Below are 236,049 nucleotides of genomic sequence, written 5' to 3' on the forward strand. Positions count from 1 at the left end.
TCTGAGACCAGATAAGGTTTTCTATGTGTTTGACTTTTATGTGTTAATGCACGCCTAATATGGAAAAAAAAATCATTCTGAAATGGGCTATATGTCATAAATTATTTAGTAGACTGTCTCCAGTCTACTGTATTTTCCCATTGTTGGCTTTCAGAGAGCAATAAAGTTGCTGCTTTTTCTGCCAATAGTTTATTTTTTATGCGTTTTGGGCATCCCAGTTTTCAATTGCTCAACAAAGAGATTCTGAGTTAGCAGAGGGTCCCAAGGGTAGGAAGCATAAAAGTCTCTCAGGTCTGGGTATACTGTGAAAAGCAGGAAATCTGCAAGTACAGGTGAAAACACATTTTTCATTATTTTAGTAATAGTAGGTCACTAAACACCAGTGTGCATCATCTATTTTAGTCCTGTGTCTTAATTGCAAACACTATATTCTTTACATATTAGAAAACACAACAGGACACTATTGAGAGCACAAATTAGGATGTCAGCTCATTAACCAGTTCATTTTGAGATGGCCAGCCTTTATAGCACCATGAAGGACTGTGGGAGATTCCATTAAAATATTATTTAATAATACAGTAAATATTTCTTTTTAAATTATTCTTATAAAACAGATGTCTAGTAGTTAGTAGATTCTGCTTTTAACTGCAGCAGCACAATTTTCAGGTAAGCCCATGGAACAAAACAAAGTGAGGCATGCTAGTGGCTCTCATCTGTGTCACCAAAACTGAGGGTATTCAATTAGTTGGAAGCACTGTTTTAGTTTGTGGTTGAGGAGCGAAGAAGAGCTGACCCACAGAGGAAGTGCACACCAGTACCTCAGTAACTGGCCAGGGCACACCTGGCCTGGAGGCTTTCAGTGGGGCAGCTTTGGGAAGCTGGTGATAAACAAAAATGTGCACAAGTTGTTTATGGAGTGATGTGCTGGGAGTTTAACTGTTACACCATTTCTGATGTATTTTCACATACTGCTCTCTGCAATAGTGGAAGTGTGTCTTGAGATAGAGAGATGTAAAATACAATAGTTTCCTGTCTTACCGAGTTGGTTGCCCATATAGAAACAAACACAATGTTTTTGTTTTCTCCACATTGAGGAAAGTCCTGCTCACTTCCAAGTGCTGATGTTGAGCTATTTGTATTTAATGTGCTTTCTGAAATTAAAGAAACCTCTTTACATTTTAACTTTTGATTTAATATTCAATTTTCATGTAAAAAATTAAGAAACTAAAGAGCAATGATGTTAACAATGCTTTCAGTGTGGGCTCGACTCTTAGTTTGGACTGTGACGTTTAGGACATCTGTGTACATAAATCAAATCTCTGTGCCAGAACAGATTAAATTGTCATTCATGTGGGAGTTTAACAGTGCAGGTGCAAGTGTTTTCTTCTGAAGTAGGCTTTTGCATTTACTCTACTCTTTGAATAGAATATTCTGTTTCTTTATTTTTTTAATTGGTTTTCTGATTCAAGTGCAGGCTCAGTTAATGACCCTGTAAATAATACAATCATTCATCGTGTTACCAATTTTAGCAAGCCCTGCCGTATCACATGCCTCTGGCAGGTTGCTGAACACCTCAGCTGCAATCATAACCTTTACAACCTCACCTCCAGCATGAGGACTGATGCTTAAGATGTTGACCAAGTGTGTAACTTTCCCAGGTGGGATTCATCCTGCTTTGAGTAAGGAACTCCAGCACAAATCATGATACCAGTTAAAGGTGAGGGACACATATATTGCACAAGGGAGATATAGGAAAGATATGGGCTAGAAAACCATCACTGTTGAGGCAGCTCTGGTTTAGAAGCACAACAATATATTAGGAAGTCATGAAGTCTTCTGCTACAGTGTGATCAACAGTGGCATTATTACTGCTGCCTGAGAGAGGAATGGAGTAGTAAAAGAGGGAGTTCTGGAGCACTGCTGGGAGATCACTCAGAGTGACAGGGCAGCTGAAAACCTGCCACCACTACCTTCCTTGGCACCATGCTGCAGCTCTGCAAAGCAAGCCTGCGCCGATTCCTCCTTTTGTTCCAGCTCAGCCTCAACCCACATTCCCAAATGACAGGAAAAATAATATTGCAATTACATATTTGAAATCCTAACCTGAATAAAAGCAGCAGGGCAGGGATGACAGCCTCGGGCCTTGATCCTCCTTTATTCACCCAGATTTTTACATCTGCTGACTTCAAAGGAGATAGTCCTGATTTACACAGAGGTAGGTACAAGCCCATGAATCTTCACTTTCCAAAGAGTCAAACCCAAGTGAAGCAGGAGCCCCTGTGAGAACAGCTCAGACTTCCCAGTAAATCATGTCTTTTGAGAAAGCACTTTAGCTGCTAGCAAAACTGCAGATTCTCATGAGCTGTTTCCCAAGGCCAGCACAGGTGTGTTTTAAAATGTCTGGTTCTTTTAAAATGTACGGCTCAGTAACATTCTTCTTGGGTGAATTGTTCAGGCAGTGCTTTGCTGTTTCCTCCAAGTGTGGGAACAATTCTCTTAGCAGGTGCTGTGTTACTTTTATAAAAATCTTAGATATACAAGTTATGAGATAAAGCTCTAGCATAAGACTATTGATCTTGGACTTCCATTTAAAAAGGGATAATAGCCAAAAAGTTTAGAAGTCTGCTTCCTTTAACTGTCCCAATTTATATAGTTAATTGAATTCATGGAGATATTTCCTCTTAAGGAATAACACCTCATTTCTTGTTAATACACATGGACAGATAGTAATTAGGAGTATTCCTGAAAATCTTGAACCCTTATAATAGTTTATAATCAAGCTTTTAAAAGGCAGCAAATGGAGGCTTTGTGTTTTGTATAGTCATTGAACAGGAAAAAAACAGATATAGGTGTTTAGATCACTGAAATGTAACAAATGACAGCTAACTGCTACATGACAGGATCAGAAAAAATTCATTAGCAATTTTTTACTTCACCCTCATTTTTATTTTACTTGGAAAACAAACAATTCCACTTGAAAATGTTTCTCTGATATTCTTCTACTGATTCACCTTTCTGTTTTCGGTCTCATTTTTAATTTTTAAATATTAGAGAGGCAAGAAGTGTGTGTTCCAAAAAGTTGGCTTTATTTTTTTATTTTCTTAAAAATTACCATTTTCAGGATGTACACAAGAAATGAATTGAGAAGTCAAAATACTAATGCAATATGGCAACTTGAATGTTGAGAATATTTTTGTAGCATAATTTAAAGATGGAATGCAGATAAACCTGTCACTCTTCTACAATTACTGAATTATTTGATTTCATTATTCTGGGCTTAATAGCATTTCTCTCTAATTAAAACAGCACTAGGAGACCTGATTAAGGAGCACAAGCAGAGAGATAGTAGATTATTTTGGGATAACCCTGGAACCAGCTCCCTTTAATAGCAGTAATATATATACTCAACCTCATTAATGTCAGCTTGGGGGTTTGGGGCTTCTTTTTGTTATTATTAAATTGTGTATCCTCACTAACAGTAGTTCATAGCCTAGAAGTATGTGTCTGTATCCCTTATTCTATTGGGATTCTATTCCCTTATGGAATAGCAAAAAAAAGTCCTCCCTGTGGCAGGTGTGAAGGTGGTGCCAACACAGCAAGAACATCTCCCACCAGCAGAGGATAGTTTGATCTATATTTCTGTCATCTTGTTTATGCAACTAGTAGTGATGGCCAGAGGATGAAATAGATTCATCCAGATTTGTAGATATAGGAAGATGTGGAAAGCCTCTTTGTTGAATTAGTAATTACCACCAGTGGCACACACAACCCAGAATTAGAAATTAGCAAATGGAGATTTGTTCCTTTATACAATCAGTCACATATCCTTTTAATTTCATCTAGTCACTGTGGCCTCTGTCTCAGTTTGTCCTTCAGTTTACATTCACATGCTCCTTGAACGTTTGTTAAAGTTAGAGTTGAAAATGTTGGGGCTTTTTTACATATTCAATTTTAGTCAAACAAACGTTTTTTTAAAACAGACATTGCTGATATAATGTCGGTAGGTTGATAGAGAGTGGAGATGAGAAACAATTTAGAACCCAGAACAGGTACAAATTGAGTTCAGAATAGAATAATACTGTTTCTCTTCCAACAGTGTAGTCATAGAATTACTACATTGCATATATTTAGACAAACAGGGTTTATTATTAAGGAAGTGCCCTTAGTTATGTTGTAAATTCTAAAAGATGTAAAAATTGAGGAAATTGGGATAAACCTTTGAATTACATACACAAAAAGAGAATAAAAATTTATTTATTCACTATCAATAATTCATATTTTCCTACTTCCTTCCATGGGAGGGATGAAACAGGAATGATTTGTCTTTCCATTTTTATGAATTCACTGCTCCATATTAGTGTTACTTGGAAATCTCTCAGGATGAAGAAGTTTCATATGAACAAGCACAGCATTCTCAATAATCTCAAAGTCTGCCTAAGCCATTAACCAGTTTTAAGGCTGGCAGTTACTCATCAAGTTATGAATGCTTTCATGTGTATTTAACTGTGCCAGTAGAAACATGTAGCATTAAAAAAAAAAAAGTGATCAATCAACTATAAAGCTGTTACTTGGTATAGGGAAAAGAAAATATTTTCATGGACCTGTACTTGTGCTGGTTCTCATGCACAGAGAAGCCCTAAGTCCTGAGAATCTTTTATCTATTTTTGGAATTCAAAAGCTCTGCAAATCATGCTGAGGGTCTGGTTGGTGTATCTGGGTACAATTGACCCCAGTATCCCCACTGTCCCAGTTATTCCCGCTTCCCTACGTGCAGAAGGAGAAGCAAGCCAGCTCCCAAAGGTCTTCATGTCTAATTCATCCCTGACATTTCTCATAGCAGGAACAGTAAAGGCACAGGAGGGCCACATCTTGTGTGGCAACAGAATTCTGCTATGAAGTTTTAAGCAGGCTTCTCTGGAATAGAACCTGACCCCACAGAAAGAGAGACTGAACTGGCTCCAGTAACAAGGTCCAGACATTTCTTAAGTAGCTTCTCCACATTCTGCCGTAGTCAGGAAAGGAAAGGGAAATCTGCTGCAGGACAGGCTATGAGGATTGCACATTTTCTAAAGGCATGTCCAAAACAATCAAAGGGAAAATTTTAACTGTCATTCATCCTCATAGGAAGGTCTGCATATGGAGGATAGATAAATTTTTCCATGTTTCCATGGAAGCATGGAAAGCTGCCTCCTTATATGTCATGTTTGGCAGTGCTTGTGGGCAGACAGCCCCTCATTTCATTTGAAGAGTGAAAAATCATTTTCCCACAATTATTCTTCCCATTCTCCTAAAAGTTTGACAAATGGGAAGAAAAAATTGTCAAATTCCATTGCATGAAGGCTCATGCCACTGACCTTCATTGTCAAAGTGAAGAAAATACAAAAATTAGCAAAGAAAAAAAACAACCAAAGAAAATACAACAAAACCTCTGTGTGCAAAACTTTTATTTGTTACAACTGACATACCTGACGTATTTTTAATCTGCTACAATTAAAACAGTAGCAGATTAATAATACTCTTATGATAGTAACATAAACAAAGTGGAGGATTTATCATGACTGTAACTCTGACAGTGAAAGAGAGAAATAGAAGTTAAAGGCAGAAAGAACATCCCTGGGAAATACACCTAAGAAGGTAAAAACAGAAAACATCGCTACCACAGTGCAGTGAGTCTGGTAGACACTCATCTGGAAGACTGCAAAATTCTGGACTAAAAGAAAGATGATATTCAATAACACAGGATCAGATAAAGGCTCATCTTAAGGGAAAGCTAAGGAAGACCTTAGGTAATAAGGGGAGATGTAAATGTGGCAGTGTAGCCATTACTGTCTGAATGGAGATAAAAAAGTGGTTGTGCTTTTAAATATATGATTAGGGGCAGCCCCAGGAAAGGAGAGTCACAGTTCTGAATAAAAGTTAAAATTGATACAAGAATAAATTCAGTCAGCTCTTTTATTAACAGGTATGTCTATAGAAATCTAGGAGGAGGAGGAGGTTACTTTGTGGGATGGAAGAGGAATAAAGAAACCTTGCTGATTTGAGACAAAGTTTTGTGTGTGAAATTAATCACACATCAGTCTAAATGAGCAAGTATTAGTCATCTAGGCATAAGCATGTTTTCTAGGCATCTTCCATAAGGAATGGGAAACAAATAGCACCTGCAAATGTTCATTCCAGATATTCTAGCCACCTAAGTCAGAACAGGGAGAATCTCACTCCATGCCTGAACTTTCACCATTGGTCATATGAGGAGGCACAGACAGCTAGAGTGTATTAGGTATCTATCTTTTAGATAGCTAAAATCAGATCAAGTGACTACCACTCTATATGTTTAGCAAATGGTATATTGACATTTTTATAGTGCTGATTACAGAGTAAATCCATTTCTTTGGACATAATACAAGAATTTATAGACAGCTCCTGTCTTAAAATCCTTAGTATGATGTAGTAGGAAGGCAATTTTTCACTGCCCTCAATGAAGCCTACATTTTGCCTCTTAAATAAGGTGAAATGTTGTAGGTCAAAGTCATATTAAATCTCTCTCATCAAGGGGCATTCTAGCAACTGAGCTGTTTTTTCAAAAGAAGACATTTATAATAATGCTTCAGTAAAATGGCCATTGAGGCAACGTTAACAAATAAATAAACTTTTATTTGACTATAAAACAAACTGGCATGAGATTATGTGTGCTCATATGCATTCTATTGCACTGATCCTGTGCACAAACATTTTAGATTCTAAATTGATTTGCTTACCCAATGCTGAAAAATGCTACACATTAATAGCATTTCCTGGGCCAAATGATCTGGTTGTGTTAAGGAACCAAGAGCTCCTCAGCAAAAATGTCCTCTAACAGAGAAGTAGCCAACAGTTGCAAATTAAAAGAAATGTATAAGAGATAGCTGAGAAGTGCTGGCTTTTAACATATAAGTTGGATGCTGAGGTCGAAAGTACTTGGTTTTTTATGGCTTTTATTTACATCTTCTGCAAAGGAACTGGGGCTGGTTCTCTGAAGGATAACTGGAAAGCCTTTTGATATTCACTGTAAATTGTTTTGAATGGTTACTTTCCAGAAAATCTTAATGAGAAGAAAAAAATATTCTGTAGATGGATGTAAATATCCCTTTTTCCAGGGTTTTAACTTAGACTCACCTCCCTATATTGTATAGGTCATTTTTAGAGGTTTCATTTTATCTATTTCTAAACAGCATGAGTATTTTTCTAATGATGCTGTGGTGAGGTATGCTTCATTCTTCAGGTTAATAGAGTGCACAGTCGAAAAAACCTTCACATGCAAAGTATTGTTAACTGCTTGTTCATAAAAGGGAAGGAAATTTCTCAGGCTGGAGAAATTTTGAAGTTAAGATTGTTGATGCTCTTCAGGCTCTTAGAAAAAGAATTCTCAAATAAAAGGTGAGAGTTTCTGCAGGAAGCACTTTCTGTTGGGGAAAGGATTAACAACCCAGGAATGTCAAATAAGGAAAACTGTCAGAAAATCTCTCAAACTAGAGAAATATTTTGTAAAAGGCGTGACACAGAGGGAGTTAGTGGGGTTAAAGTCAAGGTGAAAGGTGACTGAGATAGCCTGGTGTGCTTTGGAGGGACTTTGTGAGGATTTTTATTCACAGAGAATATGGGAATAACTTGTGAAACTGCGCTGGCCCATACAGCTTAGTAGTCTTGGAGTTGGAAGAGCATCAGAAAATAATGGAACTGAAATACAAGTCAAGAAAGAAGGAACTGGGAACAGAAAATAGCACAACATGGAAAACCTCTGTAAAACGAGTCTTACTGTTGGATTTGTAACATTGATGAGTATTGCAATGGCAGCTTTTAAACTGTAACTTATTTTCACACGTTGTGGCAACATGATTCATTACTTCTGTTAATTTTAATTATTTGAACAAAAATGTTCCTCCATTTCTGGTGCCTAAATCTCTATCTGCCTACAATCCTGATTTATGTGCAAGCAAGGTCTTACAGCCTTAGGTATTTCCCAATCCATAAAAGCATGGAATTAGTCCTATCTCCTCATAAAATTTCAGCTCTTCCACCAGCATGGTAAGGAATGTGGAGACACTTTTTTCTGATTCTAGTTGAAACTGCCAAAGTTTTTTGGTAAATGATGTAACTTGGTAGGTACTGAGGTCTCTCGGTTTGGGAGCTTGGTGGGTTGATGAGGCACAAGCAGTGATGATTTGTCTTTTACATGGAAGCAGGCACTGATCAAGGGATTAAAATTCATGGCAGATGGTTTTATGCTGAATTGCTGGAATGGAATGTGTCTGAAGGGTGGTGAAGATGTTTGATGCTGGAGGATGAGGGAGTTTTGCCAAGGCATTGGTGAGGTGTCACTGTCAAAGTTAGTGAATGTAACCACAGTCACTGTAATTCAAAAGGCATTTGACAAAAACTTTGTAAAGTTATTGTGCTCTGAATGGTGTTCAAATATGGAATTTATGTAAATGTAAAGTAACTGATGTTTAGTTATTGGAATAAGATACTACAGATGTATTGTGGGATATATATAAATGAATGTGTAATCTAGATTATTTGAGTTATAAAAGATGGTGCTTTGACCATCTGTCAGTGATTTACTTTTACCAGGCTAAGGAAATTGTGGATAGGAAAAGAAATAACAATTTATTAGCAAGTTTTGGATTGTATGAATGTGTCTTGATTTTTGTAATAAAGAATGTTAACTCTACCTCTTAATTTCTGCTTAAGTAAACCTGTGAATTTCAGTAGTGATTTTATTTTGGGCAGAATAGATCTTAATAAAAACAGGAGTGATAATTAAACCTTACCTAATCTCAGTTTAAGATAATTGTCAACAGACAAATAACTGAATCATAGCCTTTGTAAGGAATTCCCATTGAAGGGAGTTCACAGGACATATCCAGCTGGAGGCAGGTTTCCAGAAATTTTTCCCAGAGGCAGCCTTGAGGAAAATAGTGAAGGCTATAGTGAGGAAAAACAACAGACCACCAATGGGTGGATTTCTGACTTTTTATAATCAAGGATAACAGCCTCCCTGGCAAAGGGAAGGGAAGGGCTACCAGCCTCACACCTTCACATTAGATCAAGGTGACTCCCTGAAACAAAGCCATTCACCCCTTCTCAAACAAGCTTTCTCCTCCACGTAATTTCATAGGAACTGAAACAATTCTGAAACAAAATGATTTTGTGGTGCAGAACCATTGAAGTCAGGGGTAATAACAGCAAAGCTAAATTTGCAAAGGTGCACAGGTAAGGAGAGAACAAAGAGGGATTTTACTGGGATTAATGTGCTGTGGGAAAAATGAGTGAAATGAAGTTCAGAGGATTTTTTTCTCTCTTATTGAATCAACATAGTTTTGGGATTATCTCTGAGTAATAAATTCCAGTTAGCAATATAAAAAAATAGCTTGTAACTGAAAGACAGTTTTCCATCGCATTCCCAAAGCTTTGCCTCAGAGATACCCATCTAAACTTGCTCAGAACTACTCATCAAGTTCACTCAAGAAGAATAACACCTATTTCTTCACCTTTTATTACTGAAAAAGAAAAAAATATAAAGTACAAGAGCCAACAGTGATATAGGATTTATAAACAGTACAGTTCTCTCCTGGCAGAGGCATGACTTGATGCATAGTTGTTACTTGAATTAGCATGCTTTATGATCACTTTAGTCAAGGCAAACTCTCAGCCTACAATTACTGCAGTCCTGTTCTGATGTCCCATCAGTTCTCCCAAGAGAGCTTGGCCAGGCCCCAAGTGCTGGGAATGCTGAATATAGCATCCTTGCTCTTGTCAGGGCAGGTGTTGAACCTCCAGCACCCAGACATGGCAGTCAGGCAATGCCTTCCTTGCTGTGCCTGAAGACCTATTCCACCCTCCCAGCTTTTATTCTCTGTTGTAGTTTTAACATCCCTAGTCTTTTTCAATCTTCTCTAACAAGTCATGTTTTTGAGATTTCTCATCATTTGTATTGCTTCCCTATGGATTCTTTTCAATTCATCCTACATGGCTTTTGCTACAAGGGCAGTGTCCAAAAATGAGTACAAAATTCAGCGCAAGACTTTATCAGCTGTTTAGAGCAAAAGGATAAAAACAATCATTCAAGTCTTCAACCCCAAATATAGTGCTTGCCTTTCTCATGACACCATGTCAAAGTTGAATAACATACCCTTCACAGCCACTGCAACCCCTGTGGACTCAGGAGAGTTACCTCCACTCTGTCTTCACCTTGTCAGGAACATGTGTGGATTCAATCCCACCTCATCAGGATCATGTTTGTTTTCAGTCCTGTGGTGCAGAATTCACAGTCTGCATCAGCTGCAAATATAATAAACATATCCTCTCTTCCACTAATGGAAAAATGTAAAGCCTGAGACAGATCTTCTCTTCCTCTGACAAATACCCATCAGTGCCACTGTTGTGACAATGTACTTACTGACAGCTTCTCTCTGAGCAGAGATTTCCCAGCAGCTCCTATACCTGCTGTGGTAGTTTCAGTCTGGTAACATTTCCCTTGTTTGTTTGTAAAATTGCCCACAGGTCACAGTGCCAGAAGCCTCACTGAGAACTAACTATATGACAAGTACTGCCTCTTGGCTCTTCCTCGTTCTGGTTACCCTGATGTAGAAGGAAATACAATTTGTCAGGTATATTTGTTCTTGACAAATGCCTATTAACTTACACTCATTTTGAAGCTATTTTCTAGGTGCTTGCCAATTTATTTTACAAGAAAAGGCACATAAAGGGCTGACAAGGATGACTGTTTTTCTAAAAAAATAGTGTGATTCATTTTCCAATAACTGCTAAATGCTCCCTTCAGCTTTATATGCAATGTAAACCACAAAAAAGTCACCCCATGATTCCAGAGAGATGAAAGAGGAAACAGATATTCTATGAGATGTCCAGTTCCAAACTAAGACACTTAAATGCCCACGTGTATGTGACTAGTGCCTAAGCATTGGCATCCATTGCCATTTGGGAAACCCCAGAGTTTAGGAGATAGCTACAGGGACTGGCAGATGTGCCACAGAATCTATGGAAGACATGGCTTCTCCAGAGCAGCAGGCAAGACACTCTAGAAATATGGAAAATAGCCCATAGTTAACAACTGGGTCATTCCTTGGTTGACCTAAATTAATTGACCTTAATTTTGTCATTTTAATCTCTAATGGAATCTTTGCTCGTTCAGTTTTATTCTACGGCTGAACTTTGGTTCCCTGTTTTTGGTAGGCCCTCTTGAGCATATCATCTTGAAGCTCAGGCTAAAAGAAAAAAAAAAGACCTTTTTTTTTCTTTTGTGCTTTCCTGCCCTTTTAGAATACAGTTATTTTCACATGTAGAAGGAGGGAGGAGGAGAATCTTTTCCCTTTGCTATATACTCCTTGGAGCAGATTTATCAGTATCTCTATTTAACTGCCTTTGCTCCAGTAATTACAGTGAGTCAGAAACCATTCCCAGCACTGCTACTTGCATTTGAATTACTGGTGCTCTTTCAAGTTTTAAAAGTCAGGAAGCAAAGAAAAGTGATTCTTATACTGGTCTGAGTTTAGAAAAGGCCTTTAGTGGATACAATGAATCACTAGCTTAATCTAGGAAGAAAAAAAAAAAAGTGAAAATAATCTCATACCACTGGGAATTAGGATAGCTCTGTGATGCAAATGGGGAATCTTAGAATCAGAAAAGAATATGCATAAGGAAAAGGAAAGAAAAAGCTGAAGTTATTTTTACTTACACAAAAGAAGCTAACAGGCAGCTTTTATCATACATGGAGAAGTACAAAGCAGAAGAGACAGATTCCTCCATCTCTGTCATGTGATTTATTCATTTAAATCCAGCTCTCTCTTACTGCAGTGGCTGGAGGTGCATGGAGGATTGGTGCTGCTCTGCTTTACACATGTTGCAGGGGAGGAGATGGATTTGCATTCACTGGGGGACCAGCCACTTTGTCTGAGAAAGGTAAAGCACCCTTTCTGCACCCCACGCTGTGCTCAGGATGCAGCCACATCCCTGGCTGGCTGTCCCATCTGCTCACAGCCTGGAGAGCCTGGAGGGAAGGCTCTTCTGCAGCAGCCCCTTGTCTCTGCAGCAGCAGCACCACCCAGGCTCCTGCTCTGGCAGCTCCCACAGCTCGGGGCTTGTCTCCCACGTGCTGCACACGTGTGGGATGAACTCAGGTGACATCGGCGTGTTGCCTTCAGCCTTAGCAGGGAGCGTCTGCATGGCAAGGACCCATTACATCATCATTATGTTCTCTTTTCTGTATGTCCACTTTGGCAAAAGCCCAGTTTTTAATCTGGCCATATCCATGCCAGTTGTGGTCTGGAATCTGTAAAGCTGTGTTAACACCAAACTTTCCCAAGCTAATGTACAAGGTTAGGAGGCAAAGGGGAAGCAGTGAGTTGCATTTGCTTTTTTGGAATGTAACTCCCATGCTAGCAGAGCCACACGCTTTCCAGCTGAGGCAGGATTACAGAAGACATTCCCAAAGTGTGGGTCTTCTCTATCCATATGTTCATCCGTACTTCAACCAATTAACATCTCATCCATCAACATAAGTCAAACACAAGTTAAGTCTTCATAAAACAGATTTTAAAAAAACTCACATTTTTTTAAATGTCCTGGCAACAAGACTTCACAGTCTGTTTTGGAGATATTTTTTTTTTTATGCCTGAAAATAAAAAGGAAAACACTAAAGAAAAATGCATTCAAAATGTTCACAAATTATTCAAAGTTTGTTTGAGGATAACTTAATTCAAAAAACTAGAAAGGCATGTGATTGCCATGATCCTTGATCAATGAACAGCTAGAACATTATAATCATTCTTAAATGTCTTCTAGTTATTATGAATCTCACAATTTTCATTGTGAAGCTGTTTAAATTAAATAAGGCTAATTTTTTTTTTCTTTTTCTTTTTCTTTTTTTTTTTTTTAGTGTCTCTGGGTCAGTTGGAGGTGGTTTTAAAGGTTTCAGTAGGAGAGTCTTTATACTGAAATTGTTCCAGTGACTAATGTAACAGAATAATGGTTTTGGAAAATAAGTCTTATCGTAATTCCACTTTTAATTAATCTGGTTTCAGCTGCATGTGAAAACACAAAATTCAAGATTTAAACAAATTAAAAATTACTTCTTTTGGAGAGACAGATATACCTGAAAAAATGGAAGTGGAAAAATCTTTAGAAGAATAATGTTTCTAGAACTTGGCATTATACATATGATTTCTGGGGAAAATAAAAGAAACTTTGGGGGGAGAATTATCTTTTTCCCCTCCTGTTTAAATCATATAATTCAATAAACAGAGGAGCACCTTGCTCCGCTTGTCATATTCTCAGGTTTAATCTCAGCTATAAGAAGCTAGTCCATTGTTAAGACTGAAAACATCTACTGTGAAAGGGAAATATAATAACCTTTGCTGCACAGACACCAGGTGTTTTTCCCTAACAAGCACTGTTGATAGAATGATATTTAATCTTTGATGGCAATATCTAGGATGTATTAAATTGCAATAAAACCATTTTCCAGACACAGTATCTTCCAGGATTATAAAATCTATGGACAAACCATATGATTCTGTATAATGGCATTAAATGCTACCTTTTATTGCCAGGGAAATTTGGGTATTGTTGTAATTTTGATCTCTTACATGGGAAAAATCCAGAATGTTTGATAGCTTCATTAAGTGGCAAGATTTTGTTCCTGCATATCAGGTCAGCAGTAAATTCTTACCTTATTACTGTTATAAAACTCAGTAATAGAAACCTGAAGCTGTGTTATATGACTCTCCCCTAGGAAGGGTCAGCGATTCACTTCTTTTGCTGCTACATAATGATGGTGGGAAGCACCAGATTTGCAGAAGAAAATTAGGAAGGATTGTGATCCAAACTCAGTACTACACAATTGCAATTTAATGTACCACTATTGAAAAATTAATTTTATTATCATGATCAAAGTGGATTCTCACTGGAAGAAGAATTTGGGAGGGAATTTGGAATTGTTAAAGTACTCTGAGAATTGTGCATGAGCTAAAAATGAAAGGGAAGAGTGGAAGGAAGAAAAGGCTAGAAGCAGAAGGTAGAGTGATATGCATCCATTTTCATATTCTATTCCTGATCAGGCATCCGACTGGTTCATAATTTTTAAAGTCCTGTCTCAATCTAGGATAATATTTAATCCTAATTCTGCAAGATAGGTCATGGCTTTAATGTCTGTGGTTCAGTCTTATGCTCTGAAAAAGCAGGAAAATCCTCATCAGGAAAATCCGTCTCCACATGAGGCCCCTGAGTAAGGGAATCCAAGAAAAAAAGGGTTAATGTCCCTTAGGGCCTTTGCCTTGGCTATCTTTGCATTTCCGTAAGACCCAGCTAATTGTCACCACTGAAAAGTAAAATCCAGGTTTCAAACCAATCATCTCTGCAAACTGGAACCCAGGAGAAAGTTGGGATAAAGGGTTAATGTGGTTCCAGCAACTTAGCACTAGGCAGAACACTGAACACTGTCTTTGTGTTCCATAGCTTCAAACACACTCCATTTCTACCTCTAGGCAACAGTAAAGTATGTTACCAAATTCATGGGACAGGATTAAGCCTGTTGTAGCCAGGGAATTTTTAAAATGAACTGGGATTAATCTTGCCTTCCAATTAAAAGCTAATCATTTAGCCTAAACTAGCACTTAGCTTTCTGCTATAGCCAAGGGAAAAGGACAGACACCTCTAAAGAGTGATTATTCCAACTGCTACTGAATATCCAGGGTGGAATGAATAACCTTTCATGAATGTCTGTAAATCTCCACAGAATACAAGAATCTGGTTAGCTAAACTCACAACTTTATTCTGAATCATCCTAAACTAGAAGGGATTAATTTCATTCCTGCTGATTAAAATAAGGAATTTTGTATGCTGGCATCAATTGTCCAGACAGATGTCAAATACATCTGCTTCTATCCAGCTTCATAAACAGAAGAGTCTGCTATTTATCTAATTACTGGTTTTTTTCCAGATAACATGGACAATCTGTTCCAGTGACTTTTCCTAAATGTCTAGATTTAAATCTCTAGATTTTTCTAAATCTTTAAATTTATCTGAAAGAAAAGCAATCTCAGGATGGTGCTGGTTATGTCAAATCATCATTAGCCTTATGTGGGCCTGGCATCATTTTATACCCCTCTGCAATCCCAAATTATCTCTTTATATTTTGAAAAGATGAAAAAAAGCATTTAGGCCAGAAAGACTGTTCTCTATCATGTATCACCGGCTTTTGTTAAGTAATTAAAATTGAAACCACACTAATGCCAATTACTCCAGGTGTGGTGACTCTGTAACTCATGCTCTGCTGCTCTGAAGCTGCAGAAAGCCAAACAATAGGAACTTTAGGATGTCGTGGTCCTCAATAATATCACAGTTCCTTGAGGACCAAGTTATCCCAGTTACAAAGTGTGATGGCAGATGTCATGTGCTTTGCATTCCCTGCCACTCATCAATTTTCCCAGACTGGGGACAGGGAAATGTGGGATGTGTCTTTTCTAACTTCCTTATTCTTTTTGAAATGGGGCCTGTTTTCAGGGAGCCTGACAAATAAGCTTCTTTGGAGGAGACGTTGATAATTTCCATTAGCAGCAGACAGTAGTGTTTCCACTGGCTTTCACCAGTCAGGGAGAATACAAATCTGCTTTGTAGAAGGCAGCTCACATAATCCATGGGGCTTCTAGAGTTTCATTTTGTTTAATGGAGTTTCATTATGCTGGGGTAGTGAGGTGGTTAATACCTACCAGACCAACTGAAAGTTTTCTACCCCTCTGAGTTCCTATCACATTTAGTTTACTTCTTCTACAAAATAAGTTGAGAGTTCTTTGCAGGTTGGTCTTTGGTTTAATTCAAGGACATTCAGTCTTTGAATGTCTGTTGTAACTGGTCTCTACTGGTTGTTGGTCATGCTATACTTAAGGAGAAATGAAAATACAGATCATAGATACAGTCAGATAAAGAGGTGATAGATAGATAGATAGATAGATAGATAGATAGATAGATAGATAGATGATAAATAGACAGACTGACAGAATCTCAGGGACAAAGACAGCTTTTATACAGATGTGTCATGCATAGAGCTCCCTACAGTCCACAGTTTCTCATTTCTACGTGTTGTATCCCTAGTTATCACACTGCCAAAAATCAGAACGGAAAAAGTGTTTAGTTATCATCCTAACAGACAGCTATGGAATGTGCACAGAAAGGCATTGGTGTTCCCAGCAAAAGGCATTGGTGTTCCCATTGGTGTTCACCTTCAGGAAAGAGAGCAGACCCAGGGAACTGAGATCTCCCCGGTTTGTGGTGGGTTATGTAGCAAGGCAATACCAAGACTGGCAAGAATTCTGAGTCCCTGCTTGAAGTCATGCAATGAGTGTTGGAGGTTAAAGAGCTGCAGAAGGAATGAAGAACTGGGCTGGGAATCAGTGTTTCCTGGGACCACACAAAGAACCCTGCTTCTGGAAGGATAACTGGGCCTGTTCATGTGGGCAGCTTGGATCAGGAGTATTAGCCCTGGAATAGGGCTGTTCTCCACCCAGCTTCCTTGGACATCCTGCAGAAAGTGGCATAAAACAAAAAATAAATCCAGCCTCAGCATGAAAGTCTTGGTCCATTGTTTTTATATTTGCATCTAAAAAACATAACAAAACCAAATTAGGCTGGTACATTGTTGGGATATCAGAACAAATGACAGGACACCTAAAGAACATGCCAGGATTTTGCAATATGCAAAATGGTTTTCTTTGTGCAATTAGCCTTCTAGATAGCTTTAGCTGATAGTCGTCTTTATTCCTCTATCACCTGTAATGACAGAAGAAATTATTGACACCATAAGGAATTAAAACTACACTTTTAACTCCAAAGCTTTGTTAATATTTCCTTGACCTTTTACACCTTTCAGTTATTTTGAAAGGATATTTTCAGCAAGTCAGAGATCTTTACTGAAATTGTTACAAAGCAATCCTGAATTCTTCCAGTGAGCTGAGCTATGGGGCACAAGTAAGTAAAAAAAATCTGCCTTGTGTTCAGGAGCAAAAGGCATTTCTTTCTACAGCATATCAAAAGTAAATCCAGCTGCTGTCAACAATAGCTACCCTTCTTTGTTACCCTGTGGCTCTTCACAGCTTTGATTGAGTTTTTTAATAACTACGTTGTAAATCTGCCATAATTTTCACCTCTAATTTTGAGTTACTTTTTGTCTAACAATGTGCCAAAGAATATATCTTCGACCTTTCTTTACCACCAGATGGAAGGCAGATGGGAATAATTCTTTTTGTTAGTTCCTACTCCAGTCACATATCTTCCTCCTTAAAACATGTCCCTGCAGGCACTCCTGGTCTCCACAGACATGTTTTCTTCATCCTTCTTCTGTCTCTTTGTTCTGTTATCCCATAGGACTCCTTTTTCAAGGAAGTTTTTAAGTATTCATTTTTTTCCCCCAAATACTTTTATAGTAAATTTTTTATTGTGTTGGTCCTTATGCTGGAGATCCCCAATTACAGCAACTGTCTCAACATCATACAGAGACTGCGGACACATACCTGGGCAGAGAGCAGCTTTCAATCTGTTTCTGAATCACCCTTTCCACTGCAGGAAGAGAAGGGTCACAGCAAGGTTTCAAAATCATGGTCAAAAATCTATAGATGTTGCATCAGAACTGGATAAAAATCAGAAGTTTAGCTAGCTCTTAGCTTTAAAACAGGTTGAGACAATGGGAAGGAGAAGCAAGAAATAAAAAAAGTGCTTGCAACACAGAAGAAGCAAATAAAATGAGCTGATCGCAGGCTATAACCAAAAATACTATATAAGAGATGAAATTGCAAATAAATAGCAATTGGGATACAAAGAGGAAAGAAAGCCATGGTCTCTACTTCTCTCTCCTAGGTACTGCAGTAAGAGTTCAGGGCTCCAGGCACCTGTGTTTTTCAGAAAGCCCTTATGTATGTAAGTGCTGGAAAACAGATACTTTGACTGTTCCTGCATTCCTTCTGATAATTGTTAAAGACTGTAGTAACACATTGCCTGGTGAACTCAGCTGAAATATTAAAAGCCCTCAGCTGCAGACAAGCTGACCCAAAAATGAATACTTTCTCAGCTGGTGGAGAAGTCCCGAAGTCCCTTCCTAGTGAGATTGGATTGCTTGGTATCCTTTAAAAATTGCATGAGATATTTTTCTTTTTTTCTTTTTTTCCTAACCTCTGTATGGGGTATTGACTGGAATCTCTCACTGAACAAGAAAATGTTTAATATGCAAAAATGCACCTTTTAATATCACTCAGTTTTAGAAAAAAAAAAAAAAAAAAAAAAAAAAAAAAAAAGACTGCTGCACCAGACATAATTATCATGTATATTCATGTATATTTTGTTGAATGACCCTTCATTATTGCTAGCAAATATCTTTATTTATCATTGGAAAGTGACACCAAAGAAGGCTTGAGCTCCATTTTCTTAGACAATTTACAAATTCAAGATAAGAAATTAGCTAATAAGGGTGTAAAGACATGACTATGTGTGTTTGCATTATTTGTGAGCATGTCAGTATTTCCTGTTTGCAGCAATTTATGCATGGGTACTTCCATATGTGCAAAAAAATAACACATACATCAGCATACACAGGTATGATAAGTGCAAAATTAATGCCATGTGTTATAAGGCTTTCTTGCAAACCTTTTTTCAATGGCCACATTTCTAAAAAATAGCTTCACCTGACTTAAGTAGGTATATCAGAGCAGTGGTGTTTGAAATGGAGCTTTGGGAATCATCTTATCCAACGATTCTGCTCAGAGCAGAGTCTGCCAGGCCATGTCCAGTCACGTTTTGAGTGTCTCCACAGCCTCTCTGGGCAAACTGTGCCAATCTCAAATGACATCCAGAGGAAGAAAGTATTTTCTTATCTTTATACAGGATTTCCTGTGTTCTAGCTTGTGCCCACTGCCTCTTGTCTTGTCACTGGGCATCACCAAGCAGAGTCTGACTCCTACTTCTTTATTCCCCCACCTGGTATTTACATATAAGGAAAAGATTCCCCAAGCTTTGTCATCTCCAAGCTGAATAAAATCAGAGAATCATGGAATTTTTTTGGTTGGAAAAGACGTTTAAGACCATTAAGTCCAGTTCTCAAGAATTCCTCAAATGGAAGATGCCAATCTTAGTCACATTTGTGGCCCTTTGCTGGGCTCACTCCAGAATCTCTATGTATCCCTTACACTGAGGAGCCCAGAACAAAACCTGCCATTCCAGAGGTATCTCACCAGGGCTGAGTATAGGTGAAGGATCATCTTCCTGTACCTGGTGGTGACACTTTGCCTGCAGCTGTCCAGGATGCTGTTTAGCTTCTTTGCCACACTGACTGTGGTCAGCTTGATGTTCACCAGATCACTCAGGTCCTCTTCTTCCAAGCTCCTTCCCAGTCACTTGGCCTCCAAGTGCCTGATGTTATTCCTCCCCAGGACTTTGCACTGGTCTTTGTGGGTGACCCCTTTGTGGGTGGTGACCCCTTGCCCATTTAACCCACCTGAAAAGGATGCCTGAATGGCAGCACACCAATCTAGGATATTAGGCACTTTTCCCAGTTTTGTGGCATGCACCTGCAAACTTGCTTTGAGTGCACTCTCTCCCAACATGCAGGCCACTACTGAAGTACTAAACAGGCACTTGCACTAAGTGTGGCTGATCCTGTGACACACAAGACACTGTGACCAGCCTTCAGCTGGACCGTGTGCTGCTGGTCACAGCCATCTGAGTCTGACAGTTCAGCCACTTTTTGATCGTTTCTCTGTTCATTTATATAGTTGATATATTTTTGCTGTCCTCCTGGCATGTCTTTATCTCTATGCATATGTTTGAGATGGAACTCAAGAGCCCAAATTTGTGGATTACAAAGTCTGTCTTATGCACATCACCCTGTATCTTTTGCTTAGAAAAGCCAGCCTACTGTTTCCCCTCTTTTTCATCATCCCTGAGGCCACACATCCTGCTGACATCTTCCCCCAGCTCCTTTCCCTGTTGACTTAGAGCCTTTCCCCATGCACATGGGCTGCATGTAAGAACTTCCTCTGCCCTGGCCCCAGAGGGAGACACAGGGCACCCTTTAGTGCTCTGGACCTCCATCCTCCTGTGGAAGCTTGCTCTGGGTCAAGGTCTCTGCTGTGCCTGGGGAGTTGATCCCATGAGTGGTGGGACCGTGCCTTGTGCCATGTCACCACCATCACCAAGCACATGTACAGGGCTTCTGTCCTCCTCTCTCGCACTCTTCTGCACCATTTGCTGCACCAAGTGCTGTGTCTTTTGGCTGCCTTTGCTAGCTGCACATGTCCTTCACAGCTAGTTCAGTCTCCACTCTGGTCATCTGACAAACCTCTCTGTCTAAAACTGCTGACATTTTTATGTCATGCCATCATATATTTTATGTATGCTCACAGAGAAATGGACTCAAGCTAACCTTGAAACACTGCTCCAAGTCTTGTCCTTGCTCTTTTGCCTATACAAAATGTATGAAGAGCAGGTTAATAATGTAGTTATATTGAAGATACTTTTGCATATAAATAAGTGATCAAATAAATGATAACACATGCATGCACGTGCACATGTGTGCTGTGCACGTGAGGAAACATCTGGTAAGGCATTCAGCTTGGGACCCACAGTGATGTGGCAGGTGTTACCACAGTGCCTGAAAGCCCAGAGCCAAATTTACAGAGCTCATTTAGAGGCCTGAAGGCACCTAGACCCTGCATGGGGACACTTTAGGCTTTCAGACGGGGGTTTACCACTGCCAGCACTGTGGTGCCAAAGACCCACCTGTCTGGCACAGCATTAATATCTGTATTTGCCTAAGGAGCTACTTCTGTAATAGGTGTCCTGGGAAAATGGCATTTAGTGCCTCAAATAATTTCCTTCCTTTGAATAACTAGAGTAGTGGTTATGTGGCTTCTACAGCCAACTGAAGGCTCTGGAATTACAGGTATTGCCTGTTTGAGCAGCTGGCACATCTAATAAGAGCACCTTATCCACTGGATCCTGGAGAGAAGGGGACCCCTCATGACTTTTTCCATAGAAACTGGGCTGACATGCAGTCAGGAAAGCCAAAGTGCAAGGTTTGCTTGTAGCTTGTTTCTCATTATGTACTATAATGGTGTACAAATGGTGTAATGATGAGACAGTAGGTGTTACCAGACCAGTCACCACTGGAATATTCCTGAGAACATTCTAAGAATTTAAGATTACATTAAAACTGTGAAATTTCTTATTGTTATTATCTACAATTTTTTCCTGAAAGACTCCTTACTGAATTACAAATGTAAGAAAAATATCTCATCTGTGTTTTCTCAGTTGTTCAGGGAAAAAAGCCCCAAAACCTTAATTAGCAAGTGAACAAAGACAACAGATGCACAGCACCAATAATTTACAAAAATCTTACCTATTAAATTTATCCATGGAAAATATATATGGCAAGTCTAACACAGAATTTGTAATTGCCTGTTATGGGCTGCAAAACAGGATGGTTGTTAATTAGTGAACAGTACATCCAAGGACTCATTGTGCTATTTTTTATTTCTACTTTGGGATTCTGAGATTTACAGAGATTCTTGTATCCTATCAGAAATACTGAAATTGTATTTCTGAAGCAAATTTCTTACAGCTTGTCATGATCTTTAAAAGTCATTGACAGAAAATATTATATCTGAAATTAAAGTCCAGTCAAATTAGTCTTTTCCTTATCTGTAAATGACTGTACCCTATACACCCCTTTCTAAATTGTGTAGCTCAGCCTTGCTTTCTACTGATCTCAGAGCCTTTAAAAAATCTTAGTGACAGAGTTGAACAGCACAGTCATAGGAATTTGAATATTCAGGAATGCAACACAACGTGCATGACTTAAATTATGCGACTCTTTACATAGAACTAAACACAGCTGAAGTGTCCCTACTGGGGGTCTGCAACACAGTTCAAACCAGAACTACTATGTCCATACATTTATTGTCTGTCTGTAACACAATGTAATGTGTGCTTTGGTCAGGTAAGGGACCAACAGCTAGGGAATTAATTGTTAGTGTGGGAAAGGATTTTTTTATTCATGCTCAATGGGCCTAATTTAAGAGTTTCAGCTCTTAGAGAAGGAAACCATGTTGAAAACTCTCAGTTTTATTAGTTCAGTGAGTCATTCTGGATTCATATGAAGCTTCCATTAGGACTGGAACCAAGCCTTTAGTATCTCTTATAGTTCATTAAAATTTACACTTATTTTTTATGGTCTTTTCTTCCACACATCCTTTAGCATATGCTGTCTCAAACTGACCAGTTGTTTAGCGTATAACAAGGTGCAGTTGTATTTTTTGGACAGTTGTTGTAAGGAACAAGGATCTTGAGTGACATTCCTCAGATTTTCTTCAGGTTTGTTCAGCTGAACAGCTGCCTTTGGCATCACGTCAACAGTTGTTGTCTGAGAAGCTCCGTGGGTTGGAATGAGATTTGGTTACTCTATAACCACCCTTTCAGTTCCAGTGCTGATCAAGCTTTTTTCAGTTATAAGTTCTCTGAGTGTCAGTGAGCCTCAGGGCTCTGTCCTGAGCCTTTCAGATCTTTCATTAAAATTAAACCTCCTTGAAGCATTGATTGTGCCATGTGGCTTTCATTATCACAAGCACACTGATGATATTCAGGTTCATGGTACATGTTAACCTTTCCTACTGAGGTCAGTAACAGTATCTCTGAGCATCTAACAGCTGTCTCCCTGTGGATGTATCACGATTTTTTAACATTAAACACAAGCAGTAGGAGGCTCTTTTAATTGGGCATGACAGTTTCTATCCTTCTTTTGGTTTCACAGTAAAGGTTCCTAGTACCCAAGCTGGGAACTTGGGTTTTATTCCTGATAATAATTTCTTATTTATCACTCATATTTTTTACTTCAACAAAAAACGTCATCTCATAAAGATGCCTGTATCAAAATCATTGCATCAGTAAAACTATCCATCTGTATGCTTTTGGTTTTGTGTTTAAAGTCTGCCTTTATTCAAAATCAATTTTGTCATATCAACACATGCATACTCTTCTGCTTGTAGCACCTCTCCTTACACTGGTGGCATGTCTCCTTAGGTAGAATCTGCCAAGACCAGTAGGTAGCATGTGCTCAGTGGCAATTGAGCTTTTGCTCTCAGGAAGGCTGTTAAATAAAACAGCAGAGTCACTCTCCAATGGTCCTTGAAGAGACTGTTGTGTCCCAGTGGCAGCTCCTCTCCCAGGTGACAGCGATGGGGCAAGTAAAAAGATTCTCTTTAGATTAGGAGATAGTATAGCACATATCAAGCTGTATCAAAGGTTAAGAAAAAAATATATTAAGGCTTTTATTTGGTGGTTATTGAGAAGTGACAGAGATGTTTCATTTTCTGCTTGTGCTGACTTTTAAATAGGTACCTGTTGGTCTGTCAGAGTTAAAATGTGGTCCTAATCTGGGCAAAGACAAGCTTGTGCCTTTTTCATTTTAAACCAAAGAGTAACAGAAATATAAACTTCTGTCTGTAATTAGAAAAAAAAATCAACAAACTATAAATTCATTGATGATTTTAAGGTCTGGAGATGGAGTGTAATGTTGTATTTAATGACATATAATGGTGAATATTAGGTAAATAGTCATTATTTTTTTAGTATTGCATGATTTGGTTTTCCTTTGCAATGGTGAGACCTGAAAGAGACACGGGAAGGAGATTTTTCTCATGGTAATGGACATAGAGAGTTTTTTACAGTCAATATTGTGCTTGTCTGCATGTGCTCAGCTCTCTAAGAAAAGAGCTCAGCTTTCAACTTAGTGTTGTTCCCCTCCAAGCACCTTCCCAACAAAGAATAAGGGAAAACATAAAGTCTGGATATGTTCTAAGAGCATCATTCTTACACAGGCACAGACTCTAACCTCTACCTGTGCAAGCTGCAGAATAGTATTTGAGGAATTCTGTCAGAAATGTATGACAAAAATCAGCACTTCATCTATTCTCCAAAGGTTTCCTTTGTGCCAACTCTGAGTGCTTCAGGCTGCCACACTTAACTGCTGGGCTCCCTGCTGTCCCCTGGCATCAGTAGCTTCCATAGAAGTGACCCTCTGCCTCTTCAGTCCATGGACAGAGGGTGATACCCAGCAGCGCTACCCCGCAGGAGGTGGGCTGTGAGTGAGAAAATCCCCTGGGAAGCTTTGGTGGTGCAAATCAGCTCCTCCTTGCTGAGAGTGGACACCACTGTGTGCTCGTCACCCAAAGCTTGAGGCAGGCCTCAAGATAAACTCACGGGTAATTGCAGAGCTGGGGATTTTCCACTTCACATACATCTACTTTTCTAACAGTCTGGGAACAAAGGGTCTGCTTGAGCCACCAGAGTTCCCCAGCTCTCTTTCTCCTCAGAAGCAGACACCTCCCATTATAGACATTTTTAATAAGCAATCATTATCTCATGAAGCAGTAGGAGAGAAGTATCTTGCTACCAGGCAGTGATAAGTCTTACTTTTTATGCATTTCACTGCTCAATGAACAGGCAATAATTCTGACATTGAGAATCAAGGAAAAAAGCATTAAAAATAAAATCATTAAAAATAAGTATTCTGCTTTACTGCATTAAGAAATGTTTTGCTTTTGTATATTTATATTTATACTTATAGAACTGTGAATCAAAAGTAAAGATAAGGTTCCCTATTTGAAAAAAAGGTTCTTTATGGATAAGGATGGAAGAGAAAATCTGGTGGACAAATCATTCTATTGTAGTACGGTCTTATTTAGTTTGGAATAAGACTGTTTTTTCCAATGCAAACCTGGGAAATAGCACCATGAATCTTCATTTGGAGAAAAATGCTTCAACATGACCTGCAACTGCAATCATGGTCATTGCAAGCTGATGGGATGGAATCAGACATGTTTTAACAATGTTGCAGGGAAAAAAAAAAATTAACAAGCCAAATACTTTCTATGGGAGCAGGAGGAAGATCAGGAAGAATTGTGTGGGAAGTTTGATTGACAGTGAGTTGAAAGTAGAAGGAATAATAATGGGTTATGCTCTAATTTTCTAGCATTTCTAAAAGTATAACTAGATGGAATCTGGAGAAAAATAAAAGAACAGAGAAAAACTTCCAATACTGACTGTGAATGCAGTAACCACAGAAAAGGTTTCTCTGAATTTAAATACCTGTACCACATGCAGCTAAATAATTTGCAGACCAGTATGGCCAGTAGCATTGCATTTTTTCCCTATATTTTGGACAACATTTCCCTTCCCTCCCAGAAATCTTAAAAGAAATAATGTATGTTATTCCTGTATGTCATATCAAGACAGAATAGAAACAATTACAGTGAAAACTCTATTAATACAGATTTTTAAGCAGAAGAGTACAAAAATTTCTTTCCATTTGTCTCCTTATCTTCTGCACAGTTCATTGATGAAGGTATAACTAGCACCTCCACTAACAAAGGATGTGTTGGACACATCCATTATAGTGAATTTTAGGAGGATTTCCCCTGCTTGGGGCACACTTACAAATAATTTCTAGAACAGTTTCCTTTGTTAGAATATCCAAATCTCTTTCTCTGAACTCTTATAAATTAGTTTTGTATTTCTTCTTTTCTAAGCTCATTCCTTGTTGGCAATACCCAAGAAGAGCAGGAGCAAACAGGAACTATCTGGAAATAAATGTATCTCCAAAGTTCCCCTGGAACAGTTTCTTGGAGACGTTTGTTGAGAAAATTCTTAAAATGCAGCTGCAAAATTTCCTAATCCCAGTCCCCTTTCTTGTTATGACCAATAAAGTTTTTAAGAAGATAAGCAAAACACTGAAGTAAAAGCATATAAAAATACAGACCCAAATACATTATTCCATTCTTCTGTGAAAGAGCTGTGTTTACCAGACACCCTTCACCTTCCACATTAACTACCTACAGCTACCCTATTGCTCCAGACAGGTGGTGGTTTTGAACAACAATCTGAATGATGGAGCAAGTAAAACCACTCATCTCTCTCTCAGTTGTGTGTCTCAATGCTCAGTGCTACTAAACATGGTTCTTATGGGGCTGTAGAGGCTCACCAGCACAGGATCCTCGTAACAAACTGCTGGACACAAGGTAGTTTTCTTCATTGCATTTTTACTGCTTCCATTATATGACAATACAACACTGGCAGATGTGCAACCTTGACCATTACAGTAAACTCAGAAAGTAAACTGAAATGAATTCTGGTCATGTGAATATCGACGTGATCTAAAATGTCATTGTCTCCATTCCCACTACAACAAATTTGTGATAAAGACAACAATGTCTGGCCCAGACTGTGGAACCTATCCCAAACATTTCATAGTTCTTTGCTTCTGAAAATATTTTCCTTAGACTCTTTTTTCCTCCAATAAAGTTTTATAGACTAATACTTGCCACTTTACTAAAGCTAAATTAGAAAAAGAAATCTGAAGTATATAGACTAAAATACTATATATAAAAAAATGTCAAAATAGAAAGATAAGCCAACCCTGAACAGATTTTATTTCTATATAAAATAGGCACATTAGAGCATTTAAATTCAAGTTAAACCCAAGGTACTTAGGGCTATTTTGGCTATTCTCATAAGACTGACAAATTTCACATGTGGGAACTATAAATTTGTTAAAGAAATTAAGGAATAACTGAGACTTAATTTGTTTTATTTGACTTGACTATATATATGATACATAAATCTTAAAATACTTGTTACTCAAAGCTACCTTTCTTTGCTGATGTAAAATGTCTTCTATTGAATATATTCCTTTAGTATCTTTCATCTAGGCATCCTAAAAACATGCAGAATTCCAAAATAATGTGACATACAACTGAAGCTAAATAAATAATTAAAATGCAAGTTTTGTGTACATTCCAGGATCATTCAGAAAATCCTTGTCAGAACCACAGAGGAGGTAGGGCTAGTATCAGTGAAGACCTAAGGCAGGAAGTTATGTAAGGTGTTACATGTATGTGAGGTGCTTGGCTTTCAGAATATAATCTGAAATGTAGAATGAAAACCTGGAACATCTTCCCAGTGAATGGGTTGAGCAAGATACTCCAGAGGAGCTATTCAGATAAACCCATTTTTAGAGTGTAGAGGTACTACAGCTTTTTTCTGTTTATTATTTTTATTAATAATCTGGACTGATTCTACCTTTTTTTTTTTGTTCACAATAGCTCTGTTTTCCAGCTTCTTTTAATCAATAGCTCGTGATTAGAAAGCTCTAGGATTTAAGGCAACCTCTTTGTTTGTTTTTCCTGATCATTTCCAAATGTTTCCTATGATGATTTGTTCCGAGATACATCAAGTCCATCTGCTCCTTACTATACATTGGCTCTGCTCCATTTCACATCTGATTTACATTGTTTCAGAGTTTGAATTAGTACCTCTTGTATGCTATACCACCTATTTATCATGGTTTCTGCATTTGCATCTTCTCTCTTCCACTTGTCTGAGTTAATTATTGCAATAAATAATGATTAATTCATCAAAATTAAGCACTTTTCTATATATTGCAGTGTACCTCTAAATTATATTTGAAACTCCTTTAAAAGATATTTGTGACATGTACAGAATTAATGGCTACTGGAAAGAAGACAATTAATGAAGATTATGAGGGTAACATTAATACATAGATATGAAAAAAATACAGAGCCCTGGAAAGAATGTAAACTCCCATTTGCTTATTGAAAAATAACACTGACAAGTTGTTACTGAATTTATGTCTAAAAAGCCAGTAGTTCTCTGAAAATGTTGTATAGCACTCAGAAGTACTATATCATTAGGAGGATATTTTATTTATCTTCAGGAAATAAGTATGTTTACAGGCAAGACTTCTGCCTGACCTTGACCCAGAAACAGTTAGCATTATCTCCATACAGAAGAGAAGTTAGACTCCAATGGCAGTCAGCAGTTTCAAGATGTGGTAAAACTGACACCTGGATAAAGTTTGTTAATCATAAGCACCAGCTGGGAAGAGCTCCTTAACAATGGGTCATTCAGTTTGGAACAAAATATATGAAAAGGAATTTGTGTCTGTTCATTATCCTATTTAGAAGAAAAACATCCCTATTGACAGCCAACAGCTTTTTAGTTGAAATTTAGCAGTAGGAAACCCTTAAAGAACTTACCAAAATCCAGAGTCAAAAGGCATGGGTTTTATCTATCTCCAGGCACTTCTCTTTAAACATAATAATTACTTTCTAATCCCTGCAATTATTACAAAAATTATTTATGTTGCAAATTTTTCATGTTAGATAAGGCTTTAGGATGTCTGGCTACACCTGAGGAAATTTGCTTTCCAAAGGAGCATTTCTAAACATGTTATTGATCCAGTTTTGTCATGCCCAGAACCCCAAAAACAACTAGGCAACAACAAGCTCTGAGACGCAATAGATATCAGTTTGGTTTTGCAGGGTAGCAGCCTAGAGAAACTTTTCTGATGAGTGAAATACATCTGGTAGCAAGGGAGACTCTTATATGCTGGGAATTTACTTGAAAGCATAAAATTAGCTTTTGAAGTTCTTACACCAATCCTTGGAGCTATTAAGAAGGCAAAACTTCCCTTTTAAAAGTAATTTGGCTGGTTAAATGCAGAACTATTATCAGTGAAGGATGAAGAAGCACTCACTGGAATTGCATATTTAAGGATGTAAAGTGGTTGACTGAAGGTAAGAGACCAAGATGACATTCAAACCTCTAGAATGATTCTGGGTGGTTATCTTTTACCGGTTTCACCAGTTTTAATGCATTTCATTCAATGTCTTTGCTCTCATCAACAAGACACCAGCTTTACTATATCAAGCTTTTAGATGCAAGCTAATAGATTTCAGAAAATAAAGTGTGAATTGGTAGCAGCAGCTCACTTTTCAGTCTTTGTGCAGCTGTTCTGAACTTAAACAAATAAACACAACCCCACAAAAAACAATCTTAAAATCTTTCCATTAACTATGTTGGAGTGATTGGCTTCCTAGTGGATTTCAAGAAACTGTGCAGGTGAAATCAGGAAAAGATAGTAATGAGAATACCTGCAGCCAATATTGCTGCCAGAGACTTCATGCTGTGGAATCATGGGTTCTGTATGTTCCTGAGGGCAGAACATCAAGTTTACATATCCCAGGTCATTATGTCCCTTTTTTGAATGCTTTAAGTCTTCTCCTCATATTTCTTTGGCATTCTCGCTGCTTTAGGAAATAATAATCAAGAATTAAGTTCTCAGATTTTGTGTGTTTTCCTTTATGCAGTTGATAAAATCATATTCACTGCTTTACTGACCGAGTAAGTGTCAGTGGACAAATATTTATAATTTTAAGATATCTCTGACCTGAATGGTTCCAGAAAGATGAAAGACATTTTAGATTCGTATTTTTTTTAAACTTCAGGGTTTTACCATCTCCCATTGAATATTAATTTCATGTCCAAAAGATCATCTAGAAGTTTCTCTCTCTCTCCTCTGCAGTCTATTGGTATTAAATCTATTATTCTTTATTTCAGAGATTTCTCAAATGCTTTCCATTTTGCATACTGCTATTGCAGGAAAGACAAACATTTGAATTATTATATATAAATGTTATTTGTATGGCCTATCCTAAACTAACTTGCACTTGCTAACATACTGCTGATACAGTAACCCAGATTTTTTCATTCACATTTGAAACAGCCTAGTGAGTTGCTGTCATCTCTGACTTTAGAGTACAATCTCTCTTTTTGAACATAAATAGCTAAGTCACGTACAGAAAAAAACCTCACCAAAATAGCTGGAAAAAAAAACCAAAAAACAAGTAGATGTGTTGCTTATGCAGAAACATAAATTATAATTCCCCAAATACTCAAGTTTGGAGAAGTTTGCTTGCATATTCAGCCTCATCATTATGTCTTCATTTCTCTCCCTCTAAAAAGTCATAAAGCCTCTTTTGTTCCTTGTAACTCTTTGCTGTGGAGAGATTTTATCAACGGAAACTCAATACAACCATTCCTGTCAATTTGCAACAGAAATCTCTTTCTTCCTTTCTTCCCTCTGTTTGTTGGGTTTTGGGTTTTTTTCTTTTCATGTAAACTGTTTAAAAAGGCTACTGAGATTAGATGGCTCCTTAAAGCAGTAGGCAATGCTTTCCCAGGGTGAAAGACTAATTTCCTCCTTTTCTGCTCTAGCCTTGCACCCTGCTAGCACCGTCAGACCGGAGAGTTCCCCATTAGCATCCTGAAAAGCTTTCCCTAGGTCTTCGTTTGCATGCATTGACAAGTGAAAAATGGAGTGAAACACTGAAATGTATCAGGTATGGAGGTGGGGCTTTACTCTTCAAGTATTGGAATTCCAACCTTCAAGGACAAAAATATAGTGCTTGGGGCTCGAACACAGTTACATGTGTTTTACAAAGTGTCAAGAATTACATAAGGGCAATGTTTTCAAAATATGAGTTTAAAACAAATTTAGGGGCTATTTTTATAAGCAGAATGCAATCACCCTGCCTGGAGGAAAAGCTGAGGTAGGATACAGCAGTCTGGCAAACTGGCACACTTGCCTCTTCCTCTCAGCATTGCACAATTCAGTTCAGTTTCTGCTTTCACATCAGAACATCAAACTGAGATTTCAGAACTGAGCCAATGCAGGCACAACTCATAGAGGGGAGGGGAAATAACAGCACAACTGCACAGCTGCTGGTTTTGTCCACGTTGGGCATTAAATGTTATCAGTCCCAGCAAAATGTGCTGCCAAGAGAAATACTGTAACAGCACCGAAAGGCACCTGCTCAGGGCCAGTGTTCCTCTGCCATGGATGCTCCCCGTGGAGGTCCTGGCCAGGGATGGGCTGTCCCATCCTTCTGGCACACTGTACAGCCTGCAAAGGCACTTTCTCTGGTTACTGGGTGATCACTGTGGGAAAGTAAATAATAATGAAGGTTTTATTTTCAGCTGCTGTCTTACCCAGTGAACTCCTTTGTCATATTCAAACGGATCAAAAGGAGGCCTGAAGTTTTAGCTGAAACATGAATCTGCTCTGAACCAAAATTAAGTATTCTCCTTTTCCTAAAAGGTAAAGCTAAGATTTTCATTTTTAGCCAGGCCCTACTACTAACTCCCTGTGCAATTTATTCCCTCAAACTTATATTTTATCAAATCCCAGTCTTATTCTCACACTGATTATGCCCTTGGCATGAAACTATTTCAATTTCAATTTCACAGTAAATTGTAGCACTGAACTTATTAAAACCCACTGAAAGTCCTTACCCTGTGAAATAATATTATACCCCTTTCTGATAAATAACATTAAAAATGTATGTAAACCTAAACTATGTGTTCTTCTTGCCTAGTGTGCATGCTTAGAAATCACTTGAAGTACTGTGTTTTGTGAACACATTTCATCAAACAGTGTGAGGTCTTCCTGACAGCAAAATTCTTCACAGTTGAGTCAGGATGAGTCTGCACTAGTACTAAAATACAGATGACATTCAGTATTTTTATGGGAAAATCCATAGCAATCTAATCTGGAGTACAGAGGAAAATTAATTAACACAGCAATTTAATTTAATTTAGTACAGCAGTATAAGTCAATTTCTTTTATTAGTTGTCTGGCACCTAGAAATTGTATGTTTTAGCTAAAAGACAATATTCAGCCTAAACTATCCAGCTACTCAAATACCAGAGAGCAGGAATAACAATCTTTAGATCTATGTTTTAGAGAGAGAGGCAGAGATGGAATTTTCCACAGCAAGCAGCTTCTTCTCTTGGATTTTTTTTCTGTGTAAAAAAAAAAAAATCATTAAACATAGACAACTCTTTTAAATTTCTGCTATGGTTCTTACCTCTTACAAAGACCTGTAATCAGAGTATGGTCCAGAAGCAGTCACAAAATTATCTAGGTTTCTCAGTTTAAAAAATCCAAAAAACAAACACCACCCCCATACCAACCTCCAGTTTCCAGAAGGTGGAAACACAGATTCTCTCCTGAAAATTCTTTTAAGGGAAGAAGCAATCTTATTTTAAAAAAGGTTACGATAGCTTGACAGCAGCAATAACCAGAGGTTCAATTCTGAACTGACCTGCTCACACAGGAGAGTTTACATGTGCCTGCATTTTCTGATAATGACAGTGAATGACTGTAGAGGAACAGAAGTGGCCAGTTTAATCTCTAGATAGCCCTATAAGAACATAAAAGACAAAATTATTCAGGTACTGAAATATGGTCCTGTAGCAATTGCCCAGAAATTCACTGTATTGCAAATGCAGGCCCACCAAGTATCTCACTTAAAACAGGTGGGCTATAAAAGCAGAATAGACTGGTGTCTTATTGCATAAAACCTCTTTTGAATTCATTGACCTGAAGTATCTTTGGACCTACAATTGTTCTCATTAAAACTTAAAATATTTTCCAGTGAACTCAATAGACCTTATCTGAACTAATAAAAGGATATTCTGAAAAAATAATACACAATGTAGTTGGCATTTTTTCTCATCTTCCCTTTATTGTTTTCCTGCAGCCTTTCATATAGATCTCCCATTTAATCAACACAGAGTGGGTGAGGATTTTCTGCAGAAAGATTTGTTCCACATTGAAATAAACATCTAAGGCAAGAGACCCTGGAAACATCTCTCTTTGCTGATCATGGAGGGAGTTTAGATAACCAGTTTAAACACAAGATACAGACAGAAATTCAGTTCCAGATTCTTGTGTTCCTGTTAGAGTTAATGAAAATTGACAGCTCCATTCAGTTGTCCCAGCTTAGCACCCAGTGCTTTTTAAAATGACCTAGGTAAGACATTCTGCCTCTCTGCTGGCTGCCTGGCCAGCACAGCACAGCTGTCCTCTGAGGCCTCACCCACATTTGTTGTACCTGAGTAGATTCTCCTGACATCCTGAGTCCTCTGAAACAGCCTATTTTACGCCCATCTTTGTTCATACAACTGGATTGAGCCTCTATTAACCCTAGTAAACAAAAGGTGAGACTCAGTTACCCAGAGTCAGGCTGTCAGTGCCAAATGAGATGGCCCTTGGCACCCAAGGCTGTCACCATTGGGGACTGGCAGATTGAGTCCATGATATTCTGCAGCAGCAGCTGAAGCTGTGTAGAATAATTGAAAAAGTTTAAGTTGAGGAAATATTTACCGTCTCAAAAGGTCTGCTCAGGCAGCTGAACTTTCCCCTTCCCTGGACCTCAAGAGCTATTCAGCAGATGAAAAGTAATTCTAGATACTGGGTTTAACACACGGTAACACCTTACTCAGATACAGAGAGTAGGCTAGGCACTTAAATACAGGTGTTTGAATACAGGGTTTGATCTGTAAATTCATTAATTTTAGATGGGATGTAGCTCACTGCAATTGCTTTATGCAGATGAAGTTATATATAAACCTTTGCTGATCTTGCAGCACTTGCCGTGATTAGAATTTGCAAAGTATACACGTTTCCACTGTCAATTATAAAAAGAATACCTCACAAAATATGCACATTATTTAAGACTATTTTACTCTCTGGCATTGTGATAGTTCTGGTTTGTCAGCATTTCCCTTTATCTTTTATATATCCAAAGTTTCTCAGAGAGGTTTTCAGCATGATAGTAACTTCTTTTCAAGTTAAATTACACCCTGCTTTGCTTGTCATTGGCCTAAATACATTTTTAAGCAAACACTGTAAATCAGGGAAAACATTTTAACCTCAGGCAGTTTAATTCTTCAAGACACATTTTTGGCATAACAAAACAATTTGGGCTAGAAACAGAAATTTGGCATCACAATTTTAGTTACTCCTGAAGATTGGATTAGCCTGAATTATCCTTTTAGAAGCTGTGAGCCAAAAATTTCTTTTTCCAGTTGGGTTGAAACTATTTGGAGGGTTAGATTCTTTTTTTTTTTTTTCCAAAAGTCAAAGTTAGTAACTTGAAAGCCTAAAAATTCTCTCATCTTCAAAATTCAAACTTACTAAAAAAATTACAGTAGTTTCAGACCCTTTTTAATTTCATTGATTAATTTTGGATTACACTCTTATTTTCTTGCCTGATGGTGCCTTAGATGTATAGACAAATGCCAGTGGGGTACACACTAATCACTGGACTCCAAGTTAGGAATTCTATGAAAAAAAACCAAAGATTATTATGGCTGTTGGAATGGGAAAACTAGAAAACTAATCTATATTAACTGCTTGCAGATATAAAGAAAAGGTCTAGGATATAAGTACCAGTCACATTCCTCAGCCATAATACTTTGCTTGCAGGGTTATAGAAAGAAACATCTCAGGCCTTTCTCTTGGATGAGTTGGGTAAGGGTCCTGACTACCCTCCCTTGTTAGGATGCACAGGAGATGTGATGTATTAACTTAATTGTTGCAGCAGAAGCACAGAAAGATACCATGGGGAAAAGTGTTGTCTTTTTTCCTCCTCACTTCTAAAGAAAAAAATAATGTTTTGACTGGGCCAAAATAATTACCTCTGGACACTGTGTCCTGAATGCTACATCTATTCTTTTCTATTTTAATTCTCACTGTGTGGCTTCAGCTGAGCAACCAGCATGACACAACTTCACACGTAACCAATAAAATAAAACTGATACAAGCAAGGACTCCACATCCACAGCTATATAATCTAATCCTGTGTCTGTGCTTAGATAGCCAACAAGCATTCCCAAGGGGTCCTGAGACATTTTCTGTTTCTGCAGTTTATTCAACAGGATGAGAAGAAAAGTCTCAGTGTTTACTGAAGCCCTGAAGGAAGTTCATAGCAGGAATTGCTGATCTCCTTTGAAAGGATGTGACTGCAAGTGCTGGGGAGTTTCTCCCTGTGTGCGGCTCACAGTGACTGGAGTCACGGCTCCCAACCACCAAATGCTCTCTTTCCATGCTGCCTCTTCGGAGCCCAGCTCCTCCCAGAATTCCCCTCAGCTCTCATCCACATCCAGCTCACTGCCAGCTACTTTTGGCAACTTGCATTTTAGAGGCACCAGGTTGCTTCAAAACAGATAACTTTTTGTGAACAGTGGATTTGTCCTGAAAGAATTACACTTTCAGCATTAAAAAAATTTCTTCCAATATGTATGGATAATCACATTTCCTAAATGGGATAAATGGCAGCTGGCCCCTTTGCTAAAGCCCCTGGCTGGAAGACACAGAAACTTTCCAGAAGAACCACGCTGTCACAAGAAGTTCAGTAGTTTTGCAGCTGAACCTAAACTCCTTCTCAGTAGGTATTTATTATCTGTGATAAGCAACTGTATCACCTCTGCTGAAGACCTAAAACAGTTTGTAAATAAGTCTAGCCATATCAGCTTCATGTATGGGAGACTGAGACACATCATTTTTCAATTACCGTATGCCGTATTCATTCATGTGTAATTTTTGTCTTTTAGAAAGCTGTTTTCTTAATATGGAGGAAAACCTATCCAACCAAAATCATTACAGTATTGTATCACTCTGCAGCAAGTGAATCTAATAAGAAATCTCTTGAATCAATTTTGAAATTCCCCTGAAAAGTCCATATCAAGCATTATCTCTGACATTCTAGGCTACCTTAATACAGCTATAATTTTCCTTCTGACTCCTGGGGGATTTTCATAAGCACCAGGAAACTCCTGGCTCAATCCTATTTTTTTCATTCCAAGATTTAGTCTGGGTCTTACTGAAATTACCCAGGATGTTTGCATCAGTAAGGCAGGAAACATTTTATGCTATCCCCACAAACTATGCGATAGGGAAATTTGTCAGCCAGGCTTTCCAGGAATGATTGCATTGATTTATCTTCAGTGTGGTATGTCTCAACAAGATTTCTCCAAACACTTCATTCTTAAGGCTATTTCCCTTTAAGATACTCCTGACATCTGCAGCTTTTACAGCTTGAAGGACTAGAAGGCTGATCCTCAGATGGTCATTACTCCACAAACAGTTGTGGTTTTGACGTTAGCCCAGTTATGGGCTACACACTGTGAAGTCCCAAATCTCTGCATCAGAGACTGGAATTCTCCTTTTGGAGTACAATTCTTCTGACTTTCTCTAGCACTTTCTTGGTTTATTTTGCTTAGTTTCTTGTTACACTTTTAAGAGCCAAAAAGGGGCTCTCTTTATCCTTTCCCATGAGCTCCCTACATGTCACACTTGTTCTCTCCTGTGCCTGTCCTCCCAGAAATTTCTCTTCTGTGGCAGTTGGTTATGTTAGGTATGGAGGAAAAAGAACAGTATCTCCTGGGCCCCTTGACTCCAGGGCAAATCTTTCATGGCAGCCCCAGTCACTGCTTGTCCAGGAGGGCTGTGGCAAGAGAGGTAAGAAAGGTGTGTGGACTCTGTAGAGAGCCCTCTTGGGAGGCAGGGGCCTCCATAAAAGTAGAGCTCTAAGCACCAGGAGAATAGTGTCTGGGATATGTCCCATGCAAACTAACCAAAAAACCAAGGATATATCCTAACTCCACAGCAAATTCAGCCCTTTTTTCCATTACAGATTTTACAGCTTGAAATGGTTCCTCTTTTAATCTGGAATCTCCTCAGTAAGACATAGTGGAATTTATCCTGAGATGTGAAGGGAGAATTTTTGAAAACTCAGGCTTGGCAGCTTCATTTGGAAAAGCTTTACTGCCATAATGCCCTGGGAGAATGATAGAGAAAATGTAGGCTGTTAAAAATTAAAAAGATAAATAATGTAAACAAGCTGATTAAATTCTGTAACCTCTTCAACTCCATGACTCTAGGGTGGCTTATGTCCCCTTCAAATGAATGGATTCTACAATCTCAGAGAAGGAAATTAGAGTTGGCTAACAGAAAACCCCCAAGCAATTTGCAGTAAAATAAGTCACAAACATCTAAAGAGAAATTGTTGCTTTATTTTATGCATCTCATCTACTATTTTGGTGATATTCCTCATTATTACATGGTGTAAAATATGATAAGTGATTACAGACAAGGCTTTACAGAATGCAGGTAATTTTTTCCTACCTAGTTATCTGATCCTGTTTAAAGGAGATTTGAATGATACCATGCCAAAGCGCTTTCCAGGGTAATTTTATCCATCCCAATTTAAAATACATTAAGATATAATACGACAAAATTCCTATTCTGTCCTATTTCAAAATTTCTGAGTTGCAGTGTCCTCAAATTAAGGAAAGTATGAGGGATAAAACTTTTTTCAGCCACTCCTTTATAGCATGGGCTTGTTTTCATGAAGATTAATGGGTGTGACTCCATATAATAAGGTAGAAGAGAGAAAGTAAATATAAACTACTAAATATGCCACAGGTTATCATTTTCACATGTGTGAACTTAGAAGAGGCATGGGATATTTTGTGTCTGTCTCCTTTGCCAAAAGTTTTGTCAGGTTGGAAAGTCTTATCTTTTCTGAGGTGTTCCAAAGTACCTACAAAATGTCAACACCCTGCCTGCTGTGTCTGCCTGTGCAAGCACAGACTCAGCTGGAGACCTGTCTTTGGTGTCACTCTTAACATGTTTGATACACCCTGTGGAGGGCAATATAATGAAAACATACGGTCACAGGGATCCTTGGGATCCTTGAGGTTCAGAGGAGCTCTGTTGCAGGAGGACACCAGAGCCAGTGAAGGTGCAGGCAGCTGGCATTATTGTCTAAGGTAAGAGGTACAGGTGATGGGATGTCATAATCTGAACATGCCAAAATGGAATATGTGTACCCATGGCAGTGGAATAAAAGAAAGGCAACTTCTCTTTCCCTCAGGAAAATGTGGGGGAAATCATCACTGAAAGAAATCTATGCTAATCTTGAGCAATTATTTCAGAATCATAGAATCACAGACTATTCTGAGTTGGAAGGGACCCAAAAGGATCATCATAACAGCAAAAGAGGTGAGGCAGAGTAGAAATGCACCTACAGATTTACACCAACCTATCGAACACAATTCTAGAGACTCACACCAGTGTTGCAGAAGTGCACACTTTGCTGTGGAAAGAGAATGATAATTACTGCTTTGGAGGACTTGAATCAGAGAGGAACATGATGCAATGAACTGACATGTCTTGTGAAACTGTCAGTCTTGTTTTCTTCCAATACCATGAATACACAAGGTGCAACCTCTGTCACAGTCAGGAGAACAACTGAGAAGGGTTGAAATATTCCACTAAGAATCAAAGCAGCAGAGAGACTTCAATGAGTTCAGTCCCCTGTCATTGCTGGCAGTCACATAATGTAACCCCATAGGTTTATAATTGATCAAGCTCTATTTTTCAGCTAATTAGATTTTTTTTTGCCTTAATACCTCCAAGTAAAAAGTTATTATGGATCTTCACTGTAATAATGTCTAGAAGTGTTCTAATTATCACTATAAGCGTTTTTACAGCCAGGTTATCTAAGCTCTTTAACCCAAATAACACTTTTCCCCACCATGGGATTTCCTTGGTTAATACATTTATAAAGACAAATCATAGCTCTTTTCATACATTAGTGGGAACATACACCAAGTCATTTGCTCATTTGTTTTCTTGCTATTTACACATGATATTCTTAACAAGGGGGAGTGGGAATGTGAGAGGTGGGGATCTGGGGACACAGTCTGCTTTAAACTTGTTATGAGTCACAAGGTTAAACCTCTGCTCATCACTCAGAAGAGAAGTACCTCTGGGATCCTCCCTTTCTAAACTTGTAGAGTTAAATAGTTCAGACAAAACTCTGATCTCCAATTGACTGAATTGCACTAGATGCCTTTGATATAAATATTACTTTGATATAAATTAGCAATGAGCCAGCCACTGTTACTGTCATTTTAAACTCATGGGAATGACTTTTTACATGTACTGTGCTTTTTGTCATGTATTTCTTTTCTCAGTCGAGTTTGTTTGATCTTCATTTAATTGCAATAATAGAGGGAAGAGAAACCTGAACTGTCTTTCCTATTCAGTGTTTAAAGCATTTGTATAATTTCAAGCACATAAGACACAATATCATATTGTTAACACGTGCTCTTATGAATTCTTTGAAAACCAACCTAAGCAGCAATGTTTAGACATTGTTTACACAGAGACAACCTTTGATATAACAAAATACACTGAAAGCAAGATGAAAGAAAATAAAATCAAATTATAAGTACAGTACAAAATAGAGATGAGTTCACCAGAATAGCTGAACTCTGGGACAGTTATTTAGAATAATGTGAGTTTCTACAGCAGCAGCAATTTTAAAATCAAGACTGCATGCTTTTCTGAAATGTATGCATCATTTTAGAGAAGGAATTAACTCAGTGAAGTATTTAGGTTACAGTATGTGTTCACAGTAATCACAGTAATCTTGTCTCTTAATAATTTTTTTTAATTACTGGTTATGCTGTAGGTTTTGAACATTTTGAATATCATTCAGACTGCTCTAGGCTAGAGCTGCAAAAAATGAGGTAACTCTTTTGCAGAGGGTTAAAACTGGTAGCTAGCTACTCTAATAAGAAGTTGGGAGTGGCATAAATAAAAGGTGATAACAAATATGAAATACCTATGCTTCCTTTTAATGACCATTTCCCTCTTAGGATTAACAATTCATCTGGAATAATCAGTACAGTAGGTGGGAAATTCACTGTTATGGGTGGCTAGAGAAACTGCTAACACTTAGAAGACCAGCTCCCATGTGTATTTAAAGGTGTAATTCCTGGAATTGAAAAGCCTTTTGAAACCTCTCCACAGGTGTCAAGGACACTGGGAGATGCTGACTGGAAGCTTCCTACTACACAAATTTGGAACAAAATGCCAATAAAGTGGCAGGTTGGTATTGATTACAAACACACCCCAGTACACCCAACCTGCCCTTTCAAGTTCATTGTGAACAAAGTATTGCCATACTTTAAGCAAGATTCATTCCAAGAAAACACGTGGTAATTCAGAGAAGATGCTGCCCTTCAGTCACCAAAGCAATTGGAGAAACACTGTTTGGTGGAAGCCTTTGGAGCCACTTACCCCAAATAGCTGGGCCACTATAAGTAATTAGACCTGGCATTGTCACATCCCTCTGGAGAGAGATTTACCACAATGTCTCCATGCACTTGTTCCAGAATTGTACTGCCCTCCTCCATTTTTCATACATCCTGCCTACTAGGATTTTCTAATATCCAAACTCTGTGGGCATTGCCCTCTGTTTTAACTTAAATTAAGAGGACTTAGGTCCACCATCTTTGTAGCAACCTTTCTTCAGAAGGATTGCCCTTTTGGCAAATTTTGGGTTGGTTTGCTCTGCACTTACTTATGACATATATAAGTCATATAACTTTCTCTACCCACTTATTGTCTCCCACTCATTAGTTATGTTCCCTGGCAACTCTATATTCCAAAATCTATGGCCGTTTTAGTATTCTCTGATGAAGAAAAGCATCACATTTACCCTTATTTTGTAACATTTCTAAGATATAATTCTCTGTTTTGCTTGACTTATGAGGCATTTGAGGGAATGATTCAAAGTTCACTGAAATCTTCTGGGAAATTTCTCAAAAACACTGGTTTGATTTCAGCTTCAGGTGATTAAGACCTTCCCCAGTGTACCAATCATTCCAGAACTAAAAGTGCAGTATGACTTCACACCAGTGAAGTTCCCCACACCTATAGTGTGAGGCTTAGCAACACAAACTTGTGTAAGGGTAATGAAGTCTTGCTCCTCAGATCAACTTAGTGTGAATACAGACTTTTCCTATTTTTCAAACAAGTATAGGATGGACTGAAGGGGAGCAAAATATGAGACATTTTCTATTTAACATAATGGTGATGGAGTTTTTGACAAAAAGTATTAGCAAGTTCCATGTCTCTCTTCTGCAAAATATGGAGAGAAGAACATAAGACAAATTTTTTACTGTTACTTGATGTACAAGGTACAGTCTTTTGAAGTATCAATGCTCTTTTAGAGCATCTGCTCTTCAAAGGAAAAAATGACAACTGGTTTGAATAGGAAACCTTAAGCCCTAAGCATAATAGATAAAGAATGTGAATGCCTTTTGATGTAACCAGAAGTCTTTGATGTATTTATAAAATCTTGCAACTCATCTTGTATTTTCAGCCAGTTAATATATGGATTAAAATAATTAGTAATAACTAACACATTTTACAATGTTTTAAAGCTGTTCTCCTCGATCTTCCTTTTTCTTCCTTCACTGCTAGTTTTGGAAGCCATATCACTGGTTTCTGTAGTCAAAGGCAGATGTGCTGATACAAAAATGCCTAATGACCCAAATAAAACTTCCTTAATACAAATGGAAATGAAAAGCAGAGTCTGTGCTGGATAAGGGAAACCAGGCTGTTGCTATGTGGCTGGTTTCATTTATAAAGTTGACATTTCCCTTGCTTAGCTGAGAAAGAGCCAAACTGTACTTTCATTTCATGACACGATTGTATAATCCACACTAGCTCCACTGAGATCAGTGAATTTATTCTCAGTTTGTCTCTTGGGGAGCAGTATTTGGCCTTCATTAAAATAGGATTTCATTTACCACCTTATAGGATTAACATGTTGGAAACATTTAAGAAACACTTATACTGAAATACTTGCTCTGTAGAGGTACCAGTGGTACTCACATCTTCCTAGTCCTTTCCAATGACTGTTTTCTGTGAAGAAAACAAATTTCCTCTGGCTTTTGGGAGTTCTGTTGAACCAGAACTCTCCACTGCTCCTGTCCCACAAGCTGAGGATAATGCCTTTCCTGAAGCCCTGGTTTAATACCTCCAAACTTGTCTGGTGCTCCCATTTAATAAACAAAAAGGTACTCAGAAAATTTCAACAGAGCTCTTTTAGCTCTCTGGCCACTTATGACTTTATTTTTCACAATAAAATCAGTTGTTTTCAAATCAGCAGAGTGTAATTGCATGTGGTAAGGCAACATTCACATCTCCTCTGCTATAATGAATGTGTCCCAGGGCTATTCTATCTATCTGCCCTTTCAAACTGCCTGTTTAATTTCCCTTGCAGCAACCCTGCACCTGCTGCTCATTTCACCATGGGGACACACCATGAATTTTTCTAATAATATTCATGCATCTGTCCTGCACACTTCCTTACATGAATATCTCTGTTACTTTCCTTCAATCAACCTACCTTTGTTTCTGTGACCTTTTATGAATAACTAGGGACTTAGTTCTATGTGAAATTTTATCATGAGTGCCACCTGGTCTTCAGAATTGTCTACACAACCAAATAGCAGATATGATATACCAAACATTGAAAATATGAGAGAAAGTCTCTTGGTGTTCAGTTCATCTATTTTATATTTTCACAGAAGGTTTTACTTGTAAAATTATAAAATCATAGAATAAAATCATTAGAAAAGGCCTCTAAGACCATTGAGCCCAACCTTTGACTAAACACTAGAGTCAACTAAATCATATCACTAAGTGTCACATCCAGTCATTTCTTGAACGCTTCCAGGGATGCTGACTCCACAACATCTCTGGGCGGTTCCAATGATTATCCACAGTTTCAGTGAAGAAATTTTTCCTAGTATCGAATCTAAACCTCCCCTGGCACAGCTTGAGCTGTTTCTTCTTGTCCTGTCTCTAGTTGCCTGGGAGAAGAGGCCGACTCCCATCTCGCTCTAACCTCCTTTTGGGTGGTTGTAGAGTGATAAGGTCACTCCTGAGTCTCCTTTTCTGCTGGCTAAACAACCTCAGCTCCCTCAGCTGGACTTGTGTTTCAGACCCTTCACCGGCTTCATTGTCCTCCTCTGGACACGCTCCAGCACCTCAATGTCTTACTTGTAGTGAGGGGCCCAGAACTGGACTCAGGACTCAAAGTAGGGCCTCACCAGTTCTGAGTGCAGGTAGACAATCACTGGCCCTAGCCCTGGTGACTGCACAATTTTTGGTACTGGCCAGGATGCCATCAGCCTTCTTGACCACACTTAGGACTCATGTTCAGCTGCCTGTCAACCAGCACCCCCCAGTCCTTTTCCACTGAGCAGCTTTCCAGCCAGTCTTCCCCAAGCTGTAGCTATACGTGGAGTTATTGCGACCAAAGTGCAGGACCCGTCACTTTGCCTTATTGAACCTCATGCAATTGGTCTTGGCCTGGTTTTTAATCCAGCTAAGAATGCACCTGTCCATGGGCTGCAGGTTTCTCAAGAAGAATGCCCTGAGACAGTATTGAAGGCTTTATTAAGTCCAGGTAAATAACATCCACAGCCTTCCTTTCATCCACTAGGTAGATCACATAAAAGGAGTTTAGTTTGGTCAAGCCTTTCCTAAAGGACCTGCCTTTCCTGAACCTCTGCTGGCTGGGCCTGATCCCCTGGTTGTCCTGTACATCCCATGTGATGGCGCTCAGGATGAGCTGCTCCATAATCTTCCCCACACCAAGATCAGGCTGAGAGGCCTGTAATTACCCAGATCCTCCTGATTCTGCCAACCTCCAGTCATCTGGGACCTCCCCAGTGAGCCAGGACTGACAATAAATGAGAGTGACTTGGTGAGTTGTTCTGCCAGCTCCTTCAATACCCTCAGGTGGATCCCATCTGGCCCCACAGATTTCTGAGTGTCTAAGTGGCTCATTAGGTCACTAAATGTATCCTTCTGGATTACGGGGGGTCTATTCTGCTCCCCATCCCTATCTACCAGCCCTGAGGATAACCTGTCTTCCTGTTAAAGACTGAGATAAAGAAGGCAGGAAGTACCTCAGTCTTTTCCTCATCCTGGGTTACAACATTTCCCAGTCTATCCAACAAAGGAGGGAGATTTTCCTTCACCCTCTGTTTTTGTTGATGTATTTATAAAAACACTTTTTATTATCTTTCACAGCAGTGGCCAGACTAAGTTCTAGCTGAGCTTTCACCTTTCTAATTTTCTCTCTACATGACTTAACAACATCCTTGTATTCTTCCTCAGTTACCTGCCCTGTCTTCAAAATATCCTCAACTATTTTTTCTCCTGAGTTCCAGTGAAAGCTTCCTGTTCAGCCAGGCCAGTCCTTCCCTGCCAGCTCACCTTTCAGCACACAGGAATGACCTGTTCCTGCACCTGTAAGATTCCTATCTCAAATTAAGTCCATTCTTCCTGGACCCCTTTGTTCTTAAAGGCTGTTTCCCAAGGGAGTCTGAACCAGTGTCCAAGTAAGTCACAGTCCACCCTCCAGAAATCCAAGCCCCTTCCTTACTTCACCAAGAACTGAAAACTCTATGATCATATGGTCCCTATGCCCAAGATGGCCTCTGACCACCAGGTCTCCCACTAGCGCTTCTCTGTTTGTAAACAGCAGGTCTAGCAATCCTCGTAGACTTGCTTACCAGCAGGTAAGGAAGTAATCTTCCACATGCTTCAGGAATCTCCTAGACTGCCTCCTTCCTGTTGAGTTTATAGCAGACATCCAGCAAGTTAAAGTCTCCCACAACAGCGGCTAGCAACTGTGAAATGGCATGCTATGGCATGCTTATAAAATTTTTATCTGCCTCCTCATCCTGATTGGGATATTCTAACAGACTCCCACCAGGATGTGCACCTTGTTATCCTTTCCCCTGATCCTTACCCATAGGCTCTCAACCTTGTCATCACCATCCTGGAGTTCTATACAGTCCAAACACTCCCAAGCATACAGAGCCAACCCACCGCCTCTCCTTTTTTGCCTGTCTCTTCTGAAGAGCTTATAACCATCCATCACAGGACTCCAGCTATGCGAGTCATCCCACACATTTCTATGATGGTGACTACTTCCTGCCTTTCCCACTGCACAATGGTCTCCAGCTCCTCCTGTTGGTTTCCCATACTGCATGCATGGGTGTGGATGCACTTCAGCTGGGCTATTGGTTTCACCCCCAACGCTGGCATGTCACCCCTAGGCTCATCTCCTGGTCTTACCCCCTTTCTCCTTCAAACCTAGTTTAAAGCCCTCTCAAACAGTGCTGACAACTCATGGGCTAGATTCCTTTTTTCCCCTATTAGACTGGAGAATGCCATCTGCCTCCAGCAGGCCTAGTGCCATGTAAACCAATCCTTGATCGAAAAAGCCAAAATTCCACCCATGACACCAGCCTTTAAGCCAACTATTTATCAGGTGGGTTCTCCTGTTCATTTCAGCATTTTTCTCTGCTACTGAAGTGTTTGCGGAAAACATTACCTGTGCTCCTGTTCCTCCAACCAGTTATCCCAGTGTTGAGGAGTCCTTTCTAATCATCCTACAACTTCTCTCTTCAACCTCATCACTGCTGACCTGGACAACCAGAAGTGGGTAATAATCAGAGAACCAAGTCAGTCCAGGGAGACTCCGAAAAGTATCTCTTACCTGAGCTCCAGGGAGGCAGCAGATTTCCCTGTGCAATGGGTCTGGTTGGCATAGACAACTCTCAGCTCCCCTCAGAAGGGATTCTCCTACAACTACCCTTCTTTCTTAACAGACATTTTTGTAAGCCCTGTGTTTGACTGTCTTGCTCTGGGCAACCTTCCCAGGTAGACCTTCCTGACCCTCGAGTTCCAGAGCCTAATAGGGACTCCATAAGAGTACCTGGAAAGGGAGGGAGGTTGGAAAAGGATTCTCCTGCCACCTCAAGCAGGGACCCCTGTTTCCACTCCCCTCCTCCTGCCTGATGGCAAGAGGGTCAGGTTTCCTTTGACTCTTGCTGAGCTTCCATTCACTGCATTTCTTTCAAGAGCAGAAGCATGTGACTCCACCAGTCTATTGCTCTCTCATATGTGGTTTAGGAAAAAATATCAACAAAATGCTCTTTATGCTTCATACTTTTGTCTCACTGTCCTCTCATCGCCTCTTTTTTTGCAGGTTAGTGCAATTTGCCCAGATTACTTCTTGTCTTTCTTTACTGGTAAGTTATGTTTCTGCTTTTTTGCTTGATTTATTTTGTTGGAACAACACACACAGATGATGTCTCCGTGGCTCTTTTCCAGTGGTGGACTGGACAATGTGGAGGCTGAATTCAGCCTGGGTGTAAGACCTGTGTATTGAGGTGATTATGTTTGAGCTATAGAAAAAATCAGTTGCTAGCCTCAGCCCAAAGGTAGGTGCCTCATGTCGATTGAGACATGCCATGTATCATAGCCATAAAGGAACAGCAGGCATGACATAGATGCCATGGGAAAATTTCTGGAGAAGCAGGCCTAAGCAAAAGGCCCTACAACATCTAAAATAAAATTTAAACATTTACCCACAGGCATGCATGTTGCTAATGCTATTCCTTTTTTGATGCCCTAATCTTGATATTCATCCTGCCATATGTCAGTCAGGAGGGGTCAATCCAACACGCTTTATTCAGGCAAGAACTACTCTGTTGGTGGATAGGCTTTTGCCTAAACAGGGCCTATTCAGTTGGATTTCTAAGCATGTGTGCAATTATTTTTTATTCATGATTGATTTTAAATATTGTTTAGATATTATTGATGTATTTTAAATTGTTTAGATATTATTGATGTATTTTAAATATTGTTTAGAATATCCCCTTTTAACACTTTTCCTAAAAACAAAACAAAACAAAATTTTAAAAAAACCAAACAAAAACAACAACAAAAACAAGTGAAATCTGCCAGATTTGAAGGTTTTTGTTTCCATTCTCTTACAGTAACTTTAAATTTTTGTATCTTAAGTCTATCACATAGGTTTCTTATTATTTTCATTTGAATTTCTCCCAGATACATAAAGGGCCCTCTTTTCACTTTTCTTGAATATGTGTCATGAGCAACAGATTTTGCTCAGCAGTTTGTTCCATTAGGTCTTATAATCACACATTTTGTGTGGAAATTCTGCATCATTATAGGTCAGATCTCTGCTGTGATCAGAGAATCAGCACAACTCATATGCATGAGAAGGGCAGTATCCAAGAACTGAGTGGTGCACGATTGTTCCGTTGATTCTTTTCAGACTTGGCTTGGACCCTGTTTTTATTGCAGCTGGCCTCTTGCCTTTAGCTTACATTAGAAAAGGTTCTGCTGTTCCTTGATTGTGGAGAATGATCTAAAAAGGGTCTTCCAATGTCTAACACATTGCATTAAGAAGCTTTCTCCCAGTTTGCACCACTTCAATAGTGAATAATAGCAAATGAGAAACAGAATCTGGAACAGAATCTTTCAAACTATTCAGATCCCCCATCCTCTATTTCTAACCACTCAGCAAGAACAGGACTTCATGGATTGTCACAGGAGCTCCTGCTCTGGAGTCTCTGCTTGTCTTCATAACACATGAGGCTGAGAAGCTACACTAATGGATAAGGTCAAAATGTTTTGAGCTTGTCTCTGGGAGATTTTTGTTCATTTTTGACTTTACAAAAATTAAATAGCTGTAGTCTTTGACTTCTGATTTTTACCAGAAGTCATTCTCTCTCCTGGATTAAAACCAAAAAATCCCAGAGGTTTGGTTTTCATAAAAATGTCTTGTCTTGGATTTTCTTTATGAATGTGACTCTCCTAATTTTGCAAACTCCTCCTCAAATCTGCAGAGCTTCACTGAAGCTATATTATATTTCATCTCCTCCAGATATATAATGCTTTGAAAGAATGAGTAATGCAGAGAATTAAAAGGAGAAGCTATTTAATGAAATTGAGAGAGTTAATGAGAAATAGACAAATACTGGCTTAAAGAAAAGAATGCCAAAGAGAGTAAGGCAAGGAATCAAGAAAAGATAGTCCAGTGAAGCCCACCTTCAACCTTTAAATATAATATTTTCTCTCTTTAAACAAAAATAAAAAGCTAGAAAGGAAAAAACAAGAGGCCTCCTTTAAGGAGTTTAAAAAGGAAAGTCATCAAATGGCAGGAAATGTGGAGGTTCAAACGAGTTGTTATGCATGGGTCTGCTCTGCAGATTTTGAGGAAGGTTTAGGGGTTTTTTTTTTTGTCTGATTCACTCTGGGTGATGCATAGGATAAACAAAATTCTCAGGAGGCTCAATAACAAACTTCTATTTACAAACTTAAGAACATTAAGGTAGAACAAGATACTTAGGGAATTTTAAAACAGTATCTAAACAAAGTAAGGCACTTCACTAAATTTAACTTAGCAAACTTAAAGTTAAAACTTAAACTTGGCCAACTTATCCACACACAACAATGCACTTACTAAGACATTGACTGGAATTTTTTAATCTGCCTTACAATATATTTTGAGAAGAAGATAGGAGAAGAAAGAGAAAAAGAAGGAAAAAGAAAGGATAGGAGTAGAAACACATCACCACCCACGGATCTAGCAACAAGGTTTGATTGTTGCAGTTTAGATGTCTGTCGGTCAAAGTGTTGTTTGCTCTCTTGATCCATTGGGGGTGGGGGACACCTACAAAACTCCAGGTTCAGTGGGCTAATATACTCTTAGATTTATGTGGGAATGCCCAAGTACCTCCCCTGGTGGGTGCAACACAGTGTGTGGATCATACTCAGTCCTCTGGTGGAAGGCCCCAGAAATTAGCCTGAGGGTGCTTTGGGAGTCTTTGATGGCTTATGAGACCTTCTAAGACATGACAGCTGCCTCTCACACCAAGGCAGCTGAGCAAGTTACGCCCATGAGAAGTGGTGAACACCTCCATCCTATGTGTGAATGTCCTAATATCTCTCCTGGGTGAAGGTACAGTTTTACACCTGAGCCACTTGTGTAAGGGGGACATTGGCATGATAAAAAGCACTATCACACCTCACAGGCTCTGCTTCTTATCAGCCTCTTCCTTTATCCGGTTTAAAACCCAACTTGTAGCTAAAGGTTGATTTGTCTCCTCTGTTGCTCATGCCCTCTGCCTGGTCTGTACCCTGAACATCATCAGCAAAGCACTCTGCTGCTTTTGCAAATGGCTAATTGTATGAGCCATTAACCATTAACATTTCAGTCACTCCCTCCTGTGTTACTGAGTCTGATCCTCTGCTATTTCAGCCAGTTTTTCTGGTACACTGAGCAACCACCCTCAAACCAGGTGAGCTTTTTGTCCTTTCATTCCTAAAGGGACTTCTGACTAAATCTGTCCAGATTAATACAAACTGATTAATTCTTTTTACAGCATTATTAATAGACTTCAATATCCTCTTATATTAAACCCCATAATACAAAGCAAACTTTTTTTTTTAATGAGTAGTTCTAAATTTCTCCTTTATGAATACATTGTGATGACCATTAAATTTAAGTAGCAAGCCTTATCTTGCATGCAATACCAGTACCAAAGATTAAGATTATTGCAATGTTAAAATGAGATTTAGAAGAATATAAAGATTAAGTAAATTTCAGATTATGTGTGATGCAAGTTTGGATAGTCTATAAATTTTCCAGTGCCCATATTAGCTTCAATTTCACTTCTGGCCTTGGGATTTCACTTTGCCAGCCTGTGCTGTGCTGTCTGCCTGTTCACTAAAATGGGGGTAGCAGCATGTCACAGTCTCACCTGAGGGTAAAGGGATTCAGGTTCTGTGATACCAACAGTCATACTTTAAATAGACTAGCAACAGGTGTTTATCACTAAAGCATTGTGCTCTGAATTCCTAGGTGGAACAGGCATATGTTTCATATACAGTACATGAAGTGTGTGTCATATTTCATATAGCAGCACTGAAGGCTGCAGTACCTTAGAGCTTCTTTTATATAATCAGTTACTCTGTGATCTCACAAAAATTCAGTCTGTGAAACGTTTACAGACTACAGTGTTTGTAAAAGTACTTGTACCCTAGGAACCGCAGTAAATACTCCCCAGTAAAGACCATGTAGCATCCTATTTGTATCATGTCACATTAACATATTAATATACAGAAAAATTCAGTAGTGAGAAACTATCATTAATTTAATACTGATTGTGAAAGTCTGAGTAGTTAAATAACTCTAAATATTTATATAATTTACAATTAGGATTGGTTACTTCCTCACTCCTGAAAAATGTATTTACCCAAATGAAAATGCGAATTAAAAAGGGGAAAACATTTTATTTCCCATAATTAAGGGCAAGTAAAGAAATTGAATTAGCCAAATTAATAATACAAAATTTAAAATAAAAAACAAGGTGATGCAGGACCATTTTTTTAATGTGTTCATACCAAGTAAAACTTGACTTGGCCAGTAGTTTCACAGAATGTACCAATTTATATGGACATTGAGGTGTAAATCATGTTACCTAGCTTTTGGAATTTACACCTTTCATAGTCAAGGGCGAGAAAAATATCTTGTGGGCATGACTCTCTGCACTTTAGATGCCAGCTTTAGAGTGGAAAGAGTCCTGCAAAGTCCTGACTATAACGTGGAGTTAGACACCCAGCCCAGAGGTAGATGTACACTGCACTAGGTTACCAACACTTAGAGCAGGACTCAGCTGCTGAATGTAGGCATGCAATCATTTTAAGTGCTGTTGGGTTATGCTACTCTACAAGGATGCTGAAAAGAAGAAAGAAGCTCTGCCATGTGTCATGTCTACTGCTTCTGTGCACATATCTTGGATAAAATTTGTCAGCTGATGCAGAACTGTGCCCCTATGCTTCGAAATGGTCTTCAAAAGTCCCTGGCATTGCCACCCAAGTAGCATATAACAATACAAACAAAAAGTATGGGAGAAAGTTTGGGGGAGAGGGAAAGAGAAGAAAGAAAACTAAACTGAACTTCAAAAGTACCATATGCACTGAACATCTGCAAAAGGATTTCCTGTATACTTAAGAACCACAGTGATTTAACATGTTCTACATCTGGATGTCCAAATCTATATGCTGATTAACTTGGACTACAGTTTGAGCTCTTTAAATGAAAATGCAGGTGTTTCTCAAAAAAAAAGTGGAAATTTTCTTCAAACCCAGTTGTAAACTCTGACCACTCACAGAAAGAATAAAAGATTCTTAATATTTTTTAAAAACAAAAAAAAGGAAAGAATATTTTAGACTGAAACTCATTAGTCTTTAGCCTAATATTGTAATTATTACAAAAAGCAAATTCTTGCAAATGCATTTTCCTACAATGGTTATGAAGATTCATGTCTTAACAAAGGAGTGCAATGCAGCTACATATGAAATTGTCTTTGTATGCAAAAATGTCAGTCTGAATGTAGATTTTTATATTATGAAAACAATTTTTAAAGAGTTTGGTTTTTACAGGCTCTTTCATGGGCTGCATGAAAGAATAAAAACACTAGCACATGCACTTTGTGATAAAGGTCCAAGGCTACTTTCATATCTCTTTCATATTAGAGAATGAGGTACATGGAGGGTGAAACAAGGAATTTAAAGGATTTCCTTATCAAGACCTTTCAATTGTTGCTCGTCCATTTGGCCACATGGGCGTAGAACATTAAAAACACTGATCTTCTGTGCTAATGAAATCTATCCCAGTGGGTTTGCTCAGTTTACTTTCAGGCACTTGAACAATCTTCTGAAGTCACTTAAGCGTCTCCAGTGATCAAACAGGAATGCACACTTCAGCACACTCTGTACCATGCATAAGGCAGACATCTAAAACCATCTTCTCACAAGTGGCCTGCAGCATTATACACCTTCTTTCCATCTTGACCTGCCCTGAGTTCCCAGTTACAATTATCTTTTCTTTTATTGATTTATTCATTGTCTTTCTGGTCATATTTGACTCCAGTTTCTACAACATCCTGTAGCAATAAGTTCCACATTTCTTATTAAGTACTGTGTGAAGTAAATAACTGGTTTGCTTCTAAGATTTTTGATCTTGGCAAAATGGAGGTATGATGAAACTGGACTATGGCCCTCCTCACATATGTTAACTCTGTGCATTGCAGTGATTTTACACCCTTACAGATATGTGTTCTGTTTGAGAAGACATCCATATGAACTGTCTTCAAAACTTAAAAATTAAATTACATAATTTTTCTTTTTCTTCTTCAGAACTCTTAAGATGAGCAGCTAAATGGACAGTGGTTTTTTTCTAAAATCTCCAAGAATATACAAAATTGGACCCTCACAAGGCTGAAGTAAGCTATTATTCACTGTGTACAGCCAAGCTGCATGAAACATAAGACTGCTGAGTTGCAGACAGTCTTCTTTATTACAAGGGTATACAGTGCCTACCACAAGGGAGACATAACTCCTGCCTCTTCCTCTGAGGCTTTTTTATTCTCCCTGAGCAAATATGTTCTTGTCAGCACTGCATCTATGGTTTGGCTGGGTTTAATAGGATGGCTTCTGTATTCTTTCATTGGTTGGCCACTTGTGTTGGAAATAACATTTGTCTAGTCATCGAAGACATAGTGTCAACATCTGGAAAACATTAATACATTGGGGACATTGAGTTTGTACTTTTTCTTGTGCTTATAAATTGCCTATATTCCTTAACGCCAGCTAGTTTTGTTACCCTTTTAACATTACGTTATTGAATGTACTGATAGCTTGATAACTTTTCTATTTTATCACTTTAGATATTCATATGTACAATGTTATTTCAAAGAACATGCTTTCCTAGAAATTATTGCATCTACTGTTTCAATTATGGCTAGGAAATGATTCTCAAAATAGATAATTATGAACATTGTGGGCACAGGAAATTTTTTGTGACTACTTGCAAAATTTTACTTAAAAAACATATTCAGACCAAAGGCACCTATTTGACAGAGGCTATTTCATGGATTGAATGTACCTGGGGGATCTCATGACCTTTTTCTATAGAAGTCCTAGGTAGGATTTTATATCATTGAGTATTTTATGCCACATGAATCAGTCCTTCTTCCATTCTTACTGTTCTACTGTCCACACCATTGGGGTTTTTTAGGTGTTTACATGTTGATTTAATAGTTTATGTACACTGTATAATTTTTAATGGGTAGTGGGACCAGTTTCTTAAGTCTTTTTTAGGAGAACTAAAATGCTTCTTACCTTTAACATAACTGATCCTTCACATTTAGAACATTAGAAAATGTTTTGGCAAACTTTATTTTTGTGTAGTATATCATATTGAATGAATCACCCCTCTGTGATTTAGTTGCCTCACCTAACAAACTAGGGACTATAATGCCTACCAATCCCATAGTTATATGGTCACTTATGCAACATGCTGTACAGCTCTATAAATATATAAAATATGTTGTGTGATCACCAGTCATTGCTAATAAAGACCCATTGTTTCAAAGCAGATCACTTTGAAGATCAAATCTTTACAAAATGAGAGTTCACTGACATTAAAAATCTATTTCTTTGTCTGAATTTTGCTGCATATGGCACTGAATTGTTCTTGAACAGAGTTAAATTGTCTCAAACTATATGGAACTTCAGTTTCAAAAGTAAAAAAGTGAATTTAACTAATGACTTGACATACAAAACTAAAGGAGACTGCAAAAACTTTGATGCATTCCTCCTGTTCAACTTGCTTTCAAAAGCTCAGGTTTTCTTCAGCCTTTAGCAACATGAACCTAAATCTTTCATAAAAGGTTCTGTACAGTCAGGGTAAATCCTGTCATCATGTCATCATGTGCTAAAATCCTTTTACTTTTAGAAAGCAATGTCTTTTTTAAAATCAAAAGGCTGAATAATAAAAGAAAGAATACAAGACTATATAAACTTTTTTTTCACTGTACCTTCTTTCTTTGTTCTAGCTCTGGGCCTCAAGCACGAGTTTGAATTGTTTGTTACTGCCAATGATTCCAAAACACTTGTTTTTAATCAAGATAAATTCCTCTTTGATTAAGAGTTTTGAATCCAATGTGAGTGTAGGCACGAAGCACTCCCACAGTTCCTCGGGAAGCTGTCCCACCATGTTGGCTGGCTGAAGGTGTCTCTGTCATGATCACATACAGAAGTCACATAAAATTGGCCATCTCAGGAAAGCAACTGCTGGGCAGAAATCTCTCTACATCTTTCCTTTTCCAATGTAATTACCTGCCTGACAGTAAAGAGAGATCCTCAGGATCACTGACTCCTCAAACCTTTACAGCTTTGGGACTTTCCAGGTTGTCATGTCAGGACATGTCAGTCTTAAATGCTATACAAGAGGCAGGAGGCCAGAATTTACAGCATATTTTAGGGTATGTTGGGAAAGGAAGAAGACAAAATACCTCTCCTTACTGTTTCATGGAGAAAATGTTTTCCATGCTGAGTGACAGTAGGTGACAAAATCAGAGAAAGAACAAACACCTTAAAGGAGCTAAATTCTAAAGAAACAAAAATAAAGAAAGGGTTCAATAATACGAAAAAGAAGCTTCTGGAGTCCGATTTTACATCAGGGCTTCTATAAAAAACATTACCTTGGGACAAGGGAATAGATATCAATCTCAGGTGAAGAAGTAACATAAGGTCCCAGCTCAGAGTGGGCATCTGGTTATCCTTTTACAATTAGGTCACCATTTAGAGGACAGAGAAATGGTAATACTGAGTGTGTTTCTCTAGTCTGCTGAAGACATCTTTACAGATAACTAATATCAAATTTCTAATTTGAGTTTTGAGCTAAAAAATTTAAATTATGTTTGGAGCTGAGACTGCAATACAAATAACTGCATTGCCACCAAATTCATAAACACCATAAAGCAGAAGTAAAATTCAGTGAGATATATGCTATGTGTCGTGGTTTGACAGTGGACCAACACCAGGCCCACAAAAGTCGCTTGCTCACACACTCCCCACGCCACAGCTGGGCAGCGAAAGAGCGAGAGAATTAAAAAAAAAAATTAACAAAGGCTTTATGAGTGAGATAAGGACCAGGAGAAATATTTCAAGGGCAAAACAGGCTCAACTTTAGCTACAAAGTGAATTTATTACTAACAGAATCAGAGGAGGATAATGAGAGGTAAAATAAACCCTTAAACCACCTTTTTTTCCCCCAGCCCCTCCTTCCTTTCCACCAACCGCTCAGGAAGACAGGGCGTGGGAGTTTGGTCAGTTCATCACCAAGATTTTCTTCCACTGCTCAGGGAGAAGAATCCTTCCCCTGCGAGGCCATGGGGTCCCTCCCATGGGAGACAGTTCTCCATGAACTTCTCTGGCACGGGTCCTCTCTCATGAGCAGCAGCCAAACCACACCTCCTGCAGTGTGACTCCCTCTCACAGGCACACAGTCCTCCCAAAACTGTTTTGATGTGGGCTTCTCTTCCCATGGGGTTCAGTCCTCCAAGGACAGGCTGCTCCAGCCTGGGACCAGGACCCCCCTCTCCACCAGGTCTCCCACTGGATCACAGCCTCCTCCAGGCACCCACCCGCTCTGGCCTGGCCACCTCCCCCACAGGCTGTGGGTGGATCTCTGCATCCCCTATGGATCCCCACAGGCTGTGGGTGGATCTCTGCATCCCCTATGGATCCCCACGGGCTGTGGGTGGATCTCTGCATCCCCCGTGGATCCCAGGGGCTGCAGGGGCACAGCTGCTTCACCATGGTCTCACCACGGCCTGCAGAGGAATCTCAGCTGTGGCGCCTGGAGCACCTCCTCCCCCTCCTTCTACACTGACCTTGGTGTCTCCATGTTTTTTTCCCTCGCATGTTCTCACCACCTCCTCTTCTCTGACTAGAAGCCAAAACCTTTTGACTTTGTTTTGATTTTCTTCTTAAATATGTAATCACAGAGGCATTACCAGGCTCTCTCATTGGGCCAGTTTTGGCCAGCAGCATGTCCCTCTTCAGAGCCATCTGCCATTGGCTCTGCTGGACATGGTGGAAGCTTCCAGCAGCTTCTCACAGGAGCCATCTTTGTGGCCCCCTGCTGCCCAAAAGGCCATGCCAAACCAATACACTGTGATTTAACTTGGTGCACTTAAAACTGTAAAAAAGGAAAAAAACCAAACAAAACCAAAAATGAAGCAAAACACCCAATCTACTTTTAATATTTTACACTGATTTTTTTCCTAAGACACTGAAAAGCAGTAAGACTACATGACATTACAGATCAACACAGACTATTCTTATGCATTCCCTCCACTCCTAATCTTACTCTAAAAGATCAGAGTGAATTATGCCAGGTTTCATGAACACTAAATCTCCAGGACATTGGTGATTTCAAAAAGAGAGTAACAGTTAATCACAAAAATCAACACCAATATTCTGGTTTTCCTTTATTAACAGTTACTAGCAGCAGAGCGTTGATTAGCATGCTCTCCTTCCCTCGTGACTGCATCCACCCACATACTGGTTCAGAGCCAAGCAGCCAAACTGATGTTAAGATTTTAAACCATTCTGTGTTTTCTTTTCCTGTATTCTAAGATGTCCAACTTTGATTCTTATTACCACTGCAGTCTCCTGTAGTGGCAGTGCAACAGATGCTGACAGAATCTCAGCTGTCTTGCCCTGGCTCTGAAAGGCACTAATGGGGTGACCATGGGACTCTGCTTCTCTCCCTTTGTCAAAGCAAGTATCTAGGAGCTGCAGTGCTAAAATTTTTGGTGCTGTCAGGAAGGTGCTTGTCAGAAGCACCCCACAGCTCTCACAGCTCTTTGAGCATGCCTTGTCAAAAATACATATATCTTTTCCCAATGTCAGCTGTGCCATGAGTCCTGTAGGTTAAAAGACGTGTTGCAGGGTTTTTCTGAAGAAACATAACTAGGTATGAAATGTCTCACTGACCTCTCTGGCTCAGGTCTAGCTTTAAATAGACAGGTACATTCGATGTGCTCTCTGCTCTTGGCATCCTGCTTTCTTGTTTGACTCTTCACAGCAGCGTTTCTTATTTACACCTGAGTGATGGCTTTACTGAATGGTAAAAAAGGGACATAGGAGGAATCTGCTGCTGCCATGTGACTTGGCAGCCACTCACAGTCCCTTGTCCCAGTCACAGTGCAGCAAGCTCTCCACATCCATGCTCAACTTAATGAGAGCAGTCACCAAGTGCTGTTTGCAGACTTTCCTTCACAAAACAACTTTGCTCAGTCTCCAACAGCACAGACTTCATGCTTATAGGCCATATCAATACCTCAGTCTTGTGATGGCTCTAAAAAGGTCTGATACAAAGCCAAGATCAATTATACAGCAGAGGCCTCCCCTTTCCCATCCCCAGTGATCAGGGTATTAGTTCCATTCTTTTAGTTGTCTTAATTTTGAAAGGGAGAGTATATGGATGATAGGGAGATTGTATCGGATTGTCTGAAAGAAGCAAATTCAATACCCCAGATCTGGAAGACATAAAGAAGAAGGAGATTATATAAAACATAGAGCAAACTACCTTTAGTGACCCTTTGCCTCCATCCCTTCCATGCCTTATCCCTCCAGAACACAGTTCTGTTGTCTCCAGGTACAGCAAGCAAACTGTTATTAGATGCTGTGCAGGATTGCCTGGGTCCTCCATGTTTATCTATAGCTGTCCTGTTATCTTTCCTGATTGCAGAAACACAACTCTGCTTGTTTATTGCCTGCTCCTAAGGAATTTCCCAGGCTGTTATGCTCAGGAGTGACTTCTACCATCCTGTTCTTTCTGTCATCAAGGTTGAGCTTGGTTACTCCAGCTCACTCCATGGATCATAAAAAAATGGAGCTGCAGTATTTTTAATGTGACACTCTGTAGAACCTTTCTAAATATTCAGTCTGGAATACTGAAGAATACTTTTTCTCTGCTGGTGGAACTGCCTGTGTAATGGTTGTAAGGGAGTTTGCAGGGTCACAGCATCCATCAGAGTTCTTGCATATTTTTCTTTATAGTTTGCAGAAATAATATAAAACCTGCTACAATATTTAAGGAAGTTTCTTTTTTAAGACAATTCCAGAAAGTACTGCTGTCTAAATATGCTCCAGCTTATTTAAAAATTGAAAACAAACCCATAGCTGCATTTTTGCCTCCTCCCACACACTTTTTTATGCTGCCTATGCACAAAATATAAAGGTAACCCAAACCACAGAGAATTTAAATATTAATGTCAGCCCTTGCAAGTATGATGCTGAATCTCAAAAACTTAAGGCAAACCCTTTTGTTCACTGAATTAAAATTAATTAAAAAAAAAAAAAAACAAAAAAAAACCAAACAAACAAACAAAAAACTCACACCTCTCCAGTTATAGGTCATGTGCAATTACCTATAATGTCAGAAAAAATCTGTTGAGAGAAACTTGTGGGCAGTGTGGGTTGTTGGAGAATGAATCTCACTTAATGGAGCCCCACAGCACTAATGTGTGAGACTCTTTCTGATAACCTTGAAGTGTTTGATAAGAAACATAAAATGCTTTTGCTCTGAGCTACTTCTCCAGCTCTCCACTAGTTTGCCATGGAGTCAATCCCCTGCGTGAAAGCTCTGCAAATTATGCTATGAATGTCACCCTTTCAAGGGTCCCCTGCAGCCTACCTGATTGTTCCCTCAGGATGTGAAAGCTGCGTAGCACAGAGGCCTCTGTCCCCCTTCCCTGTATTCTTCTCTAATGCTCTCTGAAATAGCTTTCCTGACCAGCTAAAGGATTAGAGCTGAAGAAAACCAGAGATCACCAGCTTTGTCCCTGATGCTAACCAGAGGAATTCTCCAATCACTGTCACTTATCATCAGCCAAGAAACATGAACTTCCAACATCCAGTATGTGCTGGGGTTTTAGATAATAAAGGCTCAGATTTAGACAGGAGTAACATGTGAGGCATTTTCTGCTAGTTTTAGTGGAGTTAACCCACCTCACTCCAACAGTTAATGAACCTGAATCTTTCAGATACTTCTTTGAAAATTACCTCTTTCATCTGGTATGATACCCCATGAGATGGAATACTGAGCCATTGAAGACATGACAGAGCAAGTAAATCTGGGCTGTATATGCATGGGGTCTGTAGACCATTCCCTAACATTTCCAAATGGTTAGAAAACACATCTATGCGATGATGGAACTTCCCTTTTCATGCAAAAATAAATCCTTTCAATTTATATTTTTAAGGAAACTGTCAGAGAAGCATCTATGGGAATCTGAACAATTTTCACTTTAATTTTTCTTCTTTATCTGATTGAATTTCTATGAGTTTTAATTTTCTTACTTCTCAAGAGAAAAGAAATCCCTTACTGCTTTGAAGAAAAACAACCTTGACCAAATGAGAAGTAGGAGAACAGAGTGTTCAAATGCAGTTCTCCAGAGACACCACTGCTACATCAGGATTTTTACAAACATTCTTCAGTACCAGATATACTACTTTTAATGTGAACTTTCAACAGACATAAACAATTAACATTCTGCTTTTAAAAATACACAGCTTAAAAATATTGTTGATTTTTTTTTTTTGGTTGAATAAGGAAAATTCCACCTCCTATTGTAGTATTTTCTCTATGTCTCAGTGTGCTACAAATTGTTCTTTCAGATTGTCAGAATTACATGGCTGTGGCATAGCTGCATAATTCCCATATGGTCCTTTGAGAGCAATAGGACTGGATTGCTCTGGGCAGTTGTTCACCCTGAGGAAGTGAGTGCTAGGTGGAATGAAGCAGAAGTGTCTATTTCTGGTGGCTCATGTGGGAAAATAAAGTGAGTGCAAAGTTGACAAGACACCTGAGTGTGTCTGATTTGCCAAGAGACTCTGCTGCCATCAGGTAGCTTCCCCATCAGTCAGTCTTGCTTATTCTCACAGAATTGCCATCTCATTAATTTTAATAGGGTTGCTTCCTTGGCTGGGGGGATCAACACTGATTAAAATTGTTTCAGGCTGTTGCTGATAAGCTGGAGCCCAGCTCTAATCCTAATGAGAGGTCAAGAAAGGTCAGAATCAGATCCAGTTTTGCACAATTGGGCCAACAGTAGTCAGAAAAAGAGGGATTGCAGCTGATAAGCTCTTACAAGTGACCCAATAAACAAGTTAAATGAGGCAGCAGTAATACCAAGCCCTCTATGTAAAATCACAGTCAGAAATATTAGTTATGAGACCTGAAGTACCAGTACCAACCTTTATAAGGTATTATTCCAACAAGACACCCTTTCCCTCTTTTTATGATATAAGCATAGCACTGGGTAATAACACCTCAGGTAAACATTCCAGGGTCACTTTGCAGTCAATAGAAAGAAGGATCTTAATCTAAGTGCAATTCATCATTTTGTGAAATCTCAAATAAGCCAGATGAATCACACCCTAGATGATTTCTCTGTTGACTGTAAATGAAGCTTAAGACAATTCAGTATTCTCAGGTGCAAATATCTTCAGTCGCTATCCAGAGTCAGGAGAGAGGAATCTCACTCGAAGGTACAGTACTTGTGGAGATGCTCTGGTTTTATTAATGGAAAGGCACAGACTCAAGGAATGTGTTCTTACACGAAAGACATTCATTTCTAGCCAAGACTGATGGTCTGTATAAACACTGCATGAGGGAGCATGTAGTTGCAGATCCTAACATTGTTCCCCTGTCACAGACCTCTTGGAAACAGACCAAGTAGTTGGAGAAAAAAGCTGTACTTTTGAACACCAAATTTTTGCACAATCTGGAGAGAATCTGGTTGAATCTGGAGAGAATTACATTGTCAAGCCTACAAGGTTTGTTTTGGCCAACATGTTTGCCTGCCAGAAAGCAAAGAAGGCATATGAAAAATAGAGGGTAAAGATACCTTTCGTAGACATTACTCCCCAAACACTCTTTTTCAGAGTGCTGAGTTATCAGACTGAATCTTAGCAAGATTCTTACTACATATAGTTACTACATAGTAATTAATACATCAAAATCCAAATAAGATTTTCTCTGAAAGACATATTGTTAATTACTAGTAGAATCACAAAACCAGTATAAAAGCAAACTGTGTATAACTTCCTTTTTATTTTTTAAAGGATAGGAGATGCAGAGGCTATAGATGGACTTCCAAAGGACACAAATACAGTATTTCTTGGAAGTTTTTCATTCCATGAACTTTGTTTTCTTTGACTGGAGAGTTCATATATCTTCATAGGACAAACATTACTGTAAGATTTCTTGACATTAGTTGTCTCTGAATTTCATGTGAGTGGTTTTTTTCCTGTGGAATTTTGGTATAGCTGAACTCTGTCCACCCCTAACTGCTGAAACTAACAGAGCTGAGCAAGATAATTTTGAGGTTTAAAAAATTACATTTTAAGGCTTCTTACGGAATGTGAGGACTTTATTCCTCAAGCAGGGGCTTGGCCTCTTCTGGTGGCTGAATAGGTTGCCAAACCCCTATGGTCTCTGCTGAGATATCTGCACAGTGACTGTGCTCAGTACCCACTAGGTCAGGCTGGTTAAGGTAGTGTTTTGTGAATGTGAATTTATCTCCACAGGGTTCTGAAGACAAATGCAAAGGTGATTACTGGCAATTCAAAACTCTTTAGATGTGCTCCTTATAACTAAAGTAAAGCTGTAAGCAAAGAGATACAAGACCAGAGTGGTATCAGACATCTGACTACTGGCCTGTGTTTGCAGAAAATGGAGATGAGGTCAAATCTCAAAATAAGCCAGCAGAAAACTGGGCAGACAAGCTTTATGATAATTGGTGATAGAGCTTATACTGTTAGTGCTGGCCAGAAACTGAAGAGTCCTTTCATGGAAATTTTTGGTTTTTTCCTAAACTTCCTGCAAAATAATACGATAATCCCAGCCTATTTAGTCATAGCAATACCAAATGTGCAAAGAAGGCGCCTGGTCTGAAAAATGCAACTTTTGATTGCAGACCAGATAGAACTCCAGTCTGAACTACTGAGAAACCATACCTTGTATTAGTTTTCAAATACTCATCAGATATGAAGACTTTCAGGTAAAAGATGCTGACTTTAATTTACTGGATTTTCAAATGTTTGTTGGGATTTTTCAAGAGAATGTTTCCAAATAGGTCAGCACACAGGTTTTTTTCTTAGCTCCAGAGAGCAGCTGGATGAAACTGCTGAAAAATATCCATGAGGGATGTAGCTGAGCATTTCAGGATAATACATTTCACTCTACGTCAATTGAATAAAAAATTCACTGTTTGACCTTGTTAGCTATGTTTAATCTATATTCCATTGATGCACTTTACAAGTCTGTCTTCCTCTCCCACAGTTGTTCTACCTGTACTAAATTCTTGTTTTTTGAAGTGACAAACTGCCCCTGGAAGTCTCTCTCAAGTTAGATGAGATGACTTAATATCTGAAAAGCCATTAAGTATTGGATTTCAAACTCAGAATAGTGCCTTCAATCTAAGGATGCCTAGCAATAATTTATGTAGCCTTGACTTGACTGTCCTTGTTTCAGTCACAATAGTCTCTGTCTTTCAGTAGACAAAAAGTGCAAAAGAGATGCTTTGGCCAAGAAGAAATTTTGGTATATAAACTGATAAAATTTGCAAGCAAAAATATTTTTATTTTGATATCAAGAACAGGAGCAAGTGATCAAAGACAGGAGAGAATGGGAAATGGGAAAGCTACCTTGCAAAAGTATAGTAAAAACCATTGTAGCTAGGTTTACATTCCTTCAGGTTGTGTCTGATGTTTGTCTGGGGACAGTGACATTGAACACAGCGATTTACAAGATAGTTGCATAAATGAGTTCCTACAGCCCTGGTCCAAGCTGTGGCCATGCTGGCAGTACCAAGGAACAGGAAGGGGTATATCTGAATGGGGACAATGTCCTATATGTGCAGGTTCTCATGCTTTGGTGGAGCATGTAATCTTTCTTCATCTGGCTTGTTCATCCATGTTTTTGCCCATTGCTAGAGCAGAAATATTTCAGAAATAATTTTTCTGAATTTTCCCCTTTCCCTAACATTTGGTTCCAGTAGCCCAAAGTGACCTTGGCAGCTTAGTATAAACCTCAACACCAGACTTTTTCAGTTTGTCTTCCACAACCTTTCTTTTGACAGGTTTATTAATTTCTAGTTATCATATAAACACACAGCCAAAGTCAACACAGCTGCTAAGGCCTTATCCATGTCCTACTTAGAAACCTTTTCAGCATGCCCAGGTTCTTGCTTTGGACTTCCTTCCCCCCTCTGCCAAAGGCAATACTAGGTCACAGTGAACAGACACAAGGTCTTGATTCGAAGTTGCTCCCTTGATCTGCTCTGCACCCATCTGAGATTGCTCATGGTTCTCATACCGAGTCTCCTGCTGAAGTTTTTGGCTGCTGTTCAGCAGACAGCATTTATTCCAAGCTTTTTCTTTTCCTTTTTTTCCCTTCACATCAGAATTTTTACTTGAAACAACTGTCTTCTAGTACTTTATAGGACATAGGAAATCTTGATCAGAGGTTTAACAATTTCTAGTCTGTGTTGAGGTTTTTTTGGTTGTTTTTTTTTTTTCCTCTTTTAATATGACACTGAAAAAGAACATCCTAAATGAACATCCTAAATGTCCCCACATGGATTTGTGAAACATTTACGGCAGTGAAAACACCTTACGGTTTCCAGCCACTATTGCCATATCTTTGATCTGGACCTGGGACTACTCCAATAAACACATTCTCTGTGCATGATGCACTTTATTTCTTTTTCACCTGGCCTCTTCCATTTAAATTCTTTCTTACATTGCTTTTAACTCTTTAATATTATTAAGTGTTATGCTCTAACCAGTCCATATTGATTTTTAACTGTTCCTTAGTACAGTCATATCAAGCAAAGAATAATACAAAAAAGTTTATTGGGAAGATATGAACAAAACTGTCTTGAGAAAAAAAAGTAGCCTAAATCTCTTGGGACTTGCTTTAGAACTGTGTAAAGTACATTACTTTTTGATGACGAATGTTACATTTTAAAGAAGTGCATTGCTCTTGCAAGAAGTCTCAGTGTAGGACAGGAATACTTCAGTGACAAGCATGAAAAGACAAATAAGGACAACAGGATCTGCATCCAATAGTTCAGGGCAGGCACAGCAACAGAACTGCATTCTCTATGTCGCAATAAAAATTCCACACTCAGAGACCATATCCAATGTATGGAACATTGACCTATGAGTTACACCAACCATTTGTCTGCTCCATTGGGATTCCAGGTTTTAAACTGAGATAATAATCACAAATTAAAGCTATCAAGCAACATGTCAAGAACAAATAACCAAACAAACAAACAAGCTAGCAAACAAAATACCTGTAGAAGAATTGGTAGACTTTTGAAAAGAAAAATTGCATAAACTATTCAGGAGCACAACAGCCACTGACTTGTTTCTTCTTGACATGATCTGTATTCACAAAAAAATAAGACATTTGAGAAAATATTGAATACCTTATACTAGAAGGAGGACTTTTATCCAGTAAATTGCTTTGTGTACTCTTAAATGAGGTAGACATATTTGAAAATTCCAGTTACCTTCTAAAGCCTTTCATCTTTTTGCAGACATCAATGCATTTTTTTCTACATTACACTAGAAATTCAGTCAATAAGATGCACAGATTTATCTGACCAGATGCAGATGTTTGCATCTGAGTTGTCGTCTTGCTGTCTTACCTAGAAAGGACTTTACAGGTGAAATGCATCTGGAAATAGGTAATTCCCTTCAAAAGATATGCTCCTTTACATGCTACTAGAGCAAAATGCCATGAGTGTCTCTTTGACTGTGAAAGGAGGAATATGTGAGAAACCCAGGTACTGCCAATGTTCTTATGGCATTTCAAGTCAGGTAGGATGAATTCCAATTCCAGAATCACTTCCAGACAGCACATCCACATTACCCATATCATATCTTGGAGCCATCATCAGTCTTCATTTGATGGTAAAACAAAGACAGGAGTCTTTCATGTCTTTTATCTTTTTAAAGCAAGGGTGGTAATGGCAGAGAGCATAACCCAGCCAACACATTTCACTCTCTCATGCATCTTCCTACCTACTGTGTCACAGGGCCAAGGTCAAGAAAAAAATCAATATATTATAGTTACCTACCACAAAACTCTATGTCTTTGAAGCTACTGGCTTTTTTCCCCCTTTCTGATAAGAACTGCACATTTGCCCAAAAAGCACAAACATAACAGGTCACCATTTTATTCAGTTTTTGTTTGGATTTTATATTAAAGTTATATTAATACCAAATAATCCTTGTAGATATGGATTTTTTTTGCCTTCTGGGATATTGCTACTATTCCCAGTTTCCCCATTGGTTAAAAAGTTTTCAGCTGCACTCATTTTTATGTCTGCATCATTTGTTAGTACTCCCAAATGTGCTTCCTTTAAAGCTTTTTTCCTCTTTTACCACATTTGGCTGCAGTCTCCATTTGATCCTCAGTGCATTAGTGAAGTTGTCTTGTGCAACACGGGGAATTTCTGTCTGGTTTGGGGATGTCTCCTGGGTAAAACATATGATGATTTGTCATTCAGAATGTGCTACAAATTGGAAGCCTGATTCCACCTGACAGCTGTTGGGAGGGCAGCTGTGGGGAGGGAAGAGCTGCATGGTGTCCCAGGCTCGAGAAAGCGACCAGAGCTGTCTGTGCACGCCTCGCTCCAGCCTCATCCAGGGATGTACATGACTCCTGTGCCCACTGCCCCTGTATCTTTTAACTTCATAGTGCCTTCAACTAGGATTCCCTTCAGAATAAAGCAGGGACAAATGGAAAGTACTCTTTTTATTTCCAAAATGCTCGGTTTTCTTTCCAAAAAGGGACTCTCCTTTCACACGCAGTAAGTTTCAGATTTTTAAGAGTATGATACACTTGCTAGGTCCTTGTTAGAGAGTAAGCATTTAGTGCTTTTTCAAATTAGAAAATAATAAAACAAGTACAAATTTTTAATTTTCCAGTAATAAAGTCACTATAAAAGATAATGCTATTCCAAACAATAGGTCTCATTGTTTTTATTCAATACCTTTTTTCCCCTCTGCAATAGCTCATAAGAATGAAGCTGATATCTCTGAAAAGTATTCTTGTTGACATCTGTATTTTTGGGAAAATTTAGGTCCTTGAAGTAGCATATAGGATACATATTGAAGCAACTGGAAACTGCTGTTTCTCTTACATATTTCCTGTGGAATACATTCATTTCTTCATGCAAGATTGTTTTTCTATGCCCTGCTTGTGATCTTGATCTTATTTTAATGAATTTATTCCTTGCTCTGAAAACATGTACACATTACTTCCTGGCTGAGTCTTAATTTAAATATATAGAATAAAGCTGAACAGAACAAAATGGAATAGAACAGATTGAACATATTAATGTAATTAACATAGGTTATTCTAACATTTAGTACATTTTAAAATGCACTTCAGTCGTATGCATATTTAACCTTTCCACTGTAATCATAATGGTTAAAACACTGTTTTCTTTTCTTAAAAAAAAGAAAAGTCTTGAATATTAGATGATTTCAAGACAATTGTAAGTAGTGCAAATTCTTGTGAAATGTGTCAGAAATTGTGAAACTTGGCAATTCTGTTTGGAATACAGAGATGAGCATATCTTTTTGGAGAAGTAATCCCAAAGTCCTTTGTCTGGAGTACTGAGTGTGGCAGTGCTGGGTAACAGAGAGGTATTGCAAACACTGAAGAAATAAGGGTTTGGCCTTCTTTCAAATTGTGTCTATAAACTGGAATCTTTTCTTGGCTGATTTTGTCTGATCAGACATCATCTGTATGGCCTCCCTCTGCATTCAGCAGAGAGAAATGATCACCTCCAGGCACATCCTATTGTGTCAGCTGAAATGCTTTCTCTGGGTGCCTGCATGTCTCCATGGAGGGTTCCTTGATGAATACTGAGAATAGATAGGCAGCTTTTACAAAGGAAAAAAAAATGGATGAGATGGATCCCTCTTAATTGTTCATAGGGGGAAAGAGCCCTGCCCCCGCCCTGAGCCAGTGAAACCTGCTACAATAACTCATCCAGGCTTTCAGCAGTCAGAGCGCTGGCCATCCTGCATTCCTCGGGACATGATGTGGAGAGCTTCAAAGGGAGCTTGTTCTTCACTCAGACTTCAGCAAAAATGCCAGGCCAAAGGTTGAGGGTTTGTAAACTAATAATCCCCAGATGACAGAACAGGAGCCCTTACCAATATTATTTTCTACTTTTTTCTCTTTTTTTTTTTTTCTGATTTCTTTATTTCAAAACAACTATGTAAAAAAATGGTCAAAGGAAAAGGAAGCAACAATGCTGTGAATATCTTGGGTAAGGAGAGAAGAAATATGTACATATTTTCACATATACATTTTAGAAGAGAATATGCCTGAGCCTTGAAGAGCCTCACAGTTCAACTCACCAAAGACTGTATTGGTATTTGCAGCAGTGTTAATTTCTGGAGTTTTCTGTCTGTCTTCTTTTAATTGTCTTGGAGCCATCTGAATTGTATAATAAAAAGAAAAAAAGAAACCCAAGGAATTCAGTTGATATCCCCACTTTTATTTTGTAAATGAGGTATTAAAAATACACAAGACAGAGCAGATTCTGGATGAAAATTTCAGCACCTAATCTATACACAGGTCTGCTTTACTAATGCAAGGCTTAGACGTTTCATATGGGAGAATTTGTAGGCAGGGAATGTAAATGGAAAGTTTGCAACAATCTAAGATTCTGAAATAGTCTTTAGGAGAGCACTTTCCAGCCAGAGGCATCTGCTATTTCTTAGCTAGCAATCCCAACCCGTGCAAGATCAGAAGTTTATCTCCAGGGCTTTCTCCAGCTCAAGCTCTCACAGCTCAAGTACCCCCAGCTCTGAAGAAACATGAGACAAAACAGCTCAGTCCTTCACCCCTGGTCTCTTGGTACTTGGTCTGTGAAGGAATTTCTTTACTGCAGTTTCTATATGTGTATGTAGATAATGAAGACATTTACAACTATGCTAACTGGAAAAAAGCAGCCAGAGCCCAAGCTATGTGAACAGCAATGCTTTCCTTGTGCACAGCCACAGTTCTCAACACATGTAAGGTGATGCATAGAAGGGCAGGAGAGGGCAGCAGCCACTTCACTTCAGCCACTGATGTCAGGAAGGCATGAAATTTCTTACCTGCCCATCAATAGGACAGAGGCCAAAAATGTTGGACTGCATTAAGACTTGACAGCACGTATTGAAAAAACATTGAGTTCTCCACACAGTTAGTCTTTGCCTCCCATCATAGACCAATCAAGGCCCCCAGGGCTCAGTTTTGGGAAAAGTCCTATTCAATATCTTTATCAGTTAATTGGATGAGGGTATTGAAGACAGTCAGTTTCCAGACAACACCAGGTTGGGAGGAAATGTCAATCTGCTGGAGAGTAGGAAGGATCTGTAGAAGGATCTGGACAGGCTGGATCAGTGGGCTGAGGCCAATTGTATAAGTCTCAATAAGGTGAAGTGCCAGGTCCTGCATTTGGGTCACAATAACACCACGCAGCACCACAGACTGGGGGAAGAGTGGCTGGAAAGTGGCCCAGCAGAAAATGACCTAAGGGTGCTGATAAAACTGCTGTACATGAGCCAGCATGTGTCCAGGTAGCCAAAAAGGCCAAGGTTCTGTACCAGAAACAGTGTGATCAGCAGGACCAGACCAGTGATTGTCCCCCTGTAGTCAGCACTGGAGAGGCCACACCTTGAATGCTGTGTCCAGTTCTCGGTCACTCAATTCAGGAAGGACACTGAGATGCAGAAGCAAGTCCAGAGAAGGGCAATGGAGCTGGTGAAGAGTCTAGAGAGTGAGTCTTATGAGGAGTGGCTGTGGGGGCTGTGCTTGTTTGGCCTGGAAAAGAGGAGGTTCACTGGGATGTTCTCTCTCTCAATGACTCCTGAAAGGAGGTTGTGGGGATTGGTTTCTTATTCCAAGTGACGAGTCAAAACTAAACAGCCTCAAGCTATGCCAGAGAAGGTTTAGATTGGATATTAGGAAATTTTTTCAATGAAAGAGTGATCAGGCATTGGAACAGGCTGCCCAGGAGGTGGTGAAATCACCATCCCTGGAAGTGTTCAAAAGGATGTGGCATTTGTGATCATGGTTTATTGGTGAACAAGGAGGGGCTGGGTTAGTGGTTGGACTTGATCTCAGTGGTCTTTTCCAACCTAAATGATCCAATGATTCTATGGTCATGGATTTTGTCCAGGTGAGAAAACAGCAGTCACTATGCATATGGGACTCACCAAATCAGCTTACAAGCTTTCTTGCAGCTAGATATATGATTGATATAGAAAATGGATGTAACTGTGTCAGTTTAAAGGTTAGATGCCCAGTCTGAACTGGCTATCCATGTCTTACTTAAATCTATAGAAGTGAAGGAAGAAGAAAAACCATAATTTTACTAGCAACTGCTCTCATGCCATCTGGGAATTATTAATTTGTAAGCCTTCATAGTTTGACTGAAAAATTTAAGTGGGAAATAACTTCTTTGAAGCGTTTCTTAGCTGCTATAACAACCAGATCTCTGTATCTCAGACTGGACAAAGCCCACATGAATTACTTCACCAGTTTGGGACAGGTTATTTATGCCCATACTGCTCAGTCCAAGTGGGAACCATCTTCATATGCCTAAAAATGGGCTGTCTTAAGCTTTCATCCTCTGATTAAAAGAATGTCAGAAACCTTTAGAGGACAATTCAGCCACCTCTCTTGGACACATGTTTTAGGACCTGCTGGATCTCCCCTCTTGAGTTGTAGCTCTCTGTCCCTCTGTCCCTCTTGCACTGACCACAGACAGCTCCCAGGGAGCCAGCCCAGAAAAGTTATCTCCTCCAAGGACTCCAGTGAAGCATTCAGAGAAAATGGTAAAAAAAAAGCATAGAAGAGGAAGACAAGAACAAGTGGGCATAAAGCTAAAGGGTAAAAGGGTTATGGCAGGTAGTTCTTCACAAGGGGAGAAAATAAACTGTGCATTCATTCATTTAATCACATACAACTTCTTCCTGCACAGCACTGCTGAGTTTTATGCTGAAGACCTTGTTCGGTTCTCCACACAAATATCTCAGTTTTACACAGAAATAGCTTTGTCTGCAATTTTTTTTTGTCTTTGTATACAATGACCAGAAAAAGTTGAAGCTAAAGCCACAGAATAGTGGCCTAGGTTCACATATTCTACCTCCAACACAGCCGGTGTGGTTTTCCTTAAGAATAGTAAATTTGTCATAGGACAAATACATGACATGCCTCTGTATGGCTTAAGCAGCCAAAAATACATGGCAGAGAAAAGAAAGAAAATGCTTAATGTTACAAAATCAACAGACCTCATGCTCAGAAAAAATGTAAGCAATTTCTTACTAATCTAACAGGTATCATTCTGCATGATTGTAAGAATAGCAGGGGAGTTTAATTGTTGGGGGAAAAAAAAGAAATTTTTTACTGGAATCTGAAGGATCAAGGCAAAACATGTCATTAAGCCCAGCTTTAATAAACTTCAATGACATATGAACCTTAATTTTCTCTAGTAGAAAGGTATTTTCTCTTCAAGTACATTATTTTTTCTTTTTCACAGTCATTTGACTACTGTAGAGCACATAACACACACAAGCTGCCTTCATTTCATTTATTTGATAAAGTATGATGTGTCCAGTTCTGGACTAGAGAAGAAAATTTTTGGAACAACTGAAAATTCCTAAATTTATCCTTTAACTTTTTTTTAGAATTTTCTAGCCTTTCTATGGAAAAAATACATGAATTAATTAAAATGCAATTTACATTGGTATAATTGGCTTCTAAGAAAATAATGAAATCCCCAGGCCTCAAGTGGTAAAACTGCATTGCCCTTTAATATAAACATACCCAATATTTGATACATCTGTGATCTTTAATTATTTTTTCCAGTGACTTTGTCCCAGATTTCCCTGGTTTTTTTTGGTTTTTTTTGTTTTTTTTTTTTTTACACTGGCTTATCCGGTAGGAAAATCCCATCTGTTAAATCCAAGTACAAGTAAAAAAGAGACCTTTGCATTTTCCCACAGCACTCCTGCTTCTGCATTTCCTAAATGATGGATGAGGATTGGTTTGAGTCTAGGAGTTTTCCTGTGCACTATGCCATGAAAAGGTGGGGGTGAAACAAAACAGAGAAATATCAGCTAGGTTTTGTTGGTTTTGACCTACATTTCCTTTTTGTACTCCCATTGTATAAACAAAAGTTTTGCCAATCAATTTGTTTTTGCATGCGGCCAGAGAACCATACAGAAGTCAGCTGAAACTGAAATATTTCTATGAACATGTGCAAAGTTAAAATTTGTCTTTTAAGCATCTATAGACAGAATCAAATCTGCTATTTCCATTTTGTTAATCTTCCTTTTCCCCTTTTTTCTTTCCTCCCTGCCCAAAGAAAAATACTTCAGGCTACTGGACAATTGGAATTTTAGTTAATGAGATTCTCCAATTCCTTCTTGGATGGAAAATAAACCATAACCTCACAAATTATCAAAGAAGAGGGAAATACATTGCTTCTCAATTCTATTACTAGCAGTTACGTGTGATATATTGATGAAATCTTGATCCAGTGATATCTGTACAAAAAATTGCAACTGATTTTACTGCGAGCTGCTCTTACATCATATCTTACATTCATTGAGGACCCAAAAATGTGATTCTCTACTGCCAAGAGATAAGACTACTCATTAATATTGATCAAGATGTCACTCTTTTAACTTCAGTCTGGAGGTCCTACAACAGGAAAAATCTCTTCTTTGTTAGATACATAATAACCAGTGTGCTACAGCCAGAGACATTTCTCCTGAACTGCAGAACAAACCCCATGTCCTTGGTTCTGCTAAACAGGAGAGCTATAAGTATTTGCAGGTAGCTGAATGAATTTTGTTATATATTTAGCAGACCTTGATACATCTCTAAAGCCAAAAAAAGATACAATTACCAGTGTCAGTGCTTAAAGGCATCATTGCTGGTACTTCACCTAACAGTGGCAAGCATACTGTTGATTATACAGGTGCTTCAAGTGACTTGCAGTTATGTTAAGTGACCAGAATAAAAACTTGTTGAATTTCAACGAGCTGGAAATGGCTGGTTTCTGCCCTAGTGCTTGGTTTCATTCTAGCATTAAATCAAAAATATGTGAGAGAGCATTTAAAGATTCCCAATGGATAAAACTGTATTATGCCAACAGGAGTATGAATGACTCACAGCTATTTTAGGAAGAGCTTGATGCGACAAACTTAAACCCTTATGCTGAATTTATAACTGCTTTTATTTACAGTACTACCTCTTGCTATAAAAAGGTGCAGGAATTATTCCATCACTCTCCTGCTAAATGAAAGGCTCACACATACAGGGTAATTTTAAACTCCAGGAAAACAAAAGAGAGCACAAAGAAAGGAGAAAATGTTTTCCATAGTTTTATATCAATTACTTGAACCAGCTTATTTCAGCTGGTAGTGCCCTCATAAAGTCTAAAGAAAGGCATTAGCTGATTGTATTGTTAAATATTCTGTTGTATTAAACAATTTCCAGTCCCATATAAACTTACCACAGTCTGACAGTCTCTGTGATGATACATTTTGAAACCAAACCTTTGGAAGGTAAGTTTTACTGCAGCTCATTATTACCTTTAAATTCAACTGAAAAAATGACATCATGCTCTCACAAAGGCAATTATCAATGTTTGCTCCAAGGACCTTTTACTTTGAGGAGAAGTGAATGATGTGGTTGTTTGCATGCACAGTATCCTAATATTTGCACAGGCTATATATATATTTGTACAAAACTGTGTTTATACAGGTTCCTATCTGAAGTGGCCAGCTAAAAACAAACTCCCTTCCTAAAGCTATACAATCATGTCAATGTGAAAATATGCCAGGTGGACTTTGTTTGTTTGACTTCTTGGGCTTTTGGGATCCCAACCTGTTTCAGGGACTCAGCTGCCCCAAAAAAGGGGTGTCTTAGCCTTGGCTGACTTGTCTGTGCAGACAGGCCCCAGGGCTTCAGGTACAGATGTTTGGAGGCACCTCAGAGGAAGAGGCATGGGCCAGTGTGTACGCTTGCACTCCCAGCTCAACCTGGAATGTGAGTGTTTTGAGAGAACCTTTACTTTTCCCTGGAGGCTGAAATTATCTGTAATGGCTTACAGATTTAGCCTGGATTCTGTACACAAAAACATTTGGGAATGGTTGGGGCCATGGCAGGGGTGATGCTGGAGAAGCTCTGGTGCCTGCTGGGAGTGCAGGGCCATGCAAGCAGGAGGGACACCTGAGCCCCTGTTCCATCCTCTCAGCCCAGCGAGTGCTGACGTGAGCACAAACCCCAGGAGGTGAGCCTGGAGAGGGGTTTTGGGGCAGCACGACGGCTGGCTGTGGTGGGGAGCTCTCCTCTTCCCACTCCCACTGTGCCCACCAGCTGGCTGGCTGTGCTTCTCAAGGACAGAAATCCATCTCCCTGAACTTGTTAAAATTGTCTTTGTCTCTTATGGGTTTATAATTTGCACAAACTGTGTTTACCTTCATCTGCAAAATAAGGGTGATATCTAGAGATCTGCTAACCCCGTAAGATATTTTAATACACTGGCCTTTTAATTCTGAATCTTCAGGTGTCCTCTGGGGGCCAAGAGAACCACAATAATGAAAATCAAAGGGACATGGAAATGTTTTGGTTCAGTTGGAGCTGCTGGAGTGGGTCCAGAGGAGGGTCATTAAATTGATCAGAGTGATGGAGCACCTCTCTCATGAGGATGAGTTGAGAGATTTGGAATTGTTCATCATAAAGAAAAGAAGGTTTCAGAGAAACCTTACACTAGTACCTTCAGTACCTGAAGGGAGCCTGCAAGAAAGCTGTAGAAAGATTTTTTACAAGGGCTTGTAGTGATAGGACAAGGGGGAATGGCTTCAAACTGAAAGAGGATAGGTTTAAGATTACATAATAGGAATAAATCCTTTACAGCGCAGGTCATGAGGCACTGGAACAGATTGACAGAGAAGTTGTGGATGTTCAATCCCTGAAAGTGTTTAAAGCCAGGTTGGGTGGGGTTTTGATCAACTTGGTCTAATAAAAGATGTCCCTGCCCATGGCAGGGGGGCTGGAACTAGATTATCTTTAAGGTCCCTTCCAACCTAAATCATTCCCTGATTCATTAAGTGTCTAACATATGTGAAAGACTTTTTTACTAGTTTATTTAGTAAGGCCAATACAGCACTTTATCTTCCAGAACATTTATTCTGTTAAAAACGTGCCTGGGTCACTGGAAGATGGATGTTCTTTCTGCTCCAAGACCCAATATCTGGCAGGGAGGGCTATGCATTGAGGAAGGGAGGGAAAACACTAGGGGACTGTGCCAATCATCAGAACGTGTCTAACCTGTTCCATAGGCAACTTTGCAAACACCCCCCCTGGGCTCCCCAAGTGCAGGGAGTAGCACTGGCTCCAGGACCCAAGCCTCCCCTGCAGCTGGGGGACAAGTGTGCAGGCTCTGGGATAGATACAGGAGGGCCTTGTCAGAAATGTTGAGGCTATTTTAGTGCTAGAAATCACAACCTTTGGAAATTTAAGCTCTCACTGTTCCTTCTCAGCTATGAATGTTTTGGGTAATGGCTTTGGCAGGAACAGGTGCCCAGTTAGTCAAATAAAAGAGCAGCTGCTGGCCCCTGCATACAGCGGAGATACCCAGCCCAGGATGAAGAAATTCAAGGGACTGACACTGTTTAAAAAGTAGCTTTGAAGAACTGTAAATACATCCATAAAATCTGTGGCAGATTATTTTCTTTGGTGAAGAAATTGCCACGCTTCTTGTCCCCTGTTAAATCTTTATATTGTTTCTGTCACTCAGAAGAGCACAGAGATATTTCCTTTTTAAGTGTGATATTAATAAAACAGAGTCAAAGGCACATTGGTGGTTTTTCTGTCTGGCTGCTAAATGGCTTAGAAAGTATGCAGCTCTATTTTTAGGAAAGAAATTCTTTTAGGGATTAAAATTCAAAGAGAAGGTAAACAATTTCACATAACTCTTTAACACAAAAGATGATTTTTCCCTTCAGTGCAGGTTAGTGCTTTCACAACAGGCTGATGAAAGAGGCCCCTGCTGCTTTTTTCCGTGTATTGGCTACAAAGGATCTCGGATGAAGCAATAAAATATGGAAAAGCATCACCAGTGTATATGGACGAGACAGGGGAGGGATTGTAAATCCAACCAAATTAGACTCTGATAGTCAACTGTCCCAGCTGGAATTAGATTCTATCACTTGTGAATATTTCACAGTCACCAGCTGAAAGGCATCTAGTGAAGCAATTAAAGACAATCAGTGGAAGAGCGGAGTGTTTTGTTTCTCAGCCAACTAAAATAAGCCACAAGCTGTATTAAGGTTTTAAGGGGAAAAAAAATCCAAAAACCAATATATTTTTCCCACTGGCAACCAGAAGGAAATGCAGGTACAATTTTGTTAGTGAGTGTGTGTGTTGCTGAGTGGTAATTTACCCCCCATCTGAGGGAACAGGGACTCCTGTGGGAGGCAATATTCCAGAGGACTCGGGGTGTGCAGTTGTGGTGCGCTGGTCCACACAGGGGGCATCTGGGAAAACCCCCTCTTCCTCCCTGCCTAAAGTGTACTGGATGATGTTTGACTAACTTAAAAGGTCTTTCCCTAAATTCCAGCTCTAAGCTAAAGGCTCATTTATGTTAAATGCAATAGTCTAAAGGAAGCAGTAGAAGAAGAGCTTCATGCTGTAACCTAGACCTTCCCCCATCTCCTTTTTCTTCTGATGGGCTATGGAGCAAATTGTTTCTGCTTTCTACTGCAAGGAAAGTTCTTGTTTTCTGAGCACAAAGGCATCAGGAGAAATTAAAGCTAAAGCTCATTTTCTAGAACAGTGTAAACTTCTATGAAGAAATTAATTGTTCAGCTGGCCTATTAATCTAGATGACAGTTTTATTACAATTAAAATATCACCTCTAGGAGGCCCTTTGTTTGCATTTGACAGGTTTTATTGTGTTTATATAGGCTAATGAAGCAGAATTAAATTATGCTGCTTATATTAAATTTAAATGACCAATTTATTGTATTTAAAATCCAAAATTTATTGTGCATGTTCTTCAATGCCACACAAACTACATTAATTCACTGCTGGTTTATATTTTACTTTGGTCATTTGCCCAGTTGAAAAAGGTTTTGTAGGCACTTTAAAACGTAGTGAATTAATGTCCAAATGGCTAGAACAGGAAAGACTGTCTTTAAGCATTTTAGAAGACGAAAAATATTGTGATGCTAGGTCTAGCCTGTGCTTCAAGTCAGTGGCTCTGATTTCATGGTTCACTATTGGTGATTTCACTGAAGTGCTTTAATTTGAGCCTTTGCCGACTGAGAACAAGTATCTGCTATGCTCATCTCTGTTGTTGGTCTTTCTTGTTACTTATTTTTATTGATCTAGCAAACTTTGTTATTCCCTGTTAAACATGCTGCTCACATAATCCCTGCTGCCTACAGTATTCCATAAAAAGGAACACTGAGTACTTAGGTTTCCATATAAGTACAGAGCTGATCACGTATAAACATGAAGGTAATCTGATGCACATTAATCATTGTATTTTCTGATCTTAGAATTGCTCTGAGTGTACTTTAGATTTCTGTCCCATGGATGCTTATAGCTCATCTCATTACTCTGTGTTTCTTCCTTCATTAACAGAGAGAATTGGATGTGTGGTGAGATTCACTGGATTTGTATTTTAGATGCTGCCTTTAGGGGTTGTGCTGTAATATCTCTATTTCTTTCCACATTGAGGAAGCTGCTAGTTGAGAGACTAAGCTGCTTAGCTGAGAGACAGAAGACATCTACAGTGCAGATATCTGCTTAGTCTAAGTAATCCCATGGCTAATATCTGAAGTATTGCTAAAAATGTTCCAGTCACTATGAATACTGGTACTTTTTTTTCTTTTGTCAATACAAGCAAAATGAAGGGCCAGGGAAAAAAAAATTGTAAATCAACCTGCAAAACAAATAACTGGAATCATTGTTATTAGGGTGTATCAGACAATTCTATGAGTCCTTAAGTAGTCCAAGAAGTACTATTTAAGAATAGCAATTTTGCTGAAAAATTTTACTTTCAGGATATAAAGAAATTTCATATATCCAGTTTGAATCTGATAACCAACTTTGGCTAGGGAAACAACAGAAGAAGAATTTCAGAAAATAATTTTCTTTTTTTAATAGCAGTACTTGGTGAACTCATGACATCAATGATTTATTTTCCCTCGTTATATTGCTTTATCTTCATCTTGGCTTTCCATTTTGGCTATTAGCTCACAGACATATATTGTTTCATATGTAATACTATGGGGAAAGAAACATATCAGAGTTGATTTTCTGCTCAATTATTAAAATGGTATGACCAAGGGAACAACTTAAATGATTTCCGTGATTAAATGTATTGTGTAATGACACAGATGTTTGTGGGTATGAGTAAACTGGAACTAGAAGCCAGCTTAAGTTTCTAGGACTTTCTGCAAGATGATGAGTTTCACTACCTTGTCCTTCAGTTTTCAGCTGCCTGTAGGGATTTCTCTTGCCCAGTTTGATCAGCAGAAAACTTTATGAAATATTAGGGACTCAACTGTGCCAGTATGAAGTTCAATTTGGAGTAAGGAAAGATCCAGTAACTTTCATCCCTTTTTGGTGCATCAGTTTTCATCTATTTGAACTGTAGAAAAGTAGGTCTACGAAGGAAGCAACGTGGGAATAGACTTCTCGCAGATAAGTCCTACTTGTTGCTAACTCAGTGCTTCAGTCATAGAATCATAGAATGGTTTGGATTGGAAGCAACCTTAAAGATCATCCAGTTGCAGTGGCCCTGGAATGGGCAGGGCCAGTTTTCACTAGGCCAGGTTGTTCAGAGTTCCATCCAGCCTGGCCTTGAGCATTTCCGCGTGTTTAGCCATGGAAAACACGCAGTCTCACAGACTTGTTAAGTGCCAATAGTGTACTGAGGTTTGGCAACTGCCATGCATCAGAGTAGGGAATCCCAGCAAACAGGATCCTCTTTAAAATACAGAGGCTAATTCTGAAATACCTAGGTTTTGTATCTGATACAAGGAGCAGCTGTGTCTGGACATGAAAGTTTAACAGGAACTTTCCTCTGCACAACTCATTTGAGGAAATCACCGCACAACTCATTTGAGGAAATTCCCTCACAGAAATTCCAGTGAGAAAAATAAACACACCATGTTAGAATACACAGAACTCAATACTGAAAAACTCAGTTGCTTCAATATGCCACAGTCATCTTCCCTAAAATCAAGGTGACAGGTTATCGGTCTATTCGTAGCTAAGGCCTAGACCAAAGCCCCATATGTTGCTCCTTTCAAAATTTCTAGCCTGAGGATAGATTCATGTCTCTAAGACAGGTCCAGGGTCCTGCCAGTGGATTGCATGAAGAGCCCAAAATCCAGGGTAGTCCTGGAAAGTTTATTAGTGATGAATATGAGCTGTCATTGGAGTTTCTCTTATATAAAAAAATATGTCTTTTAGTATGGTAAAAATATGCTTCCTCCCTGGAGCAGCATCACCTGTTCCTTGCTCTTTGAATTGTCTGGCTCCTGTCCTTTTGTGCTTTACTTGAATCACAGTGATGCAATGAGCCTTGAAAGCAAAGTTGCTCCTTTGTGCTAATGGTGTGCTTGCCCATTTTGGTGCTTGACCATTTTATGTACTTGGTATATAATGTCCAGGTAAACTTTGTTCTATGTTGCAGCAGGTAAGTTGTTTTTTTTTTAAGTTTCTATCAGTTTGCAAGGTAGGAAAAATATGAAGAATCTGTGGCAAAGGAAAAAATGGGTTCCTTCTGTGAGCTTGTGTAAAGAATGTCCACAAAAGAAGGGTCTTGCCTCTGTGTATGGATCAGCTATAAACTGGATACTCCAAGTAAGGTCCAGGAGCTACAGGACATGGTTCAGCAGAGGGACATGAAGATGATTAGAGGTCTGGAACATCTCTCTTGAGCAGAGACTAAGGGAGCTGGGCCTGTTTAATCTGGAAGAGAAGACTGAGAGGAGATCTCATTAATGCATATAAATATCTCAAAGATGGGTTCCGCGAGGATGGTGCCAGAATCTTTTCAGTGGTGCCCAGAGACAAGACAAGCAGCAATTTCCATAAACTAAAACATAAGTTTAACCTCTACATGAGGAAGAACTTTTTCTCATTGAGGGTGGCCAATCACTGGAACAGGCTGCACAGGAAGGTCATGGAATATCCCTCTTTGGAGATATTTAAAACCCACCTGGACATGTTCCTGTCTCACATGCATTAGATGACCTTGCCTTGGGGGTGGTTGGACTAGATTATCTCCAGAGTTCCCTTCCAACCTTAATGAGTCTGTGATTCTCTGTGATTCTCTGTTATTTAACACTGTCATTTTCACTTTTCATTAAGTCAATCAAATTAGGAAAGGAAAATAGTCCATTGAAGCAGAAATATGTATATTAGTGTATTTGATAGGCCTGTTACAACCTTTGTAACAATGCAGCCTAGGCTGTATAAGGTAAGACTATACAGAGCAGAAGTGAATATGCCAAAAAAGCAGTTAGTCTGTACAGCTGCCAGAAGAGGTGTTAATATTTTTCTCCGTTCTAGTAGAAGCTCATTGGGATATGCAAAACTCATTCGTTAAGTAACGCTGGAGAGTGACAGATGCTGACATATATAATTTGACAGCTGCAAATACCAGGTACTAGAAAGTGTCATTTCCCCTAAGTATAAAATAATGGGTCATTATTCCCTGACAGATTAAAACCCAAGTGCTATGAATAAATTAATCAGTAATCCTGCGTACTTTAAAAGAAAAATAGAGCATTCTTTTTCTTCTTCCAGAAATAAAGGAGATTTCCTTTGTTCTCCTCTCACCTGTGTGTGTTACCACCAATTGCCAACCCTCTGATGAGGTGGAGCAGAGGAGGGAGTCTTTTACACAACCTACTTAAGGCATTTAAGACCTTTATATTTCCAGACAGGGGATGCTGGTTCCCTAGGCAGCCAGTGCAGAAACAGCACAGCATCCAGCAGATAGCTCAGAGGAAAGGCTTGCTGCCTCTTTGATTGCAAGAGGATTCCGGGAGCACAGGTACACTCGGGTCAGAGGCCTGACGTGAAAGGTGCCTCTCAAGGGTTACCTGTCCTGCTTTGTGCTGATCCATAGGATGGATGTTGTTATGTGGCCCCATAGGAGGGTCTCAGCTTTACTCTTGCCTTTAATTCTGAGCCCGTGTTTCCACTACTGAGGCACAATGACCTTCCTCAGGCAGACAGCTAACAGTGGGAGCCCCCTGAGGTTTCAGAAGTAGCACCACGAGAGATGTTTGTCTTCCTCTGGGCGAGGGGAGATCTGTCCACTGGCTGAAAACAAAGCCCAGGACGGGAGCAGAGACATATCATACCTAGTAGAGCTCTGCTGAGGCTGCACTTACTGGTCTTATTGGAGGGGATTCATCTCTCTGGGGTCTAGAGTGATGCTCTGCCTAATGTGGCCTGAGTCCTAAAACAAGCCACCAGGAACCATTCCCAATAGGAGTACACTAAAGTATTTAACAGGAATCTAGTTGATGTCAAAGTTGTTCCCAGTGCTTGCTGTATTTAGCCAGCCATGAACCTGCAAGTTTGGTTATATTGTGCCTGTGGATAGCAGTTAAAACACAGCTAGGATATATCTTCTTTCTTCTCCCCCCCGATTATCAAACCCATCCTCACCATAGCATTACATTGTGATAGACGTTGCTGGGACCAAAGGCTGTTCAAAGCTGAGTGGTTACTGTCCAATTGCAGTAGCTCCAATGTTGTCATGGAAAGGAGCATGGCAGGAGCTATGCCAGTGCCTTTGGGTCACTGGAGAAACCACCTGGTTTCTCAAAAGAAACCACCAACCATTGAGGTTGCACAAGACCTCTAAGATCATCGAGTCCAGCCATTAATCCAGCACTGCCAAGTTCACCACTAAACCGTGCCCCCGGGTGCCACATCCACATGTGTTTTGAACACTTCCAGGGATAGCGATTCCATCACTTACCTGGACAGCCTGTTCCAATGTGATGGTTACCTTCTCTGTGAAGAATTTTTTTCCTAATATCCAATCTAAACTCCCCTGGAGGAAAGACATCCCTTGATGTCTAGTTACATACATTCTGATAATCCTTTCCAGCAGTTCTGCAAGAACGAAACAGCTCTTTCTTGCTTGAGAAAAGTGCTTTTTGGTGTCTTTTGGGACAATGTTTTCTTTTTTTTTGCATTAGGTACTTTCCAAAAGAAGCATTATTTATTAATTTATTTCAGTTTCTTTAAATCTACGTCCCTTAGAAGTAACACAAAGCCATTATAAGTGACAAGTTCAAGCTCTTGTATAATGGAGGACCCACAGAATTTCACTCAAATTCCTATATTTGGGACTTATTCTGGTTTTTTTCATGCAATCACAATGGCTCACATACAAGACAAATAAAGTAATGCCTTCAGCCATTACTTATTTAACCTCTGGTTGTAAGGTTTGTAAAAAATACTTAAAGCTTGCAAATCATGCAACATTTAAGATCAAGGGGTTTTTGATTTTTAGTAACTTATGCTTGCTACTGTCTCCTTTTTTTTTTTTTTGGTAGGAGATTAATTACAAGCAACTGCAAAACCAACGCTGAATTTATTGAGTGGATTTCCTATCATCACAAAGATGCTAGGAAATCCACCAAAACATCATAAATGTTTTGCAAGTGTTCTACATTTAGCAAAGCAGCCTTCTGCTCTGTGACTGGGCTCCTAGAAACTATTATCATATAAATAATAATTAGATGGATGTTAAAACCAGCATGACTGTACTGAACAAATATACATGATTGCAAATGTGTCTGTATCAGTGGGAGAGAAGGAAAGTGAATCCACTTCAAATGTTCTGAGTTTTACACCTCATTAGTTGGAGATGATTGTTTAATGGTTTGATAAAGGGAATTTTTCTCCTTCCTCAATCCACTTGTTTCTTTTCCTGTATTTAGTAATTGATTGCAGTTCAGAGTTCTGCTGCATTTCTTAATTTCTTTTCTAGAAGGTTTTGTCTTCAGGCTGACTGGTGTTTGTGGGCTCAACCTCACACTATCTGTAGCATAACATGCCAGTCTTCCAACACCAGTTCTGGTTAAAGAGAGACACTTGGGCTGTCAGCAGTGGGGTGTATTCTCAGCTTCAAGGACATACTTTTGAAGTCTTTGAAGACAAGGAGCATCACAACAAGTTTGCAGATAGGAGATTATAGACAAAGCATTGCAGAGATCAAATAAATGCTTTCCTCAGTCTCGTAAGCTACATGTTAATCAAGTCAAATACTAAAAAGCTGTTAAATATTGTTATCAGTAATTGCTTAGGCAAGGCCCCACTTCTATACATTTACAACGTATGTGGAACAAATGCATTTACAGTAAGATTGGTTAACTTTCAGTGAATATAGGTAACCTTTTTTTTAAATTCCTATATCATGAGTAGTAGTTTTAGTGAATTTTCATCCTTCCAAGGGCCAAGATTTAAAAGGGGGAAAAAAATCAAAACAAAATATAAGACTAAAATCTTTCTTGAAGGAGCTGGGGTTCATGCCTACATACTATCATTTTGTTCTTTCAGTTCTAGGTGTTGGTAACTGAAATTTCCCTTCCACAGAGCGTGTGGCTACAGTAACAATGTGTCTGTCTCCTTAGTATTTGTTGGCAGACTAGTTTGCTTTTGTTTGTATAAAGTGGAAAGGAGCTTTAAAGGCAGTAGTCCAGGATGTATGGTGCATGGAGCACTAGTAAAGTGGTTGAGACACTGCTGGCAGCAGGAGTTGGAAACCATCACATTGGAACAAAAACAGCTGTCTGCCAGCACCATAAACTTTAGGAAATGTTGTGGGTGATTAGTTGCTACTCCCAATGTGTGAAAGTTGGCCTGTCTGCATACAGGCAAAATAAACTCCCTTTTGCTTCTTGCCACTCATACATAGAAATCAGAGGACATTATGGGATTGATTATGAGCCATAAAAGCCGGGAAGTTCAGGTTTAGAGTGAAAACCATGGCAATGACTGTCTCTTTCTATTTGGATGTCATTGCATGAAAAGCTAAGGTGAAATGAAAAGGAACAGGAAACAAACCTGAAATGGGAATGGGACAAAAATCTCTAATGGGAAAAGCAACTCAGTCAGGAAGGAACACTCAAGTATATAATATAAGGCACCTGGCCTCTCTGAAACTTTTGGTTTTTTAAGTAAACCTTAGTGGTCCTGGAACAATAGTAAAAGAACGGTCCAGCAAACACATATTCTGCTGAGTGTCACATAGATTTTTTTTCTCAAAGACAGACATCCTTCCCATTTCCACCATCCCACCAGCTCACATAGTCTGAATAAACAGCACTTCAACAAAAGCAAGAAAGAATATAGATTGGTTGCAAAGAAAATAATAAAAAGGGTGTTTTGTTATGAAACCCTTCAGTTACATTTTTTGGGGATAAACTGTTTCAAAGGCCATTTAAAAATTAAAAAATCTGTGAGTGCAAATGTGGGAATTTACCAGGAAGTGAATTTATCCTTGTTTTGTTCTGCAAGGCAGTTTGAATATTTCCTTTCTGTGAGGGATTTTTTTTTTCTGAACTGAAATAGATGTGAAAACTAAGGGCAGAAAGTGGGGCTATTTTATTTTTTTTTTCTTTTATATACCTCTGAGTCTTCTGCTTTAAGCAACCATAACAAAGATAAATATTTATATAGCACCTGCCAGTCTGTGGCTTAAAAGTACTTAACATACTTTAATATATAGTATTGCACAGAAATAGAAAAAATACAGATCCAGGGTGAAAGGCAATTTCTGGCTGTTAGCAATGCTGGAAAACAGAAAGTAAACAGGATTTAGAGCAAAGTAAGCCAGAATTAATTCCTAATAAGAGTAAGTAAAAGAGAAAAGCTAATATTTCCACCACTGAAAACTTTGTCAGTGGGAATTTCAAAGTCTGATTTTTCTTATCTTTCATAAACAGGCTGTAAATCTTATGCCTTAAAAAGTAAATGGATGGCTTAGTGCTCTAACAAAGGACAAGACTTCATTCCCACAATTTAGTAAGATACAGCCATGGAAGAAATGGTAAGACCTGAGTCTAAGTGCCTGCAAAGGGTTAGGAGGGGCTGTAGAAATGACTTATGCTTTTGACTAAGCAATAAAACTACATTCTTGGGTGGGGGGAGACTGCAATATTTTGGAGTGCTTTTTCCTCACAAAAATGTCACAAAAAGATTTCCTTTCCTTCAGCATGATCCACTTTATTGCATTTGCAAGAAAAGTAAAGGAAATGAAGACTTTTACTCTCGGAAATGCCAGTTTTTCTTTCTAATGCTCGTCAGCAGTCCAGTGATTTAGGGGTCATTCTCGGGAGAATACCAGGATTAGCAGATGGTATCAGATAAAACTTTTGGTTTGTATTTTTTATTCTTACTGGTCAGTATTGACTAGCAACTTACTGAAGAAATCCAGCAAGCAACAGAACCAGAAGCTTTAGATAAAAGACCTAGGGGTTTCTCCAGAATCATACAATCATTAAGATTGGAACAGACCTCCAAGATCATGGAGTCCAATGTTTGACTGAACACCACCACCATGTCAACTAAACCACAGAACTAAGTGCCACATCCAGTCATTTCTGAAACACTTCCAAGGGTGGTCCATCCACCACTTTCCTTGGCAGCCCTTCCAATGCTAAAGTCACATTCATACTGTGAAATGCATACTTAAGTGTTTGTGGAAAATAGGACACCTCCAAAAGGAAGGCATGAAAGAACCCTGTCTCATAGGATGGATTTATTTCATAAACATAGGAAAACTGCTAACTTTTGCATGTGTAACCTTAATTATAGCAGAATTTAACTTTTTTTTTTTTAACTTTTAAGGCAGTTAGGAGGTTTTCTACTTAGTAGTGAGACTATTTTGAGAATCAATTTAAATATCTGAAATGATTATGCATATATAGTACAAATATGCTAAATTTAACCTTTGAAGTAGTGCTTAGCTCTTCACTTCCAAAATGAAAACAAATTAATAAAAATTGCTCTGGATTAAAGAAGCATACTTGGTATTTCACTCTCAGCAGAGAAACACCTTAGACCAGGGTTGTAAAGGTACCTGTTTTGTAATAAAGAGCTTTAGTTCTTGACAACTTCAAATGATGTTTCAAAAATTCTCCATCACCCCTCTTGGATCCCTCAGAGTCAGTAGGAAGCAATTTACTCATTGCCAAATATACTAATCCAAACAAGCAGCTACAGGGCAATATGTGCTATATCAAGACACCAACCCTGGTCTCAGAATATTCTACCTCTGTGGGCACAGCATTTACTCTCAGTTAATCTTTTCCCCACACTTCCTAGGACAGAGGGTTGTTGCTAGCCCAGGTTGACTCCTGTTAAGGTGCCATATGTTCCAGAGCCAGCTACAGATCTCTAAGCAAACATTTTGTGCTTTGCCATGACTCCCTAAGCTCATGGACACAGCCTCCAGCACATGGGACAACTTGGTCTGTCTTAGCCAAGCCAGCTTTCTGTCACCCAGCCTGAGCTGGTGCTCCAGCATTGCTGAATGTCAAACCTACTTACTTCCAGGTACATGACCCAAGGAAGAAGTGATGCACTGGAAAAGCATCACCTGGCTGTATGATCCTCTTCAGTCTGGAACCCTGACTTGCAGGTTAGGAAAGAACAGAGAGACAAGCAGTCTTTGCCCTTTCCTGCTGAAGCTGGGCCACAGGAATGCATGGTGCTGGCTGCAGTATGCACAGGAAATCTCTAGCCTAACTGCTGTGGCATTTACTTCCAAGGTGGGAGACTTCCGTTTTGTTCCTGTTCCCAAGGCTGGTAATGTACTGTGCATTGGAGAAAAGTAAATAAAATACATCAGCAGAGATGGGAGAAGGAGTGGGAATGCAGAGCTTTCTTTTCCTACTAATTGCAGCAATGTCTCTCTTCTGCCTTCTGCCTTTACATGTTAATTTTGCCAGGGTTTGCAGGATGGGGTCTGCCTCCTTAGGTGTAGGAGTGAAAAGCCCTAAACCCTCAATTTTCTGTTTCCTGTTAAACTTTCTAAACACATGTAAGATGCACCACAGTACCACAAGTGGCATTCCCACAAGTTCTCAGGCATTTTTCACAAGAAAAAAAGAAAGCAAGTGCTCTGAGACATCTGTGATTACCAATATAGGGAAAGAGGTAAGAACTTAAGGTCTTCTCTAGCACTTTTTAGTAGCAAATATCAGCTGTTGCCTCTTCTGTGTGGTGGCTACTGTGAAACCTTTTTCTCAGCATTTAATTCTCATTATACTTTTAAAAGGATATTTAAGGATGTAACACGGGTTGTAAATTGCACAGAAGCCTAAAGGTTACATATGGTAGTGCTACCAAGGAGCGTATGCTGTTTTCCAGATCTGACCAAATGTTTTATAGGGAAGGCATTTTACTCAATTCTCTAATGTTGTTTTATGTAAACAACATAAACAATAACATCTTTTAGAATTGCCATTGCAAAATAAGACCTTTCCATGCTCAAAGGGCCTCTGTGCATTCCCTACACAGATATTGCTATGCCAAAGGACATACTAATGCAAATAGGAATGATGGTAAAGAAGAAGAAAAATATCAGGTCAGAAGAACAAAACTGTGTTTCTTTTAGCTCCATCGGCATGGCTATATTTTCTTCCTGACAGCGACTTTGAAATGGCAAAAGAATTCCTTCAACCAACTCTTCCTGTGACCTAAATGCATAATTGATGAAAATGTATTGTTTACATGAAAGCCTCATAGAAACCACCAGGAAAGCATTGCAGATTATTTTTTCCTCCTTTTGCCACTATGTTTTTACAGATGTGATATGTGGTTTAAGGAGCCAAAGCAGACAGTTGTGCTTTAGCCCTGCCAAATATTCCAAACAAAGAAAAAGGTTTTTTTCTTTCCTCTCCCTTTCCTGACAGAACATATATAGCTAAAATAAATAAATACATAAATAAATACAATTTTTAAAATAGCTTTTAATTGGCATATCTACGAAAATTCATGAGGCAAATTATACATTTGGAGCAAACAATTATATAGCTTTGATTCCCGCAAGAATCAGAGGTCAGCGCACAGCGAGGACCCCGCGGTGGCCTCTGTCAGCCGGAGCGCGGCTGGTGGCGCTGGCGCTGCCGCCGCAGCCGTGCCGAGGGCTGGATTGCCACCTAGCGGGACCCCGTTGCTCCAACCCGCTGGAGCTGTAAAACCCCTGCTCATTGTCCTAACGCTGATTTATAAATACTGCGGCTAAATGTAGGGCCTGGAGCAGCGGATCACTAAACACCCCGAGCATTCAGTGCGGCACAGAATGAAATCATAGAATCACAGAAAGGTTTGGATTGGAAGGCACTTTAAAGATCCCCTAGTTCCACCCCACCTGACAGGAACACCCTCCACTTGACCAGATTACTCAAAGTCCCATTCAATCAGGCCTTGAACACTTCCAGTGATGAGGCATCCACACCTTCTCTAGGAAACCTGTTCCAGCACCTCGCTACCCTCACAGTAAAGAATTTCTTCTTAATATCTAGTCTAAATGTGCTGTCTTTCAGACTAAAGCCATTACCCCTTGGGGAGTGTTTGCCCCAACATGTTGTAGATGTACCCAAAATATCAGGTGCTGGTTCAGAGGCAGCACAGAATGCCTATGTGGCACTGCTAGCTCCCCTTATCACATGAGGATGCTGGCCTCTCTCAAGTGTCCTCTGGTACTTGAACACTGTTATAACTGATAATATCTTTTCTTTGAAGCTCAGAGAAAGTCTAAATGTAAGGAAAACCATGGGGCCCTCTTGTTAGGGCAGGAAAGATAGACCATGGCTGTTTGCTGCGATAAACTGCCAGCCTCTTGTGCTCAGTGCACGTGGAGTTGTGGCAGACACAGCCACGGATTTGGTTTTCCATTGATCTGAGAAAGGCAGATTTTGTGCAATGCAGAAAAGCTAAATGAAATTCCTGGTGCGGCTGTGTGGTGTGATGCAGTTACTCACTGAATATTCCTCCCCTGACAAACTGGGAGCTTAGCAGGAGGGAGCAGAAGAGGCCAGCCAGAACTTCTGAGGACCAACTTACAAGTCAGTCCCAAGAGGGTGTATCATCAGCCAAGTATCACAGTTCTCCACCTTTTTCCTCTGTGCATTCCTGTTCCCAGAGCCCTGTAGCCAATGAAGGTGGGAGGAGGCAGTGGAGCAGTGGCCTCCAGATCTGCTGGGGAGGAGGTGTCTGCGCTGCTGCTCCAGCTGCTCTTCGAGTGTCACCAGGTAGAGAGGAGCACCTGCTGTTTCTGTGTGTGAGCAAATGTAACCACCGCTAAGGCTGCTTTCATTCCTGGACTAATGTATATGTTCATGAAGAATGAAAAAGCTTCAGTAAGAGAGGCAAAAAAATTCATAGTCTCATGAATGGGGCATTATTCTGATTAAAAAAAAAGGGGGATATTGGCGAAAGGAACTCCTCCTGTCCTCTATATTGTTGAATCTTGAACAGCAAGAAGGCAGAATTCTATCATGAAGCCAGAAAAAGAGCAAATAAGGCAGTATATGTTACTGTGGTCTGTATGTACCAGGCCATCAGATGATCAAGCTGGCCCCGGTTCTAGTCCCTCAATGGTTTGTCTTTTACAATTCATGAGCACTGAATATTTATTTGGTGGAAATAATGCTGGTAGCTAGACTGTAGATTAGCTACTGACTTCATTGCTGCCAAATTTGCATTTTGTGCAGAAGTCCCAAGTGAACAGAAAGAGCAGATATGTTGATTTGTTTGGGGGTTCTTCAGTTATTACAGAAAAGCTGCAGCAAAGAGGCAGAATGTGTTGGGACTGGATGGTTGGGACTGAATGAGTAGAAAAACAGCAAAGTGAGAAAAGGAGGAGGGGATGGAGGTGTTAGTTACCTGCCCTACCTGGTTATCCTTACACAGAAGGAAAACTGGTACTCTTGGAATGGTGGCTGTTTATCTGGAAGGAAGCAGCCTGACATGGAGAGATTTACTAAGCAGGAATTGTTGTAGTCATCAAATGAGCAGGGTTTTCTATTGCCTAAACCTGGCCTGACAGAGAGAAAAGGAATGGTTTCATGTATGTTCCCACAGGCTTGGAAAAAAGAGGTGCAGAGGAGCTTATGATTTATTCCTTGTGTTCCTGTGACTAGTACTTTGTAGTAGTGGTCCTTAAAAGATCAGACAGGGACAAAACATAAATCAGCATCAATGTTAATTATCTATGATGTGGAAAATCTTCAGGCAGACTATTTATACCTTTGTTGTACCTCTAATTATTGTACCATTTGAATTAATTAATTGGGTAAATAAATAAATATTATTATTATTCAACAGGTGCTTAAATGTCAGACAGAGATTAAAAATCAAAAATTAGTACAATAATCTAAATGATAATTGATCTCAAGCAGTGTCTGCATGTTTAAATATTCAGGTCAGTGACAAATAGTTGTTAGATTTTAGCTTCAATTACATGAAGCAAAATACTATGTTCAGGCTACAGCAAGGCCTAAAAATGTGATGAACATTCCAATATCTGAAATATGAGAGTATAAGCAGAAGCCTAAGTTTCCTATAACAATTTAGATACAGATTCTGCATCTCAGTGTGATTCAGAATAGCTAGCTGAGTTATCTTTAAGTCTACAAATGTCCCTTTTAGGAGAATGCTCCTTCTGGCTTGGCAGAACGCCCACCAGAGCAGCAGCTGGCAAAGAAGGAGCTGCACTATGGTAACTTAGTGAGCTGCACTTAAATCAACACCTACAAGACCTGTATTGCATGGATATTTACCTAACAAAGAGTCTCTAACCATGAGGTTACTGTGAGAAAGGGAAGAGCTGCTGATGGCACATATTGTGTTTCTTTCCTGAATCTCACTGCTGACCGGGGTCATTTTGGAGCCTTTGGTAGAGTTTGTGTCCTCTCCCTCATCCATGAACCACAGCAGAGCTTAGGTGTCTCTCTTCCCAGGCTTGGGATCTTCAGTGATCTGGTTGCCCCCTGTACATAATTCAGAAATTTTGGATTCTAATGGTCACGTAATCTGAGAGTTAGCTAAGTAAAATTTGTCTTTAGGCAAATTGCAACTTTGAAAATTATTTAAACACAAATATAATTTATAAGTCATAAGGCTACAAAACCTTTCAATCTTACCTGTTGGGAATCTTTAGAAGTAGAGAACTACAGTTCATCTGACTTTTTAATTATATGGAATGGTGCTTTTGCATGGCACAGTTATGGCATCCACTCATTTTTACTGCATTTATCAAAGAAGAAATGCTTAACTAGCATTTAATGCACTAGTCCTGCAGCACTGCTCATCAAATTGTGCATGGCCACAGTCCGGCTCTCGCTAGCAACTGTAGAAACAGCGAGCTTACTTCAGGGAAAAAAGTTGTCTTTTAGAATGCATTAGGAGAGAAAAACAATAGCATTGGTTGCAGTCAATATATTATTTTTTATTATTATGGTTGCAGTCAAGATATTATTTTATATTTTAGGTATTACTCCTTCCTAGTAGTGAGACCAGCCAGTGCATGGTATGGTTCTCCTGAAAGTGGGATGCTTCTGTGGACATAACTTTGAGACAACAAAGCAGCTCTTCCTAGCTAATATAGTTAGGAAGCTAATATAGTTAGCTAGGAACAATCTGCACATTTTATTCAGTGCCCTTTACTGAATCTTTGTGGTCTAAGACTGGTTAATCTGAATGGTATGTAACATCAGCTGGCCACAAACATTGCTCTAAATGCTGTTCAAGCCAAGAACAAATCTTCAGGCTTTGCAAATCCCCACAGAGAGTTGTGCACTGATTGTTCAGGCTGCACAATCATTTCTTAAATGGAACACAGCTGAAGTGCCAAATACTGACTCTCACCAAGTTGGCTCTTACATATGGTTATGTCTTCCTAAACAGTTACCTGCTGTGGCTGGGGAAAGCCAGTAGGAGCACTCAGATTATTTTAATCCTGACTATATAAAATAATTCTGAAAGATAACAAGTGTTGAAATCATTAACTGTGCTAAAATAGGGTTTATAATGTCCTCAAACTGAAAATATTAATTATCCTCAGAATACAATAAGGTTAAAGGAGGAATGGAGAGTTAACCAAATGCTGCAGCTACAGGTCAGCAGTTCCTGTTTCATTCTGCCTAAGAGCCCATAACTGCTTTAGGATAGAGCTCTCATAGTCACATTCCAGCTCCAGACTGACCTCACAGGGATGTCACTAGTTACTGGTTGAGATGGTGAACATACTAGACTGATCTGTGAAATGCAGCAGGTTTTTTTTCTCAGAAGTTCATCTTTTTGATATTGCATTAAGACAGTGTGAGGACTTCAAGAAGCACAATAAACAGTCTCAAACACTGTCAAACAAGAAAGTTCCCACAAGGGAAGCCACCACAACAGGACCTTTGAATAACTACAGATGGCAAAAAGGAAGGCATTAATACCAGACCTAATCAGAGGTGAAAGTTTGGAGTTAACACACTGGACAAAATTCCACTGTGCAAACTGTGGGAAAAGCACTGACACCAACAACAGGAAGGTGCCAGGCGTGGTGAGGCAGATCTAGGTAACTATCTGGACAAAAGCTCCCACCAAGGCAAGCTGTGAGAAAGGAAGTATCTTATATATGTGCCATCCCATTCAAGGTGGGAACAGCACCCATGCCTTATGGATAACCAGGACTTGGACTGTGTAAAAGGGATACCTCCACAAGAACATGGGAACCCCCACCAGCAAGCAGACCAGGATGAAGAAGGTCCAGCAGGACATCACAGGATTTCAGTCTCTCACACTCTCTTTCTCTTTCCCCAGCTCTCTTCTTGCTCTTTCTACTTGGCATTTACTGTTTGCACCTTAATTCAGGCAGAGGCAGCTCAATAACCAGATCCTAAGCAATAGCAAGCCAAAAAAACAAATCAAAAAACCCTGTGCAGCATTCCAGCAACACTGTGTTTGCCATGTCCTCCAGGAAGCAGCAATGCAAAATCCTGTGTGCCATAAGTGGAGGCCCTCCACCAGAGATGCACCTTTCTTATTTTGGGTACGGTGTCTGTGAGACTGTGCTTAGTGGGCCACCACAGCAGTGATGAGCTAGAAGCAAGATCACGTTTGGAGCAGAGGAGCAGAACAGCACAAAGGAATAATACAGCTTGTAGTAAATAGATGTGGAGGAAGAGCTTCCCCTAAAGGAGAAAGAAGGCACATGGATGATAACAGGCTGCTTGGTTTGGATGAATGGAGGGCAGGCCAGGATGTGTGGAGCATAGCTGCACCATAGCAGTGCTGAATGCCTCTGAACATTTTCTATTCCATTTCCCAGCTGCACCACCACAAGTGATGACAAGTAGTGCTAAAGTTCAGAACCCCATGACCAAATACAAACTACAGGAATTATTACTATTTATTGAAGTTGATGCATTCCTGATGACTCCTGGGGTTTTGGTGTGTGTTTTGGGTTGTGTTAAGGACACAGCAATCAGTGGAATGAGTTGAAGGCCATGGGACACCCAAAACCAGTTTCCGAAATGAGTAATTTAATTTGAGCTAGGATATTGCTGGCATGTTCACCTTAGTTAGTATTGATCAGGATCAAGCCCATATTCTTTGCTACTACCTAGAATTCAGCCTCTGACAGAGATTTACGGTATGTTTCATCCAATTAAATGGGGATGATTGAACCTGTCATTTTCAGTCTTTGATCTTAGCTCTGAATTAAAGTGCAATTGAAAAATATATACAAAAAATATATCATAGTGGCTTCACAACATCTAGTTTTAAAGTTTCATGATCACTGTAGACAGAACAACCTGATTTTTCTTCTCTTTTTAGATTTCTAAGGTATTTCTGATGCTGAAGAAAAAAGATTTTTCTCTGAAAATAAAATAGCCAGCTGTCAAGACTGATTCTCTGAAGTCCACTGCGTGAACTTTACTAACTCCCTTCTTAATATTATCAAACCTATAATTTAACTGGATATCCTAGATCTCTAGAACTCAGGCTTGAGTTATCCCTAAAAGTGAGAAAAGGAAACAAAAATTATAGAGACATTAAGTGAAATACTTTTCTAATTAATAAGATATCCAAGAAATGTTTCCAGTACTGTAAGTCAGTTTTATTTTAAAAATAGAATCCAAACATTGTTTTTTATAAGGTGCAACAGATACACTGTTTTCTACAATTAAAAAAACCAAAACAACAAACAGAGCCAAAGCAAAACTATAGTCATAAATATAGTGTCATTCAAACACAGAATCAGTGAGTCTTCTGTAATCCTTAAACATTCTTTTTCTGCTTCTTCAAAGCATAACAATTAATAATTAGTGTCACTGGGACAGCCAAAGGGTCTTTCTAACGTCATCCATTTCTGTACTTCATTATTAAACTTTCCGGTACAGATTGATTCAAGTTCACAAGCTGAATGTAACTTAACACAGTTCATGCAAAACAAAGGTACAATACTGAATCTCCATTATTCAAGGATTTTTATTCCCCTGTTTGGTTTAGTTGGGCATTTTTGAAGGCCAACTGATTGAAGGACTGAACTGAGGTTGCATAAATTCAGCAGTATATACTAAAATACATAACTCAGATTGATAATGTTACGTGACTGTCTTGAGTTCTACACATTCAAATAAATAGTTAGGGCTGAGATCTATGCCTCTTGGAGTCTATTCAGTACCTTCTGAAACAAATTTTGTAATTCAGATGGAAAACAGTGCCTGATAATGGGCTTGTTATGGGAAAATAAATTAAATCATTACATCATAGCTGCATTTTTTGAGATAAGCATGTTATTAATTTATATTAAAGGTGTTCCCTTTCAGACACCAGTGTGAAGAGCATTAAAGGCTGTAGCATGGAAGAAGTTTCCTAATTAGCAGAGTCTGTCCTGTTTCAAAGCCCTCCATGTCATTCTAGCATCAGCCTCAGCCTTGATGATAACACCAAGCAGCTGAAGTTAGCCATGAATGTGCCATTCCTGGACAGCCAAATAGCAGCCCCTGCTCTGGTTTAACATCTTTTGAACAGACACTGGAACAAGGAGCAGCACTACATGGTTACATGTCCAAAGGTTCTTCCCTTGACCCCTTAGGTATTTAAAGCGTTCCATCTAGAAAGGAATGTGTTTGATAGCAGAGAACTGTACACCCATTTACCTGCCTTTTACTTGGGTGATAGTTCAGGGTCAAACTGCATTCACAGTAACCACATAAATCTCAATTCTTCTGCTGGTGCTTGCTACAAACCACCATGTTTGTTTTTTTGGATCTTATTTTTAAGCCCTGAGGACTCCTCCTAAGTAGTCTAATAAGGCAAATCAACAAGCTATCACAAGGGTGACTTGGTTTCAGTAAATCAGGCCTCTGGGTATTAATGGGAATTAACCACACAAGTCCATGCCTATGCATAACCACAGATTGAGTTTAACCTGATAAGACAAGTCAATACATATGTGAATTTGTATTCATAGCCAGATTAACGTCAGTTAGGCAAGTCCATGTCTTTTTCTCATAAAATTATAATGTTTTTCAGTGTTGATACACTATATTGGTTGCTGTTAGCAAACATGGAAAGTAGAACATGGTCACACAGTTTTAATCCAAGAATGAGATTGCTCTCAAAAGTCAGCCTTTTTAGCTTAGTCTACATCCCTTAGATTCTAGAAGTTATGGGTAGAGACTGACAATTGTATAAAGCCCCATTTGGATTCAGTTGTGGGAATGAACTGATTTTATGATGGCATCTCTGTTCAAATGAGGAAATCTAGTGTTTATGAGCATTGTTGTTGACTTGGTTTTTTATGAGTTTGGCTGCTGACAGCTTCACAGAAAAATGTAAGAAATAATCACATTATGTTCTATTTCCTATTTTCAGAAGAAAGGGGTTGCTCAGTCCTATAGTTTACATAGTGTTAATAATATCCCTTTAATAATACATTGTACTGCAGCTGTTCAGTTAACAAAAAGTATACACTGAAATATTTATGGGCTTTGGCCAGAGCTACATGTATTTATGTCAGTCTGTTGCAAACACCATTGTTAAGTAGAGTACTTAACAGATTAAAATTGTCCCTCTAGTTCCGTTTCTTTTACTTCAGCAATTCAGGCCGTACTCCGTGCGAATGCAGTGGGACATATGCCAGAAGGAAGCAGGGTCACTGGAGATAAGAGGAGGAATTTGTGACATAGAACTTCGGCATCTAACTCAGGGTGCACCTGAGTAGCTCTCTCAGTTCAGGGACACAATAATCATGGGCATTGCCTACATGTTAGATCAACAGTCTGGGTTTGGGCTGGAGTAAGCAACAGGCTGTTCTGCCATGGAAGGTCATCTCTGTCCATGAGGACCATTCAAGCACCACCCATTACCTGGGTGAATTTGAGCAAAAACACCAGAGGTCTTAGATGCCTAAATGAAGGGACCAGGAGATCTGAAGAGGATTCAGAGCACAATCTTTCTCCAATCTTTAAGTTTGCATCTATAAAGCAAGGGCAGTGTGAATTATGTGTTACAGAGAGTACAATTTGGTACTCTGTTACTGATAGCAGTATTGACTAGAGGATTGACCCTCTTCATCTCACATAGGACCAGAACAAGGGTTTAGGAAAATTTAACATTTTTACCTGAGTGACTTAGAGGTCTCTACCAGGGTCTGGTAAGTCTTGTGTTCTTGGTGCAAACAGATAAATACTTAAAGCTTTCCTATGACCATTTGCATTCTCAATCCTTCTGGTCTTATCCAGCCACAGTGCTGTGAAGACGAATTCCACAGTCCTATGACTGACGAGTGCATAAAAAGTAGATCTCTTACAGAATAATATGACTGTTAAATTAATTTCAGCAATCTCTTGGCAAGTACATAGAAATGCCAAGAAAGAGCAATGACAAAAAGGACCTAAGTGGACAACCAAGAATCAATGCAGAATGTCATTCATTTGTGAAAAATTGTGATGAACATAAGGGAAGACAGTGAGGGATTCAATCTCTTGTCACTAACACTGATGAGAGACAGATACCACTGTCCTTTTAGTGCTTTTGAAAAACATTTTATGGACTTCTATATTTTCTCCGGTTACCACAGCAAACCACAAAATACTAAATTTTACAGTACTTGTATGCAAAATTGCATAGAGAGATAATAAATTCTTACAAATAAATCCCATTTTAAAATTTATAAGGGAAAGCTGGTTGACAGAAATGCTAAGCAGTATAAAATTCAAAAGACTAAAGCAGGGAGCAAGGGACACTATATTTTAAAGTGATTTGAGGCATAATCTTACTCTTTTCTTAAGACTTAACTCCAGTCTTGATTCATTAAACATTTACAAAATAAATGAAGATGACAAAGTCTCATTTAAAAATATGCCAATTTTTGTCCATCATGAAAATGGTATAACTCAGTAGCAAACAAATAGCCATGATTCCATTACGTAGCAAAAGTAACCGACATTACTCATCTACACTCTCTGGCTTGGAACACAAACCTTTCTATCTCTTAGCAGCTTGTACATAAACAGTGTCTGCTACTCTTCACACCTGCCTCAAGAGTTCCTATGACCCTGATGCCTCCCACTGGTGCTCATGGCTCTTCGTCTCCAAGCACTGCATCACTTACACCCACCAGCGCTCCAATTGAGCTGTCAGGAACCTCATTAAGGAACACATGCTTGAAGTCTGCAGCTGCTCAGAGCTTCTAAACTGCCTTCCTCATTAAATAAGTGCTGTCCTGCATCCACTCCCTCTGTCAGAGGCATATCAGGCCATTCCTCATATATGTTACCTTTTTCTCTTTAAGCAAGATGAAACACAGAAACACAGCCTTCGTGTTAATCTAGAAGGGATTCCTGTGGGGTTACTTTCTTCTTCTTTACCAGTCTAGTTAAACATGATAGATTCAGGGTCCTGGTTTGCCATTTGAGCCATATGTCTTAATACATCCTTTTTAGTTATGATACCCAGCAGCCTCCTATAGGAGAAAAGGAAGTGAAAGGTCAACAATCTCATATATCATCCAGATTTTTTCCCTCGGGAAATTTTTCCCAAGGGACATTTGTAAGTGTTTCCATACAGTACTGTTCATCTCATGTATTCCCCAATTATTACATTTTTATAAAAATATTCTCACCTCATGTATTTCTACTACCCTAGCCATGACAATTAAGTGAAATACTTTGGCTTATTCCCTCTTGTTGTTGGGAACATAACTGAGTGAGGAGCTACAACAACTAATACTTCATACAACAAAATAATAAGTTTCTTTAGGCTCAGGCTGTGAGGACCAGCAGTCAAACCCAAGGTATCAGTGCTTGGCAATACACAAAGTAAGCTAAAGCACAGGGTTTCTGAAACTCTCACTGCCTGACAGCATAATTCCTTCAAATTTAAATGATAATTTCTCATTTATATGAACCTAAATGAATTATATCTGTCAAGAAAGATGAGGCCTATGGGATGTCTGGCCCCAAGAGTCAAAAAATTTCATAACCTTCAGTATTCAAGGGCTTTTTATTTCCAGTCCTTGAAGACCATTAGGCGCTGAATACTGAAACTATGTCATTGTTAATAGTTTTTCCACCTTTCATTTCACGTAACTTCTAAAAGTCTAGATATAAATTTCTGAAGCCAGGCACCAAAAATCAGAACCTTTACCTGTGTCCCAATAATGGTTCTTATTTTCTTAATGCTGAGGACACTGCATTGACAGTAACAACTGATATGCAATATTTTTGAATAACAAAAAGACTCTTTAACAGAAGAATAAATTTTAATCTTCCACATTTGGAAGTGATGGCTGTGGTTTGGCTATCCTGCTATCACTAGATCCTGGGATGAGCCATGATGCCCAAATATCTCAAATTCCATTGGAACTGTGGGATGTTACGTCTGGTCCACATGGTACAGCTTTTTATTCCCCTAATTTAATGTTTTCTCACCTCCTTCAGGTGTTATTTGAGGGCCTTTGGTTTATACACCTTTCTAGTATCCAATAAAGAAAGGTGAACAGAGTAATTTTCCTCCAGTGACACCTTTATTACAATTTTCACAAACATCCAATCTAGCTGGATGTCTCAAAACAGACATATTCTTTGCAAACAATACTGCTTGCCCGATCTGCCTCTGCTGAAAATTGAATGACAGTGGAAGTCAGAACAGTTTATTTTGTATTTATTTTTACCTTATCTAAATGAGAATACACTAAGAATTTGGGAGAGCAGAATGAAATATAACACCCTGCAAGCACCATTTTGGTTCTGAGTCTGACTTCTTTTGCTGCTCTGGAGAGACATGGGTGAGGTTCCCTTATTCATCCATTCACAAAATAAGACAAAATAAAAATATTCACTTGACTGTCAACTACTCACCCACTGCGAGTCACCAGACACTGCCGGAGTCCAAGTTTTCGGAAAATATCTACCACAGTTTCCATCGGTGTGTGGTCAGTGACGGTGAACGGGCTCAGGTTGAGAATACGCCGCAGTTTCAGCGGATGGGGACTGTTGGGTGGCAGTTCTGGGGGGTCTTCGGTGAAGTACACGATGGAGTTGCTCACCACCCCATCCTGACGCTGTCTCGCATTCTCTGTACAACACAAAAATTGGTGTAGATAGGGAATTAAGTTTGATAAAAAAAAATAATTCCTCCTTTGGAAAGCAAGGTTTGGTTTTGTCTTTAGCGTACTGAAGTCCCAGAAATTTGGGTCACTGAGTAACCTTGAATTTCCTTGAGACATTGCTCCCTAAAAGCAAATGTGATATTTTTATAGGCGCGTATTTTTCCTTGGTTGGGATAACGCTTTTCTGAATAAACATGCAGCTCATTGCATTTCACAAACTTCACTAATCCAATTTCTGTCAAATTCAAATCACTGTATGTAATTTCCTCCATTGTGAGAATCACAACAGAAACTTTATTACATGCCTGAAGGAGTGGAGTCAACAGCTGTGTAAGTTCCCAGTTGGCTTGAAGAAGAACTTTTCAGTGGATTTGGGAAAATGTGGACATGGTGAACAGATTTATGAACACAATGCTGGGGAAAGACAAATTCACATTCCAGGGATCCAGAGGCGGTGTGGGTGCTTTTCTACATCAGCACACCTCACTGGCATGCAGGGTAAAATTTGTGTGTTTACACTTAATGCGTTAAATAGTTTGCATATCTAGATTTTAAAAAAGAAAAATAAATTAACTTTCTACTTAAAGGAAAATAGTAGAAGGAGGAAAAATGTAGGGGTAAACAGCACATGTGTGACCATTCTCAGAAGTTCAAAAGCTATCATTAATACTTTGAGCAAATTACGAAGTGAACATCACACTACATCTGGAGATTGCATGATCAGTATAAGCCTTTTACTTAAAGCATGCCCCAAGACTTACCATCAGAGTACTTTATTTTCTTTGTAGCGTTTACCTCATCTCTACTCAACACTACAGAGTATAAACATTATATGAGACAGATTTCCAAATGACAGACAACTTTTCACTCCCCAGAATAAGCATATCATGTGTTTGGCTCTGAGGGTTTAACTTTTTATTTTTTTAATAAATTCTTGGAAATAGTTAAATTATTGCTTTCAATTAACATAGGTTGCTTCTGCTCTTGAACTCATAATCCAAGCATATGTAAATATTCTTGGAACTCTCTGCCATCAATCAGAGTGAGAAACTTGCTCCTGTGACTTGTAATGTAGACAGTGATGTTTTCCAACATGTTTCAGCTGCTTTTTTTTTTTTTTTTTTTTTTTTGCATTTACCGATCATTGTCTTGTAATATTTCTGGAACTGGAGCAGTGCTGGCTCAAACCTAACATCAGTACAGTATATGATTCTCAGCCTTCTCACCCCACATATTACAAGCCCTATTGCAATTTACAGGAATGATGTTAGTTTTGTCTCAGCTTGTTTCAATTCATACATCCAATTTCAAGTGTGAATATGCCTGCATAGTTCTTTGATACATGATCTGTGCTAAGAGGTAGCATTAATCAAACTGAAGGTAACTCCCACCCTTTGATAAAAACCTTTGACAGCTAGGTATTTCCTTCCCAAAGCTGCACCCTAAGAAATAGGGCCAAGCATTTTGGTTACCACATTGCTGTTCCCAAGGCAGCAGTGACCCTGAACAACAGTGATTAGCCAAAGCCATGATTTCACCCTTCCATGTCAAACACCTCTCCAGAGAAATTTGAATGATGTAGTACTATGGAGTAAATACAGTGGCATCAGAAACATGGTGGATTTTGTATGCAGTCTCACTGGATGGGGGAGTGTGAGTAAAGGTAAAACGGAAGAGCAGATCATTTTTGCAGTCAGTGGGTAAGAAAAACAGATACAGATTAACAGAAAGAGCAAAGCAAATGGATGACAATGTCTGGTTTTACAGAACAATCTATGCAGGTTCTTGTCATAGCTAGAGAGTGAATTAATTCTCCCAAATGTGAAACAGTCTCTCATATTCAGGGGTTCACATTTCACAGCCTATATCAACTATGTTGATCAACTCCACACTGGGAAAAGCATATACATATACAGGCATATACAAAAGCATATACATATACATATACAGGCCACCTGGCTATTGTCCAAGGCTCTGCCTTTTGCATGGTGGAGCTGGAGCTGGCCAAATTTAAGAAAAGCTTTACAGTGTCAAAAACTCCCCTCCGTAAGACAGTAAAGTAGGTGTCATCTGAAATGTAGACACCTCTTCCCAGAGGGTGACTCTGCCACCTCACCTGCCTACCTACTCAACAAGGAGCAATGGAAGGACACAATCCTCCTGAGGATGCTGCTGAGCAATTGGAAATGGCATTGCCATTCACTTTGAAGGTATGTGATGCATTTATAGAGCATGCTGCACTCAGTAGGAAAGAAATTTTGTAGGGGTAAATCATGAGGCAGATAGGTTTGTGCAAACAGATATTTGATGCAAGACTCAGCAGCTATTGCCTTTATCCAAGAAGGCAGATGTGTGAGGGAATTGGAGTACTTCCCTAGAGTATTCCCTGGACCACCATACTACTGATGCACAATTAATTGGGCCTGAGAAAGAAGCTGAAATTCTTGATTTAAACCATGTCTCTATGAAGTGCCAAGTGTTCTTATGTAGAGGTATCAGAGCTAGTTCAAACTGAGTTCATTCTGCAGGGCACAATGCCACGAAAAAACAGATACTGGTGAAAGAAGAGATACTGGAATGGGCCTGACTCTGTTTTTGGTAAGACCTCATTCCCTGGCTGAAGTGCTGCATGGATGGGGCTTATGCTTTTCTGAGATGTAACTCCAGTATCTCTGTCAGGCTGAGCAGGTGAACCTGAACAGGTGAATAAGAGATGCTTCACCATCTTAAGGAGAATTGGTGTAATGGCTCCATGATCACAACCATGAAGCAAGCTGAGGTGGAGGTTCATAACACGTTAGCTACCCTTGTGGTAGTGATCAACAATACCAACTCTGAAATTCAGGCAAAGCAACTTCAGAGAAAGAGGATTAGCATTCAAAAGGTTGCTAGCATGCTTTGCCCTGCTCTGTACTGGAACCATATACCATGTCTTTTGAAACTAAATCCAGATTTTAAGTCACAAGGACACAAACCATACTGGAAAGATTAACCATTTATCATAGTGTCAGCACAGAATGACAGCACTCACACTCAGCCCAAGGTGAAAAGGGTTACCAAAGATCACTGGTGGCTGAGGATTTTAGAAAAACTCATCTATGCATGTAATAATTTAATTTTAAACCTAAGTTCTGTCTCATTTCCTATAAAAGATGCGCTTAATTAGAACTGATCAGGAGACAGTACCTTTTCCTCTAAAAAATGCAGATGTCAAACAGTTTTTGAACAGGAAAACATTTTGATCTAAATGTTTACTGAGTTTAATTTTAACTGATTTCTTTGTTCATAGCCTGACATTTTTTCACATCTTCTGGCAAGACCATTCAGCCACACTGCCATTTATGACCTGAAACAAAAGACTCAGTTCCTCAAAGTTCTTTGACTCACTTCAAGCAGCCTCTGATCTTTCTGATTTTAAAGTGAGGGCTCTGCATCTTCAGTCCATGCAATTTTCCCACTGACATACCTTCCTGAAAAGGAGGTGCAAAAGACTATTAACTTAGGAAGGCACCAAGTGTTAAAGCCATGACATGGCATGGGCAGTATAAAAGACAGACCCAGGGTAGGCTAAATACATCTAAAACATGTGCTTTAAATACTTCAATTTTTATTTTAGCTTTGTGGGAACTGAGCTGGAAAGCGACTTTCAAAAATAACCCAAATTTTCCATTTATTAATTTTCTTGTCTGAAAAATATGTGAATTTCCATCAGAGATAACAGCTTTTTTAAGGTGCCTGAACAACAGGGATGAAACAAAACCATGCAGAGAATAAATCCAAGTCAAGAAGGTTTGGATATACAAGACATTTCACTCCCCTGCAAAGTACAAGGCAACCATGCCCAGATGGCATCTTGCCTGCCTGCCCAGCTGGCTCTCAACACCACAGCACTGCCAGAAATGGGAGCAGACAGTGGGCCAGCCTTGCAGACCTCTGCAGTTGTGGATGCCCTGGGTCCAGAAAAGGTGGAAAAACTTGCTTTCATCCAATACACTTGTTCTTCAATCCCCACTTATTCATCAGATCAGCCAGGAAAGGTCCTGACAGTCAAAATCTTTAATGACCTGGATTTGGGCTCTCAGGCAACCAGCCAGCTATCCACTGCATGCCAGACAAAATTCACCCATCTTTACCAAAAAAATATTGTGCATTGAAAACCTTCAACCTGTAGCACTAAAAGCCAGCATCTGAGGAAAAACTGACAGACCACAAGAAAGGAGCACAGGCTATTTCATCACTGGGTGACCAAAGTTCATGAATGCCCCAGTTCATGAATGCTTCTGGAAGCCTATGGAGAGAGAAAGAAACATCACTACACTGGCTTTTGGTCTGGTTCTGACAAAAATTCTGGCATACGAGTTGAGTTTCTCTCTGTTGTCTCTAGAAGAATTTTATTTGTTATTTGTCACTCTTTTGCGTGACAGCAAAATTAAGCCCACAAGGGCAAAGCCCACAAATTTCTCTCAGGTGGTATGATGCAATAGAAAAGTTTCCATGTCCAGTAAAACTAACCAGTAAAAGTCAGATTTGAAGAAAAAGTTAGATTTGATGCTTTTATCCAATGTTTATCCATTCTTCAAGGTGAATAACACTGTTAACCTCCTATCTTGTCTAAACTTTCAAAATCAATCTTTTGGACATTGATACTCTACTTACTTATTGCAAGGATCAGCTCTCGTCTCTGTGCAAATCCAATAAGTCTCTCTGAGTCTTTAGAAACCACCACTGGAAAGCCATTGTAATCGGTCTCTTTGATAAGTGTCTCGACATCCTCCACCGTCATGCTGTCCTGTGTCAGCACAGAGAGAGGAGCTTCGCCACGCCTCGGTCTCATCACGTCAGTTGCCAGGGTGCGGTGGGTGAACTCATCCTTCACATCCAGGAAGGGGTAGCCATTCAGATGAATGTGAGCTTCATAGATCCCTTCTTTCCCAAAGGCATCTGCCACCCACTTGCTTGTGACAGCTGCAGCCATAAGAGGTACAATGTACTCCAGGCCTCCAGTTAGCTCAAACATAATCACCACCAGAGAAACTGTCATTCGAGTAACACCACCTGCCAACAAGGAAAAGACTCAAGTTTCTCTCAGTGCTGGTATACATACTAAGCAACTCACTTATATTTTTGAGCCTTACACTCAAAAATGCATGTAATTATTTATTCTGAGTACTTTGCCTTTATATTCTTAGGCTTGCTTCTCTGAAGAAGGGTATTTTTCATCTACTGCAATTTTCATCAAAAAGGTTGAGGGAACTTGCTCATGCCAAAGTTGCTAGCATTGAAAAGCAAACAATGAATGCTAAAAGACAGAGCTTCACAACCAGAAAGAATGCCAAAAAAATCAACTTTAATGGATACTTGAAAAAGTAAAATTGAACCCTGACATTAGCCCTCTAAATGACTCCAAGAACCAGTTAAGTACCATGGCTAAGGCAGGTAGGAACGTGGAGAGGTGGCCTTCACACCGGCCCGTCTATTGCAGTCATACTGAAGAGAAAGCTGAGCATTATCTTTGGGCACAACATGGTTACAAAATCCTACCTTGGAACAGCTTAGGACCACTGCAAGAGCTATGTTATTATAGCTTAAACCCTTGCTTTGGATATCACTATAGTAATTCAGTTTGAACTGAGTACAACTTGGTTTGAGGCCATCCAGGCATGCAGCCATAGGCAGGGTTGTAGCTGTATTTTTCAATCTAGTCTTTCCATATTAATTTCATAAGCAAGCTCCTTGCTCCTTCAGTTTACATTAAAGGATTAAAATAATCACATAACTGAGGACAAGTGTGTATGTATCTCTGAATTATTAGGTAACATTTCTTTGCCTCTGTTCAAAAGGTAAATGTAATAAATCTGCTATTTTTAGGACTCAAAATACAGCCCCATTTTAGATGAGAAAAATCAGAAACAGGTCATTAAAAGATCTTTTTATCTAGCAGCATACAGAAATATTCGATTGATGATTACTTAACACTATGATGCAGATATGAATTTCATCTAAGAAATGCCTTAAACTTCTGACTGTGAAAAGCTGAGAGCAAATACCAGAGTAAGGATCATTTAATACTTACTCCATTTCTCTTACTTTAGGCAAGATAGTCTTTGGTACACAAGAGCTTACATACAAGCTGTGGCATACCGCTGTATGCCTCACCATACTATTAAAAACCACTGCACCTGAATTTGAACCTTTTAAAAGTAGAAGTCCAGCTTCACCTTGAGTCCTGTGTGTAGTTTTGGGCATCACAATTAAAAAAAAAAAAAAAAAAAAAAATTAAGCTATTAGAAACCATCCAAAGGAGAGCCATGAGGATGAAGAAGTGTCTCAAGGGGAAGCCTTTTGTGGAGTAGCTGAGGTCACTTTGTTCCACCTGGAGAGCACTAAGGGGAGACCTCATTCTGGTCTACAGCATTCTTACAAGAGGAAGCAGAGGGGCAGACACTGATGTCTCTCTCTGGTGACGAGTGACAGGACCCGAGGGAATGGCATTAAGTTGTACTGGGGAGGTTTAGGTTGGATATAAGGAAAAGATTCTTCACCCAGAAGGTGGTTGGGCACTGGAACAGGCTCCCCAGGGAAGGTGGTCAAAGCACCAAGCCTGACAGAGTTCAAGAGGTATTTGGACAATTCTTTTGGGTTCATGGTGTGATGTTTGGGGTGTTCTGTGCATGAAGAGGATTTGGACTTGATGATCCTGATTGGTCCCTTCCAACTCAGCATATTCTATGCTTCTATAATCCTATGCTGACTAGCAGATCATCTGCAACATCAGAGCCAAATTTTTGTGCATTATTTATATAATGAATATTAAGATCATTTATTGTAAAGAGGAAGTGCTTTACTTGTTTGGACAGTAAGATTCATCCCAGCTTTTTAAAAAATGTCTACACTGCTGTGGGTGTTCACATCCAAAGGGATGATCCAGATTGCCTTTATAATCTCTAGATAAAAACAGGCCCTCTTGAGGCCAAATTCATCTGTTCATTTGCTTGGTTTTAGATGTGTATTGCCAGATAAGACTGATCTTTCTCATACCTCATTTTTCTGTTTTGACTGTGAGGTTTATCAAGACAGTTAAGTTCAGGTGTTGATATCTAAATTACAGACATTAAATTTTCAAGCAAATTCTACCCTTCCTTCCTCCATATTGATCACACAAATGATCCTGCTTTTCCAGTATGAGCATCCAAATCTGAAATTTTTCCAGCTCTTCCTTGAGTACATTTTCAATTTCAAACCTACCCAATCACATTACTTATGTGATTACTTATACACATGTGTTATGCCTCTCCACTATTTTTTCATACGGTGATGATGATATCAATAACAGCAACAAAAGGAGATAGAATATGCAAGTACACAAGGGGAAAGATATGATCAGGTCAAAACATGCTCAGATGGTATGCTTGTAACATTTTTGTTGCATCTATGGCTAGCAACTTGATACGCGAGATATTTTTCAATGGTCTTGCTATAATAGTTAACAGATCACTGCTGTTATAACCAATAAATCCCATTGATTGAGTGTAATCCAGTATTGGCTTATGATCAAAATGTAAACCAAAATACAGCTCAGTTGACCACAGCATGACACATAGCCAATAAGACTCAAAATTCTTGCATCTGTGTAGCTTAAAATTTAGCAAAAACTGGGATGTTTTCTTCCTGCACTGAGAGAGAGCACCGTCTAAACAAGCAAGTAGCTTTAGTCCAGTTACAGTGAATTTCATTACATCAAATGGAAAAAATGCAAACAAAAGCACTCCTGCTTGGAAACCTACAGCCTAACTTCAATTTGTTCTTTCCTTTTCTCTGCTTTTTGGCAGACTACAAGGAGTAGACATCGATGACTGGAAGCCTTTCTGTTGTTGACTATCTGGCTGATCACTGGAGCAACCAGTAGAGGAAGCTGCCCATTCTTTAGCCCATTGCGTCTTGATTTCAGCTTCTGTTGCACCCAGAAATGCCAACACAAACAGCTAACACCAACACAGGGCCCTCCAGAGCATGTCCCCAAACATCAGGGTTGGTGACACACAAACCAATGACCAGCAGAGACCGTACCCAAGCAAGCTGCTGCTCCCACCATGGCATAAAGTCCTGGTGTGACACAGTCTGCCCCAGGTCTGCACCAGTTCCTGAAGATGATCCAGTCATGATGGTGATATGCCAGCTGCTCCACTCCAATCCCAACCATCCTGCCAGCCATGGCTCCAACAGCCATGCTAGGAATAAAAAGACCTGAAGGGATCTGGAATGAAATATAGACACATGAGCACCTTGACAAAAATGGCCAGTATCAAACAATTTTAATTAACAGTAAGAGAACCAAGTTTCCACAGCCTCATGGCAGCCTACAGGGCTGATCCCCATGGTCTGGCACAGTTTTCTGCAGTGACTGAGTTTATGTGGCTACATGTATATTAATAGCTTTATAAAATGTTAGTGCATTTTTAAAAGAAATTTTCAATCCTATCTGCTGCATCCCACTGAATTAGGGAGATAAATGCTGTTTCTGAATAATAGTTTGCTTTTGAAGTCAAGATGTTCCTGGCTTTGTCTTCATTGCTTTCTCAGTAGGAAGTCAGGAGCTGCTGATGGTTCTGTCATAGGCTTGAGAATAAGCCTAACTGAAAATAACATCTTGATTTCACTCTCTATCAGATGGAACACTTTATGGTTTTATTACTACTTTTTCAGGCTAAATCAGACCAGATTTTAAATTAAATGTCAAATGAAGAATAAAAATTCTGAAAAAGGGGGCTGACTGGTCAGAGGTAACTAATTCTATATCTCAGTTTACAATATATTTTCCAGGAAGCTCTGTGAATCATTACTTTGTTGTCTGCTATACAGACAAGTCACAAATCATAAAAAACAGTAATTAAATGAGAATGGAGGGGAAAAAAAAGAGAATGAAAATGCATTTTGCCTTGGGTAAGTGCATTTCCTCTTAGATATCAAGTGTACCAGCAAGTTAGAGATGTGTTTCCTGCTGGAGAAAACAATTCAGATCTGTGACAAGGGCTTGCATGCGGCTTGTGCTGTTTTCAGAGAGGAAAGCCTATTATATCTTTTTAAGTCTGAAAATACACCTTGAGCTTCCTAGAGAACTTAACTAATCGCCTCATCAGCACAGCCCAGAGGCATCTAGGGCTGATAACAGCAGATGCTACAGCCCCCACCACATTGTGTTAACTTTGCTGATGCAGTTCAATTAAGTCCTCTAGATAAAGGTAAAGCTATTTGGTCTGTTCTTTTACAGACTGGTTGAAACTGTCAATTGCTTCTAAAAAATTTTAAACATATTGGATAACTAAAGAATCACATTTTGAATAAATTTAATGAACAAGCATAACAACGGGCTGTCAGCCATAAATCAGCTTCTAGAGTGAAAGGCTACAAATGGATCCTCAATTCAAATGCAGTGTTTAAGAGAAAGAGGAGATACTTTAGTTTTGAGTGTGGTATAAAAAATACAGTGTATAACTAAGAAAAGTTTCTCATTGTCTGCAGCCATCAGATCCAGAAATAAATGCTCAGATAATGGGAGCTGTAGACAGACAGAGCCTGTTTTTTATGTGCTCTATTAATCAGATATATAGAGCTCACCACAAACAGCTTGGTATATATGGAAAGCTTGGATAAATTGTTCTTGGACCTTTTATCACTCTTTTATGGGGAGAAGGAGCTGCTGAAGGAAAAAGCTGGAAATCCAGAATATTCAAATGACACATCAGTTAGTCTTCTCATTCATTCCCCTTTTTTTCCAAGCTACAGTGCTTAAAAAGATTTAAAAATAGACCTTTTAAGCCACTTTTATATTTCTGTGATGCTCTAAATGTGTAAAATAGTAAATTTAAAATTATGACTTCCTTGAGTATAGCTACCTTGAGGCACATTAAGACGTTAATCCAACAAGACAAACAACAATGTAAATAGCCCATATCCATGAGAGAGCTAAAAAACAGCTGCAGTGGGAATCATCTTGAAATCGCTCATTGGCAAGAGCGGGTTTAAATTTCCACATAGATTTCTTTTTCACTTAACAGAACCACAGATGACTAGAAGGTGGAAAAGCAGGGCTCATCCCTGTGCTGCCACAGGGGCCCACAGGGCAAGGTGCTGGCAGGCAGGTGAGCCAGCAGCATCGCAGTGACCGCCCGGTGGCTGGGGCAGGTCAGAGCCAGAGAGAGCCCATGGCAACCCATCTGTGCCCTGCGCTCCTGTGCCCGCCCCCGATTACCTTCATGCCAAAAGTGAATATCGTGATGACAATTTTGAACACCAAAGCCAAGGCGAGCTGCCACATGGCAGAGTAGACTCCAGGGCCAGCGGGTCTGTCGGGAATGTCATCCACCGGCCGGGTCATGTTCGGGTCATTGATGTAGTCGCAGAGCTGCGAGGACTCCAGGGCACCGCAGTCGTTGAAGAGCTCGGAGATCAGCTCGCTGGTGCTCCTGCGGGTGTAGGGGTTGGGGTAGGCGATGATGGCAGTGATAGCTGTTATCACTATGACCTCCAGCACCGGGTATTTCCCAAGTCTGGTGGTTTTCCGCCTCCTGCACCAGGCGATGTTGCATCGGATAAAGAGGGTCCCCCAGAGGCCCCCAAAGACGCCGAGCAGGATGAAGGGAAAGAGCTCGGCCATGTACCAGGGGGTGTGGTACTCCACGTAGAACAGCACCAGCCGGCTGTTTCCAAAAGGATTGATGGACCTCAGTGTGAAGGCAGCCACAAGAGCAGCAAAAAATGACCTCCAGAGGGTTTTCAGAGGAAAGTAGTAGCTGACCTAAAACCAAGCAAAGATCATAAATATTTCACTGAGTGTCACAGAGGGTGCTTCCTTTAACTACCACCACCATCTGTTTCATTTGATTTTACTGCGAGCACTAGACCTTACCACAGCCAGAATGTGTCCACAAAGGTATCAGAAAAGGCATTTTCAGATTTTATAAAAGGAGTAACAACTAGTTTAAAATTGATAAATTTAAATCCAGAGTTGCTCTCTAGAAAGTATAAGAAATGCTTGATAGCTTGGTCAATGCATTAGCTAGCTGAAGGCTGAAGAAACCTCAACAGAGGGATATATTTCCATAGTAAGTCATCTAATTTGTTTCCAGAAAGCCAGTGCCCTTCTGCTACTCAGATTATGCTAAAATATCTGGTTATTTCTTATTACTGGAAATCATAGATTATTTTTGTTATAGGGGGAAAAATAAGCATATAAGTATTTGAAAAATAATAAGTAATCTTGGAGAAAGGTATCAAATTAAAATATATTTACTGCAGCAAGTGAACTGCCAGGTCTCACCTCTTCCAGACTAAAAAGCACACCTCCAATTGGAGCCCCAAAGGCAACCGAAACTCCTGCAGCAGCTGCAGCTGAAAGTACCTACAAAGCAAATGTTTACATACAAGGCATGAGTTGTTTGAAACCCCAAGTATCCAGACAGGGAAATTAAAAATTTATGAGCCAACCTCACCTCTCTCCTCTTTCCTTCATTCTTGCTGTACTTAGAGAAAAGACTGCTGAAGAAGTTTCCACAGCAACAGGCCACATGGACTAATGGGCCCTCTTTCCCAAGGCTGAGGCCTGAAGACACCACCAGAACCAAGGTGACTGTTTTGATTAAAAGTGTCCATTTTCCCAGGTAGCCCCTAATAATGAACCCACTCAAGATGGTTTTTATCTGGAAAGCAGGAAGAACATGTTGAAAAGATGAGGAATCCTTTTATACTCTGAACTTCCAAATGGAGTTAAAACTCCACCAGAGTTAAAAAAGTTACAGACTGCTTGAAAAGAGACAGTGATGGAGAGAAAGAAACTGTAGGTAGGGCAGCTTTCCCACAGCAATATCTGAGCAGGGATTAAGCAGACCCCACTTTTACTGCTGTTATGGGTGGCCCCCATAACAAGCAGTAAGGATTCTCACAGAGATCAATAGAAATATGAAACTCTTACATATCTCCTTGGCTTACAAGATGAGAGTTAAACTGGATATGAGTTTAACAAAGCAGAAAAAAAAAAAAAAAAAACCAAATAAACAACAACAGACTTTTTCCAGATAAAATGCACAAAGAAAAAAGTTCTAGATATTTGGAATCACTGTACCATAAAAGCATACACATATTATGAAATGAGAAAGTCCAAAAGATCATATTTCTACATATTTTGTCTTAATTTTGCTAGTGAATAGCTCCGAAAGCACAATGCGTGTGCATCACACAAAGGCTTCAGGGTGGGATTTGGGTTTGGACTCTAGGCCTGCAAATGGGCTGGAGCTGAGCCTCACCTCACAAGAGGGATTTACCACTTGGAAACTGGCTTTATAGTTAACTATGAGAACTTTTTAAAACCACAAATATATCAAACATATAACAAAGACACACATAACTACTTTGAAACATGTAAATTATTCAAATATTTTAAATTATTTGTGGTGAGTTTTTTTGAAACATTTGGTTGCTTCTCTTAGAGATCAAGAACAAAAGTATGCCACGATTTCTAAGCTTTGGGCTGTTAATTCTGTCTGCCAGATTCCTAAATAATAATTCCAGTAGTTCCATAGCACTTCTAACAAGAGACTGCCCTGATTTCAAAGACTTTTAATAACTCTGCTGGTTGGATTACAAGGTTCATTTAACAGCTTAAATATGGACTGAGGCTCAATATGTAAAATATTGAAAACCAAGTAAATATTTTGGCTGCTACAATGTTGTCATGCTGGCACAATGTACATTACTCTGTCTTTAGGAAAACAATTTGCAAAAGACATGCACCAGACCTTTTTCAGGCATCACAAATGATAGGCATCTTCAGCAGTTTAGGAAACCTTAGCTTTGTAGCCCACCCACTTTTTTTTTATTTCACTTTTACTTAGAGTCTAGCCTAGAAAATAACTGGTTTTGTAACTGGTCCAAGTAATTTCATCCTAGGAGAATTCTCTATAATCTTCTAGTGAGTATGTCTCTTGGAGATGTTGATTTTTAATTCACACTCTGGCAACGAACAAGTGCATGCATTAACCTGTCACAGTGACATATGAACAATTTTACTATGAAAAACGTAGATGATCACCATAAAAGCATAAAAAAAGGAATGAAGGCAGATGAGATGGAAAGACAATTTTCTTTGTTGCTATGCTATCTCATAGTACAGTTCTGGAATGGGAAAAGGCAGTAATTTTTTTGTTGTGGTGATTTGGGGTTTTTTTGGATATTCATGCACAAAGGGAAACTCACCTCTGGAATTCCAGAGCCACAGGCATAAGGAGCAAACACTCTGACCAGGGAGACTGCCAGGAAAGCAAAACATAGAGCCCACATAATGTACAGAAAATAGTTTAGAATGTAAGCACTTGCACCCTAGAAAAATAACAGTAACAGACATTGTTAGACAAATCAGATTGGCAAATCTCATACTTCTACTAGTGATCATGATGGAGCCTGATTTTTCTTTTACATGGTAAGTGCTGCTTCTCCTCAGGAAGGACAAATAATTTTATATACTCCAACTATTTTATTACTCATGGAAAGAAGCAGCATACTAATAAATACCTAACCCAATCTATACAGTCTGTTTGCAAGGGACCCAAATACCTTAAACTGAGCATCTTTCAAGCACTAAAAAAATCTAACTAACCCACATAAAGTTCCAAAACATCAAACAAATACATCATAAGGGCAAAAGCAAAAGGTAATGAAAAGGCACCTAATGAAGGAATCTGCTGTTTTCATCCCATGGTGGGGGACAAGGAATGAGACCCTGATACGTATTTTTCTGAGGGCTGGTATTCAAAGGTCAGTTTTCCATGCAGATATGCAGATGCTGATTTTTCAAGCAACATCCCTGTGTATATCAATAGCCAGTTCAGTTCACAAACAGGAAGGGTAAAACCATACAAAAATAATTTCTTTCTATATAGTGCTGTCCAGAATAGGGTTGAAAATAATTTGAAAACACCATAGCTTGGCAGAAACCACTCACACATCTCAGCTTATTACTGACTGGAACAATTTTAAAATATTAGGGCAAAAATTACTATCTTCAAACTTAATAGCTTTACTTTTCAAACAGAATGGGTATGCTAATGATCATTAGGAATGGTTGACTGAGCAGTGCCATAGTGAAAACATAATCAATAGTAGCTGTCAAGTTTCTACCTTTTTCCAACGTTCAAGTAAAAACCTTTGTTAAAATCTGCCTTGGAATAGCTCTGCCTCTTCACATGCGTATTTTTTTAGATTAATTTCAAAAACCCACCTACATGGACAAAAGAGAATCTACTCAGCAGCAACAAATTGATACAGGGAGCTTAAGCCTTCAAATAATATCCTGTAGCAACATGACACTACAGAATAAAAAACTGAAATGAATCTCAGTGCACGAATTGGTATGAATCCTTCACCTCTAAGTGAACTCTTCCTACCGGATGCAATCCCAGCTGCTCAAGAACATCAGGGCCCCTGCCTCTGCGCTGCAGGACAGCAGCCTGGATATCAACATTATGATAAATCAAGTAGGAAAACAGGCATTAATCAATTGTATCAGTTAACAGGCTGGCCAAGCCTTCTTCCCAGTCATGAAAAACTTAGAGATGAGAAGTCTCCCTGTTTTCAAATCTGCAAGGAATCAACTTTTAACAGTATGGATGTTTGCTAGCTTCATTTTCCAGGTCTGTCCAAATGAAAATGTGGTAAGGATAACCCTTATCTGGTTAGATCTGGAAGAAGGGCAGTTTGTTAAGCTGGTGCTTGCTGAAGTTAGCAGCTGGCTTTGCTGATGACAGCAGAATGCTGAAGCAATACGGGATTATTCCCCAATGCCCTGAGACTGAGCAGTCATGGATCCCACCCTTGCAGTGATTGACATCCGGCTGTAGTAACCAAGGGTCTTTGTTGCTACAGCTGAAGACAGTCTCATGAATGTCTTCTCCTAGTGCTTTCAATTACAAACAGCTATGACAATATTTACCCCTCTAGAGAAAACTCGGGATATCTTGCCTCAGGGCAAAATCCTCTTGTCAGTGTGAACCTGGAATACCTCCAAAGAAGGCCAACAATGTTACAAAAATTTGGCCCTACCCGGTTGAGCAGAAGCTGTAGTTTTGCTTCAAAATTCACTGGAGGAAAATTAACTTTGTTTCTTTTTACTTCTTCTTCTTTTGCATCTCAGAAGTCATAAGAAAAGTCTGTCAGCTCGTTACTGCAGTCACACATACACCTACAGTGCTGTGGCAGGACCCCACAAGAGTCCGTATGGCCAGTTCAATCTTATCCCTTGGGACATCTTTCATTGTTACATTTTCCAGATATCTGGCATTATGCAGGTTCAACTGCAACAGCTTCTAATGATTAATAATATGAAAACCTTTGGGAAGTGAAGTAGCAGTAACTCAGTATAGCAAATGGTTCATTTCTCATCCATTACATGCCATTGCTAAGGCTCTGAATCAGTGAGTCTTCAGCATGTACACTGGAGTCAGAGACTAAAGCAGATCACCAGCAGAGCTGATCCTGCTATGGCCTTTCCCATGATAGCTCAATGAAGCAAGAAGGAAAACGGAGCAAAATTCTGTATTTTAGTTTGCAAGACCAAGCAATATTTCAGATCTGGTGTCAGTCCAGTTTAGATACAAATGGAACACAATTGAAAACAAGCCTCACAAACTCAGAACACTGAAATAAACAACATCCTTCAGGATGCCCTCCAATGTATGGTTACTCCAGAGGCCCAGAGCTCTACTCTGACTCGGTAGGGATCTCACAGTTTGCAGACTCTCCTATGGATGTTACAGCAGTGTGTGTCCTCAAGACTGACAGGTTCAAGGCTCAAAATTGAGAAATGGATTCCAGCGCTTCTTTGTCCTGCAGGTGTCAACTTCATGACAGGAGATCCAGAAGCCCTGAGATAGGAATTCAGTCCATTGCTAGATCCAGTGTCATGATCCATGGAAGACATGAGGTCCTTTCCTCTACCCTGGACATGTGCAAAACATCAAAAATGGGGTCCTTGGCTCCAGTGAAGCTGGGGTTGGGAGCAAACTGAATCTGCAGAACAGGGAAAGTCCAGATCACCAGTGATATCTGATGACCTTTTGATTTGCCAGTGAATTTGAGGTTTTGAAATTTTCTCACACCAAAAAACCCTCTTCACCTCCTCTTTGGAAGTAGTTCAAGACCAGAAGGGTGAAGGATAATTGGCCTACAAAACAGTGATCAGGAAAGAAAACATAGCTTGGTAGGTGTCTAATGGACTATTATGTTTTCCATAAGAATTTATATCAAGCCTCTGCTTTGGGCTCATTTTATAGGAGCACTCGAATGGAAACATTTTTCAAGAGATGCCTTAGGAAAAGTCACAATTCTCCATGAAAACTTATGTATAGGGTTTATCACAGCCATAAATTGGCAAAACCATAAGGAAGAACTGATCTAAATCTCAGTCCTCAAAATGTCAAATTTAGTTGGCTATGATGTGAGAAAGAATCACAGTCATACATAAAAAAAGAAGGCATGTCAGACCAGAGTACCTTTAGGGAAACTGCTCCAAATACTTTTTGCCTAAATTGTGCTCCAATGTGCACTGTTGTTTTATAGGACTCTTCTGTAAATGTCAGGCACAAAGTCAAACATAGAAAAAAATCCAGCAAAATTATTCTGAAACTCAGACTGTTCACTGTATTTTGATACCTTCTAAAATCCTCTACCTGTGTAGGAACCATACAGCACAAAACGTGTCCATGTCAGAAGCCTTTTGAACAGGAGCCTTTTGAACAAAACTGAATTTTTCCTTTCCAAATTCACATTTTTATTGGGCTTTCCCTGGGATTTCATTGTAACAGTAACAGACAAATATATTACAGCCTCCAGCAGACCCTCAGGAACCCACAGATCTTAGAGGCACATTTGTTTTAGGAAAGTAACTAAAACTAAGCCAAGATGAACCTTTTCTTCTTTGTCCTACTGTGGCAGTACACCAGGGCTGAGAAGCTCAATTTGAACACAAAGTGAGTGAAGTTTCACTGTGCTCACCTGGCTGATAATTTTTCTAAAGGCCACAGCACGCAAGAGTCATGGCTGCTGGTTTTGAGAAGCAAAAGAAAGGAATAAATTTTCTCAAGGATGCATCTTTCCCATATTCCAGCCAAAGTAACGGAATGACAAACACATGCACAGGATTTCCAAATCCCCTAATAATTTTAACAGTTTCCTCTTTTTTCCCTTCCCATGTTTTGTTTGGTTTTTTTTTGTTTTGTTTAGTTTTTGTTTTGTTTGTTTGTTTGGGGGTTTTGCTTTTGTTTTGGGCTTTTTTTTTTTTTTTTTTTTTTTTTGTTCTCTTACATTACATCAGCCCCATCCTGTAACTTTGTATCAGGGTAAAGTTTCTTCACGTTCACAAAGACACAGCCACCCCAAACATCTGTTAATGAAGACCAGGGTGAATCTAGCAAACCTCTGGCAAAGGGAAGCTTGACACTGTGACTGGCAACCTTGCTGAGAGATTTTTGTCTCTGATATGGTGAGAATATGCAGGGAGAGTGAGCACCCCACTACTTCCACCAGGGTTAATTAGAACTGTAGAAAATTGAGCCATACGTATGCACAGACACTCCCACCTAGTACTTCTTGTCCTGAAAACCTAAAGCAGCACTGAAGGGAGCATGACATACTTGCCTGGCAATGAAGGTGTCCTCACACACTGTCTGCAGGACCAGACAACATCCACACTGGGGGAAGATCTGACACAGCCTCTCCAAATCACCCACCCACACATCATATTCAGTTTTTGTCAAATTCAAGTCAGACATAAGGAGGAAGGGGGGGGATTTGAGACAATAATTCTGCCAGATATTTGAATTGTGAAGGGATCAATATTATTCAATACATTAAAGAAATTAGGTTGAAAATGAAATGTGGTTTTTGTATTTTTACAGGTATTATCTGCCAAATGGTGTACAGAAAGGCTTCTTTCTATTGTTTTCAAAATGAAACTTTCACCTGCTTTGCTTTGAAACAGCATTCTTTGTATTTAAAATTACTACAATTATGAAAATGAAAGTGTAAGGGGAAAAAATCTGAAAATATAAGTTTCATGTCTGTCCAGATCAGCTTTTTCCCTTCCTGTCCAACACCCCTGCAAATCCTTCACTCTGGCGACCCCCAGGGAGCCCACTCTTTCCCCAGTTTTTGGTGCTAGCTAAGTCTCTTAATGTGTCATAGAGAGACTGATTGAAAGGGATAAACAAGCAGTTCTTATGCAGCTCCCTGTATCAGAATACATAAAACCCCATCTGCAATCCCAAAAATATCCTCATAAATGTATTTGTCAGTGCTCATCTTTTTTTTGTCCCATAAAATTATGTTTAAAAGGAAAAAAAGAAAATGCAGCTCAGGTCCCCTGGCGATTATGCTATGTGTGTTATGAAACACTTTTAGTTTAATACTGATAAAAAGAGAGTGCAATCTCACAGTTTTCCACTTTCCATTGCACTGAAACCACAGGACTTCCTTCAAGTTAAGCAGATATTGCTTGTGGAAATGTCTTTTTTTGCAGTGTGCTCAGTTCATTACTTTCTCCTTCAGAGAAACTCTCTGGAGGGAACAGCAGCAAGTATGAAAAAGGGCATTGCCTGGCCTGCTGTGACCCCGGGCTAATCAGGCCTCCCGTACCTCAGACTGGCTTACAAGCAGTTCAGACCATTTCTGCCACTGGGGACATTTGTCCCTGTCATCGAATGTCGTTTCATTAGACGTCCAGCAGCACTGCTCATGGCTGTACCAGAAGGCAGACAGGCAGACACCTTCCTTCAGGTCTGTCATCCAATCCACAGCTAAATCTATCACTCCAGCTAATGTACCTGGGAAAAGAAATGCAGGACAAGAAATGCTGGCATTAAAAACAATCCAGTTGCAAGGACAATCTATCTAATTTTAATAACGCAATAATAGCCGTGATTTGGGTAAGCAGGCACAATGTAAGGCTGTGTTCTCAGCCTGGAGAAGAGGAGCAGCCTCCCAGCAGCCTCCCAGCACCTGAAGGGGGCTTATAAGAAAGATGGGAACAGACTTTCTATCAGGGCCTGTTGCAGTAGGGCAAGGACTACCAATTTTAAACTAAGAGAGGTTGATTTAGACTAAGTATAAGGAAAAAATATTTTTACAATGAGGGTGGTGAAACACTGAACAGGTTGCCCAAAGAGGTGGATGCCCAATCCCTGGAAATATTCAAGGTCAGGAAGGACAGGATGGCCTTTAAAGGCCCCTTCCAACCCAATCTATCCTCTGCATCAATAAATACAAACATGCCAAAGAACTGGGGACAATAACAAGTTTTTCTGACCTTCAATGCTCTCTCATAAGCTTTTATTTTAAACATTATCATTTTCATACTGACTGATGGCCAAATAGGGCAGATATAACCAATGTGAGGCCTGCAGCCCGTCCCAGGCGGGTTCCCCATCTGGCTGAGGTGAGGAGGACGTCGTGCAGGGTCTCTACACACACACTTGGCCACGGGTCTCAATCCTCACTGTGTATTGCAGGGGTAATGGAGGAGAAGGATATCTATGTTTGTGTACAGCTTTGCTGGTCACAATACAGCGACCTTTTAGAAGGATGATTTCATTACAGATACAATGTAATGCCAAATTCTCACTTATGAATTTAACAGATTAGGGCTTTTGATATGCGTGTACATTGATTAGCAATCCGGACATGCAGAATAAAATTATCCTTCAAATCCTCCGTGTACCACAACGCTCGTTTCAGTTTCTCAATTACACAGAGCTACAGTGACACCCGCTGGCCAGCAGACACAGACACAGGTAAACGTGCTGTGATCAGACACAAAAAAGGAACATTTCTGTTTCTCTAGGTCATTTGCTCATCAGCGATAACAACCTGCCCCAGCAGCAGCACCCTCAGAGCAGGTGGGTCCCCAGGAATGCAAGAGCAGCAGGAATGGGAGGCTGGGAGCAGCCAGAACATAGAGAGGCAGAGCTGTGTTCTGTCCCTAGATCCATACTTTCTGGAAAGAATTAAAGCAACTGATAGAAGAGTCATTTAGCATTTTCCAGATCCCTCTCATATACAATGGAAAGAAGAAGTCATCATTACATTTACAAATACTCACTAATAAAATTCCAGGAGACTGCTAATTGATTTGAACAGAATTTATCGATGCACATCAATATACTGGGGAAAAAATACTTTGTAAAATGCAAACTGGTTTGGTTTGGTTTTATGTTTCCAAAATTTATAGATTTGTGGTTCCTACTGAGAATGCAATTGCGTGAAGCAGGGGTGGGGGCTATTCCCTTTCCCCCAGCAGCTGGGGCACGTAAGTGGGTCCAAGAGCTGGTTTATTTCATCTGGAACTAAAGTTTTCTGATTTTCATTTCTATAAAAGAGACAGGGGGAAAAACACATTTCAAATAATTCAAGAACATTTTTTTTATTCCAAAGACCAGAAAAAACCCACGGGTTCTTCTCCCACCCTTAAAAAAGATACTTGCCCCCACACTGACATGCAGTGGTGCTCAGGGTGGCAGTGAAGAATTTCTATTGTATAAAAATAATCTGAAGCACTATACAGATATACTAGACAGGATGACACACACACACACAAAAAAAAAAAAAGGCTGTAGAAGGGACTGATGATGTCTTTAACAATTATTTTCTTTCATTAAGATCTTGCCTTAATTTGGTTATTCTTTTCCATTTTTCCCAAGTTTCTATGGAAACAATGAACCATACTGCTAGATGATGATGAATCATTGCATTGCTGGCAACATCAGCATGCAGAGATTCCTGCTTTGCAATGAGCTCTAAATTCTCCTCCAACTTTCTGAAAGTTTCAGAAACAAGGAATTTTCATCTCTTGGACATGAGCACCAAATGCTGTGCCTCTTGCACCTCTTGATGGATCTTTAACATTCTCTGTAACCTTCAAAGTTTACATTCCACTTAACCATATTAAGCTGCATATTAATGCTACCTAGCAAAAGGTGTAAGGGAAGACAGACTTTGAATGTGCTTCCCCAATAAAGTTAATAACGAAACTGAAGAACAAACATTCAGTTTGCTAATATAATAAGCTCACAGGCACCTCAGCACCAGTAAGACAATGTCCTTAACTATGCAGCTGATCTAATCCCTTTTTCCAAATTCTTAGGGATCAACACAAGGAGGAAAATGCTTTTTACTACATGCAATTTACTACACCAGCCTTCAAGAGAAGAAAATCATAAGGAGGCCCAGAATAATAATGCAATAGTGACTGCTTCACCACATATGTGACCAGAGCTAGAAGTTTTGCAAGTTCTGCATTTTTGCAACTTTAAGTGAAATTAATGCAAGTGCTAGACAGTTCAGTATCTCAAGGTCAAGCTTTTAAATTCTTGTGCTTATTTTGGCTGCCAAGACTGTAATAGAGCATAAATTTATCTCCCTGCTTCTCCCATCAAAGGAGCTGAGTTTGTTTCCCCTTCCATGTAATCTCCTGCCTGGAAGGAAAAATAATGAAGTACTCCAAAACCAGACAATGGTGAATTTCATTTTAGATACTAGCCTTTTACCTCTCTCCTTTTCCTTTTGTTGATGATGGCAAAATTCTTCCTTTACAGGGCCCTAATGAGAATGCTAAAAATTTGCTTTGAAAAGATAGTTTTCCTCGTGCACCTGTGTCAGAAAACAGCATCACTCAAGTGGTGCAGCACAGAATTATAAAGGAAATTCTTGCACATCCAGCCTCAGCATCAGAGCATTTCAGCATTATTATGATGGCACTTTTTGTCACATAGCTTTAGAAAACACAGCCACTTGCTGATCTATAAAGAGCATATGCTGTCAGTTGGCCAGTAGTAAGGGTTAGGCTGAGGAACATCCACTGGTCTGCAGGCAGGATGGGCCCAGCAAAAATTCAGACTTTCTTAAAAACAAATGCTTAAAATTTTGGCATCCATATGTAAATGTTTAGGCTCACTCTCTGTGCATTGCTTTATATGAGGAAAGCATGGAAACTCTGAGTGAGACAGGCCCAGGTAGTGTTCAGTATCTTTTTCTAGATCATTGTGTGAACAGTCTTCATTTATCTCATCACCAAATGACATTTTTGGGTTTTACTGTTCCTTCCCTTTTCTCTGCAATTAGCAGGCTTTGGCTATCAAAGCCTCATTTCCAGGAACTCCTTAGTGCCCTTCCTGCCATTTGACTGTGCCATACACCATGATCTCCCTCCAGCCTGATGTTCAAGGTCCTGTGGGTACTTGCCACAGACTGGAGGCACTGAGGGGCTCTGCTCAGGCTAATTTATGTGTGCACCCTCACACAGGAAACTATGGCATGATCCCAATGGCTGCTGTTACATTCTCAATATACATTGGTGTTATCTGTAACCCTGAAGCTGGCTCTGCCGTGAGCAGGAAGCCAGAGCAGAACCCCCTCCAGACATCCCTTTCCCACCTACACTTTTCTGGGACTAACAAAGGCTGCAGGTTCGATGACACTCCAAAAACGACAAGAGATATATATGTATGATATGTTTATGACATGATACATGTCATATACATATACTGCCAAATGGGATGGTCCTCTCCTTCCTGCCTCCATCAGCTATATTTTGTTTTCTTATGGCTCTGTGGTGACTAGCACTGCTGAGCCCACAAATCAACTGAAAATTAATCTGGCCAAAATCCATTTTTTTCTAGCAAGTCAGAACCAATATTCACTTGCCCAGTGCAGCTACACATGCACAGAGCAACAGGGCCCAGTGACAGATGCACTGGAGAACAAGAATTGTCCCTTTCTGGCATTGTTGGCTCATGTTGGCAGTAGAGGTGCAGCCTTTGAGGCTTTCCAAAATCTGAAAGATAAAGTTTACCAAATCAATGGGATTTAGGCTTCTAGATCAGTTAAGCCCCATTTAAAATCCTGGGCCTGGGTAAATGACCCAAGTGCTTTTGGAACTTGTGGAAGCCCCTGACATCCTCTTCCTAAGAGTCCCATCTTGCTATCCTCCATGCCCAGCACAGGGACAGCAGGGGCAGAATGCTCCATGGTACCCTGATATCCTGAGTGCTGCTGCTGCCACTTTTCTCTTTCTCTCCCACTCCTTGCCATACTTTCTGCTTGCCTCCGGTAATGCCTGGACCCAGGTGCTCAAGGGTTCACCCAGTGTCCATCCAGTGAGCCAGGCTGCTCCCCTTGGAGCAGCAGTAGCTTCTGCCTGTTCAGCAGAGGAGGGACCATGGAGGAGCCAGGCTGGCCCACGCAATCCCATACAGATGCCTTTGCAGCACACTTTCTTCTCTGAGCAGGCAATCTTTTACAAAAAGAGGAAAACAACACAGAGTGCCTCTTGACTGCACCACCATCTCCTCCCTCCCCAAACCTGGTTAAGATACCTGGCTAATTTGGTTTGGCTCTCTGAGGTAAAACATGTTGGTCTACACCCTTGTCATTGAAAAGGTTGCAAAAGCTATCAGATCTCAGCTGTAGCTTACCCTCAGCCCCCATTCCCAAGCTGGGCATATCAGTGTTAGGGCTTATCAGAGGACAGTGACTCTGGCTTTTAACAGCCTTGAGCAATTTCAGCAAGAGGTTTCATTGCAAATTAGAACTGAATAAAACCTTCTGGGATGTTTTTACTAAAATGGGAATGTGTGTGTGTTTACCACATTCTTTGTATGAGGAGAGGATTCCTGAGGTCACTAGAGCCCTCAAGGGCTTGCCCCAACTTTATTTGCAGGTAGAATTCTTCATCCCAGATGAGACCAACCCTGGCCTTCTGGCAGGACTCAGCAGCCCTGGTAGTACACAGTCTATCAGACTCTCTTCCCATCTCACCGTCCCAACAAAGTTTTTGTGGAAACAATTACATGTCTATGAAATCACATAACTTGCCAAACACGTCACTTCAGAAATGTTTTCTCAAGAACTTTACCAGTACTTCTGAAGCTCCTAACAATTGTAATAAACATATTAACTTGACAGATGCTGAGCAGGAAATTCCCACCACCCCTTGGAAACTGGGAAACTTCACATGGTGCTTTCACCAAGCAGCATGACACAGGAGCACCCTGACATCACTGAAAAAGCATAAAAAAAATGGCAGCTATCTGAGCTGGCTCAGAGAAGTGCAGCTTTCTAAGCAGGAAGATGAGCTAAACTGAGGAGAAGACAGGAACAATTGAGGAAATTAATGAATTTGCCATGTGAGTTTGAGCAGGCTGTTAAATATGTAATGTCTGTCTGGTCTGGAAGCAGATCTGAAACCAAGCCTGAAACTGTATTTTGCGTTCATGCATACATAAAGAAGATAACCCAGAGGAAATAGCAGTTTATAAAGCCCCCCTTTGAGTGTCCTCAACCATTATTTTCCCCACATCATATTTTTTACTTGCAGAATTAAAGTGATGACAAGAAAAAAATCCTAAAAATAAAATTGACTTCTGCAAAGCAAAGATCTGCAAAGTCAAAGCAGCCCATCGAGTATGAAGCACTCAAATACAGATTTCCCAAAGCAATAGAAAAATCCCTCTACTGGTGAAAACATTTTTTCTAGGTCAGATCTCAAAAGGAGACTTCACAAGTAGGTATTTTTCTTTAGAATCATAACTGCATGATTGCAAAGTTGTCTTTTTAGCTTAAAAACAAAAAAGATCAATGGAGAGACAATGAAGCACAAAGAGAAGCAGATGGTACTGCAGCAACTTGAGATGCTTCAGGCACAGCTGTAGCACTAACACATACGTACCTGCCAGTAGTCCTATGAGAAGCATTACAACCCATCCTGACCAGGCATCCAGCAAACTCTTGATGAACTCCCATATGGATTCTTTACTTTTGCTTGTAATCTGAAATTAAACATACATAGAGATGTGTGGCTGATTCAGGTTGACAGTTTTAGAGTACAAAGTTTAAAATAATTAAACTCCTCGATGGTGCATACGATTTCTCTACTCTCTACTTCCTTCAGTCCTAATAATTTATTGAGAGATGCTCAGCTGATTAAGTTGCAACAGCCCTTTCACACTTACAAAATCAGGATATCCCATGTCCATATATTTAAAAATTCTTAAGTCACCCCCATCTATATGTTTAGAAGTTCTCCTCAAGTCATGCAAGAAGGTAGGAAGCAATAACTTTGGAAAACCGCTTGTTTTTGTCACTGCCAGGATGGCTGTGGCCCAGGGATGTGACACATCAAAGCCTGACACCGTTACCTTGCGATGGCGGTCAGTGTCACGCGATTTCTCCCGCAGCCAGTCGATGGTATGGAAATCTTCATAAGTTCCAACATCAGGAAAAGGCTCATCCAGAAAATCCATCAGGTTGCCTGAACCATTCATGTCTCCTGCATTGACCATATTAGGATCTGTATGTAGAGGAAAAACAAGTTAGTCAATAAATTCAAGCAACTTTGTCTTTGAGGCATTTCAGAACCAAGTTTTCTGAAATACCTTCTCAAGTCAGGAAGTCAAGACAGCACGAACAGTAGTCCTGGAGGGCACACACAAACTCTTCATATTTGCTTTTAAGAAAGTAGGGGGAGAAATATCTACTACATATCCTACTAAGGCACAAGAGGAAATAAAAGATACCTGTCTCCAAATTAAAACAAACAATTAGAAGAGGTATTTGATGGGAGCTTGGATGAGGGCACATCGGAGTATGACAACGTCTATTCCAGCAAGGTGGTCTATTCAGGGACATTGGAACAAGATGGGCAATGGAGGAGAAACAAGAGACAAAATATACAAGAGACAAAACCAACCAAAATATACAAGAGACACAAACCTGACAGAGCAAACATGAAGAACATGAGCAGAGACAAACCTCACCACTCATGCTAATTGGAGAGCTACTATGTGTGCCTCTGGGATACAGGCTCAGCTACTGGTTGAATTTGCACATGAGAAAGTGGCAGCCAGGTCCAGGAGGGCTCCAGCAGCTGGACAGGAGTCCTGGGCTGGGACTGGAGGAGGCTGCTGTGCAGTTCTACATCACTAAACAAAGTGTTGTTCTAAAGATTGTTAATCCCATCCATCCTAAAAGAGATGTCTGGGAACTGGGGTTTTCCAGAGAATACCTAGGGTTTGTAATCTGAAAAGACATGTCTAAAAAATATCTGTTATCATGGAGTTACAAGGGAAAAACTCAAGAACACATAAGAATGGGGACATATAGAGACTTTAAAGGTTGTATAGAACAGATCCTGCAGAGCCTGTAGCTCCTTGACTGCCACAAAGTAACTTTTACTGATCACTGATACACAGCACCAATGACTGTCACCCACTTTGTTCCAGGTATAGAAATGGAAAATTCAAAATAATTTGAATCTTTGAAACTGTGAGGAAATTTCCAACTCTGTAATTGGAACAGGCAAAAATGTAGCAGATAAGCTTTTAGTGGACTGTCTGTAAACCCTGATATTCTGCTCAGCCCTCTTTACTTAGTGTCTTTCTTCTTCCCCTCTCCCCATTTTCAACTGTTTTACTTGAGACCTCACCATGTAATTTTTGCCTTAGTGGGGACTTCAGCAATGTAATAAGTATGCATACTCAGCTTTGTCAGTCTCTGCTCTCCACTGTGTAGGGTTTTTGGGTGACATAGACAATGTGCTGAGCACAGGCAGCTGAGAAAAGCATTATCTTACAGGCAACCAGCAGGTCACCATTATACCATTAAGAGAAGCCCTTTCAAATGCGGAAATCAAGTAATCTCCAAGCACCACAGCCGTGTTTGTCTGAAAGAGAATCAAGCAAGTGAATCACAGCCTGGGGAAGGAAACTCAATGCAGAGCAGGTGTCCCAGGCAGCGCTGCAGAGCACAAATAAGCTGCCACAAAATTGGGGTGATTTAAAAAGCAGAAGTTAAGAAGAGCAACAACTGAGAACAGCGATCCTTTGCCAAGCAGGTGAGAGCACGCTCCCACGTTTGCTGAGTGAAATGGGAATCTGAAGATGGGATGATGTGGCTGACTACAGGAGCTGAAGCTGCAAGGGGACGCTGAGTTCAGTGTCTCCTACGAGGACTGGAAAGGGAAGCTGAAATGAGGTGAAAGGATTAGACCATGCTATTACTTTGTAACATTGTGATACTTTGCAGATCATTTGCTTCGCCCAATTCTTCCCATACAGCAAAGCAGGACTTGTAAGGAACGTGCAGCTCAGACTGTCTGCCTACACAAGGCAGCACCCTCTGCTAAATAAACAAACTTCTGGAAACTAAAAGTATTGGCAAGTTTTCCTTAATACCACAAGAAAATTACCCAACATGCTAGTCATATCATGTAAAAAATAGCTTTTTAAGTGTGTTGTCAATGCCCAGCACATGACAGTATTGTGATGGATAATACTAGGCCAGACCACAAGTATGTAGTATAATTACAATCTCAGTCTGAATCTATCCCAAAGATACGTGCTACACAACATGTCCAAGGAGAGAAAAAATGTGCTAGAGACCACAGGGCCATGGAAGACTAAGAAAACAAACAAACTTTGAACTCAAGGTACCGTACAAGTACCTGGGAATTGCAGTGAAGTGGATGATTGCCAGCCTTAAAGTTCACTTCAGGTACTACGCTTTTGGAAGCAGAGATGTGATATCAGATTAAGCAAAACACAATTTTAGTAAATAAAACCTAGCTACAGCACTTTTGAACTGAGTACTACAGACTTTCCATCTTATATCCTATCACCAAGCACTATAAGTATCCCTTTCTTTCTCTTTATTTTGCATTTATTTCTCTCACTTTACTTTGGCATCTGTAAAAATTTACAAGGTTTATTTCAGGATGAGCCAATTTGCCCTCTGAATGAAGCTTGCAGAGATGCCAGCAGAACTGGAGCTTACACCAATCAATCAGTTACAGATACACATAAATTAAGGGCAAATTAACCTCATCCAAACATGAATTATAGCCAGGTGTACTGCAGCAGTACACTCCAATGATGGCAAAAGCATGAGCAGCCATGGTGCTAGTTGTCTGATCTAGCATGAGAAATCTGCACTATAGCCAGGACACTAAAACCTAGACTCCTTTCACAGGTGATGACAGAAAACAAATTATTTACATTAGAATGAAAGAGATTACTTCCCAGAAGGGATAATTTCTGTTTATTGATCAGAAAGAAATGTTGAAGTAGACATCTTCATCTGGTCTAATGAGTGCAACACTACCAGTTCAAAAGAAAACATTGCAATACCATGATATGCAGAATTAGTTACAAATGCAGCTCCTCAGACCTGAGCATCTAAGAGATTTGGATGCTCTGACAGAGCTTATTGCATACAATGAAAGGTGTTGAGTCTTTCTGAGGAATTCTCTACCATTTGTATTTTGTCCGTTTTTTGTTCCATGTCCTAGACATCCTTGCTGTCCTTTCCACTACATTTGCAGATGCTGATGTAACATAATTTGTGCAAGGGCTGTTTCCTGCTTAGTCCCCATATTCTTTTCCTAATAATTTCTGGCACTCCACCAGTTTTTCCTAGGGCAGACATCCAACACAAAACAGTCTGCTGTGACTCCTTGAGAGACAGTGGCCAGTTTGGAGCCCATCATTCTGTAATCTCTTAGGGACATTTCCCCCTTTATCCACTTTGAATTCCATCAGCCATTTTATTCCCTACAATACAGTAGAGAGCCTTAACAGTGAGCACTCATTTTACTAACTAGCTTACTGTATCTACAACTGAACACATGTCCATAGTCTGCTTTAATAATTGCAAACAGGTTCTTTCTAGAAACTGAACTAGAAAACAAAAAAACCTGACCAAACCACATATCTCTGAACTCACAGGGTTCTGATTAGCAGACTTCCCTGGATTTAGACCCATGACAGACTACTGTGATCCTGTAGATGTAGCAGTCCTGGCAGGGACTGAATCACAAATCAAAAAAGGCCACAGTGCTGGACTGACAATTGTGCCTCCTGATAGAGACTTTCCTGGCTGCCACATAACCCTAGACATCTTCCAGAAATCTTGGACCAGATCAATCTGATGGTCAGTCCCTGATCTCCCAGCTAGCCATGCTTGGTGCACAGTATTCTGAAGCCAGAATGAGTTAGTTACCCTACAAATATCAGGGGAGCTGCATGAGAGCAAGCTGAAAGTAAGGGTCCAAATATCAGCCTGTGAAGATTTATGACTGTAGGAAACCAGATAATTTTTAAACACATAAGGAAAGCAAAGAAGATATTCACACAAACAAACTAGAAAACCCAGGATGCAAACACAGGGAGCTGCTGATGGACCAGAACACACCAACAAGCACAGCTGGTATTACATAGACACAAGATCTCATTACATTTACTCACATTTTATTATTTTCTAAGGAGCCAAAAGGTAGTAGTATTATCATATTTAGGGTCACATTTTTTCTGCAAGTCTCATAGTGAGTAAACTCATCACTTAACTTCAATCAGTTTAGGGCTAAGTTTTAGAGAAGAGCGATAAATCACATTTACAGTGAAAATGCTGACAAACTCAGCTTTAGAGCACTGTTATAGCATGTGCAAATGTAAAGCCACAGCTAGAAGAGCTCTATCAGTGAACTGACATTCTAGGTAGTATGCTGACTGACTGATCGGATATGAAATGTATCTGACGTGGCAAGCACAGACCAAAACATCCCATGGTTCAGAGGGGCTGAAAAGTATACTGATGGAAAACAACGAGTTGAACAGTCATCAAAGGAAAAGTCTTGGCCCTGGCCTATTGCTCCTAGACATGCTAGTTCCATGCTACGTTCTCCTCATCCTGTTTTCTGTTTTAATTGGATACATTGCACTGAGGCAGGCAGTATGATTTTTAATGCAATTCCAACGAGTTTCGAGTTACTTTCAACAGATCACAGTTACTGAATTACTTCAACACTTCAAATGTTTCTAGCAGACAAATGTTCACCTTGCTGTTTTCCTTGAAGTGGGGAATTGCTATGTGACACACGACAGGATGCAGGCAGCAAAGGATACCTCTTTTCTACTGTGGCATAAGGAATAAGTGAACCTTGCAAGAGGCTGGGAGAAGAAAGCAAAAGCCTGAATGCCAATTTCAGGTTCCTCAATTCACATTTGGAGTGCCATTTTCAGGGTGTCCAAAGCATCAATGTATCATGCATTAGCCAACATGCCAAAGGAGATCACGGTGTGTCTCAGGGCTTTTCTATGCTCTAGTACCAACACATTCACTGTGATAAGACAGAGGAGATCCTACTCCAGACTTCAAAGCTTTTGAATCATGACTCCATCAGAGCTGAGCCCACCACTCACCTGAATTGTTGGTCAGATGAGCTGTGTTCACATGGCGTGACATGACAGCAGTTACTGCAAAAATGAAGGAGCGCGGGGGCTGTGAAAATCCCTGGGATTTATTTTCTGTAGTAGTCAGTGATGAACAATGCAGTTTTATTGGCAATCCTCACATTGGCAATCCCTTTGCATGGGCAGATAGTTTGTCACTCTGTGCCCCTAATCCTTGTACTGACTGTTCCAAGGACCAAGAATGGTGACCCAGCCTCATGGCCTTTATCTGCTCAAGGGAATCTATCAAGCAAAGGCATCTTCTCCTGAGAGCTGGGTGCTCTGCCAGCATCCATCCATCCCCACTCCCAAGGAATTTAGACCCAATCACAGGGATGGACACAGAGCACTCTCCTCACAGGGCCTGAATCACACAGGTCAGTGCTGCCAGCAGAGTGAGCTGAATCACAGAATCATAGAATGGTTCAGGTTGGAAGGGTCAGCATTCAGAAAGAGCCCTAAAAGGGTAAGGCTGAGGGAGAAAGTTCCTAGAGCCCAGCACAGTTACATCAGAGGTCTTCAGCACCACCTGGCCAGAGAAAATGGGCCTGACAGCTGAGGAGGCAGTGAGCAAGATTATTAACTGGGTCACCATGAAAGACATAAATGAAAAGTACAGGGAGATGATTATGTCTTTTGTGGAGGGGTCAGAGACTGAGGTCTGCTTAGCCTAAAAGGGACCAAGGAAGGCCAAGGTGGTGTGGATGTAATTCCCCTTCCACCACCTGCCACGTAGAAGATGATTTAGAAATGGCCACATGGGATATAGGAGACAGGTAAACAGTTATTAAACATTCTTCTCAACAAGAAGATGCTGTCGGGTGGTGATTTTACAAGGAAGAAGTCTTCAGCAAAAGCAAGCAGGCTGAATCCCCAGCAAGTCAAATGGGTGATTTTCTATAGGTTGAAAAATATTTACAGGCAATTTAAGATTGTTCAATTTAGAAGCTTCAGACTGAACAAGCCAAACAAGTTATTGACCTTCTGTCTTAATGATGAAGTTTATAAAAAGGTGTTAAAATGGCCTTAAACCAGAGTAATCAATTTCTGACTCCTGGAAAAAGCAGAAAATACTAAACACACAAGCCTTTTTTTTTTTTTTTTTTTTTTTTTTGAAACATAACAGGGGAAAAAAATTCCCTATAAATTGAGAAAATACAGAGGAAAGACAAGATATTAATATTGGCAAATGCTTTTCCAACAATTCAAGGACTAATCACGCAGCCTCCAAATACAAGTAACAAGCTCTGCAAACCCTCAGTTTCTCACCACACTAGCACAGGCAGGCTGCAGTATCAGAAACAGTATTGTAAAATATTGTAGCATTTGATTGTATGGCCCCACCACCACATATTATGGAGTTTCCAGCTATGATACTGTGGTCAAGTTAAATACAGTCACATCTTTGATGTGCAGCTTTACCCTGAATAACCTCTATGGAAAAAATTACGAAGCCACAACAGAGCTCAAAAAACACAGGGCACCAGATCACAGGGGAGAGGGCCTTGGAAACAAGGGAAAGGCAGAAGGGAACGTTTGGGATAAATGGCAGAAAACTGAGGCACTCCTCTGACCAAACCACAGCCTTTAGCTGCCCCTCCCCCAGCCACCACAGAGGCTCATGGGGTGAGCACAGAGAACAGAGCTGGCCAGCAGCAGAGGCGAAGGGAGGCCCGGGGTGCCATGGACAGGAGCTGATACCCAGCCAACAGGGCTTCCCACCTTTCCATCGCAGCCAGACTCCCTCTTCTCATTTTCTCCTCCATTCTCTTCCTCTGAGGGGTAAACCACACCCCAACATCCCACTCCCTGCTCCTTCCCACAATGACTGTCCCTTTAGAAAACAATTTCTTTTGGTATGATATCATGTGCCTGCTCCCCCTTCAAGTTTTCTTGGAAAGTCTGAGCAAAATTAGTTCAGCTGCTCAGTTATGTCAAAAAAGGGAAAAAAAAAAAAAATCCCAGTTCTTTTCCTGCAAGCTCCGTACGGAATTTTTGCCAAAATTGGCTCTATATAAAAAAATGTTAAACTCACATCTCTGTTTCCAGTGAGTCTTAAAGGTCCCTCCAATAAATTTACTTGTTAGTGCAGATGTTGAGGCTGTGGAAAAAGCAGGAGGGCAGCATCACTGCCTCTGGAATATTCATTTGCAGTTTTGAAACTGAGCTGAAATATCTCTATTAAAAGATGCTTCTCTGCTAACAGCCCAGAAGTTTGGGCAGATAAGCCTCAGGAACTGTATCAACCCCACACCCCCTTACTTTTTGAAGGAAACAAGATTTGATTAGGTAAATCACTGGAAGCCTTCAACTTCTGGGTAAGAAACTACATTTCAGGACACAGGACACCCTGGAAACCAGCCCTAACAGTATAGGAGCATGTATGGTTTCTATTCTTGGTTTCCCTCAAGTCCTCTTCTTCACAAAATAGAGGGGGAATTTCCCTTTTGAACCCATGTTTTTTACTGCCACAGAGCTCTAATCCACATCTGAAGAGTCAGGGATGCTACAAGGTTTTCCTCCTCATGTCAGACACAGCTGAGCTTTGCAGCACCAGATTTCCAGTGCTGCTCTTTGCCTCTTTGTTCAGAAAATGTTAAGATTAAGAGGGAAAACCAGGTTTGGAACTGCACAAAGATAAAGTGAATGAGTTCAGAAAGAGCAGAATTGCACTGTCAGAAGGGAAGTGCCCTGGTACACAGTTACTCCTAAAAAGCTCTTTCCTGAAAAATGGGATGTTCAATGGCATTCAATTCATCTCTCACTGAAAACCTTTTTGATCTTGAAATAAAACTGATAAATCCACATTGGAAAAGCCATTAATCTGTTCTACCATGTCACTTCTCATTATTTGAGTGAGGCTGTGAGTCATTTTCACACAGGAGGGTGATGTTTTCCTGTTCACAGGGCACTGGCCTTCACTGCTGCCTTTGATGCCAATGGGCTGCACAACTACAGACAAATTATTTCATCCCTCTGAGAGCAAGCTACTGCAAGATGGGGAGACCCTTTCCTTGAGGTTATGCTTAAGAGGAAAATGTTAAAAGTACTTTAGGAACAGCAGCCTAGTGTAACCCTGCCAGAGTCTCTCTTTTGACATTAATAATCATGTATGAATTTTTAGTTCTGCCAGGCTAGAGATGAAGAAAGCTGAAAAAAACCCAACACCTTGTGTGTATGTATGCACACACAAAAAATGAATTAAGACACTTTCTATACAACCTCTCACTAATAGGAAAAATTAACACACACACCCCCACACCCCTGTTGGAGACCCTGAAATCTGCAGCATGATGGCAAAAGCAACCAGGAAAAGGACTGGTACCTCTGAGCACCACACCACTTTTGAGGGTTGAGCACCGTTGTTGAGCTAGGAGCTGTTCAGGCCTGAGAGAGGCTGAACATGACACAACACCAACCTCCACCACAATCAAGATGCCTCTGGACTGTGGAGGAGCCTGGGGGTTGGGAGCATCCCCTTTTTCCCTGCTATAGCACCTGGCTACAGTCACAATCCTGCTCACTTTGCCCTCCAGGTCAGCAAACAACAGCTTCATGATGAAGCAGTTTCTAGCCTCAGGAGGTTACAGTGCTCCAGAGGAGCCTGTTCTGTTCAGGCAGATAGGAAATTCTCTAACCCAGGGTCAACACTCTCCATCTCCTTCTTCTCTGGTCCCTGTTTAAAAGCTACCAGCTACTACCCTCGAAAAGGTACAATGTGTCCCTATGGGCACAGGGGCTGAGCACTCTTGTAGCCATGTGCTGGAGCCCTGGCATGGCATCCCAGTGCTGCCAGGGAGAGCCCCTTCCAGCTGGGGATGACCCTGGGATCCTTTTATGCTAAGTAACTCTTAGGGCACTTAAGTCCTTAATTTCCAAGGGCCTCCAGCATACCTAACAGGCTGGTGCCCTGTCTTCCTGCACAGAAGATGTCTGACTCAAATTGAGAGACCAGGAGAACCACTGCCTGGCACATATTTCCATAGGGCACTTCCATATGATCCAGAGGAGGGGGGGAACACCTCACACCTGTAGAACCCAAGCATGGCAGCCCTGCTGTGCTCCTTGCACAGGCAAAGAGCCAAGTCTTGGTGAGCCTGGTGGGTAAGAGCACAGCTCGGCTCACAGCCAGTGCTGGAGAGAACTGAGCCAGCCTTGACTCCAGAGGGAACCAAGGAGAAGCAACCCAGCATTGGCACTGACAGGATGCAATTTGCTCCCTGCCTCCATCACCTCATACAGCAACAGGTTTGCATTTCTATCACTTTAGAGGCTCAGTCTTGAAGAAACAGGAGAGGTTCTGTTGGAGAAAAATAATTTTTTTTTTTCTTTTCAGTTTAGAACAACCATTGTCTTTTTGTACTTCGATAATTCATTATCTACTTTCCCCACCCCGCCACACCTTATTTTCTGATCCTGACACAACTGCATACCTGATCACTGGAAACCAGAATTCACCCATCCCTAGGACATACAGACTACTTCAGCAAGGGAGATCCAAAATATCCCCCTTAATGTATGGGTGAGCACACGGAGATTCTAGGCGTGCCAAATTTTCACATTTTTCCAAAAATGGCAAAAAACTATTTGAACAAAGAACAGGATTTGGAAGAATAAAAAAAAACTTCCTGTAGACCAGGAGTAAAAAGTCACCTGACTCTCTGCCTGATGAAGCTGCAGCTTAGTCATCCTCCGTTCTCTGCCAAAGGCACAGAATTATTTATCACAAATGTTAAAAAATATGTAATTTTCTTTACTGACTAGTATAAGCTCAAAATTAATTTAGTTTCTCATATTATAATATTTGCATTAAAGTGTAAAAAACTGAAGAATTTTAAACCACTAAAATATATTTTAAAAGCTATACAGAAAAAAATCCCCACAGGAGTCACCATTTTTTTCTTTTCCAGATATATTCATATATTTGTACAGAGCACATAATTAAACATCCACACCAGGAAAACAGACTCTGGACTTTGCTTCCACAAACATTAAGTCCAAAAGCATGATTCGCCATGGATTTTTCAGCCTTTTGGTGATCAGCATTTTCCAAGGGAGCAAAAATCTGCTTGCTGTCACCTACATTCCTTGTGGAAAAGGATTTTTCACATTTATATAGGACAAGGAAAAACTGACCTTTTACTACAGCAAATTATGCAGGAAACCTGTCAGACAAGGTGCTTTGAAACCACATCAGCAAAAATTAACAATAAAGGAAAAGCCTCTTTCCCCAAATACACCGCTTAACCCCTCAAGCAAGTTAATCCTCATTCCTTTATAAGCTTAGTCACAACAGCAACTTCTTTAAACATCCAGGGGAAAAAAAAAGGGAGGGGATGCAAGCAAAACACTATTGCTGCTCTCTTTGCGTGAGTAAATGATGATGGCTGCTCATGTAAATGCAGAATTCTGCAGACACCCGAAGGAGCCATTGGAAAGTACAAGGAACAAAGGGCCTTCTTTAGTTATAAAGCTCCATCTGGCAGCATTTCTACTGGAGATGCCAGCCTGGAGATCAGCACAGAGCCAGCAGGCAGCCTCTGCACCTGCAAACCCTCTGCTTGCAGAGAAAATGTGCTGCTTTATTTTCCAGCAGAAACTCTGCCTGACGGAGCTGGAGTTCTACGACTGCAGCACAAGAGCAACTGGCAAATCATTTTTTTCAAAGAATTATGTTGCTTACCTGCAATGCAACATCATTTAGCTCAATCCCAATGATTTTAATAGCATCCTTCCTTGGGTGGTATGGCTGCACCAGCAGTGATGTCATGGGGAGGAAGCAGTAACAATCATGTGACTGCATCCTCTGTCTATAGGATATCTGATCGGGTGAGACGCACCAGCCTGCAATCCTGCGGGATTAAACCGCAAACCTCTTTACCCTGCCCTGCCTGTTCTGTCACCACTGGAACACACGCTGCTTTTTTCCCTCCCTAACCTCCACTAATCAGTCGTTCTGTGTATTTTTTATGCAACAGCAAAAACATTCACATTTTTTCACAAGGAAAAAGCATAGGAAGTATGCTGCGTGCATGCCAGCAAGTATTCCTGGTGGCTCTGCAGGCCAGGTTGCTGCTCTGTGAAACATGTAATCACAGCAGCTTGGAAATGAGACAAACTGCATTTTCACCATCCCTTGCATTTTTCTGGCACTGCATTTCAAGCTTATTCAAATTGACTTCCCTCCATGTTCTGTGTCATATTCATGCTCCGCAAGCCTCCCTCAAAGGTTTCATTCTTGTTATCTTTACTTCTTAATTTTTCCATCCATCCATCCATCCATCCATCCCATCCATCCATCCATCTCCTGCCTTTTCTTCAATGCAACTGTCACTCCTTGAAAGATCCTCTACTATACGCCAGGCTACTTTTCCTTTCCAAAACATCTGCTTAAGCTTTCCCAAATATTGAAAACCTAGAACTTCCTAAAATACTTTTTTGAAAATGCAATAAGCCTTTCACATTTTGGTTAACTGTGTATAGCATCTCAACTGTAATCTTGGGTTTTTTTTAGTTGTTGTTTTTGGGGGGGGGGTTGTGTTTTTTGAGGGGCAAGGGGAGTGTTTAGGAATTTTATCATACTTCGCCGTGTATTTGATTTCTACAAGAAGGTAAGAATTTTGTACAAGCCACTAGGGCTGTATTCTGCAAGGCAGAGGTTGTAACTGTTCTTTCTGAAGACCCTGTACATGTTTGCACATGTGCAGTGTGTTGTATTTCAGGACATTCCCCTTACTGCTCACATTTCTGTATTTGAATATTGTGCAGACTGGTTTTACCCCTACAGGTAACCAGGCAGGGGCTTTGTATTTCCAAGTAGATGCAACAGCTGAGTAAAGGTCGGTCTTGCCCAAGCACCCATGAAAATACCCATAGGTGACTGAAGGCACGTAAGTGACTTCCACACCAAAGTCAAAGGAATTAAGTTCTGGAAGACCTTTTTGTCCCAGTGTGCTTGAGCAGTAATTTATGGATGTGCCATATATTTCTGATAGGAACTCCCCATGCAAAGCCACACGATGGATTTTTCTGAGAAATTTAAACACTTAGCTTGCTTCATCTGAAGTTCCCACACCTTTCTGGAGCAAGAATCATGCCTTTAGAAAAAAGGATTGATTATGCCCTTCTGGACTGCAGATCATAATCCTCTACCACTCATAGATCAGTAACAGCCCCAGGCCTTCATAACCACATCAGTGAAATGTGGAAAAGTGATATAAGTGCCAGCTTCCTGCCAGCGTCTATTCTTTGTGTCCATTAAAATCAGTATTAATAGGCCAATTGAATTTGTGAAGGAAGCTAAACACTGAGCACTTGATTTATGTTCTTGATAATACAACTGCAATTTCCTTCAATCAGTTTATGAGAAGAAAATAAGGAAAACAGGAAGTAGCATTTACTTGGTGAAACACTTACACCTGGGAAGTTCTATGCCAAAGATACACACTGAACACAAACATTGTGCCCTAGACACAGAATAGTAATTTTGTGTGCTTAACAAGTGAGGGTTAGGGTCTCAATCCTACATTTTTTTCCTGAACAGATTTTCCTAAATTAATTTCCTAGTTTTATCTTGTCTATTACCAGCTGATCTCATTAAATCTCCTACTGCATGTACATTTTTAGTTGGATGGTCAAACTGCAGACAAACTAAAGGGACAGAATATGTGATTCTCTATTGAAAACACAATAAATATCTATGCTCAAATATAAGAGATTTTCAGAAATTGTAAGCAATCAGAACCAGCTCCTAAGAAGCTTTGTAATCGAAGAATATGGAGATTTTCCAAGTACAAGCAAATGATTTAAGTGACATTTACAGATTCCAAAACCAAATCAACTTTACTCCTTGGTATTTTCTTCCAATGCTGCTACTCAGTCAATTGAGTGATCTCAAAGAAAAAAAATTATTCTTCACATGATGTTTTAGACAAGGCTGTTCTTGCTTTTGTTAGCCTGCAGTTTCTCAAGTCTCTCTGCAAATGCTTATTCCTCTCAAAGATGTACAACACTATAGTCATAAAGGAGGTTGGAGTCAAAACAAGCTGTGATGGGCCCTCTTCCCCAAAAATTCAAACTTCAGTTTTACATCCACTGAAAGCAAAAGACATAGTTCATCTAACCCATTAAAAATAAATTATTCTTTTTATACTGCACTTACCTTTAGGTCCTGCAAAGTGCTTAGAAGAACTGCAGTAAGAAATACAAATAAGACTTCATTCTTACAAGAGAAAACCCAACCCGACGTACCCATTATAGCTTCTGATGTTGCTCCTGACGGCAGCGAGACAGGGACGGCTGCTGTTCCAAATGCCTATTTCGAGCAGACTGTTTAAAAATAACCTAAACTCTGTCATACCCTTGATGCCTTGCAAATACTGGAGAGACAGGAGTCACATGTCCTTGCTATGATTTTGCCTGTACTCCTGCAGCTTGCAGGGTTGCAGACAGAAACTGAGAAATGGCCGCTCTGTAATTATGCAGATTTAACGTTTCCTTTGTGAAAGCAGCAGTTAGCAACAGCCTTAAAAAAAAAAGTCAACCAGTACTCTTTTGAGTGGTTTCCACCTTGGAATTAGTCATAAGTAAGATATTACAGAACTAATAATGTCAACTTGCTTTCCATACTAGTTTAGAAAGTGCAAATGTTTGTTATGAAAAAAAGGCAGTTCAACATGCTTTAAGTGGAGCTACCCAAGAATTCTGGGAATATTCAACTATGAACTTCTGATACAGCTGTCAACTTATCATGAGTGATAAGCACATAGAAAAACATATCTGCCATTCCTTACACTCTGCATCTCTTTCAGGTCTTAAGATCTCTAGATCTTCGGTTTCCCAGATTTTCTCTCTTACCTTTATTTGAAAACTCATAACATTAACCTAAATTACAGTGTTATTCAAAATACTAATTTTTTTCATTAAATCATCAGGAATGTGGCATATATAGAAGATTCTATAAACATCTTTGACATACAAGAAAATCCTTTTTCTGTTTATGGCAAATTATTTTATTTTATAGAAGAAATACTTTCAAATAATACAAAAATGACACAATCATACAGAACTGTGACAAAAACAAGAGAGATGAATACTGAATATGATAACTCATTACCACATCAAGACAGAGCTCATTATAGCAGTCAGAATCACAGACCCACAAGATACATCGACAACATCTCACAGCGGTCACAATTTAAAAACCCCCTGACAGAGAGACCACTGGACACTGCCCCTTGGTTATAGTCACAGAACAATTTAGGGTAACAAGGTCCCTACCCTAATCCCTGCTCAAAGCAGGCCTAATGTGACCAGGATGCTCGGGGTTATATCCAGTTGCGTCCTCATCCACACTATGGACAGAGTGCTCCACCTCTCTGCACAACCCCTTCCAGTACCTGACCAGCCTCACAGGAATATGGTGTTGTCTGTTCTTAATATACAGCAAGCACTTCTGGTCTCACTGCATGGTAACATTGGATAAACACTACTGTGTGACAGCCTCCCTGGAAATGAGTAACAAAATTCTGACTAACTGGTCTTTTAAAGTAATGAGCACTGAAAAGTTTGCTGGCCCTAGACTTTTACCCAAACACTAAAAATTTCTCACATGATTTGTTTTTATCTGCATAGTTTCTGAATAAGTCTAGTTGTGCCCAAGGAACTCAATGTACACCCACCAAAACTTACAGGCAAAACAGGCTTCAGGATGAATAGCACAATAAATGCTAAATATACTTCAATTTCATATAAATTGCTATATGATCGCAACACTTGATGCCTGTAATGACTATAGGCCATATTAGGAAACAGGAAATACTACTTTAAATGTTTGTGTTAGTTAACATTTATGCTTACAATCTTTTTTCCCCATTACTTTTTGCCTCAGTGTGGATAAGTAAAAGTAATTCAATTTCTCTTCCAGGTTTTCGTGACCTTTGACAAGGTAACAGACTCTAAGTTCTTGAAACTCACAAAGAAAACTTACTTACAGAATATTTGAAAATATTCTGATAGGTCTGTTTGTTTTTTGGCCTTTGTTCTGATTTCCTGACATAGAAAAATCTGGAATCAATTTGATCTTTAAGAGACAACATGATCTTCCTTTGGGGATATTCCACTAATTTGCAAAGTCAGTTTTGTGTTGGGCACCTCTCTTTGCAGGTAATGTATAATTAGGAAAATATGAGAAACTCTATTATAGTAGCTTAGTAAAGAAGTATTTTTACATGCTTGCAGGATTCAAGGACACAAAACTGGCATTCTCGGGAATTTAGGGTGACAGTCTTTCATTAAAATGGATGGCTGCAAATAAAATTATTTCTTACCAGAATTTAGCTGGTCCAACTAGCAATCAAGTGAGCTGTACCTCCCAGAATTATACACCTTCCTCCTGGAAAGTGTCACTGCTCAACAGAACTTGTTTGCAGTAACTACAAAGCACATGCTTTAGGATGAACATGTGTTTAAGCACCCTTACTTAAAGCAGCTGCTTTCTGAAATCAGAACATCTGTGCTTTCCTGAATCAGATGAGAATCTGTAGAACTGTAGAAATTACTGTAATAGTCCATTAGCAGGCTTTCCACACAGCTAGCTCAAACTGCTCCTTAAGTTCCCTTTTCATTAAACAGCAAAACAAAGACCTGTCACCCTTTTCCTTCCCCCGTTTAAACTGAGGATCTAGTTAAGAATATAAAGATACTTTAGACACAACAGAAATTAAAACAATCTATTAGTGCACAGTAAGAACATGCAAATGAATTCTGCAATGTTTAGCATCACTTCTAATTAGTGTTAAACACATTGCAGGTGATAATATTTTGCTATAACACAGACAGTGCTAAAGAATACAATGTACATAATAAGCTACAGATAATAAAGCTGAAAAAGTGACAATTTTAGAACATAGTATTTTCATTTCAGGTATCAGAAACAAAACCAGCTCAATGGTTCCATTCTACTGTATGACAAATACTGAGGAACAAAATTTCAGTCTTAAAATACATCTTAAAGTAGGTATTTTCCTTCAAGGAAAAAAGGCACTATAAATAAATTACACTACAGTGAATTTGCCTGAACTCACTTTGTTTCTGTCTTCCAGCCTTTAAGTCAAATAAAACAGCATAAAAACTGTACACGCTCTTAACAGGATAGTCGATCTTTTATAAAATAAGTTGTCTTCAGAGATGTCAGTTTCACAACAAGGAAAAACCAAGCCTTGTTGCAGTCGCTATTATAAAATATATGTATATATATTTATATATATGTTTTTGTTTATGCTTACTTTTTTTAACTTTTTTTATTTTTTACAAAACGTGTATATTAGCTTTTGCACAATTTTTTTTTTTAAAGAAACTTGTCTAATCTAAGAACTTCATTAAAATAAAAGCGATAAATACTTCATGTTTACAATGCAACATGTCATACATCATCAGCTGGCAGAGGAGGTATGTTAATCCTTGGTCTTGTAAAAAAAGCTATCTTCTCTCTGTGATCAAAACAAGAGAAAAAAGAAGTAAATAAAATTATGCCTACGTTCCCCCTTCTCCCCACAAGAACATGGTTTCTTTACTCTGGTTAATGGTTACTATTTGTTATTTATGTACCGAACCGGTCTTTTATTTGAGTACAACAAACTTCCAAAAGCTACTAAACCTCACTATATACTTCTGGCAACATTCCATTGAAGACAATTACTATTTTTGAAAACCTGTGTGGAAGCTTTCTACAACTCACTGAACTTCAGTCATAGTTAATCATAAAAAAGTTTCATGGGACAAGTTTTGCAATGCGAAGTTTCACCCTTGTATGTTTTGCAAATAATGTCTACAAAAAAGAAGGGGGGGGAAAAAGATGGCAACTCTCAAAGGAAAGGCTTATTGAAAGAAAATTCCAGTATTATTGAGTAATTTTTAGGGAGAGTGTGTTATTAGCAATTTATATGTATTACATTAAACAGATTATTTATGCCCACAGGCTTGTATTGAAGAACTGGACTTCATAGCAACTAGGCTAAGTTGGAAGAATCACCTAAGCTATGTTTATATTTGAAGCTTTTTTTTTTCTTAATGTCATGTACACTAGAATTGCAACACTGCAATTTTACCTTAGCTTTGGCTCTTTGCAGAACAAAGCATTCAGAAAGGTCTCGTGTCCAAATCCAGATACAGTCTAAAATTAGTGGTTAATTACTTCTGATTAAAATCAAAAGAGACACAAAATTTAAGCTAAATGCTTCAGAAAGCTCTAACCTGACTAATGAACTGTTACTATGCTATTTCAGTATGCATTACCACTTACCTAAAAGTCTGCACCTGAATAGGTTCTTTCTGATTTTGCCCACGCAACTGGTATATTTCTTTTGATGCTTTCTTTAGCATCTTTTCAGCTGCTTGCTCTTGGTGATGTTCAAATTTGGTCTGTCTGGTCTGAAAACAAGAACATAATGCTTAAAATGGGCAGGTGAATAAATAAAACACAAGAATATTCACAGTTAAAGAATGGATTTTTTCTCCACCCACCACAGTGAAACCACACTAGTACACTGTCTGAAATAGCTGATCAACTAAGAACTATAAATGCAAAAGATTGAGTTGTTTCAATTACTAATGCTCTTCAGAAAGACATGTAATAAATTAACAAAATTTACTGCACAAGTCAAACAAGATCTTACTATAACTTGTCAAACATGACCTTACTATAAATTTGGGCTCAGTTTTTGTCTCTGATAATCCAATGTAAATTTTGTCTGTTGAGCAGTTTTGCCATCTTTTTCTACAACTTCTTTCTCCAAAAACAGGAAAAAAAAACCTACATACTTGGGGAACATTCTAAATACTTGTAAAAGAATAAATATCAAATCAGCAAAATTTCTTTTAAATACCAGAAGAAAGAAAATTATTAAAGTTACAATAAGAAATACCTAAACAAAAACAAGTGAGCAACAAATAAATAATTTTTATTGTGCTAGCTTCAAGAATATAAAAGAAACATTCACTGTTTGAGATTCTGTACAAACAGTTCTTTAGACATCTTATCAAAAATGAAGACATTTTGAAACAAGAAGTTTCTGAGCAAACTGAGTTCTTGTATCATTTTACCATACCTGCCTTTCCGCTTCCTTCAACAAGTTTCGGAATCTCTCATCCCGAAGGACCCAGTGGGGTAAATCTGTCTGCCCTCGGAGCTGGGCATCTTCCAGACGCTGTCTCAACTCTCTTAAAACACATATCTCCTCATTCAGCTGTCTCTGTCGAGTTCTGGATGCCTGGAGATCCAGCTCCAGGTCTAAGGATGTCCTTGCCATAACTTCAGCCAAAGATGATCTGCAGGACTGTTGAGTTATTAGGATTCAAATAAAATGCACAATATATTACTCTCAACATAGTTTACTGGTCTGTATTTAGCTCTATAGACCATACAGTTGCTGTACTTACTCCACACACAAAGTCTTTTCCACATGAACTTTTGGAGATTATTTACATCCCCCAGAAGAGGCTAGATAATGCATGGTACAGAAAACCCCTACAGCTAAATTTTTGAATTAATACTTTCTACTACTTCCTTTTACAGTTTCCTTTCAACTTACACATGAACCTAATGAAGTTTATGGACTAAAATTCCATGTTAGGATGATAATAAAAGAGATGCAATGAGAAAAACTCAATGACATCATGACATCAGAAAAATACTGTACTGAACAAGACTCCTCTTAAAGGGCTTCATTCAATATTGGTTTTAAGAAACATTCTGAATCAAAATGGGAGGCATGGCTGTCTACCTGCCTACACCAGCAAGGCATTAACTTCTGCTGACCAGATTACATTTTATGTCATTTATATACACAACATTAATGCCTCATCTGCCCTTCTCTGCCCACTTGTTTGACAGCATGAGGAATGGCATGGGGGCAAAAAGAGTGCTTAACCTATTCATTCCTGAATACTTGGTCCTGAAATACTATTATTTATTAGGCTGTATGGGAGGGGAGACGTATGTCTTAATGCCACATTCACATACACATCTTTGAACCTGCACCCTGCATCATAAACTAGATTTGAAAGATTTTGAAAGAAACTTTACATCTAAATCAATCAATATAAATAATAATATAATCATATAAATTCAGTCCCCATTAAACTAATTTTTGTCTGCCACATTTTTCCCTCCTTTACAATTGATCACAACTTTAACTTCTTTATGTCTACCTTTTAGCTTAGAAAGTCCAAACCAAACCCAAAACATGCACCCTGCCCCAATTACATTGCAGAAGTTTTGTACATTTCCTAAAAGTATCAGAATGTACCTGCAGACATCTAAAGCTCTGAAGTATAAAAGTACCATTGTTCTAGCAACTTAATGAAAGCTAAAGGTCATTTTCCTAGGCATACCTGCTTATACCGCAGAGTCCTCCTCTCCAAGGTATTCCGAACAAAAGGGGACTTCCTTGGCAGGGTTGAACTGTCACTGTCACTGCGATACAGCTGATTAGAAAAGACAATGAAAATAAAGGTTGTTTGCAAGATCATCTTCATTAAGAAATTTGGTGGGGTTTTTTTTTTTTTGTTTTGTTTTTTTTTTTTTGACATTTTTCTTTTTTAAATACAGTGAGATTTCTTTTTTAAAATACACTGAGACTATCTTGTTTTAAGAAATCAATTTTTTTCAGTTATTTATAAACATTAATATATAATAATACTCATATGATGGTTACAATAATTCAAGAAAACTTACAAACCATCATGTTTTACAGGTAAGTTTCACCAACAATTCTACTAAATATCTGAGACAATCTAACCTAAAAAAAAGAGAGAGAGAGGACTCAAAAGCAATAATATTTCATCCGAAAACATTTACTGTCGTGGGTACAAACAATACAGTCTCCCACTTTCTCCCTGCATCTGATTTTAAGTAAGTGCAGGTTAAGTGAGCACAGAATTTAAAAATAATTTCCTGAACTTTCAAACTCAAGCTCTCAGAAGCTTATGAAAGAGTACAATCAAAGCTATGATAATATTGCAAAACCAATACCCATGTATCCATCTGCAATACCATGAGCCAACTGCTTATAAGTCTTCTGCCACTGAACACAGCAAACAATAAATGTGACCTTGAAAACTGCTGTGCTGGTCCTCAATTACTTGCACCAGTGCACCCAGGAATCCTATGTCCCACAATAACAAGCACCTTATGACTGATATTCATGACAGCAGTCAGAGGCATATGAATATTTATGCAATGACCCTAAGATTAAGCATTCAGTGCCCTTTTTCAAACTTTTATGTATGTGAAAATTCAACACGGCTTCTAAGCTAACTGCTTATACACCTCATTAGATAGCATTGTAAAATCAACCACCCACAGCTAACATCTAAGGTTGCCAGGGAAAAGAGTTTAATGCCTAATTTATCATATATTCTTAAATTTCAAATTATATCCATCCAAGTAAAAACTCTTTTTAAGAGTCAGGGAAGCTCTTCCCCACTGCACTGTTTAAGTTCAATTAAAGACTATTCATTATTAAAAAGTTATTCAGTATTAAAAAGTAATATATGTTTCTTATAAATGCAATGAAATCTTATAGTGAAATTATCAAAAACATATAATATACTTGTGTGTGGAGACCCCTTCCCCCTCTTCCTTTTCAAGCTTTACTCACTCTGCAAACATATTGACTTCGTGCTCCAGGTGAAAAGGTCTGGGAACGAACAATTGTGCTACTGCGAACAAAAGCAGAACCCCGTGGCCTGCGGCTGGTTCTCTCTTTTGGAAGAATAGCAACTTCTTCAGGAAACAGATCCTCAGTGTTAGTTTCCTTATCCACCTAAAATTTCAACAAAGGACATTTTTTTATTTCTTCCTTATTTTCTCTCTCCTAGCAAAGACAATCAGACATTTCAACAATATCAAAAGTAAACAACTGGCCCTGCTAGCTAGATTCAAATTTTAATGAGCACCGAGAGGATGTATCACCTCACTTTTGTAAAAGTTTTAAAACTGGGACATTCAAAATTGTGGGATTACCTTTCAGAAGCCTTTGCTGAAGCAGTAACAATTATGAGATGCAGTTATATCACAGCTGCAGAGCACAAGGACTGCATTCAGGATTGGCAATTGGGCATTACCCAAACTACCACCTGATATCCAGCCTCAACAGAAGAAAACTGAGTCACCTTTTAGTAAGCACAGTGACTCTGAAGCAACCACCTTAAAACTAGAGGAACTTAAATGAAGACAAGGAAGAAAAAAGGAACTGAAAGACTGTTCACACGATTATACAAGAATACTAAAATATTCAGAAAGACAGAATACTCTACTCTAACAAAGCTTCCAAACTTTCAGAAAACTCACTCCTCCATAAGAGGTGTGATCTTCCCTAAAGGTGCCACAAACAAATAATGTTCCTCTACTTCAATGGAAGTCTGTTGATTTCAGCTCGTGAAGGATTATTTCCAGTGTCTCATATCTTGACTACAAAAGATTATAAATACATCAGTTTCAGCACAATTATTCCATGTTATTGTAAAACTGATATAGTAATGCAAGCCCTAAAATTTCTTTCTTTACAATTCCTTTCAAAATTCTTATGGAAATAAGAGCACTGGAATTTGATCATGATCTTTTCTGTTAAAATTTCAGGTAAATGCAGAAATTGATACAAATGCCTATTTATAGATTAGATAAAGGCCACAGTAAAACTAAATTGCCTTTTGATATAAGAACCAAATTCTGTTCAGAAGTAAGTAGTAAGAAAACAAAAAAAACCCAGCCTTAAAGAGTGAACTTCTACCAACTCCGTAGTCATACAGCTGTCACAAAGTCAGTGCTCATACAGAGTTACCAATGCCATTGCTGACTCTCTTCTCTCCTGTCCAACTCAGACTCAAACTGCAGGCACAGCAGTAGCTCACTGTGCCAGGCAGGGTGGCAGTTTTCATGCTGCAGTATCTTCTCTCATTACCTTTAGTGGTGGAGGCTGCATTTTCCCAGAACTGTACTGGCCTGCTGGAGCTGCAAACATGTGTCCAGCTAATGGATCCCCGCAAAACGGCTCTGGATAAGGAGGACTAGTCTGGGTGCAGTTACTGCATCCACTGTCAACAGATTCTGCTTGCCAACTCCTAAAGTCAGAACATCACAGTAATTTTGCAGGTGTTAAAAAACCCCATGCAATTATGCATTACATTTATGTAATTATCTAAGCCAGTTTATAACTTAAGAGTATTATTTCTTCAATAAAAATACAGTCTTTTCATCAGGAGAACATAGCACACTTGCATTTCTGCAAATGCAAATAAGGAAATACATTTCATGGAATAAAATTCACCTTCCTGAATTTTCTTAAGGCATGTGTTCTGGTCTTTATAACAATACTAAGAAAGCAATAACAAAAAGAACAAGAAAAGTCATGTAACAAACCAGGTATCATTAGGAATGAAATTGCAACCCTAACTCTAACAATGTTTTGTGTCACCACTAAATTTTATTTACTTTTTCTTAATACAGGGTTGTTACAAACTCATTACAGTTGCCTCCCTAGCAAAGTTTATGTTTGATATATTGTTTTCCCACTCCCCAAATTCCCTAAATTCAACCAGCTATTCAAATAAGGTTGCCTCCTGTTTGTGGACCATGACATAACAGAATTTTATACTTGTAGCACTAAAAGGGAGCAAATCTCAGAAGTTTTCCTACTTTATTTCAGACTATACCCATAGTGTAAATATCTTAGAGGAACTATTCGTTATTATCTGTTTGATGAGGTATTTAAACAGTTTTTACCTTTCTGATATGGCTTCTGCCTGATCTTCCTTTCTTTCCATCTCCAAGATTTCCTCCTCTGTGTACTCCAGTTTCACTCTCTCTTCTGCCAGCTCTCTCTCAACAGCTTCCAGCTGGGCAGTGGTCCTAGCTAACAGGGCTGTCACTGCATCCTGAAAGGTAAATTAGACTTTAATTAAATCTGTTTGAACAAACCAAAGTATTTAATGTGAATTATTCAAAGAAAAAATAAAAACAAAGCCATCATATATTCCTTAAAAAACAAAACAAAAAACCAAACCACACCACAACCAAAAAACTCTGTCTTGAATCTTAACAATCAAAAGTATGTGGTGTTCAACTTGTCACAGAAACTGGGCAGACTTGACTTGACTGTGGATCATCATCCACCAAGTTAGATCAAAAGAGACCTCTGGAGGTCACCTAATCTTATGTGGCTGCCCAAAGCAAGCAAGGCATCATAGCAAAGTCAGGCTGCCCAGAGCCCAGTCAAGGGCTGAAAACATCTTCAAGGATGAAAATTGCACAACCTTTCTTGGCAACCTCTTCCAGTGCAGTGGCAGAAATTTTTCATGTGTTTTAGCTGGACTGGAAACATGCATACAGGGTACTACTTCAAGCACCTGCCCAGACATGATCTAGTTTTCAATTACTCTTCTAAAATCTAGCTCTTGCCCCAAGAGTTAAATTATTTCCTTCCTGTGATAACTCAAAAACCTGCACCCAAGGCAAGATCACAATCACCCTGCTGATCAAACAAAGTAAACAAATCACTTTTTTAGAGCCATACTGTTTTAACTGTAGTTACATTTCCAGAAGACTGAGGAATACTCTCTTCACATTGGTTTTTGGTCTTTGTTCTCTGGGGCTCTGAACCAGTGAAAATCTGAACAGGGTACCAGTGAAGCTGCATCTCACCAGAACTCTCTGCATCAGTCAGGTTTATCTGAGCAATGCCCTGTAAAAAAACAAAAAGCATTGACCACAATAAGATACATATACCCTGCAGGATGGACACCTTCTCACTTAAAGAGTATTTTACTTACATTGTAAAACTCCCACTTCACCAAATAATACTGTCTCTTAAAAAGAGACAGTTTTGTTCTGTTGTGTTATGATGTTTAAGATTCTGAATTTGTTGCCTCTTCTTTACTACTAGGAAGAACTGGAGTAGATAGTAATTTTTTTAAGTTGAAAAAATTTGTATGACTGATGTTTTTATAACTGACATCTGATAGCTATTAATATTTTATTTTTAAAACCTTCCCAACTACGAATCTGATTTCTATATTTTTTTTAATTAATATCACTTTAATAATATTACTTTGAGGGGCTTTTGAGATAACTGTATTCTGATACCCTTCCATTCTCTGGCCCTCAGAGACATCTTTCAAAAGGAAATGAAAATGTTGTGTAAACCAATTTTTTTCCCTGTCTATTTATGTCATAAGGTAGTCAAATGGTCTATAAAGTTATTTTTCTACTTTCCAGGCCATCCTTGCATCTCCCAGATTCAGGCAAAAATAGTTTTAATGGAGGCTTCTCACTAAAAGTATTTCAAACTTTGAAGTAGCCCTACTCCATCAGAGAGAACTCATGTAAGAAATTTCTCAGTGGTGTTCACCTAAATGAGAAACAGCTGTGAACAAATCCATGCTGCCTATTTTATTTATTTGGTTTTTTTTCAATCAGTTCTCTAGCTGGACCCACCAATGGTTTTATATCAGTCAGCCTTTAAGTACTGTTTTTTGTTTCCCTGGCTATCTCTGCAGCAATAGCATAAGCTATTTCCATGCTTATGAACCACATGCTAAACATGTCTTCTTTCGTATCACTGGAAAAGTCCTGTAAAAATGGCTTTCATCTCTCACAAATCAAGTAACTGTATACAATGATTCTAACAACAAAGGCAGTAGGAAATGTAGACAGAATGTGCATTCAACTTTTAGCAGGTAAAGAAACGGTTAAGTAGAAAACTATAATTTAAAAAATTATTGAATTGTTTTTCCAAGACAGATGTTCCCTGGGGCTCTGTTTAAACAGGTGCATAGAGGACAATAGCCTAACAAAATAATGTGACATGGGAATACTGCATGTTACTGAGAAAGTAATTTCATGCCAATATATCACAGGCTACAGAGATACCCTTTCTTTTTTCTGTACGACATAGATGTCTTCTAATTATCTACTTGCTCTGATGCAGTGGAAGATATAAATATGTATGAAATACTGACACTTTTGCATCAGAGTTGGATGATGTTTAAGACACCCTGAGTTTAGTTTAGGAGGTAGAGAGTAAAGCTGTTGTACTGCCAGCAATATTGGAAGAAACACAGGCTAACTCTTAAGACACCTGACACTGCCCTATACACTGCATTTATTAGGCAGCTAAACGAGTCTGCCAAGGAAGCTGCCTCTACAAAGGGAGTCAGTAATTCCTGACTGATTGAATGCTGGTGAGTAGAAAGTCATCATCAAACTCAATTAAGAATTATTAGTACTGAAAGGACTAATTAATATTTCATGTCCATCTCAAGATTTGGAGCTTACTCAAAAGGATGAAGAAACCAAGGCGGGTCTGCTAGAGCTGTATCACATGCCTGTTCTGATGGATTTGTTAACAACCTGGATGGCAGAACAGTAAAAGTATTTATGAATATCTCTGTGATGTCCGACAGACATGTCTCTTTATGAGAAAACACTCACGATTTAAAAATCATGCTAAAAATGGGACAGATGTTCCAAAATTAAAACAAAAAATGCAAAAAAAGGTACACTGAAGAAGAAATCAAATTAATTAAGACACAGGGAATAACTGGTCAGGGCTGTAAAAGATGAGAAATTGGGATTGAAGCAGCAATGCCAGGTGATTGCAAGAAAGGCATTCATACTTCTTTTATGTTTGAACATGAACTACATATGATAATCATGAAAAATAACAATTCCCTTATCTCAACATTGACAAGGCCACCAGGGAAGAAATAAGCCAGCTTAAGACAGAAGAAGATCTTTCAGCCACAGAAGGTATAAGAGAAAAAGGCTGAGGAAATGGAAATACAATCCCAACAAGTGTAGTATATTTATTTCTTTCTAACTGAACTATTTGCCAGATTTTTTTTTTTCCCTGTTAGGTACAAGTATTTATATATTAGGATAAACTCCAGTCTGGCTTTTGCACTTAGGAAAATATTATACTGGCATAACCTAATTGAAAAGAAAGCAGTCATTAAGAATTTGAGAAATATATGCATTGTTAAATAGATGGGAAAAATTGTAATTTCAGTGGGAGACATTTTGAAAGACACAGCCCTTGTCGACAGGCACCATCACAGCAGCTCCGAAGACAGGTAGCAGGTAACAAATGATGTCTTGATGTGAGAAAATGCTCATTCTCAAATTACAGCTGAAGAGAACAATGATCATAATGTTGAAATACTTCAATGCATCTATCTGAAGAAACTGGCATTGTTTCTCTATTTTTGAATAGTATAGTTAAATTACCTTAAACTATGTTACCAAGTACATAGGTAAAGATTTTCTGTACCAATTTGTATGTACCAATTACGTATACATAATATGTAATATACATAATGACAAAGATACTTCTGACATAACCAATTTAAGACCATGACAGAGAAAAAAATCCCTACCTAGACAACCTGAAGATCTATTTTGTTTTGGCAACTCAATAACAGCAGTTAGAGTAAAAGCACCCTAAACTTAGATGCATTTGTTTCCATAGAAAGATACTTTACATTTAAATAGCTATTTAGCTTCCCAGAGGAACAGGATATACCAGTATAAAGCATTTTACACCAATATATCCAGCCTGTTCTTGAGATGCTTTCTCTTTAGTTACATTGTAGACAAAACTTCCTACTGCAGACAAGATCTTGGGTCCATTTCTATCAACATTAAGACCTCTGTTTATATGAGATGCTACTTAGATTTAAAGGTGGATTAACAAACACATTCTTGACCAGATTTGCTCAAATAAATACCTCTTATCCACAGCCCAGCATGACAGTGAGATGCCTATACCTCTTAACTTCTTTGATAGGCTTAAAAGTTTTTCTCACTAACCCATTTAAGCTCCCACTGTAAAGAGGGCCCACTCACTTCAAAATAGCCAGGATATCAGCCCCAAGGCAGATTTAGTTATACATATTTGTATTTGACAATAGCTAAATGAAGCTAACATTTAACACACCCGAAGTTAGCACATGATATCTCAATCAGTTTAAAGTAAAGGCTGAGGTAACAGAACTGTTCCAGGGCCACTATTATCCTGCAACAAAGTTAAGACTGATGTAATAGTAGTCCTCTTCACCCAGTGTTATATAATAACAAGGTGTCTGTATTTGTTATTTTTTTACAGGGAACCTGTTTGAATAGAACAGATTCTGAACACCGGCATAATAGTATCATGCAGAAACCTAAGTCTTGAGGAAACTGTAGTCTAAAAGCTGTCAGATGAAGTCTTTTTTAAAATCTCACCTTTTTATTTACAGAACTATATTTATATCTGTGAACAAATGGACACATTAACATGTAACTCTATCAGAACTTCTTATGGAAAAATTAGGTTCTCTTTTTAATCTTAAAAAATAATTCCTCAGGTAACTTTAGTTTCTCCTATCACATGGCTTTTAAGAAACAGATCCACTTACCAATAGTTCTTCTTGTTGCTGATGATCAACTGAACAGATATACAGCTGCAGTGATTTTAATTTCAAAACACTTGAGTGCATGGGGATTTGGAACACTTCATTAAATATTAACGGAGTTTGGAATTCCAAAGCTCTCGAGCAGTAAGTGGTTGGTGTGCCTGACTCAAGTGGTGGCAAATAAACTCTCACATGACTGGGAACAGCAAAATAGACAAATAGCACAATTCAGACAAAGAAAGCCATTTTGCATTTCTCAAAATCATGCTAAGCAAAAACATCAGTTGAACTTCTACATTAAGAGTCTGCCTTAAGATCTCCTCATCACCAGAATTTACTTTGCATTCTAACATAGAAGATCTGCAAAGCTGATCTCAAAATGCTGTATTTTTTTAACAAACACTTTTTTTTTAACTTGTTGCTTAAGCAGAGGCATCAATTGGCACTTGAACTGCCCTGAGGTATCCAAGGCATCTAAAATGAGTTAGCAATGATAAGAGGACCTATAGGAGAGCTACACAGAGCCTCCCTCTGAGCAGCAGCAGCTGGAGGCCAGGTGTTATGCTATGCTATTTCAAATGGAAACACATGCCTATGTTTAGGCAATTCAATTGTCCCGTGTCACTGAACCATTTCTTCCTTCCACCCACTTTTTCAACCTTTTTCCTTCCTTAAGAAATTAAGAAATTCAGATGGCAAAAGAAATCTGCAGTCACTGCATCTATCTAGTCTCAAAAGACAAATTTAAATATGTGCTACCATATCATTGAAGACTCCAAGCCAAAAACAAAACCAACAACCATTTTCTTCTGACAGCATAAGCAGCAGAGCTACTTAGAGAATTGTTTCCATGTCCTCCCTGTCCTGACTGCTTTCCAAGCCCCTAAAATATCCTATTCCTTTACTCATGCCAGCAAACAGTTTCATGCAACTGTGTTGTGACCCAGATTAGAAAATTTATCTGAGTTAAAAAACGAACCTAACTAAAACCCACAAAGCCTTCAGGATTAAAAAAAACCCGCTCCAGCTCAGAGGTTCACTCAAGTTGACACATGGCTGCAGGAACTGTTATGCCACCACCACCAAAGAGGGGCTGACACTGGCAGGCAAATAAATGGTTAGAGGACAACTGGAAGAGCTCCTTGTGGAGTAACTGCAATGCACTGGACTGTGGAACATCAGTTAAACAAATTCTTGTCCTGTGAAAAGGCAGAGATCCAGCTCCTCTGCTCCCTGGCTGCCGCAGGCAAACTTCCCCCAGCTGCCACAGCACCTGATTCAATCAATGTACAGTTGCACAGAGGAGTTTGATAAAAGCTGCTTCTGCTTTTTGGTAATAGAAGCTTACTTTTTGACTAGACTAATCAATTCACTCTGCAGCAATGCAACTTCTTGATTCCAGCAAAGGTAGGGTTGAGAAGTTTGAAGAACAGAACTTCATTTTGAGTAATTTAGATGCCTGGTTGCCTTGACAACAATGTCCAACAAACCCTCTGGACTAACCTCTTTTTTGGTGACTCTACTTTACTGCCTTCTTCAGATGACACTTATTTATTTTTCTGATGACAAGGCATCATGGCTGAGTAATACACAATACTCATATTTTTTCCTATCATGTCCCCTTGCACTCACACCAAAACAGAGCAAAAACCCAACACTAATGTACTAACCTACATGAAAAATTTCCACTGCAGTTTTTCAGAGTTAGCATGAAGTTCTCAACAAAGAGCAATTCATTCAGGGAGATGTATTTCAATTTAACACCTCCCACCAAATGACTTATTTTACAATACAATAATGTTATCATACCTCTGCTATTTTTCTGCTTTTAAACAACCTCTCCCAGAGATAAAGATCAACAATTTGTACATGTTGAATTTCTTTCAAATATGTTAAGATACATATCTCTAGATAAAACCATGCTTTATGACAACACTGATTATTTAAGAAACATTTACTAGAATAAACTAACTAGAAACATTTACTAGAATAAGCTATGTTCTAGATGTGATACAAAATTTGAAAAAGTAGCACAAGCTGTCAGAGGTTAAAAAATTCTATCTTTTGTACTGATTCTCAGCTTGTAGTTGTCTTATCAGAAGGTGTCTCATGGATACTCAAGGAGAGCTGTACAGGCCACAAAAGCCTGCAGATCCTTTGTTGTTGTTAGCATGTTTTCTGGTGTGGTTTTCTTTCTTAAAGATAAAAGGCAATGTATACCTCTTCTGATTAATATAGATGTTGCCACAGGTATTGAGAAAAATACACTAAGCTTACTCTGGAATATCACAGATATTTTTGAACAAACTTTGCTCTGCATAATAAACATGAAAGAACACAGAGACTACACTTGTTACCTGAATATTGTAACATTAGTTGTATAAAAGGGATACTTTGTGACCATAAAATTAACCCTTTCCTCACAGAAATTAAGACATACCATCTTCTCCAGAAATGGCTTAATTCTGAATGAAGCCAAATAAATCTATGGTATTTATAACTGCAGCATAAAACAAGCAATGATCACTCTGGGTGAAATTTAAGCTTACATTTTGCAGTTTTCTTTAACAACTAGACTAGTAAAGTTCTTCAGCTGTAATACATGGACTAGCAGACATTCACTTCCACTGTCATGCCTGGAAAATAAATTTTCAGTGTTAGTCATCAATCACTGATACTTTGCTTAAGAAATAAAGATGAAGACTAAACAGATTTAAAGAATGTAAAAGCAGATTTTATTAAACAAATTTCTTGCACAAATCAGTTTCAATCAAGAACATTAGCTACAGTAACAAAGTTAATAGAACTAAGCAAATTAAACATTATTTGTTATTGAAAATAACAAGTGGCCTTCCTATGCCTCTTGACAGCAAACAAGTTTTATCAAATACATTCCTTACTTTAAACAGCTACACCATGTGCATTTGTCTGTGTCCATGTGTAACAACATATCAGTTACATCAGCCAAATCCATCTGCATTATTTTCATGGGCTATTGAAAACAAATTTAAAAATTCCACTCTTTCACATCAGCACAAATTTTGAAATGCCACTAACAAACTTTGTTGATATTTTAAAAACTTCCATTCTTAGGAATTAGCTTCCAAGGGGCAGAGAGGATTCTGCAGGGCTAAGATATGATATCCTGTCTTGTATGACAATGATTTGCTCTTCCCCAGACTACTCCCACTACCAACAACAGCATGCCATAGGCACAGGATTTCAAAGATGTATTGTACAGCTGGGGCTGTACTGTATTTGTGTCTCTTCACCTGTGATTTTCCTAAGGTAATCCTCCTTTATCTGGCATAAGATGATCTCGCTTACAGAGAGATATCCCTATACCCATACCCACATTAAAGGCCCAGACAAAGAAAATAAATGCTACTGAAAGAAGTAATGAAGGCCCTTTTATCAGTCAGCATTGAAAGGACACTGAATGAACTTTGGTTAAGCCATATCCCCAACACAAAGTGGCACGTAACTGACTAATCTGTGCATCCATTGAACTTTGGCTGTCAGTTCAGAAACTTCTTAAAAATTCCCACCATGATTTAGTTTATTAAAAGGTAAAAATCATAAGCAAGAAAAGTAGTGAGCAATTCCTGTAGAGTTGACATGGAGAGAGAGAAGTAATTACTCACAGAAATCCAACATGTATTTGTGGTTCTTCATTACTGGCAGCATCACCATAAACAGGCTCTTCCAGATCTTCATTCCTGCAGGAAGAGAAAGTACTGTAAACTACATAGTGACCTAAGCTGCTAAATGATGAGTTAACATTTATTCTGTGATTTGTGGATATAAGCAATTATTTGGCAATACAGAAGGGACTGATAATGTAGAAGGAATTGAGACATCTATATAAAAACATATAGTAGTAATTCACAATTGTAAACATTGAGGTTTTAGAATTATTCTTTCAGGATATTTAGGTTATTTTAGTATTTCTTTTGTCTTCCATTTAGCATCCTTTAGCATCCTCCAAACCGTATCTTTAGCATCCTCCAAACCGTATCTTCTTCCCAGTCACTGCTTCCCATGTTAAAACAGTTGTATTAAGTAATATGTCCTTCTACATCCTTCAATCATTTGGTCAACCTACATATTTTTAGGCTTTTGGCAGTTTGTATATTTCTTCCTTGAAGTTATACTTTTATCATATGATACTCAAAATTGTAAGTCACACTCTGTATAATTTTATTTTGTTGCAGATGGTTGAAATAAAATTATTGATTTATGACTAACAGGATGAGAAAACTACTTTCAAGGGAGATACAATGTTAAAATGTCAGAGAGAAAAAAGCAAAAGGGACCTGGCACTTGAAGATGACAGTGGACTGCACGTAAAAAGCTTCTTTCCTTTAAAACATGCAATCTAATAGTTTTATGTTACTAATAAGTAGCAATTTTGAAAGCTTACACATAAATTCACAACTAATTCTTTTGGGCTGTGTGGCAGAACAGGAGCATTTCCAGCTTACTATGCATTTATACACCTGACCTTTTGCTTAAAGCTTCAAACACGCCACTGTCACTAGCCAGTGAATGATCTGAGAGACATGCTGAAACTCGCCTGGCTCTCCTCTCCGATCTTCTACCACTGTCTCCTCGCAGAGTTACAGCTGCCATGGAGAAAAAAAAAGTGAGAACAACATCACTCAAGGCAACTTCTTCAAAATTAAACAAGAAACATGTATTGTATCAAAGCTAGCAGCAAAACAGCACAAATGCAGTTCACTGATTTTTCTTCTAACTTAAAGTTAAAAGCAGAGAATAGGACTAACCGGAGATTTTCTGTGGAAGAATTAAGGAAGGAAGTTTGTGGCTAATTGCTCTGTGACAAGACTAAGTATAAACCAATTGCATTGTTACTAAATGTTTTTCTGGTAGAGTAATTCCTTCCTAAAGGAAGCCTTACATTAATTCACATATGTACACATGATATCCTAAGCTTTTCAGATTTACCTACTGAATATACAATAGGTTGAAAACAAACACAGAGACTAATTCTTTTTTAAAGTTATCTGATAACACAATGAGAGGTTTTGTTCTCATTTGTCTCTTAATACAAAGTCTCAAAGCATACTGTTTATACCATCACATAATAGCAGCTTTTATTTACAGTCTGAGAGGCATTATCAAAAAGAACCAGTGTTTTCTAGCTCACTCAGACCACTGTTTTTTTTCAAACTCTTGGTGAATTACTTTGAAAACTGACTGGGGGAAGGAGGAAGCAGTGTTCAACCTTCTTTGCCACCCTTCCCTGAATCACCAGCCACACAATAAATAGCAACTCAGCAGTCACTTTCATGTAAGTATACCAACAAAATTATGCTATGCACTGGGTTTTGCACAGGCAAGTAGGTATAGCAGCTACCAATCCTTTAAAGTACGTGCACAAGCAGTAACGTTCAAGAACTGCATAGAAAAGGCTTCAACACTTTAACAATACCTCCTAACTTGAGGTTGTTTTCCTTTGAGCCCTACAGAAAACCACTAAACAGACTTGTGAAGTGCAGTTTCTTCACTGCACAGAGAACTTTTACCCTCTTTTGCTTAAGGTTCAATGACTGTCCTCAAAGCAGGAAAGCAACGATAAAGAGATGGCACTTCAAAAGTGGGAAAAGTATTTTATTTTCTTCTGCTCATGCTTACAAACTTAAGACAGCATGGAAGCATTGACAGTTTCAGCAGAGTAACAGTAGCACAATGCATGGGAGACAAGCACCAGCTGACATTTACAGCTTAAGGCCCCAACAAGGGATGAAGCATGTCTTACTCAAAGTAACAACTTGTTAGGTACTTCTGTTGCACATTATCATGAGCCACCCCCCTCACCACACCACCTCACCTCCCACCCAAGCACCACCAGGACAGGACATCAGGACAGGAGAACTTGATAAAAGTCTTCCAGATCAACACAACCACGCTGGTGCTATCAACAGAAGGCTCTGGCTAAGGTCAGCTTTAACCCACTGTGGAACTGGCAGAGAAGGTACACCAAGCCCAGCAGGTTCTGGGCCAGCCCAAAACACATTCCTGTTACCAAGCCACTAACAGCACAATGTTACTGAAAGCGTTACAAAAATCACCCAGTCCTGTTTGGAGCAAAAATTCAGCAGAGCCAGTTCTCTGTCCTCTGGATTCGTAAGTAGCCCTATGCACCTCTCCTCCAAATTCAATGAAAGATTTAGTCAGCTTTAGGTATTTGCTGGCTAGGAACAGCCCAACCTGCACTTGTCTCTGCACCCATTCCTGTCCATCTCCAGTTACAGCATCCCACCCTTCTTGCACATCATACATTGTGCAGTGCTACTCATGACATCCTCACCACAAATGAGAGCCAATTTCAAGTGAGCACACAGAAAGCAAAAAACTGTATTTGAACCATGCTCTCCTCTGTATGACTTGTACAAAAGTGGTGGGTTTGTGGGTTGTTTTGATTGGGGTTTTTTGTTTGCTTGGTTGGTTTGGTTTTTCCCTTTTTTTTTTTTTTCTTTTCTTTTCCAAGGACTTTTGATTTGGTAATCTACATCACTGTCTGGTATTTATGAAGAATATTCTGTCACTGCAATTTATGAAGAATCATAAGAATCATGAAGAACTAGCAATCTGTAGAGACATTTACATATTAAAGTTTCTCACTGGAAAGAGGTTGAACTCCACAAAAGTGTTTAATTTATTTTTTAAAAGTCCTTCTATAATTTCTGTACTAATTTCAACAAGTTACACTAGAACAACTTCTTTTAGTATAAGCCCTTGGCTCACACCCTGCTACATTAATACAAAGTGTTCACGTAGAGGGAAGATTTTGTGGAATCTGTCCTTGGAAGGTTCATGTTCCCAGTTTGGCTGGAAGGAAAAAAGCTGGCCTCAAAGCACTAATATAATAAAATGAAAAGCTGACACATTACAACAATGTTGTAACTTGACAATGATTTGCTCACTGTCTGCAGGCCATGGAAGCATTCAATGACCTCTGGACAATCGCAGCAAATTTGGGAGAGATGCAAACACCAGAATATACCCTTGACTTGGTGGGGGGAGATAAAAAATCAGCAGGAAAAACTGGTCAAGATCAAAGACACACCAAATTTTGGTTTAAGCAAAAAGTTTAGCACAGGTTACAGACTTAGCAATGCTGGAAGCTAATGAACTGTTTAAAAATTTGATTTCTATGGCAGATCATTACCTTCCATTTTCTTATTTAAATAAAAAATCAGTAAACAATATGTATGATTTTCCAGAACTACTGGGTGCCAAAGCTTGATAAATATAAGACAGCCCTCAATGAAAGAACATTCTTGTTGTCATTAGTTGAAAAAGTGAACTTCAAAGGAAATTTTGCTGTCCAAACTTTCATTTGCTAAGAAATCAAATAAATCTAAAGCATGTTTCACAAGCTTAGGTGACTACAAATACTGCATGTCAGCTCAAAATGCACTAATGAAAGAGTAGAACACTCTCATAAAAACTAATCAGAGACAAAAACAGACCTTACTACCATAAGGCTGTCAGGCATTACTATTATATAATAAAGCTGAAGGTCAAAGAACGCTTTCCCCAGGAATTTAACCACAGCTGTGAATGTGTTGTTTAGTTGACATAGCAAAAAAATTAAGTATGCCATAATGATTAAACAGATACAGCAAAATATCAAACAAAACCAAATGTAGCAGAATCTCCTGTTTCTTCTCATGCAACTCCAAAAAAAAAAAAAACAAAAAAACCAAAACAAAACAACCCACCCCAAAACAAAACAACCAACACATCACACAGAAAAACACACAATAAGAAATTTCAGGTTCACTTACAGTGAATTTTTCTGTTGTGCCGCATGAGAAACAAGACAAAAAGCATACAGTGATAAATCACCCTTTAGATCTCTGACAATATTTTATAAACAAGAGATTATTTAGGCATTAAAAGAAATTTAGCATTTGAAAGATTTGGTATATAAAAGAGATAGTAAAGATATTCAGGCCAAATATTTTATTAACATGTTTCCTCCCATTTTCAGCTTTATAAATATGGCAGATTTAACTTTTCAAGCATATTCCCTCCATTCACACATGAAAACTTATTTCACAATGTGACCCTGTGACAGATGCAGAACAATAAAACAGCAGATCAGCAACTGAACATCAAAATTGCAGTTCCTGAAGACCCTCTTGAACTTGCTCAAGTGCTGCATCAGTGCAAAGTTCATGCAGTTTATTCAGAGTTAACCCTCCCAGCCCCCATTATTTGCAAATTACCAAAATTACCTCATGCTTTGCCTACTGAAGGACCAGGCAAAGGTTTGTGGGAACCAGGACCTCCTGTTTTTGCAGCACAGCATTCTGCTGCCAGGCCATCGGGTGGCAGCAGCAGGGTACCTCGGAGAAACCCATACCCCCAGCATCTGCGAGCTCCCAGCTCTGGCATACAAGCTGGATGCTCCATCCAATTCTTCCAGGAAAAGAGTACAAAACCAAAATACTTTCAAAACTTCCAACTGCTACTTGCAAACAACTGCTTTACAATTCCAAGCCACCAGCTAGCGAGTGTGGAACTCAAAGCCGGCAAAATCAGAAAGGTTAAATGTTTTTTAAGCAATTGTTTCCAAATGCAAATATCAAAAATAAAAAAGTCTCAAAAGAAGGCAGCCCGGCTACCTTTTAATCATACATTCTTCCTCAAAAAGAAACACAAAATACTCTCTTGTACATAGAGAAAAGCTGTAACCTCTAGACTAGGAGCTGGACATTGCAGCACTGACAGCAGGTTAAGCACAGAGGTTTCCAGATAAATGTGAAACGTGTAGAAACATAGCAGAGAAGTGAGAAAAGGAAAATCAAAGCAGGAAGCTGCCCTCCATCCTGTATTGCTGCCTAGGCCCTCACACTAGGCCTTCACTTCTAGGAAACACATACAAGCTATAAATGAACTACTTAGATACTTTCACTTACCACAATGGGTGAAGACATGCTGTGGTCTGATTTGAGGTTTAAAGAAAGCCTCAGGAAGCCTCTTCACAGCACTAATTTAAGCACAAGTTTTCATGCTGGTCTCTGGAATTCTGTTTATTTTGGTCTGAAAGCTACAATATGGGCACTAGAAATGTTTACAGCTAGTAAAATTAAATTCTGCTGCAGCATCTTCTGGCAGTGCTAGCTGCATTAAGGAAAGTAGGTAAGTCTAGACTCAAATACTTTTGAACAATACAGGCATTTTAGCACTGTGGCAATGTTTTCTTTTTTAAAATGAAAACCTGAAAGTTTTCTGTAAATACCATCAATGTTCCTTTGTATTATCACTTGCCAAGTAAGATTTTGGTAGGATGATATGATCCATGCTCTGGTTATAGTTCACATTATTCCTGACGTCATGAGTCCTGAACGCAACATTCTACATAATGCTAACACAGAATTCTGGATATAGGAATGGGATGGGATTCACAAAATTTAATATTAAACTAAACTCTAAAAGCCTTTCTCTACTAGTATGGTTTTATTAAAAAAAAAGCAAGTCAACACACAAAAATGTTATCATGATTATCTTTTTCATATTAAGAACAGTTCTTCATTTGGTTGGTCTAAACAGGAAAATAAATTTGTCATGTTCCTGTATGCTCAGGCTTTTAATTTTGTTTCATTTTTTCAAAAGTTTTCTCTTTTGATTTCTCTAATTTAAGTTTCTCAACTGTAGTGCTTTCAGAAGCTTCTGCCAAGGCAAGCTAAAGTAAGTCCCTCAATTTGACAGTCCAGCAGGAAAGGAAAACTCAACAGTGCAGGTGTTGTGCTTGCTGCACCCGTCACCCCTCTGCAAACAGAACACACACAGGTGCTCAGAAGCAACCAGCCAAGCAGATGCACAACTTCTCATACATCCCCTACAAAAGATGCTCCTTTGCTGATGAAGCACCTGCTCATGAGTGCACTGTGCACTCATTACAGCCATGCCACTGTGGCTTCTGCTCCATCACAGAACTTGGACAAAGGAACCTGGGCTGGAGTATGTACAAGTTCAGCATTCAGTCAGCTGGCCCCCAAGAGCAGTCAGAAGCATCGCCTCATATTTTGTGTTTGGGTATTTTTGTAGGGGACAGTTGTTGCTTATTTCCTATCTCTCCTAGGTTTGTGTTGCTTTCCATTATCAGAATAAAGGCAACATCAACACAACTGAGGGCCTCAGAAGTAACTAGCCCATACTTTTTCTTACTAATACTTTACTCATTCTTGCTAGGTCCTTGATAGGCTACACTCCAATGAAAGTGTATATTCCATTCCGTTTCTTCCAGTCAATTCACCACTGTTTTAAGATTTATTGACAAGGATTTCTCTATTCTTGCATCTCTTTCCCCTAAAACTAGAGTTTGGGTTTGGGGGATTTTCTTGTGTTTTGGTTGGGCTGTTAACACCTACCATGCAATTTTTACCTGATGGTAGTAAAATAAGCCTAACTCAGGAACAGTCTCTACTGTGCCAGCATGCTTAGGTCTGTGTGACATTTTCTAAGACAATGTGGCAAAATAATAACATGCATAAACTCACCTCCACCAGTTTGGACAGTAGTCAGGTGTGGTCCCATTTCTCGCAGCCCTTCGTTGTCCAGAGGGTAAGCAGATGTCTGAGATGAGCTCGTGCCTTGTGCATCATCATCACCCAAGGCTGTGGGCTGAGCCCTGAGCATTTCCAGGGCTCCTATGCCTGCAATCTCCTCAAACCCTTCTGACATCTGAGCCAGTGGAGAATCTCGTGATGCAGAGAGAAACGGGGTGTCCAGAGGCGAGCTTGGAGGAGACAATGATGACAAGGAGGACCGCGATGACAGGGATGCCAGGGACTGCGGGGTGTCCAGAGACCTCCGCTGCTTATTGAAATTCGAGTGTCCAATGGGATCAGCATAGGGCACATCCTTTGTGAGAGACTCGAAGGGAATTATGTCAAAGCGCAAATGCTGCCCGTAGTCTGTAACACTATCTGATTTGTCGTACTGGGGAAGGCCGTAGATATCCGTGAAGCTGACTGAACTGAGGGAGCCTCTGCTGGAGGCCAAGGATCCTCGACTGGAGGCCAGGGATCCCCTGCTGCTGCCAGAGGACATGGTGAGGGTGCTAGCTGACAGACTATAGCATGCAAAGAAAGAGAAAACACAAAAATGCCCTTTCAAATATAATCAGAACTACCAATGCAGACATTAAAACACCAATCCAGATTACACACGCAATTTTACATGTATTCAGTATGGTGACATGGAAAGATGATTTGGCATTTTAAAGTCTAGTTCATGTCTCTTGCCCTGGTCTCAAGCACAGCCATGACTGGAGCAGTACATGTGACAACCAGATCAGGGCTAAGTGCCTGAAGAAAACAGTCCAACAACATCCAAGAGTAGGATGAGCCTACTCTTTCGTCCAACATGTAAACAGCTGTGATTTGGCAGAAAAGAGGCCAGAGTAGGCTCTGGCTAAGCAAACTCAGTGTAAAGCCAGGAAAGATAGATTACCATGATCCAGCTCAAATTGACATTAATGATTGGTCATAAACAATCCAGGGAGAAGAAGTGCAAATGGATTTGCAAAGTCCTAACAAACTGCTGTGTAAGCCTCACTCTCACAGGTTTTTCCAATGCAAAATAAAAAGACTTGAGGATGAATCCTATTCCACTTCCTCTTACCATTCTCAGTTAAGGGGGACAAGAATATTAATGCCAGAGAGAGATGAAGTGAGACAGGAACTCAGCAGGAACTGAGCTTTCGATGATCCTGTGGTGCTAAACTGAGGAATCCTCAAGAGCTGCATCTCAAAAGGCAGCTGTGAGTGTGAATATGCAAAACATTCTGGACTTGTGTGAGTCTTAACACATTCTCATATTTAAATAGCAAAATTTTGTCATCTTACCAGGCACCAAAACCCTCTACCTTTGAAGATATCAGGACATTAAGAAACCAGAGAACTTAAAAGAATGCTATCTGCCCATAGTGAAACTGTAACAATATTACAACAGATTTTAAGAACTTATCTCCTTTTCAGAAAGTAAGGTAACATATGAAATTCCCAGCTACACTTAATAATGTACCCCAAATAGCCATCACTAATACAATTTATGAAACTCCATCCAAATCATCACATTCCACATAGCAAAGTGAATAAATGTAGTAAAAAATTAACTTACTTGGCATACATACACAGAAGTATAAAAGATAAACTTCATACATTATTAATATTCTTCTCTGCTGCACTTACTTCAAAACATGCTGGTTTTACATAACTTACCTTTTTAACTGGGAGTGTAAATATGAGGTTAAACGTGTAGCTTCTTCTAGTTGCATAAGCAAACAATTTCTCTTCTCCTGTAACAGTATCCTGTAATTAAACACATATATATTACTATTTTCTTCATCACAGTAGTGTTCAAAAAGTGCTAGGAGCTTCCCAAGTGTGGAAAAACATCAATGCATTGAAGTTTGGAATATTGAAAAAAGTTGCACTGTTTAATGAAAAGTTTTGATTTATGCTGCTCATATGCAGCGATGGTAATTCCAGCAAGAACACAAGAATCAAGAATCCAGAAAAGAAAAGTAACTTCCCAGACAAGAAAAGTAACTGAACCATAATGTAAGAGTCATGATACTGAAAATACATTAAAGCAATTAGCAGTCATAAGAAGTCCTAAGTAAAAATATCAGACTCTACAGGACTATTTTTCTTCTCTTGCATCAACCTGATTCTGCTATTAAAATACTATGCCCTTCCACCTTGTCACAAAAAAAAATATTCCAAGACAATTAGTGTAAAAATTCAAAGATAAAAAGAAAATTTTTGAAGGACTTCTGTTAAGCATAACCACCAACGACAAAGCTTTTATTCCACATGTTTTAGGTGCATTCATTTATCATAATATTTAAGCAGGCGATAAAGCATCTTGACTACTACGTTAGGAGAAAAATTTCATGCTGCAACTTATTTTTGCCCATTCTAGTAACAAGAAGCTGAACTAGTCAGTACCACTACCACAACACAAATGGAATGTAACTTTAATGCCATCAATCTCACACACCTATATCTTAAATTCAGTATTCTGACATTATTAGAATTTAAAATAATAGATTTTATCTACCATCTACTCTTTTTCTGGATCCAGAATGATATTCTTGATGTTTTGTCTTTCCAAGCCCAACCACTGAACTTCAAGATAATATCAGGGTAGTATGTTGTATATTTTGTATGTCCAGGAAAGTTACAGCTCCAGCCCTACATCACAAGGTGGCTGGAAAAAGGAGATTCTGACAAATAGTTTGGAGAAAGCACATCAAAGTTATTAGGCTGCCTCAGACCTTCCTCAGCTGCAAAGCTGGGTGTTAGAATTCAACATGTTAATGAACAGGATTTAAAAATCAACAGAAAGTATTTAAAAATCAACAGAAAAATGTTTTATCCAGTTCTCCCAGATACAACAGCACCTCTCAAGCTTTTCTCCTGCCTTTGTGCACCCCAGGCCAAGTTAACTAATGGCAGAAAGGCTGCAGCTCAGCTATGCAAACTTACACCATACAGGCACTGCATGCAGGAACAAAAAGAAAAGAACAAAAAGAAAAGAACAAATGGACACAAGAAACTTAATAACTGATTCAAAAGCTTGCAGATGAAAGCAGAGATAATCACACCATCTACTGTAAAAAACAAACTTAGGAACCTACACTCCACAGTGACGGATGCTGCAGGGTAGGTACCTGTGCTAAAAAGTAAGAAATGCCTCCAACTAAGGCTGTCAGCCAATATTGGCAAAAAAAACACTGTAACAAAAACAAAGAACAACAAAACCCTCTGTCATATAGATTTGAAGTTCATTTTGATCTGCGCATAACTCAGTGCCTTCAAAACTCAGTAACAGAAAAGAAGTGTTAATTATTTAAGAAAGAAATACTTTTGTATTTCACAATTAGAACAAAGTGGAAAAACCAAAGCAGAATCAGAAATATTTCTGGTTATTTCTGAGTCTAAAACAAACACAAAAAATCAGGGCTACTAATAGTTAAGCTTTCCTCCAATTTGTCATAAAAAAAATAGAATGCCCATCAGTATTATTCTAACTTCTGCTCAACTTTCTGCTAGCATTTGAAGTATCAAGTACCACAGTGGAATGCTGGTTTCCACAGCATGAACTCCATGGAAAAATAGATTGGTGTTCTTGCCAACACAGTATGCAGTACCTAACGTGAGAGCCCAAAAACAACAAATAAAACTTACTACACGACAGAGTAAAGTGAACTCCCTTTTCTGTCAGTTCAAACTGGAAAATCAATGTAACGATATGGCAAAAATTGCAAAATATATTACACTGACCTGTAGGCTGGCTGTGAATTTTTTATTTATTGCCTTAATTTGCTGTCTGAAGTAAGCATTTTCAAAGAAACTGAAGTTGTCAAAATCTGCATATGGAAAGCACTTCCGAAGATTTTTTAAATGTCTTAATTGTGTAAATATTAACCTTTACACAGATCACATTAAAGCTGGTTCTTGTAGGTTTTCCTGAAGTGTCAAAGCTGAGGTTTTACCACTACTTACGAGAAGCAAGAACAAGTAGTTTCTTGCTTTCACTGGAAGCAGTCTATGGTAAAAAGAGAGTAAGAGGTTTTGTCCTTTTCTCTGGCTACAGGAAAAGCTAAGCAACTTTGAAATAGATACTGTGTTTCCACTAGTATGTTTTTGGGTTGCTTATTTTACATATAATTTGATTTTTAAGTTTTCAAGAATAACTTTGCTTACTGTGTTCTCTGAATGTCAGAACTGGGATGTGTTCCCACTGCTGAGATTGCAAATGAAAAGGAAATATTGTATATAAAAGGCAGCAAAAACATAATAATTTAACATTCCTGTTATAAGGCAGAAACTAAATATAGCAAAGGATCTTTGTTCTAATGCTTTTGGAGATGACTACTACTCCACTGCAAAGAACAGAAAAATCTTTCACTATCCAGGTACTATCATTCAGGTCTCTATTATCAGACAGTATCACTCAGACCTATTCCAAGCATCTTTCAAAATTCTATTCAGATTTCTTCTTCCTATTCAGAATTTGTAGATGAATGAAAGGAAAACTAACTAGTCAACATCCCTGCAACTCTGCTTCAGAAAAATTCAAGGCAGATAGAATTAAATAATGACAGAAGTAGTCTTCTACTTTTTTGAAATTAAATTTCTCTAGCAACTTATTTTTTCCTTAAATACAAAGTAATTCCCTACTCTTCCTTTTGAAGCTACCTACATACATCTCACAACAGAGGAGGAAAAAATTCAAGTTCTCAAACCTTTCAGTGGCCCCATGAGCAGACGTTGCTCGAGCTCGCTGAATTTCATCCTCCAAGCGTCTTTTTTCTTCCTCCAAACGTGCAATGTCTTCTGGGGATCGTCTCTGCTGACTGATGAGCTGCAACTCCTGAAGAAGAGCCTCCTTCTCTTTGATGAGCTGAAGACGGTCCCTGTCTGCTTCAGCCATTCCTGGCCAGGATTCATTATCTAGCAAGGCCAGCTGCTGTTGTATATTTGAAACTCTTTAAAAGAGGATAAATATATTTCAAGATGTAGAAGAGAAAGACAAGAGGAAAAGTATCAGAACATGAAGCCTGTTAATGCCTGTGCCTTTTTTCTTCTAAATATCAAACGAAGAAAATTAAGAGGAATTTGGGAGGATTGTTTCTGGGTGTTGAGGTGGGCTTGTTTTTGAAAGGTTTTGTTTGATTGACTGGTTTTAGGAGTTTTTTTAATTGTTTTGTGTATTTTTAAAACAGTAAACAACTGCAAGAGTTCCTACATGTATAGATGTGCGAGAACTAGAGTGTTTTTTTCTACTGTATAGACAATATCTGTCTTCACAGCTTTCTCATTTTGTAATAAATCAATTAATATTTTAGAGCTCGAGTTTACTGCCTGTACAGCTGATGAAGCTGAACATTTTCTCATTCATCTTTCTTCTGCAATTAGATCTTAAATTGGGATTTCAAAAGTGCAGTAAGAATTTGAAGCTGAAGGTGAGACACTTAACTAGTGACAAGAGGTCCATACAATCATGTCCCACCTTGCAGAGGAATGGTTCAAGGGGCTGAAAATATTAGGCTACCCTAAATGACAAATTTTAAAAATTTTAAAATTTTAAAGCTGCCAAATAAAACAGAAACATCACTCTGGAAAAAAGATTTACTGGTTACAAAATACAAGTAGCTTTAGATGAATCTATCTTAAAATATGCAATTAAATAAGCTAACTTGAGTTTTTTTCTGTAGTACGTTTTATAGTTAGAAGTAGTTTCTTATATCTCAACATGCTGTACCATTACATGAAACAATAATTTTAAGCATAATTCCACAGCTGACATTTTAAAAAAATGTTCTTTTAAAAAAACAAATTTTGAAGTCTTATCAGTATTACCAAGAACTCTAAAGCTAGACATTTCACGAATGTTTCTTTTGGCATAAGAGGGAGAACACTTATTGTTAGGTATTTATGTTTTGTCTTGCAATAACAATTTAGACACCTTAGAATTTAACAGGTAAAATGAGAGGTAAGTAAGAGAAAATCTAGCTTCCTGATTTTTGAACATTTGAAACTCAAGAACTGTACAACATTTATGCAGTTTACACCTCAGTTTTATCTTCACTTTGAAATGGTAGCATTCAAGCAAAAATCAGTACCTCTAAAAGATTACTACCCTTTAAATAAATAAATAAACAAAGGCACTTTTAAGCCAGCCATAAAAGTGGGATATAGTTAATTGGTTTTGATTAAAATAATCTCTTTCAAAAATATCTGGTAAGAAAGAAAATTAATAACAAAAAAGCAAGGTAAAGGCACAAAACACACAAATAGATGATTCACAGTGTCAATCATGTGATTATGAATAAAAGAAAAAGCATAGCGATAACAAAGGCAACGTTTCCCCCATCTGAAAACAAAACCTCATGCAATAAGTTTTATCTCCTGACAACTGGGAAGTATTTGGCCATCTTATTATCAGGTGAAGGGAATAAACTATCAATATAAGTGTAATTTTGCAGTGACTGCATCCATATATGAATAAGAATTTCACTGTAATTTCCCCACACACACCTTAGATTTCATTTCAGCAAGTAAAGAAATTGGGTATTATGCAACATTTTTGTCTAAAGCAGAATACTTTATCAAGCCCTTCAATACCATTTCCCTCTCCTTGCACCAATAACCAACTTCCTGCCAACAGCTACTGAAAGCACCATTGTGGATCGATACATACAGTCTATATATTTCACGCTTCAGCTATTGTGCATGAATTCCAGATGCAGCTTCCTGAAGAACACCTCGCCCCATTGACCAAATGTCAGGGCCAGGAAGAGCAAGCAGTGTCAGGATCCCTTCTCTCCCCTACCCAGGCTGCTCTGCTGTTAAAGATTCAGTAAACACTCCTGAAGCATATATAGCTTGATTTTCAGGTGTTCAGTGCCAAATGAAACAAATAAGAACTCAAGATCCTTTCAACAGAATCACAGAATTCTGGTACAATTGAGTTATCACAGCTTGGCAAGCGAGTGTGAATCATATGAGCCTGGACTATTTGATTGTGTTCATAAGCTTTTACACAGCTCGTGGACAAAAAAAGATGAGATTCATCTGAAGTTTCTGTGTTTCTTCATAAGACAGCTGAAGGATTAACCCTTTCCTTCATTTTAACACTCTCAATTGTTTTGCTAGTTATTTTTACATTGCAGGGTGACCTGGTTAAGAAACAGACCTCAGGTACAAATGAACATTAATGAAGGCAACAAGGAAGAGAGAAGTACGATCAGGGAAGAGATCCCTCTCTTTCAGTGCTAGCAAATCAGTGATTCCACTTGTCTGTGGAGTAAAACATCACCTTCACTAAATACAAGAGGTTTTAATTTAGACTCTTGGGTTTGCTGAGAGCACATGTATGACATTCCAGCTTAAAGTTTGTTTTTTCCCTTCAATTTCTGTTATGGTGATGCTTTGAAAGTAGGAAGTTCTCATACAATAACTTAATTAGACTGTTATTAAAGAGGGGAAAGTACTGCTGTGGACAAGGTTTGTATCACTGAAGAGTTCCAAAATCTGATTAGGTATTTACTTTGATTCCCTCAACACCCTTAGCTAGCTCTTTCAGCTAGTTCTTCTTGTTTCTACAGTTTTCCCTTTACACAAAGAAAAAGCAGGCACAAAACACTATATAATGCAGGAATCTGTTGAAGCACCAATAAGCCAGTTTTCTGCAACCTCTATTTCCTGCACATGAACTGAAGTTTTGGGGCATTTTTGTTGCTTGCTTTCCACTGGGGAATCCCTCTGTATGATAAGTTGTTCCAAGAAACTACCAGTGACAAATCTTTTAGTATTTATCTCCTTGGCTAGAAGACACCCCTAAGGCTTTTATGTTCTCATTCACCCAAAATTATGAAAAAAATTGGAGTAGTCATGTTTAGTTATGCTCAGAACTTAATAAAAAAGTCCTCTTAAGTATGTTCCATAACTTCAATCTGTCTCCTCAAACATGAGCTTTTCTTCCAATCACAATAAATACATGATTAAGCCATTTCACTATGCTTGCCTATGCCAGACTTTATGCCCGTACTACACCAGCCATTCTCACTGCTGCTGTGTTAGAAGAAAATGGCTGTTGTCAAACTCAGTGCATATATTAACCTGCCTTAAAACATCCACTTAAATCAATGACTTGGCACAGATTGCAACCTAAAGTGGAAAAAAAAAACATTTAGGATCCTTTATGAAGCCTCTGTTTTTCAAACACATTTTTCTTTTCTTTTCTTTCTTAATGAGTAAAGATACTATTTTTTAACTGTAGTGACTGCAAAAGAGTGCTTTTATCTGGCCTAATGCCAGATACTGAGGTCCCTACTGACCCAGCCATTTAACATATTCCTGTGGAAAAAACTGTTAATTTTGAGCCATCAACATTCCAGGCATTTTGCCCATTCCCATCCTTGCATAACAAGTGCTGGAGAGCTTGCATTCCTCACTGGAGTAGGTGGTATCAAATGACTGGTTCCCTAGGTAGGCAGGCTAACTTGCTGCTTAATTCAGTATTTAAAATTTTCAAATGGAGATGAACATAACAGTTCCTGTTAAGGGAGGGGCACAGATGGGATGACAAAGGTTTAACCTGGTGATGATCTTAAGCAAACTTAAAGCATGACTTGAAATGGCATGCTTCCCCTGCAATGACCATACCTAGGTATCTAGAATGATGTCTTGTTCAAGATAATGCAGACACAGCATGAGGATGGAGATCAGTAGAGTCACTAGTTTACTATACAAACTACATCATAGGGAAAAAAAGGCATGTATTTCCAAAATTTAATTAGACATAATTTAATTAAATTTAGTAGCATGTCCGAATCATTATAGCTCTACACAGTTCCCTCCTCCCCTGACACAATAGGGCAACCCTTCTGTCACTGAAAATACCTGGGGAACCTTAAAGATTTTGTTAATGTCCAGAAAATCACTTTCAAGGGTGATATCTGAACCCAGCACTAATGAAGTTATATTGTTGAGCCCAAGAGGATATTTATTAAATACAGCATAAGAAGCGAGTAAAAATCACTTATTGTGAGATGAGTGATTTACAATTACAATTTACCCCATGTTAGAGTCTTACTCAGACTATGAACAAGACAGCTGTCTTGGGGAGGGAAATACTCTGAACCAATTCAAAGGTATTAACTCATGCTTGTAAAATGGACAAATTATGAGTATCCTACAGATGGCACTTGTTCTTCAAACTTAACATGGTTTGAATTTTACAAGGAGAAAAAGGAAACCAGACAATACTCCTCTACATTTAAAGTCCTAGGCTTTTGGCTGACATAACATACCACTCCAGAACTGAGACCTTTGTTACATGTGGTATGGGAAGACCAGTGGCGATAAAATAAATATTCCAGTTCCTATTTGAAAGAAAACAGTGGCTAAGATCACATAAATCAGCCCTGCTTACTCTTTTTTCCTAGGCTTATAACTGGACCCAGTTCTCTGACACTTCAGCAAACAGGGAATATCTCCCACATGCAACACCCAAAGGAGGTGGCTGTGGGACTGAAGACACATAATGAAGGTTGTAAGAACTTGGTAATTTCTGGTATTTACTGACCCTCTTGAGTGTGGATTATAATTTATATCCAAAGAGGGGAACACTAGAGAAAGATGAAGAAAGAAATGGAAAGAACAAGAAGGTGGGGAAGTCGGCCAAATGCTCACAAAATTTCTCCACTGTGTCTATTTTGGCTGTTCCTGCAAGTATGTGCCACTGTAGCTTTGGCAGACAACACGAGTATGCTCTGCAGAATTCCCAGCCTTCCTGACAACCCACTTCATTCAATAAAGACGAGGTCTTAAACTGGCTTATGAAACTCATGAAACCATTAGAGTCCACTGGCATTTTGCAGATTTTAGGAAAGTTGCAAAAATCTGCTTAAAACAAGTTTTCCCAAATGCACAGGTGAAATAGTACAAAACTTTAAAGAAGTTCAAAAGTATGTCTAAGCTTCCTTTATAACCCAAAGAAAATGTTTTATGTTTAAAAACCAACACTGGGAGATAAAGGTTTGGCTGAGCCAGATATTTCTGTGATATCAAAAAATTACTTCATCCTTAAATCAGATTTTCAGATTAGTTCAGCAGAATAAAGCATACAAATCCACTGAATTTCACTAGCGATTAGGTAATTAAACCTTGAAACCAGCCTATACAAGACAAATTTTAAAAGGAAAATACTTGACTATGTTATTGTATTAGTACTGGAATGTTGCTATCAATATCCAATCAAATTACACTGACACACTTTTACTTATGCTAGGGATTTTAAAGGCCAAACTGAAATTTAATTTTGGAAATGAGACAAGTTTGTAGCAAACTATACTGAACAGAAAGAAAGACATCCTTAAAGACAAATGTAGAAATATTAAGCATATCTGAGGAAAAGGTTTATTCAAGGCTAAAATAAATCTCTTGACATCCACTGCATGCCTCTATGAAATGAATGGAAAAATAACATCCTTGAATTCCAATTCACAGAAGATACAAATAAATACTACCCAAACTAGGTAAGCTGGTTGAAGATGTTTGAATGTATTATTAGTTCATTAAAGTTAGCTACCATCAGACTGGACTATTTAAAAAAAAAAAAAAAACAAACCACCAAAAAAAACCTCACAGCTAAAACTTTTGTTGCTTCCTATTGGAGGGATTATTTTTCATCTACTGATTAAAACACTTCACTGAATATGAGGCACTGCAGCAATGACACCTCATGAACATTTGCTAATATACTTCATGTAGTCATTCTATGAACTGCACAACTTAAGAGTTATCAAAGAAAAACAATTTGCTTTTGAGTTCTCGTGCTATGAAGCAGTATATTCAGAAAAGTGCTTGAGGGGTACATTTTCTAGTGTGCAAATGCTTTCATGAGAGGTGGTCTCACTGAAATAGCAACTGAAACTAAAAACAGTATTTATCCAGGCAGCTTGGGGCTGTCTGTTCAAAAAGACCTTCCTCCCTCCCCCTCCTGCTTCTCTGGAGGGCCACACTGGCAGATCTGAGAGGAGAAGTTTCATGGAAATAAGGTACAGTTTATTTAGAAATAATGGGAGAGGGGGAAGAGTACACAGCGGAAGAAAAGTGACTGAGCCTCCTTTCAGCATGATTGGTGAGTTAAAAAGGAGAATTTACAAAACTCCTTCAAGAGCCTGGATCAGAAACAGGGGAGAGGATCTCTTCCCCAGTGCGCTGGAAATGTCAGAACCCACAGTGTACAACATCTGAAATACCCATGGGAAAAATAAAACTGCAAATCATCCAACTTCCTTCCAGTGGGAAAGTGATGGAGGGGGAAAGATAGCTATGTGAATGTCTTAATTTATGCAAAGACCAAACCATTCAGCAGTCAGAGAGATTTTTGAAGGAGGAATTAAAATGAAACTATCCTTTATAAGGAAGGAAGGATATTTTGGGAGGGCAAGCCAACACTTCTGCAATCACTGGGTCTTGTCTCCTGAATTCCTCAAGACAGTTAATTCAAAAATCAATGCATTTCCTTGCTTAGACCCAATATACAGAGTATATTTTAATTTTTAAAGACTTTTTACTACATCTGGCAAACATTCTGCTCATATATGGCTAGATTCACAAGAGCAACTATAATGCAACACTCTGTCCTTCAGTTTTTGGGGCTTTTTTCCTGCTTTCCTTTCAGGGAAAAGACATACTTTTCTCCTACAGTGTATTTTAAGCCTCCCATTAAAAGTTTGTCAGTTGTACTTATTTGCTGTATGTTTCAACACCCGCTTGACAAGCAAGCAGTCACAATATACTGCCTTACAGTTGTGACATACTGTAGCATTTTAATTTTCTACTTTGTAGATTTAATCCATCGCAGCACATTCCGTCACCCACACTGTGCAGTAACAGTAGATATTTCACCAGCCAAGGGAGAACGAACACAAAGATATTTAGTAGAGACAAAAGCCCTACAGAAATGCCAGCAAGCTAAGGGGAAGGAATGCATGATAAATGAAGAATGCAACCACAGAGATAACTGGTAGGGGCAATGAGCTTTGTGCAGTTCCACTCAAAAGCTGAAAGCTGATTACTTCCGTACAACATACTGGGCAGAATAAGGCTACTCTTTTAAAGCAACTAACATGCTTTTGCTAAATAACAGACCATTGTCAGAGCTGCTATCCTGGGAGAGCAAAACTACTCTTACTGCAATCACCGTTCTCTAGTTGGAAGGTTAGTTACTCAGATTTTCTACACTTAATTAAGATCAAACACCAGCTCACTTCTGATGTTCAGAAATACTGCATTCCATGCAGAAACAAATGTTCGGCATTTCCAGCTGAGAAATGCTTTGCTACAAAAAAAAATTTAACCCATAAAAACCCAACACCTCTTTACCCCCTCTGAAAAAACACCACTCCATCTTTTTCCTGTCATAAACAAACAAGAGAATTGTTTTGAAAAACACAGAAATGCTATGTCAGAAAGCTGAACTAAAAACATTTTAATACAATCTTCACAGCATCAGTGGCTCTGTTAAACTGAGCAGTATAAAACTAAATTCTATCATTCTTCTTTCAGCAACTCTAAGTCGCTAAATTATCACTGGACTATTAAGTGCTAAGTTAGCCTGTGAACAAACACAGGACATGGACACATTTTTGTTTTATTCTTTTTTCCCCCAGTTATTTAAACTTTATTAGGTAATAGTCACTGGTATTTACACGCAGTATGTATGACACAGACTTCCATTCAAGTTACAAATCCTGAAGATTTAGCTGTGTTTACCTAACTTGCTTGTACCAACTTAAGTTTTTGAAGACTGTATTGTGTCCAAATGTGGGTAAATTTTCCAAGAACAACAAAATGGTGTACTGCCCATAAATTCCAATTCTTGCCAAGTCATGTGACAGCATTACAGATTCCCTCAAAGAAAAAGTCACTATGATATGAAAAAAAAGGCAAAAGAATTGAACTTCTTTTTCTAATTCTTGTTCTGAGAGATGTAAAAAACTGGTAGAACAGAACACATTGAAAAGAAAAAGAAATCCTAATTTATACAAATTTTAAAACTATGGTTTTTGAAGTTAAATATATTGACTCTTTTAAGTGTCAGACAAGTTCAGTAAGAGAATATTCTACCAGCACAAGTCAAAATTATCATAAGTGCATTAATTTACTGACTTCAAATAATCACCTGTACCAACATTACTGTCTTTAATATGTGGCAAATAGTTTGAAAACAATGAGGTTCAACAAGGACCCACTAAAATATTTAAGTAGATAGTACCTTTAAAACTTCAATAAGCTAAATGACAAAACACTGCAAGACTGGCCTCCACAAGAGAAATACTTACAATAAGCATTTAGACTGAAGGACTTAGTGAAGAATCAATCTATTTCAAGTAATACTTTTTATATTTTTATCAGACTTTTTTCCAATTTCAACATTTATTTTTATGTACCCTTTTGTTCAGCTCTGAACATCTCCATTTACTTCACAGGAAGTTCAGCATTCTTTCTTCTTTGTGGCTTCAGTACACTGAACTTAAGACACAGGTACACAAAGCTTTGGGTATCCTGACAGACCAGGCTGATAAGTGTAAGTTTAAAGACTGTTTATATTTAGGTTTGAGAAAGAAGGTGAAAAAATGTAAAACAGTTTAATTGAACCAATACAATTTTGTGTTTATACAAGTATAGAACAGGGCTGACATTTAGCTTTATCTCTGCAAACAAACAAATTAATCTGATGATAAAGTCTTATATTTACCTAAACTTTCATCATCTGTGAACTACTCAATAGACAGCAAATTAGTCTTCCCAAAGAAATTTCAGCTAGGAGGCTGGGTCCAGTTCTACTTTGAAAACTTTACTCACAAAAGTAAATATAAAACCCAATAGATTTATCTTTAATTACCTTTTCTTTGCCTCTTCATATTGCCAGTTCAGCCTTACTTTGTCTACAAGTCTTGTTTTGTCATCAAACCCAAACTTGCAGAGTTGAAGAGCAAGGAGAGGAGGAAAAAGAAAAAAAGAAACAAGATAAAAACTCTAATCACAATAATGAAAGGGATATATTAGTCTTCCTTACTTGACTCACTAAAGAAACCTCTATGCTTTAAGTAGTAACATAATACTAAATCAATTTTATGCCTTAGAAATGCAAAGCTAATGTATTGCTAAAAGCAGAGAAGATAAATAAGCCCTTTCAATAAATTATTAACCTGGAAATCAAGGGTCAGAAAATTGAATCATTGATAAATGGTCAAAGCTTTTCAACTTTATCCAAGTCTACAAGACAAAGAGTGTTTTAATTGGAATATTTTGATATTTGATATGGCTATTTTATGAATACATTTATTAAAAGGAATTCAGATTACACTCCCTATACTGCGATGTGTTACCCAGCACCTACAACATTAGTGCATTTTAAACATTAGTACAAAAAAAACCCCACCTTATCCATGAAGTTGTAGAATGTGCATTTATGTTGCAACTCCTACTGCATAATGTTTCTACAGTAATTTCTATTTTAGGGCATTAGCACTTCTCTCCTCAGAAGTTTGTGTATGGTCTAATGGTTAAAACCTAAGCTCCTACGCAAGTGCATTGCTGCATCTCCGGAGTTCTCCTGTAGCTGCTGCTTTTTCTGTCTCCATCATCTCATGGGTAAAAACTCCACCTCTTTTCTACTCACATGGCACTAACAATAGTTCTGTGAAAAGATTCAAGTAATTATGTATTTTTGTTTCCCTTAGAAAAAGCCTATACCTGATAAACATAATTTCCACAGTGTACTTGTCTTGCATTGTGTACTGCAAATGGCAAAATGCTCCTGTGTTCCTTTTGGTAATTTGTTTCAGAATTCAATAATCCCATCCACCACTCATCTGAAAAATGACACCTTGAAGACACCATCTGCCTAACACCCTGAAAGACAGCTTAGCATTAGCTCAGTTTTCTCAGATTCTTGAAGAGTCTATCTTCTCAAAACCAAGATTTCCTCGTCTGTAGGGGACCTTCTGGAGACATCCAATCTGACAGCAATGAAGGAGGATTATAATAGATGAGAAACGGGATGGTAAAACTAACAATGAGATGATTTCTAACTAAATGTAAAGTAACATCTAAACTACCATACTAATAACAAACAAGTCACCTTTTTGTTTTGGTGTCAGTCACTCACACAGAGGCATATGTTTTATTACTAACAACTGGGTTGCCATAGTACTAGTGCAAGCTGAATTTTTACTTACTAATATTTGGAGTACACAATTTCGTTCAGATAGAATGATTTCCAAGGAATCCCAGTATGTTCTCCTCAAATATCATATTTAAAGGCATATTTGAGCACAAAGGTATAATAGACTATATCGTAAGTTTTGTTGATTAAGAAAAATACTTTGAGAATAAAAAATACTTTCCTTGTCTTAGACAGAGGAAAGGAGCAGAAATCTACTACACATTTTCAATGTATATGAACAATGAATACGAACATGATAAAAACAAGATATAAAAAATAAAATTAAAAAAAATACACAATTACTACTACCACAATACTAACATCTCATGCAAAATCATGTCTCTACTGCAGCTTCAAGCTGGCTAAAGAATTTTCTTCTTTCCTGCCTCATTACAAGTATCAGTAATTCAGAGCTGGGAATATGAAGAGAAGAGGTCCATGGACACCTGAGCAAGAGCTGCTACTCCAAGATGAACCTGCAGTCACCAAAGTGGTAATTCAAGAAGTGCTCTGCTGGGCTGGCAGCGTCCAGGAGCTGACTTTACCTGTCACTGCCCACAAGCATGCCCCTGCATCCTTCTGCCACACTCAAGCAGCAGAACCCCCAAGCCCATAGCTTACACATAGTGAAAACAATACGCAAATGCAACTCCCTCACCACCAGTAATGCTTTGGAGTTTTCCTTCTGCTTCAGCCAACACCTCTTCAATTAAAAGAGCAAATAACACTGTATCGCTGTAGTTCAAAAGCAGCTAATTCTGTACAGCAAATGTTTCACATAGGAACACTCACATACCTCTCCAGTGATGTCAGTCTGAGAACAAGCATCGCAGTGTTGTTGAGGTAAACAGGAGTCACTGAGTGAACTAGAATTGTGCTGCAGATCCTGCAGGGAATCTGTAATACAACAGCTATTCCTGAATCCATCTGTTAATTTGGCCAGGCTCTAAAGGAGAAGACGTATTTAAAATTATTAGAAAAATTTGTTTTTATAATACTTTTTAATAACAGAAGAATGTTTTTTAAAGTGTTTAAAAAGCCTGGTAGCCTGCCTACCCAGAGCTATTTATAGAAAGTAAAATTCATTGTTGTGTTACCAGAATGCAAAAGGTTTGCTTTGGAATAAACCCCTCCTTTTAAAAGATTCATGTAACAGTAAGCAGACTTTATATTATTTGTTTTAGATCTGTGAATATTTTATCTTCTGTATGGCTTGCAGCTCTTTAAATCTAGCAGCTGTCAACTTCACATTAGTTGATAGGGATAACAAATGTGATTCACCTGCCCTTTTGCCATCTTCTGCACAGGTTACATTCCTTAGTCACTACTGTTATCTCATCCAACTTGATGAATACCTTGTATTGATTGCATTTTTATAACAGCTGATCCCTGTGCTCTCTTACCCAGCATTCACATAGTTAAGAGATATTTTACATTTTGGGTTAAGCAAGGGACATTGCTAGACAATGACACAAACTGTCAGAGTAAAGCAGAAACATCAGTCTTACAGGGAAAGGGAAATATGACAGAATCACACAAAATAACAAAAATAACTTTTTTGACAACATAAGCTTGGTTGACAGGCTCTTAAAAAACTAAAATAACTAAATTGTTAGTATCTCTTTTACTTTCTCATTTTGCATTCTCTCTTGTTCAAAAATTACAGATAATGTAGTATTAGTAATGAAATCACCGGCTGTCATTTATGACAGCGATCCTAAGCATTACACATCAAACAAAAATTAAAAACATTCTGTCCTCTCACCTATCCTTCACAGGATAAAGGACAATCTGAAAATGTGGGGAAAAAATTATCAGAAATTTGAAGATCTGTAGTAATTTATAATTCATAACATAATCAAAAAATTTGGTTAGAAAAATATACATTAAAAAACTTACTAAAACTGCTTACTCTAGTGTCTGAACTAAAGAATCAAGGACATTGCATTGGGAAAAGGCTGGTCTTCAGGAATTTCAGTGGCTCTGACTACCGATGATTCACAACAAGCCGAGGTTACTGTCCACAACCAATTATCAGAAGATTTCTCAGTCTTCAAAGTGTAGTTTAAAAGGGTAACACGGCAATGCTGCTTTTTCTTACATCAAATTCAATTAGTGGAGTCCAGAAATGAACCTCTGTAACAGCAACTGTTTGTACTGACAAGAAGAGCAAGGCCATGCTAAAGATGAAGGCATCTGGTTTCAGAGCCTAGGAAGCATCCAGGATTATGGAACTCTAGCAGGCCTGAAACTAGCCAGAAAAAGCAGCTTTTTCTGATGGCTTCCATTTCCATCATACATGGTCCATTCCCTTTGGTTTTATATACCAGCCTCTCCCTCAGGCCAGCCTCCACCAGAGATGAAAAAGAGGGAGAACACCCAGCCTGGTACAGGATGAGTGAAGAAGTGGGCTCCCCAGCCACAAGAGTGGGGCCCTGTGTTCCTCCCTGATGGCCCGTTAAATCACACACTCTGTTTCCTTCCTATTAGGGAATGGCACATGGTACATGCCCTCTCTACAGGTCTGAGAGGGGCTGGGATTTCACAAGCAGCATTGGCAAGGAGAAGGGACAGCACAGAGCAATGCCAGATGTGCTGGCAGTAGGACAAGGCTACCATCACTCGCCTCCAGAAGCTTAACTTGTCTTGGGTCCACCAAATAAGCCAATTCTTCTGCCACCTCCCTACTGAACTGAGCCATTGAAGAATAAACAACATATTTTCTTCTCAGCCCTGAAACTGCAAATTCAATTTCAAGTTACATTGCCAAGAGATCCCTAGCTAGTGTCCCTTTATCCTTGTGAAAAGAACTGCTCCACAACATTGGAAAAAAAAAAATCACAATTTTTACTTTATGAAAACTGTAGACTCCTGTCTAATTCTCTTCTACAAAACTCACTGGAAATCATCCAGTCCTGTCAAGACTCCTGCTGTATGGAAGATCAAGAGGGATCCCTAATGGGTTTGTAACATGGAAATAACAACTTCAGATCATGGCCTCTTCCCAGTAAAGCACAGCCAGTTGCATCAACAAAAACTCAGGATTCAGAAAGCCTGAGATTTCCCCTAATAAGTTATGTTCCATTTGCCACCTTTGGCTAACACATATTATGTTACAGGTATGTGCACTATCACAAATCCTGATGCCAAAACCTGAATCTAAATTTTTGCCTGTATTTCAGCTACTTTATGAACTCCTGGTATGGTCCTGATGCCCTCTAGCATTCTCCCTTGGCAGGTGATGAAGGGCTACTTGGCTGCTGGCCAGGCTTCCTATCTAGGCACAGTTGCTGAATCCTGGCCCCTACTTAAAAATGAGAAAGCATTTGACAGGTGACAATCACCAAGCAGCATCACCTCAACTTACATCTACATGCACAGATGACAAGGGCAAGCAAAAATGCATTAAGTCCTTCTAGTTGGATGAGTGAAAACAGGCACCAGCAACCCTAACATGGAAAATTACAACCCAAGTTAGCACATTTTTAGATAGAAACAATTTATAATTGTTATTATAAACAGTAGGAGTAATTTCCTCCCCAGCTACACAGAGGAATCCATCTTTCATCTCGAGTTTAAGGATTGTTTACGGCAATCCCACGGAAACTGCCGAATAAGCCTACTGTTGATGTGAAGTTCTAGGCACACCAGCCCAGACTTACCCAAAAAGAGAGACATGAGCACTGTCATTTCACCATTTCTGTTGCCATCTGATTTCGGAGCGCTCTGCACAATTTCAGTGCACTTTCTATCTAACATATTCAGCCAATTTAACTAGTAACAAAGTGGAAAGAAAAAAGAAGAAATAAAAACCCCACAAAAACCAAAGTCCACTGCTCTCCAAGGATGACATTTTCAAAGCATACCCACACTGAACAGAAACAAAATTAAGAAAGAGATGGGGGAGGAGAGATAAACACACTGTTTTCAGGAACCTAACCATACCTCTTTATTATTCAATCTTATATAAGAAGTCTGCCCACTTTTTTTGAGCAGTAGCACAGCATATTTTGTTTTATTTGTAATCACAGCATCCAATTTAAATCTGACCATCCTCACCCACACAACTAAACCAATTATCATACTTCTACAACAGCTACAATTTTCCAAGCACCTACACAGGACTGAGTCACTTCTACTATGTTTAGTTCTGTTGCTTACACTGGCCAGATTTAAATTAAAAAGTAGTAAGAAATGGTCTGTTTCCTTTCTCTGAAATAAAACCCCATATTTTTTACACTATACTTCTAAATTGTCTATTAACAAATTTCAAAATAAAAAATATTTCCTAAGAAAGATTTTCTGAACAACAATAGCTTTAATATGTAGTGTTTGCAAGGACAATACAACTCCAATATTAATAGGAAAATAAAAACTGAATTCTGAACTTGTAAGGAAGACATTTAAAACAGACTTGTACTTATTTGACAAAGCTAACTAAATTCATGATAATAATATTAAAATAGTTATTAAAAGGCATAGCACATATTACTTTGGTGACACCAAAAGTAATTTTTTTTGGTCAAAATTTAAAAAGAGAGCTGGATATTTTTGCAGAGCACAGTAAGCTGGCAAAAATACACCATTTTTACAACTATAGACCTTTTAAATGATTGCGTTTACTTCTGTATAGCCATTGTAAAAAAACATGAAGAAATGTTTTGCATGCTACACTTGTGTGCAACAACTGTCTTCTACATTCTCCTGGACTGCATATACTCTGATGTTGTATTATTGGATTCCATCACAAAAGATTGTCATTAATAAAAAGATACTTCCTAGACTCATATTTTCTGTATATCACATAGAGCCATGAAGAAGGATGAAACACTTCATTTTTGCTTCTGTCTTGCGCAACCTCTACATTCTGGTCCTGCCAGCACTGCCCAATCCTTGATCCTAGAGTTCTAACTCCCTCAACACTATTTAAAGAAACTACAAGCACATTTAAAGTTGGTTTACCAAATATGTTTTTCAAAGCATCTCAATGTTTACGGCTGGATTTACTGCTGCTGAGGACTGAAAATGTAAGGAAAAGACATAAAAAAATCTACTAGAGAAGTAAAAACTAGGCCAGTACTTAAACTACTCCAAGATCTCACACATAAGTCCTTATATTACCAGTTAGTTTCCTAAAATGCGTGTTACTGCATCCATGAAGAATTGCCTTTCTAATCACTTCTTGCTAGCTAGGCACATGGAAGACTGAGAATCACTTTAAAACTTGGCCAGCCCAAAATAACAAGTATGTTAAAAGTTGCCAAGGCAGAAACTTTTCATAGTGACTTCAGTGTTCTGTCTACTTGAACAAGGATCTGTGGTCAGATGATCTTGGTGCAATGCACTGGAGACTTAATAATTGCATATGGAAATTCATTATATGTAGATTATAAATTTCCCATGTCATTTAACAACTAAAAAGGAAAAAAAATCTGAAAAACACTACTGCAGAGAAAACTGAAAGAAATTGTTTGTATGGCAATGGTAATTTAGTATGGTCCCACAACTTTAGGTAACAAAGATGCCTTCTTCCAAACAAATGTTTGAAGACTGGGTGAAGAGAACTGTCCTTACCACCTCTTTGTATATGCAGCATATTTAGGCAAGTCTGTAGTGAAGTCCCTGTGGTGCCAGAGTCACTGTTCTTTGATCAAGCTTCTATCACGTTAATAACACACATGCCACTGAGAGCTTGAGGCAGGGCACAGAATCCATTCAAAAGTTAGACCACAACTCAGGTTTGTATCTCCCCTCAATCCTCATGCTCTAATTCATCAATTTCATGTTTGCGTATACATTGTATTTATTCATACTATTTGAGGCTTTTGTGAGAACATTTTGAAACTAACAAGAGCCTTGATATACTCTCAAACTTGAGAGTTTGGGGCAAAAAGTGTGATAGTGACAGAGATCCAGTTTGGGGAAATACATATAAAGGGAAAAACATGGTTGACACAAGGATAAACATTTTAGCACACGAACTCTCAATCCTACGTCATTATCGGTAATACAAAGAGACATAAAATAAAATTATAAACAACTACCACAAATCACAAAGGCTTTTTCTTAATACCATGTAATTACTACATAGCAGCCATCAACATAGCAACAATAGAAAGCTATATTCAATGAAACATTGAGCTAAATGAAACTTGAGACAAAAATATGAAATGCATATGAAGCCTTCTGCTTGCAGTATAGACAATAACTACTTACCTATTGGTAATTATCAAACAGAAAAATCAGTTTAGGCCAACCTACTTTCTTATTTAAACTTGGTAAACCCAATGCAATCCCAAGCAAGAAAACAGAGGTAGGTTACTACTTTTTAGTAGTTCAGTAGCATATTTTTTACCTGCATAAGGTCCTGCCTTTCTTTTTCACCTGTGCATATAGCTTTCTTTATGGTTCGAAGTTCACTCATTATAGCTTGTGCTTCATCCAGTCTGTAATTTGTATGAGCATTTGACATCTTACGATCAATCCTGTTGAAAATATTAAGACAAATTTAGGAATTTTCACATAATTAGAAAGCACATGGACTTTTTAAGACCTTTTGTTTATTCATGTACCACTTCATTTCCAGGAATAAAATGATACTCAGAGTTAACACAGCACTCAGTGCCAAGACCACTCTAAAGACAAAGCAAAGCAATTATCTACCCAAGTTCTGCAGAAGCAACAAATTTCCTGGGTTTAATATCCTAATGGAGAGCTTACTTATGAGTCATGTTTGTGAGTGATTTCATGCACCAAAAGCAAAATGAACCTAAAACTAACCTAGATGTTTATAACTCAGAAGGTAACCATGGGCAGACTAGCTGTCATATTTTTCATGCAGCATCACATATTGCAGTATCTCTTCCAGGGCTTCTACTTGATCCCGCTTTAGAAGTTTCTAACAAAGGCATTTAATTTTCTTGGAAGAAAATTTTAATACCTCAAATTTTATGGCAAATGCTATCCTGTCATTATAGGCCTCTTTTCCATAAGATGTCTATAAGACATTATCATTCTGCACTGAAAAACATGATATGGGAACATCCCAGAAGATTTTACACCTTTAAGCAAGAAGCAAGAGCACAAGTTACGACATAAGACTGAAGTAACACTATTGTTTCCATCTTGACATATTAAAATCACTCAAGTGGAACATCCACTGGCGGAGTTTTTAGCCTTTTTCCCAACATTTCACAATAGTAAAGGACAACATACCAGGATGCAGAAGACTAGTCCATTGTATCATCTTGATAATTTGCTTTGCTTTATAAATAAAGAATACAACAAGAGACTATAGTGAACTTATCAGAAGAATTATTTGGTCTTGGATTTACAACAGATGGCTATAGAGTTTTATCAGGTTATTTACAGCAACTCTTGAAAATCATGTAAATTTCCCATTAAAATACGGAAAATTAAATTTTCCTGTTAATCTAGCATGAAAAGAATGTATATAGAGAAAACGTGGTAAGTATAAAGGTCTTTAGGCCAATGCTAAGAACAAATAGCTTCAGGAAAAGGTATGTCAGGTTAAGAGAATTAAAGATAAAAACACACATCATTCATGACAAAGGACATCAATCTACAAAAAGATGCAGTACGAGAGGGTATGTTATACATACAGAAGAAGAATACCCAAACTCCATTTAAAATATTGAGACTAACAAGTTTCAAGATAACTATTACATTAAACTAAGAGAGTCAACAAGAGTCTCTCAGCATGTTCTGCCATTTAAAATACAAACAGCGCAATTCCCCTTACATTTGATTACTTGTTTTAAAATTAAAACCTTAAAATGAAAAATCAAAAGGGGTAAATGAAAATCCTATGGTTTTATTGTGTAGCTCACAATATTTAGGGAAAAAACAGGTTGATTTCTACAGTTTTAATTAGTTCGGGTTTTTTCTGACAGTTACTGTTTTTGGAGACAACACAAAATAAGTCAGAATCCCAAGATTTTTCTTTGGACACAAATTTCCCCAAGTTACACAAGAAAACATATAATCTTTTATGAATACTGGTTCAAGAACAAGAAAGGACTTAAATGTCATGTGTATTAAATGGGGGTTTGTTTGCTTGTTTTTGTTTTCAAAATTTTTCCTTGAGTCTTCACTAATTTTTAGTTAGAATCCTGAGCAGATAAAACCAGAATAAAACAAGTAATCCAGTTCACTAAAAGTCATGTTAAAAAGATAACACATCTTTATCTGAAGATAACTGTAATGTTAAGAACTATATTCAAATATTAGACATGAAAATGCCTTCTACACAACTGCTCATTATACTGTTTGCCAGGACTAAGGTGGCATTTCAGGAAAAGGAAATTATTTAATTTCAACCAGATTTCTGTTCAGTTATCCACATATTCATGCTCCTGGACGCCACTTTGGAGCCCAGCTTATGAATTGATATTTGTTTAAGGAAAGAATCGGAGAAGTTCCTACTGCCAAAAATATTTAGGCTTAAATCAGCCTTGCTGGCAACCCAAACTGACTAAAGTAGCTTACAAAATTACCTGTTATTTATTGTCTATTAATTTTTAAACTTTTTTTCATAAAGATCTCTTTCTGAAAGCCATAGAGTTAACAGGAGTCTTCCATTTTATTAATGGAAAATAGCATGCTCAAAATATAGATCAAACCTTTGTATGGATAGCAAGAATATTCAACTAACATTCAAGACTGTAGGGATATGAAGATGTTTCTAGGATACATGGACTATTAATGTGCTTGTCATCGTTTCAGTCCTACAGGGCAGATTCCATGTTCCTCCATTTTCGTCCACCAAAGCACAGGCCTGTACTTGAGCAAAAAATCTAATTTTAAAGTTTTTGTTAGATCTCCTAACCTCTAAATTAGTCTGTAGTTTAGCCAGTTCTAATTCCTTGTCACTCCCAACTTCTCACAGCATTCACTCTGCTTTCCTGGCCAACCGGCCAAGTTTCATTTCCTTTGTTGCTAAACGCCTTCTTCCTCCAAAATTCCTGCCGGGGAGCAGTAGGGTCACTGAAAACACAGGGGAGAAGGAACTGCTCCTCCTTCTCAGTCCCTGCTGCCAGGCCAGAGGAAGGAATTTGTTCCAGAAAAGGCTCATATTTAACCCTGTATATTTGGACTGTGACAGGACCAGATGCACCTTGGGGCAAAGGTGGCGGAGGCCAAGGTGCACCATCCTGCAGGGTGGGGATCTTTGCACGCTTTGAACAGTGAGCTCTACAATGTCTCTACTGGGCAAACACAAACCCACGTCCAAAGGGGGACACACAACGTTACCAAATTTAGCTGAAACTGTAGAAAGTACTGTCCTGATAAAAAGCTGCAGTTGTATGAATATTGAAATTCTAACAGTATTGAAGTTGTAGAGGTATCAAAATCCCCCTCAATCATGTCTCCACTCATAAAACCCCACTTCTATAGTAAATTTGTGGTTTTGTTTTCTTTTCATTCTCCTCAAAGATGGTTAAGCCATTTTACTAAAATTAAAAAGAACAGAAAACAAAACACAGTCCAAGGCAGACACTGTACATGGAAAATGTCAATGTAAGAGATTTGCATTTAACAAAGACATTTGAATCAGACAGCAACATAAAGTGATGGAAATACTGAGCAACCCAACCGCCCTCTCCATAAAAGCTGTCTCTTCTCTGAGAGCTATACCAAGCAAGGCTGCACAGAGAGTCACCTGGCATCAAGTTCCAATATCTGCACATGATGCCATTTTGGTAACACTTTCAAAGCAAATATTCAGCCAGACATAAAGCTCCAAGTTTGATGGTTCCTAATGTTGTTCTTGGCTTACACTTGAAATAAAGTGATGTACATGCCTTTAAAAACCTGAACAGGATGCATGCCATTTGCAGTTTGGCAGTTACTTGAAGATTTGACTTAGCACAAGAAGGAAGAAGAATGACGCAGACCAAAACTTCAGAAAACATAACAGAAGTGGGAAATGTCTGAAATGCAATAAACTTTATAGGGGAAGGGGAGGCAGGGTAGGGGGGAACCAGAGTTAAAAAACCCAGCATTTTTGTTTTAAAGAAGGAGCCATGAAATTCTTTTTAGACAATATACTTACTTTGAGGATGTGGAAAAACTAATCTATTTCAGCCTTGGTACTTGACTTGAGTGACCCTTCTCTCCCACCAAATACAGGAGGTAGGGGAGAGATTGCACAGGGACAGGCTAGAGCACAGTTAGACTTTCAGGCTAATTTGTCTACTGACTACACAAGGAGGTGAGAGAAGCTCCTCTCTTCAGCTGTTAGTTTAAGTACTCTCCAAGTTGGTCACTTCCTCCTAGAAGCAAAATACTCCCAAAAAACCCGCATGTATCTCACCAGAAGGGCAAATAAAAAAAAAAAAACACTTAAAAGCACGAAATAAAAACAAAACCACAAGTCTTTCACAAGTGAACAAGTCACTGCAGAGAGCAGAGCACAGCTCCAGGTAACACACAGGCAAAAGGTTTTCCCCAGCTCCAGCAAGCACAACAATTGCCACCCAGTGCATCAACAGGACAGAGGGCGACTGTAGCAATAGCAGCAATGAGCAGTACTGAAGCACTGAGTTGTCATGACTGAACTTCTAAACTACATGATTGGAGTGACCACTGACTAATCAGATATGCTTTAAAATAATTACTCTCTTGAATGTCTCTCATATAACCCCATCCTGGAACATGGGCAACTTGACTTGGGCTATAATCCAAGACTAACATTTGTATTCTTAATCATTTGCAGACTTTATTTTTCAAAAAGTAGCACTACTTTACTGGACTATCTTAAATGAATTATACTAATTAAAACAATCTTGAGTTTCAAATGGTCTTCAAATACTTTCATCATCCTAGTCAAGTGGTTAGTCCTTTTATAAAATAATTGAACCTATACCCTTAAAATAACCCAATAACCAAGAGAAGGAAAACAAATTAAAAAAGCAGAAATGGAATAGCAATTCTTACTCTAAGAAAAAATGATTAAGAATCATAAGACAAAATTGGTTTTTATGTGTTACTGTTTACATATCTACACCACCATACCGATATGCTGACTATATTTAAAATATTACTTAGTATATTGAAACTGCAAATACTTTGAGTGCTTTATTTTACTAATTTTCAGTTAATATCATACATTACCAATTCCCCCAACTACCTCTAAATGCTTCAATAAAAATACATTTATGCCTGTAAATTATTACATTGTATCTGCCAATTAAGAATTTTGGTATTTTGGTTGAACAAGTTTTCTTCTATGAAATTTTCTAAATGCATTATAAAGCAAAAGAACCTTGTTTTAAAAAAACAGAAAATTTTGTTATTAAAAAACCAAACATACCAAAAATATTAAGTGCATGGGTTACTCCTTCTTTTTTAAAAGTTAAATCTGAGAATCTTCCTTTAATTTGTTTTGTTATTGTAGTACCAATCAAAATTGGAAAATAAGTACCCTAACTGCTCCAGGATCCCTAGAATTTCAGCACCAATACAATAAATCCAAAGCTTCAAAATATTTCTGCAGCTGCTGCACTTACGTTGCAAAATGCATCAGACATGCAACAGTTGCAACATTTTCAGGAAGCTCCTGCATTAGGCAGTTTGTCCACATGCATGCTGGAAAAAAGGCCAAGGTTTCTAAATGCACAGCCACATATCCAAGGCAGATCCAAGTGCTGTTCAAGCTCTTGGTCTAACCACTGGCCTTGCTGAAGGAATCTGGAAGCCACAACAACCTGTGTTTACCTGCCATCTTTTTCATGGCCTGGCAACCTCTCTCCCTATGCCACCGGGCATCCCGTGTATGCGCTATGTGTGTAGGTGACTAAGCAACACACAGATGGGAGTCACGCAGTTCCCTTCCCATCAGATGGCCTGCAGGAAGAGTGGCAGGGAGAGGGTCACCACAGCATTTCACAACCTTTGACACCACTGTGCACGCAGGGAACAGAGCAGGGCTGCCTAATTGCCCTGGGAGCAATGTCAAATTGCCCTGAGCTTCCTTTCCTTACTGGGAGGAGACAAGGAGACATTTACATGCAATTTTGCACACATGCAACACAATCCAAGGTCTCACAGACCACTAGTTTTACAGTACAAGCACAAATCAGCCATACAGTGCAGAATGAGATGGCCTGACCATCAGGTAACAGGGAGAAGCAGCGTTGTGGTGTACAGAATTCCCTCTAGGAAAAGTTCTGTGCCCAACCAGAAAGCCTTGGTACTGCCATGGGGAAACTACTCAACAGCATGGTGCTTTGGGCTGTGCTCTATGCAGTAGGTATCTCCAAAAAGTATTTGGGAAATATTTTTAAAAATCTAATTCCAGTTTGGCAATATCTTGAGGAAAAGTTAAAGAACATGGCCTATAAAGCTATTCTTGCATGTGAACCTACGAAATCACAATTCCAACCAATTCTGTTTAACTCCTCTTCTATCCTTCCACATTGTTCTCACCCTGCATTACTACCACAGCAGAAAGTCTGAAGCAAAGCCTTTAACGTTTTATTTTTGACAACACTTTTCTATGAAATTAATTTGAAGGCAATTAAAAAATAAACCACAAAAAAAAAAAATCCTCCCACAAACTCTTTACTTACTCTTGCAGAGTTTCCACTCCTTTTTCTTTGTATTGCAACTCCTGCTTCATCTGTGCCAATTCTCGTTTCAGCCTAGAAAGCTGAATAACATAACATAATTAAAAATAAAAATAAGTAACAGTAACTTCCACAATAAAAATAATTGGTTTTTAAATACAAAATCTTAAGCTACTTTAAAGAACTGGAAGTGATAATTTCTCTTCTCTTTTTTGCTTTAAAATTGTGCATTAAAATAACAGAAGACTTTCTTAAATATCATAAGGCCTAATCAAAAAGCAGTCAAAATATTCAGCTTTCAAAGTATCAATTTCTTCATCTATTCTATAAGGTTTCTTTCTCTAACAGTTTATGCTAACAGCTAGCAATTTTCCACCCATATAAATTTTCTTCTCCCTTTGTAGCAAAGACCCTTCTCAACTATCTTCGATTCTTCAGTCAACTTTAAAAAACACAAAACATTCAATGCTGTTAATTTTTCAATCCAGGAAAACAAAATTACTGGCAGTAGAATTGGTCTCTCAGAAATGGCAGCCTGGCTTTCCACAGTTATTTTCATATTATACTGCCCTCTCAACCCTCTTGTCAGTTATCTTGATCCAACTAATGAGCATAAATCGAAAGTGACATAGCAAAGATGTCTCCAAAAACCTATTCTTGTGGTTTTATGGAAGCAGTTACCTGAGTAGGTTGTGCAGACCATGGAAGAGCCAAGCATGATCTGAAAGAAAGAGCTTCTTGCCCTCCAAAGCTGACAGATAACTGAAGGCAACAGGGAGAGGAGAATGCAAGAGACAGCAGACAAATGAGGGGAATAGAGGTGTTTCAGTATGCGGTAGTGAGGCTAAGACTGAACTGCAAGCCCAAAGAGGGGCAAGGATGGAAGAGAAAAGCCCTCTCTTCTGAAGCTACCAAACTCTAAAATTTGCCCAGAATGCTTTTGATTTTCACATGTACATCAGTAAATTACAAGATCATTACAAAACAGATTTTAAAAAAACAGAGAGTAAAATAATTAATTTTTCTTCAGCTCTATTCCAAGAGCAAGGGACTTTGCATCAGTACCAGGCTGCAAACCAGGACTGTCAGGGTCCCACCATCCTGCACAGCTCTCTCCCTTTCATCAAAATTCATAGCACGAGCCCCTAAGCACTATACCCTCACCAGCTCCTTTTAACACTCACCAAAAGTAAAATGAGAAAAAGCATCACTAATATCCTGCACACAAAAAGTTTATAGTGCCTATTTCGTTCTATTTCCTGAAACAACTCAATGACTACGCACACAGTCACTTGAACATAATATCCTATGTATGTAGTAGGTAATTTTGTTTAAGAGGAAGAGAGAAAAATAGTTATAAGTGAAAAACCTAATTTATTTTCTTCAAATATTACTTAAATAAATAAGGCTTGTTTTCTTGTTTTGAATATGCTGACGTTTAGAGTATATAAAACAAGCAAACACTAGTCAGCATGTAATAAATATACACAGATAGAATAAATGCCTTTGGAGGGTGGTGAACAGGATTTATTTTCAGAGGCACTCATGTGAAAAGTGGTCACTACAACAACAGTGGAACACTATCCTGCAAGGATAAGTATTTTTTAAAATATTTATCAAAACCATGACTTTAGTTTTTAAAAAAATACATAAATAAGGACCATTTTTGTTACAGAACTGCCTATCATTGTCAGAATACTTGAACTTCCCTCTCCTCATAAAAAAGCTCTGGCCAATCAGCTAAAAAATTCTATTTAGCCAATAGGTCTACTGAATTGTGAAGAGATTTCCAAATAAGTGGCTAAACCTGCAGTCCAGCAGAACCTCACTGAAAATGGGTAAATGATATGAAGACAGTGGGTTTCAACTGAAAGAATCTGGCCGCAGAGCATTTACTACTTGTGGCAGTTTGTAGAGAGAAAGCAATTTCTGAAAGTCTGGCTGAGCTTGCCTCTGACATCTGTGACAAAAATGTTTGCATTTGTAACATGGAAAAAGCATTACTTCTCAAGTCACTGAAATGCAGTTTATATAGAGCTATGGGTTAGAATAAAAAAGCACTTTTCAATACCATATTTCTTTTCATTTTATGCACGCAACATTCAGTGTAAATGCTAGTAAAAGAAAAACAGACCCTCCCTCCCTTCCCCATGCCTAATTCATATTTTTACAAAATGAAAAAAGATTACTCACTCTGTCACGACGGCTGGCTATTTCTGCTTTAATCTGATATGGGTCATACTTGGTATTAGCTGAAAATCCAGAGAATGCTAAACAGATGGAAAACAATATTTTACTTTTTTCCCTCTTCTTTAATACAATTGTTAAGATGTGTCACTATTTGATAAACCATTTCATTATTTCTTTTTCTTACAAGTCACTAGGTTCTAAAATTATCCTCTATGACAACTGAAGATTTCTATTTGGCCCACGTGAAACTTTTTTTTTCTCCTGAACAACACCAAAAAATGCATACCGCAGCACTGCATATTTCCTAAAAGCAATTAGCCTCTATGATAGGATGATGGCATCTACTGAAGCAAGCAATTTGTGTAATATTAATAATTACTAGTTACTTCCTAGGTACACTGAATTAACACTGTGATAGGGACTAAAGTTAAAAAAAATTATTATCAGAACGGAAGGCACAGCTAGGGAGAGAAGCTGCCTTCTAAAGCAACAGTGTAGGAAACTGAAATACAAACCAACCCTGGCAAGTGAGCTCTTAACACAAGGTATCTACAGTCAGGCAATGATTTCAAGCCGTGGCATCACAAGCTAAAGCCTACACAGATGAAGTAAAGGTCCTAGAGGATAGATGGGGCTACAGCAACCATGATTTAGGGAGCAAGCCATTCAAGGCAGCACTGGCCCACTGAAAAATGCCTGGTATGTGAATGGATGGGTTGTGCTGTCAGACCTTCCATCCTTTTGCAGAGCTGAAGGCTGCTGCACTGAAACCCATATCTGTGTCTGGGGCTGCACTGGGCCTTTTGACTCTTGAAAGAATACTGCAATGCCAAGGTCATGTTGAGCGTGCAGGAACTTGCCAAAATGAGTAGTCATGCCTGGACTAATTCTTTAAATCCAGGATTTTCTATGGATTTTTTTTTTTTTAACAGTGCTGATCACAACTGAGTCACAAAACTGCTGCATGGGCACCTCCCTGCCAACCCACAACCGCTGAGCTCACCTCCCACTCATAAGCACACGACACTGAGTCAATGGCAGCACCCACAAGCAAAGTGGAGAAAAACAATTTGTGAAGTCTTAGTTCTTTAAATGCAACAACTTGAAACAAGTGGAAGTGGAGGCAAAGATATTCACTATATAAGCATCCAACTTAGGTAATGTAATTGCACTCACATTAGAAGCCCAATATTTCTGTACAATAAAAGGAGAAACAAGCATCCCACAATCGAGTGGAGGAGTCAAATTAAAAAAAACAAGTGGAGGAGAAGCCTTTGGGAATCTTGAGTTAACAGCATGATTAATCCCCAAATGGATATTTAAAAAAAAAAAATTTAAAAATCATCTGAGCAATCAGTCCATCCCATTTTCTCAAAACTGATACATATGACATTAAACGAATATAAAATATATTAATGCATCTGTAGAAAATTTAAATATTTTTCCACCTCAAAACAAGAAGTTTTATGTAATTGCTCTTACAGATTCTCATTATCAACTCCAGATATACCTACAAAACCCCAAACTATCAGAAGATTAAAAAAACATAAATAAATTGACTAGCATTTGCTTTCATTACAAATAACCCCCATTTTTGTAATTTTCAGTCATATTTTGTTGCTGCTTCAAATAACTTGTTTTTCTAAGAGCTTCAAAGATATGAAAAAGGTTATCATGGTCAGAGGTACTCTTGAATACAACAGCCTGTCCCTAACTCTTTGACAATTTGCTAAGCATTCTGTGGATCCACAGAAGGTTTCCCCTAAGCTGATGGCTCCCTCCCATATTAAGTGGAAAATAATCTTTGCGTTTAGGAGCGCAGGTAGGTGGCTGATCCAGCAAGATTCAGCCTTTTGTTGCCTTGCAGGAAGCATCACCACACCTGGCTCCAAGATGGGTAGAAATACCAGCTGGGATATATGCCTGTTTAAAGTTACATCCTTTTTTAATGTTAACATTTATCCCTATTAAATCTCTGTTGTAATAGACGTAACAGGAATTGGAAGATATTGAATTGCAGAGTCAAAGGATAGCACCTCACTGCTGCAGTCAGGACCTTCATTCAGAGAAGAATCAGGTGATGGAAATACTTCACACTATTTCTTACACCACATCTTGTGAGGGCAGGTAGGTAATATCAAGAAAAGATAATAGATAGATTATAAGATAAAAGAAGATAAAAGATTGTAAACTCACAGCTGGCATAGGAACGGCTGTCATCCTCACACATTTTGTGCAATTGTTGATACTCTTCTTGGGCTAGTTCGAAACGCTGCTGCTTTATTTGGTAAATCTCTTTCTTGGCATTTAGTGCCTCCTGGGCAACTATTAAATATTCCTTTAGCATGCGTTCTTGCTCCCTTCTCCATTGTTCCCTTGGATCCTCAATTTGTGTGAGCTCTGAGGAGAAAAAAGTAAAAGCAATAAATAAAATTATATAACACTTTGTGCCACCAAGTCAAAGTTATTTTTGTTAATGTCCATTCTCGACCAGCACACCTGACACTACAGTGCCCAAAATCATTCCAGCCACGATGAGAAGAAGGAAGGATGCAGAGTGAAAGAACAGGAAAGGCTTTTCAAATAGAAAAGGCATTTGAATGTTATTCTTTTCTTTACAAACCAGTGCAAACCCAAAGAAAACAGTAATTTGGCTCTAACCTTCACTCATAGCCAACTTGAAAATTCCAGGAACTACCTAAAAAACCCAGAACCACAAGGAAAAATGAAAGGTATCTCAATGTTTAACCCATAAATCTATAAATAGCTGCAACTATCTTATGATACTGCATACAACTTCACAAGCATAACATCTTAAAAGGACAGAAGCTATCACTGCATAGTTAAGAAGAATAAGATAATTCAACAGAGGAGTCAGCATCTTAGTCTCAAATCCATAAAGCTTTTAAATCGCTTCTTTTTTTTGTCTTAAGAAACAGCAGTCTGATGTTTTTCCTTGCCAGGGTTTAGACCAGTTTTTATTTAAACACAAACCAAAAACAAGTTTCAACAAAAAAAAAATCTTTCCCATTTCCCATTGATTTTCAAGGTTATTACTGCAAAACAATCTCTTTGCAGTTGCAAAGGCATTTGAGGATGACACACATATTAAAATCCTAAAATATTATTGGTTCATTTTGGGGGTTTTTGTGAGTCAAATAATATGTTTTACATGACGATGTTGATGTAAAGCCTTGTGTTTAAATGTAATGTTAATTTCTGATGATTGAAGCTCTACCAGTAAAAAACTCCTGCAGACACAAGGTCAATGTTCAAAGTAGTGGCAAAACCTGCAGCACAGTCAGGAGCTAAGCACCTAGCAATTTTTCCAAACTTGGTTTCTTACAAGAGATGAAAGCCAGTTATGTTTTGCATTAATCCTGAGTACATAATTCATTATATTGGTGCCAGTGATGAAATACAAAACTGTAGAAGATTGAGCACAACAGATTAAGAACTCTAATGGTGTCATGGTCATGCTAGCAGCTCTATCATTTGAGAGCCATCTGAAAAGTATATAAACAAAAACAGAAAGCTCACCAAAGAGCAGTGCTTTCAACAGATTTGCAGATTAAGTTCCTAAATAACCTTTTCTCTTAATAGCTGTACCTTTCTCTCCCTACAACTCCTCACATTGAAACAGTATAAATATAGTGCCTATAGTTCTGCAATCTCTCCCCACTTCCCAGGGACCCCTTCGATTCCCTTCTGACTCCAGTGTCCTGAAAGTATCTCCCATGCCAAGGACAGGATGTGCTTTCGCTTGTTGAGTTGCCGTAAATCCTCCTCTACATGGAGGGCAAGCAGAAGAAAACAGAGTTCTGACTGCTGCCCACCCTTCACTGAGGGCATTTCAATTTCCACTGCTACCTCATCTGTCCATAAGTACCTCTGAAATCTGTGCAAATTTTAATATTCATAAGACTGCTAAACCCCCATGGAAACAATGAGAAATCAGTAAATATTTATAAAACATATAGGCTTACTAGGATTCAGTTTTTGTCTTTCAATGGTAAATTATTAGTCCTAATCTCAATAAACAGCCCAGGCTAAGGTGTTACGTTCTATTACACATTAAACTTCTGAGATCCTATACTTCAGGGCACTGCATCTCTCACAGAATTATTTCAGAAGCCTTCTAAAAAGCTAGCAGCATTCACTGGAGATAGAAAACTTCTTCAGTGCATGGGAAGCTCTGCTTTTTTCTGGTTTATGAAACTTTGCCCTGGATTTCTAAACAAGTTTGCCACATAACAAGACTAAAGCTACATTGTATGATAAAATTAACTTCCTTCATTTCTTTACAACCAATTAAAAAAAAAAACCACTATAGTAACTCAAGGACAGTCCCAGACAAATGCAGAGAATATATTATTCCCTCACTGGGGAATGCCCAACTGCTTAGAGGAGACTTCAAAGGCTCCCAAGACTCTGAGGAGGAGGGAAAGGAATTCTGTGGCTGGCAACCGCCAAGGTTTTTAAGCAATGGTTGGATAACAGCCAAGAGCAGCTTAGTAAGGGTGTCAACAAAGTACTGAATTTACAGAACAAGATGGAGATCAGGGTTGGAAGCACCATTGAGATTTACAGAAGATTCTTCTGTTCCTTGGTTATTTTCCAGTTTAAATGGAAAACTATTGCCTAGAAATCTTTTTCTTGCTTCCTGGGTAAACAAACATAGCAAGAGACTTAGAAAAAAATCAGAAGTATTGCTGTTTTCTTTTAAAAGGTGCAAGGGCAAAAAGCTTGAGAGAGTGCACAGAACATGAGAGGTCCCTGGTAAGTGTGGTAAATGTAAGTGTAGAAAGACTCTCTTTGAATTATCCCTTGCATTTTCTCACAGTATTTCTTGACACTGAAGTACTTCTAACTGTTTTGTCAATTAACACAGAACTCCAATGTTGCATAAAGCATTCAACCCAGTCAGCCACAAAAGGCAATCCAAATGTTTTCTCCTGAGGCTGCCATTCCAAGTGGTTTAGACATACACATTTCAGAAAAACGTTTCTTCAGCTCCTACACCATCTCTGCCACTTGTCTTGACACCACCTCATGATGCACATGATTGTCTACTCAGTAGTTCTCAGTTCTACAAAGGAAGTTTATGCAATCTTGATTGGTACCTTTGTTGTCCACAATTTAAAAATTGGATCAAGTGTCCTACTAATTTCTGAATAATAATTATCCAGCTATAATATCAACTCTATCTTCCCTCTTATTATAAATCTTGCTGGTATTAGCCTAAGGGTGACGGTTGAATTACCATTTAGGATAATATCTGTGGGCTGCAAGCAATTAGTTATCATGAAGGAGACCAATTTTGCAACCTTGTTAATTGTTGACTGATTCCTTTTACTCAGTTCAGCACTGTCCGCATGAAGCTTCTATCCCTCTGTTCGTACGTTAACTTTATTTCATACCTAATATGATTAGCTTTACTTTTCCAGACCCATTAATATTCATTTTTTTCTTTCTGGCTACCCACTGATCATTTGGGAACTCAAATGCTCTTTGCAAAGACTCTCTTGTACAATTTTTGCTCTCAATAGCAAGAAAAAAATGCAAGCCAGATCTGACATGCTTACAATGATTAATATCCCTTCTGTAAGTTCAAACTTGAAGTATGTGGTAAAGCTGCTAATAACAAAATTCAAAAAGCAAAAGGAAGCTCTGTTTTCGCTTGTGATGGTGATTGTTATTCCTATCACAGAGGCCTATCAGTAGCTTTTTTAAGGCTCAACATTGCAATAGGAATTCATGTTCTACTCATTTTCTGCAGGGACTCTAAACCCACCTGCCAATTAAAAAAAAAAATTAAAAAGAGTTGGCAATACTTTCATTTTTTAAAAAAGATATGCATTCATGCACATACTTTGGTGTAAGTGCACTCCATTACTGTACTCCAATGTAATCCTCACTTCTTATTAAATTTCAACATTACTAAAGTTAGCATGACAGCAATCCTTAAACTAATACTTTTTTTAAACACAGAGTTATTGTAAGAATTACCTAAAAGTCTGTATTTATTGCCTTTGAATTTTCTTGTCTATCTATCCTTATGATTAATGTATTAACAGCTGTTTAAAGTTTATCATTTAGTTAATGATCTTTGTTAAATTTCACAACAAATAAGTACCTGTATAGGTCAAACAACACCATGGGAACATTTATTATTCTGTTGTTTAGGTTTTTTAAAGCAAGTAATTCTGAAACCACAATACACAAGTAATTCCAATGATGGCTGGAAGCCCAAAATTATTATTACACTTGCATTTTTTAATTGACTAGATTTCAAGTAGATAGTATTGAGGTTGGTTTTTCAGATTGTACTATTTACCACGGCTGTGACAGCCCATGTAACTACTTTTTTCTTTTCTTAGTCCCCACCAACTGCCAATTCCCACAATACTGAAAGCATTCACTCAATGGCGATAAGAAGCTTAATGATAGCACAACAGTAACAGCAGCAGCAGTACAAAGCTATAAAGATAAGATATTTTTTTTAAAGTAGAACTGGCAAATGTGCCACAGTGATGATACAAAGCTCAGTAATAGTCCAAAAGGGAAAGCATTCAAAATTAGTTTCCGAAAGGCAAATCTGTTGTCTTTTTGATAGCATTTTGTACTGTATTGAAACAGAAAATATATACTGCTTAGGCAAGAATGAGATTACTGTATTTCACAGTGCTTCTGATTAAAAATCAGCACACCTCTCTCAGAATGTATTTTGGTTTTCAATCTAGAAGAGTGAACTATGGATGACTGGAAAAATAGGAAAAGTAAGGATATAACACAAAGATCTTTCTGACGTATGACAAAAAGCAACAACAAAATTATCAATACTTCACAGTACGACCAAGCAAACCAAAATATTTTGATACACTATAGTTCAATCATAGGTTGTAAAATTCTTTACAAATGGAATTCTTTACAATTATGCCCCCATATGAAAGATAAGGAAACACATTCTGCAAGAAATTATTTGCATACATTTTCTCACTGTAGCATGAGTTGTATAAATGGTATAGGAAGCAAAGTTAGTGTCAAGAGTAAACACCAGCTTGCTAGCATTCCTCAAAACAATCACATATCTACTCACGATTTATGTGGTCCATATAATAAACTCCAATCTGTTGATCGTAAACAGTTTCCCATCCTAAAGGAAGCTCATCACCAACACAGTCAGCAAACGTCAATGGCTTTGTAATCCTGTAAAAATAAAAATACAAATAAATATAAAAAGGTGCAGAGTTTACAATCACATGTTTTGAAGATACCTTCGCCAGTTGATCAAAAACTAGTTATGCTACTTAGGAATGTGCTGATAATTACAAACATACAATTTCAAAATAAATTTTCATTTAAATATGCTGACAGATACTCCTCAAACAGGTAAGACAAGCTTCTCCCCTCTAGTTTCTATGTATAACTATTTAATTATAATGGCATGCAGTCCTGCCAGTTCTTCTCCCATACTGCAAAGAACACAAATGTGCAGCTGGAGTTCACCACTGCTGAAACTACTAGAAGCGTTATAGGTTTTAGCTTCTTTCTGGTGACAATGTAGCACAATTGCTTGTCTTTAAAAAAAACATAAAATTCAAGACAGCCCTATATAACAGTCTTCCTCTTTTCAATTATACATTTCCAACTATTAATGATATTCTCTTGGTCCAGACATACCCAAATTACTTCCTCTCCCTCAAAAAGAAGAGACAAACAAATGTCTCTGAAAAATTCTGAAGCAATTAGACCAGAAATAGTAATTAATAAATAACAGCGTTACTATCTAGCAGCTTAAAATATCGCAGCCCTTGCTAGACAAAGTCTTAATAGATCAGTGGGTAACAGAAAACTGAAACAGCCTTGTCAGTGTTGACAGGGACATTGAAAGTACTCGGTTCCATATCATACAGAAAGACTCTAAACCAACACTGCTCTAGAACAGCAAGATATATAAAAAACTAGGAAGAATAAATGATATAAATATAAAAGGCTTTACCCTCAGTTCAGTCATGTTTATTACCCAAAAATTCATTTTAATCTTTACTTAACCCCCAGAATAATGTTTTCCTCTAAAAGCTGTCACAAAATTCATTTACTGAAAAGCTACTAATAAAGTAATTTCAATTACACATGGGATATAGATATAACACCTTCCTCACATATTTGTTGAGGCACTTCTAATACAACTATGACAACTTTGCAAACATTAAATACATGCATTAATTTAGGGACTGACTTAAGCTGAGCATAATCTATAGCATTATACTCTTGTACTTCTACTTGTATGTTGTAATATCCAATTAAGGTTTTCTGACACCAGAACTGGATTATGCTTACAAATACACTGTTGAATGGAGAGACCATTAGGACTCATAATAGCCCTTCATCTGATAACACCTGTATAGCATAGTAACTTTGAACTAAAGTATGTCTGTCTTTGAACTTGGAAGTCCTTTTCCATTCCAAAATAAAACCAACCAGAACAATCCAGTGGTAAAGACTTAAAATGATGGAAATACTACTACAGCTACATTCTAGCTAGTCCAATGGTGTAGTAAATACACCATTTAACCACCAACAAACAACACAAAACTTTGCACACAGCAAAACTGCATTTACCTGGCTCCTGAAACTATTTTACAGTGACTGAGATTACAGTGTTCAAAATTAACTGTAGTAGAATAATTTTTAAAATTTCCTTACTTGTTTCAATGTCATGTTTCAACAGCTCTGCACAACACTAGAAAGATCAAGCTATTCAGGCTATTCAGGTCAAATAATAGCTTGATCCTACTTGGTTGATTCTCCAACGGGTACAAACAGTTTAACAAGAAGATGTACATAAACTTGTGCACTACTATTTAAAGTAAAAATTTTCCATTATTGACAAATATGTAGTTTACACCATGTAATCATGCAAATCCAAAGATGCTCTATTCAAGTAAGAAAATGTTACTAGGAACTGACATAAGCATTTTCATTAATTCCTCTAGCAGTCAGGCAGACCAGATATTGCCAAAATACTCCTGCTCTCCCTGGAATTCAGTCAAATATTAAACATACAAAGTGCAGCATTTTTTCTTAAACTCCCATGGTCTTGTTCTGAAGACATAATGTTTACAATTTCTCAAAGTAGTCTAGACATCAGCTCCTAAATTACCACACTATAGACAAGATTTTCTTTGGAATGAGTTATGAGACTTGCTTGCCTGTTACACAAACATACCCTCACCCTTTATTCATAAATAAAACCTGCACATGATACTCAAACCTTTCACACTACAAAAACTTTAATTCAATCCTCTCTGTGATCCCGTCAGGACTCAGACTTGCAGAACAAGGACAATGTTCACTTTTTGGAACAGGGAGACTGAAGAAAACCAATGCATCTTGTCTAACCAGTTTTCATTACAGTGTTATAAAAGCATGTGTGAACAGTTTAATTAATAGTTTTGAAGGAAAACTTGTAGGGAAAAAAACCCAATACATAAAAAGCTGTCTTCCATATATTCAGACCATTATTAAGTTGATGTTGCTCATTTTAAACTATAATCAAAGTTGCTCTAAATTAGATTCCCTTCAGACAAAGTACAATGTCACATTGAGTCAATCCAGTCACATTTATACCTATGTAGTTGGACCTTCAGCCAAAGACACAAAAATAAGAACTGGAAGCTTCTGCCTGTGTTTTGCACTGCTTTGATGAACTGAACTGAAAACATACCTTCCTGGTTTAACTAGCACAACTCTGAGGACAATATTTGTTTCTTGCCAGTTAAGGAAACTAGGGTTTTTCAGAATAACAAAGACAAAATGGAAGAGATGCAGATATCTACATTGGAGGTCAGCCACAAATTGCAGCAGTTGACTGCTGAAATTACATATCTTCTGGAAATACTGCTTTACCCTCTGGGTTTCTTTTTAATTAGCTTAAGTTCTATAAAATAGAACAGATCTTTTCTACTTTTTTTATAAAGAATTGTACAAGGTACATATGTTAAAACATTTCAAAGTATTGAAATAAAAACAAAAACTTTTCAAAGCACTATAAAGATAAAGACACAACAAAAATGCTGCCATCTTTGGTGAAACAAAAAACAGGGCTATCCTGAATTGTGCTATTCACAGTAAAGAAAAACTAAGGCATTTATCTGATCGTGGTAGTAAACAATAACTAGCACACTCACCCATGATCACCTCCTGTTTCCCCTAAAACAACTGGCAGACACTAACAAGAAGGTTCTGAACTTTCAGCTGAAGATGAAAATCCTCTGGGACCAGTTTACAGCATTAAGTCTTTGCAGCCACTGGACAAGCCAAGTACAAGTAACAATTCTTCATGGGGGCCAATTCTGCACATATCAAAAAAACCAACTTTAACGTCAGATTAACTGACTTTATCCTTTCCAAAAGTAATGATGCTCTTCAGTCCTTAGGCACTCAATCTTTTGTGACTATGAAAACCTTCAGAAGCAAATACAGAATCACATAAGAAAGCTTCCATAATCCAAATCTAGCATATTAAAACCCAGAGAAAAATCTTTGAGCAATGTCATGCACCTCTGCCCAAATTATATTCATTAAGAAGAAATAAAAGCCAGGTATTTGCACACAATCCAACAGACATATCTTAAAACCCAGGTTTTATTCACATTTTCTCTGCATCAATTACCAAGCTTAACAGTTAGAATACAGAAATTAAACTGTAAAAAAAAACCCCAAACAAGTGACGAAGTTTTTTTTCTCCTCCTTGCATACTTATTTAATATGTTTATCCACTATGACACAAAGAAGGATTCCTCAACACATTATTACAGCTTTCTGAATATGTGGCAGCAAAACAAGTATTTCTTGAATGCATAAGTTCATGGCAGGGACTGGATGGGGAGAAGAAAAGACATTAAAAGATAATGGCTAAATACCATTTTAGATAATTTCCTTCAAAAGTGCTTTCAGCTTCAGATACATTGCTAACAGCATGTAATTTCGACCCCCTCTTCCCCCCCCCCCACCCCAAAAAAAAAAACCTCACAGAAAACCTCAACCTTTAAATAATAAAGCAAAGCTTCTTGGTCCAAAGCAAAGACATACTTCACATCTCCAAAGCACAGTTTCACAGATAGAGTAGGGCAACTTCATTGTCATAGACCTTCAACACCAGAACCAGATCAATAAAAACACAAGGCTTTGGAAAATATTAGACAAGATCCTCAGTCTTCCCATGGCCCTGATGCCACATTAGAGGACCCTGGCTGCTTGAATTCCCTAGGTCTAATTGAGTAAAACTTCCCCTGGGAGGAACTACATAAAGACAAACACAGCCGGTTTTTCCAAGATCTTGAACAGGAAATCAAAAAGGTGTTCCAAAGTAGAAACACTGTTGCAAACTAGTTGCCCTCCTTTAAACAATGCCTAGACACCTAAATTACATACAGGGTCATCCCACCTTTCAAAGTGGGCCTGTGTTAAGCGAAAAGCACTAACCATGAGGGCTAATTATGAAAAAGAACCACCAAGTTCTGAACAGAAGTCACTGTCTGTAGGAGACAGAGAGAAGGATGTAAGAACAGCAGCTGTCAACAGTATTTTTAATTTTGTTTCTGATTTTGGTCAGGTCCAACGGCAGCAAAAGATGTCTAATAAAATTTGATACACCTCCACGAACAACTAGGAGAAAAATTTTCTTAAACCTGATCTCAGTCTGAATTGTCATCTAATGGGATAGATGTTTTTGCCTGACAAATGCAGATACAGAAACTATATTACTAATTTACTAAGAAACTGCATTAATTCACACTAGAGATATGAAGAACACCATGCAATTTGAAAATGAGCAATAGAATAACTAGAAATTAGCAATCTGATAAATCTAGCAATAATTTCTCCAAGGAAAGTATTATGCCTAGTATATAACTGAAGTGTCACAAGGCAAGAAAGATAAAAGGCAAAATGAGAAATCATGCACACACTTAAAAGCTTTCAATGTTTTTTTCTTACCTCCTCTCAAATGTGAATTCAAGTTACAGACATTGTTACAAAGTTCAACTAACCCTCTTGTCTTGTACCATGGTTCTTATTCCCTCCAACTGCACAGAGAGAAAAAAAAATCCAAAATATCCCAAACAAACCAAACCAAGAAACTGAGAAGGAATGGAAGATTATTTTTTTGTTGTTCACAGACACTGGTAAGAAGAGCTGCTTACACCGAGGGGGAGAATGGAAGGATTGTTATTATGTTTTTATAAAAGTTACACTACAGTAGTAAAGGCACTTCTTCGACATCTTCCACTACCACAGCTCTGGCCTGGGCAGCAAGACCGTCTCTGCGCGACAGAGGTCACAGGTGTGCCGTGCCTCCGAGCAGGCTGCCCTCCCCAGCAGGCACTGCCCGAGCAGGGCAGGGACACGGCAGGGACACACTGCCCAAAGCCACTGCCCTGAGCAGAGCAGGGACACGGCAGGGACACACTGCCCAAAGCCACTGCCACGAGCAGGGCAGGGACATGGCCTGAACACACTGCCCAAAGCCACTGCCCAAGCAGGGCAGGGACACGGCAGGGACACACTGCCCAAAGCCACTGCCACGAGCAGGGCAGGGACACGGCAGGAACACACTGCCCAAAGCCACTGCCACGAGCAGGGCAGGGACACGGCAGGGACACACTGCCCAAAGCCACTGCCCTGAGCAGAGCAGGGACACGGCAGGGACACACTGCCCAAAGCCACTGCCCAAGCAGGGCAGGGACACGGCAGGGACACACTGCCCAAAGCCACTGCCACGAGCAGGGCAGGGACACGGCAGGGACACACTGCCAAAGCCACTGACATGAGCAGGGCAGGGACATGGCAGGCACACACTGCCCAGCTGCCGAGGGAAGGAGCTTCCTCTGCAGGGCAGGAACAGGCACAGTCAGACCCACGCGGCCTCACCCCGGGCAGCACACGCCAGTCGGGCAGGGGCTGCTCGCAGCAAATGCCACCATGAACTCCAGATCCACTGTTACAGCACTCTGGAGTACACCATGGTTTTCCTCCTCATCTGTCCTCCATCCACTCAGCTCTCTGCAAGCAGCCAAGTCATGAAAATGAACTGGATTTTGAAATAAAGTTTGGCAAATTACATACTAACTGCTTAGTCAAAAGTACAACAAAGTTCACCAAACTATATGTGTCTTTTCAAGATACAAGTTTCTTTTAACTTTTTTCTTAATTCAATTTATATATCTTCATTTTACTATGTGACTTAACCTTAGACTCTGAATAAAATAACTCACTGAATATCTACTCAATTCTTCATTAAAATAAATCCACAATAGAGATGGCCAGACTGAAATTCTATGCTCAGGACAAAGATTTAAAGAAGGTAACATGTTCAGAGTCATTGCTGGGATACATTTCCCTTGGGAAAAAAAATGGCACCCTGCAGCAAGGAAATAACAGCACTAACTCTTCTAAAGGTCACTTGAAATTCAGTCTTTTTAAGACCACACTGTATTTTGCATCTATTTATGTTGTTATCATTACTATATTTCATTATTTTCTTTTCTTTCTCAACAGCAAATAAACTGACAACAGAGTGCTAATACTGTCCAATCAGTGTATTTGCTTCAATTTACACTAACACAAGCCAACACAGCATAAATCAATGTGCAAAACACAAGGCACAGGATGGCACTAGCTAGCCATTTGTACAGTAATAAATCAACATCTTGAAGTGTGAGGAAAACGTGTGATCACTATCAGACCATTTTTTAAATTTAAACTCTGAACAATGAGATTGTGTGATGCAAAAGGTAGGTAAAGCTACACAGCTAAGAGAGAACCTATACAATTTGTTGACTTACAAGAAGTAATAGCAGCCTGCATTGTCTATAAGCACCCTCTTACCTTTCACTATTCTAGAAAAAATAAACCTTTACTAACAAGCAACAATAGTCAAATAACATACTTTTGGTTTTACCCTTTCTCATAATCCCCAAAACCAAAATAGCTGAAAAAGACTAGCTTAATATGTTGAAACATAAAATTCTATGTCCAATTGCAGCTCTCGCATAACTTGTCTGGCTGCTCAGGAACTGCTGCTGAAACACTTCCACAAAAGCAACCAAGTCTTCCAGCAGCTATCCATTTCTTAACAGCAGCTATGATCCATATCCAAAATCAGAACACAAATATTATGGGAAATACTCGCTGAAAATATTTCATGAACACAATGAAAATGCCTTTCTCAAAAATCATAGCCAGGTTAAAAGTCAATGCTTTTAAGAAAACTATTTTTGTATCTGCAATTTATTGTGGCTTTTACAGAGAATAAACAGTAAAAAAATGGGCAGAAGGGTTAAGTAGGAGTATCTATGAATGCTTTAAAACTTATTTAGTTTGTGTATACATAGATAGCCTGAAGTGACCAGCAACTGTACAAAGCCACCAGCCAAATCCTAAGATTAGCAGTGGGGCAAAGACAATTGCTGGAGGGTCTGGCTGAAGAAAAGCAGACTGGACAGCAGATGACTTGAGATCGAGATCAGAAAATAGACAAAAGTATATATGGCACCTGGCTATAAACTGTAAGAGGAAAACAGTAGGGATGTGTGGCAGATAAGACAGCTAAGGAGAGGAAATTGGGAAACTACAGTTTCTGATTTCAAATTGCACCTTCAAACTGATTCCAAAACTGATTTCAAATTCCACCTTCATATTGAATATGTTCTTTGCTAGAAAGAGTAACATGCAAAATATTTACAACTTTTCTTTTGCCAGTGCTACTCAAAAATCTCTTAATATTTACAAGACCTTCTCGAGGACTTCCGTAATGTGTGAGACTCCAAAAAAAACTCAAAAACCAAATTAATAAAAATCAAAAGTATAAACTAAACAATAAAGAAAATTTAACAGAGAATTTCAAAATTTGAGAAGCAATCTGAATTCTTCCACTTGTATAAGAAGCCTAACATGACATTACATGTGTCCAGACACAGCACAGCTTTAGAGCAAGCAAGTATGCAGTGCTCTAGTTTCACTGATTCTGAACCAACATTTATAACTTTTCTCCAAAACCTGTGCATAGTAGCATTTTCCAACTACATCTGATTGATAATTAAGGTCCCAGTTAGTAAAGGCCAGGCAACATAGTTATCCATTTATTTCTTTCATCCTGCAAATCACAACTCTGCTACCTTCTCTTGGTGACAAGCAAATCATCCAGCTGTCAGATTTCTATGTCCTCAGAATATAATAAAACCCATTTCTATGTTCACTTCTGTCTAACAAACTGCTTGACAGTTGTAACCTTAGTTTTGCAAAGACTCCTTTGGTTTGAGAATATAAATTTCCAGCTAGCTTATCTGACCATGATCCGGCCCATCAGTTAACTAAACCATTGTAGAAGAGTCAGTGGGAGAGGCGATAAGTGCTTCACCCTTACACAGAGGAGTGTGTATGTGCTTGTGTATAAGTGTATGCCTATACACAGAAAATTATTCACTTCCGATTGCCCGTCACAACTATCAGATGAGGAGGAAACACCTGCACTTTCCTAATGGAAGTCACCCGAGCAAAGGTGAAAAAGTGCATCTGGCAAGATCTTACCAGCAAGCTCTTAGTAATAAGCATTTTGCACATGAACGAGAATCATGGGAGGCGTTCAAAGCAGGAAGAAAATCTAGCAGACAGGAAAACAGTCCCCAGCAGAAAAATGCAACATAAAATTCCAAATTCAAGTCCATGAAGCTCCACTTGTTAGAACAAAAGGAGGCACCAAAAGAAGCTTTACATCTCAGTACGAAATAAAATGGTCTTAAATGCTGCAAGACACTACCATGCAGTCGAATACTTCCTGAGGACTCTTGCATGATCACTCAAAGTTTACAGCAAAACAGATTAGAACATCCTCACTACTACATTGCCTCTTTCACTACCAGTTTATTAAAATGTGTTGGCTATCACTAGTACTGCTTACTAGTGCAGTAGAGAAGCAAAAGTGTAAAGTTCTTCAAAACTGTCTGCCCATCTACTACTACATTTTCTTGCTAACCTCAGGTGTCCTATATCCAGAAAGATTACACCAGCATTAAGTCTTGTTAGCTTTAAGTCTGACCTTGCTAGAATAAACTTTTCTTCAAAATTTTCATGTCTACGTGATTATCCCAAACATTATAGCAAAGATTTTTCTACAACTTTCTAACAGCCAATGGTAATTCAAGTTTCTGTACATTTATAATGGCTATCTCTTCAATGCTGAAGGTGTTCCTCTCCCTTAAATTTATCATTCTTCTTTACCAATTATCCAGATTGGAAATAACTAAATATATATGTGTGTGTGCATATACGTATACGTACACACACACACAGAAGTGATTTGTCCACACAATGTATTGATTTAATGGTCTAAACAGCATTCAAGTGTTAAATGACTGAAGCTTAACTTAGACATTCTTCAATAAAGAAAGCACTGTGAAACATTTTTGTGAACTCTTTAAACCACTTTGTACAAGTCTTAGCAATACAGAAAATCTTACATTAACTGGTAGCCCTTGGGCTGACTAGAAGGCAAGTAGTTGAAGAGGCATAGAGGTTACCTTTAGAATCTTGAAGTATATATCCAATTACAACCCAATGGATGCAGGACTGGAAGGGATACAATCAAGATCACAGACAATACAAAACCGTGAGGAGCTGTTGACTCCCTCAAAGACAGGGAGGGCCCTGCAGAGACACCTTGACAAATTAGGAGAGATGGGAAACCACCAACTGTATGAAGTTCAACAAGGGAAAGTGCCAGATTCTGCACCTAGGATGGGGCAACCCTGGATGTATGGACAGACTGGGGAACGAGAGGCTGGAGGGGTGCTGTGGAAAGGTACCTGGGGCTCCTGGTCTATGGCAACTTGAATATAAGTCAGCAGTGCCCTGGCAGCCAGGAGGGCCAACTCCATCCTGGGGGCCATCAGGCACAGCATGGCCAGCTGGGCAAGGGAGGGGATTGCCCTGCTCTGCTCTGCACTGGGGTGGCCTCACCTTGAGTGCTGGGGGCAGTTTTGAGTGCTGCGATGTAAGAAGATACTAGCAAGCATCTAAAGGAGGGCAACAAAGATGGTGAAGGGCATTGAGGAGAAGCCATATGAAAAGCACTGAGGACACTTGGTCTGTTCAGCCTGGAGGAGATTGAGGGGAGGCCTCACTGCAGTCTACAGCTTCATCGTAAGGGAAAGAGGATGGGCAGGCGCTGATCTCTCCCCTGTGGTAACCAGTGACAGAACTCAAAGGAAGGGCCTGAAGTTTCATCAGGGGAGGTTTAGGTTGGATATTAGGGAAAGGGTCTTTCCTCAGAGGGTGGGCACTGGAACAGGCTCCCCAGGGAAGTGGTCACAGCATGAAGGCTGACACAAGAATATGCTTCAAGAAGCATTTGGAAAATACTCTTGGGCACGTGGTGTGACTCTTGGAGATAGTTCTATGCAAGGCTGAGAGCTGGACTCTATAATCCTTGTGGGTCCCTTCCAACTCAGCATATTCCATGACCCTGTGAAAATCTCTCTCATACACTAAGAAGGTCCAACATTCTGAAAACATGCTAACAAACATCAGCTCAAGAGATTTTTTATTTCTGTAGTCTGAAAGAAACAATGTTTTAGAAAAGGCTATAGCTAATGTTCCCCTACAGGTAAATTGAAGTTTAATGATATCAGAAACAGACAACCATATGCCTATATGCACAAACCTATACATAACACAAACCAAAACATAAGCCTACTTGCACTACTCTCAGTGAAAATTTAGTTAATCTGATGTTTTAAAATATTTTAAGCCTCAATCCTCAAAAAACTTAATATACTTGGAGTAGATTCAATTAAGTTTTACTGAAATTATTTTCATGAAACTATTTGTACCAACAAGTATTATTCAATTATATTAATAAATAAGAAAATATATGTTAAAAGTTACCAGAAACCATTTCTAGAGAAATTAAGCAGAAATTGACAAACAATGGGAGGAAAAAGTAAATGCAACTGGCCTGAGTATAAAAAAAACAGCTGCAAAAATACATATTCAAGAGACCATTCTTTTCAAGTCTTGGAACAAAGTGATGTGTAGATAAGTGTGAAAAGAATATGCATACCATGACTTCACATACATCCTATTCAAAACAAATTGTGAGGTAAAATAGTAAACAAAGGCCTTACACCCAGAAAAGTCCACAATGCCAGCTAATATTAGAAATTTAAGACAGGAGTTTCTCATTTAATCTTTCAAAACAGCTTTTCTCCTCCTTGTCTTCCAACATACTTGAAAATGTGTTATACTCATCCTGTATTTTTCCTAGAAGTACCACATATGGCATTTCTCAAACATGTTCAATTATCACATTCCTGGAAATTTTATGGACTCTTTTGTACCATCTCTGTTATGTCTTCTAACATGCTACTGAGCTGTCATGCACTGACTTTGCCTGTAAAGCAGAGAAATTTTGCCTTGTAAAAGGCCACAGCTCTGGCTTCAAGCCCCTCGCAGTGGAGTGGGTGTCCATGGGCATGGAGGGAAACCTGCAGCCAGAGAGGACATTACACTGCACTGCAGCAGCTCCCTGCCCAAACTGCACTGCAGATCTGCAAGGAAGGCTTTCCAGACTGCTCCTCTTCTTAAGCTTCTGAACTAAATTAATAAAGCAATACTTTACGTGAGAGTGAAAGAGTGCAACTAATGTGACACGCACACTGCATCCAAGGGCACCATTTCAATCACTTGCCTGAACAGTTACTAAGCCTGACGTAGCACTAAGCAACTGAAGTGGAAATATGTTGACAGGATTTTTGATGCTTTTGGGTTTCAGAGTCCATTTCTCGTAAGCACTGATCTACAGCAGTCACCTCATTACTTAAGGTTTTTCCACTCTTCCAGAAGTAACAGACCCTTAGTCAAACATAAATGGATGCATGTTTCAGCTGCCTACAAGTGGTGATGGACAAGTCATTAGTGACTATTATATACATTAGCACCCATTTATTTCAAAGCTCCATATTTTAAATGGAATTACAAAAACAGTTAATGATTGCCTATAAGATATTAGAAGTGGTCTAAAAATAATGAGAACTGTGCTTAAAGTGTGTCTTATTTTCCAAACATAATCAGGAGACATAACAGAAGAAATTTCATCTCCCTGAAATCTTTGCTGCTTTTATACCAATGGAGCAACCACCCCCCTGCAAAGTAAAATAACTCCTTTAAGCCAAATAACTGTCTACCATAAAAAGCTATGGTTCTCCAATGATTTATAGCCTTGCTACATTTCCTTCTCCACATCTCACTCTTTGCTTTTAAAATTACACATACACCTGTCAAGTTATTAACACTTTATAACACATTAGTTTATATAATTCCTAAACTTTTGATTCTCAACAGTCCCAATCTACCACTCACAAACAGAAATTCATGTTATCTACATATATATAGTGTTAACATAGATGTTGTGGAGAAGATTCTCTAAGACATGCACTTAAGCGTTCCATGCTCCAGGTTAACACCCTTGTCAGACAGTAATTTTCAAGCTTTTAGGAAAACTTAGCCCAGCCCCTGTTCTCCCAATAAACAATTATCTACTATTATTAACATTCCCCAAATACACTTGTTTTCTACAGTCTTCCTTAATGCTGATCTTGCAAATTAATGCAGTATATTCCCCAATCAAAATGCAGTATATTCCCCAATCAGTATCAGTAATTCAGTAGTATATCCCAAAGTCAGATTTATGTTCATCTGAACACAAGGTTCTGAACATTTTTAAGAGGCTGAACTTACAAATTTTGATGCTATTACTTCTATGGTTGCCAGTAGTTATATAATGTATTATATCTGAGCTTCCAGTTAGACTAATAAAGTAGTTCCCAATAAGTAATATGAGGAATTACTCATAACTTCATGCTTTTACATATATACGAGAATAAAAAATACTTTGTGAAAAAATCCAGAGAAATCCGGTCAAATAATATACTTCTAATGAATTATAATAATGCAATATGAAAAAAAAAACTTAGAAGAATCTGCTCAAACCCAATGTAAAACAACACTTTGAACTCTCAAAAAATTTATTTTTTATATATGAAAATAAATCAAACCATAAAAGAGCACAAGCAGTGTTGGGGGTTATTTTACAGTATAAAATTTCACATATATCAGAAAATGGGAAAGTAAAAACCAGTAAATAGGAGAAAAAGCACAATTTTAGAAGACTGGCCATGCCATCAAGTCTACAGTGATCTTAACTTGAACATAACTGAATATCAACAAACACCTCTTCATTAAAACAGCAGTGGAAATCTGATTAAATTTATAGTAAGATATTGAAGAGACTTCAACAGTAGATGGCCTCTTCTTCCGCCCCATCTCCCATGACGGAGAAGGTTAAAAATAGAGGCTTCCGTTTCCTTAGATTATTTCACTTTAAACTTTTCTAGAGCACTGAAATAGCTACATTGCCAGCTTCCTACATTTGTGTTAGAAAAGGAGTGTTAAAAACACACATTTACAGCAACTCAGGAAACTGACTTCTGTGGTCTGCATTATTATTATAATTTGTAAATGACAAGTCTCTCTAGAAGTGGGAGGTATCTCTTCCAAAGTCTCCTTTTGGATGTTACTCACCCAAAGGTCCCTTGCACATAGTAACATATTTTGGGAATAGGCTGTACTGGCATATTTTTCTATATTTATGCATTCCTTTGCAGTTAGTAAATGCAGATATTTTCAGTGCACAGTGCTCAGTTCCCCATATCCAAAAGCAGCTCCACTACTAGGAAGCAAAGCTTAAGAGCTATAGAAAGACAGCTTCAGTTCCCTCCCTCCCTGCCCTAAGCCTTTGAGGAACTCAGCCACAGGAAGCCCCTAACTTCCACCATGGCAGCACAGAGTGCCCCAGCTGGTCCATATTTCAAGGTCAGAAAGTCACTGTCATAATCTAATTCAACTCCTGCATACTACAAGCCACAAAACTTCAGCTGGTAATCCTTGCATCTAGCCCAACCACATGGGTGACCTAGAGCATACCTTGCATAGTGACAAGAGAAGTGTTTGTAAATATTGAAAAAAATGTACACTGCAGAATAAGCATCTGCATTCTTCATCTGGAAGCACTGAGTATCAACAACCAAAAAGGAGCAGGAACTTAAGTCTGCTGCAATATGATCTTGTATCATCTGCACATTACTATAAAGCAGTGCCACCCATTCATTAGGAAGTCTGGTATGCTTCGTTAGGCATTCCCTCATTAGGCATTTTTTTTATTGCTTTTTATTCTGCTAGAGCAGAGTTGCCTTGGCTGAAGTTCTCCCTCCTGAGGCTGTGCCTCCTTCTCATCTCTTGTAAGAGTCAATTAAAACAGTTCTGCCTGTTGAAACAATGAAGCACAGGAAAAATGCTGTCCGACCCTACCCACCCCCCTGCTTCTATTCTTATATCAGTCTCCTGGATAATCTCAGCACTGCTAACCCTTGGACCCAAATTCTGCAGGTATCCTACTATTTCCAAGGAAAAAACATTAAAGTCTGGTGAAGGTACAAGGGAGTTGAAAAGAGGAATATTGTTGCACATGCTTATCATAACTCTGTGAAGTACGAAAGCTCGGGTCTTTGCAGATTTAATCTCCACTGAACACATTCCAGCTTCTCAGGATCTCTGAGTGGCCACATAGCCACTCAATTCCAGTGTTCCAGGACATCCAAGAGGATTGTTCCTCTTTTTTTTTGCAAGGAGCAGCTCCAGAAAAGCAATTCCAGTACAACCCTGCTCCTTCCAGGCACAGACTAGGAAATCAGTTTCTCCTTCCAGTCTCAATACAATCCCTGTTAGCACCTGAACATCATGGAGGAAAAAAAGGAAGCAGACACAAAGGGATACAAAAGGATACAATTGCAACCATGTGCTGGAAGAAGAGGCAGGGGCAATCAGAAGGCAATGAATGAGCCAAGGAAGCACAGACAGAGAAGCAGGATTCACAAGGGAAAAGATTAACAGCAGAGCTCGAGCAGAAGGGACTGACCAGCAGCAGTGTGAACAGGTCACAGTCTATCTGGCTGGAGGGCAACAGAAAGTAGCCTCTACACCCCTCTGAGACTGCACATGGCTCTGTTCTCTTCTGTGCTCTCCACTCCAGCTATAACCATAAATCCCACCTGCAGTTTTGTATGAAAGCTTGGTACCACTGAACTGGAGAGAACCCTGCTGCCCTAAACTGCACAATCCCATCACTCCATAGCACAGCTACTTCTAACACTCATCTGACCAGACAGTAAACTAAGAGTAGGTATGCTTCAACTCACCAGAACTTCAAAAAAAGTAATGGAGAAAGGGGAAAGAAGCAATTCATGGGGGGAGTCCCATGGATACTGAACAGAGTTTATTTTACTATCAGATGAGCAGAGAGGCAATGTAGAAAAGGCATGAGGTGAGCAAGATCTACTATTCATAACAAACTACCACTAAGCCTCACTCAGGTTGGGGGGTGGGAGGAAAAAAGAAGAACCAAAAAACTCACCCCGATAAAAACCAGAACAGACACATAAAGACAGTTTCACAACAATGATGATGCAGACATGAATTCTGGCATTTTACAATGCTTGGTCTATGCTTGGCTATGCAATTTTAATAAACATGAGAAAAACACAGAGGTGCATCACAAAAACTTCTCAGGAAAAAAAAGACTGAGGCACCAGGATCCATACATTAAAGAGCCTTCTAAAGTTTGGAAGAAGAACACAGCCTATTTCAAAAGTTTCTGAGAAACTCAAGTACACAGCAAATGAAAAACTAAAACCTCAAAAGCACCTCTGAATATCCACTGCTAGACAGTGGTACTGTAGTCCCCCGGAAGAGTAATCCCAATATGAATACTTCCTTCAGTGCTCATGAAAGGTTAAGACCTAACAACATAAGATAATGACACAGATAACATGCTTGGGAATCAACTCATTAATCCATTTATCCGTTAACATTGTTAAAAAAAAATACCAAATAAACCCAAACACCAGAGCTGCGCAGGAAATAACTAGATATTCATGAAGGAAATTAACTATTAAAATACATTAAATGATTGACTGACCAAGCAATCATTAAAAAAAAAAAAGTGTGCAAATGAAACAACCTACTGTTTCAACTATATACTCACTAAACACTATTTTTCCATAGTAATTACAATTTAAATCTCTTCCCAGCTTCTCTTCTTTTACTCATATAAGATCAAGTCTATCTTTAATACAGAAAGCACTTGCCCACAGGGGAGCACAGAAAAACCACAAAGACATCAGAAATGCAGATTAAATGAACAGCAGGAAAAACTGAATTAGGTAAAGAAAAGCATCTGTATTTCCATTAGGTTTATCTGGTACTAAGTAACAAGCAGGTTGGACAGATGCATTCAGAAGAGAAATGGGATTTATGTCTGACATATTAGAATTCTAAGTTCTAGCAGAAGGGACTACATATTTCCTTTTCTTAAAATATAGAAAATTATCTGCTCACAGAAATTATGCAAAATCTTGTCAGAGTAACTGTTCCCTGCATTTCACAGCCTTCTGTGTTACTAGCAGAGGAAGCATATAAAGTTTCCATTTCTTTAACTCCAATGCACCTATTTTCTTCAAAACTATTTATATGCAAGAGCTAACCAGTCTCTGAAGTGAGGATGGCAGGCAGGACTGTCTCCTAGACTTAGGAGCTCATCAGCAAAATTTTAGATAGGCAACAAACTTTTCCCGACAACACTAGCTATTTCCAGTTACTGAAAGATCTACTGACTCAATCTCTGAGTAGCCCAAAAGAGAAAAAAAATTCCACTGTTTTCAGAAGTGTTCTAAGCCTGCTTGCTTAGCTGGGCTGATGAGCAATGCTTCAGGAGATTCAGTAAAAGGAGAGCATGAAGCAAACTGAACCACAACTGCTATTCCAGATGTGTGCTGAAAAATTTGTGACTCAAGTGTGTTTAACAGAGCAGGACTTCAAAACTTACCACCAACTTCTCAAATGCTATTAGGAAACCTGAGTGAACTGAAAGGGAAACTATGGCGCATGAGAAGGCAGCGTACAAGCCTGACAGGGAAATCCCAGAAAAACATGGTAATGACTCTTACATTCCCTTCTCTACACAATTTCATGTTCTGTCATTTTCTAAAAACCTTTCACCATTATCTATTAAGCAAGAAGAAAGCCTCTCCAAGACAGCTGTGGAAAAAGAAACAGGAGCAGTCTCTCTTTCCTCCCCCATCCTGTAGCTTATGCCACAACTGAACAAATAATTTGAAGAGATTTTCTCACCATTTCCTAGACTGCTGCTGCCAGGAAAGCCTCTCTTCTGCCATCACCCTTCCTCTAGCTTCCTTCTGCAGACCTTACTTTCCCATAAGTGAACCCAGATGCTTACACACATAGCCACTCTCTGCTCTTCCCAGGATGAAATCCACAGGATTCTTATTCACAGGATTTGGTTTTCTGAATTCATACTGCTGCAGCACAACAAGGAACTACTAAAGACAGAAGCTGTAAGACGAGCAAACGTGCATCCCTTCCCTACTCTTCATCATAGTTGAAAGACCTAAATTTTTAATGCCCTCAAGTTAACTTCCCTGACAATTTTGCCCTCAAATTCTGATTAGAATATAATGAAAATATCACCAGTTAAATAAATTATTATCATATTGCATTAAATCTAATCCTCCCTCATGCAGCTGACAAGGTGTTTCTAACAACCATTCAGCAGCAAGTCTTCTCAGCCTATTCGGTCATCTTTATTTCGTTTTCACAACAGCCTTCTGAGGCAAGGAACATCACTGCACAGCCAGTTAAACCCTGTTGCTGTGCTGCATGTTAGTGAAAGCCTGAATTTTACAGATATGACTGGTCTAGGCCCCCTCCTACCCTCTGGCCATATATTGAGCAATGCATCTTACTCACAATGACTTAATGCTTCTAATTTCTTCAAAAATTAGTTTTACGGAGACAATTTTCTCTAACTCCTCTCAACAAAGAAGCATTAACAAATACACAAATTTAAGACACCAGTCAAGTCTCAAGTGGAATGCTGATTTGGGCAAGAATACCAATCCCACCCACTCCCCACAAACAACAGCCCAAACTCTCTAAAGAGAGCACCATGCAAGGCAGTGTATCAACTACCTAAGACATCTCTGGATCACACTGCTTTCAGGGATGGCACTAAAGTGATGCTGAGGGCAGACACCCATGCACAAATACACATTTCCACTGATTGAGTAACCTGCATTTCTCAAAATTCCAGCAAACACATAAAAGGGACACTTTTCTTCCTTGTAGAAAATGAGTGCTGACAGAAACAGAGGACGGGATAACATTGCTGTTGCCATAATACAAATTCAGAATACTTAAAAGGATAACACACAATTTATTGACAACTGAGCCAAAACAATTTCATAACTTATGCAATCCAAGAACAGCATAAAAGTAAACAAAAAAAAAAAGTTTATGGAGTCTAATTGGTATTAAAAAGGAAAACTAATTACACAAATGCCATTTTAAATAGTAGCTTGTTCTAACACATGGTTTAATTTAATAGGTATTAAATATATTGTAAGAATGGACAAGTTCTTCCGGCAATTTTTAGCATCCCTCAAAATCAATGTTGAGAAGAAAAAAAGAAATCATTGTCTTCAGAAATCCACCATAAAAATAAAATTAATTTCTTGCTTCTCTCAAAAGTGACCATGAAAATGAACTTGCCTTGCCCTCAGTAACAGTTCATCCTCATGTATTTTGTACAATTAAGCCCAGCACATTGTTCTGTTGTTTTGAACCTACATTGCTTTGATCTTCAATTTCCAAAACAAGAGAACTACAAAAGCATTCTCAAACACACCTTTTAGATCAGACATGTGCTCTCCCATGCACACACATATTAATGGCAGAGAGTACACTATTCCCTTTACATTGCTGCCAACTGCAAGCTTTTTTAAGTGTAAATTTTGACTGTACACAATATACAACTATCCAAACAATGACAAAAACACTTTCTTAGTACTGCCTTCATTTTCTTCTCTGGCATTTTTCTTTCCTGTAAGCACATAAATGCCTTCTCACAGTACTGGGAGCAGTCTAAGCCCTCCAGAGCCACAGCCAGCCTGTTCCACAGAAGGATGGTGAGCTCCAGCAGCATCTCTATGAGCACCACGGCAGTATTGCTATGCTGCATCATGGCACGTGCTCCTGCAGCTCCTTTCAGGGTGCAAGAGTGTGAAGATTCAACTTAGCCTTCCAAGTGATTGGATCATATTAGAAATATTCATGAAGTCATGGCTTTATTTCAAAGATATTTGCTTAAGATAACTTTATTATATATAAGATGCTGTACTACTGCAAATCAAGAGGAAAGTACATTATCAATCCATTTAACACTGGTGATACATCCTATGATAATACAGATTTTATGCATTATTTATAAATACAACCCCAGAAGAAATAAATAGAGCCTACAGCTTGCACAAAATAATATTAACTGCCTTCTGTAAAGAAAGCAACATTACAGTAATGGTACTGTAAATTCATGCTATAAATTATTTACCTTACACAAACACTTCTACATTTGTCTACGCAGGATGTTTCCAGCAGACTCAAAGTAGCTTTGCCGTGGCTCCCATGAGTACAGCTTCCAGCTACTTCAGTGTGGCACAGAGCTCCATCTAATATAACCTAGCCTACACAGGGCTTGTTAGCTCAGGTCTGGTGATGAATTAACCACAGCCACTGGCTCACAACCAGCTCAAAGCATGAGCCAAATCTGCAACATAGCATTTAGACACAACTGACAGCGTCTCATAATGAAATTGCTTACTCACCTTATTCACCTCACTTACTTCATCTAGTGGAATAAACTACTCACCTGTATTGCTACATAAAAAGCATTCATATGGAAGATTGAGGGCCCTGTTTACTCACATCTTAACTTACTGAGCTTTTCTAGGTAGAAAAACCTGTGCTTCGTGAAGGTCAAAACTAAAGCGAACATTTTTTGCTGACAGTGAAACTAATGGCACTCACTGCCCTTGACAGTATTTCACACAATACATCTCTGATACTTATGAACAAAAAAACAACTGCGAACAGCTCCAGGAGGTACATTAACAGCAGGAATCTCAGTGATAGACCTTCAGCAGGATTCTGGCTCTCTAGTCAAGATAACTCTTTTTGCTCATGCATATAGGAAAACAAACCTAAAAGCACCCACAACTCAGCCTAACAGCTACACCGGAAAATTAAATCTAATGCTTTGTTTCATTTGTGCATGAAGAGTGCATCCACTGCACATACACACAGAATGATTAAAGTCCAAGTCTGTACCACAAAATCTGGCACACTAATCTCAAAATGTATTTCTACCATTTAATAGGTAAAAGCATCACTCAGTCTTTAGGAATTGGCTCAATTTTCAAACAAAACTGGCTACTAAAAATTAGCCAACAGGGTCATTAAAAAAAAAAAAAGAAATCAAGTCCCATGTCCTATAAAAATATGGATATGTGATTTTTATTAATAACACAATAGACTTATGTCTATTTGGGGTTTTTACTATTGATGAATTTTCCAATTTTAGGGAAACCCCCTACACAATTCAAATACCTATGAAAGTTTATGGAAGTAGGCAGTCTAATGGAAAGTGAGAAACACATGTTCACACCTAACCAGGTATCAGAATGCAAATAGCCCAAACAAAAGGCAAAAAGCATCCAACAGAACTTTCACCTTCCCAGACTCCAAAGTCTATCAGTTGTAAGACTCCAATCCACAGGAAACCAAGCTTCACCAGTTCCGGTACTCACGGAAATACCTGATTTCTATAAATGGTAACATTTTCCATATAACATCTACTGAGAGCTTCTTCAGCACATCAAACTCTGCACCCTGCAAGGCATCTCCCTGCCCTACCCTAGACAAGCTACCCAAATATTTTTCCTTCCAAATGTTATTTTCTTTAAAAATATATTAAATATTTCCTTTAAAAATCCACAGCTAGTCCTATTTATGTGACTATTTGCTGGGTGGAACAAAGTTAGATGCTAAGCTGGAAATACCATAACAGCTGAGTATTTTAACTGGCAACACCCTTGTAATGACATGCCTGTGTGTCAGATCAGCTAGAGACTCCACAACCTTACAAATCTGACATCTCCCATCTTGAAAAAGTGATTTAGCAGGTTTACCAGAATTTCACATGCACATGGTCACAGCCAATCTTGCATTAAAAACACCCAAGAGCAATGTATAAAGTGTATATTCATGAGCTTGACAGTTGTCACTGATGACTTCAGGACCCAACTCAGGCAGCTCAATATGCCATTCTTCCAAAACTGAATAAAATTTTTGTACCACACAATAATACATACACAATAATATCATTTATGATACAGTATTTTTCTGTAAAATAGAAGCCCAAAGTCAAGGTCATATATTGCTTTTAACACAAATTTTATCTCTTTCCAGATAAAAATCAATAGCCTTATTACCTGTACTGTTCCATCATTATAGGTGAGCACTATTGACACAGATTAGCAGTGTTATACAAGGAAGCTGCTCTAAATAAACATAAATGGTATAATATGGATATTGCAATTCATTGTACATATAACACTTAGGAGATTTTTTTCCTCCAAAATCTGAAAGCAAACATATGGCAGTACATACAAAGACTATACTAAACTTTCCTTATCACAGGTACCCAATGTATTACCCAAAATTTGCTGCTTATTATCCTGTATTTTAAAACTTCAACTGTATTTTGCTGCTTATTATCCTGTATTTTAAAACTTCAACTTTCCTAAGACTTATTTTGTTGCACTTTAAAAATGTAACAAAGCAAAGGAGAGGAGAAAACTGAGCTATGGCTGGACTCAGTAATCCAGTAGATATCAGTCTTGACTAAATAATACTTCTCCTGATTAAAAGCAACCCACCCATGAGAATCAAAGAGACAGAAATTTGGAGACCTGCCAGTTCATACAATAACTATGTTTATTTGTCTTAATAAATATTTAAGAAACATGACTTGTGGTATTTGATACAACTGAGACCATGGTTAAAAGGCCTCTCTCCATGACATAAGCAAATACAGCCTATCCTCTTTATTTGTCCAACTTCTTTTCGACATTCAAGGCTAATCTAGTTTTAGGTCAGGAAAGACTGCGGTCTATCATTTTAAACAAACCATTGTAGTAAAACGTGAACAGGAAATTCCTAACTACACTGTTCAAAGAACAATGATTAGAAAAACAACACAAGCTCACAAAGCACAAGAAGGGCAGTCTGGGTGGAAAATAATAAAAAAAGCATCACACACATACAGTCACTTTGCTCATTTTACTTTTCCCCTGCCAGGCCCCACTCCCCACCTCATCCTCCCCACAAAGGCCAGGGGTCCTTCAGGCCTTGCCAAGGGAGAAACCTTCAGATCCAAAGGGGAAAAAGTGCATACCTTGGAAATATCCGGCCTGCGGGAGTTAGCGCAGGCATGCCATTCATTCCACAACATATAAATGCCCTCTTTAGAGCCTCATCCAAGCAGCAGTTTCATCTGGATTTTGAGGCACAGGTCTGCCTTGTTTTTCAATAAGTTGCAAGCTATTTTTGCCATGAAAAAAAAAAAAAAACCCAACATTTTAAAAGTGTGCCTGCCTAGCATATACAGAGTATATAAAATGAGTATAACGTGGATTCAAGGAAAATCTCCTGTATTAGCACTCTATTCATAGCACAGAGTTCCATCTTCTAAAAGAAACAGAACCCCAAAAACTTAAACCCCCAAAAGCACGACAAAGCTCACGTATTTTAAATTCTACCAAGTGTAGTACCTTAAAACAATCAAAAATTCTTTAACTGAAGTGCTCTCACAACTATTTTGAAATTATTCTTGTAAAAATCTCAACAACTGACCATCTTCGCTAATGGGGAGAAAAAAAATGTATTCCTAATTTGAGAAAGAAATCACAATAAAGGGGAATTAATTCACTTCTAACATCACATACTAATATTACATTAATATTAGTATTAATGCCTATTAGTTTGTATAACATCTGGTTTTTTTTCTTTACAGAAAACCTAGAAATTTCTGGATATGGGTATTAGTACTAAAATCTTCATCCACTTTGAAAAATAAGCTTCTGAGCACATACATAAAAAGGCGAAAGACAGGAAAAATTTAACACAGGATCTCAAAAGACTTGCATTTTAAAGAACTATATTCAAGGACTGGAGGGTAGGAGAAAATTTCCACAGTCAGGACACTACCCGTATTTTCAGGGTGTTCCAAATGGAACAAGAGTTTTGGACACAGGGTAATTTGTATTTTAAAGAGAACAGAAAAGCCTTTTATAAATGCTCCATAGATTCCAAATGTAAAGAAAATAAACTTACAGTTGTGATTCAAGTAAAAAATGAACATGATTTTCTTTATCAAGTCACTTCAGAAAGAATAAAACAAATATCTTAAGGACCATGTGGGCAAACAGTCATATGTGCAAAACTTCAAAAACTCCAGATGTTCACATACCAAACATAATTACCCCAAAGGAGATATTCCAGAAATTTATTACAGTATGTTTTAATGATAAAATGAGGCAGCTGTATTTTAAAGCAATAAAATTTTTTAAAAATTCTGAACCCATTCCACATTAGAAGAAAAAAAATTACCAATATTCCCTTTCAGATACTTTTTCCAAAAGAAGCTGATAAGGGCCAAAAATTTTTGTACAAGTCAGAAAACAGAAAGAAAGTGTCTTTAACTCAAGAATCCAAACTGAGTCCCATCAATAGTAATGAAAGTGTATTATTGCCTATGGGCTGTTTGGCAGATTATGAGACAAAACAGAGGACACATTTCACTCCTACCAGGCAGATGTCCAGAGAACAAGATCAGCTACATCATCGCTGTAACCAAAGAGAAGCCCTCAACAGGCACAGACAGATACAAGATTACTCCGTGAAATAATTTCCCTAACACAATATTACAAGACAGCTCACTCTACATACAAGTACTGGTATTTCAGTGGGAGAAGTTTGCACAAATGAACTACCTTCCACAATCACGGCAGCTTTATTTAGCCCATTTCCCAAACATTGTGACAAATTTTATGAACACTAGTTTTTAAAAAAATACATACATCTCCATTCATATGAATCACCTGCTGTTTTGTCTTTTATTAAGTAATTTTAAAAAGCACCCTATAATCCAGTTTAGCATTAAAACAAGTTTACATCTAAGTTCTATGAAATGTTCAAGGTTTTTGTGTATTTTCTTCTGAGAAAACTTAAGACTTTTTTCTAAGCACATGATGCACTCCAAGAAGACAAAAAGTTGGGATATCAAATTCTATGCCAAAATTTCCGGAAGCCATTACTGGAAATGTATTAAAAATTAAGGTAGCTGGTAATTTCCTAAAAGTTCTTGAATCCCTAAGAACAGATTTAGTACAAAGAGTAAGGACATTCTTCAAAGAGTAAGGAGTGACATTTACAGCCAATTACAGGAAACACTACTATGACTTTTCTTTAAAAACTGAAACCAACAAAAAAACCATCACAAAACTAATCATGGCTCAGCAAACCTTCCATGGATCACTCCCCACAAACATTTCTCAATTCCAACTTTCCAGATGTAAAATCAGAATTATGTTCACTAAGAGAAGCACTGAAATTATAGCCATAAACAAATATTGTAGATGGTAAGTTGCCTGAAATTTCAGATGATTGAATGACCACTCCTTCCTACACAATTGTGTTTGGATACTTGCTCATGGATTAAAAATGCTCTTTGATCCAAAAGCCTTCTATCATGTCCAACTGAAGAAGTTTGTAACACTTCACTAAATCTTCATGTAAGTGCATACAGAAAAGTACTAAAGATGACAACCAGGAATTTACAAAGTAGCTTATTTTACAGTAAGAAAATAGTTTCTGGGACTGGAAATACAGTATTTTCATTGCACCATCAATCCATCAGAATCCAAGAGTCAGCCTGATCATAAACCTCTAGACAGTTTACTCCCAAAATAGGCTAAAGGGAAAGATTTTATTTAGCAAAAATTAAAGGGTTTATTTCACAGTTTCTTGGGAAAAAATCGTAGCTGTACTCTATTAAAAAAAATAAAACACAACAACCCAACCAAGCCATAGAGAACACACCAAAATATAACAACCTACCACTTTAATTCTGCTTAAGACAAGTATGCAGGGTTCAGCACTTAATTTTTCCCTCAACAGCATCATCATCTTCCTGAATAGAAGACATTAAGTAACACATTTCAAGAACAGTAATCATACTTCACACTGCAGATCAGTTCCAAGGTACTTAGCTGAAACTAGCCATTCACTAAGATCAAAGAAAACACTTCTTAAATTCAATGTGCTACACAGTGTTGTGAGAAATCAAGCTGTTTAGGTTAATCAGTCCACGAGACTCAATATACAAAGATTATTAAATACAAGCAATACAAAAGAAAGGATGAAGGCAAGTTCTAGGAACTCTCCTTCCATCTCACTACATGCTTCCCTTGACTAAGGCAAAAGGCTTAAGAAGTCTCTTATTTCTTGAACTCCAATACGCACTGTAGCCACCTTTTAGTAATGCAACTGCAGAGTTGCTTCTTTCTGCAGTCCTGGCTATAAACAAAGACATTAAAGTATTGGACCATGCTGCATTAAGCTGCATTTCCAAGGGCTGAGAACTGTGTGAAATCAAAAAGAAGTTTTCACAACAGACATTCCTCTTTATGACATGACATTTACTCACAAAGTTCCCCTAGAAGCAACAGGAAATGATGGCTAATCAGTCCAGATACAAAATACAGCTGATAAAAAAATACCTTACCATTTTTCATTAAAATGCTTTTGCTTTCCTTCTGGAGAAAATTATTTTTTAAAACCTTTGTGAAATATGGAGATTTAGTTAAAACTATGTCTTTTGCCATACAGATGAGACATAAGCATCAAAATCAAATTGCAATTAAGAAACAGGCTACAATGGATTTTAAAAGCACTTTTAATAGAAAAATTCAACCTCTGAAGCACTATCAAATGAATAAAGTGGAAGCTCACAGGTGTATGTCTATTTAGGCATGGATTGCATTTGATTACTTGAGAGGAATCTCAAAAAGCAAGAAACAAGCCCATCATTTCAAAGTACAGCATTTTTAACCATCTTTCTGCAAGCTGGTACTAGTGAACATTTTTCTAAAAAAATAATTCTATAATTTGTCCCAACTGAGCAGCTACATTAAGCACGGAAGTAGTATTCAAACGCCCGTGCAGAGTCTTGAGCACATGGTGCTTGTTTATCACAATCTCAGTACACCCATAACCACAAGAGCACCACTAGGCTTTCCCTTGAATAAACTATGAGCTGGCAGAAAAGCAAAAATAAGACAAGTCAGTCAATAAGACAAACCAACACAGAGTAGCATACACTTTTTTTCAAATGTTGCCAATCAGTACACTGCATACAGTTGAAAACCAGCATGTACAAATATACAATATTTAACCAAATTTTAACCAAATTTTGACCAAATCACCTATTGCAGTTTCATCTCCAACCTTTTCCTCCAAATTTTTTTTCACTGTATGGAGTAGAGGTCAGTTATGCTATCTCTAACAGATGATCATCAGGTTAATTTGTGTTAATCATCAATTATAGTGTTAAAGGCTATTTAGACACTACTAAAACTGACTTTTAATATAACAGGCATGATGGTCATTAAATCAATTATTTCTTGGGTTTTCTGGTTAACTTACTCTGAAGTTTGGGATTCAAGAATTTTTACCTAGGTGCCTTATCATATCTTTAATACTATGATGCTTAGTCTTATCCAAAAGATGTAATCTGGGGGAAGCAAAAGACACACAAGTGTTCAGTTATTTCCAAACACACGCACTTCCTTCTCCATCTCCTAACTGTCCCTATACTGCCCCCCCAAAAAAAAAAAGGTAGCAGACTTCTTATTCTGTAATTCTCTTTTAAGCATTCATAGAATTGCTCTTCAAGTCAAGTAACTTTGGACTGTCTCCACCTTTGAGAAGTGGGTCACAATTTGTTTATGGTATAGAATTAGATAATTATGCAGTACTTCAGCTGCTTTCCCAAAGATGGATAGGTCCTGCTTTCTAAGAAAATGTTGTGCATTACGACTTTTTAAAAGTCTTATTTTTAGCTGTTTAAACTCCAATCCAGCATTAAATAAATCAATTTTGAAATATTATACATTTTAAGCTTTGATACCAAACTTTGCATTTTGCCATAAAGAACCCTAATCACTCATTGTGCGAAAGAGTTTCAGCCTAAGGTATAATATAAGTCAAAACGGTTTCAGGATTCTCCATAGATATTTCATCTTGAAAATAACTCTTTCAGAACGCTATGAAAGATAGCCTTTGATTCTCTGTTGCTGGTTCAAGGGTGTTGATATCGCTGCACTTTATTTTTGTCCCACTGCCAATTAAATATACTGAAATAGAAAAGTCTTTGAAAACAAAAATTAAAAAATGTAGTTGCTTTAGGTTTTGATATTTACTAACTCAGCCCTTGATGGCAACCAGCTCCTTCAGCCAAAGAGTGAACAGTACAGCACAGAACTACCTTCATCCTGCAAACCACGGGGAGACCACCAAGCTCATCGCTGGACGCAAAAGCCTTTCCCTACTCCAGCCAACACTCACAGTAAAGTAGAGAAAAACTGAGAAACATTACAGCTTATTTGATCATGCAACATGTACCTAGAGCAAGCCTCACCAGATGGGTAGCAGTATTAAATGGCTGACTCAAAGAATTCAGCTGGCTATTAAGTCACTGATCATGTCTTGCCATCCTTTTAGCACACGCTCATTGTATTAAGTCCAATTTTCCTATTTGGTTCAGAATAAGAAATGATCAAGACCCTGTGCCATGGCAGAACAAAGCCAACACCCCCATTCCTTGCTACTAATGACTAGCTAAGAACTGAAGGATTTTTTTCTCACGAAATAGGCTAGATTGGTATCAAGGAAAAAGAATACATCATCAGACTCCCTGCTCCTCTCCACAAGCAAAGACAAAAATCTTGTTCATCTAATCCTAATATCACAACCTCTTCCTCTATGACCTGGCAATTTCCACCTGTACACATTCACCTCCCTTAAAAAATTCCCCAGATCCAGTGTAATGATCTTTTTGACAAGTTCTCACTTCAAACACTGGCGACAAAACCACCTTTTAAGTCACCCAAATTGCTACTTTGTGGTTTTTGTTGTTACCTTGACATGCCTTTTCATGCTCCATCCCTTCCTCAGTCACACCCTATGCTTCTACACCCGACTGAGATCTTCCTTGGAGGTGTTCCACTATCAAGATCCTTCCCACATCTACCTGAACTTATACTCAGTTCCCTCATACACACCTCCCAAACACACATCTGGTCGAATTCCCTCACACATCAACTTTGTTCCCTGTCAGCAACAGCAACACTCACCACTGACTTCACCAAGTCTTTAGTGTTTCCAAGCTGGTGATGATACCACTCAGTGCTCAAATCTCAGTCCCCAAATCAGTTCTATATGCAGCTCTATCACCTCTTAATAGCCCCTTCAGTGCTGCTACTCTAAAAAACTGACTCTGACACCAGTTTTCTTTCTGTTTGCCTTTAAACATCCACCTTATGTCTGAAAACTGATTCCCTCCTTTTAAAACGTAACTTGAAGCTTGTTTAGAGATGTGTTGTTTTACTATGGGAATATTTTAAAAATCAGTAGTCAAGGCTGCCATTCACCAAGAGGATTTACTCAAAGAAGGTTTTAAACTGACTCATCACTTTTGCCTAATCCAATTCCTTGTTGAATCCAACTTAATTGACATAAACCACTTAAATACCCATCTGCCCCAAAGGTTAAGTAAGTTTAGGGAAACTAAGCCAACTGAACATTACCCCTCCCCAAAAAAAGAGAAAAAAAGAGATATGGAATACTGCTTAGGGTTGGGTTTTTTTCTCATTTTTCTTACTGCAAGGTCAGATAAGCAAGGGTACCGGTGCAAGAGAGGGGTGAGACCATGTGGTTTGGCAGGGAGGACATTACTGGTTTTGGCAGCAGTGAATTATTAGCTCAAGAGCACTGTATTGCCAAACCTTGCTGAGCGTGCTCCCTGCCCTGCCACAGCAGGCAATGAGGTAGGAAAAATACCTAGAGCGTGTTTTCTCTAGTGCTCTTCTTTCAACCAGAAACGAGCTGAAGATTACTTAAAAGCTGCAATACTAGCTGACTTTGCTGGTGAATGTGAACTGTCACATCTGCAGCAGATAAGATATTCAGGAAGTTCTATTTTTAACTGTAGGCAGAAAAGTATTAGTTTTACTTTTTTCAATAATGAATCGACTAAATACTCCTGTTTGGCCTCACCAACAACTTTACAAAGCTCTACCTTCCAAACAACACAAAATTATAAACCAACATTATATTTAACAGGCACCTCTGTGAAGCTTGTTAACAGGGCTCTACTATAGACAAGTTTCTAAGTTTTTTTCATTACTGCCTACAAGTAATTTGTTCTTATGTTTACACAGTGTTGTCACTATATTTATATTTGCTAAAAACATGAAGTTGCTATCGCTCAAACTAATCATTAGCATCCAAGCCTAAATAGGATTCTTTTCTCCAGATAATAGAACTTAAATCCTAGCCCTAGCCTTCTGACATTTCAAATCTTTCATTCTCAAATGTGCAGATCCTGAAAAGCAGAGACTTCCCTCCCCATACCCTTTAGAAGATATGCTAATGCAAACACCCAATTTTCTTTTTACAATGCCTGGTGCAGTTTAATTACAATAAATACAACGACTGTGTCTTTACCAACTTAGATACACACTAATTTATATCTATAAAAATAGCAAAGTACCTTTTCTGACAGTTTCAAGCATGGACAAGTTCCAACAGAACAGGGTTTCTCAGTTTGCAAGAACCAGCGCAGATGTGAGTCAATACCATGTCACAGAACCCTTCAAGAAACAGCCCTCATAACACGTGCCATCACATTGCTGTAACACACTCAAGGCACAACTGCTAATTTAGTCCTTTCTAGCATGCTCACAAATACAATAAGGCAGGTGTCTACATTACATATCTAATTGCTGAAAATACTTCCATTAAGAGGTAAAAACTCCACACACAAAAAACCCCTTCACCTTTAACAAAATGTCAAGAAGCTTAACAGTGGTGGCTGTTTTTGTTAATGAGATTTCTGTGGCTCAATAGATGTTTTGATGCTTTAGTACACATGCATTAGGTCTTGAAATTTTATGCTGCCTAAACCAGATTTTCAAAGGATATGTATTTTAACTAGCAAAAGCCAATTAAATAAACCATAAATCACTATTATTGTTCTATAAAGAAAAGCTTTCATCTTAGAAAGAATCAGTGGATGCCTTCTACCTCTACTTTTCAAGACACTGAAAAACTACTAAAAACATTTATAATACTCAGTGACTGGAGATGCAGCACTCATTTATAACAATGCTAAACCGCAAGAAAACGTGAATGCTCACTTCATACAGGCACTACTTTTCCAAGAGCAACATAAATCTGAAATCAAGTTACTTTTTGAAACATTTAAATCAGAGCGGTAAGATCAAGGGAAGAGAGGGGAAAAAGCTGTAATTTAGAATTATTTACCATGTATCAGCTGATTAACATTGTATCAGAATCTACCAATCAAACAAAAGACTCAGCTTGAGAGCAGACCTAATACCAAGTAACATTAATTCTAGGATGCTTGTGTCTTCATTCATTCTCAATCAGAAACATTTTCATAGGATTCATGCACAATATGAAGTTAAATATCTGTCTGAAGACCTACCAGATAGGATGAAAAAAAATATGAATGTATCTCCCTCATGAAAGGCAGAGAAGTAGATCTATCATGGCATATATATATATATATATATATATACATGTGAAGCTTTCAAAACAAATGTCAGCTACAGCATGCCCTTAAAAATGTTACTGAATTAGTCCAAGCAAGAGCCAAAGTACAAATATGTGCACATTGCCCAGAGAGGCCCAGGGCACTGCAGCCCTTTCTCAACACCATTTGCTGCAGCATGTATTCCCAGTCACATGCCAGGAGAGCAGCCTACACAGCTGCACAGCTTTCTCATCCACACTGTGGCTGCATCCAGGCTTGACATTTACAGAGAAAATTCAAAACATCTGGATCTCAAATACTGTTTTATATGCAATGCTTTTTATATAAATTCTATCAAGTCCACTGTGTTGCCAACTTGAGGTAATCAAATGGTGCAACTGCAGTGACCTAGATGCTTGAAGTAATGACAATAAATAGGATTTCTTCCTGGGTGCATAAAGAGAAACAACCAAATAGAGCAGCTCGCCACTTTCTAATGAAAGGATGGCTGCTCTGCCAATCCTTATGAGATATACTTAGCTATATATATTTTAACTACAGGTCAAATGATATATCATGCAATGGAGGCAGTAAAAATTGATGGTCATAAACAATGAGACTTCAAATGATAACTGACTTAAATTGGGGGAAAAAATAGATTATTTCAGCTATGGAGTAAAGGAGTGGAAAAACTACTCTGATATCTAGTATCTACTATGATTAAAATCATAGCATATTTCTGGTTTTAACTTCTGACTATCAGATGCTATTACAAATCTACCAAAGAAAAGAGTTCTGAAGTCTCTGGTATCATCTCTTTTTATGAGCAGTACTCAAATCGCTTCTTAAACACCTCTTCAACTGAATAAATTCCACTCTTCCTCTCATGGGAGAGCATATTTTCCAGATTTTTACTCATTCAACAATTTTTTTTTTCCTTTCCAAGCTTCTTCATCTCTTGCAAACTTGGCAACAGCCTAGAAAGTAAATTTATAAAATCACAACCAAATTACTTTTTCAACAGTTCTGCACCACTTTATATTTTCAAAGAATCACCTCCAGAAATACATTTCTGTACCTTACAGGTTTCATTTCATGTCTGATGCATATTAACAACTTGCATCATAGTCAAATACAGCATATGATTTAAATTTGTCCAGTCATTGAAATATTTTCTGAGGGAAGACTAAAAGTAATGATCAACAATAACTTTGTTTTGTTCCCATTCCACAAATGGTATTAGCTCAAAACAAAACTATGAGTTGACAGAGTTGAACATCAAAATACAACAAACAGGAAGTAGACAAGAAAAGTCTGAAGACATATACAAATCTGAAGGTGACATTCAAAAATGCAGTGGTACTAAGGATACTGCTGCCTTCATCTGTCTGATGTTTTGGGATATAAGTATTTGAATCCTAATAATGAACGTCACTAATTGCAACTCTCAGTATAGGGGTTTAGGCAGACCCCAAAAAATGCTATTTTTGAAAAAAATTGAATGCTTCTTATGATTTGGATTGCTGAATACTGCCAACTGTACAGATAAATTCCAATACACTATGAAATATTCCCTTGCCTTGACAAAGAGGCCACTGACTTTCTAACCTTATCGCATGGTGGCATGTCAAAAGATCCTTTGCTTCACTAAAGGCCCATCTTCCAATCTGTGCAAAAAACTTCAGAAGCCATTCTCATCACTTCACAGCTCTCCCATCTGCCCTCAGAGTTGCTCCTTTACATATATCAAATAAGGCAAGAAAATTTATGAGAAAATAATTTCTCAGTAAAAATGCTCTTTTAATACAAAATAAGCAATAGCTAAGAGACTCAAAAGTCTGGAAATGTCTAGATTTTAATATCTGACATGAATATGCTTTTTATTTAGGTTTCTTACTTACAATTTCTTATTTCTTTATGAAGCCAGCCTGGGGAAAGAGAAATCATGATATGCAGCATCACACCAGCACATGTTTGAACACCTTGTTGTGCCACTTGCCATAACTGAGGTAACAATAGTAGTAGCAGACTTGTCTCACCCAACAGGAGAAGTCAACTAACTGGGTAATACAGACATTTGCTAAAATCAAATAAATTATAAGAATAAGGAGTCCTGAAATAGTTCAGCAAAAAGTAGTCAGCACTTCTGGACTTTCCTACCCAGTACTTACTCACTTAAGCATTTTTACACTGCACTCCTAACAACAGATACCTGCCCCTAGTGACTTTGCCAAGCTGTCTCCTTGTTTTAAACCCATTACCCTTTCCTGCTTATTTCCAGTCTCTACAATTCTGACTTTTCAATAGTCTCTTTGTCCAGCCCATCTTACATTTCTTGAGCCCCATACTCGCACCTCACACATAGTTCTTGTATTTCACCTTCCAGTCATCTTCCCTTCTTCACCTAGACTTTGCATGCTGCCCCTCGTGGTATTTTCTCACCCTGAAGATTCCTCATCCAAACCCAGTGTTTCTTCTTTTCCCTCAGGGTTCCCTGTACAGAAAAGAGCTGACAGCCTCACACCCTGAACCCTCACCAGACCAGTTTCTCCTTACTTGTTTCTCCCTGCTCCACTGGTTTTCAGTCCAGTTCCCCTACTTTTTTCTTCCCAGACTTCAGGTGCCATCCACCTTCTCCCTGCCCCTAGCTCCTGATTGCTTTGCTTTCAAAATCCACCAAATTTCCCCCTTTTCTGTCAAATTCCAGGGCCAACTCCATTTGATCCCATACCTTTTTCCAACCCACCTCTTCTACAAGGCCAGGGTTTTCCTCTTGTACTCACATAATTCAGCTAATGAGGACATAGGACAGAAACACTCCCCAGTACCCCCAATCCATGTTGCAGGAGGTTACATGCAGCTGCTAAAATCTAGGTCTTTACCAAGCCCATACTAATTTTGTAATTCCCCCCCAGCTGGTCCAAATAGATTATTTCTCCATGCAAAAACACTCCTACACCTTTTAAGTCTAAAATCCTCACTCCAAAAGAACATGATTCAAATCTTTAAACCACCAGGACAAGTCACATTAAGAAGCTGAAAGACTCCCTCTTCCCTAGTTATTCAAAAAAACCAACACTGTATTTTAGGTGAAGTTTCCACATACAGCAAATCTAGCAAGACTCATGAGCTCAGAAAGTTTTTGCCAAACTCCAAGAATTTTGTCTAAGCTCTAATCACTTGAAAACAATCTTGTAACAAACAGCAACAGTAGTAAGATCTCTGGAGCCACAAGGGTCATCAATATCAACCACAAACACAGTCAGTCTTTTATAAATTCATTTACAATCCCATTATTGAACAGAATCTCAATGTAGCAAGTACTGTGCAAACACAAGATAAAAAGGCAGTTCCCTGCCTTGAAGAATTTACAATCTATTAAGATAAAAGACAACTACTACCACGAGATGAAAACATGCACTGAATGGCTCCCTTCTGAGATCTACAAGATCTGCTAAACAACCATCCACAATCTATTCATGACACATTCATGCAGAGCAACACAGCACCTTCCCGAACCTAACCACTGATTTGATACTGAATATAACATCCTTCTCAAATCTGCTCACTTTATCACTCTTTCACCTCGTTTTTCTTACCACAGAAAATCATAAGGTATCCACTTGTGAGTCCTTTTCCCCTTCTCAGTCTTTATTATTCTGACTTGCCTCCCTTACCCTCATCATCTTCTCTTTCCCGGACTCCAAAATCCTTTATAGAGCACTTCTCCAATTAGCATTTCTTTGTCTTTTTGGCTTCAATGGGGAAAAACACTGGGGGAGGGGTGGGAAATTTGTTTTGTTTTGTGGTGGGATTTTTAATTGAATAATTATTTCAAATCAAATTCACTAACCAAACTATACAAAAGGCTCAGAAATCTCAGGGGGAGTCCTGAAAACAAAAAACAAACTACTGAGTGCCAGCTAAATGGAAAGAGGAGCCTATGGGGGTGCTTAGAGATTACTAGCTATAGGAAAGCTTGGAGGTGCTGATTCTCAGAGCCCTTGATCAAGTGCAGCACGGCCTGTGGTCTCACAGCTTTGTCCAATTCCTCCTGGGTAGAATAAAACTACCCAAACACAGAAATGGGGGGGCTGAACTCTGTCACTCTATTCCAAACTCATAATGCTGAGGTACATATAACACAAGTAGGTTATTCTACCCTCCACTTAAAACCACTTTTTGCAAAAATACAGCTTCAATACCACTTCACTGCTACTCTTACCTTTCTTTCCTAAACTTCCTCAGAAAACAACTACCTTGATCCTTTCCTACTTTGCTGCTGCCCATGGGAATCTGAATAGCTGCAATAAAACCCAGAAAGACTGGTCACTTTCTGCCATGCAAAACCCAGACATCTCACTAAAATAACAATAGTAGTCTATTCTCAATCAGAGATTAACTCTGCAGTCATAGAACCAGCTCCTGCTACTTGAATTCTCTATAAACTACCGACGTGTTCATGAAAACACCATCTCTTTTCTATCTGCCCCAATGCAAATGTTTCAATCTCTGCTCTGCAGCCTGTTCTTAACCAATGTGAAAAATAGATCTAAGTTTAAACCTTGGAGTGAAGTATTTAGACAAAATTTCAAGCAACGTGTGGCATTTCAATTATTTCTTCCAAACATGGAGCCATAATTTTAGCAATACTACATAAGTTGAACAGTAGCTCAATTTTAAAACTGTAGTAAATGGTTAGATAATTTCTGTTATTGTCTGTATAGAAAATATTGCAGAAGACAAAACCACATACTCTCTGAAATATATTGGAGAAGATGAGATGCAGAGAAGCAACAGACATCGATTACCTTTACAACACGGTATTAAAAATAACCTAACAATGTGTACACGCCTTTTGACATAGAAAAATTGTACTATCTAAAGCATATTAACAAATACTTAATATCTCAGCAAAAAAATGCATGCATGCACAAATACGTCCACATAATGAGATAAAACATTATCTGGTAGGTAAATATTTAGGCCATTTAAACAATTATGCATTGTCGTGCAAAACGACAGGAATTTCTCAAATTACTACAGTCTTTAACCCAGACTGTGCTTAATGTTTCTGTGGCCTGCTTAACATTCCAGGCATACTTCTGGCAAGGTAGCTCTCTCTGGCTGAGGTTCAAACTGTCCTTGTCCAACTTTCACTTACTATAAAAACATTGTTTAATATAGAAAAGCATACACAGAGACATATGTTTCTTATTTCGCAGACACCTAAAATACTGACACTTGTGTTCACTAACTCCGCGTGGAAATTTTTAGGCGACCGCTTTGAAGCGAGGTCGTCTTTTACTGGGCAGCACGCGCAGCAGAGCCCACACTTCCACCAGACTTCATCTACGACGCTTAAATACTGCTTATAACGCATTTCTGCTAAAGCCGTAAGACCTGCCCGTATTTATTCACCCTAAGTGAGAAGAAAAGGCCTAACTTGGTCTCCCCACGCACCGCAGGGCCGTGTAGACACTGCCCCGGACACCACGCAGCTGCAGATTTTTGCTGCTAATTTGCAGCAGACCGCGTATTTGTCAAATTAAGTGCAGGAATTTCCCGGTTTGCTTACCTCCACGCAGCGTTATCTTTTATGAGGAGGTAATCTACCAAATTACTCCAGCATGCCTCCAGCCTGCTGCTGCCAATTAGTTCAGCCCGGCTAATAAATCAGGATGGGCAAGCCGCTCGGTTACAGAGGGGCTGGTCCGGTACGCGAGGAGTATAAACACAGGCGGTGTCAGCGCTCCTGCCTCCCCATCTTCCCCTCACGCCGAAATAACGCTTAGTCCGAGCATCCACCACAGGGAGGTGGGGGGCAGAAATTCTTTTTTTTTTTTTTTTCTAGATCAGATTTAACATTTAACACTTCGGACAAACGCATCAGCAGCAAGGGTAGAGGCTCTGCCCCCACGATGGGCAGCGGAGGGCCGTTGTGACAGACCACTCTCCCTGGGCCGCGGACTCGGAGCCTCCGACGGCACCGCCGTCCCCGCCGCCCACACCCTCCCGGCGTCCGCGGACGGGGGAAGGAATATGTCGCCGATGGGCCCGACCACGGGTGAACGGGGCTCAGGCCCTCTTTACCCCCGATCTCACTCGTACCTGTCCCGGGGGTCGATCCACGAGGTCTGCCGGGTGTTGTGGTCGATGTAAAAGACTCGCCCGTCGAAGTCCCTCGCTTCCTCCCAGCCGGCGGGCAGCGGCAGCTCCGAGCTCTCTCGGCCCCGCTGTCCGCCCGCCGCCGGCCCGCCGCCCTGTCCCGCCGCCGCTTGCTGCTGCCGCCGCCGCCGCCCGCCGCTCAACCACGGCATGGCCGCTCCGCCGCCGGGCCGCCGCCGCCCTGCTCCGGCCGAAAGCCGCTCCCCGCCCGCCGCCGGGGCAGCTCCAGTCCCGCCCGGGCCGCGGCCGCCCGCCGCCTCCTCCTCCTCCTCTTCCTCCTCCAGCACTAACAGGCGGCCCCGCAGGGAGCGGGACTCGGGCGGCTCCGGCTGCGCCGCGCCGAGCTCATCCTCCCCCGCGCCAGCCCCGCTCCAAGCCGGGACCAGCCCCGCCGCGCTTCCTAACTCCGCCCGGGACCTGCCCCGCACCGCCCCGGCTCCCAGCCCCCGATCCCGGCCCGAGCGCCCCCGCCCGCCGGTCA

General features: G+C 38.8%; 2 protein-coding genes and 1 long non-coding RNA gene across 3 annotated transcripts; all 3 read right to left on the reverse strand.

The window, feature by feature from the left end:
- Positions 1-31,587: 31,587 nt before the first annotated feature.
- LOC128804307 (uncharacterized) lies at positions 31,588-37,544 on the reverse strand. The gene is made up of 3 exons (XR_008436008.1): positions 37,470-37,544; positions 32,055-32,153; positions 31,588-31,752 (listed from the first exon to the last, which is right to left on the reverse strand). It is a non-coding gene; the product is annotated as an uncharacterized LOC128804307 (long non-coding RNA).
- A 55,059-nt stretch (positions 37,545-92,603) lies between these two features.
- Positions 92,604-134,195, reverse strand: CLCN4 (chloride voltage-gated channel 4). Its single transcript, XM_053971527.1, has 12 exons — positions 134,128-134,195; positions 123,360-123,511; positions 122,891-122,990; positions 116,806-116,993; positions 111,376-111,498; positions 109,617-109,823; positions 109,445-109,525; positions 108,377-108,922; positions 106,195-106,381; positions 102,784-103,182; positions 97,877-98,093; positions 92,604-96,480 (listed from the first exon to the last, which is right to left on the reverse strand). Exons 2-12 carry the CDS (start codon positions 123,501-123,503, stop codon positions 96,390-96,392), a joined length of 2,283 nt encoding a protein of 760 aa, XP_053827502.1. The 5' UTR covers positions 123,504-123,511; positions 134,128-134,195; the 3' UTR covers positions 92,604-96,389.
- A 3,242-nt stretch (positions 134,196-137,437) lies between these two features.
- On the reverse strand, positions 137,438-235,735 carry WWC3 (WWC family member 3). Its single transcript, XM_053970959.1, has 23 exons — positions 235,512-235,735; positions 198,573-198,682; positions 193,670-193,873; positions 191,477-191,553; positions 189,287-189,366; positions 183,049-183,178; positions 177,490-177,639; positions 175,368-175,441; positions 166,192-166,434; positions 163,157-163,246; positions 161,432-162,006; positions 155,398-155,518; positions 154,538-154,612; positions 153,443-153,529; positions 150,897-151,089; positions 147,017-147,184; positions 146,227-146,378; positions 145,406-145,565; positions 144,104-144,268; positions 142,836-142,928; positions 141,551-141,778; positions 140,746-140,873; positions 137,438-139,933 (listed from the first exon to the last, which is right to left on the reverse strand). The coding sequence occupies exons 1-23, from the start codon at positions 235,718-235,720 to the stop codon at positions 139,867-139,869; spliced, it is 3,579 nt and encodes a 1,192-aa protein (XP_053826934.1). The 5' UTR covers positions 235,721-235,735; the 3' UTR covers positions 137,438-139,866.
- Between the last annotated feature and the right edge of the window lie 314 nt (positions 235,736-236,049).

The sequence above is a fragment of the Vidua macroura genome, chromosome 2 (genome assembly GCF_024509145.1).
Source record: "Vidua macroura isolate BioBank_ID:100142 chromosome 2, ASM2450914v1, whole genome shotgun sequence".
In the NCBI taxonomy this organism is placed as follows: Eukaryota; Metazoa; Chordata; class Aves; order Passeriformes; family Viduidae; genus Vidua; species Vidua macroura.

Coding starts and splice junctions, on each gene's coding strand:
- WWC3 (XM_053970959.1), bottom strand. CDS start 235,720: ATGCCGTGGTTGAGCGGCGGGCGGCGGCGGCGGCAGCAGCAAGCGGCG. Junction 166,435..175,367: donor TATGAAGAGGCAAAGAAAAG/GTAATTAAAGAT, acceptor CCTCTTTTAAAG/AGTTTCAAATATACAACAGC. Junction 153,530..154,537: donor CAAATACATGTTGGATTTCT/GTGAGTAATTAC, acceptor TTTATTTTCCAG/GCATGACAGTGGAAGTGAAT.
- CLCN4 (XM_053971527.1), bottom strand. CDS start 123,503: ATGGTCAATGCAGGAGACATGAATGGTTCAGGCAACCTGATGGATTTT. Junction 109,824..111,375: donor GTGGCTCTGGAATTCCAGAG/GTGAGTTTCCCT, acceptor CCTGCTTTCCAG/ATAAAAACCATCTTGAGTGG. Junction 108,923..109,444: donor TGCTTTTTAGTCTGGAAGAG/GTGAGACCTGGC, acceptor GCTTGGTTTTAG/GTCAGCTACTACTTTCCTCT.